Source organism: Anastrepha ludens, chromosome 2 (genome assembly GCF_028408465.1).
Source record: "Anastrepha ludens isolate Willacy chromosome 2, idAnaLude1.1, whole genome shotgun sequence".
In the NCBI taxonomy this organism is placed as follows: domain Eukaryota; kingdom Metazoa; phylum Arthropoda; class Insecta; order Diptera; family Tephritidae; genus Anastrepha; species Anastrepha ludens.
Genome location: NC_071498.1, coordinates 123461502 through 123749859, shown reverse-complemented (window position 1 = coordinate 123749859; position 288358 = coordinate 123461502). Strand labels below are relative to the sequence as shown.

The 288358-nt window shown below is 37.8% G+C and overlaps 3 protein-coding genes across 10 annotated transcripts; all 3 read right to left on the bottom strand.

Annotated features, from left to right (window-relative positions):
- Positions 1-48917: 48917 nt before the first annotated feature.
- LOC128855260 (torso-like protein) lies at positions 48918-85793 on the bottom strand. 3 transcript variants are annotated; one of them, XM_054089999.1, is made up of 5 exons: positions 85682-85793; positions 85300-85387; positions 56490-56764; positions 52534-52965; positions 48918-50027 (listed from the first exon to the last, which is right to left on the bottom strand). In XM_054089999.1, the coding sequence occupies exons 3-5, from the start codon at positions 56709-56711 to the stop codon at positions 49620-49622; spliced, it is 1062 nt and encodes a 353-aa protein (XP_053945974.1). In that variant the 5' UTR covers positions 56712-56764; positions 85300-85387; positions 85682-85793; the 3' UTR covers positions 48918-49619. The 3 variants fall into 3 exon arrangements, with proteins under 3 accessions (XP_053945974.1, XP_053945975.1, XP_053945973.1); XM_054090000.1 differs by lacking the exons at positions 85300-85387; positions 85682-85793 and adding an exon at positions 84815-85247; XM_054089998.1 differs by lacking the exon at positions 85300-85387 and having other exon boundaries at positions 48919-50027.
- A 28933-nt stretch (positions 85794-114726) lies between these two features.
- Positions 114727-233523, bottom strand: LOC128855258 (peripheral plasma membrane protein CASK). Of its 5 annotated transcripts, XM_054089990.1 has the most exons (15): positions 207852-208086; positions 205636-206496; positions 189764-191970; positions 140822-141007; positions 140491-140655; positions 138905-138973; positions 138447-138476; positions 135223-135321; positions 134817-134955; positions 132637-132690; positions 122381-122500; positions 122148-122270; positions 121965-122072; positions 119592-119767; positions 114727-119510 (listed from the first exon to the last, which is right to left on the bottom strand). In XM_054089990.1, the coding sequence occupies exons 3-15, from the start codon at positions 190199-190201 to the stop codon at positions 119331-119333; spliced, it is 1887 nt and encodes a 628-aa protein (XP_053945965.1). In that variant the 5' UTR covers positions 190202-191970; positions 205636-206496; positions 207852-208086; the 3' UTR covers positions 114727-119330. The 5 variants fall into 5 exon arrangements, with proteins under 5 accessions (XP_053945965.1, XP_053945967.1, XP_053945966.1 ...); XM_054089992.1 differs by lacking the exon at positions 132637-132690 and having other exon boundaries at positions 207852-208085; XM_054089991.1 differs by lacking the exon at positions 138447-138476 and having other exon boundaries at positions 207852-208085.
- An 18818-nt stretch (positions 233524-252341) lies between these two features.
- LOC128855259 (peripheral plasma membrane protein CASK-like) lies at positions 252342-270525 on the bottom strand. 2 transcript variants are annotated; one of them, XM_054089996.1, is made up of 12 exons: positions 270372-270525; positions 266876-267332; positions 266663-266775; positions 254955-255081; positions 254736-254813; positions 254367-254548; positions 254119-254294; positions 253934-254056; positions 253164-253311; positions 252917-253095; positions 252669-252833; positions 252342-252608 (listed from the first exon to the last, which is right to left on the bottom strand). In XM_054089996.1, the coding sequence occupies exons 2-12, from the start codon at positions 266932-266934 to the stop codon at positions 252477-252479; spliced, it is 1482 nt and encodes a 493-aa protein (XP_053945971.1). In that variant the 5' UTR covers positions 266935-267332; positions 270372-270525; the 3' UTR covers positions 252342-252476. The 2 variants fall into 2 exon arrangements, with proteins under 2 accessions (XP_053945971.1, XP_053945972.1); XM_054089997.1 differs by having other exon boundaries at positions 252365-252608; positions 252669-252830; positions 254955-255060.
- Positions 270526-288358: the final 17833 nt, after the last annotated feature.

The following is a 288358-nucleotide window of genomic DNA, read 5'->3' as shown; positions in this document are numbered from 1 at the left end:
ACATATACATATATGTACATATTTCGAAAATCCTTTGGTCCCAGTACCATAGACGCAGGACTCAGGAAAGTCTTGGGAACTCCACGCATTCATTTTCCAAACTCATAACTGTGTTCATCGACCATTGGACGATCGACACATATGCGGAAAAGCTAGGTTTACCTTTTAACCGCCGTTATAGAAGCTGTGGAGACCTTTCGGAGAAGGGAACTGTTGAACATTTTTGCTGTAAATGTCCGGATTTAACAACCAGCCGATTAAGGTCACAGAGTGCTTCTTTCTTCGACAGCCTAGCGTAGTACGTTAACCTGAATCACATCAGTCTTCTACATTACATCAACAGCTTTGGCCGGCTGTAAACATCTGTGTAATGCAGGTCTGATAATGGTGTCAAAACGGCGCTTTAGTGCTAATTGGGGGAGGGCCATTTTACCTTTCTACCTTCTACCTACCTCCTACCTGAAGGATGATGCTGTCCTGCTTTCACGAAACGAAGATTCAGACATATTAGCTCTCACTTTCTAACAATACCTAAGGAGCTATAAACTTGAATATTAGCCGATATTCTTATCTGCGTGCATCCTTTTTATATGTATATATAAACAACGTTTATCGGTGGTACAAAATGTTCTAAGAGATGTTCGAGAAGATGTGAACGACGAAAAGCGTGCCGGACGCCCGAGCACTTCAACAACAGACAAAAAAATTGATGAAGTGAAGAAAATGGTATTGGTCAACCGTGGAATCATCATTAGAGAAGTTGCTGAGGACCTAGACATATCGATTGGCTCGGGCCATTCGATTTTTTTCAATGATTTGGGCATGAGACGGGTCGGCGCAAAATTCGTACCAAGACTGCTCAATTTCGACCAAAAGTAGCATCGCATGAACTTTGCTAATAAGATGTTGGACTTTGTCCGCGACGACCCAAATTTGCTCGAGATGGTCATAACTGGGTTTATGGTTATGACGTGGAAACCAAAGCTCAATCAACTGAATGGAAGCTGCCGCACGAACCAAGACCGAAAAAAGCGCGACAAGTTCGGTCGAATGTAAAAGTTTTGCTTACCGTTTTCTTCGATTTCTGGGGCATTGTGCATCATGAGTTCTTGCCACAGGGTAAAACGGTCAATAAGGAATATTACATGCAAGTTGTGCGCAATTTGCGCGAATCTATCCGTCAAAAACGCTCGGATTTGTGGAAGATCAAAAATTGGCTCTTGCATCACGATAACGCCCCTGCTCACACATCGTTGCTTGTGCGCGATTTTTTGGCCAAAAACAACAAACTAATAATGCCACAGCCACCGTATTCCCCAGATCTGGCCCCCTGTGACTTTTCCTTGTTCCCGAAACTGAAGAGATCCATGAAAGGACGACGTTGCGCTACGATTGACGAGATAAAGACGGCATCGAAGGAGGAGCTGAACGAGATAAAAAAAAAGATTTGTTGAAGCAACCCGAAAATTGGAAAAAACGTTGGCGCAAGTGTATAATATCTCATGGGGATTACTTTGAAGGGGACAAAGTAAATATTAATGAAGAAATAAATAACTTTTGAAAAAACACAAAATTCGTGATACTTTTGTCGGCAATATCCGTTAGAGATGAAAAGTATACCGATCCTAGGCGGTTGTAACGAGTTCTGTTTAGAGCAGGGCAGTGACAAAGGAGGTGATCTAACGTACCACTTTCTTCTTCGCATGGGCCAATCCCATTTTATCTGCCTGATATGGAATGGGGCAATGTCCCGTCCGTACTCAAACCAGATGTTGTTGTAAAATAAAACGTGTAAATATTTCGATTCTCTCTGGCTTCACTATTTTTATTCAAAATATGGCTCTTCAGAATTATACGAATGGTGAAAAATGAAAAATGTAATCATTTAAATGTCACGTCTACAGGTAAAATCCGCCAAACAGTCACTTCATGAACGCCTATTTGTTGAGAATCGATGACGTCGATGTTGAAGGTTGTTCAGCAATACCTTGCGTTACAGCAGACATAGTCTCAACAGAATACAGCTTTTTTTATTTAATTTTTGGTCTGCCAATCATTTTTCTATCCTCAACAGAACCAGGTTCTTGATATTTTTTTACCAATCCTTGAACTGTCGACGCATTCGGATGATTATTTCCACCAAAAAAACTAAAAATTTTGTGATGTATTGATCTTAAAAATCGACCGTCGGACTATTTTCATAAGACGTTTCAATAATTTTAACGCTATTTCTATTGTGAAAAATTGTATATCTACCCACTTGGCAAATATCAAAGATGACATAAAAAGGGGCCTTTTGAAAGCTCTTAGTTAGGCCCTTCATGCCTGACTCAGAATTTAGTTGCTGAAATTGAGAGTGCTATTATAGATGGTGAGCCAAATAAAACCCAGTCAGCGTACACTTTGGCCAAATGATTAGAGGTCTATTACATTTCCTGTATTCTTATAAAGGGTGATTAAGTTTTAAGGGCCGGTGTTGATTTTAAATAAATAAAATTTTTTTAAGAAATTATTGTCAATTACGTATAGAACAAAATATCGGCCAAATGGCGGCCGTGGTCTCGGCGGCACACCTCCAAAGAATACCAAATGCAAATAGTTCCTTATCTAAAGGGTGGTTAAGTTTTAAGGGCCGGTGTTGAATTTGAATAAAATACAATTTTTTTACGAAATTATTGTCATTTCTCTTTATTATGATAATATTGGTATGGCTCAATTACCTATGGAACTAAATATCGGCCAAATGGTCACCGCGGCTTCGACGGCACAGCTCCATCCAATGGTCCAAATTTTCGATGACGCTGAGGCATAATTGAGGTTCTATGCCGTTAATGTGCCGAATTATCTCATCCTTTAGCTCTTGTTTGGCTTTTGTTGCTGGCTTATCAACGTACACATTTTCTTTCAAATAACTCAAAAGAAAGAAGTCCAACGATGTCGTTGACGTTTAGGTGTGGTTCACATACAACATCGGCCCTTGAAATTTAACCACCCTTTATTTAGAAGGAAGAAATATGAAAATGCCTTGGCACAAGCCTGGCTCCCACTTTGGCCGGCCGCTTAAACATAGTGCAAGACTTTAATAATTTGATAAATATATCGTATGTAACTCGCTTGGTGCTTCGGGAAAACGTAACACCAGTTCACTTTAGAGTCGACAGGAATCTCAGTGATAATTTCAGTAAACAATTTCGCTTGCATTTATTTTACCAGAATTTGATGCCACTTTGCCCAGTGTGCATGTGCGGCACTTTGGAGTTTGCAATAAAAATCCATAAAACCAAGAATGCCGTACAATATTTCCGTTCTTTAATTACAATAAATGCGAATGCGAAGAAGCGCAACATCTGACAACATTCACAAACATATTTTACGATACCGTCTGGCGTGCCACGGGATTCGGTCATTTAGACGGTGTTGGCAGTCTATTAGCACCTTTAAATCTCATTTACAACTGTCAATGGACAACAAAGAAATCCATCCACTTGCCACTTGCGTACACATGCGTAAATTAAGATGACGGACGTGTTGGCGAATGCAGGTAGTGGACTGATGAAAGATGAATTTGTTTCTTGTTTTTTCAGTAGAATGTGAAAATATAATATGCCAGTGCATACATGTGTATGTGCATGTACGTATGTGTGTATGTAGGTATGCCACTATCGGCAACATCATTGCCACCGAGAGCGTAACGTGAGCGAACAACACGCAACACATTGTCTGTTACCAAAAATTTAAAGAGTGTACATTGCACGGAAAATAGTGTTACATCGCTTGTCAGCTCGTCGACAATTGTTTGTTGCGTTATTAATTTGAGCTAATAAGTTAACGCATTATTTGAACACTTCGCCTTGCGTGTAGATGGAAGTGTTTCAGTTTGTTATTGATAGCAGTATACTCGTGTGTACATTTGTCAGGTGACTCTTGACCCACCGCCACCTTTTATGTTATTTTGCTTGACACAATTCTCTTCAGCTGTTGATAAATTAATCTCTATTTTATCTTATTATGCACTATGCAGCTTGTATACATATGTATGTACCATACATGTGTCTGCATTTTTATCTCTTAACTAATTTCATCAGTTATCACTTGAGCCGCTACTCAATTATTAATTTCAAGCAATCAATATTCGATACTTGAAAAATGTCAACTTTGTCCTGGTAATAGCGTCTCAAAAGCAAACAATTGACTATTTTACGGATAGGTGTGTACGTGTGTGCATATATTAGTGTGTGTATAGGAATACTCCTACATTCAGATGCCTATAAATGCATATGTGCCTGTATATCCTTCATTTTTTTTCATATATATTTTCATACATTTACATTTTTCATACGTGGGTTGCTTTTATTATTTTGCGTATTTGCAACACTAAGTGAGATGATCTGTAATTCGATATTTCTATCGAAAAGTTTGGTATTTTTTTAGCATAAACTTGCATATAACCTTTTCACTTACGAGATTTATTTGTTCTTTTTCAGTTCGTTGAAGAATTCATCTCGCTCACCATTAAATGTTAAAAATTTTCGTAAGATGATTTATTATGATCTTCGATATGGATTACTGAGACAGGAGTGCATTGAATAACTTGCTTCCAATGCTTTCGTTGAAGCAGCACACTTAGCCATAGTAAAACGCTATCCGTCGATCCTTGCAGGATGAGTAGCACCTCAAAGCAAATGGTCGCCTATTTCGGAAGTGTTTGGAAAATCTGGTCCTGCTGCAACTGTAACACAAGAGAAACTTAACACAGTCAATTCTGAGTGGTATGTGACCATTTGCTTGCCAGAAGTTTTCGAATAATTAGGGAAAACCAACCACCGAAGACGAATCATTCATTGCCCTTCTAAGCTCTCTCGCATCGGCTCCTGCAAGAGAGTTTTTGAGCACTCAAAAGGTGGAATTAATAGACATTCCACCTTACAGCTCTGATTTGACACCTAATGACTTATTTTTGTTCCCGGACATCAAAACATTAAAAATAAAATGCGAGGTTAACGTTTGTTAACGCCTGAAGAAGCTGTTGTTAAACAACTTTTTTTTGACGGCATCCACTTCAGAGTGCCAAAAGTGCTTCGAAAATTATTTGAAGTGTATGCAAGAGAACAGTGATTTCCAACGAGCATATTTTGAAACACAATAAAGCCATTTTCGTTATTATTTTACTGTATTCTGTATTGGGCGCAAAATATATAAAGCAACCCTCGTACAATTGAAAACAGACTTCAAATCATTCATTGAAGTTAAGAAATTGAAATTAATAAAAAAAAACGTTCACTTGACTTGAAGAAGTGGACAACATCACCGTGACACGCTTGACGAAAGTGTCAGGCAAGTTTGACGAACGCAATCACATCAGTTAAGATGAGTGCACAGTCACAGGGAGCACTTTGTTTTTCGGACAGTCGGAAACTCATGCACGTACATACATACAAGCATACATACATATATGTATGGATATGTATTTGAGTGAGTAAAAAATAAGTGGCACTTCACAAACTGTGAATATGAATATTATGAATATAAATGGCATTTGCGTGGTGCCGGAATCGCCGCGGAGGGTTGGTTGTTGCGATTCGACCTGAAATTGCACAGACCGATCCGCAAATTTTCATCGGAGCGGGGATTCAAGTGAGTGGTTCATTGAGCTGAAGTGTACCGCCGCATATGAGAAGCTGTAAAATTCACTTAATGTATTTGTATGTATGTATGTAAATATATGGGTGCATGACCCATGTGGCCGCATGCGTGGGACGCTCACAAAAACGGAAATTGCAGCTCATATTCGTTTATTGCTACTGCTGCTTCTATCGCTGATGATGAAACGATCGATTGCACAACACAAAATTATTTAGACGATATTGTCAATGGACTTCTAATTGGTGAGATTTGCTGATGCGTGAAAGAAATGCATACAAGCTCGTTAATTGTTAGATGTGCATATAAAACTACAGGGTATTAACAAAGCTTTTTCAACTTCTAAAACTAACTATTCGATGTGCATTTCAAAACTGTGTTTCAAACTCTTTTTGGAAGGAATTCAAAGTAATAGACCCCACCCATCACGGGATCTCCAACAAGCGAATAATTTTTATAGGATCTAGCCAAACCTGGACATTTACATTTATTCTCCTTCTCTGAAAGGTCGCCACAGCTTCTGCAATGGGAGTTAAAAGGTAAACCCAACTTTTCTACGTGAGTGCCGATCGTCTCATGTAAGTACCGCTAAGAGTTTGGAATTGGAATGGCGTGGAATTACCAGATCTTCCTGACTACTGCGTCTATTGTACTAGGGCCAAAGGGCTTTCGAAATAGTGCATGAAGAAATGGAGCTCCATCTCGTCTGTGCTTTTCTGAGAAGTAAATTGTGCAATTCTCCTTTAACAACATAGAGAGAAGAAATTTTACAAGCATACCCAAGATATTTGATCTCCTTCTTACAGGAGTTGACCAGTTGGGATCTGCAGCATGGCGTCGTCAGAGCTTTGATCGCGGCTTGACTATCGTAAAAAATTTGTATGTCTCCTTCAAGTTGCCTAAGCATTTTGCATGCCTGCTGGATCGCAAAGACTTCTGCCTGAAAAACTCTAGCAGTATTCGGCAGTTTTAAGGAATTCGATAAATTTAGAGATTTAGAGCCAATCCCTGCTCCGACTCCCGATTTCATCTTAGAGCCTCCAGTGGAAACTGAGAAATTCAGATAACTTTTCTAAACCTGTATTAACAACATTCTCTGACCGGATCGCTAGATTAGGAGCTATTCATGAATTTATTGACGATGTTGCATAATTTTTAAGAAACATTTTACGATACAAAATTTTGTTTACCTGTGGTTTCTTTCTTTCTCTTGCTCATTTATGAAAACAAAGACACCCTGCCTATCTACATTAAAAAATGTATGTAGAAATTGTAAGCACTTTAGTAAATATGTATATAAACATACACCAAGTCATGAGTCTTTCGGCCCCATCCCACAGGAGGACATCAGTTAGAGTTGGTCATTATTTTATATGGATTCGTCCAAATTCCAGAAATACAACAACTGCTCGGACACCCTTCAGCAACACTTTTGGCAAGGCGGAATAAATCGGCACTCATAGCCCCCTAAGTTCGTGTACTAGCAAATTCCTTCTCAGTACCATCGAACATTTTTCGGATGCTTCTAACAGAGCCACGACGAGGCGCGTGATCAACATTGATATGTGCTTATTTTCTTCCAGTACCTCGAAACTTTCAGTAGTCAACCTTTTTGCATAGGCTTAATATACTTTTAGGAAGCCATAGTTTATGGCCCGCGTTTAGCAAAAACAGCGCTTTCCGAACCTTAGACTGTTCAACCTCAACTACCTTCCAGTTGTACGTGGAAAAGTTTGCGTTTCAGTAGGCGAGGGCACGGGGACACAAAGGAAAACAACAAATCCTTGTTGTTGAATGTTGCTACCTTGACTCCCTCCCAAACCTCTGTTACAGACGCAACCAAGCACTCGTCAGCGCCAACTGTCACTTTTACAGCGTTCGGGAGGAACTGGGTTCCCATTAACAGGGTTTATAAGATCCAAATGGGTGGCGGACGCTCCTGATCCCATTCCATTCCTCCCTGGATATACAAAAACAAATATTTGCCGCGTAAACTTATGTCAAAAGTTTGACCGAGCTCCTCCTTCTCCTATGTAGGGCGTGCATCTTGAGGTTGTTCCACAAATTGAGGGACCTACAGTTTTAAGCCGACTCCGAGTGGCAAATCTTTTTTATGAGTATCTTTTTCATGGCAGAAATACACTCAGAAGTTTGGCATGCCTGTCGCTATTAGATAATAATTTTTCTATCATTTGGTGCTTCGTGCATGGCAGCAATCTTTTCGGCTACGGCGACAGCCTCCCTGGATATGGCGCAGTATTTTTTGGCGTTACCCACTATTCCAAGAACATTGGTGTTGCTGGCTTATCGAGCCCACTCGAGCATATAAATATACTTCTCTCCACTTAGTACCTTTCCGAACTCTCTCCCACAGACGGTCATTTAGACGGTGTTGGCAGTCTATTAGCACCTTTAAATCTCATTTACAACTGTCAATGGACAACAAAGAAATCCATCCACTTGCCACTTGCGTACACATGCGTAAATTAAGATGACGGACGTGTTGGCGAATGCAGGTAGTGGACTGATGAAAGATGAATTTGTTTCTTGTTTTTTCAGTAGAATGTGAAAATATAATATGCCAGTGCATACATGTGTATGTGCATGTACGTATGTGTGTATGTAGGTATGCCACTATCGGCAACATCATTGCCACCGAGAGCGTAACGTGAGCGAACAACACGCAACACATTGTCTGTTACCAAAAATTTAAAGAGTGTACATTGCACGGAAAATAGTGTTACATCGCTTGTCAGCTCGTCGACAATTGTTTGTTGCGTTATTAATTTGAGCTAATAAGTTAACGCATTATTTGAACACTTCGCCTTGCGTGTAGATGGAAGTGTTTCAGTTTGTTATTGATAGCAGTATACTCGTGTGTACATTTGTCAGGTGACTCTTGACCCACCGCCACCTTTTATGTTATTTTGCTTGACACAATTCTCTTCAGCTGTTGATAAATTAATCTCTATTTTATCTTATTATGCACTATGCAGCTTGTATACATATGTATGTACCATACATGTGTCTGCATTTTTATCTCTTAACTAATTTCATCAGTTATCACTTGAGCCGCTACTCAATTATTAATTTCAAGCAATCAATATTCGATACTTGAAAAATGTCAACTTTGTCCTGGTAATAGCGTCTCAAAAGCAAACAATTGACTATTTTACGGATAGGTGTGTACGTGTGTGCATATATTAGTGTGTGTATAGGAATACTCCTACATTCAGATGCCTATAAATGCATATGTGCCTGTATATCCTTCATTTTTTTTCATATATATTTTCATACATTTACATTTTTCATACGTGGGTTGCTTTTATTATTTTGCGTATTTGCAACACTAAGTGAGATGATCTGTAATTCGATATTTCTATCGAAAAGTTTGGTATTTTTTTAGCATAAACTTGCATATAACCTTTTCACTTACGAGATTTATTTGTTCTTTTTCAGTTCGTTGAAGAATTCATCTCGCTCACCATTAAATGTTAAAAATTTTCGTAAGATGATTTATTATGATCTTCGATATGGATTACTGAGACAGGAGTGCATTGAATAACTTGCTTCCAATGCTTTCGTTGAAGCAGCACACTTAGCCATAGTAAAACGCTATCCGTCGATCCTTGCAGGATGAGTAGCACCTCAAAGCAAATGGTCGCCTATTTCGGAAGTGTTTGGAAAATCTGGTCCTGCTGCAACTGTAACACAAGAGAAACTTAACACAGTCAATTCTGAGTGGTATGTGACCATTTGCTTGCCAGAAGTTTTCGAATAATTAGGGAAAACCAACCACCGAAGACGAATCATTCATTGCCCTTCTAAGCTCTCTCGCATCGGCTCCTGCAAGAGAGTTTTTGAGCACTCAAAAGGTGGAATTAATAGACATTCCACCTTACAGCTCTGATTTGACACCTAATGACTTATTTTTGTTCCCGGACATCAAAACATTAAAAATAAAATGCGAGGTTAACGTTTGTTAACGCCTGAAGAAGCTGTTGTTAAACAACTTTTTTTTGACGGCATCCACTTCAGAGTGCCAAAAGTGCTTCGAAAATTATTTGAAGTGTATGCAAGAGAACAGTGATTTCCAACGAGCATATTTTGAAACACAATAAAGCCATTTTCGTTATTATTTTACTGTATTCTGTATTGGGCGCAAAATATATAAAGCAACCCTCGTACAATTGAAAACAGACTTCAAATCATTCATTGAAGTTAAGAAATTGAAATTAATAAAAAAAAACGTTCACTTGACTTGAAGAAGTGGACAACATCACCGTGACACGCTTGACGAAAGTGTCAGGCAAGTTTGACGAACGCAATCACATCAGTTAAGATGAGTGCACAGTCACAGGGAGCACTTTGTTTTTCGGACAGTCGGAAACTCATGCACGTACATACATACAAGCATACATACATATATGTATGGATATGTATTTGAGTGAGTAAAAAATAAGTGGCACTTCACAAACTGTGAATATGAATATTATGAATATAAATGGCATTTGCGTGGTGCCGGAATCGCCGCGGAGGGTTGGTTGTTGCGATTCGACCTGAAATTGCACAGACCGATCCGCAAATTTTCATCGGAGCGGGGATTCAAGTGAGTGGTTCATTGAGCTGAAGTGTACCGCCGCATATGAGAAGCTGTAAAATTCACTTAATGTATTTGTATGTATGTATGTAAATATATGGGTGCATGACCCATGTGGCCGCATGCGTGGGACGCTCACAAAAACGGAAATTGCAGCTCATATTCGTTTATTGCTACTGCTGCTTCTATCGCTGATGATGAAACGATCGATTGCACAACACAAAATTATTTAGACGATATTGTCAATGGACTTCTAATTGGTGAGATTTGCTGATGCGTGAAAGAAATGCATACAAGCTCGTTAATTGTTAGATGTGCATATAAAACTACAGGGTATTAACAAAGCTTTTTCAACTTCTAAAACTAACTATTCGATGTGCATTTCAAAACTGTGTTTCAAACTCTTTTTGGAAGGAATTCAAAGTAATAGACCCCACCCATCACGGGATCTCCAACAAGCGAATAATTTTTATAGGATCTAGCCAAACCTGGACATTTACATTTATTCTCCTTCTCTGAAAGGTCGCCACAGCTTCTGCAATGGGAGTTAAAAGGTAAACCCAACTTTTCTACGTGAGTGCCGATCGTCTCATGTAAGTACCGCTAAGAGTTTGGAATTGGAATGGCGTGGAATTACCAGATCTTCCTGACTACTGCGTCTATTGTACTAGGGCCAAAGGGCTTTCGAAATAGTGCATGAAGAAATGGAGCTCCATCTCGTCTGTGCTTTTCTGAGAAGTAAATTGTGCAATTCTCCTTTAACAACATAGAGAGAAGAAATTTTACAAGCATACCCAAGATATTTGATCTCCTTCTTACAGGAGTTGACCAGTTGGGATCTGCAGCATGGCGTCGTCAGAGCTTTGATCGCGGCTTGACTATCGTAAAAAATTTGTATGTCTCCTTCAAGTTGCCTAAGCATTTTGCATGCCTGCTGGATCGCAAAGACTTCTGCCTGAAAAACTCTAGCAGTATTCGGCAGTTTTAAGGAATTCGATAAATTTAGAGATTTAGAGCCAATCCCTGCTCCGACTCCCGATTTCATCTTAGAGCCTCCAGTGGAAACTGAGAAATTCAGATAACTTTTCTAAACCTGTATTAACAACATTCTCTGACCGGATCGCTAGATTAGGAGCTATTCATGAATTTATTGACGATGTTGCATAATTTTTAAGAAACATTTTACGATACAAAATTTTGTTTACCTGTGGTTTCTTTCTTTCTCTTGCTCATTTATGAAAACAAAGACACCCTGCCTATCTACATTAAAAAATGTATGTAGAAATTGTAAGCACTTTAGTAAATATGTATATAAACATACACCAAGTCATGAGTCTTTCGGCCCCATCCCACAGGAGGACATCAGTTAGAGTTGGTCATTATTTTATATGGATTCGTCCAAATTCCAGAAATACAACAACTGCTCGGACACCCTTCAGCAACACTTTTGGCAAGGCGGAATAAATCGGCACTCATAGCCCCCTAAGTTCGTGTACTAGCAAATTCCTTCTCAGTACCATCGAACATTTTTCGGATGCTTCTAACAGAGCCACGACGAGGCGCGTGATCAACATTGATATGTGCTTATTTTCTTCCAGTACCTCGAAACTTTCAGTAGTCAACCTTTTTGCATAGGCTTAATATACTTTTAGGAAGCCATAGTTTATGGCCCGCGTTTAGCAAAAACAGCGCTTTCCGAACCTTAGACTGTTCAACCTCAACTACCTTCCAGTTGTACGTGGAAAAGTTTGCGTTTCAGTAGGCGAGGGCACGGGGACACAAAGGAAAACAACAAATCCTTGTTGTTGAATGTTGCTACCTTGACTCCCTCCCAAACCTCTGTTACAGACGCAACCAAGCACTCGTCAGCGCCAACTGTCACTTTTACAGCGTTCGGGAGGAACTGGGTTCCCATTAACAGGGTTTATAAGATCCAAATGGGTGGCGGACGCTCCTGATCCCATTCCATTCCTCCCTGGATATACAAAAACAAATATTTGCCGCGTAAACTTATGTCAAAAGTTTGACCGAGCTCCTCCTTCTCCTATGTAGGGCGTGCATCTTGAGGTTGTTCCACAAATTGAGGGACCTACAGTTTTAAGCCGACTCCGAGTGGCAAATCTTTTTTATGAGTATCTTTTTCATGGCAGAAATACACTCAGAAGTTTGACATGCCTGTCGCTATTAGATAATAATTTTTCTATCATTTGGTGCTTCGTGCATGGCAGCAATCTTTTCGGCTACGGCGACAGCCTCCCTGGATATGGCGCAGTATTTTTTGGCGTTACCCACTATTCCAAGAACATTGGTGTTGCTGGCTTATCGAGCCCACTCGAGCATATAAATATACTTCTCTCCACTTAGTACCTTTCCGAACTCTCTCCCACAGACATTCGCAACTGTTACACCTCTATAAATGGTTAGTGGTGTCGATTTCAGCAAGTCACCGTCCTTGCTATCCATCCATCGGGTGGAATCGGTAAGGGGAAGTGTATGAGCGTAGTGAAGCACCGATTTGAAACACGAAGTTGAACTTCAAAATTAGTGGAGGAGGAAATCCAATTTTCCTTCTCTTCAGCTGCGTTGACGAGAGATCAACATTCAGACGCCCTTGATTTAACACCTACAAAGCTATCAGGTCTGAATATTGGCCGCTAAATTCTATTATCAGTAAATAGAGCTATAGTTGAAAAACTCTACTTTATTTGTCACGCTTAAGGTCAAAGTTCATAAGCATAATTTCAGCCTTCAAAACGGACAAAGGTAATGGAATGCTTACGTGTTTTAACTTCCAAATAAACTGTTTATTCCGCCCTACTCCACCCTATATAGAGTCTTTATAAGAAAGCCAGCTGCTGTGTAAACTTGGCATTGAATTTTAAATAAGTAAAACCAAAGGAAAACAATAATTTGTTTGTCTGCTGCTTAACGGTTTTTGCAATAAAACAAAAATTCTAAAATAAATATTGCATTGCGATGTAACAGTTAATAGTTTTAAAACAAAGCAGTAAATATCAATAAATGAATTTATCAAAAGATCTTTATAAGGGCGTACTCATTCATTTATGTATATACCTACATACGTACATACAAACACATATATATGGGTTATAAAAAACAATTAACATAAACAAAAGCGAATTTATAAAAGAATGCATTTTTAAAAAAAACTTTTTAATATTGTTTGAATTTTAATTCCCACGCGGCTTTCCGCAAATTTTTAAGTAAATACAACTTTTCTTTGATATACTTCAAGTGAATAATGAATTTTTGTATTTCACTCTAAGATTGACATCAATAGCGGTTGGGTGTTGATTATCGCATTTCAAGTTTAAATATTTCGAAAATTGTTTACCTCGACGCTGCTTGTGATCGCCTGCCAATAAGTACAAACACATACATACATATGGAAAAGCAGGTGGCGCGTGTTGGGCACGCGGCACAACAAGTGCATCTAACCACGAGTGCCACACGCCGTCACATCACGCCAAAGACATCGCGCTGCGCATCAAACTCATGTTTTATAGTTTTTCAAAATTGTATAATTTTCCCATATTAACATTAAGTGCACTTGCCTATTGTAATTATTTATGAGCACTTCAAATCTTTTTTTTGTTGTATCCTTTGAACCTGACAGAAAACACGCAATCCAATCATTTTGAACGCAGCAATTGAAAGCTTTTTTCTTGTAATATAAAAATTACTTGATTTCTGTGTACAACTATCGTAGGTATACTGATAGGTCACAATTTGTTAACGGCGCAGGCATACAAGATGGGAATTGCAAAGAATGATAGCTGCAGATTTTGCAATGGACTGGAAAAGAGGGAAACTCTTGAACACCTTCCATGTTCTTGCCCTGCATCAGCTAGAACCCGAATGAAATGCTTAGGAGCTCTACAACATGAGAGATTAGATTGTCTCTCGGGGTTAGAGATTCGCAAAGATGCAGAGTTATTACAAGAAGCCTACTACAAGGAACCGTAAGGGTCAACCTCCATCTGGTACCACTAAGGACCAATAGGCCTATGTGATGGTTTTCAGCCAGCCAGGTCAACCTAATTCAATTAATCTAACCCATGCACAACAAACAAAGAGTGCTCCATCACCAGTGCAGCAAGCGCTGGAATATTGAAAATCTTGAAGATCTCCACGAAAGCTATAAATAGAAAAGGTAGGAAAACAACATGCGCGTATGAGAATCAGTCGCCATCAAGAACGGCACATTACTTCTAGAACAAATCGTGAAACTACAATACATCCAGCTTGAGATTAAAATGTTCGCGTAGTAGACGTTCGCACCCAAAGCGGAACCATCACCCATAACACAACAAAACTCCGGAGTTCAGAAAATGCCGGTTTGATTGCAACCACACTCACTGCAATAGTGCTGTGTCTTCTTAGCAATGAACCCAGACTAGCGTTACGGGTGCACCGCAACTGCATCAAATGACTGGTTACTTCACACGCAACTGGTTCCTGTGCCTCGCCGGATAGCTGTCGGGCCAAACAGTCTACGTCGCCCGAACAAACATCATCGAGTACAGAAAACGACAAGAACCTGCAACCAGCATGGAGTTAAAACACCGACCCAAACCGTTCGGGTCACCAACAGTGCATTCGCGGGCTGTTTGACCAAGTTACGGTTACGATGGGAAAACTGCAAGAGCTGCTGCAGGCCCGCCGGCTTGCTGATTGCATGAGCCATAACCTCATAGATTTAATTTATTTAGATAAAGTTTTTTTTTTTGCATAAGTTTGCCTCCTTTGCCAATTATTTAAATGATTTAAAAGCACAGTTGCATTTTAACTGTTATTGTATAGGATTTGTCAAATCTGTATAAATGACATTTCGGGGGGTCCAATTGCCTGTATTCCACATAAATATACTCTATGTACATATCGGTCGTTTACTGAAAGAACGTCATAAATCAAAAAATTAAATATTTTAGAAAATATGTGAGACCATTTATTATGCCTCCCTAAATGAAAGTAATCGTCTAATGAGATTACTAATACTCGTATATATAATTAGATATCGGCAAGACTTTTTTACACAACATAAAAGAAGAGCTGTCTAACGGTCGAATATTTTTTAAATGATACATATAAATAAAGAAAATATTGTCAAATTTTTCAAAGTACGAAAAACATAGAGTAAAATCGCCCAAACTGTTGGAAGAAAGCATTCTTCTATTAAAAGCGTGAAAAAAGCTTCCAATCAACAGATGGTTTCGTCCACCGAGCGCGTTCAGGACGGCAATCGAGATTAACAACTCGGGAAATGCACGACGTTTTACTGAATGTTCAACAAAAACCAACTCTTTGAGTATAACAGGTTGCTAAAAATGTAAAAGAGAATCATAATAAGTCAATCTGTATTGACACCATTCATAAATTTTGCATGGCTATATCGCGCATAAGAAGCCGTTTAACTGTATATATCTGTTCTTAAGTTTCGGGAAAAGTTAATTTTCACAGATGGGAGTAAGTTCTGTATTTACGAATATAAGGGCCGAAAGATTATATGTCGAAAGAGAGGTACAGCACTCGATAAAAAGGACTTGATGCCTACGGTGAAGCATGCCGGTGGTGGGGCTTTGATATGGGGGTGCAAGGCTCTAATAAAAGAGGCGAACGAATTAAATTTATTGAATCGACTACGGAGCAAATATATTTATTTTAACATTTGAAACTCTAATTTGAAGCAGAGCGCTGAAGAATTGCAGGATAATAACAGACAGCTGGCATTGTAAATCTTCGAGTGCTTTGATCGCCGCCGCAATCCCCAACCTCTATGGAGCACTTAAGAGATATACTGCAGCGAAGAATATGTCAACGATTCTTAGACACTATTTTCGAACGAGTATTGTATGTATATGAATGTAAAAGCATGCTGATAAGCATTTTTTATTTGATAATTTATGGGGTTACATACGTCCAGAATTTTCAAAACATCGATTTTTTTACAGATTATAATTCTTTATAGTTTTAGGCGTATTTCTGTGGAAGTCGATTGTAAAAATTCCCCATAGATACAAAATTATTGTCTCGAAGAAAATTCGAACCGGCTAAAACACGCACGACTCAAGGCTATGAAAGCAACAAAAGGGGCCAGAACGTCTCGTCTACTGGAAAAAAATAAACAACTTCAATTTCTTACTGATCAGGACGGCATACAAGATGAAGCTGGAATGGGAGATTAGACGTATGTTATTAAAATAAATTAAAAAATTAATTTTAAGTTTTTGCTTTAAATGCGCGAGACCCCAGCGTAATGCACTTGAAAGTCTAACTCGTTTTTCTCGAAACTACAATACTTTTTCCGTCACGGTCTGCATGATAACTCATACAGTTTTTAATATTTTTTGATGCGGGCTTTTAAAATATTCGAAGGTGTTTTCTCTATAGTCTGTCGAGTGGATTTTTGATATTTTTAATTATTAAAAAATTTTATAAACATAATAAAAGTGTGCCATATATGACGTAAAACACATAATTTTTTTAAATGCCGTAAATTGCAAAAATTTTCAAAATTCAAAAATCGCGCTCGACAGACATATGTAACCCTTTAACTTGTTTCAAGAAGCATTTTACATTATAATCGCTACTCGCTCTCCATAAGTACTGCTACCGTTGAGCGAGTTAAACGTCTTTGCGAAGGATTCAGCAAAAGTAAGATGGATGCTGTTTAGTTGCTATTAGTGGGTATGCCAAAATCACGATGAAGGTCGCTGTTCCTTATATAGTGTGGCATGTATACCGTAAGTCCAAACCGGTCTTAGTATTTGTTTGTAAATAAGTAATTTGTTGCCGATTGGTAAGATTGAGCTTATTTATTTTCAAGCCAAGCTCTTCTCGTTTTATTTTCACTTGAACTTCACAACGCAATTTGTCATCAGATATTTGGCATCGTCCACGTATGGGTTTATCGACGTATCGATGAAGATTGGCTTATGCGTAACGTTTTTTTAGAGAAAGCCACTTGCTTTTGTTTAGTTTTATTCCCCATTTGTTAACCCCTGCTGATTTGCCTATGGGAGGTCGAAAATGCTTCTTTGTGGAATGCCTACGTTTATAATTTTTTGGAGACGACTATGCATTTTTGTACCTTACGCAAAAGTGCCTATCATTAAGTACCTATGACGAGAACAACTCACAGTATAGTGTTGGCAGCATGGACTTGAGCTTTTAGAGGAGCCCTTCGTGCCGTACTTTGTCGACAGCTTGCGATGCATCAAGAAAACCGGCTGAATACCCTCATTCTATTCCATAGCTCTTTCGATGGTGCTTACAACTCTTTGTGTTTGATCGAGCGTTGAATAATGTTTCAATGAGTGGCTGTAGGCGGAAACTGTCAAGCTTGTCGATTCGACTAGTGGTTACAAGATTACTCAACTAGTTGTTAATTTGTATGTAAAATTTAAAGGCAAAAACCTTGATAATTTCTGGGTCCTAGTACGTAGACTTTTTCCTAATGAATCTTGTAAGAAAGTCACGTGCATGCTTGGTTTTATTCTCACCTTATTTATAGCATTTGTCCTTAACGGCTCCCCACAAAAATAGTCCAACGGGCTTAAATCACAGCACCGAGGCGACCAATTGATATCGGAATTCAAAAACGGTAGCCAAAAGTTCGAGTGGAACTTTGGCAGTGTGACAAGTTGCACCGTCCTGTTGAAACCAAATGTCGTCCATATCATCCTCTTCAATTTTTGGAAACAAAAACTCGTTGATCATGTCACGGTAACGCTCGCCATTTACTGTAACCGCGGAAGAAGAAGAAGACTCACCACTTTGGAAATAGGTTTTCAATATTTCCCAATTTTGTTCAAGCGTATAGCGTCGCATTTCGTAAATGTCAAACCTTTAAGTAAATTATGAACACATTTGACGTGTCATTTGTGTTACCATTCTCAAAGAAATAGGTGGTTCAAAAAGCATACGCTATATGGCCCACCCTGTATAGTGCATTTTGTAAAACTCGCATAAAGATGGTTTTTAATGATTTAATTTTATTGTTAGCATGTATCCAGACTTTATCTACCCAGTGTATACAATATACTTGAAAAATATCGATGTCGGTGGCCTATGACCTAATTCTATTAACTTTTTACTAACTAAACATTTTCTAGATTTTCTATTAACTTTTGGATGAAGTTTAAAAAAACGACTATTTCTGCACTTTGCCAGCAAAAAATAGTCAATTAAAAAATTTTAACTGCATTGCACTCAGTTTTTATATTTACTTTTAATTAATTGTACGTACTTATATCAAAGGCCGCCGTAGCCGAATGGGTTGGTGCGTGACTACCATTCGGAGTTCAGAGAGAAAGTAGGTTCGAATCTCGGTAAAAACCCAAAATAAAGAAAAAGGTTTTTCTAATAGCGGTCGCCCCTCGGCAGGCAATGACACACCTCTGAGTGAATTTCTGCCATGAAAAAGCTCCTCATAAAAAAGATCTGCCGTTCGGAGTCGGCTTAAAATTGTGGGTCCCTGCATTTGTGGGGACCAACATCAAGACGCACGCCACAAATAGGAGGAGGAGCTCGATCAAACACACAAAAGGGCCAATTATACCTATATATATATGTATAGGGTTTGCTTTGCAACAGGTTGCTGAATGCAATAAAATATAAAAACTTATGATTTTACTTTATTCCAACAACACACTAGCAACAACATAGCCTTTCAAGCAAGTAGAAATAGTGAGAGGTTAAATTCCAACCAAGAAATTTTGTTCCTTTAAAAAACAGAATTCCATACACCAGGTTTTCAATATGAGAAACCGGTTCAAAATAATCACAACTGTTGCAATAATTTGCCAAAAACATTTTAACACCGTATTTTACATGAACCACAACCTTTTATCATCTTTGCAAATATCAAACAAAGAAACTTTTCAAAATTTGTCACGCACAACAAATCTCAACATTCTCTATGGTGGGCAGGTAGTTGATTCTTTTGCCAGCGCTCGGGCGCCTGCAGGCATTTAAGCTGCCACGTAAAACCTGAATTTAACGTTCAAAGGCTTACGCTTAAAATCAAAACAACTCAAACGGCAAATGGCAAATGCCAAACGCTTTTCCACCCCAATGAATAGCCACTTTTCTACATCCATGCCACCATTCGACACCATCCACAGTTGGCAGTGCGAGTATTCAATAAGTCTGTATAATACACTCAGATGCTAAAGCTCACTGAAGTGGAGTGAAGTGTGGAGAGTTCTATACCCGCGGTCGCGCCACTTTGCCAAAACATGTACACGCGGCTATATGGTGGTGGCCTGGAAGCAGCGTGACCTGTCAGCGCTCAATAACTTTTGCACTGAACTCAAACATCGAATAACCACCGCCACCGTCGTCACCATTGTTGTGATTGCTGTGAAAAGCCGTTGAAATGCCGGCTTATCTTGGGATCAAAATAAATTCGTTTGAAATTAATACCGAGATTTGCCTTCATTAACCAGTCTTGAAGTTACAGTGCCAATCCAACCACTAACTGCCCGCCCGCCCGCGTCCATGCCTCTAGTCGTGCTGCATATCGAAGCTTTGGCGAAGCAAAAGAATAACAAATGAAGTTTCTTTAGAGTAAAATCAGTAGCTGTGACGCCCGCAGCAGCTTAAAAATCACCGGCAACCTTCAAGGGTGGGCAACTGGTTTTCATGCCGCTCTTCTGGGTTTTCATGTGCTATGGCCACAGTTAGAATGCGTCAACTTGTGCGTCGAATGTCTTTAAACCGAAATGCAAACATAGAATACAATCACAGCAACAGCATAGCAGCAAAGCAGCAACAAATCGTTCCACATTTCGCTATCAACATATTCGCACATGTAATGGCCATCATCATCATCGTCGTCATCAACTCTAACAACAATTACAACAATAGCATTACAGCTGAGAATTCGAAGCATGCATTTCAACCACAAAACTTTCTCGGCCACAATTCATTACAGCTGTGTTGTCTACTTCGGTGGGTGGTTGGTTGTCAGTGCTGTTCTAGTTGTGGCACCGAGCAAATCGACCAATCTGCCACGTGACCTTTTTATGCTGCACTAAATTGTTGTGCGTGTTTTCGTAATTGTTTTTGTTGTATTCGTTGTATTTCGTGCATAATGTGACACTTTAATTGCAGGTGAATTGCTTCCGGGCGCGTGCGTTCATCCATCCTTTCAACAAAGCAAGCGAGGAAGCATCTTTGCCAGTCACTACCCGTTGTTGCAATTAGTCAACACTCAGCGTTGGTAGGTGGTAATTCATGTTACTTTTATTGTTATTACAGTTTTCAATGTTCATGCGTTCAATGCTGGGAAAATGATGGTATAGCAATATGCTCTTTTATTTCTCATTGTCCTCATGTCAGTGACTTTTTTACTGTGAGCTTAAGAGTTCAACCCTCGTACTTGCATTATATAAAAGTCATAAACCATTTTAAGGAGATAATTAAATGTGTTCTAGAAAACAACTATAAGACTCAAGTCGTCATATTAATCAATTTAAAGGATTTAGTGGTATTTTCATCCAGGTGGGACTTCGATTATTTTATAGGATAGCAGCAATCGAGAAGGGTATAATCTGTTGCATATGCGCAATAGCTTATAGGTTTTGTAGATAATATTTCTCTCGAAGACTCCAAACATATTCGACACACAAGTTGGGATATAGCTCAGGCAGTAAGCTAGCGGATCTTAAACGTCAACTTTCGTCTGAGACTCCATCCAGTTACCCATTTTAATTGCTTCCTTAATATTTCCTGTCGGTCAATCCCAGCCTGCGATTATTAAAAACATCAGATATGCTGATGCCACGACACTTTTTGATACAATATGAAAGATCTACAAAGCCTATTAGATAAAATTGGCAAATACGGCAATAAATAGGCCCTTAAGATGGATGTCACCAAAACTAAACTCATGGTTGTATGCAGAAGAAATACTGACAAAAATTTAACTTTATCAATCCAGGGCGAAACCGTAGAAAGAGTCCCGAAATTTAGATACCTTGGATGTTGGACTAATGAGCAATACTGAGCCAATGAAATTAAAACAGAAACAGAATTGGCAAGGTCATCATTCTGCAACTATAAAAAAATACTCTTGCAGCCTTGAAATTAACATGCAATTAAAAAGTCGCGTCGTCAAATGCTAAGCCAGTACTCTTGTATGCAATGGAGGTATAGACCCCTAAAATAACAGATATGAACAGGATAAAAGCCTTTGATGATGGCTAAGATGTATGCCTAAAATTTCAGGGACTCACCACGTTTCCAACAGTGAAGTTCTTCGCCAAATGAACCGTAATAGGCAGCTTCTTATGACGGTGAAACGAAGGAAGGCGGCTTATCTGAGGCATATTCTACAAAATTAAAAGCACAAATTGCTACAACTTATCCTGGAAGAGAAAATCGAAAGAAGACGTGGGAAAAAGTGGAAACAGATATCATAGCTGTGAATTATTAGTCAGTGGACGGGAATCGGCAATATCAGAAAGGTATGAAATGTGACATGAGACATAGAAGTTTTCAGAGCAACTACAACTAATATTTTTTAACAACACAAATTTATACTTGGAGGATTTTACTGTGCTTGAATTTGATAACAAAGTCCAGTTCTTGACGCCTAAGTCACTATCCAATATTGCACTCTTAATTTTGTCGCATCCAGGGCATCTTCTGAATGGCGATTCCGGGAGAGATCACAGCATTACTGAGAAACAAATTATTCACAGCTGTTCTTATTCCATATAGAAAGAAATCAAGGATGGCAGATTATAAGGTATGACGATTCGAAGCAAAATGGTGGGAGTAATTTCGGCTGCCACGTCAAAGGGCATTCAGTAGTGGAATTCCGCTCGCTCAATTCAAACGTATTATTATGTTCGTCCAATCAGTTTTTGTTCAGATAGCAACGAAGCAACATGACTAGAGGTTGTGCTGATTTTTTTCTTATATCACCAAAACAAGCTCAGTTTTCTCGTAAACAAACCTCCGCCTCAACCCAAGTTGCATCAGTCAATCAGCTGATTCCTTCAATTCCTTGATGTTGGTCACACCTTCTGAATTTTTCCGCCATGCAAGGAGTAATTTAATATCTCGCAGTATTTTTCAAAAAAATTTCTCATTGACTTTTTATAAGAATATAGTGAATTGTTTAACAAGAAATCTTGTGAATCAATGTTCCAAAATTATCATCAAAATGTCAAACTTTTAAATTAAAATTTTTAGCTGCTAGGTGATGCCACGACTACTAACGTGCCGGTCAACTGTCGATTATTTCTACGATTTTATCGACATTTTCAGATCGTTTGGAGATTCATTTAAAATCAATCACACATGAGAAATTAGTTTTATTAATAGATAATCTTGTGCCTGATCGATGCTCTTTTTCAAAATTAGCAATATGGCGGCCTCAGGAAATATTTTTAAGATTTTGGAGAAAAAACCGGCAATTAATTTAAAAAAAAAATTTTTTTTTTGGAATAAAAATCCTTCGATCAGGCACGAATTTTTATGTTTTTCAAAAGCAGTATAAATTTTATTGAAATCTACCAAGCGGTTTTTAAGTTTCAGTGATCATCAGTTCAAACAAACATAGTTTTGAGAAAAACGCATTCAAATTTTTGCCATCGATTTATACCAAATTTTCTCTTTGGGTACTTCCATTGTTAACACCCTGTACCCTGTAACTCACAACTGAATGGATGGAACATAAAACAGCAAAAGAATTTTTTTAGTGTGAAATGTCACATCGACAACGAGCATAAACTTTGGATTGTTTGATCGATACTTTCCGAGATATCGATTACTACAGCCACCTACCGAGAAAATAATGTATTTATGGTATTTTTCCCCAAACTAATATATAGGCAAAATTCTTGATTTATTTCGAGCATTATTTATCCAGTTTACTTAAAAAATCCGTTTTCTAATATCTATTTTTCTTGGCTTTAGACTAATATAAGAGCATTTTTGGAGAACAAAGCCCTATTTCCGATATTTCGGTTTAGATTTTACCGTTTTCGCTCATGCGATATATAAGACCTATTTTTTATGGAGTGCAATATTAACCACATCCCATTTTTCTAAAATACAAGGTGACGGAAAATTAATCTTCCAATTTTGTTTTTGAATAATTTCTTTGATTTTGATAAACTCTTCTTTGTCTACAGAGTGGATGTTGACAGATCAACCGTCGGTGAACGTTTGCACGCGATGGGAATGATCCTAAAAGCAGGTAACTGGGTGCCACATCAATTGAAGGAAAGGGATATCGAGAGACGTTTGGTGACGTGTGAGATGCTTCTTGAACGGCAGAAAAGAAAAGGTTTTCTGCATTGCATCGTCACTGGCGATGAAGAATGGATCTATTATCGTAACCCTAAGCGTCGAAAATGTTGGAGCCTGCAAGGTGCACCCGGCCCATCGACAGCGAAAAAAAAAATGCATGCTTCTAAGGTTATGTTGTGAATCTGGTGGGATCAGAATGGTGCCATATATTATGAACTCCTTAAACCATCACTGACAATCATTACCGACTGGCAAGCGGCCGGAATGGGATGGTAGACATGACAAACTGATTTTGCTGCATGGCAACGGCAAGCCACACTTTATTTTAACCTTTACGAGATCCATTACTTGCCTGTTTGTTTGTATACTGCAGCTGTCTAGTATACAAATGTCAAATTCTGATGCCATTTGCAAAAATTTTAAATCTTCCGATAGGTTGATTATGAAGAATGAAGAGAATGAAGCACGCAAAGTGAGACAATAAAACTTTCAGTATAAAGCACAGTTAAGTAAATTCGGACGTAAATATTAATCCATTAACCCTCAATTAAAATAAACTGTAATTTTTTGACATAAGTTTAAAATTCATTACAGGAACATTAAAATCTAAAATTGTCCAATTTAATAAAGTTTATAAAAAAACAAGAAAAAGCACAATATTAATTAACATTTTGTGCTATTTATGTGCCCTTAACTGCACATATGTACATATATGTATGTATGTCTCTATTGGAAGTACCATCTCGAACTACATATAGCCCCCAAAGGGAATAAAACAAAATTTAACCCATTTTTTGTATAACTTGAATGTAACAATGACTAATATGTATAAAAAAATCGTCGCTTTTTGAGAATATTCATAAACGATCGAAGTTTCCCACATTGTGAGTGTAATTAAATTAATATTCCCATGCATCGCTACTAATCAGTGGTACATTTTTTATCGCTTCCTCAAAGTTGTCTATTTTTATTTCTGCTCTAGTAAATATTTAATTAAATTGTTTTCTAATAACGTGCATCGGCCGCAGGACACACGTCACTCACTCCACCACATCAATGCCCAAGTGAAGTAGCGCTAATAGTCGTAAAAAACGGCTGCAACGGAAGCCACCAGCCTCTCAATACGAACAACGACGACCGCTCATACACTTTATACATATACAAATACATATGTATGTATGTATTTGAACTGAAGCGACCGGCACACCTTGTTGGGCCAACATAGACTACATAGAGCAACTAGCCACCCCTTTGCGTCAAAGCAGAAATTCTTATGCGCCTAAATTGTGTGTTGCGGCTATCAATCAGCGAAATGGGAGAAAAATTGACAAACAGGCGGATGAGTGGACGGGCGGACGAAGTGACACGCTTTAACAAAAAGCGAACAGGCGACGGCTGCCGGCGCGGAATCGAACATAATTAAAATATAAGTGAAGAGGAAAAAGCACATTAAGTTAGTCGGAAGCCACCAACACACCCGCAGAACCCATTGCCTGCTTCTACATACGAGAATATGGCGAGCGACATGACACACGTCTTTGAACACGCATCCGTTTCAAGTGTCCCTCTGCGGGTTTAGCATCAGCAGTAAGCATGGAGAGATATGGCAAAACAAAAAGTATTTAGAGAGCTTGGGAGATATTGATAAGCGCTGATTAAGTAGTATTTGATTTTAGCAAGTGCGCAGCTTTATGTGAGCGGTGAAAGAAGAGTCAAAAGGCTTCATAAAATGTGCAAGTTTTTGGAAAATAGAAAATGTAGGAAAGAACTGCCTTTTTCACGCTCAAAATATTGAAAATAAGATTTCTGCGAAGTACTACAAAGGCAGAATTACGATGGCTTTAACATCGCAGGAAACCCGCAAAATCCTTAGGATTGCAAAAATTTAATAAATGCAAAATGTTGCAGCCAACAAATTCCTCTTTCGAAGGGCTATTCGAAAAGCTGCACATCCGAAGCATAACAAATTACAAGAAAAACCACGTTTAAATAAATTTCGCAAAGAACGTCGCATCGATTTTGCAAGGGATCACATGGCTCGGAGTTTTGTTACAAATAACGAATGGAAAAATGTAGTGTTTAGTGATGGAAAGAAGTTCAATCTGGATGGGCCGGATGGATATAATCACTTCTTCCATGTCTTATGAAACGAGGAAAGGTACTTGAGTCGACATCACAGCCGTAAGGAGGTCTATGGTATTGGGAGCAATATCGTACAAAGGCGCAATATCGAATTGAAAATTGTACACTACAAAATGACGCTTTAGGCTCTTAGTAACTGGATCTTTCAACGGAATAATGTACACACTTCAAGTATGGCCAAAACTTGGATTGCGTCCCAAAACGTTGGAACTTTAGCAGGAACGGCCTGGCCAGAAATTTCATTAGGTTATTAGCGGAATTTGTACAAATCTATGCATCAACGTATTTACGAAGTAATTTGTAAATAAGGTGGCAGCACAAACTGTAAAGCACTAAATAATATTGGTATGGGAATAAGTTTACGCCCTCGTAAAAGAGGTGTCGCTGCTGATACTATTTTTATGTTCACTCTAGTAATATACTGGTGATTTGAAGATGTATGTGTGAGGTCTCGATCGCAGTTGGCATTCGTTTGAAGCGAAAAGATCCTTTTTAATCTGACATCAAAAATGTCTACGTTCGTCCCGAAAACAACAGCATTTGCGGGAAGTTATGCTTCATTATTACCTTTTACGGAAAAGTGCAGCTGAAACGTGTCGTAAATTGATCAATATTTACGGTAATCACGCTCCATCAAATACAACTGTGGTTTCGACGCTCCAAAGAGGCAATTTCGACGTGAGTGATAAAGATCGCGAAGGGCACCGAAATAATTCGAAAATGCTCAACTAAAACAATTATTGGATGTATATGTCTTCATATGTCTTCGAACTCTTGATGATAAGTCTAAAGAGTTGGATGTTGACAGATCAAACATCGGTAAACGTTTGCACGCGATGGGAATGGTCCAAAAGCAGGTAACTGGGTGCCACATTAATTGAAGGAGAGGGATACCAAGAGACTTTAGTGACGTCTGAGATGCTTCTTGAATAGCAGTAAAGAAAAGGTTTTCTGCATTGCCTCGTCGCTGGCGATGAAAAATGGATCTATTACTATAACCTTAAACGTCGAAAATGTTGGAACCTGCCAGGTGCACCTAGCCCATCGACGACGAAAAAAAATATTAATGCTTCAAAAATTATATTGTGCATCTGGTGGGATCAGAAGAGTGTCATCTATTATGAACTCCTTAAACCATCTGAAACCATCACTGGCGATCGTTATCGAATGCAGCTAATGCGTTTGAATCGAGCTTTCAAAGAAAAGCGGCCGGAATGGGACGGTAGACATGACAAACTGATTTTGCTGCATAACAAGGTCAGGCCACACATTGCTAAACCCGTCCAGAAATATTTAGAGAGACTGAATTGGAAATCTTGCCCCACCCACCGTATTCTCCAGACCATCTGTTCCGATCAATACAGTCAGCTCTTATTGGAGAGCAGTTCACTTCTTACGAGAGCATTGCAAACTGGCTCAATGAATGGATCAAGTCAAAAGAACTCGAATTTTTTGTCGGCGGAAATCCGTATACTTCCCAAAGGCGCTTTAGTGCTACTTATATTTTTTTTTTACATGAAAGTATGTACAAAACTACGAGTCGCAATTACTCAATAAACCGTGTAGTTTTCATTGTTGTCATCTGGCATCTTCTTCATGCTTTGAACCAGCTTTTCTGCATAGCTCGTCGACAAACAGGACTAGATTTTGCGAACTTGACGCACGAGTTGCTTTAAATCATGGACTGGCCTTCCCGCAGAATGCGTTTTCATAGTTCCTTACACATTTTCAATGGGGTTGGCGGCTGGGGACTGGGAAGGCCAGTCCAATGTGTTTTTCTGAGAGCAGGGGTTTTGATGATGTGGGACGGTAGGATATGTTCACCTCCTTCAGTCGACGTTCGATGGTGTTGATCAGGGCCGTAGAGAGCATATCCGGGCCGGGGGGAAAATTGCAAATGCGGGCCCTTTCAAATGATGTCTAATTCATACAAATACGTATAATCTCAAGTCCTCTGAAAACTCCGGGCCCGGGGGAAAAAGTACCCGATCCCCCCCTCTCGACGGGTCTGGTGTTGATACTCACATCTGTTCCCTTTTTAGCAAGAACTGATCGTGCTTGGCGTAGTCACTAAGAAGGGTCCTGTTTAAAAAGTTAGACGATCACTTTATCCTGCTCTTTTGTCGTCACTCGCTTCAAGCCGCGCTCGGAAAAGTCATCAACATTTTTGTACACTGTATACCAATGATTCCACATCACAACCACCTTTTTTGATTTTTAATCACTTTTGCAGCTGCGGCGTAAGATAATTTCGGCCCTTTCGAATGCGAGCATACAAATACCGCCTCAAAACGCTCCGCGAACTTCTCACTCATTTTTGTTTGGTTCCGTTTACGGGAAAGTTTCGAACGACACTAACCTCAGTTAGCACTGACGTCGTAGCCCTTGAGTGGGACTATTTCGCAGCAAAAAGCAGAAGGAAATAGATCTTTAAGTTACAAGAAAAAAGCCGGTTCTTTTCTTCTGACACAGTCTGTACTTCAACCAATTCACCTACCTTACCAACGTTGTTTAAGCGTTCATTTCGTGACTTTCAGGATTTCCAGGGGAAAGAGTCACTGTCAAAATAATATGATATATGATTAAAAAAACAATATATGACCAACCTGTATGTACAAAAGAAGATTTATAACTTTTGCGGATGGCATCGAATGCCAATGATATTTGGCGCTTGAGCGCGTAAAGGGGCCGTTCAAGTATTACGTAAGCACTATGGAAGGGTGGGGGGGTCTTTTTTTTGCTTATTTTGGATGACATGGGGGGTAGGGGAGTATAGATGATGATTACGTCATCAGTAGTTATTTGGTTATTTACACGAATGGCAACCCTCACATTATCTATGCTTGAAAACGAAACGCATTTTCGGGGATTCCCGCAAATATACACGCATACGCGTTTCGGGGAATTACCGCGCGCTGTTCACTTGTCTAAATTTCTTCTGTTAGTGTATTGTTTTGTTCGGATACAACCAACTCAACATTTGTGTTACCGTTGATTCCATTAGCCAAAGTTTAACGTTTAAATAAGATGTCGTTTCAAATATACAAATCCAAGTTATATTATATCAAAAATTGTTTGAAAGTTTTAAAAAATCTCATACAAGTACGAAAGTACAAAATGTACAAAAGTTAGTTAACGAAGTGTGGCGAAATTATAAATTACAAGCAAAGTCCGACAAGGAACTAGATATCATTGTATCTAAAAGAATTGAAGAAGAATTGCAAGCGGCAACTAAGAATAAATCCAATCTACTACATTTTTTTTTTTAAGGCGAGTGACGAAATCATTTTAGGTACCTATGAGTACTAGAAATATTAAAAATTTATGCGAATTTTGCAATTTCCCTCTGGGGGAAGTTGATACACGTAAATGACGGGTTATGGCTTTAAATAATATTTAAATGCAGTTTTTATTGCATACTTTGTATTTATGTATGTAGCTTAATAAGAGAATCTTTAGCAGAACCAATAGAAAGTTTGTACTTTTCGGCAACGACTACCTGTAAACCTACAGAAAAAACACAAATTATACAGCCAGCTTCAAATATTAAAAAACAGGAAGAAGAGAAATGTGAAAATAATGAAAATGCAGATACTACCAGAGTTACTATGCCAAGCCGTGCTGAAGTTGATAAACAGATCATTAAGTTTCGTGAGGAAATAAAAACAGCAAAACAGTCTTAAACCAGGAAGATTCAAAACACAGTTGCCCAGAAGAAACACAGGGATAGTATGAAAAGAAAGTTAGAAGATATTTGTCATGAAAATCCAGAAATAAAAAAAAAACTATCTCTGAGGGATTCAGTGGGACGTCCTAATCTTGAAAGCAATCAACCATCACTATTGAAAACAATTGCGGATATAGCTTTATTTGGGAGTGCAGCAGATGTTAGAAGACGAACGGAATCTATTCGCAGCGTAAAAACTCTTTATAAACTCACACAAGAATTATGTAAAATAGGATTTGACATTAGTCGCAGTGGGACATATCTTCGTTTGATTCCCAGAAAGTCTAATCCTGCAGAAGGACGAAGACATGTATCGACAGTCCCTGTTAAACTTATTCGGGCTCAAACTGATCACCACAAGAGCCACTTAGATATGAAGTTCGCTGAAACATCAATCCATTATTTAGAGAACATAGCATCCATACTTGGACCAGATCAAGTATTTTTCATATCTCAAGATGATAAAGCTCGAGTCCCTATTGGCGTAACTGCGGCAAATAAGCAAGCACCTCTTCTAATGCACATGGAATATAGAATCAAATTACCTGACCACGATTGGGTAATCGCAACCGCAAGCCGTTGGATATTCTGGACCAACATACATCGCTATTCGAAGTGGAAAGCATAGTTCGTCCCCTTAGTATAACAATAGCCTATGAGCACATAGGCTATTATTTTTTTATTGCATTTTTGGATTCTCCATCGTCGATTTTATATGTGGTCAAAATTTGGTCAAATTCTAGTTCCACAAAGTGCGTCAAAACGTCAGTCAAAAGTAATAAATATTTACAGACATAACGATATTTGAGTGAGAGCTACTTTCGACAAAAAGTTTGAAATTCATTTTCTCAAAACATCAAAAAATTTATAGGCTATTTTAATACTAAGGGGACGAGTTCATCTACTGCTAATACTCATGCTCAGGATTTCGAGACCCTTCTCGAACTTTAAGAGTTTCGACCATTAGCTAAAACTGACCATGGACTAGTAAAACCATGACCATGGAAGAAGTGCGTACAACAGAGTAGAGCGCACAATGGCTCCTCTTAGTCGGGAACTGGGTGGTTTAATATTGCCTCATGACCATTTTGGGTCTCATTTGGATGAACGTGGCGTTACAATTGTTGAACATTTAGAAAGATCTAATTTCGAATTCGCAGGAAATGTATTAGCTGAAGTATGGAGTTCAGTGGAAATTGATGGCTATAATGTTACTGCAGGTCAACAAGATGTTCCTGATTTTCCAGACATTAAATGGTATTCAGAACATGTGCGTGAAAGCCAATACTTGCTTCAAATTGTAAAATGTAGAAATACAGAATGCTGTCGTCCAAGAAGTGGCCTATTCAGATTACTAGATAACAGATTTCTTCCACCACCTGTAAAAATAAAACAAACAGTTGATGACTTAGTTTTGGATGAAGGAGGGCAATTTCTTAATCTTCCAGTCAATTTAGCTCTACGCTTAAGTGCTTCACTCAAAGATGTCCTGCAAATGCCCTACGATTTTTTTTGTTCGACGGTAAAATTGAGGCTATCAAGTCGAACATGCAAAACGTGTGGTCTTTATCATGCTTCCATCAAGTCACTAAATCGTCACATCGAGAAGATCCATAAAAAAGCAAACACGCACACTGATAGGAAAGTTAGACCTGCAAGAGTCGCTGCTCGTCGTGCTAATGAACTGATGTGCATTATTCAAAATTTAGAGCACCATGATGTTGAATGGCTCGATGAGAAAGACGTAGACATTCCAAAATCGGATTAAACTGAGCAGATTCACAACACTGAGCAGCAATCCAAGCAATCCAATGTCATCGAAAACTTAGAATCATGGATTCGGGTTTCATGGGCTGAAGACTATTAATTTGAATTTAATATGTGTACCAAAAATTTAAAATAAGTTTGTTATGTTCGTAAGATTATAATATTTTTATCCCTTACTCTATGTTGCATACTGCATCAGTAAAATCTAATCTCTATTCTAAATCTATTTTCTTATTTTTAAAATTATAATTATAACATTATAATTATATTATAAAAAAAAATACATTTTTTAATTGAAAAATGTTTACGTAAGCATGGGGGGAGGGGGTAAAAGCTTTGCTTACTTTTGCTGACAAGGGGGGTAAATAATTGTAATAAATCTGCTTGCGTAATACTTGAACGGCCCCAAAGCTCAAAATAAAGATTCCTTAACTCAAACAATTATTTTATTATATTTATTTTTTGCGTAATTTTATACATCTAAATAAATATTACTATTTTACAAGATTAAATTTTAACCTAAGAACACCCCTAACGTACAATTTTTACAATTTACATCCAATTTAGAGTAGTCGATATGGATACCTAATTTTGGCAATGCCTGAAATTAATATTAGTCGTTAACTTTTTTCCCCAGCGATTGAAGAACGAAATATAGCACATTTCCGACGAAGCGGAGGAAGATATGCGCTACGATTATTAGCTACACTAATGAATTGGTCTGCAGATTTTTGAACAAACAAAATTGTATCCAATAGCAGCAATGGACTACATGGCCAACATCAGTGTAGCAAAGAAGAGTGCAGAAAAACATTCACACACACATGTACACTCATACAAATACACTCGCACATAAAAAATGGTCAGTATCAGTCAATAGTTTTAGAAATTTGGCAGTAGAACCAATAGCCAACATCATAACCGCTACAATTGTCAATACACAATTCCGTAGGAGCCTGTGGACATATTTCGGATTAATATCGCACATTCGCTTATTCGTTCAACATTCGATGTATGGCGCCCGCCTTCCAGCGCTTGTTGGCCCATCCGCTAAGCAATTAAGAGCTCAATCAGTCTACATTTCGGGCAAAGTCCATTTATGAAATTATTGATGTGCTCCTCACACCCCGCTGACGCGTCCACTCCAACAAATGCTTTTCGTAATTTTCCAATTGAACTCTGCCTGCCTCCCTGATTGGCAGACCGCCACTCCGGGCTGAATAGACATTAGTTGGCTGGCTAGCGGGCGGTTAGTTGGTTTCCGATTTCAACAATTGGCCTAAACCGGGCATGTCCAGCACCCATGACAAGTATCTAATTTCGTTGAGTGGTTATGCTAGTACATATGTATGTATGTATGACTGTGTGTGTGTGTGTGCTTATACATATGTGTGCGTGTGTGTGTTTGTATTCATGCGTATTTTTATTGATATTTGTATGAGTGATGAATGTTCGGGTCGAGTGCGGCCAACAATGTGGTCTTCTGATTGCATTCTCGCTTACAAAACACATACATACATACATACATACATACATACATACATACGCATCTGTATATGTATAGAGACGAGCAAGCATATAAAGAGCTAAACATACACACATACATATGTAGGCAGATAGCCTTTAAGGCAGTCGAATTTTCATTCCGCACTTCAGCTAATCTCATTCTATGTACACAATTGATTTACTCACTGCGTTGCTCCTAAAGTTTCCACCCAAGAAAAAAATGCAACGAAAGTGATTTCGGAACGAACCAGATTTTGCCAATACTTACTACTGCGTATATCGATGCATGATTTTCGACTTTGAATTTATATGAGAACATTGAAATCAGTTTTCTTCGAACGATCCAGAATACTAAAACAATTATGTATGTGAGTGTGTGCGTGTGTGTGTAATTTTTGGCAAGAAAGTCGTATATTGGCATGTACACACATACATATGTATGGTAGTATCGAAGAGCATATACGTATGTATGTATGTGTTGTACATATGTTTGTATGTACGAGCAACATTGGGCTGCAGTGATGATCAGCAACAAGATGAGAAGGGAAATATTATAGTTTGCTCACACCGCCGTTTCCCATAAATTGTGCAAATATTTGCACGAGTAAGTGGATTGGAGATGGATGAGTTTATCATAAATGTACCTATCTACCTACCCACAGCACCACACAGACGCATATACTTTTGTTTATACTCTGCGTAATATGCCTCCATGTAGCTACATTTGTATGTATGTGTGTACCCTGTGCGTGTGTGTGTGTGTGTTGAGACGCATGTGCTTTTGCATTTAGTCAAGTTCGTATGTATGTGTGAGAATAGTACCTATATGGCACAATTGAGCTGCATTTGCCGCAGCGCTGCTTAACTACCTACTTTGATTCAAGCCAAATACTGTAAAGCAGCAACATCTGCAGAACTTTCTACAATATAATTTTAGTATTATCGAGCAGATTAAATGTTTTTCACATCCACGTTCAAATAAATGTGCGCAACTTTTAAGCATAGCTTAATTTGTTTTATTAATTGGCAATACAACGCCGAGTGAAGCCAGGCATTTTTTATTCGATTTGCTCTCAATACTAAATAATACACCACCTTGATAAAAAAATTCCTGGAACAACCGCGAGGTGACGCTCTAAGTCAGGTTAGGTTAGGTTTTGGTGAAAGGTTTTTCTTCGTGGAACAATTTTATTTACTTATTTAAGTCTATGAATTTAAGGGTGGTTAAGTTTCAAGGGCCGGTGTTGATTTTGAATAAAATACAATTTTTTTAGGAAATTATTGTCATTTCTCTTTATTAAGATAATACTGGTATGGCTCAATTACGTCCGAAACAAAATATCGGCTAAATAACCGCCGTGACCTCGGCGGCACACCATCCGATGGTCCAAATTTTCGATGACGCTGAGGCATAATTGAGGTTCTATGCCGTAATGTGCCGAATTATCTCATCCTTTAGCTCTTGAATTGTTGCTGGCTTATCGACGTATACCTTTTCTTTCAAATAACCCCAAAGAAAGAAGTCCAACGGTGGTTCACATTCAACATCGCCCCTTGAAATTTAACTACCCTTTACAATCCATACAGACTATGTTACAAAAGTGGCTTAGATTAAACTTCTGATATACTACATGTATTTAAAAAAAACTATAGCATATGTAGAATGAAAGAGATTTAAGAAAGTTACCCTTGAAAGCGAAGAATCGAGGGCAACATCATTATTAATAGTATTTAATTCACGTGAAGCACGAGTAATGGGAGCATTACTGGCATACCTAGTTTAAAAGTTGTCCCCATAAAAAGGGTAGAGATTCCTAAGAGATCGCTGGGAAACATTAAATCGAATCCTTTCCAACAAGTAGGGACACTCAATGACTCCAGTAATAATATTATGAGTAAAAGACGAAACAGCATAGACCTACGAATTTCTGATAACTTCAGACTTATACGCATGAGACGAGCAGAATATATTGTAGTATGATGGCATGAAATCAATAAACTTCTGAGATCGAAGGGCATATTAGAGAAATATTTTTTGCACACGTTCGATTCTATTGATAGCTTGCTGACTACATGGCCTCCAAATGAAAATAGCATATTTTATTGTACGAATAAATGAGACCTAACAAATGATGTATAGAGTAATTTTATGGTATAGGAATCAGAGAACTTAGTGGCGTTTCGTCTGACGAAGGCCAACATCGAGAAAGATTTTGAAGTAATACATTGGGTTGGGGAATAAGTTCATAGCGTTTTTATATTTTCTTTTATTTTACAACGCAAAGGGTAAGGCAAAGGGTAAGTATTCATTTGGTATAACTCTTTCGGCTCTACAAAACTATTGTATATTAATTGTATTTTTGAGTTATTTATTTGTTTATTAGTTTTGAGACTTAGAAATGAAATACTCAGGAGGCAAAATCAATATTTTCGACATCTGCTCTTCTTTTCGTTTCATCGTCAAAAAGCTGTCGAAGCAGCCCGGGCTATTTGCGATGTGTATGGAGAAGATGTAGGAGGCGGGTGTACAGGCCGAAAATAGGTGGCAAAGTTCAAAAATGGGGACTTTGACATAAATGACACGTCCCCGCAGCGGAAGGTCTCAAATCACTTTTGAAGGAGAACGGTCACCAAACCAGTCGGGAATTGGAGTAAAAAATGAGCTGCTATCATAAAACGATTCTCAATCACCTTCATTCAATGGGATTTTCCGAAAAATTGAGAACCTAGGTGCCTCAGGAACTCAACGAAAAAAACAAAGGAAGTCGCCTTCAAATTGCTTCTCAGCATTCCGCCTGCCATCGAGCGACACGCGTATGATCGTCACGGGAGATGAGAAATGGTGCCTATACATCAATATGAAGCATAGGAAGGAGTGTGAGGTACCAGAAGATATGCCAAAGCCGAGAGTCAAGACGGATCTTTATCCAAAGGAGATCATGGTATGTGTTTGGTGGGACTGCAAGAGCATGGTGCACTGAGAAATGCTCGAAAAGCTACGGTCAACAAGACGCTCTACATTGCCCAGCTACAGCGCGCAAATGAGGCTATTCGAGTGAACAGACCTGATCGACATGGTCAAACTATACTCCTTAACGACAACGCCAGGCCCCATGTTGCACAAGTCGTCAAATCCGCACTCCAAGAGCTCGAATGGGAGGTCCTTCAGCATCCGCAGTATTCTCCCGACCGTGAACTAACCGATTACCATATGAAGGTCATTGCGTTCGATAACAAAGAAGTCCTTAAAAATTGGCTCAACAACTTCCTTGACACCAGACCAGACTATTTTTGGCGGAACGGCCTCAGCAAGTCGGGCGAGAGGTGCGAAGAGGTTGTAAACAGCACCAACGAATTGATAATAAATAAAAATTTTACTTTGAACATATGAGGTTTATTAAAAAAGTGGTCAGACTTAAAAAAATGGTCTTCATATGAACAAAGGCCACATATATAGCCGGCTCTACCGAACCGACTTTGATGAAATAAAATTTAAATGGCGTAGAATAGATGTAGTCATTGTGTGAACTACGATCATCCGGGAAAAAATATTTTTAGTATTTTTTTCGGACCTCTAACGTCAAAACAAGAGTAAAAACCGATTTTTCCGATCAAAGATTCGAGTTTTCATCATCCATCATTCTGTAAAATTTTGTTGTTTAAAGATCGTTTTTTAACGACATTCATACTAAACAACAATCTTTTTGTCTTTTTGATTTCAGACACCTATGAGTCCCGGAATCCGTGTCGCCAGCGACATACCTTTTTTGGAAGACCTTTTTTTGAAGGCTGACAAATTTATGAAATAACCTCGTATGCCCAAAAAATGTCTTACTTTTTATTTTTTAACAATGGATCAAAAAATAAATTACTCTTTTTCCATTACCGTTTTACACGTTTTTAAAGAAACACCCAAAAAACACCATTTCAAATAAGGTGAGTGACTTAAAGAAGGGATCTTATGAAGCGCAGAATTGGTCCCATCGCCGCGCCAAACAGTTCTGTAAGAGAATTGAAAAAATATTTACCTACTAAACCTGCTCTGATTTTGGCTAAGGCTGGATGGTTGCAAAGGAAATGCTCAACTGTTTCTCCTCATCTACACAACTTCTACAACATTCAAATTTCCTGGTTTTAAGGAACGGTTGTCAAATAGCCAGAGACCGGTTATACAAGCCACGTCCTTCGACATATCCTCTCTTCAAAGGTTAAGCAGTTCCTTTGGTTTTTCTTATTTATTTGTGGTCACAGTAGCTTAGCTGTTACGGAATGTTTATGTGTCTTCATCACTCTACGCCCTATTGGCCTCTTGGATAATGTTGTTTTTTAATATTATTTCGCTCGTGGTAGTTCTACTACTGAGCAGTTGAAGAGTAGTACATTTCCTGAGTAGCTCATCGGATTTACAATTTTCTTAATATCTCTGCGCCCTGGAATCCAAAGAAGACTTACGTTGAATGCAACACTAATATCATTTAGGGTTGCCTGGCACTCCTGTGCCACCTTTGATCTTAGTATAGCCGCATACATTGATTTAATTACCGCTTCACTATCCGAGAACATATTTATTGCTAGGAAATCTGCCTCATAGACGCTGCAGTAGTTTGGTAGTCGCACGAATAATTCAAGTCTTAAATCATCGAAAATACATAGCCAACCTTATCGTCTAACCTGAAACCATCTGTATAGAAATTTAACTCCACAACTCTCCATGGCGTTGATGTCAGTCACCAGTCTCTTCTCGACGTTGTGCTCGTCTCCAAGATGAGTCTAGGAATAGTGTACTCCATTTATTGTTTTTGACTATTCAGAGTGTGCAAAATAGAGGCGTGGTGAAACCACCGGTTTTTCCAGAGCGCCACCCCTTTAAGTGTAAACGCCGAGGCGGCGGCCACGTGTTTTCCTACAAAATTTAGTGCAAGCAAGTTGTTTAGCACTTCCAGCGCTTTGTTTGGGGTAGTCCTTAAAGCACCAGAGATGCATAAGAACCTGTTCCTTGCACCTTACACATGATTTAGCATAACCCGCCTTTTGAGCAGGTCGCCACCATTCAAGTATTCCGTATGTTAAGATTGGCCTAACTACAGAAGTATAGAGCTAATGTGTAACAAGAAGTGTTAACCCCCATTTAATACCGGCAGCTTTAAGTTACGCCGTCTTGAGTAAATCCACCTCAGCATGTGTTTTAAATTTTTTACAGTTTTAAAAATGGCTTTAAACTTGCAACAACGAATTTGTATTAAATTTTGAGTTAGAAATGGATTCAATGATATTCTAAACAAAACGGTCGTTTACAAGAGGCATGAAGTCGAACAGAAAAAGAGAGATCGTGAGTTCATCGAGGATGACGAACGTAGTGGCTGGCAGGCCGTCGACATCAAAAACTGATGAAATCATCAACAAAGTCAGTAAAATGGAAAAAAGTTGATCAAAAATCGCAAATTAACGCATGAAAAATCGTTCCCATGGCAGTCGTTGAGACGTAACCGGAACGACCCGGATTTATTTCCGGCCAAGGTCTGACACTTTAACAGCATTCCCCTTATACGTATAGTGAATATTTTTGCTGCTACAACAACAACAACAACAGCAGGACTTGAACATTGCTTATCGATGCATTTAAGACAAGTTAATGATTTGAGTCTGCGCCGTGTTCCTGCAAAGTTAGTTCCAAATAATCTGAATTTCCTGTAAAAAGGGTCCGCGTTGATATAGACAAAGACATGACTTCCTAGAGTCAAATCGACATCCAATCCCAACATTCATCAAACAAATCATTACTGGAGACGAGACGTCGGTTTATGAGTACGAAACACAGTCCAGACATCAGGCGAGTGAGTCGAAAAAGAAAGCGATCCCCACTGAAAAAAAGGACTAATATTTAGGCTTTATGAGATATTGAGCTACGTGAAGCAATCCACCAAAAAAGAAAAGATTAGTGGGGGAATAACTCGTAGATTCAGCACCATGATAACGCACCATCGCACAATGCCATTACTCGTATTATCGGTGAATTTTCGAACAAAAACGAAACGAATACCATCAAACAGACATCGAATTCACCTGATATGGCCCTTAGCGATTATTTCTGTTTGATCGAGTCAAAGAACCACTACGGGGAGCGCATCTTAACAGCAGCAAGGAAGTAATGGAAAAATCGAAGACGTTTCTTTTAGCTATACTGAGAATAGAGTTCCAGAAATGTTCGGGTGCTGCATCAAACGCTAGTATACATATGTGCTTTGCACTTAATCAGGAGTACTTTGTAGACGATAATATCACTTTTGAGGAAATCTATAAACTTGTATTTTGAATTTACTCAATATCTCCGTGAACTTTTTGATCAAGGTGGTGCCACTGAGATGGACTTAATGTCTCAGTTACGTAGGTGATATTTGTTCGGCGTCGTTGTAGGGGGAGTTAACTGTGATTTTACGTTCGATTTCGGTCTGACGTTTTTATCATTATTATGCTGGTGAAAGCATAGATGATGAGGTGATGATGAGTCAAAATGTGCATTTTTTATCACTTTAATCAGTGGGGTCACACCGGAAGTAGCATTTAACTTATTTAAGGGTATTTTTAAGCATAAAATTAGTTATTTTGCAGTTTCCACACAACCTTCCTACACATACATATACATACATACATACATACAATAAAAATAAGGCAATCAGTATAAAATGCACAAATGAGCGAAAATTCAAAAATAAGATCTAAATGGTTATCAAAAATCGAAAGACAAAAATGATGAAGGCGAAAACCATATAAAGATATAAAAATATTTTAATCCTTGAATAAAAGTTAAAAAGTAAAAAGTAACAAAAACAAATTTGTAGAACAACAAATAAATTAACAAAGATAACTTTTAATTTTTTATACAATAGCTTAGACATTTTGTTTGTAGAATATCACAAATTAAAGAGATCACAATTCAATTATCTCTTAATTCTGCTTTGAGAAGTTAAAAACTCATTGCCCCCCAACTCATCCTTAAACTTACTTATACTTTACTTTTAACATTTTCTTGCTGAAAAAAAAATGTAATTTAGTATAATTTTTTACAATATAATTTATTACCTTAAAATAAAACTTACTTGAATATCATATTTACCTAATTCATTTTTATATCTCCCTCTTATTTTAATATAAATTCCCGGAAAATGTGTCTATCGCAGCATCAGCGCAAAAAGAAATATTTTCGTCAGTTATTTTTGGGCTGCCAGACCGCTATTTCGCTATTTAATTAACGGATAATTGAGAGGAGAGAGAGCGGGATACAGATCGGAGTGTTTTGTGACAGTCAAGCTGCACTGAAGGCTCTGGAGAACCCGAAGCTAACCTCAAAGATTGTTCAAGAATGTAAGAAGCAGCCTGATTCCCTTGCAAGACAGAACAGGCTTGTACGGATACTTATTTGGGTTTCAGGACACCGCGGTGTTCAATGAAAAGAAATTGTTGATAAATTCGCCAACTGGGAATCAGTGGTTACCACACAGGTAGTGGTTACCCCACATAAAAAAAAAAAACAAAATAAATAAATAATTGGCGCGTACACTTCTGTTAGGTGTTTGGCCGAGCTCCTCCTCCTATTTGTGGTGTGCGTCTTGATGTTGTTCCACAAATGGAGGGACCTACAGTTTCAAGCCGACTCCGAACGGCAGATATTTTTATGAGGAGCTTTTTCATGGCAGAAATACACTCGGAGGTTTGCCATTGCCTGCCGAGGGGCGACCGCTATTAGAAAAATGTTTTTATTAATTTTGCTTTCACCGAGATTCGAACCAACGACCTCTCTGTGAATTCCGAATGGTAATCACGCACCAACCCATTCGGCTACGGCGGCCGCCGGTTACCCCACATACATATCTAATAATCGGAATTAGTTCTACAAGAATCAAGAATTGGATCAGCGATTATGCATGCAATTTACATAAACAGAGATGGTCCCGTCTAGAACGCTGCAGAACTGCAAAGTGTTTTGTGACAAGTCCCAACAAAAAAACTGTCAAACATTCTTTTAAAACTGGGTAAACCAGACGTTCGGTTGATGGTCGCTCTTATTACAGGATGCAACCCATGGGGTCAGCATATGGCCACGACTGGAATCGTTGAGTAATCGATTTGCCTGTCTTACTTAGCATAGATGACTAGATGGGAAACTCTTTTTCTCGTGAGATCGCTGAAAAATGTGCATTTTTTATAACATTTGCCAATATTGCCACATCGGCAGAAACATGAATTGGGTATTTTTTAAACAACAATTGGGAATTTTTAGTTTCCACACCACCATTGAGGTTAGTATTTAGTGTGCGGTTGCCCAATAGCCTTATATCACTCGTAAACACCTACATATACTAAAAATAAAGCAAAATATTTAAAAATTTATATGTAAATGAAATTATTTAAAACTGAAATACAAAACCAATTTAATAATAATAAAGTAATGAACACGAAAAACTTAAGTTATAATTAAAAACACGACATATTGCGATTTTTTAATATAACACAGAAAGTGGGTAACAAAAACAAAATTCTCAAACAACGAACAGAATAAGTTAAAGCAAATTACCTTTAATTTTTGTAAAATATCTCAAACTAAAATTCAATTCCCTTACCTACGCTTTTCAGCCATAGAATAATTACGTATATACAAATTTACATAAGCCAACACACAGTTTTCAATAAAATTACATTATGTACATAAGACTAAAAGTAGAAGTCGAAAAGGATATAACGAGTTTTGAAGTCTATAAACTCACTTCAATTCAAATCATTACATTTCAATTGAATTAATTTTAAGATAAATATGTAATTATAAACATTTCAACGCGTCATTTCTCCATTAAGCAAAAAGGAACCGTTTTCGTCAGTTATTTTTGGCGCGTTTCTTCTGGCAGCCTGCCATTTCGCCTATCAGCTGTTCAAAATTCCATAATGTGTGAGTGCTGCCAAGTTTTGAAACGTCCTCATGGGCACACTCTCTCTCAAAATGAAAGAGTTTCCCATCTTATTATTTATGTTGCTTAGAGGAGGCGAATAGCACTGAGCATTTTCTCTGTGAGCGCTCAGCCTTTGCTGGAGTAAGGCAACAAATTTTGGGTTCCGATATCATGAGAATAAGTCATATTCGTTCTCTCAAACTGGAGGGTATTTTCTGATTTGCCAACGAGTCTGGAAAATTCTCACAGACTAGCTATCTCTGTTACTGTCTCTATTTTATCTTATTTCCTTCTCTCCTTTCCTTCTTGACTATCAACCTTTTTATATTTATCCAGAGCTTCGAATACAATAAGCTTTTAAGCCTGAGTTTTTTAAGAGTAACCAATCTATCGGTGCTTCTTGGCACGCCTTTTTCAAATTTTAATACCATGTTGCCGATTCCTTTGTCTTTGATTGTAATAAAGTAATTTCAAATGGTTTGCGGAAGGACATCTTGGCTCCAGAATAATCCCCCCATTCCAAGATGCCCTTTATTAAATTTTTTAAAATTGAAATCGTTTCTATATTATTCCTTGTTCCTTTTGCAGAGTATATAGACGTCATCTGCGATGTTGAAAGGACGGCAGATAAAGGAGAACCCTGAGGTATTTCGTTTTCTAAAGGATAAATGTCGGAAAATGTGTTTTGAATTCTTAAGGGGTAACACCACTGTACACGCGTAAAATAAACACGATTTTTAAAGAATTTTTTTGTACAGAAGGAAAGGGAAAGGAATCGCTCTGATTTGGGAAGTTATTACTTATATACTAAAATACAAAACTACAAAGTTTGATCGAAAAATTTTACAAAATGGGCATTGGAGACATTTTTGTAATGTGGTTTCTCTTGAAGGAGCTTCGCGGCACGCAGCACAGAGGGTGCAAATTTTAATCTGGAACAAAGAAACATTTTTTTCTTAATCTAGATAAAAATAGCTAGAGAAAAACGTAGGGAATTTAAAAAATATTTATTTTTGTGGAATTTCGGACTAAAAAAAACGGCATTTAAATAATTATAACAATCGTTTAAATTAATCTATCGAAAAACCCTTACGCTCTTCTCTTAAGAAAGTTATTATACAGACGTAGTGAAAAACCTAATTAAAAATATTAAAAATTGTTTGAGTTATGCTGCGTGCCAATTTCACAAAACGTGTTTTGAGAAAAACGCATTTAAAGTATGGAAATTTGGAGAAGTCGTTACGTAGCAGTCACTAACGCTTGGTTAAAAGCTTAAAATATTTATGAAATAAACTTCGGTAACGTATACAACTTTTTGTTCTGTATTTTAAAAGGTTCAAAGAATTTTTTAAGCTTATAAAAAAAAATCAATTTTTTGAAATTTCTACAGTGGTGTTTCCCCTTAAACGAAATTTTCGATTATTTAGAAAAGACTTGACAAAGTAGAGTATTTTGGATGCCACTCCCTTCCCACTTCCCATAAGTGAAGACGATTTAAAATTACATGGGCGCCAACTCGGTCAAATGCTCTCTCAAAATCAAGCAAAAGGATGGAGATGTGGTTGCGGGCTGAGAAGGCTTTGTAGAAGAGAAATGTAAAATTATTCGACTAGCGGAAGCAGTGGTTCACCCAGGACTAAGTTCAATTATTCCATCAAGAGTGTTAAATATGTAATCAAAAAATGTAAGCAGATAAAATAATTTTTTCGTTGCTATTTTTCAAACCGAACATTCCGTTGGGCAGGCACCCGGGTCTGGCCAGACTGGCTTTTTCGACTTACAACATGAATTTAACGTAGTTCTATTATAGCTAACGACTTGAGTTTCCAGGTCGCTTCCTAATATTTTATTTTCTATCGATTTTTCGATGTAACCTTTTAAAAAGGATCCTCGAACAGGACGATAAAAAGGTCAGACCCGGGTGCCCAACTGAAGGTTTTAGAAAAGGTGTCCAACGGAGGATTAAATATGTATATGTTATGGGTTTCAAATAGTTAAACTATTGCTTAGGTACCCTTTTGCTTTTGTACTTATAAATTTTATTAATGAATTTTATTAATAAATTTTATTAAAAAAATAAATAATTTTAAAAAGGCATTCATTGTTTATTACTTGACCCTTGAAAGTGTGCGAAGGTGTTTCGGCCTGAGAAATCGATGACCTCTTGAGGTAATGGTAAGATGGCCAGACTTACTATTTTTCACAGTATAACAATTGCCGCTTGCTACCAGGGTTGGGTATTTTGCACTACCACTAAATTGGACCACTACTAATTTTTTAGTGGTAGTTAAAATAAGGGTTTCATTATCACTGAATCTTCAGTTTGTCAGTGTTTCAACTATCCGCTTATTGCATTGAATATTTAGTGCTCTATGCCAAACCCTGCCTGTTACAATTCAGTGCACAATATTCAGAACAACAAAATTGGGAAATGCACTTCTTTTTCCCGTTTCCTCATTTTTTATCTTGTAAGTTGTCAATAAAACGCTCAACTATGTGCAAACGTAAATAAACATAATTTTAAAAAGAAGCCAATAAATTTTATTTATCTATATACGATTTGTACCAATGTCACGCGAACTGTATTGAAGAGATAGGTTCGTATCATTACTAAGTTCAATGGTGGCCAAACTGATCAATACAGTGTCTTGCTGGCTGTTATTTCTACACATCGTTACCAACATCAAACATTCTCATTGACTACACAACTGTTTGTCAACTAGGCTTGACTAGTATTAGCGGTGACATCTGTTGGTATCAAATGTGTGTGTTGAATAGGTGAGTTTTGTGGTATGCAACTCTGCTATAAACTGCTTTATCGATTTAGTTTATTCCCAATGGCTTCAAAACAGCGAAGGGAAATACGGCTACTGATCAGGCGTTTTAGTAAACAGATGCAGAGCCACAGATTTGCTGTGACATCTGTTGGTATCAAATGTGTGTGTTGAATAGGTGAGTTTCGTGGTATGCACCTCCGCTACGAACTGCTTTATCGATTTAGTTTATTCCCAATGGCTTCAAAACAGCGAAGGGAAATGCGGCTACTGATCAGGCGTTTTAGTAAACAGATGCAGAGCCACAGATTTGCTCATTGAAATAAAAAAAGGAAGCTTAACGAGAGAAATTTTCTGAGCAAACTAGTTAACTGAAGAGAACTTTTCAAGCAATCAAGCAATAGTTGCTCTTTAATAATTTGTTTATGTAGAATTTTTTATTTTATTTGGCAGCTTTACAGACATTTTTTTTGTTCATTCTGCATATTTCTGTAAAAAAAAATTTAGCCTGCTTAGTGAGCATATTTTATAATTAAAAAAAATTAAAAAAGAAAATAATCCACTGAGTACTAGGGATGAAGCAATCAAACGACGAAACTGCTTTTCAAATACATTCATACCCATGTTTTTAAAAGAAACTTTTCTCAAATTCATACATTTCATTAAAAAAACTCCTTCGTAATTTCGAAAATTATTTCAAAATTTCTTAATAGGGTTACCATGTATTTCTTACGAATAATATTTACAATATGGGTATGAAATGAAAGGCATGTATTTGATATATATGATTCTTTATTTTATATTAAATAAGTTGACAGAAAGTTTCCATATTTAATTTTTCACAAATATTATACAATAAAAAAAATATATTTAAAAACTAACTAATTTGACTAACAGGGTTTCTACATATTGCATTGGGACAAGTGTAACAAAGGACAAGAGACATGAAAATGATTGCTACGAGTTCGGAAATTGAATGGCGAGGAGTACTCAGAATTATCCGCGTCCTGCGTTTATTGTACTTGGGTCAAAGGGTATTCGAAACCAAGGGTTTTCCAAATTGGTAAATGCATTGCGCTATCGAGAGACGATTAACGATTTTTTATGGCCGGAATTGGATGGTATTGATCTGGACAACGTTTATTTTCAACAAGACGCCGCTACGTGCCACACAAGCAACGAAATCATTGATCTTTTACGGGAAAAGTTTCCGGACCGTGTTATCTCTCGAAGACGTGATCACAATTGGCCACTGAGATCTTGTGATTTAACACCTTGTGACTGTTTTCTTTGGGGCCACGTAAAAGAGAAGGTCTACGCCAATAGCCAACAGCCCAGTCGATTCAAGACCTCAAAGATGGAATTCGTGAGGCTATCGATAACATAGGGCAGTCACTTTGCAATTCGGTTATGGAAATTTTCATGAAAAGGATAATGTCCTGTAAGCATGTTCGTGGTGGTCATTTGCCTGATATTAGGAAGGTATACCGTCCTCTTTATAATGAAATAAACATCCGATCATTTATATTAAAAAATAGCATTTTCTTTGAATATCAAAATAACACCTCTTATTGGAAAACCCTTTAGTATACAAAGAAATGGAGCTACATCTATGCTGCGCTTTTCTGAGAAATAAATTACGCAATTCCCCTTTAACAACAGTCAAGAGGTTGCCGATTTCTGGGTAAGATACCTCTGAAACCAATTCAGTCAACTATTCGGAAAAAATGTTAATAACTCCCTCGCTCCCGCTTTCCTTAAGCATTCTGATTGCCAAGACCGCTGCCTTAAAAACACTAGCAGTATTCGGCAATTTAAAGGAAATACATAGTTATGTATACGGACTGAGTTAGGGACTGCTCCGACTCCCGATTCCATCTTGAAGTCATCACTAAAGACAGAGGTACCAGCCTCAGTACAGATTACCTCTCGCACCAATCCTGCCTACTTGGAAAGACTGCCTTGGCTCCAGTTTGCGCATAGAGGGATAAGAAAATAGCATCCATGCCTCACGGATAGTGTTTCGTAGAGGACGCTCTCGAAATTCGGGAGCTCAGATCTTGTCAACCTCAGAAGATCCCTCGAACACTTCCATTCCACACGTTGCTAGAATGATTTCGCGACTTTACTAGTTCGTATACTTTCCTAGTGCTCGCTGAGTTTACGCGAAGCCCACATCTTCATGAACAGACCGCAGATAGCTAAAGGAGATCCCAATCATCTGCTTTCGCGGGAAAGCTACCTCGTGTCTAACCATCTCATTCGCGTCACAGTTTCCTGCAAGATAAACCTTATATGAAAGAATTGGGATGCGATCTAAAGTGAAGTGAGGCATTCTTCGACTATTTTCGAGTGAATCCATCATCGAGTCCAGGCCTCTGATTTCTCAGACCTAACCAAGTAGAAACAAACTGCGTTCTCTACTCTCAGGCACTGGGGTCAAGATCGAAATCTAATTTTTCACAAGAAGGCATTTATTTAGCTGCTTATTTTGCTGCTCTCTATCGAAATCCATTGTCAAAACCCTGTATTTTTTTGTGTTGTACAATGTAATTAGAGAATTCCAGGTAAGCTTCATTCCATTACGCTAGAAACACGAATGTGTAAAAATGAAAGTGTTGAAAATTAAGTTTAAAAGTTTATCTCTATCGTAAAACTAGAAAGTTTGCTTCTGATTTGTAAACTTATTTGTGGTTTATATTATACTTTATTTAGATATATAGCTTTCGAAGGTTAATCAAGTAAACTCAATAGTCCAAAATTGGAAAATTTGGCACCACAGTTGTATTAATGTCAAAAACTGCAGGTTTTAAGTGATGCTATTCTCTATAGAGGGAGGTTTTGAGCAAAATAAGCATCAAAAATAAATTTCTCATACCCAAATAAAAAAAACACTTGAGTGGGGATTATTAATAACTAAAATTAAAAATAAGAGAGATTATTTGGTTTAGAATGGCCAGTAGAATACTTCAGTCGCCGAAATAGAGTAGAAAAAAAATGCAAATATGTTATAACTAAATTACGCCATACCAGCTTGGTGAAAAAGAACCCGGAAAATATTCAGAAAATTTAAAATACAAGCTTCTTCCTCAAAAGTATATTATGGCCTTCAAAGTACTCCGCATCAACTTGCAACGCACTTATGCCAACTCTTGAAACATTTCTAGAACTCCATCATCAGAGCCATCTTAAATTTTTCCACTACTTCCTTTCGGCTGTTAAAACGAGTTCCCGAAGTGTTTTTTTTTTTTACTCGTTCAAACAGAAAAAAATCGCAGAAAGCCATATCAGATGAATTCGATAGCTGTTTAATGGTATTCGTTTCGTTCTTGGTCAAAAATTCACGGCTAATGATGGCACTGTGCGACGGTGCGTTATTCTGGAGCGAAATCCACGAGTTGTTTTCCCAGAAATCCTTAAAACCGCGAGCATCGCTTTCTTTTTGACTGAAAACGACATGATTTTTTTGGTCTTAGTCCATCCTGAGCTCTTCACTCACTCGCCGAATGTATGAACTGCGTGTCGTACTCACGAACACATGTCACGTCTTCAGTAATGAAGCGTTTGTGTTGGATCAGATTCAGCCTTGAAAATCATGTATTTGACGTTATCAAAGCGGTCTTCGTTTTCACGACAGTCGGTTCTACGTTCCCGAAACAACCCGGATTTATATCCGGCCAAGGACTGTCACTCCAGCAGCATTCCCCGTATGTAAGTATGGGAAATGTTTATGGTGCTACAACAACAGGTCCCTTTTCTGTATGGAATTCAGGGCCTCCGGGACCAACTTTGCAGCAACACGGCGGAAGCCTAAATCATTCACTACAATGTCCTGAACGGATCCGTAAGCAATGTTGAAGACTTCTGCCACCGCTCTGATGGTTAATGTGCGGTTATTAATTAAATTTACATGTCTCTAAAGAAGCAGCACATAAAACATTCCACCGAAAAAAGGCAACATTGTAAAATATAAGGCAGCTAAATGCCAGGAACTGAACAAAGAAACCTTTAGCTGAGTATTATTCCACCTTTATTATTCCGCCGTGTTATGGGCGGCCATTGTAGCCGAATGGTTTGGTGCGTGACTACCATTCGGAAGTGCGTAGGTTCGAATATCCATGCATGGAACACCAAATTATAAAAAACATTTTTTTCTAATAGCGGTCGCCACTCGGGAGCCTCCGAGTGTATTTCTGCCATGAAAAAGCTCCTTATAAAAACTTCCGTTCGGAGTCGGCTTAAAACAGTAGGACCCTCCATTTGTGAAACTACATCGAGACGCACGCCTCAAGTAGAAGGAGAATTTCGGCCAAATACTCATAAAGGTTGTAAGCGCCAAATGTTTATTTATTTACTTAATATTCCGCCGTACGCTTAAACGATCTCACTGTCTAAATATATTTTACCCATAATTGCCTTATACATACGTACTTGTCTTAAAATTCATAAAAACAAAATTTTTAATTTTTTTACGAACAAAAAAGTAGTTTTGTAGAAATCTTTGAAAATTTGTAGCAATTTTTTTATGTTCTAACTTTTAATGACCTCACATGCAGACAGTTAATAAAAAAGACAATCCTTCGCGATTTCTCATCTATTTAACCTCCAATTTTTATATTTACAAATATTTTCTTAACAAATCGTTCTTACACTAATTTAATTATTAACTCATATTCGTAAGTAAGTCTACCTATACAATTATACAAGTCCCGTTTCGAATTCCACATAACATTAAATACATACATGCAAACTTACACAGATATGTACATACATTTACAGATGAACAATTACCTCTATACTTACGTATATATCCCCCTAATCTTATCTAACCTTCGCTATTTATACATACATTCATGCATACATACATACTCGTAAATATGTACAGTAGTATGCTATGACTTAAGTAAGGACTAACTTAATTTACAACAATAAAATCAATTAAAACTATCACAGGCATCGAAAAAGCATTATTGCAGCCTCCGGGGTCAACAACAACGATTCGTGTTTTCTAAAGTAATGTGACCATCGCCAAGCACTTCAACATTGAACTCACACGTACATATGTACATACATATCTACTACAATATATACATAGTACTCGTACATAACTTACGGCTACGCAAACGAATGGCAACAGTGCATAGTGTAGTCGCGAACGACTTAGGAACATTTACGGTGGCTCACGAATCCTCGCAACCAGCTGTACCGTACATAGCCACTGTCTGGACCGACCGTCAGTTCATGGGCATGTTGACTTCCCAAAGCTTCATTTGATTGTCTAGCACTTCGTTGAACCAACTCCGCTTTTCAGGTTCATCCCTAAATATAACATTCAGTGACTTCAGATCCAATTGCAGAATCGCATCGTTGCCTAAGAGGTTATCCAGTGCTTTCAGTAGTGTGCCATTCCCGTGTAGCTTCAGCAGGGTTACATATTTGACAACATAGTACTCATATTGCAGTTTTCGACGTGCCCACCGTTCCACTGTTGCATTGGCGCTCGCCGAACGTATTTGCCCCAAATGTACGGCATGCCATGGCGCAAAGAAATCGTAAAGATCCTTCTTCGAGAGGCTGTTCAATCCCTTCGATTTGATGCGATCTCTAATCATTTGGTAGTTTTTGCGTGTGTAGACAAACACCTGAACCGAAAGAAGAACAAAAGCGCATTTATTTATGATGGCTGCATATCTACATACATATACATAAATACATACACTCGTATGCCATAAATTAGTTTTACTTGTGTTTATTTTACTATTATTATGGATATTACGTGAAAGATCTATTGTTCCCTTTCATGGAATCAGAGTATTTCTGTGTGCACAACTCCTCAATTAAAATTAGTATTTGTCCTATTTTAATGAATTTTATTTCCTACTCTGGGTAAACGGGTGTTTGGCCCGCTTAAGCATCAGTGTTAGGCAAGATGTCAGCACATATTTTGTTGTTTCGACTTCCTCCCTACAGGACCTGCTTGGAGTATATTCCCAGGTTAGTATATTCCGAGTTTTTTTTTTTATTTACTGCCTATTATTTTTTATAAAAGTTGAGGGCATTGCACAATGCAAACCATATAAAGTGAAAATAAAAATTCCTTAAATTTTTAACAAAATTTCAAACTTTTTAATCAGATTTTTAGAATAGTTTTTGGTATGCAGTTCTGTAGGCAATAAAAAGATAATTGCAAGAGTAGAGCTATTGTACCTGAAGCACTGGCTCATCTCGAGCTCTAATTGCTGATGATAAGTTGCAAATGGCTACAGAATACCGTTGATTTTAGACAATTTTTTTTTTCAAGGACGCCTTTGCAAAACTACGTGGTATGAGCTGTGCTTAACTGTTTTTATCGAAAAGTTTGTCTTTTTTTAGTATAAACTTATATACAACATTTTCACGCACGAGCTTTATTTTTTCTTTTTTCTGTGAGATGCAAAATTTGGCTCGCTCAAAAGATGGAACAATTCCTCTTTCGCCTTTTCATGCAATAATTTATTACGGATTTATAGAGATTATAGAGGCCCGAGTGCATTGAAGAAGTAGAAGTAAGTTGCTACTTTTGGCATTGAAGCATGCCACTTAGCCACTGTGAAATGCTGGTACAATGAGCTCCCACATGGCCGTCGATCCATGCACGATGAATTTCATGAAAGCCGTCCAAAAATAGTTCTCGTGACAGAGACTACCGATGCTGTGCGTTGATTCATGAACATTTGGTCGTCAAGAGAATTTGTTTTCGTGAAATACCGCATAATTTGACAATTTCCAAAAAAGAACTCGGATTCGTGTCGAGTAGTGTAAAGAAGTGTTCAAAAATTCAGCCGCGGTAGTTCAAAGCACGTCTATGGCATCATAGCAGGTTATGAATTTTGGATGTATACATTAGAGCCGGAAACAACACAGTAATCGACAGTATGGGTGTTCCAAGGCGAGCTTAGTCCAACAATAGTAGTTCGCAGAAAAAGTATCCAAAATCAAATGTTCGCCCGTGTTTTCCGAAAATCAACGGTACCTCCAAAGAAACTAAAACAACTCAATTTTTCGGAGAAGTAAAAAAAAACTAGCCGTCGAAAACGAATCACGCTTCATCAAAACACGACGAGCTCTAACGTGTCGGCTCACACAAGAGAGTTTTTCAACACTCAAAAGATCGAATTAATGGGTCATCCCTCCGCCTTACAGCCCTGATTTGACACCTAATGATTTCGTTTTGTTTCCGAGCATCAAAAATAAAATGCGAGGTAAGACTTCGTGTATTTAGGAACCAGCATTAACACCGATAACAATGTCAGCCTTGAAATCCAACGCAGAATCTCTCTTGCCAACAAGTGCTACTTTGGACTAAGTAGGCAACTGAGCAGTAAAGTCCTCACTCGACGAACAAAACTAACACTCTATAAGACTCTCATCATGCCCGTCCTAACGTATGGCGCAGAAGCATGGACGATGACAACATCCGATGAAGCGACGCTTGGAGTATTTGAGAGAAAGATTCTGCGCAAGATTTTTGGACCTTTGTACGTTGGCAGCGGCGAATATCGCAGGCGATGGAACGATGAGCTGTATGAGCTTTACGACGACATAGGCATAGCGCAGCGAATAAAGATTCAGCGGCTACGCGCTGGGTCATGTTGCCCGAATGGATACAAAAGCTCCAGCTCTGAAAGTATTCGATGCGGTACCAGCTGGTGGTAGCAGAGGAAGAGGAAGGCCTCCTCTGCGTTGGAAAGATCAGGTGGAGAAGGACTTGGCTTCACTTGGTGTGTCCAATTGGCGCCGGTTAGCACGAGAAAGAAACGAGCGCGCTTTGTTAAACTCGGCCAAAATCGCGTAAGCGGTTATCGCGCCAATTAAGAAGAATAAACGCTTTTCAACGAAGAAGCTGCTGGAGCCTTTAAACAGTTCATTTTGAAAGTATCGACTTCTAAATGCCAAAAGTGCTTTAAAATTTGGTTCAAACGAATCCAGAAGTGTATCGAGTTCCAAGGAGAATATTTTTCAAACCAATAAAACCATTTTTATTAATTTTTTACTGTGTTTTCATTCGACAACAAAATATCGCACACCTATTTTACTGTCCATGAGTGTATGTGTACATATATGTATGTATATATACTTATTTACACATTTACAGGAAATAGCACTCACCTGATACAACGAATTCCCTGTCGTGTAGGAGTTGACGTAGTGTGTGCCACACGATTCCATAAATTTTATGGCGCCTGTGACATTACCCGCTGTTATGCCACTAATGCGATCACGCACATCATTCTCCAACGTCTGATTCAGTGGTATATCTTCTTTGAATTTTCCCACCTCACGGAAGCGTACAACGCGTACCAGCACATAGGAATATTCGCCCTGTATGTAGGATGTGTTGATACCCAGCTTTTTGGCTGCATTGTCGGCGAACCAACCGCCGGTAAAGGCCTCCCACGGCTTGTCTAACCGTTCAACGGTAAAATCCCGAAAGTAAGCTTGATACAGTTGGCGTCGATTATCGCAGAATTCCATATGAAAGTCGCCATGAAAAATGCCTGGAGCATTATCTTCGCGGCTCTCGCTGAGAGAACTTAGATCCTGTAAAAAATGTTGAGTATTGTAAGTAAAAGTGCAGCAGTAAGTACAGAATTAGTGATATCCTAAAATGGGATTTGATTACACGGAAGAATAATCGTTTGGTTCTTTATTTAATAATCTTCTAAATATGTATAAAAAAAAACAACGCAGAACTTGAAGACTGAATGAAAAGCTTTGCTAACACAAATGGTATCTTGTCGCTCTAATCGAGCTCTTATTCCTACAACCATATCTAGTTTTTCGCTGATTTTGAAGGTTCGGTATTATACAAGGTGGGTCATATAGCGTTTGCTTTTTGAACCACCTATTTTTTGAGAATGGTAACACAAATGACATGCCAAATGTGTTCATAATTTACTTAAAGGTTTGACATTTACGAAAGGGGACGCTATACGCTTGAACAAAATTGGGAAATACTGAGAACCTAAATTCTAAATAGAAAGAAAAAACTGCTTCAAAAATGGAGGCTCGTAAATCTGATTCTGATGTCATTCTATTCATTAGTTCGTGCTTTATTGTGCTAAGAGTGACGCTACTTTTGTTATTTTCAAAACAATGGATCAAAAAGAATTTCATGTTTTAATTTTACACTGCATGAGATAGCTGTCATTGTAAATATATCAAAGGAACGCGTTGGCTTTTAACTTAGCTCTGCCATAAGTTCTGTTACAAGTTGAGTTCGTCAGAATATTTTTTTTAATGAAGTTAATTTTATATAATTATGTAAATATTAAAAAAATTAAATTTTCATTCAAAATGGTCACTATTTGCTTCTACACAAGCCTTCAAACGATTAGCCCATTAAGCTAATCTCCAATGGATTCAGATCTTGACTTCCAGACGGACAATCTACAGGAATATTGTTATTAGCCACTGCTGGGTGGTTTTTGCTTTATGGCCTGGAGCGGAATCTTGCAGGAAGATCGAAAGCTCTCCATCGAAGAGAGTACTGCTCTATTGCTTCCTCACGCCTTCTAAGACATCTTTCTAGTACACTTTTGCCCTGGTCTTAACCCCTTTTTCTCAGAAATGAAGATATGTAATGCCTTCACAAGACACTCGCCACCAAACCATTACGGAGGTTTGAACCCTTGAAACAAAATTTTTTTCGTCTTTAGAAGTTTTAGCATCGGTTTTATAGTTTTGCTTATTAAACACTTTTTCAACGGTGAACCTTTTATCATTTGTGAAAGGAATATTCTCATGGATGTTGACCGCGAGCTACCGAAAAAGCTGCTAAGTCTAATTTTGTTGATTGATTGAGTCGAATTTTCTTCAAGCGCGTTGTCAAAAGATGGCCAGTTAAGCGACGAAAGGCTTTCTTGTGGAGATCATCTCTAATTAGTCTTGGCATGCATCTGGTCTATACATTCTTTTCCCTGGACTTGATTTTCTGCTTCAGCGAATTCTTTCTCTCTTTGCCACGAAACTGAATATAATTTATGAGTAGACAATGCATACAAACAGACTCAAAAATAACGGAACTCTGTTCTGGAATGTTTTCTTCTCGCCGTATGTTGTGTAAAATTTGTCACAGAATTTATGGCAAGACTAAATATTGCATGAGCATTTGACTATGAGAAAGCTCTGTTCAAAGTTTGTGTCGCGTTTGCTCACTGTTTTGTTTCATCAAAACAATGCACCGTGACACAACTCAATCAAAAGAAAGGCAAAGCTACATGAATTGAACTACGAATTGCCCCCACATCCGCCATATTCGCCAGATTGGGCTTCCAGCCCAGCCCAATCCCAAAATATCAGACAAAAGCCTCTCGGACTCGAATTTTTTTGAATAGTTTTGGCGATAAATGGGCCCATAAGTCCGTCAGTTTTAGTCGGATTTTGATGAAATTTTGATTGTATGTTAGGTAAGACTCCCCCCTTTCCAAAAATGTACAAATCATGGCAATCGGTTGGAAATTGATAGCAAAACAATCCCAAAATATCAGACAAAAGCCTCTCGAACTCGAATTTTTTTGAATAGTTTTGGCGATAAATGGGCCCATAAGTCCGTCAGTTTTGGTCGGATTTTGATGAAATTTTGATTGTATGTTAGGTAAGACTCCCCCCTTTCCAAAAATGTACAAATCATGGCAATCGGTTGGAAATTGATAGCAAAACAATCCCAAAATATCAGACAAAAGCCTCTCGGACTCGAATTTTTTTGAATAGTTTTGGCGATAAATGGTCCCATAAGTCCGTCAGTTTTGGTCGGATTTTGATGAAATTTTGATTGCATGTTAGGTAAGACTCCCCCCTTTTCAAAAATGTACAAATCATGGCAATCGGCTGGAAATTGATAGTAAAACAATCCCAAAATATCAGACAAAAGCCTCTCGGACTCGCATTTTTTTGAATAGTTTTGGCGATAAATGGGCCCATAAGTCCGTCAGTTTTGGTCGGATTTTGATGAAATTTTGATTGTATGTTAGGTAAGACTCCCCCTTCCCAAAAATGTACAAATCATGGCAATCGGTTGGAAATTGATAGCAAAACAATCCCAAAATATCAGACAAAAGCCTCTCGGACTCGAATTTTTTTGAATAGTTTTGGCGATAAATGGGCCCATAAGTCCGTCAGTTTTGGTCGGATTTTGATGAAATTTTGATTGTATGTTAGGTAAGACTCCCCCTTTCCAAAAATGTACAAATCATGGCAATCGGTTGGAAATTGATAGCAAAACAATCCCAAAATATCAGACAAAAGCCTCTCGAACTCGAATTTTTTTGAATAGTTTTGGCGATAAATGGGCCCATAAGTCCGTCAATTTTGGTCGGATTTTGATGAAATTTTGATTGTATGTTAGGTAAGACTCCCCCTTCCCAAAAATGTACAAATCATGGCAATCGGTTGGAAATTGATAGCAAAACAATCCCAAAATATCAGACAAAAGCCTCTCGGACTCGAATTTTTTTGAATAGTTTTGGCGATAAATGGGCCCATAAGTCCGTCAGTTTTGGTCGGATTTTGATGAAATTTTGATTGTATGTTAGGTAAGACTCCCCCTTTCCAAAAATGTACAAATCATGGCAATCGGTTGGAAATTGATAGCAAAACAATCCCAAAATATCAGACAAAAGCCTCTCGAACTCGAATTTTTTTGAATAGTTTTGGCGATAAATGGGCCCATAAGTCCGTCAATTTTGGTCGGATTTTGATGAAATTTTGATTGTATATTAGGTAAGACTCCCCCTTTCCAAAAATGTACATATCATGGCAATCGGTTGGAAATTGATAGCAAAACAATCCCAAAATATCAGACAAAAGCCTCTCGGACTCGAATTTTTCCAGCTACTACTAACTGTTCGCAAACCTATACAAATGCTCGCCGGTAAGAAATTTCGCTCGAATTAAGAGGTAATTTTGAGGCAAAAGATAAATCGTTCTACAAAAGTGGTATTGAAATGTTAGAGCGGCGCTTGTTCGTGATGGAAATTACGTTGATGAATGAAGCTAATTTTGCACACAAAATTAAACGTGGTTTCTTTGTTATCCCGGGACTTTTCATGTGTTATATAGCTTACCTTATAAATAGACTTTGTCGGCTCCTTGAACAACCATTTGTCCACTTCGTAACTGTCATTGTAAGGAATGACACGCATTGATATGCCCAGATAGCCATAGCGCACGAAAATATTGATGGCCTTACCGATACGCAATTGTGACTCACGAGTGTCGCCTGAGGAAATGTTGCAGGCTACGAAAATCAGTGCCACTAGCCAACATAAACCATTATCCAGTTTCATCGCTCATTCGGCGTAAAGTTAACATAAAAACGTATGTGGTACAATCCAAGAAACTGCAAATATGAAGAAATTAAGAAAATAAAAACTTGCACTTTTACATTTTTTTGTACTCGTACGGGTATATAAAATAATAATAAATAAATAATGATCCAACTCATGGTTTTGATGTTGTAGCATAAATTGAACAGCAAATTGTTTTTATGGCGGAAACCCACACAGAGGTTTGCCGTATCTTCTCATGGGAAGATCGGAAAGCATTTGAGATCGAACCCAAAACCGATTGTGCCTATGTCACACACAAGCACACTTATCTAAGGCGCCGGTGCTGCTAAAATGTGTACATGTGTAGAAAAAATAAAAAAACCTATGTATGCCCATATAAAAAAAAGTCTAATAAACTGATCGGATGTTGCGATATTTGTAAGGTCACTAAGCAGAAACTTGTACGAGTACGAACCTACGCCGTCCAAAATATTTGCCACCAAATGTTCCAAATTAAGTAAATTTAGTTACATACGTATAAAGGCTTTGCTTATGTATACAAGTAGTACACGAGCATTGCATTTGGCAGCAGATGTATGGGTTTTTGCTGAACTTTCAAAAAAGCCATATTTTCATCACTTGTACGAGCACGAAAATCGCAATTGCAGATTGGGATACTAAGAAATAAGTATTTATTTGGTAATGGGTGTAACGTGGCAATGACTTGTTTACCTCGTTCGATTGTAAATAAGTTCCACATGTATTTGGAGCTGTTAAAGCGCTGATTTTTATACATAAACAAGATTTCAGAATCAGCTTTTAAAACAACTCAATTCCGGTAATACGTTGATGGACACACGCTTAGATCAATTTTGCGTTTATGTAAGCGTCCAAACTTCTCATGTAAAAAGTAAAGTTTATTCAGGTAAACGTTTGCAAAATTTTCAAAAATGTATCAAATGCTGCGCAAAATGTCTCATCAGCAAATTTTTTCCGAAACGAAATGCATGTACAAATTAACTAAAATATATACCTACGAATTTCTTAATCCAATAGGCGTGCGTGGAGGTTGGAAATATGATTCCAACAGCGGCAACGAGTTAACTGTAGAGACAAATGAAGCAACTATGTAATGAGGGCAACATAAGAAGATTAAGTTAAAATAATGCTGAAAAAATGGCAAAGATATTATTTTCATAAAGTAATGCCTCGAAAGAGTTCCTCTGAAAGTATATATATTTATACTTGACGCTTACACCCTCTTTGGATGTTTGGCCGAGCTCCTCCTCGTATTTGTGGCGTGCGGTGTGTTGTTGTTCCAGAAATGGAGAGATTTACAATTTTAAGCCGACTCCGAACCACAGATATTTTTATAAGGAACTTTTTTCTTCATTTTCCTGATTCACTGACATTCGAAGTCTGAATGGTAGTCACGCACCAATCCATTCGACTACGGCGGCCGGTGATTACACTACACTGACAGGGCAAAGTTACTGCTACAACAACAACAACAACAACAACTACGGCGGCCGCACACAGATCGACCGCGGGCTTAACCAAAACCGCCCTTGCGAAAGGACTAGTAGCGCTGGACTTGAAGAGGGCTTTCTTCTGTCAGCCAGACATTTCGACAGTCGACACTTCCGCCGGGGCTGAAGAGGTGGTCCGCGAACTACCTGAGCGGTCGACATTCGTCGAAAATATTGCGAAACCTCATCAAACAGAAGAAGATAAAGCAAAACGTGGAGTTCTCCCACCCTTGCGTTTCAACTTCTACATATGGAAGCGCGACGACTGTAGGATAATGGCGTCCGGCAATGCCATTCATGGCCTGTGCGCCAAAGTAAACGACTACCTCACCCACCTTTCTCGTTTTTTTACTGCGATGAATCTACAACATTCCCCCAATAAGTAACCGACGACCCTCTTTACCACCTGGACAAATGAGGTCAAACTGTAACTCAAGGTCAAGGTAGGCGACACACCAATACCGATTGTTAACAATCCCAAAATTTTAGGAGTTACTTTCGACAGTTTGCTCTCCTTATTTGCGCACACAACCGCAATTGCTACTAAAATCCAAAACCGCAACAAGCTCCTCAAATCGGTAGCCGACAGTACTTAGGGCAAAGACAAGGAAATGTTGTTGGCGATATTCAAATCAATTGGCTGACCGGTTCTAAATTACGCTGTGGACAAAGCTTCAGACTTGCCAAAACACTGCTATTCGGACGGCGACGGGATGCCTTCTAATGTCCCCTCTACAACATCTACATAACGAGGCATAGATACTCCCTCTCAAGGAGCACAACAAACTGCTGAGCAAGCAGTTTCTGCTAGGGTGCTTCGGCAGGTCTCACCCATGTAGGCACCTGTTTGAACCAGATCCGCCTCCTGGGCACGTCAGAAGACACATTTTCAATTACGCCGACGAGATCCAGGGCAAAACAAATCGACAACTACTGGACCGGACAGTGTTTAGACAGACTATAAACGACATCCCTCGGGAGACACTTACCACCTTGTTAAGCTCCCTACCCCCAAATGCCGTTATCGGAGTCCAACCACCACTCATAGCAGATGAAGAGCTCTGGCTACCCAGAGGGATTCGCGTAATCTTGGTAACAGGTTAAGCTCCTATTTATCCAGAATCGACCCTAACATACCAAACATATGTCCAGTATGTAAAGGCACTCCTCACGACACTGACCACCTTTTCACATGCCCCATCAAACCCACTCATTTAACACCCCTCTCCCTCTGGACCCAACCTGTAGAAACAGCAAGTTTCCTAGACCGGTAATCTACACGACACTGATATGCTTAAGTATACTGCTGCAACAAAAACAACAAGGCGGCGGCCACCTTTGAGAATATAGTTTAAAAAAAATCAACAGTTTCCGAAATTGGGTTGCTGCCACTGTTAGTCTCTGTGGCACTTCTAATGGAACTTTTTCCCCTAATTATTGTTCCCTATTTATCAAAAAGATGTGAAACATTTTTAAAATATTGCCGCATAACCAAATTTTCCCTTAAGTACACTCAAGCGGTTATTGCTTCTGATGACGAAGTCAAAGGGCGTAAACATCGCTGTATGACTAATACGAGAATAAAATATTTGAATGTATGTACTTATTTACCGGCCAATGTTATAAATTATGTTAAAACAGCTCTCTCTCTCTGTGAATATGACTGTAATTGGACAAGGTTTTATTATTGAAGCCTGATTTGGGGGGTTTCTCACTTCACTTTTAGTCACAAATCGTTTTGTTCTCTGAAAATTGTTGTTGGCATCGTTTGCCGAGGGCCATCCGCTGTTAGCACAAAGTGGTTTATACTTTCATAAACGTACATACATACATATGTATAATTCGCATTAAGCCTGATCAACAATGGTGACTATCAAATGAAGGATGTTAAGGCTTTGATTGCAATAATTTGCTGCCTCGTTTCAATGCTAAAAAAGGCAAAATGTATGTATGGGCGTACCTTCAAACAGTTTTAACCATCACTTTTCGAGATTTAATAAAAGTAATTTCAAGCCCACCCAATAAATTACTAAAAGTATTATGGCTTTAATGTATTCTCTTTAATTGCTTGTGCACTTTTAAAAATTTAAGACTTGTATTTTTGACACACTGCGTTGATACAAGGAAATCGCCTATTAACACTGAGATTTCTAGCAGAATATTTTCTTGTTTTAGTTGATGATTTATGCTCGTAGATTTAATCATTTGTAGTCAAACACCATAAAACGAGGAGAAGTGCAATTATAGCTGCCAAAATTAGTCAACCAAATATATACATCTAAGCTCGCTTATGAACCTGTATACCATATATAGATGCATATGTATGTATGTATATATGTGTGTATGTAGTTAATGTCAGCATCAAAATTGACCGTGAATCGTGCGGTGCTAAACTTGACATTCGGTGAACCATCGACATCTACATTGGCATCGCCATCATCATCACCACCACCATCGGAATTCATAACCGTTGTCATTAGCTTCATAAAAACATAATTAAAATACTGAAACTAAAATAATAAAAAAACACAAAGTACAAATGTCCGAAACTAACGACAATGCACCAACAACAACACTAATATCATCAGCAACGCGCGACTGACATTAATGAAACGACAAACACAAACATATATACACTTTTTTAAATACATATGTATATACATACAAACATTCACACACTTGAAAATATTCATTAAAAACGGTTTATTGTAAAAATAGAAGAGAAAAAATTAAAAATTAAAATATGTGAGACTATATTTGCTTTACTTTCGAGCAAAGCGGAAGAGGTTTGCATAGGAATTCGGATATAACAAAAATTGTGATGGTCACCAAAAACTACACCGTGCAGAAAAAGGTAAGTTATGTGGTTTAAAATGTTTTGTTTTTGTTTTTTTTTTTTTTGTTTTTGTGTTTTGTAATATTATTTCGGTCTGTAAGGTATTTTAAGACCTAAAGTAAATTTAATGTTACATAAATATTTCATTTTCAATGTTTTACAGTATAAAAATAATTTTACTTGAAACTTATCAATAGTTTCACACTTTTTTATCTCAGTAGGTAGGTTAGGTAGTGCTGGCTGATCTGTAAAAAGATCTCACTTAGACCTCTAGGGCCCATTGTGTGCAATGAATTTGGAGTCAAATTACTATTTTGTGTAATTCTTAATGCACGTCTTCGTGAGTTTTCACAAGCCGTTCAGCCTTTTGTCAGCAACAGCCTTCAAGAATGAAAAATATGTTGATCACAGGCACATTTGTCGCCTCCTACAAAGAGCAGGGCAGTGGCAAAGTAGGTGTTCCAAAGTACTCCTAGCACTCGCTTCGTTGCAAGTGTTACCTGAATCGCTCTGGCCTAATCCCATTTCGGCTTCGTGATGTGGGGGGGAGACAGTGTGCCGTCTAACCAATATTTTGCAGTCTTTCCTAGACAGTGATAAAATAAAGTTTGTTTTTGTATTCCAAGTCGGTCGCATAATTTTGGCAGTTTTGTACGAGGGTGAGTGTTCCCATATTCCCGAGGGAGAGTGTTTCCAGAGCTAGTTCCTCATTTAGTTTCGTTTTCAGAAAAAGAGGGATGGCTATATTTCTCACGTGCTCAATCTGGACAAGCGAATAATTGCCTCAGCGAGCTCATCGGCTCTCTCATTTTCTTCTTTCTCCTTTGTGTTCTTGTATCCAGTAAATAGTGACCTGCCACTTTCCGCAGAGTTCATCCATTTTGGCGAGTGCATTTTTATGGCGAGTTAGTCCGTATACAACAAATTTCAAGTGCACAGATATAAATAAAGAGTTATCCTGAACTTTGGACTCTACCTATTTAGGATATTTTAAATTTAGACGGTAAGTGAATTTATGAGGTCTTTTCAAAATAAGGCATGCAAAAATTTAGATTCTTCCAGGTTTCACTCTTCTTATTGAAAACTGGAATCTTACGAACTATATGTGAAAAATGACATAATTGAAATGTTCACCATGAACGTACAGGTAAAATCCGCCGAACAGTCGATTCATTAATTCCTAATAACCTAGACAAACGTTGACATTAATCGGGATTAACGACTTAATTTATAATTATATCAGGAATTCCGTTCAACTAATGCGGATTGGCAACTATACTTAATTCTTATAGTTTAAGCGGATTAGGGGACAGTTGATATCTATTGTAAATGAAAAGTAATGAAACTTTTAAAGAGAAGAACAAGAAAGACTGAATGCAATGCTAGTTTGCACTAACACGTTCGAAATTACATTAATTGTTTAAATATTTCGGAGCAGTAATTTGGGATTTTTATAAATACACAATTATTCCTAATACCCGTATATACTGCCTGCGGCCATCTTTTACTGCCAAAACCATTCCAATAAGCAAATCAGCTGTTCACTAATCCGTGTAACAAACGTCTGTCAGACTACAATTTTAATCAGAATTAACTGCGCCTATAATCTCGATTAATGCCGCCGTCTGTCTAGGCTATAATTGTTGAGATCGTCGAGATATCTATGTTGGAGGATGTTCAGCAACACTTTGCGCTAAAGCAGGAATATTCCCGATAGACCGTCCAGATTTTAGGCTCTGGTCTGCCAGACCACACTCGACAAGACAAGTTTCTTGACATTGTTTCTTGACATTGTTTCATCAACCTTCGAATTGTCGGCTCATTCGGATGATTATTTATACCAAAAAAATCACAAGTTTTGCGACATGTAGTTCTTAAAGTTCGACCAATTTCATAATAAGTTTCAATAATTTTAACTCGTTTTTCTGTCCTGTAAAATTGTACATCTGTCTACTTGACAAATGTCAAAAGTGGCACAAAAAGGTTCCTTCTAGGAATTATTCACCAACATGTCACTTTTTAAATATCCTTTATTAATTCACACACAGCGAACTGGGGTTTCCAATAATTCAAAACTATTTGGTGGTGCAGAGATTCTTATAGCAAATGCCATAAGGTTTGTTTTACTTCTGGGCTAATATTGTATTTTACGACAAGAAGAAGCGATGATGAAGAGAATCAAACGCACGGTACACTAGACAGGGCTAGTTTAAGTGCTCTACTTCTCAGCGCATACAACCGCTTTGCTACTAAAGTCCAAAACCGCAACAAGGTCCTCAAATCGGTAGCCGGCAGTACTTGGGGGCAGAGTCAAAGAAATGTTGCTATCGACATTTAAGGCAATAAGCCGGCCGATTTTAAACTATGCCGCGCCTGTCTGGTCACCTGGAACCAGTGATTCGCAGTGGACGAAGCTCTGTAGCGTGTCAAAACACAGCCATTAGGACTGCGACGGGATGTCTTCTGATGCCCACACTACAACATCTACATGATGTGGCCCATATGCTCCCTGTAAAGGAATATAATAAACTACTCATTAAGCAGTTCCTGGTAGAGTGTTACCGCAGGTCTCACCCATGCAGACGCCTGTTTGAGCTTGAGCCGCCTCCCAGGTACTTCCTCAATTACGCGGACGAGATCCAAGATAAAACAGACCGACAGCTACTGGATCGGACAGTATACAGACAGACAATTAACGACATTCATCGCCAGACTCTTACCACCTTCTTAAGCTCCCGACCCCCGAATGCCGCTATAGGTGTCCAACCACCACCCATTGCAGACGAGGAACTTCAGCTCCCCCGTGAGATCTGCGTAACCTTGCACAATTACGTTCTGGATACTGTAGCAGGTTAAACTCCTACCTATTTAGAATCATCCCCGACATACTAAACATATGTCCGGTATGTGAAGGCATCCCGCACGACACATCCCTTTTCACATGCCCCGTCAAATCCACTCATCTAACACCCCTTTCCCTCTGGACCCAACAGTTCGAAACAGCTAGTTTCCTGGGCCTACCGTTCGAAGAGCTAGACGAAGACAACCGGTGATTACACTACACTGACAGGGCAAAGTTACTGCTACAACAATAACAACAACAACAGAATCTATCTTATACAGTTAATAAAAATTAATTACCAGAAGCGGGACACCATAAAACATGAATATCTGTGTTTTTGCGAAATATATCCCTTTCCTTACTTATACTAATATATTTGGCCAATATTTGTTGTGCATTATGCAAAAATTAAACAAAGAACCAATGGAGGAAACAAAATTGAGTCATTTTTGTAGATATTTTTGTGGTCAATTAATTTCATCCATCCCATTGCATTTATGGGTTAAAATAATTTATATCGTCGTCATCACTCGCATCTGTTTTAATTGGCTTTGTGTTGGACTGTAAACTTCACTAATTCACCTTACAACAGAATATGCCCACTGTGTTGATTTTATACTCCATATCACACACACACATACTGGAGATAAGTGAACGTAGAGTAATAACTAAGAATGAACCATGTATTAACAACACAGTTGACAACTTGTACAGTCATTATTCTAACACGAAAATAGGTATGTTAAAACCCCAGCATATCGAGTTGATAGTCTCATAAAGTTACTGGTTCGCAACTACTCGCAACTGCCATGAAATATTAAGCATAAATATAATATATCAAGATTCGCTTAATTATTTCGCCTTAAGTAAGCCATAATAGTAGATGGTAATATAGGGCCTCTTTTTTCGCCAAGAGTTAGCAAGTTGCGAATAGATGAAGCAACTGGTAGAAATGAACATATGCATGCAACGCGGGAAGAGAGCTGCCTTAAATTACATGTTTTGGTAAAGCAGTAACGCCTAACGACCTATAGCCATACTCGCTAGCGGCGAATCTTCCTCGATAACTTTGTTGTTGCTTTCGCAGGCAAATGTTTAGTCAAGTTAATCCAGCATAGAGATAGCGAGCGGGGAAATGGCGAATAGAAGAGGTCTATTGTCTAAGTACATGTTGCTTGGACTACATCGTCATAGTTTCCTCCACAATTTTTTACCATACATACATATCGGTCCATAGCCATACTACGGTAGTCATTTGCTTCTATGTTTCTTAGAACAATCTCTTCCGCGGCGTCTTTCTTCGCTTTTCACCATTACTGGCATTCTGCAAACGTATCCTAGCCCCCATCGGATGCGATTTAACAAACGGCATGATGTTTTCACCTTGTCGGAATTCTTCCGACGCGATAAAAACCATTTCCTTCTCGTACTGGGCACAGTCTTCTTCTCAGTATTCTTCTTTCCACTATACTTAATGTGTGATTGTATCTGCTTTCAGTGTCCACGTTTCACATCCTTATGTGGGCACTGGTCGAATCAGTGTTTTATATATTTTGATTTTCGTTCTTCTACTCACGAGCTAGCCTCTTAACAGTTTGACTTATGAAAAATATGCTTTGTTGGCAGCCTGAACACGGTCTTGGACAGGAATCGTTCTACCATCCGTTCTACTGAGAAGCGGTTCTAAATATTTAAGGTGCAAAAGCTTGGACGATGACAGGGCTTGGAGTGTTTGAGAGAACGATGCTGCAGAAGATTTTTGGGCCTTTGTACGTTAGTGACGGCGAGTACCGCAGGCTATGGAGCAATGAGCTGTATGAGATTTACGACGACATAGACATAGCACAGCGAATAAACATCCAGCGACTTCGTGGGCTGGGTCATGTCGCCGAATAGATGAAAACGCTCCGGCTCTGAAAGTATTCGATGAGGTACCATCTGGTGGTATCTGAGGAAGAGGAAGGCCTCCTCTGCCTTGGAAAGATCAGTTGGGGAAGGACTTGGTTTCTGTGTACTGTGTCAAACTGACGCTTTGTTAAAAATCGTGGTTATAAAATTGGCGGTTATAGCGCCAATCAAGAAGAAGAAAAATAGTGAGGTGTAGCGATTTTCTCAACGTGTTAAGTCTTGCGAGGTATTTCGTCTTGTTAATTCGTTTCATTAATTTTTGATCCAAAGAATTATGGTGTTATTTGGCTTGCTTGGTATACTTCTTTTAGAACATTCATATTTCTCGCAAGGATGGCCAAGTCATCAGCAAAGCCACATATTTGGGAAGTTTTAATGAATATTTTTATAGTATATGTATTAGGGTGGTCCAAAAATGCATGGGAAAAAATTTATATTAAAATTTTTATGCTGCCGCCCCCCATAATGGTAAAGAATGAAAAATAAAAAGACCCGTATTTTTTTTTTTTTAATCAGACCATATTTAATGGTGCCGCCGGGGCTTTGAAATATCCCATGTATTTTGCATGGGAAAAAAATACTTTTTCGTAGATTCCATGTAAAAACCTGGAAAATGAATATATTTTAACCGGATACCTCAGTTTCTCTTCATAATTGGTCAGGGAATAACAACCAATCTCACAAAAAAATATCATAAAAGTAATATAAAATATTGTTTTTCGATTTTTTCTAAGATTTTCGTTTTATGGGGGCTTTTTGGGGTTCTATAAAAAATAGTTAATACAAAAAAAATTAATTATTTCATAATTGGTTGTTATTCCCTGACCAATTATGAAGAGAAACTGAGTTATCCGGTTAAAATATATTCATTTTCCAGGTTTTTACATGAAATCTACGAAAAAGTATTTTTTTCCCATGCAAAATACATGGGATATTTCAAAGCCCCGGCGGCACCATTAAATATGGTCTGATTAAAAAAAAAAAAATACGGGTCTTTTTATTTTTCATTCTTTACTATTTTGGGGGGCGGCAGCATACAAATTTTTTTTGGACCACCCTAATATGTATCTTATGTATATGTATCTTAGGATCAGATTGAACACAAGTGGAGACAACGCCTCTCCTTGCTTTACTCCTGTTTCAACTCTGAATAAATTAGACGCTTTGCCTTGTAAGAGCACTTTGAAATAGGTCTCAGTGAGGGTGAGCCATACTAGCAAAGCCAGTTTTTTGGTATTCCTTGTATGCGTAGCACGTACTTAATTTTGACTCTTTGAATACTATTGAACGCTTTCAGAAAATCTATAAAGAGGGCATGCAGATTGAAATTATAATCAAGAATATTTTCAAATATTTGGTAAATTACAAAGCTTTGGTCGGTCGCCGACCTTTCACTCTATTAATATTTGTTCCGCGTACTCATCCAGTCTCTGGGGCAGAAATTATATCAAAATGAGTGAAAAATTAATGCGGTGTAGTCCGGGTAGTGTAGTTGAAAAAATTAATAAGCGAATAGAGAGACCGGATAGGTATAATCACAAAAACCTAGTCATGAGACAGTCCAATCTGCTATGGGGTACATAAAAATACATTTTGTTTACATACAATTCATTTGTTTGCACTCATAATTGAGCAAATGCGGACGCGAAAAAAACACACAAAAAAATTAGCTGAGTGCCCAAGCAGCGACTCTGGCCTAAACCAGTGCAATGCGGGCCAGACAATATCCAAAAGTTTAGCATAGCATGCAAATTGTTTCCTAATGAAACTGGAAGAAAAAAATACCACTTAACGCATTGGCAGACAATTATAAACAACAAACAACAAACATTGTAAAGTTGAAATAAAAGCAAAGCGAGAAAAAAATTAAACAACAAAGTAAAGAGCCGAGGAAAAACAGTAAATTCGATAGTGAATAATAAACTGCAGTCACTTGGACAAACCGGTTGCATCGCCAGCAAAATTCCCGCTCGTATTCAATGCGCCACATGATATTTATATGTATTTGTTAATGTGTGCGTGTAGTACGCGCCAGCACAATAAAATAATGCCAGGAAACGCATGCGCAAAGCTCGTTAAACAAACAAAATGGCAAAAATAGCAGTTTACCAGAGCGTTAAGTGTGAAAGGAGGAGTAATTTTCAGAAGTTTTCTGATATCCGATTTCAATATGTGCATACGTACATACAGATATATGTACACATTTTTCAAAAATGTAGGCTTATCTTGGCTGGTGGTACTATTTTATCCAAGTACTCAACATTGCATAAAACAAAAAACATCTTTAATTAGTGTAACTTGCTTTCCACCCCACTGTGTTGGCGCACTAACTCCGTGCAGCGCAGCTGACATTTGATGCTCTAGTACTTCTCACATGGTGCCGTGAAAAATTATGAAAAAACACCTCCAACGATCCGCCGTTGAAGTTATATGCGAAATAGAGCTATAAACTATGGAGAATGTAAAAATAAATCCGATAAAAACAAACGAGATAAATTAATGTCAGTCACTTAAACAAGTTGAATTGCATCAGAAATCGGAAGATTTGGCTTTGTTATAACAGTAAAATTTATATTTAAAATATCCGCCAATCGGCGGATATAACTACAACTGGAGAACGACCGGACTTCCCACAACAGTCGGTTCTACGTTACCGGAATGACCCGGATTTATAGCCGGCCACGGACTTACACTTCAGTAGGATTCCCCGTTCATGTTTATGGAATGTTTATACTGCTACAACAACAACGAGCAAACTCTGGCCAAAAATTTTTTAATTTTCACTCCTTTAGAAAATATTCAAAAGATCCTTTGGGATTTACATGAGCGCGTTATGTTTTGCAGTAATAACATAAAAAAATATATTTTTCATTAAATTAACGAATAGGACATTTATTTTAATGAATATCTGCTGCCATGAATTTGTAACATTTTTTTATACTGATAACAGAGTCAACATTTTCTGCTTGGGTCTCTTGCCACCACAGCACTACATGTGGATAGCAAAGTAGGTGCTAGGCGCCTACCGCCCTCTCTGCATTACATTTCGTCTGTCCTGTAAGAGTGCAATTTTGTTTATTTCCATACGAAAGACACGCGACGTGTAGAAGGCAAAGAAAAACAACTTCGAACATAGTGAAAAATGCGCGACAACCACTGCGTTTTGATTGAGCTTCCATTCGCACTGTATTTAAAGTGCGTGAAGTTGCAGCCGAAAAAGAGCTCAAAACATAAAAGTTTATTTTATTCTAACGCGTTGTTCTTTGCATATTTGTCAGTTCTTTTGTGAGCGCGTTTTGTGAACAATGAAGCAGTAACCTTACATATAATTTCGTGAACAACGCGGATGTCGTTCAGGATTACTGAATTTTGTTTGAGCATTTCATAAATTTTTATTGAAATCATAATAATTTCATTTCAGAGCTCTCGTACTCCAACGAAAAAATTTTATATAATATTTTAAGACACAGCAATTCAAGGAGATGAAGAGTGATTATAGCGAATCAGAAGAATATTTAGTATAAAGATTTTTCACGCGCAAAGTCTTTTCAGAAATTAAAAAATAAAAGACTTTTTTAAAGTGCATACATGTTCATAACGAAGAAACATAAATGAAACATAAATTTTAAAATTTACTTTTTGATTTTTTGTTTGTTTTTAATTGGCGCTTGGTTTTAAATGGCAATATTTTTTGAAATTTGTTTAATTTTGTGAATTTCTTACGAAGCTTGAAGCTTTGATTAAAAAGGTTTTTATTATACAATGAACTATATTTTTATAAAAAATTAATGAGCAAGATTAAGTATTAAATGCACTACAAATATTATAAAAATATTAAGTGACTTAAGTATGTGAGCACAAGTGTCTGTAAATGCAAGCATATAAACATATGCAGCTTAGAGGACTTTATACCTAGTAAAAGATGGGAAAATTGGCGCTGATATCAGTTGAGAATGCTGAAATTTCATCAAACTGAGACTTTGCTACACAATCGAATCATATTCGTAGTAAAACAAAAATTCCAAGAAATATATGTACGCATGTACAAAAATGTGCATTTATATTTGCGAAAATAAATTCAAGTAGCTGGAAATATAATATATGTATGTACACTTGTACGAAACCAATTGCGATAACGACTACGAAGTAAATATTTTCAGTAGCTAAATGTAATACAATCACCGAATGAGGAAGAAAGGCCTCAGCGGCGGCTTAGATCTGTAAGCCATATGTGGCCCCACATCTTAATTAGTAAGTGCACTTACAGAGCTACGCAGTTTACTATTATTTTTTTATATTATATTATTTTTGTTTTTGTTTTTTATTTTTATATTTTATTTGTTTTTGTTTTTTCCATGCAGGTAGGTACATATGTGAAAGTACATACAACTGAAAATTAATGCTGACTTGCTGCTGTGCAGTAAAGTCATAAATGTTCAGAACGAATTTCGCCAAATTAGTAATTATTCGAGCGTTTGTGTATATTGCGTTATCAAATTCAGCTATAAATTGAGGTCGAGTGGTTAGTAGCCAGCCAGCGGAGTCGCATGTAATAATGGAGTTTTGTACAAATTTCGTATAAGTAATCACATTTTTTCAAGCCTTTTACGCGCTGTCAAAAGAAATTGGCAGCCAAACAGTGCATCTATTTTAAAGTTTTATTTGAATGCTGTAAATCCAAAGGCATGCAAGTCATTACATACAGGATATAAAATTGTCCCACACTCATATGCTGGATGTGTTTACTTTCAACAATATCTCTTGGTAGTACTCTTGGCTGCCAGGCATTTCGTTGGTTATTAAGTTCATATGTCCGCATTACATGCATATTTTACTCAACAATTTAATAATGCGTATATTGTGGCTGAAAAAAAAATCACATACACATACTCAAAAACTAAAAAAAAACGTTTTCCATACATTTGCCAGCCAGTTCGCATTGGCCATGAATAAAGGCGAAAGAAGCAGCTATAAGGCATTTTTTCCGCTCACTTGTCAAGTGCTCCACTAAGCAAATTTGTACAATGCACTCCACACCACCTTGGTTGTGCCTGTACTTTACTTGTGATTATGAAAAACTATTGCTTTGTTATGATCGCACCAATGCTTCTGAATGGCAATGTTATTGTCATCATTTTTCAAAAACTTTTTGTTACACCACAATGAGTATGCGCTTTTGCATCTTTACTTTTCGGTCGGCCTGCAATTTAAGGTCTTGAACAATGAGTTGGAATAGACCGCATATAATTCACGTGGACTTTTAAAAATGTCAGTAACGTCTTGGCGACCACCCAAACATCCACCAACCAGTAGCCTGTTGACTGTTAAATGGCTGTCAGACGAACTAACGAGCAACCATTTCGCACAGTCTGCGGGTTGATTAGCAATTTGCCATCATTGCGGCAATCTTCTTTGCGCATGCAAAAGCCGTCATCGGCGGCTAGGTCTTGCGCCCTACGAGTTGACTCTCATACATACGGAATGGCCCAACAAGTAGCGAACGGGCGACGAATAATGAGAAACGACAGAGTAACCTTGTACAATTGTAAATTTGAATCAAAAATTTTACGCCACAAATGAAAAGATCGCTCAATACATGTAAGCGACAATAGCTGCGTTCGATAACAAAATTGGCCGTCACCAGCCATCAATTCAAATGAAGAGTGTAGATAAAAATTCTCTCACAAGAAGAGAGGAAAAAAATTATTATTATCATTTATTAGCCAAATTAAAGAAATTAACAATTTAGTATAAAGTATAAAGTAAGAGCATTAGCTGGCAGTGCTCTCAGCTCTAAAAAATTACAAATCTATATTGTCAGAGAGACATATTTGAGATATGACGATCATTCAGGCTTTATATGTGTACTGCGATAGCTTAAATTAAGCTGTTGGTTGATTTTATGTTGTCTTTTGTGTGATTTGAAAAAAAAAAGAAGTTAACGAACTCTATAGGGCAACAAAAACAACAGCAGCAACACAAACTACTACAACAACAACAACAAAATGCAACGACCAAATATAACACTAACAACAAAAACAAAAGAACAAAATACAACAGCAGAAAGAACAACAAAATACAACAACAAAATAATAAAACATCAAATACAAAATACAACAACAAAATTAACAGCAAAATACAACATCGACAACAACAATCAAAAATAAATTTGTTTACAAAAATTTCAGTTATTTGCTTTCAGATCATGGATCGATAATTATAATTTTTAGTTGCTGGCTGAATTTTCTCCAACACAAAATAAAGGTCTTTCTTGCATCGAATTGTCACTTTGTTCTCTGAAAATTTGCGATACTTTCAAAAATTAGGAATAACTATTACACATTTTTGTGCTATCGAAGGCGACTAATATGCGAGTTTGTACACAGATGCATATGTATGTATATGTGTGTATGTATGTACGTGTGCATACATAACGGGTGATTTTTTAGCTATTATCTTTTTAAACAGTTGGTTTAAACAGCTGACGCCATTTCGTATTTTGTTTCACTGTCAAACATCTTCAGTTTGGTCTATAATTTAACCAAGAATCGTCTTTCAATGGAACAACGCTTGCAAATCATTGAATTTTATTATAAAAATGCGTGTTTAGTTCAGAAAATTTATCGCGCGCTTCTTCCATTTTATGGTCAGTTCAATCGACCCACTTAAGCGGCTATTTGAGCTATTGTGACTAAATTTAAAACCAAATTTACATTATTGGCCATCAAACCACCAACACGCTTACGTAGAGTGCGAACTGAAGAAAATATCGCAGCTGTATCGGCCAGTGTTAATGCTGACCATCAATTATCGATTCGTCGCCGTTCGCATCAATTGGGCCTCTGTTACTCTACAACGTGGAAAATTTTGCAAAAGGATTTAGGTGTGAAGCCTTTCAAAATACAGCTAGTGCAAGAATTGAAGCCGAACGACCTACCTCAACTCAGAATTTTTGGTGGATGAGCTCTTGGAAAGTTGGCCGAAGATCCACTTTTTTATCGAAAAATTGTGTTCAGCGACGAAGCTCATTTTTGGATCAATGGGTACGTAAATAAGCAGAATTGTCGATTTTGGAGTGAAGATCAGGCAGAAGAATTACAAGAGCTACCAATGTATCCAGAAAAGGTCACAGTTTGGTGCGGTTGATGGGCTGGAGGTATCATTGGACCGTACTTCTTCAAAGATGCTGCGAATCGTAACGTAACTGTGAATGGTGAGCGCTAACGTGAAATGATATCCAACTTTTGCCCAAAATGCAAGAGCTTGACTTGCATGACATGTGGTTCCAGCAAGACGGTGCCACATGCCACACAGCACGCGTAACAATGCACTTGTTGAGAGGTGAGTTCGGTGAACATTTCACGTTCGGGACCTGTCAGTTGGCCACCCAGATCGTGCAATATAAGGCCTTAAGATTTTTTTTTTGGGGCTCATGTCTATTCAGGCAAGCCTGCTTCAATTAACGCATTGGAAGACAACATTAAAGCATTTATATGTGAGGTACCGGCCAAAACATTGGAAAGAGTATGCCAAAATTGGACTAAGCGGATGGACCATTTGAAGCGCAGTCGCGGTCAACATTTGCATAAAATAATCATCACACATTAAATTATATGGACTGTACTATCGATTTAAATAGAAATTGCATGCATTTTTCTGAATTTTACGTGTGTTTTTTTGAAGCTTTCCTATAGGTCTTAAAAATTCACCCTTTATAAGTATGTACTAAAAATAAGCTTAAGCAGGTTTAGACCGAGCTCTAGGTTTAGGAAAATTTGGTATCTGCGCAAAAGGCAGATAGTTCTTTCATGGCAAACTTTTGAAAACATAAATGAATTCGAAGATTAGCTGGCCATTTTGTCGGCCACTATAAAAAATCTTCTCCTCTCATTTTGAAGTTACAAGATCTGTAGAAAAGAATAATAATAACCTGCAATAAATAAATAAGCACTGCAAAATAACTTTCAGTTGTGTATTTGATCAACAAATAAATAATAGCTACGTTTCTTGGTACACGAATTCACACTTTTCAGACTACCAGTCAGCTGTATGCTATGCACAAGCACTCTCGCGGCAATGGTGGCCGATATATGCATGCGTATATACATACATACATACATACATAGCATGCAGTTCTAAAGTATTTTTGCGCAAGCATTGAATCTTGAAGAAGCATGTTTCTCAAACATCAAAGAAGACTAACCGGAATACACGTTTGCATGTAAGTGTGTATGTGACATTTAAAAGAATGTTTGTATACGAAATCAATACAGCTTTACAATACAGCCGACTTTAAGTTTATTATTATATTTATAATTATAATTATTATTATATTATCTATTTTTGTTTTTGCATATTTTCAAAGTTTAGACCTTCAAAAATATGCCCTTCAACGGATTTTTCAAAATTCGAATTATTTGCGGAGATACAGCGGATTTTAGGACGTGGCGTCTAAGCCGGCCGAGTGGAGCGAATCGCACAATGAACGGCAGATGCTACCGGACGACTTGAGGACTCGTTCTTTCCAGAAAATCTGTTGTATCCCACACAATCTTTATTTATTCTATACATATACCTATATACACATTATACTTCTATAATATATACCTGGAAATATATATATATATCCAGAGTGAGTGAGTAGTAAAGATTCTGATCTAAGTTATTCTATTGGAATTGTTGCTCAAACTTCATATGCGATTTTCTCAAAACTACTTCTTTTGAAATGGTCGTCATGATATCTCAAGTTCTACTTGACCGATAATAATAATAACCTGCAATAAGAATTTTTTATTATATTTTCTAGATTTTCTCAAAACTACTTCTTTTGAGATGGTCGTCATGATATCTCAAGTTCTACTTAACCGATCGCTTTGAAGTTTGATAAGAATTTTTTATTATAATATACATCTGTCTATCACACCTGCCTCGGATTTTGAAAAATTTAAGTTTGAAGTATTTTTAAAAAGTTTGAAGAGGTAAAAAATTAGAGTAAAAAAAAATTTTTTTTCAAGTTGACGCCATTTTGTGATTTTTTTTCTTTGATTTGACGTAATCCGATAGCGACATCCTAACTAATGAAGAATTTTTTTAATTAGTTTAATTTAGATCACTACAAGGGTTAGAATCGTGTCAACCATGGAGCACCGTTTTTTATGTAGCCCCCACCACTCGGCCGACCTGTAATTCCACGACTTTTTTATTTTGTATCTATTTTTTTCCAATATTAATAAAAACCATAAAAAATGGATAGTAAAAATGTTTTTAATTATTTTTATCTTAGTTTTAAAAATACCTAAAATTAATGCCTCTAGACCAGAATACCCCCTTAAATGAAGTTTTACGTAATAAATAAGTATGAGCTTAGCGGGAAGATTAATGAAGAAGTATTAGTTTGGTAAAACTCACTGAATACTTCCTGAAGCACTCGTAATCTCAGAATTTTCTACGGTTCTTTCTGCTAATCGCGTGCAGTAGGGGGTTTCCATTTTACGTTCGCAAAGGGGCTTCATGCGGAATATATTTACAATTAAGACAACACGAGCTCAAATATAAGCCATATTCGGAAATAGCACATACTTGTGTATGTATGTATGTATATGAAATAAAAATATATACCGCTTGGAATACTTTGGGTAACCCCAGTGGGATTCACAGAAATATTTACATTTGCTTTTTTTTTCAAAATGCTGAATATTATATCGTAGGCCGTGTTGTGAATATGTAAATCTATTTCTATAAAATGGAAGATTATGGTTCATCAACAAGAAGTTATGATATGACGTAAAGAGGGAAATTGAACGGTCGAAAGCTTGAATAACAATGCACAGTCAAAAAGTTGAGAATTCGGTTTACAATTCCTCTTAGTTCTGTAAAGGGATGACTTACTCATTCATGATATCACTATTCGCGGTGGCTGCCGTAGCCGAGTGAGTTGGTGCTTGACTAGCATTAGGAAGGGCGTGGGTTCGAATATTCTTGCCTGAAACACCAAAGTTATAGAAAAAGATTTTTTCTAATAGTAATCGCTCCTCGGAAGTCAATGGCACACCTCCGAGTGTATTTCTGGTATGAAAATACTCCTCCTCTACCATTCGGAATCATTTTAAAATTGTTCTCTCCGTTAGTAGAATAAACGTTGCGCATACATGTGCAGCAAATGCTGCTGAAGTGGCAGTTCTGGGCCGGAACGAAAGGTCCCAATGATCCGAGCTACAAGAAAAGAAAGAGCCTTCTCATGTCGACGTATTTTTAAGAAAAAAAAGTATAAAACTGAAATTGATGAGTAAGAAAAAATTAAATGCCGGAAAAAGAATCCTACAAATACGAGGGCGGATCAATAAGTCCGTGACTTTTTGTATTTTTGACCTCTTTACTGAAAAAGAAATACTGTTCCTGTCAACAGGCATCTGTCAGTTGACTCCTGTCAAAATTTGAACGAGCTGCGTCAGTTAGTTTGAGTTTTACAGCTACCTTTATCAGACTACCCAGTAATTCACAGTCGACCACAAACGCAATCGTGTAACAACTTCACAGGAAGGTTTGGCATTGTTAAATCGCAATATGGAGGAGTTTTTGCGCCGTTTTGTAACCGTGGACGAAACATGGATACATCACCACACACCAGAGACCAAACAACAGTCGAAACAGTGGGTTTCTAAGGGTGAATCGGCTTAATAAGCGCACGAAATTCAGTTTTTTCCATTTTCTCCTCAAATTACTGGGTAGTCTGTTAAAGGTAACACAAACTAACAGACGCGCACGTTCAAATTTTGACAGGAGTCAACTGACAGATGCCTGTTGGCAGGAGCAGTATTTCTTTTTTAGTAAAGAGGTAAGAAATACAAAAAGTCACGGACTTATTGACCCGCCCTCGTATTACCTATACGAAATGATAACTGAAATTCAGAGAAGGAAAATTCAAAAGAAAAAGATGGAGATTTACTGCAATTATTGTTGGAAGAGCTCAGACTATACCAATGCGTGAGGATTTGGGTATTGAAAAAAACGTTGATACATTGTATCTGAGGTGGATTACTTTGAAGGGGACAAGACAGATTTTGATGAGTAAACAAATATTTTTCGAGAAAAATTAAAAGTAACCTTACTTTTTGAATATACCTCGTATTTAAGACTTCCATATCTGAATACCACATATATAAAGATTTACTTATAAATGAGAGTCTTGCTCTAGTTCGGAAATTGGTGGAAGTAAAAGAATAGCATGACAGGCGGAAGTTTTTGAAGTCGACAAAAATCGTTTAGGTAAGAATACTTTAAGAATGTTGAACACGATCGTGTAAAATATATGTATCTGACCGCCTATACGATTTAGGTTAGGTTGACTTGGCTGGCTGAAAGCCATCACATATACTGATTGGTCCTTAGTGATACCAGATGGAGCTTGACCTCTACGCTCCTTTGTTTCTTTGTAGTAGACTTCTTGTAATAAGTCCTTTGCGAGTCTAAGTAACCCTGTAGTTCAAAGCAGGAGAGACATTCTAACGTATAAAATATATAAGTAGTTCAAATTAAAGACCATTAAATTAACCAAAAATAATAATCAGGATTCACAGATATTATGGGCAAAGGTATTCCATCAAAAGAGATTAAAATCCAAAAATCAGTCATTGAAATATCGACAATTCGTAATTTCGGACTTTTTAAAACAGCTAACAAATGTGACTTTTCCTAGTTCTTGAAACATTTCAAACCTATTCTATCGCATTAGAAAACCTTCAAAGTTTTTTTTTTAAGTTTTTTTTCTATAAAAAAATATTTCTTTTACTGCTTATGCTTAGTTTCCCAATAGGGTGTGTATGTATACCATATAAAAACGCTTACAATACATAAAAAAGCTTACACAATTATTGTAATTTAATTTGTAGTCAAAAGCTTATCTCGGTCACGTTCTTTTTTGTATAAATGACCGCCAGAACTTTTAGTAAAAATTCTATGAAATCGCACCAGAAACGTGCGGGAATCAATTAATTTTTTCCATTTTAAACGTCATTCGAATGACGAGCAAACATTAGCGCAAAACTTTACTCTTTAAAAAGCAATGCTTTATGTTTGTGGAGCTATGTTTTATGCAATAAAAAGAAATACAATGTCAAAAAAATTATCAAATGACAAAGTTCATCATAGTATAATAGCTAAAAATAGAATTATGAATACATCATCAAAGCCCCAACTGGAAATCGTATTATCGCAAAACTTTTCTCTTTAAAAAGCTATGTTTGTGGAGCTATGTTTTATATAATAAAAAGAAATACAATGCGAAAAAAATGATCAAATGACAAAGTTCATCATATTATAATAGCTAAGAATATAATTATGAAGACATCATCAAAGCCCCAACTGGAAATCGTATGCAGGCAAAAGGTGGCGCAAACTTAATCACACTTTCAGAAGATGCATAATTTTTGTATTGTACAAAAACACAGGCAATGGAACGCGTAAGGCAAACATAAAGATTTCCATCACTAAAAAATGTGCGTGTAGCGTAGTACACATAACAGAAGTGAAACTTTCAAGGCAGACAAAAAAAGAGGGAGAGACCCTAGAGAGAATGAGAGAGAGAGAGAGAGAGAGAGAGAGAGAGAGAGAGAGAGAGAGAGAGAAAGAATTTATATCTAAATAAATTCACAACATTTGCAGAGAATACAAATAGACAAAATTTAGAAATAACGGAGAAGGGTCGACCGGTGTAGGTAAACGCCGGACACAAATCGTGGCAACAACGTGCACTCTTCCGAGCGTTTATCTATTCCAGGACCGCAGCAACGGCACAAATTACAGCCAGGAAACGGAAATAAGCGCCAAAAAGTAGGCACACAAAAAACCGCCCCAAAAAGTAGGCACCAAGGAAATATAACGCCAAAAAGTAGGCACTAAAAATATATTTCCTACAAGTTTGCACCAACACGCCAAAAAGTAGGCAGTGTTATTTCTCACTATCAATTAGCAACCACAAGGAAAAACTCAGGAAAAATAGCCTAAGGTGTATCTAAGATATACATATGTAAGTATATAAGGTATAGCTCTATCTCTCCTTTTCCTCTACGTTATATCTTTTTTCTCTCTCGCAGAACGAAAATGCCCCAAACGTTGCATGGCCTTGAAAGTTTACTCTCCATTCTCGCTCGTCCGTTAACGCATAAGAAGTTTCTCTTCAAAAATTTTTTGTTGTTCCATTTAATAAAAAAGTTATACAAAACAAAAATACATAGAAGTCGGTCAATCATCCAACTATTCTTTCATATCGTCTTTAAGACTAAAGAGGCGGAAAGTTTACTGAAATAACTAGGGTTACAGCTAATTCCTAAATTGGGGCCTGGGGGAACCTGCTGTAATACATTTAATGGGAGTAGTGCCAGTCAATAGGACCAGCATTAACTACTTCTGAGGCAAGTAGTAGAACACAAAAGAGCTTTTAGGTCAAAGTGTCGCCATCGGGCACGCTACAGATACAAAATTATTATTATTATGAAGAGAATTGAATGAATGAATTGAAAAGTAATGAAAACATGATACTTTTTTTTGTTTTTCATGGCAAATATGCACTCAGAATTTTGTTTGGCATTGCCTGCCGAGCGGCAATTGCACTCCTGGCAAACCACTCCTTTGATTTGATAATTCAAGTCTACCACACACCAACATGCACATGCACGACAACAAGAAAAAGCAATTAATTATATTTTCATCAAGTTGAAATTGCAAAAATATTCTTCATTTACGAGTTGACGGGCTTTACTGCTTGCAGGTCAGCAGTGGGATCAGCAGTCAGCTTTGTAAGGCGCCGTTAAAACATAAACTAAAATTTCTATTGTTTGCTAAAGCTAAAATGCTAGTTTTACATATGGAAATACATAAATATGAGTACATATTTGCATTTGAATAATGCACAATAATTGTAAATAAGTAAAGCTCCTCTTAAATGGTTTTTATTCCTTTGTAAACAAATTGCAATTAGTGAATTGCGAATTTTAAAGTAAATATCCCGGAAGCCTTAAAAGGTTTGTGTAATGAATGAATTGTAAAAAATATTATTTTGCGGTTATCGTCGACATAAATTTATCAGTGGCTTTTAAACGAAAATTAAGGTTCGCTAGGGTAGAGAACTTTTGTAGGGTACAAGAGGTGATTGTTGATCAGTGAAATAATCTGCGAGTATATCGACAGACTAACTCATCATCTCCCAAATACTCAGAATGTACAAAGATATAAGCAAGTAATTAGCATGCCCGCAAGACTAAAATGAATTTTATTTTTCTTTGAAAATTTACAAATAACTGCATAATAAGTTTAAAGTAAATGAACGGAATAACTAACCACTTTGTAGTTAGAGGTGACATTAAAATATTTTCTTAATTTAATATTTAAAATGTTGTCCTCTTTTTATCAAAAAGAGCAAATAACAGTTATCACGCATTTGCAAGTTGAAAACGTTGTCAAAATACTGAAATTTAACGAAAAGAAAAATTAAGAAAAAGTGGTTTCGTAACAGTTATTAGATGAGAAATATTTTTTTCCATTTCCAATCTGAATATATAGTACAGTGACTCACAGCTTATTTGATGCAGCCAAAACAATTTATTTTAATACCAAATATATTTTATAGTATTTCCATCACAGAAAAAAAACTATATTTTTTTATTGTTAAAAAACATGTTTTATTTAATAACAAAAAATAAAAAGAAATGTTTCTTCATAAGAAAGATATGGCAATTTCAAATAATTCAGTTACAGTTTTGAGCTCACAGCTTAAATGATGCACTAAATTAAAAGTATTAAAAAAAAATAAACACATTAATATTTCGATTCCATGATTACGGCTAATGCCTAGTGGGGTATTCCTTTTCATTCAGTACAGCTTTTAATCGGGAATTCATAGATTATACAAGTTTTGCTGTATAATCGGAACTAATTTTATCCCATTCTTCCTGTAGTGCCCGTTTCAGATCAGAAGCATTAGAAATATTGTGGTTTCTTATTTTATTTTCCAGCACTGACAACAAATTCTCAATAACGTTGAAATCTGGACTCTATGTAGGTGTCTGTACTACATGTGGGCAGTTCCAGATAAGAAAAGTTTTTACAATACCAGACGTATGCTTGGGATCGTTGTCTTGGTAGAACCTAAACGAATCCCTAATGCCCATTTTATCCGTACTTTGTACTAAATCACCTTTTAGCAGATGTTAAATTGTTAAATGTTAAATTTCCGGCGCCTGAATAGGACATGCAATCCCATACCATCACACTGTCCCCGCCGTGTTTAACAGTAGAGCGCAAAGTAGTTGATGCGCGGTGTTTGGTTTTCTCCAAACGAAGGACTTCCAATCAGACCTGAAAAGGTTAAATTTGCGTTCATCCGCAAAAACAACAGACTTCCAGAACGAAATGTCTTTGTACAAATATTGTCTGCAAAACTCTATTCTTTGTTTTCTATTACGAGCATTAATCAACGGCTTATTTCGGTCAGTCCTTCCATGAAAATTTTCTTCGCGCAGAACTCTACGTATAGTTTTAGGATTACAGATCTTGCCTAAGTATAAGATTTTTCGACTTCGTTCGTTAATTTTGGAAAGCTTAAATCGGGGTTTTCTTTAACTTTGCGAACAATCCACCTCCTATCTGCATCATTAAATAATTTATTTGGCGCAGGTCTCCTATTATCTTCTATTCTGTTTCCGTGGCAAAACCTTTCTATAAAGTTCTGGACAGTTAAGGAACTAATAGCAACAATTTCTGCAATTTTTCGTTGGTTTTTGCCCTCTTTATAATGACGAAACACGTCTTCTCTTTTTTCAAGTGAGGTCCGTTTCCCCATTTTAAAAAATTTAAATTTTTTCAACTTTTCTTTACAAAAATATTTTGAGAATGACTTCAGACGCTAAGCTAAACAGAAAAAATACATTTCACCGTTATTGCATTATCAGAGAAAATATAAAATACACTCCATCAAATAAGCTGTGAGTCACTGTATAAAGTTGAAGAAGAAAAAATAGAAGACAAATGGTGTTGGTTCTCAATGGTGCAACACAGAGATAATAATATATTAGACCGAGTAAGAGAGTAAAATACGCAGAAATTGAGATGTGTAATTGATTAACCCTTTGCACTCGAGAGGTGCGTTTTCTCACCACTAACTCAAAAGGCGACTCTCGCTCACCAATTTGTTTGCATAAATTGTTTATGTTTACATGTTTAACTATCATACAAAGAAGAACTACAAAGTCAGTAAAACTCAGTTCCATAAAGAAGGCAATTCTGAAAGCCAGTTTTGCTGAAGTTGCATTGATTTAATATGCTGACAGAGTGGAATAAAGTATAATTTTAAGTTAAGACTCTTTCACCCAAATTTATTTCATTAAAAAAGACACTTATTAATATAATACAGACGATTGTACTCACTTTTTCAGATAAAGAGACACAACCTCAATTAATGCACCACAAATTTTATAGGTATTTATTTGAAAAATAGCGAGACAACTCAAATTAAAATTCTTCATGCGTAAAAAAACTAAGCAGTCGTCCTTAGGCACATTGACACAACTAAAAATAGAACTTTTAAGTTGTGCAAGCGAGACAATTAACACGATAACTTGTGCTCCAAAGTGAACGTCTACCTCGTCAGCCTTTCTCTCTTCTTCACTGCGAGGAGTCTCCAGCACTTTCTCACTAAATACACGGCAACCCTCTTTACCACCTGGACGAAGGAGGTGAAACTACAGCTCCAGAGGATAGTTGAAAAAACACCAATGCCGACCGTTAACAACCACAAAATTTTTAGTCTCACCTTCGACAGTTTGCTCTCCTTCTCGGCGCATAGAATATCAGTTGCCACTAAGGCCCAAACCGCAACAAGGTCCTCAATTGGCCAGCCGGCAGTACTTAGTTCAAAGGCAAAGAAATTCTGCTGGCGACATTTAAATCAATTGGCTGGTCAGTACTAAATTACGCTGAGCCTGTCTGGTCGCCTGCAACTAGTGATTCGCAATGGACTAAGTTTCACACTTGTCCAATTAATGCTAACTCCCTCCCGGAATGCCTCCCCTGCAATAACTTTACAACAAAACTTCCATGCTCCCAACCAAGGAGTACATTAAAACGCTCAGCAAGCAATTTCTGCTTGAGTGCTACCGTAATCTCACCCATGTAGACACCTACCTGAACCAGAACCGCCTCCCATGCACGTCAAGAGACACCTCTTTAACTACTCCGACGAAATCCAAGGCAAAACCAATCGGCAACTACTGGACCGAACAGTGTTTAGACAGACAATAAACGACATTCATCGGGAGACCTTTGCCACCTTCCTAAACTCCCGACCCCGAAAGCCCTTATCAGAGCCCAACAGATGAAGAGCTTCAGCTGCCTCTCGAGATTCTTGTAACTTTGGTCCAATTGCAGTCTGGATAATGTAGCAGATTAAACTCCTACTTATTAAACTCCTACATTATCCAGAATCGACCCCCACCATCCTCAATATACATATGTTCAGCATGTGAAGGTTCCCCGCACGAAACTAACCACCTATCCACATGATCTCTTAAACTCACTTATCTAACACTCATCTAACACTCTTCTTCCTTCGGATCAAGCCTGTCGAAGCAGCACGTTTCCTAGACCTACCGTTAAATAAGTGAGACGATGACGATCGGTGACTACACTGCACTGGCCAACTAGCGAACTGCCAGTGCAAATTAACAAAAAAAAATAAACATTGGGATATAGGAAAATTATAATTCTCATCTTATAACTGCTGTGGAGTAATGTTTTTTGCGATAAAACTCATAACTTTTACATCCTAGCTATTAAAAACATTACCACTTAAAAAGTCACATACTCGTATAGTTCACTTCCCTACAGGGATAGCACATACCAGGCCACACAAATACTATCACGCCAACTGGTTTGCCTTATCACGATTTTTTCCACCAACAAACATCAGCATCGGCATCCAACAAGTCAATGTATAAATGCTGTTTCTGTGTAAAAGTGTGGTAGACGGACGCAGTGAAGCATTGCAAGCACAATTAATCTGAAAGGCGCGCGGTTTTTGATTTGCTTTACTACATCAGCACTAACCAATAACAACAGCAAGAACAAATAGCATAAAAAAGCAGAGCACCACTAAAGTCAAAAGGTCATGTTAACTCAGTACACACACACACACAAATGTCGGTATTCAAGTGCTTCGAAATGAATACATGATTTTGAATCTATGCGCATAGTAAACATATTGAATTTACATACATATGTATGTATGTAAGTATATGAAGTACAGTAGGTTCTGTTTTTATGCGGCTTTTTTTTATGCGGTTTTGAAATAGTGCGGTTTTTTTTTAAATTACAAAATGCATGTCGACCTATCGGGAATTGTACATATAAACAAGATTCTAAACCAACTAAGCAAAAACTCATCACAGATTACATCAGAAATGCTAACCCTACAAGTATGGAACCGCCTGCATAACTATCTAGATCAGACGTGTACATTTCCTCAAGTGACGAAAGTGATTTTAGGCCAAATCCTAAACGAACGCGCAACATGTGGGTATTGTCTGATTCTATTTCTGACTTAAATTTATTTTTCGATTCTGACGTTTCTTAAATAAAGATATAATTTTCAAAAATACAATATTTTGTTTATGCGATTTTATTTAATTATTTCATGCGGTCTATGGAACATATCTATAGTTATAATATGGGACTAGTGCCCTTTTTTATGCGATTTTATTACATTATTTCAGATTTATGGGGTTTTAGCATTTGAAACGTATCTATAGTTTTACTATAGAACTAGTAGCTTTTTTTATGATGTTTTTTTTTATGCTGTTTCTTGCGGAACGTATCTACCGCATAAAAACAGAACCTACTGTATATGAATATAGAAATATGCATGCACATGTACAGGTATAAGTATTCTCCAACGGTGGCCGACTCAGATATAATTTATTGATATGAATATTTAAATTTAGAAGTTATAATTTCGTACTTTCGGTCATTGTAATTACACGCCCTGTTTCACTTGTATGACGATGTCTATCACTTTGAGCAAGCAATCCAGTTTTTCCCGACATCCATTTACTAATACTTTGTAGGTATGCATGTACATACATATACACACATATACATAAATACACATTTTGTCAATCAGAACAATTCGAGCACCAAATTCGAATAACGAACACCAAAAACTCGCAATAATTATTATGAACTCTAACTCCATATATTATATTTTAAGTGCTTAGCAAAAGCTGGCAAATCGCCATTAATATTGGCGCCAATATACGAGTAGATAATCGACTCTGCATCGGGCGCCAATGGACACAGCGCGACACAACACTTTATCAATCGAATCGAAATTTGATGAGGGGTTCAAGCGTGCACTGGCGCTTGTACAACAGGTGTATGTATGTATGAAGGTGTGAGTATTTATTTACAACCGCTCGTGGATGCTTTTAGATACAACTCACTAACCGTTCACTCATGCGAAACGATCAATCCCACACCGGCACTACCGAAAACTCCAATCGCCAACAAGAGACTTATTTTCCAAGTTGGGCTTCTGGTTTTGTCACATTTTCACAAACATATGCATCACGGAGCAATAAATAAAAATAAACAATTTGTTATTAGCACCCATATTTTTAAAATAAGTCACTAATATTGATAACTATTTGAGCATATCGTAATAGTAGTTGCCTTTCGTGTATATTAAAAGTAGTTCGCACTACACAAGTTTCAAGTTACTAACGAAAAACACCACTTCCATGTCAATTTGCCAAAAATTTAGTTAATAATTAAAAAACACACTCCGCAAAAACTTTCCAACTATAAACCAAATAACTGAGCCACTCACTTTGCTCTACACAATGTGTTTGAATGTGCTGCCAGCAAGCCCGCGATCAAATCAAACCAGACACGATCGATCATCAACGATTCGACACGAGATCTCCTGCAATACTAAAAATGCCAACACAAAACACAACACACAACCAGGCGAAACACGACGAAACTGCGCCGGAGGTGGTGTGTTTAGAAACATGTTGCTAACAGGTAGACAGAAACATATGAGTTGTTGGCGCTGCGTCGACGATCGCATTGAGAGCGCAATTCATTTAAAAAAACAACAACTCTTTGACCTTTAGGCGAATTATAATGTATGCAGCTAAACAAATAGTGAACTCCGTAATGCAAGAACTAACAAATCAAAGAAATAAATGTATTATTTCATTATTTTTACTATTATTATTGTTATTATTATTATTTATTTAATTAATTAATTTATTTATTTATTAATTTATTTATTTGTTATTATTTCTTTATTTACTTGTTTATTATTTATATATTACTATTAATTATTTATTTACTTATTTACATTGATTATATTATATTAACCTTCGGAAGGCGCACCAAATTTTTTTTGACGTAAACGACACACTGGGGTAAGTCCCCCCAAGAAGTGATTTTCTTTTAGAGCAATAATGGGAATGTGATGAAGGAGTCGGCCACTAAAAGAAAGCGAAGTAGAAAATGTTGTATCTGATTCGAAAGACGAAATAAATGATTTTTGTTAACAATGATAGTGTACTCTACTTGTCAATATATGCGGTACACTTTCTTTTGACGCCAAAAAGTACGTGAACTACCCACTGGGGTAAATTTCATCCAAACCACAATCCATTAAGCATTTTATAGAGTAAGAAAATATATATTTTTTTATGGCTTTCATTGAATCGTTGGTTTTATTACACTAATAAGATGATGCAGTTATATCGTTTAAAAATAACCTAAAAATGAAAAACAAAAACAATATATGTATACTTCAAACACAGCCGTCAAGAAAGCTTTTTTACATTTGCACGAGCTTTGCAAGGGCTTTTAGTTATTTGTTTTGAAAATTAAACGTGAATCAATAATTTGTATGACTAATCCGAGCATCATCTTAACACCAATCAAATTTTGAACTTTACAGCCCTAGCTTATCTTGTGCGATTCCTCGTTTCTGAGCTCAGCTCGACTTTTTAAGCTTTTCTTTGCAATTTTTTCCTTTAAATAAGTCCACAAGTTTTCAATTTGATTAATATTCGGGCTTTTGGGTGGTGTTTCCAATACTTTGCTGCAATTAAAGAGAAACCACATTTTCACCATATGAGCTTTATATTTGGGATCGTTGTATAATTTAAACTGAGATTTGTTGTTAGCAATGAAGCCAAATATTGTTACATTATTTGTGATGTGGTATTACAGAATATCGTACATCCATTATCGTACATCCATCTTATCTTCAATAAACATATAAATTAAAAATCAGCCCTAATTATTAGCGCAAACTGGCGATTTATTGTACTAAAATTCCATGGGATATAGAACTCCATAGGTACTTCACATTTTTCTGAAAATTCTGATTAAATAGTTAATTTTTTTCAATTTTATTAAATTGTGTTCGAAGTGCGAAACTTTAAGCTACATAGTTTTTGTTGTAGTATGAACTATATTTTTATAAAAAATAGAGGAAAAATAAAAAAGAATAAATAAAAATTAAAAATAATAAATTAAATTTTTTTTTAATTTAAAAATTTTTTTGAAAATCGTTTGAATTTTTTTTGTACGAAGTGTGAAATTTTAAGTTATATGGTTTTTGTTGTAGTATGAACTATTTATTTTATAAAAAATAGAGAAAAATTAAAAATAATAAATTAAAATTAAAAATAATAAAAAAAATGTTTAAACATTATTTTGAAAGTCTTTTAAATTTTTTTTTAATTTGTACGAAGTGTGAAATTTTAAGTTATATGGTTTTTGTTGTAGTATGACTATTTTTTTTTATAAAAAATAGTGAAAAATTAAAAATATATAAAAAAAATTAAAAATAATAAAAAAATTTTGTAAACATTTTTTTGAACATCTTTTTTAAATTTCTTTTAAATTTTGTACGAAGTGTGAAGTTTTAAGTTATATGGTTATTGTTGTATGAACTATTTTTTTTTTTTAAATAAAAAGAAGGAAAAATTGTTCCAAAACAATTCCCTTCTCTACCTACGGCACTGAACATGTTGCAGACACATTTTGCGACTGCATCGAACACGCCAACTCAAAGCGTAAGTAACTGCAACATCGCCCAACCAGAGCCCTTCGTTGCATGCTCCAACAGCCGATCGTTGTCGTCGAGGCATAGGAAAGGTGCGCGGGGGTGGACTCGGTTAAGGCTAGTAGATGCCGGCATTTGATTTTATGATTATCGTGGTGGCTGGCGTCGAAAGAATGCCCGTCTGCTTGTTGGTCGGTTCGTTGACTAGTTGGCGTGTGCAGACTGGCTAAAACAACAGCGGTGGTGATGATCGTTGCATTTCAACTCGATTTAATGCAATCAAAGGGAATACTGCATGGGCAAACTAAAAAGTGAATAACAACAATATCTGGCGTGCAATGTTGACGCTTTTGTTTTTCGATTAAGCGACGCGTCAGTTTTGATGTCTCATTGTGTACACTAATACACACACATACACACATACTCATATGCATGCACTTATTCAGCGTGTTGTTAGTGAGCCCTTTGTTTATAGTGCGAATGGTGTGAGTATTTATTTTTAATTCTCTGCACATGCGGTCATAAACGTGGGCTTTGAGCTTTACATCAAAACAATAGACTTAAAGACGAGTATGTGCAATATATATTTAGTACTCGTTTTAATTTGTACGCACAATATACACATACACATACATACACATATACATATAGAAGGCATTGCACTCCAAAAGGGTCAACATGACACAACTTGCTGTTGTCAACATTCTTTTGCACCCACAATGCTGCAATATTAATAAAAGTATGTATGTATTAATGTATGCAGAGCTTAATTTAGTATATCTTATCGTTGTTTAACTGTTTGCCGAGCAAGTCGAAATTTAGTTCAAGTATTTCTACGCAGAATATACCCATGTGCACACATAAATGTGCACTTACTTACATACAAATATAACGGTTCATTATTTGATACTTTATTTGTGTAAGTTTAGATTTATTTTTATATGCATCACTAAATAATAAATATTGTCTCACCCACTTACTATTTTTGTTTTAAATATTACATGTTGCGTAAATACAGGGTGGCGCATAATTTATCTTTCTCGTACTAACCGGCGCCAATTTGACACAGCAAGTGAAACCAAGTCCTTCTCCAAATGATATTTCTCTTCCTCTGTGGCCACCAGCTGGCACCGCATCGAATACTTTCAGAGCCAGATCGTTTGCATCCATTCGGACGACATGTTCCAGTTGTTGTTGTTGTTATTAAAGCAGCATAAACATTCCCCATACTTACATACGGGGAATGCTGCTGGAGTGACAGTCCTTGGCCGGGTATATGGTAAAACCGGGTCGTTTCGGTAACGTAGAACCGACTGTCGTGGAAACGTGTTGGAATGTTCCAGTCAACGTAGCCGCTGGATTTTTATTCGCAGCGCAATGTCTACGTCGCCGTAATGCTCATACAGTTCATCGTTCCATCGCCTACGATACTCATCGTCGCCAACTTGCAAAGGTCCACAAATCTTCCGCAGAATCTTTCTCTCAAACACTCCAGTGACGCCTCATCAGATGTTGTCTGCGTCCAGGCTTCTGTCGTTGTTATCGGTATTAATGTTGGTTCCTAGATAAAGGAAGTCTCTTACAACCTCGAAATTAAAAATTTTAACGCAAATTGGGTACATTCACTAAATTGCTTATAATTTTATTAAAGTTGGCTGGAGTGAAGACTTATAGTCTAAATAAATATTTGATTTATATAAAGAAAAAGAAAAAATTTTGCATTTTTGTAGCCTTCAATTATTGAATTTTTTTTAGCAAAAATTAAAAATTCGCGCAACTTCCGACTCTTGCACTTAAACTATTCATTATTACTGCTAACGATTCTCTTATTAGTCATCAAAGTGAGTTAGGTGCGGTATAAGATACATTTATGATAAATATATTCGGTAGTCTTTTTAAGAATTTTTTTTTTTTTCAAATATAAAGAAAACTCGTTAGCATTCAATTATTTTTTGTTGTTTTTGGCGATTTGAAGTTTGAGCTACATAAAAAAAATAGTGGCAATTCAGAATAGCATTTTTTTAAATTAATTATTTGTATTTTATAAAATTCAAATAAAATATGCAAACAGGCAAAGGCGTAGCATTGACTACGAGGTCGTCGGACTTTTACTTTTTAATTGAATTTGTTGAAGTCCAACGTAAGCGTGAAAGAGAAGGATCTGCTCTAATTAATTATGTTCAAAAATATTACCAAAAGAGTAATCATCCGTAGGTATAGTTATTTTATTTCTTGATTTCCTTCATACTTTTGAATATTTCCCTCCCGATTCGCTTCTTTGAACCTCCCCAAAGGTTTTCAATGGGGTTTAGGTCGGGTGACTGGCTTAGTCAATTGGCCAATCCATAACTTTAACATTATTTTGTTAAAATGATTCACGTACTAACATTGAGGAGTGTTTTGGGTCATTATCTTGCACAAAAAAGCCACCAAAGTGGCATATTTTCCCCAGCAAATGATAGCATCACATCTCGAAGTATGTGCTCGTAAAAAATGTGTACATTTTCTTGTTTATGAGGCTAATAGGTCCTACTCCATATCAACAGAAGCATCCCCAAATCATGTTGCCGCCATCGTAGTTAATTGTTTTCCTTTTTGCGAACAGCGGTGAGAACTCTTGTCCTCTAGGACATCTGACAATTCGCTCAGGAAGGGGGGAAGAGTGGCATGATGGAAAAACCAAAATATTGTAGAGATGGGTTTTAAAACTTTCAATTTACTAGGTAGGTATGTAGATAAAAACATGTATAATAAAAAATATATATAAATTGCGATGTATTTTTCCAAAAACGCGAGATATGATATTATCTTGTATGACTGGAATTGTTCTCCTTTGCAGAAAGGAATATTTCGAAACGAATACTTCAAAGTGGAGCTAACATAAGAAATTTGAAATTTGAAAAACAGGTGAGCCAAGAAGCACCGAGAGAATGGTAACCCCTAAAACATACAGGCTAAAAAGCCCATTGTATTCGAAACGCTGGAAAGTAAAAGGGTTCATATTCAAAGAGGAAAGAAGAGAAGTGACAGAGAGAAAGAGGAAGGATAGAATAGAAACAGAGACAGAGGTAGCTAGTCCTGTAAAAAGGTTCCATATTCTTTGTCTCATTTAAAAATATCCTCCATTCTCATGTCAGCGGAACTTGTAGCCTTGCTCTTGTTGGGACTTGTCACAAAACACTTTACAGTTCTGCAGCGTTTTAGACTGTTCTTCTTGCTTTCTTGAACAATCTCTGAGAATTGCTTTACGTTCCCCAGGCCCTTCAGTGCAGCCTAACTTTCACTAGAGGCTCCAGTCGGTTTAGCGCTCCATCTCCTCTCGATTATCGATTCTGCTACTTTCGGAATGGAAAAAATTTCCGTTTGGAAAACAGTTGCCATTCCTTACATAGCGTAACTTATTACTATCATTTATGTACCATCCGGCTCCAGGACCTATCTCATTCTTGAACCCATCAGTAAAGAAAATATCCGTCAAATCTCTTTGAAAGCACTCTGGATTACTCTATTGCTCACGCCATTTGAAATCAAATTTCCTACCAAATGAAACTATGGGCATAAGATCGTCGTTAGATCCCAAAAACGACGAAGTCCCGAAGCTCCGTCTTCGTACCAAAAACCATGTTTATGGAGACATTGCTTTCATTGCTTCCTGCTGTATCTTAAGACCTAAGGGGAGTAAATCAAGCATATCATTTAGGGCATCGTGGCACCCGAAATGCATAAACATGTACTTCTTTGCGGTCTGTATAGTTCCTGACGTGTGGACTTCACCATCGTCCGTCGCCACCAAACCACAGAGGCATAAGCGATGAATGGTCTGAAAAGTGCTGTGTATATCTACCAGACCACAACAGGTTTAAGACCTCAGATTTTGCCAAAGGCTCTACGAAATCTTTTAATCCGCGATCCATGCGTCTTCCAAGTCAGTTTCTTATCCAAGATTACTCGTAGAAATTTAACTCCGCCAGCAAGGCTTAGTGTAACACCTTTTAGTGCTGGAAGACTAAGTCCATCCAATTTCCGTTTTCTCGTGAACAAAACTAAGGTAGTCTTGTTTTATCCAGTCATCGATTTTATCCAGAATTCTCTGCACTTTCATACGAAGCTTTCTTAGGAATTTATCCGGTGTTGCTTAACATAAGAGCTTAAGTGTGAAAACACCGTAACTATACGAACTACGGAGTTCGTACTTACAAATGACAAAATAGTTAGAAATACATTTTAGGTATTATATAAGCAATAAATAACAGTAACAATAGTATGACCAAAAAAAATACCTTCGTACCTAGAAATATCATCAAACTTTAGGAACATCATCAGCATAACAAATTAGATGAAAAAATTTTGTATGCAGCTTGCAAATTGCGGTCTTAAAGAACGTACGTACATGTGTATGTATGTGTGCCAACAACATATAATATTTATATATTTAGGTGTTGTACTTGGAATACGTATAAGCAACAGCGCTTGAGCAGCCGACTGACCAGCGTGACTTTGGAAATTTTGTGGTCTTGAATATTTAAACATTACGCAGACTCAGAATAAAACTTCGTTTATAGCCCATACTGAATTATGCATTAAAATAAATGTGTGTATGTATGTATGCATATATTTATGTGTTTGCATGCATGCATATAAACGCGATTTTTAAGTGTTTCTTTAGTATGCATACTTATGATTTGTCGTATAATTAGAAGCGTTCCCTGCTTTACACTCGTGCAGAGAGGTGTTTCTGATTAGTCATTCTGCGACTACTTATGAACTAGTGTTTGATGAGTGCATAGTGGGCCAGTTGTGCTAATGATAATAGAGCAGGTAATGACATTTACAAACTGTAACAAATATAGAATTATAAGTCGAGATCAAACCATTTTTAACAAAAAATTCTACCAAAAATTATTAAATAAATACACTCAATTTTTTTTTTATTTCATCTGAAATATATATGTATTTTACTTCTTCCATGCAGGTTTTCAGGCGGAATGCTTTGAAAAATAGTGGAATGTTATTAAAAAGCGCATACCACCTTCATTGAAAAGTTTCCGGAATATATTCAGAAAATTCGAAGTACAAGTTTATTCCCCAAAAGTGATATTATCGCCTTCAAAGTACTTCCCATCAACTGCAACTCACTTATGCCAGCGTTTGGTCAAGGTCTCGAAGCATTCCTGGAACTCTATTTTCGGTATAGCCAAAAAAACTCACGGATAATGAACTCATATCTCGTCTCCAGTATTGATGGCTTTGATGAATGTTAGGTCGGGTTCAGGTCCTTTGGAACCAACATTTCATCAACATAGCGTAAACCCAAATCATTAACTAAAATGTCCTGAACGGATCCATAAGCAATGTTCAAGTCCTCTGCCAGCTCTCGGATGGTTACTTTGCGGTTATTGATCAACTTTTCTTTCACTTTATTGATATTTTCATCAGTTTTCGATGCCGACGGCTTACCTCTATTCATGATCGCTTCTGAAACATTCATACCACTGGTAAATAGCTGTTTTCTTTACAATATCATTAACGAAATAATTTTCCAACATTTCTAAAGTTTTCGCCCCTTTCAACTCATTTTTAACGCAAAATTTAATACAAACTCGTTGTTGTAAATTCAAATAAATTTTTAAAACTGTAAAAAATCGAAAACAGAAAGTTAATTATAGATGCGGCAACCTAACACAAAAAAAAGTACTCAAATCAGTTGACTCAGAGCGTCAACTGGTGGTTGTTCCGGGAACTTTTTGATCAAGGTGGTGTTTCTTAACAACTTCCAATAGTGCTACTAGCAAAAATAAAAGGGGGGCTGGGAATGTAAACACAATAAGAAGATGGCACCGTAATCTTCTGGAACGGTTTGAGTTCGACACTTAAAAAAACATACGTTAGTAGTTGTTTACCCGTACATAAGTTTATTATTTCAATTAGGGAAAGAAACGCTTAGTTATGATGAAAGACCAGGTCGTCCACAGAGTGGATCATCCCCAGAAAATTACGAAAAAATGTGAAATGTCATCATAAATATTTAGAAATCTTCTGTAGAGCCCTTTAAAATGGGATTGAGCACTCTGCAAACAATTTTGTATCTCATTTTGGCCGAGTTTTAGGTCTTCGTAAACTCAATACCGTTCCTTCAACTTGTGAAACTTCTACACTTTTTATGATGGTAATTTAAGCAACGTGATTTATTAAATTTATAGTGGCAAGTGACAAGTTCTGAAGAGGGCTCCGGATTTTCAGAAAACTGTACGTAATAACCACAATAATGATCAACCGACTGAAATGGGCAGGTCATATATTACGGACTAATACCGATTACCGAACCCAACAAATACTCTCTGACAAGTGCCGCAGACATAGAAGAAGGGGCCGCCTGCCGCTCAGATAGACATGGTAGATGCAAACGCAGGTTTCTTAGGGTTTTGGGCGAGGTGAACGCAGGCACGAAACCGAGACAATTCGAGGCAAAGTAGTCCAGCCAACTATGATGATGAACTAGAAAATTAAAAACTTTGTTTAAATACAAAAACAATAAGCAAAAAAAGGTCCGACAAGTCATCTGTCATGGTTGGTTGGTTGGTAGAGGAGCTGTCTGACGCATCCCAGACTTAATCAACACAAACGGTCCCATTTTGGTACACCACTTGTAGAACAACTACTTTCTATTAGTCGAACCATTTTGATTTGACTATTAATCTGCCTATGTCGTCTATTTTCTTTCCTACAAATTCTACCAAGTTGTTCATTAAGAATTCTCCCAGATTTCTAGTATGTCATACAGCACCTAGACTTGGGCACTCACTCAGATAGTAGAAAACTGTCTACTTAAAATCTTCTTGATGCAGCTTCTACATCTATCGTACCCCATTTTCCTAGCATAGTCCCGCTAGGCCAATGACCAGTTATTGTTCACACAATTTTGAAGATGTCTATTCTTCGCTTTCTTAACAACTCGTGGATTTTGGATTTTGTAATCTATCCACGATTCATTCGCTGTTTTCCAGGTATCGGTGTTGGTACATCTGCCCACAGCCTGCTTATGGAACTTCCTTTTATAGACACTTCCGGGGCAGCCCACAGCTGCCATTACGGAGACTCTAGAGGAAGGATTCACTTCAAGACTCCAGAAAACGGATTAGAATATTTGGCAGACTCATCATAAACAAACTAAGTAAATTTAAAAGGCGAAGTTTCAAATGGAGCTACATGAACTTGATTCGATATATTGGGCTGGACAGGTTCAAAACAAAATTAGAATCTTAATAAGCATTTGTCTTAACATAGATTTTTGCATGACCAAGTTTTATTTTCAAATTTAAGTGAATGAAAGAAAAAAAATTCCTTTAATGGAGGAAATAAAAAAATTTGTTTCCGAATGGGGAGTTAATGTTTTTGAACAGGAAACTTAAGTCCCAGAGACACATAAAAAACTGATTAAAAATTATGACTTTAAATTATTATTGTTTGCAATGATCATTTATGGATTATGGATTGACAAGCTTTGCATTTGACGGAATAAGCCTACCGTCAGTACTTAGCACACAATGTTTCATTCACATTGGAAATTACTACTTTTTGATTACTTCCCTTAGTAGTTTGAGCAGTGCAAATACATTTCTTTCATTTCATTTCGACTACTCTCTGATTAGTCTGATAAGTACGAATTAATTTTTTTCAATGTTGTACTCAAATTTAGTTTCTAATCGATTCAATTGAATGATTTAATTTAAATTTAGCTGACATGTTTGAATTCTTTTTGAATTTCAAATACATCCAAACACTTGTTCTTACTTTCGCAGTAGACTTTTTTCTGCGTAGCTTAATTTTCAGTGCCACATTTGATTAAAAATGTAAAATAATTCTTCCGATGATTAACCTTCAAAACTTATTTTTACTTAACATATTAGCCCCGGATTATCATGAATTCAAGATTTTTAATTGAATTGAAGCAATGGAGACATGAGTTCTATAAGTACGAACTGGGTTCAGGGTGCCCGGTAGCAGAATTCGATTTTAATTTTAAAGTTTCTCCCCAAACGCAGAGCGGAGCGGAGAGGGTTATTTAATCACACCAAGTCGCAGTTCACATGTGAACAACGTGCGTCCGCAATCGAAAGGTATTGCAAGGCCAATGATTCGTGAGTAACTACTTGTCGTAAATTTTGTTCACTCTATGTATAATAATCGAAGTTTACATGATGCCCCAAGTGATGATTTGATACGTTCATGGGTGCTAAAGCAAACATCCACGGTTCGAAGTTCGATGGCAAACAACCCACGGCCGGATCCCAGCCGGATATCAATAACAAATTAAAATATTGAACTCGTCGCAACAAGCTTCCACGATAATCTCCGTCAGTCCGTGCACAAGCAAGCGGAGAGCAGCTGCCTTGAGACTTCCAAAAATTATTGCGCATGAAATATTGAGGAAAGATCTTAGACTTTGCCCCATCAAAATTCAAATCGTTCAAGGTGATCTAGAATTTTCAAAAAATTGATTACTTTTAATATTTCGAAAGTCTAGCTGCTACAGACATTTTAGCCGTTTTAGCAGATAGAGTCAGATTCGTCACGCGGCGGTATCAATGGAGAATATCCACCCTCAAAACTTTAAACTCATTTATCTCAAAACTACTTTTTTCGGCCTGGTGTTGTCAAAAATAAAAAAAAAAACTAATCAACCGAATCGACTAAAATCGTAATATGTTGTTCACAACATCAATGACTATCGCCCATACTAGAATCATATTATTATTTCAATAATTTCGTTTTTTTTTTTAAACTGAAAAAACCCGATATTTAGAGTGTCAAATTCAAAACCGCGCCATTTTATCAATTTTTTTTATATTTTTATTCTAGTACGGGACATACATAGCTACAGTCATGCTGCTTAATAATATCTTTTTGCTTTTTGTGTTTCAGATAAATAGAAAAGCCAAAATGGACCACACCGTCCAGGTCCAACTTTTCGGGAGGGTCAACGCAGCGCCATTTTTTAAATTATTAAAATAAAAAAAAACTTTTTGCTTTGGTTTTTTTCATTTTTGTTTTTTCAATAATAAAAAAAAAGTTTTTTTTTCATTTTATTTTTCTTCTCTTTTTTTTAAATCATAAAATAAAAAACTCCTTTTTCATTTTTTTTCGTGCGGGTAAAAAAAAAATTGTTTTCATTTTTTTTCATTTTTGTATGTTAAAGAAGTTAAATAAAAAGCCTAAAAAGTTTAAATATCGGCTTTCATTTTTTTATTGTAAACAAAAAAATCCTGAAAATACCCTAAATTTTCGAGCTCTAGACCACCGGGACCCCTTAAGCTTAACGATTACAATTTGCGTAAAAATTTCTACGAGACAATGTTTGAGCGATTTCGTACAGTAAAAACTATATTTTGGAGTGATGAAGCCTATTTCCATTTAAATGGAATTGTAAATAAGCAAAATCAACAACCATTTCACAGTCCCAAAGAGACGGTTTGGTGTGCATTGTCAAGTAGTAGACCATAGTTTTTGAAAATCGTCGAAGGCAAGCAATTTCTTTGGATGGTGTCTCTTATCGGTGCATGCTGAACAATTATTTTCTGCCAATACTGAGGAAACATCCTTCCTTCAATACACACACATGGTTTCAGAACGATGGGGCACGCCTCACGCGGCCAGAGATACTATGGTGACACTGCGTTATTTCTTCCCTAATAAATGGCTTTTAGTGACATATACTGGCCACCCAGGGGCCTGATCTTACCGCTGTGGGTGTACCTCAAAAGTAAAGTCTGCAACAAACACAACGATCAGGTCAGAACTAAAAGAAAATATCGTTCATGAGGTTAATGGTATCCCGCCATCACTTCTCCAGCGAGTGTCACGGAGTACGGTAGCCCCATTCCAGGAGTGTATCCAACGTAACAGTAAAATCCGCACTTGTCTTCTTTGTAATAGTTAATGAAATAAACTTTTATCAGTGGTAACTCTTCTCTAATTTAGCAAATAAGTCCGAGTAATAGATGCCTTCAATCTGATTTATATAAAGTCGTAACTTGGTATAAAAGAACTAATTTAAATTTAAATATAAAATTATAAATAAACTATAAAAGTCGGTGCTTGCTCGTTCATCTAAAGATTTTAGACATTATAAGGACTCTTCTCTCCCTTACTTTCGTTTTCGATTTGATAAGTGGGGCCCTTGCCTTCCCATCGCTACTCGAAAAGATTAGTTTCAATATTCCACAGCGAAGCTTACGAAATCATGATATTTTCTGGCTAGGAATGGTTAGAACTGACTATAGTTTTTAGGATTTTGAGAGAATTTAATTCACTTCCAATTCGATTAGATTTGTCTGCCATAAAGTACCACTTCAAAATGTTACCAAATTAGTGTTTACCTAGATTCTCTAATACTCTTTCTCTGTAAACTACTAGAAATGTTCCATTTTCTTTCGTTAATTAGAATTAAATAGTAAATTATAAATTTAATTCTTATTTAATTGCATTGTTTAGCATTAATCTGTTTTTCACAGTCTGTAAGATTAAATTAATAAATAAATAAATAACTAAATAAATAAATAAATAAATAAAAGACATTTCAACTTTCTTTAATAGTGCCCATTTTTCAAACTTCAAAATAATCGTATATCTCTCTTTAATATCAACCCGCACTTTTTAAAGTAATTACTGAAACATCCCATTTTTAAATTATGAAAAACTTCTCTTATGTGGAATTGTGCCAATATCAATACCAGCTTTGAATTTCATTATTCTTTTTTATTTGCAAGTTTTTAATACAGAATTTAAGCGATCACAGTAATTTATTGCTTATTAATTTTAATACAAATGTGATAAATAATTCTTTCTTCTTTTTCACATTTAAAAAAACTATAAAATACTCGTATTAGATATAATATTATGGTAATTGTCTCTGCTTCGGGCTGCTTTAACTAACTGCCCCTCGTTTGCCTTCGATTTTACCTGACATCTTCAGTTGCAACAACTCATATTTAGGACCCCGCATAATATGACCGAAATATGCGGTTTTGCGGCGCTTTATCGTTAATAACAGCTCTCTATCCTTTCTAAGTTTCGTTAAGACTTCTTTGTTACTAACTTTGTCTGTCCACGATATTTTCATCATCTACCGATAGCACCACATCTCAAACGCCTCTAATTTATTCATACTCGTATCCTTGGTGTCCACGCACACCGCACAACAAAACAGACCAAACGTAACATTTAAGGTACCAAAGACGTAACTTCATGTTCAAACTTTTATTGGAAAGAACTTTCCTGTGATTGAAGAAGATCGGGTATTGTGGGCTATTCGGGTAATGTGGTCCACGTCTGTATTTTTCATAATAACGAACATGCACTAGAAAGATTGCTTATGAACTTCAAAATTCATATAACGGATGTTTACGCCGCTGCTCGCCTTTTGAATTGGACTCTTTACTGATGAGCAGTTGATCAAAATATTTTGTGAAGTGGAGTCGATTTGCTTTTCAGTGGCGTGTAATATTAACGGTATTTTTAGCAAGGGATTATTTTCAGAGTGTGAAAGTTCAGATAGAATTATTAAAGTATTCTGCATTTTTTAATGCGGAAAGAAACTCGTTTTAAATTATTTAAAGAAAAGTTTGTAATACTTTGTTCTTGTAAGTGGTACAGTGGCTAATGTGGGCTAGTCAGCGTCGAGTATTGTGAACTAGTAGCCCACATTATTCCCTTAGTACTTTCCTAATTCTCGTTAATTTTCCTGTTTCGTGTTTCCCAACTATACATATTTAGACACGCCAAAAATGGAGAACTAAGGAAATGGGGGCCCCGGTATGATGAAAAAAGCCATTGTAGCTGCTAGGAATGAGGAGATGGGCACACTCTTTGCATCACAGACTTTTGATGTGCAGCGTTTTACATTGCGAAGAATGGCAAGGAGTAATGCATTCTTAAGCATTACTTGTAGCAAATGAAATGCTTAAGAAACTTGACGGAGGGGCACCAAAACTAGTGGCAAATGCCGATGACATAGCTATAGTAGTTACGGGAAAGTACCTGGACACCATCAGTTATGTGATGAACAACACTCTCAAAACGATACACCAATGGGCATCTCGCGCAGGGCTAGGGATAAACGCGGGAAAAACGAACATGGTCCCTTTTACCAGGAAGTACAAAGTTCCGGCGTGGAACCTCCCGAAGCTAGGCAACAACGAACTACTTCTCAAAGATTATACGAGGTACCTCGGAGTAATACTGGACAGCAAATTGCTGTGGAAGCACAACGTTGAGGAGAGGGTGAAAAAGGCCAGTAATGCGTTGTACGCATGTAAAAGAATGCTGGGCGTTACTTGGGGTATATCACCCTCTCTGATGCATTGGTGCTACACAGCAGTAGTTAGACCGATATTGCTGTATGGAGCCTTAGTATGGTAGACTGCGACAAGAAAACAGACCTACTTAATGCCACTGGAAAGGATTCAACGACTCGTGCATAACAGGAGCGATGAAAACCACTCCAACGGCAGCGCTGGAAATAATACTCAGCATGCCACCTATTGACCTCATGGCGGAAAACCTGGCAGCGAAATCCGCGAGGAGACTAATGGCTGCGGGGGTATTCACCTGCAGAACCTTCGGTCACAGCTCAATTGGAAAGTGGAGCTCAGGTCGTCCGGACTACATGACTCCGTACTTTAATTGGGAGAGAAGGTTTTGCACTACAATTGAAGAGGAGAGATGGCACAAAGGCATGAAGCCTGGCCATGGAGCTTTTCACATCTATACAGATGGCTCTAGACGGAGTGGGAGCGGGTATTTACTGCTCAAAACTAGCAATAAGGCAGCCTATCAAGCTGCCAGACCACAGCAGTATTTTCCAAGCGGAAGTTTTTGCTGTGGATATATACGTGGATAGTCAAGCAGCAATAAGAGCAAATAGCTCTTAGCCCATAGAAAGGCTAGCCGGAAACAGTAGGCTGCATATCTACTGGGTACCTGGTCACAAAGGCATTATGGGGAACGGAATAGATGAGATAGCAAAAAGTGCTGTTAGACTACCTTTTGAACAAGAGAATGGCATACCAAAGCCGCTAAACACAATATACAACGAAATGGACGACCACATGAAAAAGCAAGTGGAAGCCAGGTGGACTAACCTGACCACTTGCAAAACAGCAAAAGTCATGTGTAGAAAACAATGCAAAAAACTGACTCAATTCGTACTTACACTCTCGCGAAAGGAATGCAGAACTATTATAGGCATGCTAACAGGTCATAATCTATTGGCTGCACATGCGTACAAGATAGGGATTACTATCACGGACAAATGCAGAAAATGCAGAGAGGATGTTGAGGAAACTTTAGAACACCTTCTGTGCGTTTGTCCGGCATTAACAAAAACGCGACTACGATGCCTGGGAGCCCCACTGTTTGAGGGTCTGAAAGACGTCTCAAAAGCGGAGCTCCCAGCCCTACTTAGATTCGCCAAAAGCGCTGACATCCTACATGATGTCTACTTTAGGTATTCATAGACGTCGGTCTCCATCTGGTATCGCTAGGGACCAAAAGGCCTATGCGTGGCTTATTGCCAACCAGGCTAACTTAACCTAACCTAATGCATCCCCTAGTCTGCTTTTAAAAACCCCACTTGGACGTAAGCCAATACTGGACGAAGCCACAGAAAAAGACCTTGTAAAATATACATTAGAAATGGAATCAAGACTTTGCGGCCTCACAAGACACGATATTCGTTCTCTGGCGTTTCAATTGGCGGAAAGAAATAAAGTGCCAAACAATTTTCGGTCCTTAAGCAATGTGCAGGGAAAGGTTGGACTCCTGCGCAGGCACAAAAAGTGAGGTTAGTTTTCGCGCTCGAACGGGAACGTCTTTTAATATAGCAATGGGTTTCACAAAAGAAAATGGAAAAATGTTTTTAGATTTATTTACTTAAGCAAGAGTATGCGAAACACAAATTTCCACCATCTGCTTTACAGAATATGGATTTATATTTACCTAAGATTAATATTTTTTTTTAAATAGTCAACCAAGAAGGTCATTAATTAAAATTAAAAAAAAACATATAAGTAAATTCATTGACTTATTATTAACTCTTACAATTATTTTTGGTGATTTTATATAGTGGCCCACTTTTGCTGAATACCCTGGGCCACATTACCCACCATTTTTCTTTTCATCAACTTTTAAGGTGGTTTCAGTTTTTCTATATTATCAGACGAAAACGATTATATTAGGGTATATTTTGCAGTAAAATGTACCTAAAGATAATTCAATACCTGTTAGAAAGAAAAACAGATCGCTTTTTCATTACGATCATCTTGGCAGAAATTAATATCAAGGTAAAATGGTGCCCACAATACCCGACTTTACTCTACATAAATGTTTGAATTGGTGATTTCTTGAGAGTTTAAAAAAAAAACATGCATTTGGTTTTTAGGTGTTAATACTTAGGCCGTGCCGTATTGCAGACTTTTCCACTGACTTCTTTAAGGAGATTTTGCAGGTCATTAATTTTGTCAGCCAATATTGAGGTATCATCGGCACATCGTATGTTATTTCTTATTTGACTCTTATTCCTAAGCTGACTGATGCCAAAGCTTCTTCAAATATATATTCCGAGTGTAAACTGAAGAGCGGTGGTGATAAAACACATCCTTGGCGAACTCCACGTTTGATTGAAACATCACTCATCACATCATTTTGTAGACTCACGTTCGCAGTTTGACCCCAATACAAGTTGGAAATGCATCTTATTTCTTTATCATTAATGTCAATTTGCCTTAAAATGTCAAATAGTTTTGGGTGCAGTACCTTATCAAAAGCTTTTCATGGCCAATGAAGCATATAGGTATGTCAAAGATATCTTTCTGGACGTCTTTACAGTTTTGTACTAGGAGTAGAAGGTCAAAGTTTCACGCGTTCCCATAGCTTGTTTGAATCCAAATTGTGTGCGACCCATTGTTTATTCGCACTTTGTAAATAAACGGTTTTGAAGGATTCATTGACTTGCTTCAATTATTGCTCAAGTTATCCCTTGCGCAGACATATGTACAGATGGACAGACACAAATAAGTTAATCGATTCACATCATCAGTCAGCTCACTTTGTATGAATATGCCTACATTTATTTCGATTTCCTTGTTCTATTGCTCACTCTTCTCGCTATATGAAAACGGTTATAATACCTAAGTGCATGGCGCCCAGGGTGCAAAAACGCTCTTTTGCATTAGTAGAATCTTGGTGTAAAATGTTCTAATTGTCACATATCTATATTTCTTCCACTTTGTTAGAAATTTGACGAATGTGATTCTTTTTAATTAACGTGTTTGCACAAAGTCTCACCTCATTCACCCTCTCTCGATCTCACTTTCCTTCTCCACTCTTTCACAAAATTGGTTAATGGCCATAATATGAAATAAGTAAACAAAATTTTTTAAAAAACTCCATTGATAATTGAAGATATGACGGGTCTGATAATTTAATTAAATGAATCAACAAATTAAAATCATGAAATAAAACTGCTTTGTGTCTGTCTAATAAAAGTGTGACCCCCAAAATTCAAACTTAAAAATGCGTTATAAAAAAGGAAGCACTGATAAATAGTCGCATTTTTTTCGCAATATGCGTTTTGAAATTTTTTGGTTTTGTGAGAAATTTAGAAAACGTACCTGCTTTTTTCAAAATGAGTTCTATTTGAAGCTGTGTTCCTAAGAGTCGAAAAATGTCACGTGTATCTGCAGCAAAATATTTGAAGAAGTCGAAGATTTAGTGACAACGGTATATATATACACTTCTGTTAGATGTTTGGCCGAGCTCCTTCTCCTATTTATTGCGTGCGTCTTGATGTTGTTCCACAAATGGAGGGACCTACAGTTTCAAGCCGACTTCGAACGGCAGATATTTTTTATGAGAAACTTTTCCATGGCGGAGGTGTGCCATTGCCTGCCGAGGGGCGACCGATACTGGAAAAAAATCTACAAAACCGAGATTCAAACCTACGTTCTCTCTGAATTCCGAATGGTTCTCACCAATCCATTGGGCTACGGGTGCAATGGCAGTTAAAAACGTTTGCGACTTCGTCGGACGAGGTCCAAAGAGTATACCTCTCCAATGCAAGATCAGAAGATCATTGATTTGTTTGTGACAAAGCCGAACTTATCGTTGCGTGAAGCTGAAGTAGTTTTAAGGAAAAGTGGGGTTAATGTATCCAAAAACACGTTTCGAGGGCCACAGTTATTGGTTTGGGCCGTTGTAACCGCAGATCGACGCTCTCCTATTGTTTTCATCAAGCCTGCCGTCAAGATAAATGCGAAATATTATCGGGAAAGCCGTGGGCAGACAAATATTTCAGTGGCAGACCACGGAGGTTTCAACAGGATAGGCACCACCTCACAAAGTTCGAGTGAACTAAGAATCACTAAAAAACAACGTTCCGATCTTCATAATGTCCACACAATGGATCTCAAATTCACCAGATGCGAAACCGATGGATTATTCTCTTTGGGCCCTTTTGGCGAGCAAAATCCGAACTAAAAGATTCACCAGTCTCGAGGCGCTGAAAAAATCCATTGTCTGCGAGGCCAAAATACCTGCAAGTCACATTCGGACAGCTTGCGATTCGTTCTGGACCGTCTCAAGGCCATACTCAATGCAAAAGGTGGTCATATCAACCAAAAGTAAATTGCTTTTTAATTGTATTATTTTGGTATTACTTTCACACATTGTTTACATTGAACTGAATAAAAGTATTTTTCCAAACTAATTTTATGGCCTTCTTAATTGGTTACACTTCGAGTGCCGGACCCTGTATTGCGTATAATAAATATTATAAACCCATAAAATGCAGTTTGTTACAATCGAATTGGTCAAATAGTTTCTAAGTTATGGCGATCACACTTCTATTAAGGGGTTAGGGGTAGTCAGAGGCCCGAAAAAATGATGATTTTCACGAATTTTTTTTTGCTACTTAATTAATTTATTTAACAAAAATAAAAACATAGCATAAAAACATCATGTTTTAACTTGACTTCACCAAAATTTCAAAAAAAAAAAATTAATAATTGCAAAAGTTATCGCTGTTTGTGTGAAGCCCGTTTCTCCAGAAGTCCCTTGCGGTGAACATCACAAGTCCTTGCAGATTCATCTAAAACCAATCGGATGAGAAAAATTATTTTTATTGATAGATAATCTCGAGCCGGATCGAAGCTTTTTTTTTTTTTCAAAATGAACAAAATGGCGGCCTCAGGAAATATTTTTCAGATTTTCGGGAAAAAACCAACAGTTAATTGTTAAAAAAAAATCGAAATTTTTGAAAAAAAAAAAATCCTTCGATCAGGCACAAGTTTTTTATGTTTTTCAAAAGCTGTATACATTTTATTGAAATCTACGTAGCGGTTTTTAAGTTACAGTGTTCACCAGTTTGAAAAACATAGTTTTGAGAAAAACGCATTTAAAGTTTTGCTATCAGCTCCGGAGCGGCCGAGCGCCCTTTGTTAATTGTTGAATAACTTGAAAAGTATTTGTCGGATTCACTTCAAATTTTTACACAATATTTTTAAAACATTATACTATAAGAAAATGCAAAAAAAACAAAATCGATTTTTTGAAAATTCTGACTACCCCTAACCCCTTAAACACACTGTAGTTGAAGCCTATAAGAGCATTGGAAGAAATTTTCTCTTACTCGGTTTGTTGACACCAAATAGTAAATTTTGTTAGAGTTAACATTAATTCGAGGATCTGGTTTTTTCTACTATACCACTCGTGCGTAAAACAACTGATGGTGAAAACACGCTTCACTTGGGCCAGTGTTCTCCATATTTTAGACAAATCTTAGATTGATAGTAGATTGCTGCTTGGCCTATAGACATTTAAGTACACTTGGCTCCAACATCATTTCAGAAGCAGCAGAAACCAATGATGTTGTTGAAGTGGTTGAATATTTCTACTGAAATATGGTAATCCTAATCAGCGACCACCATCGTTTTACTTCGTGTGATGATATCTTCTGTTTTCCTTTTAAGTCAGATCCATTTTGTGAAATCCAAGTATAGCAGCAAATTCTTTATCTCAATGTCTGAGATCTCATTAATTTGCTGTAAGAAAGGCTTACCGAAAGAGTGATGTCTTGCCCTAGCAAGCCCTGGACATTCACATAAGTAGTAGAAAAGACTTCCATTCACCCCTTCCGCTTAACAGCTTCTGCAGATGGGATTGAAAGGAAGGTTGAGTCTGGCTGCATGATTCGCTACCTTTCAATGACCTGTATGAGTTGCAGTGATGCGTGAAATGGTCGAGAGCATCCTAACAGGTAATTCGTCCTTTGGATTTTGTACGACGGCCATGTGTTTTTTGATGTAATACATGTAGTTAATTGCTTCCACCTTCTTTCGGCTACAGCATGATAGTGTGAAGCGATGGATCCTTTTATTGTATTGATTGTGGTGGTGACTGCCACCGTCTCTGCTATGTCTAGTGCCGAGCCTTTTCTTGCTAGCTCATCCGCTATCTCATTACCCTCTATATTTCTATGATCGGGAACCCATATCAGAGTAATTTAAAGCCAATGACTAAGCAATTCCAGTTCCTCTCTACACTATACGACTAGTTTAGATGAGGTGGAATTCGAATCTAAGGCTTTGATAGCTGCTTGACTGTCCGAGAAGATACCTACAATTGCTCCAACATTCTTGTAGAGTTTTATTGATTTACATGCTTCTCTGATCCCTAATAGTTCTGCCTGGAACGCGTTGGTATAGTCAGGTAGTCGAATTAAATGAGATAAGTGGAGCGGCTCCGAATGGAAGCCAGCTTCCACACCACAGTTCATCTTAGAACTGTAAGTGGCGATTGTTTGTATATGAAAGTCTAATGGTAATAGATGTGTTAGTATATTAAGCGCTTCAGTAGGACTGGTGCTAAGCGCCCCTGTGGTTAAGATACACGCTGTTCTTTGTATCTTGTTCAGCTTGGTTTGGTTGTATTTTTTTTCCTATTGCGGGCCACCAGACTGGTGCCACATATGTTAGTATTGGCCTTACAATGGCTGTGTAGGACCAATTGGATAGTTTTGGTTGAAAACCCTAACCCTATTTTTTCCCAACATGCTCTTACCCGTATAAGTGCTATATTCGCTTTCTTTACCCAGTACTCTACGTTGGACCTCCAGCTGAGTTTGGGATCTAAGATGACACCTAAGTATTTTGCCTATTGGGTTAACATTAGACTAACGCCGTTTAATTTTGGGAGATTAAAGTTAGGTATATTGGTTCTCTTAGTGAATAGCATCAGTTCAGTTTTCCTCGGGTTTACACTTAAACCACAGTCTGTGGTCCAATTGCTGATTAATCCCAGAGCTCCTCCCATAATTTTCACTGCTTTAATTTCCCTTCGGTTGAGCTTGGTAAGGATATTGTTGACAACTGATAACCACAGCAAAGGGGATAAGACCCCTCCCTCAGAGGCTCCCCTGTTGGCAGTTTTACTGTGCTGCTGCCTACCTCCCCGATGATTATTCTACTCCATTCGTTGAGACCTATGTCTGTGCCTAACATATTAAGAGCCTCAATTATGGATCTTGTGCTAACGTTGCTAAAACCCATCTCTATATCGAGAAAAGCAAATAGTCAGTATTGTTTGTATTCTATGCTCCTCTCAATCGTGCTTACAACCTTATGAAGAGCTGTCTCTGTAGATTTTCACATGTTGGGATGATGAAATTGTTGTGTTTGTAATCTTCTTCTGATATATACATACAACAATCGCTCAAGAGTTTTAAGAATAAAGGAGGATAAACCGATTGGTCTGAAATCTTTTGCTGTATTATGATTTAATTTGTTGTATGCAGGAACGATGCATGTGTGTGCCGCTTTTCAACGTGGAACGATACATTAAGGGAAAATTGTGTTGTCAAAACTGCGAAGCTTCCACAAGGACCTATTATAAGAGTATGAATATGTAAAATATTGATGTTTTCTATATTTTATGAGGGGTTCTCTATATATCTTGCACGGCAAAATGGATACCAAGAAGATGAGAAAGCTATTAGACCGATGTTAGTTCCAGCAGTTGAAGACGATTTGGCGCATTCAACTTGCATTGTTTTCCAGGATGGCTCTGCGCCTTGACGCCGTGGTAAATGGATAAGGAACATAGATGTCAGGTGGAAGAAAAATTTTTGATTTTTATTTATTTTCCAAATGGTAAAAAAAGAAGTCGATTTTAAGTGAGTTTCGAAATAATTAGAGAACAACCGAAAATCGTTTTAAAGCCGAAGCCCAACCGAAATCGAACTGAACATTTTAAAAGGTCCCAGTAAAAACAATCATGATTTTTAAAATATCAGGCATTTTTATTAATAAAAATACAAAAAGTCTCAATAGTAAAGAGTCTTTGAAAAAATACGCCTAAAAATCAGTAGTGAGTAATTCCTAGACGACACATTTTTTTATACCATCTTTGACATTTGTCAAGTACACAGATGAACAATTTTAACCAGGGTCAAACGCGTTAGAATTATTGAAATTTTTTATGCAAGTGGCCGATCTTTAAGAACAAAAACCGATTGCGAAATTCGTTATTTATTTTAAATTCGAATGAGTCGACAATTCAAAGTGTGGTGAAAAAATTTCAAGAAACTGGTTTTATCGCGAATAGAAAAAGGGTTTGGCAGACGAAAAACTGGTTGAATTCTTTTGAAAATATTGCTGCTGTAGCGCAAAGTGTTACTGCACAACCTTCCAAATCGATAACTCAACGCTCTCACCTAAAAGGCATGAATCGACTATTTGACGGATTTTATATAACTATTTGCAATTGCCTCCTTACAAAACTCAATTATCAACAGAATTGAAGCCAACGCAAAAATTTCTTTAACTGATTCTTTTTCTGAACTGATTTTTTCTCATCATCATCTTTAGTCGTGAAGTTCATTTCACACCGTATGGATTTGTCAACAAACAAAATTGCCACCTCTGGGGAGAAGAAAAAATCACTACACCCGCTAAAATGTACTTTTTGGGTGGTTTTTTGGGCTAATGGAATAATTGACCCGTTTTTTTTCGAAAATTAAAATGAAAGAGCTGCTACTGTTAATGGACATCGATATAGGCAACTGATTTAATAGTTACTCATCCGCCCGGCAGACCCAAAAGATGGATGGAAGTTTGGAAGGGGCAGTAACAGGGCTCGATGTACCTTAGATGTTTACTGCAAAACAATGAACACAGAAATATTATATTTTTATTGTATCGAAGAATTTTTGTTAAGGGACAGGACGAAATTTATGTTCAATAAGGGTTAAAGCAATGTTGACAAACTTTTCATATTGCCGTTGGTAAGGGTGCACATGGTAAGGGTACCGTCAGTACTTAGCACACACATTTCAATACACATTGGATATATACGAGGGGTGCCTTTTATATGTCGGGATTAGAGAACAAAAACAAATTTTAATCATCGAAAATCACTTTATTGTTTTTCAAAATATTCTCCATGAAGATCTATACACTTTTGCATGCGTTTGAACCAATTGTCGAAGCACTTTTGCCACTCTGAATGAGGTACCTCCAACACATGCCTCCAAACATGAATGCCGCAACCGCTTCTTCAGGTGTCGAAAAACGTTGACCTCTCAGTTTGTTTTTTACGTACGGTGCCAAGTCAGGACTATACGGCGGATGACCCATTAATTCGATGTTTTGGGTGCTCAAAAATGCAGTTGTTTGAGCCGATGTGTGAGAGCTCGCATTGTCCTGGTGAAGAGTGATCCGTCTTTAGCGATTGGTTTTCCTAATTTCTTGGAAGACAACTTGCAAACAAATGGTTGTGTACCACTCAGAATTTACTGTTCTGCGTTGTTCTAGTGGTACGGTTGCGACATGTCCAGTTTTTCCGAAAAAACAGGCGACCATTTGCTTGGAAGTGCTTCGTGCGCGAACAACTTTTGTTGGATTTGGCTCATCTTGAAACACCCATACAGTCGACTGCTGTTTACTTTCGGGCTCATACGCGTAAATCCATGATTCATCACCTGTCACGATGTCATAGACGTGTTTCGAAGCCCCGCGATCGTATTTTTTGAGCATTTCCTCCGACCAATCGACACGAGCCTATTTTTGCGCGATTGACAAATTGGGTGGGATCCAACGCGAACAAATTTTTTTGACAGTCAAATGTTTATGCAATATTGAATGTATGCTGGTCCCACTAATGCCTAAGATTGTCTCAATCTCTCGATAGGTCACATGACGATCTTGCAATATCAGTTCGCGCACAGCATCAATGGTTTTCGGAACAACAACTGATTTTGGACGACCTTCACGAGATTCGTCTTGGAGTGAACTACGACCACGATTAAATTCACCATACCATCGATAAACACTGGACCTTGATGGAGCTTCATCGCCAAAAAATGAATTGAGTTCATCCATGCAATGTTGCTGAGTTAATTCACGTCGAAAGTTGTAAAAAATAATCACACGAAAATGTTCACGATTTAATTCCATTTTTGGACCGAGATGAATCTTTTAAGTTACTGTAAATAATACAAATAGCGCTGGTATTTCAAAACGTTCTGAGTACGTAAAAGCCAAAATATGTCAAACTTTGTGATACAGCTGCCAGTTGCCAGATTGCAACACCAGGGTTGCCAAATCCCAAAATATAAAAGGCACCCCTCGTATAATTCACTAGTGTATAATTCAAAGGTGAATATTTTCGAAAAACCTCAATACACAAAATTTTTCGCAGGACTCAAATCACAGGTCGTGCTTTGGATGTACAACGTAGTGGTTCAGCCAATTTTAACTTGATTTGGTGGGAAGCTCTTCGATAGGGTTATAAGAACGCTAAACTGGGGAGGGCGTAAAGGGGTACTGCATGCATTGGCATCACCAGAACATGTAGAACTTGCCCCAGTGCTGCCCTGAATGTCATTTCGTACTTACTTCCCAACGACTTTTACGTTATTTCCATCGCTGTGTTAAAGTGGTTAAAGAAGGTTGGCTTCTGGAGGGAATCTACCAAGGGACATGGTAGCGTATTAAGGCAGTTAACCCCGTATTTCTCTGGACTTCGGATAGATCTCTCTATTCGCATACTGGAGTTTGAGGGTTGAGCCCTGATCTTTCCAAGTAGGCAGGCTGCACAGGCACTTCCTAGATGGAGTCGGTCGTTGGAGCAGGACTTTTCTCTAAATCAACCAATTTATCTATTTCCTTAAAATTGCCGAATATTGCTTGAGTTTTTCAGGCAGAAGTATCTGCACATGCTTAGGAAACACGGGAGCAAGGGAGATATCAATATTTTTTTCTGAAGTCAGGCTGTGATCAAGCGGTTGGCAACGCCATGGTGTACGGAGGAGACCAAGTCTCTTGGGTGTGCAGATAACATTTCTCTGATTTTGAGTTGCAGGTCATAGGAACATAGAAGGAATATTGAATTGCTGATGAGCTTGCCAAGAAGCTGTCGACTGAATTGGTCTCAGAGATCTTCTGCCCGGTCATCGGCATCCCCTGATTGTTGTTAAAAGTGAATCGTACCACTTATTTCTCACGAAAGCGCAGAACAGACGCAGCTCCATTTCTTCGGGTGCTATTTCGAAAAGCTTTTGGCTCCAATATAATAAACGGAGGATCTAGAAAGTCTTGGGACTTCACGCCACTCAATTTCCAAACTCGTAGCTGTGTTTATCAGTCATTCGACGATTGGCTCACACGCGAAAAAGCTAGGTTTACCATTTAAATTGCCCTTGCAGAAGTTGTAGGAACCTCTCACAGAAGAAGACGGTTGAGCACTTTCTCCCAAGCTATACGATTAACGTCACTGGGTGCTCCTTTCTTCGACAGCCGGAGGCAGTGTGCCAATCTAAATCCCATCAATCTTCTCCGTTACATCAACAGCTCTGGATGCCAGCTGAAGGTCTGATATTGGTATCTAAACGGCGCTTTAGTGCTAACATATGGGTTGGAAAGTCCCGGGCCTAACACACTAATTTTATTGCAAACACGTCTTTTCCAGTAAGTACTAACCTTACCAAGACGTCTGTGAAGTTGCGTGAGTTAGCTGACATCGTAAAGATATCAAAATATCAAAGATTCAAAGATATCAAAGATTAAAAGTAGGTGTCGCGTTTGCTCACTGTTGACCAAAAACAAGTCGGTCGCAACTTAATCAAAACAATGAAAAAACGACATGAATTGAACTACGAATAACCTCCACATCGACCGTATGCGCCAGATTTGGCTTCCAGCGACTACTGCCTGTTCGCAGACTTAAAAAAATGATCAGAAATTTCGCTCGAATGAAGAGGTTATCGTTGAAGCCGAAGCCGACTTTGAGGCAAAAAATAAATCGTTCTGCAAAAGGGGTATTGAAATGCTAGAGCGGCGATAGAATGATTGCATTGTACTTGATAGAAATTTCGTTGATGAATAAAGCGAATTAAGAAAAAAAGAACGTGTTTTCTTTGTAAGACGCGGTACTTTTCAGCCCATGTGTTACTTGGGGAGTGCCAGAATGGTACTTCAGCGATTGCAGCTACCTACCTAATGACACATGCGGAATTAGTGATTCCGACTGCAAATGACCTCACATTTTGGAAGCGCTGCTTCCAAGATGCTCTCCCTCTCTCTTAGCTTCACAGTCTGTGGTGGAACATAGCTTCATCAACAATCCTCCTCCAATTCAGTCTCTCTCTTGTCTCATTTCTCCAATTAAGAACGTTCATCGCTTTTAAGTCTGCTTCTACGTTATCAAGCCCTCTCTTTCTTGGTCGGCCTCTCTTTCTTCCTTCAATTGGACGCAAAGTAAACACCCTTTTTTGGATTCTTTCGTTGGGCATTCTTTTGAAGTGGCCAATCCATCTAATCCGCTGCGCTTTAATAAAACGTATTACATTTTCATCACCAATAAGGTTTTCAATTTCATTGTTATAACGGATGCGATACGTGCCGTTTTCAAACCGAATAGGACCGTGAAATTTTCTCATTATGGATCTTTCAAATCGCAATAGCTGGTTTATATAATTAGCTTTGAATGCCCAGATTTCTTCTTCCAAAATGCTACAGGATTACTATTTCGGCCTATAAATAAAAACACATTTCAATTTAAATTTCTTTTTGGTGTATTTTATGTTTTTTTTTGCAATTTTATTTTGTGGATTTCATTCTTTTCTTTGCTTTTCGTTAAATCTTATTTAGTGTTGTTTTTTATCTGTATTGTTTTCACATTGTTGTTTTTGGTTTTGCTGAATTTATGCGATTCATTGTATTAATCTAAATATATATAATATATAAGTATATATATTAATGCTGTTTCAATGTTCAGCTTCAGCTTTTAGGCCTAATTTTTGCCCGTGATTTTTGTTTTTATTTTTTTTTTACCATTATCACTACCTTCAAATTTCGTAATCGTAACTCATCAACCTAAACCTGTCCTTAGTGCGTCTGGGTACACCCACGAATGTATCCATGTACATATGTATGTTTGAATCTATGAATGCATGCTTCTCTCACAGGTTTCATATATATAATATAGTTTTTTTTTAATTGGTTCATTTATTTTTATAGTTTTTGTTTTATTTGTAACTTTAATTATGCTTATATAACAACTGATTTTTCATTACTTTAGTTTTCTTTTAACGGCCTTGTTTACTTTACTGATCTCTCTCTCTCTCTTTCGAATAAGAGGAGCTCTCCCAACTTGAACTCGAACTGGGGTGTTTGCAATGCTTGACTTTTTGCGGCGATAAGATGCACTAAAGGAAATACGCATACGCATACGCAATTATAACAAAACTTTCAACAATAATTATTAAGTCGCTTTCAATAATAGCCGGAATTAAATCACTGCTCCCGCACCTAAGTACTTAAGTTACATTTTATTTCATTTTTTCAATTATTCCAATTAATTATTTATTAATTTAATTATTCTACATTTCGAAATTAAGAACTCGAATAAAGATTTTTTAATCGACTCTCACCCACCATCACATAAATGATTCCCATACATATACATACACATGCGATGTATCCCAATTATTAAGCATGCTTTTCACTAGGAAAAGGAAAACAGTGCCCACTGTTTTGGTTAAAGCGGCATTTCACTCTTTTCATTTGCCATTTTAGTCTTTCTCATTTCTGATCCTAAAATTAATTCTCAAAGCAGTGAATTTTATAAAATGTGTCAAATTTGGCATTCACGCTGCTAGTGTGTATGTGGTAGTGGCATTTTATATATGTATGTATGTATGGATGTATGTGTGTGTGAGCAAATGGTAATGAGCACCTACTTTTAATTCTTAATTTAAGTACCGTTATAGAGTAAAAAATTGTATTCACTCATTTTAAGCAATTCATATCTAACCATAATTCTAGCACGCCCTGTTAAGTAAACGCTTGGGAGACAGATTTTTCACATGCACAGCAGATAAGCTGAGCAGCGCCGAAGGCGGAAGCAGGTGAGCAAATTGGTTTATTAGAATCTACAATAGTAAAACGTTTACGCGCTTAAAAAAGAACTTTGAGGAAGGTGAGCACAACGAATAAAGCCATGCTTGGAATGTTTATTTAAGGTGACACGGTGACATAAACGAATATATTTGCAGTATGTGGAGCTCCCAACTCACTTTTTTCCAGGCATCTCCCTTGTCTAGAGTAGTATATTTAAGTCTAATTGTAATCTAATTCAATTTTAGTAAAACGTAATTTTAGCGGTTTTAGTTTAGTTTGGCAACAGTTTTCAACTGGGTTCATCAACCATCTTTTAGTTATTTTTTAATACTCCTTTTTTATTTTATTTTTACTTTTATTTACTTGTTTCTGTTATTCAAAGTTGTTTCTCTTTTGGTTTTTTTCGTTTGTTTTTTGTTTTTGTTTTCTTTTGTTTGCTTGTTTGTAGTATTTCACTAACACGAATACAAATTTTGTATCCTTAGTTTGAAGTGTACATAAATTTTAAAATTAACAAGTAGTAAGTGTGATTTACAGTTACTTTTATATTATGACGGGGAAAATTGTTCATGTTTGCCCATCTCTACTGGATGACTAATATGACTTCCTCACATTGATCTTAAGTTCGTTAACTATGTATCCTTAAATTTGCAGAAATATTCGATTACAATCATCAACCCTTTGAAACCATAGAATCTTAAAGATACATATAATACTTTTTTTGTTTACTTCTCAAAAACTACAAAATAAGCTCAGAAATAGGTTTAGTATGCGTGTGTATGAGTTTGCAATGATTGATGAGGAAATTTGTTTAGGTAAATTGCATTGAAGTACGACAAAAGAAATGCTGCTGATGGAATTGTTGCTTCTAAAAAATTTGAATTTTGAAATTGCATAAATATGTGAGCGTACGAATATGCGGGGAGTAGATGAGCATTCATTGGAAAAATCTTATTTATATATGTATGTATGTATGCATGTTGCCTGCTTATTACATTTCCACAAATTCCCGCTTGGAATGGCGTTGAGTAATGGAATTAAAAGTGAAGTGAAAAAATTTAATAATTTAAGGTGTTACATGATTTTGGCAGTTTTCAACAATGTGAAGCAAAATTTCAAATAACGGTACAAGTTTTTAAAAATTTGTCAAAAGAGTGAAATGAAGCAATCAAAAAAAAAAGAATAAAAATAAGCAAGAACAACAGGCCACTTCGATTCGCCACTTCTCTGGTCGTTATCTCTGGGCTCTGCTTACTTGACGAAAAATTTGCATGTGAAAGCAACGACAAAGTTATCGAGCAAGATTCGCTGCTGGCGTGTTCGGTTATACCTCAAAAAAACTGGTATAACTCATTATTTTCAATGTTACCAATTCAATTTCAAGGGAGTTTCATTCGACCGCGTTCACACCGGGAGACTTTTGTTGTTTCAACATTACAAATTCCCTTTTGTTTGTTGTATGTCGTGTTCAGACACCTTGCAACGTTTAGTTTTTAGTCTAAAGTCAATAACAACATTGAGAAGGTTCTTCCAGGTGCTTCTTTTCCAGTGTTGCCAACATTTGCTTATTTATATCAGTTGCTTCATCCACTGTGCACTTGCTAATGCTTGGACTCCGACAACGTTATTCAAGCATCGGGAGTGCACATGAGATGCTTACCTTTTCCATGTGCTGCGCCCATAGAAAATGGTCGGTCATCAGTCCAACCAGCTACCTACAGTCTTTTCTGCTTAATAACAGGAGGATCTGCGTTAGTCGGTCGGACAGAACAGGTAACATCAGTTTTGCCCACCTGCAGCTTCTCTCAACCTGCCAAGCTCGCTTGTAGGTTGAAGTAACCAGTTTGCTAACCGTCTCTTTGATAGCTGCAGAAGGGAGTGGCAGAACGGCCTCCGGGTCGAAGAAGGTGACCTCAGAGCTCATCTTAGCTAAAGAGTCAGAGATCTCGTTACCCACGATACCCACGTGTTCCGTGATCCATGTTAACATTATCATTGCTTCTTGAATAGCAGGCGACCAAATAGGCGCAGCATAGTTCAGAACCGGACGGCCAATTGCTTCATATATTGCCAGCGAAATTTTTTTCTTTGTCCCAAGTACTTCCAGTAAGCGATTTGTGGACCTTGTTGCGAGACCGGCGTTCTCCTCGCTTTGCTGTTTGAGAATGTCGAAATTCATTTCACATCATACAGAAGTTATGAGCGGCACAAGGCATATATAATATTTCTCTACAATGTCACACGCGATTCAAACTAGAAGTGTACCAAAATTGATGCTTCTAACTCGCAGAAATTTTTATAAAGCCTTTGAAATTTTAACCCTTTGCGCACCCACCAAGCCATTTGGATACGGCGGCTTAAAAATTACGGTTTAACAATTACGTTAACACTTTAGGAGACGTTGCTTCATGCAATGCTTATGAATTTGAAAAGGTATTGTATATAAAAGAAAGGATAACTGCTGGCTGGGGTTATTGGCTGCATGAATTGAATGAAGATTCTATATTCTATATATACATACGTATATTATGTATGTATGCGTATTATAGATTCGATGGAAATCAGTTTTTATGAATAGATTTTCTACGATTCCCTCAAGCGGGTGCGTGGTAAGGAAAAGAAAACACACACAAAAGAAAAAATTATAAAATAATAAATAATAATAATAATAAACAATTTGTGCTAATGTATATCGTTATAATTTACTGTGTTCATTTTAATGATGATCTTCATTTGTGATGCCTTAATAGAAAGGGGTTTCATGCTGCTGGTGGGGCTTTGTGTTAGATTCTCTTAGTTAGTTTATTGGAAAAAATTTAATACATTTACTGCTGTCTGCTGTCACATATTAAAAATAATTCAACCTGAGTTATTTGTAATCAAATTATTACCATTTCTTAATGATTCCATGTAACGGTTCTCAAAAATGTAATGTTTGCTTGTACGATTATCTTTTCATTTCATACCTGTCTATCCGCATTTCGAATATTTTACTTGGTTTACATGCTGTTTAGTATTTTTGTTTTGCTTTTGCTTTTATTTTTGTTTTTGCTTGACAGTAACTTGGCTAAATTATTTACTATGATTCTCTTCTTTTCAATTTATTCACGTTTTTGTTATGTGCTTTAATTTTTTTTAATTGTTATGTGTGTGTGTATGTGTGTAGCTTTTCTTGCATAATTTATGTGCTCACTTCACTGCTTTGCTTGTATTTTTAACTGACTTTCGTTCAAGTGTAAGCTTTCAGCAAACTTCTTCATTTTAGTTATTTTGGTTTTTTTCACTCCATTCGATTACTTTGATTATTATGCGCTTGTATTATTTTGTTAAAAAGTGCAAATTTTATATGTTTTTGTTTTCGTTTTCGTTTTCCTTTTATTGAGCTAATACAATCGTCTCGCGTACAACTGTTTGCCTTTATTTTAAAATTGTCTTTAATTTGTTGTGACTTACATTTTTTGAAACGCTCGTAATTGCATCTGTTAAATACTTTTCAATAATACTTTAAGTTTATTGTGTTGTGTACCCGTTCGTAAAATTGTAAATATTAATTGTTTGCATTTCCCATTGCATGTTCTTTCACTTCATTTACGTAATTTCAAATAGTTCATTTTAAGAAGTTTTTTTATAATACTATAATTAAAATTTAAATTAAATTAATTTAACAAGTGCTTGTGTGTACATATGTATATATTATATATTATAATTATTTTTTTTTGTTTACTTTACATAAGCGTTTTTTAAATAAATTAAAAGTTAACAATTGGTCTGTGTAAACTTAACAAAGTATTAAATAAAGCCTACGAAATTCTCAAATAATCGCAACTCTCTCCAATGCAGCAAACGTGCAGTGCTGCTAAATAGAAAACACGACGCCACTTGCATGCACGGAGAAGGAAGATGCATGAGCGGCATTTCAGACGATCTGTTGTCCATTTGTTACTGAACAATCGCGTATGGAAAATCAATTTCCATTAACTTCAAACCGTTCTAAGATGAAAGCAAAGTCTAAAAGCTTTCCGCCGGCTCCTGCTGATAAATGCCCTTATGGCGTCAGTGTTGAGTAATTAAGCAGCTCAAGGCCAGCTCAAATTGTATACAATAATGAGGCTTCATCAGATTTAGCGACCTCATCACTTAACAGTCGGCAATATAACTTTTTCATTAACTATTAAGCGTTTAGCAACGCAATTACAACAAATTGTGCTCGTTTGTATACAGATGCCACATACGCGCAAAGCCCCTTAAAATATTCGCTAGAAGAAGCATACGTTTCAATATAAGAATTTTACGAGACTGGCTCTAATAAATTTTCGTCTCAAATGTTGAAAACATTGCACGTTTCTACATTGGAGTTTTGCGTTTTTCGCTTTTCATGCTGTCGTTTCACTTAACTTGTAATATATGTACCTCTGTATGCACGCATACCTAGGCAGTTACTAAATCTTTTAACGTTGTGTTTTTTTTCTTTACTTGGAATGTATGTATGTCTATATATGTATAAGTGTTAATGCATATTTTATTCATTTACTTAATTGCCTATACTATTCTATATCTCTGTTTTTTTTCATAATGTTGCACCCGAATTTTTCATTTATAAATTTTTCTACCAACTAATGTTTGTGTGAAGAAGTGTTTGTGTGTATGTTTCGTGTGGATTTGCCTGTGTCACTTTGTGCACTGTCGCAAGTACATACATACTTATGTCTTCTCATGCATTTACTTTGCAGTTTTATTATTTCCCTTAATCTCTCTTTTCTCATGCCTCAGTATATGCGCTTGCTTGTAAATTCATTCCAAGTGGTGATGTTTTTTTGTTTATTTTTTTAGTGGTGCTATTACAAATTTGTGTATGTGTACGTAGTTCAAAAGTGGCCTGCATTATGTTGTTGGGCGCCGGCTGCGTATGCTTCCCATTCACAGTCGCAGCCCTCCAAGCAGTCGGGGCACTCAAGCTCACTGTCTTGTCAGTACAACCATGAAACAGGCACCCATTGTGGAGTGGTGTGCACGCGCTCGATAGCCGCTTCTAGGGTAGCAATTGTCTCGCTAATGTCGTTGTTTACAATCGTCAAATCGAAGAAGTGTCCGTACAATTGACGCAACATATCGGATTCTTTGGCCAGTCGCTCCAAGCTGCCATCGTACTGTAATTAGAAAAAATAAGTAAACAGCTCAAATGGAAACTTTATATTTGTATGTACATATGTAATTAGGATTCAACTTACATCAGCGATATTTTGTAACGACGGCGCCGCAATGAACACTACGTAGGGCGTGAACTCTGCGGTACGCAAAATTTTCAACGCTTGCGGCTCAACGTCCAATATGGCCATTTTACCTTCGGTGTGTATGCGACGTATGGTGTCCAATTTAGTGCCGTACATGGCATCCTCATGAGTACCTGAAATGTTAAGTAATTCTTTAAAAGGAAATTTAAAAATGTTTGTAACGTAACGAACTTTGTCGCGAGCAAATTAAAAAAGTAAAATAGAGAGAGCAAATATATGGAAAAAAATTCTTCCTAACTTTTTTTTTCATTTAATAGTCACATTAATTTCATCTTATCAAAATGCTATTCTGTCTTAGGCTTTGTACGACAAACTAGCTAAGATTTGCAGATGCTTATAACCTGAAATAGCAGTTTACTGTACTCGTTCGCTCCAGGTTGCAATACGCTTCCAAATAAGCCATACCATAAACAGTTAATCGACAGGATCGAATGTATACAAGAGGTGTCTCAGAAATTTCCACTAAGATCAGTAAAATTTTCAGATTCTATCCCATATATGGCCCCATCTATGATCCTATCCCGAATGGTTTGGTGCGTGACCATTCGGAGAACGTAGGTTCGAATATCCGTGAACCACCAAACTAAAGAAAACGTTTTTTTCTAACAGCGGTCGTTCCTTGGCAGACAATGGCAAACTTCCGAGTGTATTTCTGCCATCAAAAGGCTCCTCATAAAAAAAAAATATTTGCCGTTCGGAGTCGGCTTAAAACTGAAGGCCTCTCCATTTGTGGAACAACATCAAGACGCACACCGCAAATAGGAGTAGGTGCTCGGCCAAGCACCCAAAAAGGGTGTAAGCGCCAATTTTATATATATACAAGGTGAAGTCCAAAATAAATAAGACTGAGCTAATATAGAAACCACAGGAGCTTTGTTCTGATAACTTCGAGTTCATTTATTCAAAATAGTCCCCTTTTGACGCGGTCTAAAAGCTTTTCGCTCCGATTTTGAAAGTATTCGATGCGATACTAGCTGGTGGCAGCAGAGGAAGAGAAAGGCCTCCTCTGTGTTGGAAAGATCAGGTGGAGAAGGACTTTCCTTCACTTGGTGTGTCCAACTGGCGCCGTTTAGCACGAGAAGGAAACGACTGACGAGTTTTGTTAAACTCGGTCAAAATCGTGTAAGCGGTTATCGCGCCAATTAAGAAGAGAAGAAGAAAAGCTTTTCGAAAGATTGTTTCAGGTTATTGACCGGAATGTCCTTCAGAATATCGGTACGGGTCTTTCCGAATAGGTAGACGTCACAGGGAGCCATATCAGGGCAATACGGTGAGTGATGGTTAAAATGCGATTTCTAGTAAAAAAATCAGTCACAAGAGTGGATCGATGAGATGGTGCATTGTCATGCAATAAGCGACAGATTCCTTCTTCACGGTATTCAGGGCGAATTCGACGAATGCGATGCAACAAACGCTTCAAAAAGCCAAGATAGAAAATTGCATTGACGGTTTGGCCCGTTGGCACGAGCTCCTTGTGGACAATTCCCTTGGAATATTAAAAACAAATGAGCATCGACTTAATTTTTTACTTCTCCAAACACGATTTTATGGGAATGGCTCGTCTGGGGCTCGTCCATTTGGCACTTTGACGCTTAGTTTCAGGTATTTCATCACCATTTACAATTTAATGAACGACTGTTGAATTCTCAGCAATTTTTGATCCTCAGTTAACTTGTGCGGAATGAAACGTGCACAGACCTTTCGTAAGCCCAAATTATCAGTTTAAATGCGATTAATCGATGTTTCGGAGATATTCAATTCCGATTCCACGAATTTCAACGATTGAAGTTTTACCGCTGAGAAATATCGTATGATTGCGTTGAAATTTTTCTTTTATGATTATTTCTGGCATATAAAATTTATTTTAATTAAATTAATTAAAATTTATGTATTTAAGTGCCCGTTGGTTTTTTTTTGTTGTGTTTTTTGAAGAACATGCGATATTCCCATATCACAAGGTGGCGCAAAATTAGCCATCCAATTTGGAGTGCTCCATTGCTTGTCTTGTCTCTTTGTTTACGGCAGCTGTCTACAAGTGCCAAATATGATTGACGTAAGACGCAATTTGCAAAAATTTTAAATTGAAAAGCTTCCGATAGGGTTTTAATTTTGCCACCACTTTTTATAACACTTTTTTTTCTTCATCACACCAGAGCGAAAAGAAAACCAAACATTTTCCATTTTTTTTTTTGTTTTTTGCTAGCTTTAATTAGAGTCCAGTGCAAAGTAATTACTAATTTCTACTATGTTTTCATGTAGCGCTAAATTCACGCTCACTGGTAAATATTAATAAGTAAATCCCATTCTCACCATATTCTAAGTACTCATTTGCAGCAATGTCGGCCATCATCTCGTCGTGTGAAACAAAGTAATAGCTGCGTCCATTCTCCTCCTCCGGTTTTGCAGGTCTCGTTGTATCTGCGAGCCACAATGAGGTTCATTTAAATTGCAATTATAGACATAATGAGCATTCCTTTAAAAAGTGGTACTCACGTGGTATGGGGTATGCATATTTATCGGGATACTTGGAAATTAATGTATTCTTAATGTGACGGCGACCCACACCATGTGCACCAAGCAAAACCAACGTTTTCCGTTGAAAGTTGGGATCACCGACTACCAAGAGAATTTAAATATATGTATATGTATGTACATATGTACTTAAATATATATAGATATTTCTAAGAAACAAAAAATTGTTCAACAGTATGGAGATTAAATGGTACCTGGCACTTTTACAACCTCCTCATATGTCACCACATCCAAGTTATCAAATATGGCGTTGTGTTTGGCTAAGTATTTGTCGCGGCATTGTTTCTTCTTACGTCCAAAAATCGAACAATTTACTGTGAACAAAGAGAATGGCATGAGAGCAATAGACAAAAATGTGGAAAAATGTTTATGGACATGTGAAATTAAGTTCGGGGAGCGTGAGTATGTCCCAATTAAATATCCATGCTGCAAAAAATTTTTTCCATGCGTAATCATGCATTTGCTTTTGGCAGCCAACAGAGAAGAATCCACAACTTCGTATTGAAATATGCATTCAATGCGCGCAGAAGAAGCCAAACAGCGAGAATTACTTTTAAAAAAATTATAATCCTAAATACAGTGGCTCATGGCTTATTTCACGCACACATTTGCTTACGTTGCGGCGACAGCTAGACGCTTGGTTAACGGTATTTGCTTTTCTAGCTTTTATAGTACCAGTTAATTATTGTTTTCTTTAATTTCTAGTGTTTATTTGATCGTCAAGTAATTGATATACATAAAAATTAAATAAAAATGGGCTGTCGCTCAGGGGGGATTTTTCGAAAAATTTTGTTCAAAAATGTCTACAGGATCTAATTTTAATAATTTTTTTTAATTCTCGTAAATGATTTTAGAAGAGATTGACTAGACCTGAATTTCAATTTCTTTATTCTTTTTTAATATATTAAAACATACCCTTGAGTAGGGGTATTTTTATGAAAAATTCAGAAAAACTTTAAGTACTAAAAATTATATGTATTCGAATTCGGTTTGGTATTTCTTTATTGTTAAAAATTGTTTTCAAATTAAATTAATTAAAATTCAGAAAAACTTTAATTATTATACAAAAAACTTTATGTATTCAAATTTGGCTTTTCATTGTAGTTCTAATCAACAGTAATATATACGCAAGTACGCAAATTTCCAACCCGCCTTTAAAAGCTGAAATCATGCCCTAACTACTTAAAAATTTAAAAACTAATTTTTTGATATTATTAACACGCTGAGTGCCATGTGAGTCCAGGTTGGTCTCACAGTGCGAAGGGACTTTCAGGCCTCGTGGTGACACTTGGTCTCACGGTATAATGTGTGAGATTTCGGTTTGTGCTGATGCAGCTGCTTCATAGAGGCTATTAGTAGTAGTGTATTCACGCCATACTAGAGCCATTGCATTGTTTATGCTGCTTGGCCTATGGGTATGAGACCAATGTGGCATCATATGGCCTATTCAAAAATTCAAATATTCTATTGTATTATGTAAAAAAAAATCGTGGCCGGACGAACCCCATTTTTTTTTGTTGTATGGTGGCACTCAACGTGTTAAAATCGATCAAAAATTGCCTTTCCTAGGAAATTTGAGCAAAATTTATCGAAAAATTCCCATTACACGTTGTACTACGATTTAACAGAAAGCATTAAATAAATAATTCCGAAATGGAAAAACACAGCGACAAATAGCAGAAATACATAATTTGAGTTATGCTACACTGCAAACTATCATTGAACGCTTCGTTCATGAAAATCGGATACAAAATAACGGCCGATAAGCACCAAATAAAATCTTGAATCGACTGACTAATGTTTACTTGTGCTAAAAAAAACGACTGGAAAGCTTTGTTAAACTCGGTCAAAATCGCGTAAGTGGTTAACATGCCAATCAAAAAGAAGAAGAAGAATATGAAAACATGGAAACCAAAGGAAACGAAAAGAAATTAGTGTGTCAGGAAGAAAAATAATATGCAACTGTGGAAAGATGGAAATAATACAAATAAGCCTCCCGCATTGTGGAAACAAGTCATTTTTTCAGACGAAAGTAAATTTAGTATTTTTGGGATAAAAGTTCGTCAAATTATTTGGCGAAAATCAGGAACTGCTCTTGAGAAACTAAACCTTCTTGGCACAGTCAAGCACGGCGGTGGTGAAGTTATGGTGTGGGGATGCATGGGCGCAAGTTGTGTGGATCAGTTAGAACTTATTGAATCGACAATGGATAAAGAGGGTATTTGAACATTTTAAGAGGAATTTTGAACAGAGGGACGAAAATCTTGGTTGATCAAGAACGTTTTGGCTCCAACGAGATAATCACAGAAAACACATAGCCGAAATCATTACGCTTTGGCTCTCGTACAACGCTTCAAAACAGATTGAAACACCACCACGGTCCCCGATTTCACAGTCCCTATTGAGCATCTGTGGGATCTATTAGAAAAATGAATTCGACAACATACATATAATAACCGGTAAGGTGGCTTTGCGAAGAGTTATGCGGGCAGAATGGGCCAAGATTAAAACTAAAGAAACAGAAAAGTTAGTAAACTCAATGCCAAATAGATTGAGTGAAGTCCTAAAATATGGTGGTTATCCAATAAAACATTTTTTTTTTTGTTTTATTAAGCTTTTTTTATATGTTTTAAAACTGTACGCAGACTTTCTGGTCCTTATATTTACATGTTGCTGCAATTATTTACCGTTACGTGAACAATGAAGTGAGGAATCTTGATTTTTTTTACACACAGAAAATTTAATATCGTTCCGGTGAATATTTTCGAAGTTACACGTAAATTTTAAAAGGCATTTCAGAGTGCTTGAAAGTAAAAGGCCGCGTTTTTGTTGTCGGTGTTTTCAAAGTCGGTGACCAACATTACTCGAAAATTGCTGAACCGATAAGTCTCAAATTTTACGACGAGGTTGTTCTTAAATATATTTTTTAGTAACTAATCGAAGATTTTTTCTCACCGATAAAATTTTTTTTTACAAACAATTTGAGGCCGAAATTTTGGTCAAAAATCGATTTTTTTCTTTTAGAAACCGCCATTTTGTCAAAAAAATGATTTTGCTTATTCCTTCGATTAATTACTAGATTTAACATTACTTTAACGAAATCTGTTTGGTTTTTAAATTTCAGAGGATCCAGTTCAGAGATATAGTGGTCACCGTAAAACGTCTTGTTTGAGAGGAGCTCCCGGAGATCAGCTGTAGCTCCTTTCCAAATAAGTATTTTTACTAATACTAAGTCTTAAAATACAGTTAAAAGATAACATAATAGGTGCACAAAGGTGTTACAAATTTTTAGGGCAATAAATTTAAAAGTTTCCTCAGAAAAAATTCTGCAAAAATCGCTTTTTTCGGCCTTCTGACTGTATATGTATAACCCCTTAAGAATGAAATGAAAGAATAAATAAATAAAATATGGTATCGACTACACATTTATATTGCGTTTTTAATCTATTTAAAAAATATTTTAATTAGTTTAAAAAATTATGTGCACGTATTAGTTTTCAAAATACAGCCTTCGCCTGCATGGAATAAGCCGTGAGCCGCTGTATATATAAATAACGGCAAATAAAATGGTTTTTCTGCAAACCACTTAAAGTAGAGAATTGAATAAAATATGCATACATATGTACAGATGAATGCTGCATGGATGTACGAGTATATAACACATTGATGAATGTAAGATAATTATGAATAGGTAATGAAATCGATAATTTTTCGATGCCCATAAAATCACCACAGTAGCCACTTTAATGCAGATGCATTTTGTATTTTATCTCCGTTCACAACACCTTTTGACTTTTCTACAGTACTTAAGTTGTCTTAGATAATCATAAGTATGTATGTACATATAAATGGAATTTTATGAAGTCTAATATATTTGTAAATACGTATAAAGAAAATATGAAACGAATGGGATAAGAGATATTAGCAATGCCTTTTGTATAACCTAATAAAAATGTGTACGAAGCTGTTCACTAGCACAAATTTGAGAAATAACACCTTCCACTCAGATGATTAAACGATAGTATTAAGTATCACATGCTATGGGGGAAATGGCAATTTTCCAAACGGAAATTTTTGCCATCATCAAAGTAGCCGAATGGAGAATCGAGAGAAAATGGAGCGGGAAACAGATTGGAGTTTTCGGTGACAGTAAGGCGAAGCAAACTTCAAAGATTGTTGAAGAATATAAGAAAAAGCTTGATTCTGTCGCAAGATACTCAGGACACTCCGGTGTTCAAGAAAATGAAATTGCTCATGAATTGGCCAACCGTGGATCAACGGTTCCCCCACAAGGGCCAGAACCAATAATCGGAATTAGTTCTGCAAGAATCACAAATTGGATCAGCGATTATGTATACAATTAACATAGTAAAGAGCGATGGGTCGGTCTAAAACGCTACAAAACAGAAAACTGTCAAACTTTCTACTAAAACATGGAAGGAAAGACGTTCGGTTGATGGTCGGTATTATTACAGGACACAACCCATGGGGTCAGCATATGAGCACCATTGGAATTATTGAGGACCCAATGTGCCTGTCTTGCTTGGAGGAGGCGGATAGCACTGAGCACATTCTCTGTGAGTATCCTGCCTTTGCTAGAGCAAAATTCTCTAAAACTGGAGGATATTTACAGATTTGCTAATGAATCTGGAAAATTCTCACAGGACTAACTACCTTTATCTCTGTCTCTATTCTTTCCTATCCCTTTCTCTGATACTTTTTTCCTTCCCGCCTTGACTATCTACCCTCTTTCCAGAGCTCTAAATACAATGGGCCTTTTAGTCTGAGTGTTTTAGAAGCCACCAAATCTCTTGATGCTCCTTGGCTCGACCAATTCAAATTTCAATTTCAGATGATGAAATCGAATTAAATTATACGAGTATGTATGTTTTAAGTTCAGCCCATAACCCAACAACTACATAGGTATATGATATGTAACTATCATGCAATTTTTAATCCAGTGATTGTCCAACTACACTAGTACAAGGTGGCGCAAAATTAATCACCCTATCGGTAGATGTTATTATTTTTGCAAATGGTCAATCATATTTGATATTTGTGAACGAGACAGCTGCAGTCTATATTGAGGGAGAAGCAGTGGACCGCTATTCCAAGAGCATGGAATAATTATATCAATAATCGGTCAGTGGTGTTGGCATAGCGTGACTATCGTCGATTTGCTAATCGTGTCGGCCGCCACCGGACTGGTGCCTGGACCAAAAATATCGCGGCAGTGGCTGCCGATTTCGCTAAGAATGAAGAAACATCGACCAGACAACGGAGCCACATAATTGGCGTGCAGCGCATTTTAATGAAAGACAAGTTTTCGTACAAAGTGTACGTGCTGACCGCCAGCCGCGTGTGAATTACTGTCAAATCCTCCTCAACCTCTACAGCCAGGAGTACGATTTTGTGTCGGAAATCCGCGCTGTTGATGCTCGAAGGACCATTACATCCACTCAAAGCCACTGTGCCGTGCGGTGTTCACGCGTGTGGTGTAGGACGCGGCAATACGCGGTCACTGTTACTAGCGTACGCTACAAGGCCTTGACAAAGGGTTTTTTACTGCCCGAATTTGTAATTTCAAAAAAAGTGCAAAGCATGGACCACGATGGGTATTATGAATGAAGCCTTTCTTAGTCACGTAAACTGCCTGTTTGGCGAGTTGGCATGACCAGCAAGAACGCCCGATTTAACCATCTCAGACTTTTTTCTTTGAGTATACTTAAAGTAGCGGGCTTATGCCAACAAGCCTTAAAGAAAATATTCGACAGAAAAATAAATAAAAAAATTCAAATAAGTAAAGAAAGTCTAAATTCATGCACAATCGAGAAATACCCCTCGCATTTCTTAAAAAATGTCACAGACATAGTCATATAAGGATCCCACTTTTTATATGGTTAATGTTTTATTCAGGAGAAAAAGTAATTTTCAAATTGACGTATATATACGACATAATCACTTAACAGGTTAAGTGAAGTTATTTGTGCGCATGGAAATGTAGCTGGGAAGGTCTTTAGCTAGCTTGATTCGACACGGGACTATTGCCACGTCAGAAGCGAGGATTTTTCTACAATGATTTCTGTTACCCAAGACTTAGTCTTAACTTTGATTTCACAACAATTTAGAGGTTGTTACTGAGCACCGCCAACGGTTTAAGGGGTTAGAATTTTCCGGCGGGAAGGAATGCCTTCTGTAAAAGGCGACTGAAATTCAGATCTCGACCTAGTCATGTTGAGCATCAACTCAACGCCAATATGCTGATCAAAACAGGTATAGCAACGGCTTGATGGCGATGGGAAGACTATTGCCATTGAGGCGTTGAACTACCTGAGACCTGCTTGGAGGTGTATTTCAACCAAGAAAATGCTAAGTGTAAGCACTTATGTAGTTGTGAAATCCCATTAGCGACTGTCTTATATAATATATAGTAAGCGGCTGTTGGGTCAGCGTCTAACTCAGAATGCGCGACGGAACCAGCCCGGAAGGTTGACTAAAAGTAGTCAAAATGGGCATTTGACGACTTCATGTTACAACAATGTATACTGGATTCTGAGCCCAGTAGGATTCTGGTATTATATAATTGGAAAACGATTTAAATTGATTATGTGAGCTGGTAACTGCTGGTAGTGACTGTCCCATTAGTATTTGGATTAAAACCCTACAGAAACTGCGGTATAGATATTGCTACAATTGCCTTCGTCCCGGTAAAACCGTGGCCGGCCTTGAGGTGCGTTCTCAATTCGTCGCCGTTAAGTTGGTGGTACAGGTTAGGTTGAACTTGCTCCCTATTAATGGTGACCCGGCTCTGAACACATGCCCTCATAAAGCCATGTGTCAACCCTCGCGTCGGCCTCCCTGCTTTGCAAAGTTAACCACGGGGTCATAGAGGCGACTGTACGTACGAACTGGGATAGCGGCCTCAAGGGGGGACCCAACAACTATGAATATTTTTTAATTTCTAGTATTTTTTATAAAAAATATAGTTCATACTACAACAAAAATCATATAACCATTTATAAAAATTCACCACTTATAAAAACTCGGCTAATTTTCATCAAAATGTCATACTTTTTAATAAGAACTTCTGGAAAAATTTCCAGTATGCTGTTTTATAGTCCATTGAATTTTGATGTAATCAGTGCAAGTTTCAAGAAGCGCCCAAATTGTACTGATTTTTTATAATTTTTTCCGGTGTGGGGTATTTTCCTCCATATAACGAATGCTCGATAGGAAATAATCGTATTTAAAAATGTCATATAAAACTGAGCATATGTGTTGTATTGTTTTATATCGTACTACGCCGGATGCCGTATAAGTCTTATTAGGAATTTTCACACAGTTAAAAACATTTCGTTGAGATTTCATATCTTCTAAACACTTATTTAGCTGTTAAAAACCTTACGACATTGTCTGACAATAAGACACTTACGAGACCCTGTGAACCACCTAAATATATTTATTTTCCAATTACTATGTACATATTTTCTAAATTTTGTATAACCGGTGGTCTGTTATAAGATTCCTATAATCGGAAATCTGTAGTTAAAGGCTAATAGGTATCAATAATAATCATTAAAAATAATATTGCAAAGAAAAAGTAACTAACTTTAATTACCAGGTAGAAACAAATACGGGGTGACTAAAAAATATTCGGTAGGTCGATTGAATTTTTCTTTTTTTTTTTGAAAAATTTTAAAGTGTCATTAGTTTTGTTATAGTCTTTCCCTGTTTAATTTAAACATTTCATAAAAATCGGTTAGAATGGAGACGAGGAAACATAAAGCAATGCCAGTAGAAATTCCGGCAGTGACGTCAACTCAAGCGTGTGGAAATTTTCAATAATCTCCAAACTGCATATAAACGGACACTCCATATCTTAAACCTATTTGTAAGTGGTATCAAAGATGCCAGATTGAATATTTTTCTATGGAGGACGAGCCTCGGGAAGGACGGCAAAATCGTAGACCGACGAGATAAATGTGCTGAGTGACATAGGGTTTGATATGGCAGTATCGCAAACATTGTTTAATGATTTGCAATACATAAAGAAATCCGCTCGATAGGTTCCACGAATTTTTAATGAGAGCCAAAAAGAAGTTAGAGGAAGTTGTGCTGAATATTTTTTAAGAAAATTCCACTACAAAATTTTACCAGTTGCTAGATAATAGCAACTTTAATATGATCGTTACAGGTGACAAAGCTAAGGTTTTTAAGTATGACCTGAGAACCAAACAGCAATTCGTGGTATGGAGCCCGAAAGGAGCAAATCCACGTCTGAAAGCCAAACTGCAAAAGCCAGCAACAAAAATTATGATCTCGGTTTACTTCAGCAGAGCAAAAATTGCTGCTGCTATTCCATTAGATTCTTCTCAGACAGTAACTGCTAAACGTTATACTGAAAACTGCTTAACAAAAGTGTGCAAAAGATTACTTGAAAATAGAAAAAATCAGGAATTGTCACGATAACGCCCAGCTCACACTGCTGGAATGAGAAATTAACTTCATTGCGCTTTCTACCATGGAAGAAATTCGTCCGCCGCCATACACTCCGGATCTAGCACCGTGTGATTTCTGGATATATCCAAAAATTAAAAAAAAAAAAAAAAAAAAAAAAATGTGAGAGCAAGAATCTCTGGTAACAATGGACAGTGAATTTACGCTATAGACAAAGCAGCAAAAACGATAAAACCGATGGACTTACTTTCAGGAAGCCTTATAATTGTTCTTGGTAGTCAAGCAGTGATCAAGGCACTGGCCTCAACGCGCATCAATTCAAGATGTGTTAAAGACTGCAGGAGGTCATTGTCGCTTATCCAACAACATCACACTTTGTTGGCTTTCCGGCTACTCTGGAGTGAAGGGAAATGAAAAATCGGATGAGTGTGAAAGGAGTAGTAGAGGACAAAAGCATTCCTCTAAACAAACTATACGCTGCGATTAACTTGAGCGTAATCGCGGTAACTCCAAAACGCTCTGGCCAAATCTGTATCTTAAAAGGACAAAATTCCTGTTTGAATTCAACATACCAACTACCAGCGTCCTCACAGGTCACTGCGCTATTGGTAGCCTAGCCAGTAACTACTGCAGGAGCTGTGGAGATGAAGAAGAAATTGAATCGGTACAACACCTCCTCTGTAAATGTCCTGCACTTCAAATAGGCGAGTCAAATATCTTCTCGATTATTTCTTTGAGGACCAGGGAAGGATCCTTCTAAAAAGGATCCAAGTGGTTTATGCAGCTTAGTTAGGGGGTGGAAATCAAATGGGTATAGAAGGCTGGTTGGACTGATGACGGGCCACTTTCTATGGGCAAATCACATGGAAAAGGTGGGCAGTGCACTCTGCCCAGTATGTGAAGAGGAAGATGAGACGACGAACCACTTTCTGTGCGTCTGTCCGGCCTTCGCTCGAATCAGGCTCGAAGTCTTTGGCACTGATGTCTTAAGAAGCGACCACCTTGGTTCCTTAGCACCACAAGACCTACGCAGATTTTTTCGGAGGTCGAGTAGATTTAAAGAAAATTAAAAAGGGAATCCTAGAGCAGTACAATGGACTTAATTGTGTCTGGTGATGTACTTGCTAGTCTGTCCCGACAAAAAAAAAAGAAAAAAATGGGTCTTAGCGCCACTGAGTGTCTTCTCTTAGACATGCAACTTGGCTAACCTAATCTAACCTAATGGTGATTACGTGGAGTACACAATAAGGATTAAAAATAAAATCCATCCTTGTTTCTATTCAATTTACCGAAATTGTTAGTCCCCACGTATGCTTATTTAGCTAAACTGCTATGTTTCTCAATAAAATGAATTTGTACTTCTTAGGTTGCCAAACAAGAATTATAATTAAGGTGGCAGTAAAAAAAAATTGTTCTACAATAAAAAGGCACCAGAAGCTAATGCAAATCAAAGAGGTCACTTATGAAATAACTTTTCAATAAAACTTTTCAATTACTGTTATAAACGTATTTTACAAAATAACGTATGTGTGTGTGATTGTGTTTTGTGCAAAAAGATGAAGCTTTTAATCCTTTTCTGGGAAAACATACTTTGATTCTATTTATTTCTATTGATATTGTGCCAACCAATTAAATGTATTTCTGCGATGGTGAAAGGGATTAATAAAATTGCAACTAAATGTGCTAATTTACCATACGTTTGTAGTACTAAGTCTATGAATAAAGCGAAATCGGCTTAAGACCGCACGCATCGTGAACAAAAATATGCATGTATTTAATATACATTTATTTGAGAAAATTCTTAAATCAATCAACACTTGGCAAATATTACAAAACAGTGTGTGCGTGAGCGAGTGGAGGGAGCGATGATTGTATGGTGCGTGAGTGGTTGGCGTGTGGTTGCTGTGTGTGTGTGTTTGTTGATGTGGGTGTGCGAGAATTATTCAGGTAGGGGTAAGTAGCAGTTGCATGGATGGTTGAATACTGTAACTACCTGTCGATCCATCACACCCATCAGCGTGGGCAGAACAGCCAGCGGCACCTTCTCCTGTTTATCATTATTGTTAATATGCGTTTTATTGTATTGTACATCATTTATCATTATTATCACCATCATCACATCATTATTATTATCAAAGACACGATTATCACGAATATGACATTATCATTATTATGAATTCATAATTATATGAGGATAAGAGAAGGGAAACAATCACAACATAACACAATTGGCAAGTTTAGCTAGCGGGCATGATTGGCTATATGTATGGCATATATATGTATATATGTACATATATATATGTATATATATATATATTTATATACAAGCGCTCATGTAACATGGCAAATTAAATGAAAGCAATAACGAAAACTTAAAAAATGTAAACAATTTATGGCATTGAATATATTTTTTTTTTCTATACTAGGTTGCTCAATAAGCTTTGCAGTTCGATAATGCCATTGCTAGTAGCCTAATTTCCTTTGTTGAACTGGTACACTCTTCATATGAACGTAGGCTAAGTTTCATTTCAACCTGCCAATTCATTCTTTGTCTACAAGTCATTTAGTACCGACGTGTCACAGTATTTTCTACAATGGAAAAGATCAAGTATCGAGCAATGATTGAATTTTCATTTTTGGAAGGTTTAAAAGCAAAGGAAATTTATGAACGAATGTTGAAAGTGTATGTGGACCTTTCGCCATCAATCAGTACAGCAGATCGTCGAGTGACTGAAAGAGATTTAGTAGAAGCCCTAGGCATCTCATTGAGCAGTGCAAGCAATATTTTGACTGAAGTATTGGGTGGCCCAATCGTTAACAATGGAACAAAAACACATTCGAATGCGACTTTCTAAGCATTTTCGAAAGGATAAAGTGGATTTTGTGCGTCGATTCAGCACTATGGATGATACCTGGGCCTATGGCCATGGCTTCGAAACGAGTTCGTTTCCGGAAATCGGCCAAAAAGGCGTTAGCGTCCCTTTTTTCGGATACGAAAGGAATTTTGTTGGAGGATTACTTGCAAACTAGTCATCATCATCATTTATTAGTGTTTCAGTCCGGCTGGGATTTGGCTGCCTCAGCAATCTTCCCCATCCAGCACGATCCACAGCTAGAGATTTCCAGTGTTTGAAACCTAATTTTTTCAGGTCCTCGGTGACGTTATGGAGCCAAGTTGTTTTTGGTCTGCCACGGGTCTTGAGCATAAAGGATTACAGTTCAGAAGGAGTTCTTGTGGTCTACCGTCATCCATCCGCATTATGTGACCTGCCCATCTGATGCGTTGCGACTTGATAAACGAAGTGGTAAAATAATATTTTCGGAATATTATTGTAATCTTTTACATCAGTTGAAGGAAAAAACTCGTGAAAAAAGAGTTTGCAAGACAAAAAAATTCCTTTCCATCAGGACAATGCACCTTGTCACAAGAGCCTTTTGACAATGGCCAAAGTCCAAGAATTCAAGTATCCACCGCTTTCACCAGATTTTCTCCCTATCGACTTCCATCTGTTTCCAGACCTAAAAAAATTCATGCATGGAAAGTATTTTTCATCAAATGATGCGGGCATAACAGCTGTGGAAGCATATTTTGCAGCCCTTCCGTATTCTCATTTCAGTGATGGAATTCATAAATTGGAATCTCGTTGAAACAAGCGTACTGATAAGCAGAGAGACTATAATGAATAATGAAGTGTATTGCAAACCAAAAATTGCGTTTTTCTTATCGAACCGCCAAACTTATTGAATAACCTAGCAGATAATTTTACGCGCCTCTCAAGAGCAATGTTTCATTTAACCAATAAGCTGATAGTTTGCGCCTGGCATTCGCTATACATACTAATTTCGAACTATTAAATACCACAGAATTAGAAATTTTTTGTTACAAAATCAATGTAAAAAACGCAAATGGCGGATATTAAAATATTAAGAGAGACGTACACACAGGTTAAGGATTTCAAATCGAGTTCAAGTACATTTTCAACTACAGCACACACATTTCTTTATACGTCTATTACTTTATACATTTACACATACATATACGTATAAGTAGTAGCACATAAGGGATAAATAAAATATACAATCAACATCCAATTACATTTATAAGTACTGTACTTAGTTGCTGTAGCTCGTGTGAGTCGTGTGTGTCAGGCACATCGCCTCTGTGTCGCTTACCTTGTTCCTGTTTGGTCTTATCCGCAACATTGCAGGCTATACGCCACTCTTGCAGCTCTGGCGACGGTATCAAACCAGCCGAGCCACCAACTGTATCCAAGCGTGCCTGCCACCAGTGATGGTCATCTTTACTTATAATCTTATTAATGAGATCAATGAAACATGAACGCTTATATTAGTTAAATATTACTATAGATATGTATTTATTTGTTCATTTCATAGATTATATCCTATTTTTATCAATATTACATATTTGGCGTTTAATTTCGCACGCTTGACGCGATTAACACGCTTTGCTTGCCCAAATTTCGTGCCACTTGCTGAACGTGAGCTGCTAATGAACTGGGCATAGGTTCGCATGTGACACGCCGATAAGACGGCACATGTGGCGTGTGAACGTACTCACCTGTAAAATATCGCCTACTTGGAATGCGATGCCTGCCTGAGCACAGGGTATAAGCTCATCATCTAAAGGATTATAATCGAATTGTGCACGCACAAATATCTGCAAAGAAGAGGAAGGAAATTAAATGATGATTTTATGTGGACTCACGTATGTTGCTCGCTACACTTTCATCTTTTTCGACGCCCACTAACCGCTAATGTCGCTTCTATTGGCTATGTTTGGAAGAAGCATTACTTTGTAACTGAGTAAATGATACGTCTAATATGAAATAGTTAGTTGGTGTGAAAGCATGAAGGAGTAAAAGTAGCAAGACTTTGAAGAATTTTATTGTAATTGAATTAAGCTGACTTAATTTTTTTGTTCTCGATCAGCCTAATAGATGAATGCTACATCACGCAAATTGATGTCTTTCATATACTATATGTCTAGCAGCATTTTTTTTAAGTCGCTCTAAATTGTCTATTATTATTATTATTATTAGGGTTAGAGTACAATGAGCATAAAATCTACTCTGCACCCATCAAAGAGTTAGATAATGTCTTTTGAATCCACTTCCAAGAGGGATTTCGGAACAGACCATAGATAGATGTCTTCTATATAAGGTTTGCACTTCGACCTCATGCGATTTTGTGAAACATAATTTTGTGCGGACCAAAAGCAACGATAAGTTCCCGGCCGCCTGTCATTATAAAATCATTTTAAAACTTAAATCTAAATATCAATATAAGATTTGTGTCTTAAAATTTGCTGATGTACGAGTATATGCTGCAGAAGTGTAGAGAATTATTACTTGCAGATCTTTGTTAAAACGTCCATAGATTCACTCCGATGCCTTGGTTCGCTTTCACTGTGCTTCGCTCGGTACTCTGTATACAGAGTGATCTCCCTCAGGTATATCATTAGAACAGGCCTTTACTGTGCTCTTTTGTTCTCTATTCTGCAAAATCTACTGATATCACACGCTTAAGCTCCCAGTTTATTTAGACTGTAGCTCAACCTGCACTTTTCGTCAAAATTCAATGAGTAATTGCCAGTTTTGGGGTTAACTAGTGTGAGAGCTTTTATAGCAGTTTTTCTATTTGACAAGATTGCAATTTGGGTAATTTCGCCTGATATTGAAGCCAATACATTTTTGTATTGGAAATCTGAATTTCCATGGTTTGAGTGTAACCTCGGTACCATCTTCGGTAGCTGACCCATCTGTATATTTTATTATATCCAATTATTTTTTTTTTACTAAATCCCACTCTGAATATTTTTATACAGCTAACTGGTGATTATCATACGACTCAGATACCCCTAACTGACGTTATACCTTAAGCTGCAATTAGTGGTGCCGTAGCCATAACGCCATAGTCGCAACATTACAGCATTTATCGATTAGCCGTAACCATAAACAGCTGATAATGAAGTAGATTTAATTACAACATTTGAATTTTTCATAAAAGCTCGGATAATTTTCCGCTAAGACCATTGATTTTTCGTCGTTCATTTCTAATATTCAAATTTTTTACGCAAATATGCGTACAGATACGGGGAAAAAATCAAAATTCAATAGATACATACGAAAAAAAAAAAATATAAAAAAAATTAATTTAAAAATATACAATTTACCATAAATAAATTAGTTATGGTTACGGCGTTATGGTGCGGCACCTATAATCGTTTACAGTAATGCCCATATGTTTGACCAGAACAGCTGATTGATATGGTTACGGTTTTGGCTAAGGTACGGCACCACTAATGGTAGCTTTAATCAATACTGTGATCGGGTTTAAAATCAGAGTGAGTAAAATTACTCAAATCTAGAAACACAAATACACTTTCTTTGTTAAATCAGACGCATTTTGATATTCAGTTGATATCGTTTAAAATATAGTGGGACAACCGATTATAGCACGAATGCAGGATGCATCGATTGTAACATATTGAAACTTTGACAGCCGTGTACCGTGACTATGAACGGTAGAAAAACCAAGATTCTCTATTAGGTGGGAAAGGCAAGATCCAGCGTAGTGGACAAGGACTATTGTGACGAGAATGTGGGTAGGTGCATTCGGCTAGCCCACTGACGAAAGCATTCATTCCAACGAGAATTTTTAGCCACTTAAAACCTGTACCAGATTATATCAGCTTTTTTTAGCAGCATGAGAACTGACAAGAACGATAACTATGGTTTGACGGCTGAGAATCGACAACTGTGTTCACATTTATGTTCAGTTAGGTGTGGTAAGTAATCATGAATCGTTTAACGCTAGAACAACGCTTTCAAATTATGGAAATTTACTTTAAAAAAATAAAAAATAAATAAATCTGTTAGCGAAGTTCATAGGACACTGGCGGCTCATGCATATTTATTTCTTGAATGGCGAGGGCTATCGAGCCATGCTGACTGCATTTTTTTTTTTGGAAAGATAAGTGAACTAAACAGCGACGAAGTTTGATTCCTTCAAGACGGCGCAACTTGCGCTTAACAATCGATTTATTGCAAAATAAATTTGGTGACAACTTTCTTTCCAAAATTGGTCCTTTTTAGAAGTATCCGTTTTCTCGCCTTTGTATTGCTTTCTATGGGAATTTGTTAAATCCTTGGATCATGCCGACAACCAGGCAACTCTTAAAGCATTGGAAGCCAATACTCAAACCATCATTTACCAATACTCAAGCCACAAGATTTATTAAGAAAAGTAGTCAAATAATAGAATGATATTTCAAACTAACAATAACAACTTTCTAAACACATCAAAGATGAAAATGCTTTGAAAATATCTAAAAAATTTTTGGTACTGCTCTTTTTGAGCTGGCAACTGTATATCAAAGAATTATTATTTTTTTCTTTTTCAAAGCCTTATGTCTAAGGACAATAGTTTTTTTGTTAGGTGTAAGGTGCAAGGTAGTATTCGAGGCGAGGTAGTCTGCTGTTTTGATATCTGCGGGCATAACGCAGCAGATATGGAACCTTTAGGCAGTTAGGTGCCAAATACCTATAATAAAAGCGAATGTTGCTTAAAAAAAGGTTAATGAGTTTTGCTTACACTTAAATACGCATCTTTTAGTCTAAATGTAAAAATTCTCAATTCCTAAAAAAATGTATTACAAATTATTACTTAATTGAAAAAAGCAGTCAGATTTGGACTTGTCGGTTGTGCTAACTAACGTTCGTACTATTGTATATAAACTATTATTTAAAATATCTATATTACAATGATGTTGATTTTACTTACAAGTACTGGAGTTGGTCTTATCCTGAAAAGCTGCGTTTGTATGTGAGTGTAGAAATGTAAAAGTAATGTTAATGGGAAACATGAGAAACACATTATGAGAAATCAACTACGATTAGTAAGAAAATTAATAAGGAAAAAAGTAAAATAAATTTTAGGCAATTAAGTAATGAAAAAAATTACCGAAAATAAATATTTTTCTAAATAAAAAACACCAAAACATATGAAACTGTGCGCAAACTAATTCTAGTGTTTTTGGTGCACTTTTATTTAAGTTTTTAAGTGTCAATCTGGTGCTTGTCTCTTTTTTGCTATGTTTTTTTTCTGTTAATATTTGCACAAGTGCATGCGCTATAGTAAGGTAAACTAAAAATATTACCGGCGAAAACTATGACATATTCGGTACTTTATTTTTTTTAAATGTTTTTTTGTTTGTTTTAAGTATTCACGTTTTTACATACCTCACAAGGTGGTGGAGCACTTCTATAAGAAGGAACTATTTTGAAGGTAACTGAACCACGCGCTTCACGCTGCAAAGAAAAAAGGGTGAAAGCAAGACAAACAAATGAGAACTCATTACTTCGATTTATTCAACCATTATCTGGGCACGCAGCGACAACAACTCATAAAGTACACAATATGTATGATACACCTCTGTGCACAATAACAGCAGCGCGATATGTGGCAAAGTTTTGAAAATGTTGTTTTCATTTTTTTCGTTTTCTTTACTTTTTTTATTTAATTACATTTTTTTTAATTCAATTTTTTTCTGTTTTTATTTTATAATAAAAATATTTTTATTTTTTTATTTATATTTTAATACAAAAATTATTATTTTTATAAAAATATTTTTGTATTATTTTATTATTAAAACTTATTTTTATCTGTACACAATAATAGCGCGCGATATTTAGCAAAGTTTTGAAAATGTTGTTGTTTTTTTTTTTTTTCATTTTATTTTTTCTTTTTTTTTTCTAATTATTTTGTTAATTAATTATTTTTTTTATTTAATTCAATTCTTTTTCTGCTTTCTTTTTAATAATTATTTTTTATTTAAAATTTTATTTAGTTAATTTTTTTTTTGTTTTTTTCTTTTTAATAAAAATATTTTTATTTTTATATTTATATTTTAATAAAAATAATTTTTATATTTTATATTTATATTTTAATAAAAATATTATTTTATTTATGAAAAATATTTTTATACAATAAATTTTTTTTTTAGTTTTATTTTTTATTTTTGTTTTATAAAAATATTGATTATACTAAAACAAAATTATTCAACTCAAACTTTTAAGCTTTGCACATTTAGAAAAATTCAACAAATTTTCATCAAAAGTTCAACGATTTTAGCCAGAGTTTTTAGAAAAATTCTGGGCCCGCAGTTTTGAGCCTATTCAATTTTGCCGTGATTTTTACCTGTGTAAAGTTGTTCAGAATTCGCGTTGATTTGTGTTTTTTTTTTAGAGGCTGTTATGCATTTTTCCCCATATAACGATTTTTTATATACGATAAGCTATATTTATGCAGGCAAACTTTTGCCTGACATTTGGCAATTTTTTCTGCGGTGGTCTTCGTTATTTGCTCCAGGTAAAAAACAAAACCGTATATTCGTTATATAGAAGAAAATGCATAACATCGTCAGTAAAAAAAAAGTCAAAAATCAGCGCGTATTTTGGGTCACTTGAAACTTGCATAAATTTTACCAGAATTGAATACGCTACAAAACTGCAGAACCAGAAAAACATAACCAAAACAACAATTATTTTGAACAGATTTTTTGTATTTTTTTTAATTTGATTTTGTACAAAGTTTGAAGTCATGGAATTTTTGCTGTAGTATTTATTATAATTAAAAAAATATAAAAAAATAATAAATATTTAATAATTCAAAAATATTATTTATTAATATATATTTAACAAAATATAAATTTGAATTTATTTAACAATTAACTAATAAGTAAGTAAGTAGTCAAAACTATGCAATATGTCGCGCTGCTATTATTTTGCACAAAGTGTACATATATTATACATATGCATATACTTACCAGCATGCGTTGCAATTGCCCCACAGATTGATGTTGCACGGGCTGGCCATTAATTTCCCGTATCTCATCGCCAACATGCAGCGTTGCCTGGCGATGTATCATACCGCCATGCATTATTCTGGCTACAATGCAACGCCCATCTTCGGTCATTTTTAACGTTATGCCCTTAAGAAAATTATGCAATTATAAAATTAGTGTTGAATGACGATCACGTACATGTCACATACGCACACACACACACACATTCATATTGCCACACATAGCTATGCACTTTTACATTCTATTGAATGGCACAGAACAGAGGCTATTTCTGCTGCCGTTGCCTACTTACCATTGGTTCGTCCGTGTTTTTCTGGAATTGCACCAAACGTACTCTGGTTACATGCTGCAACTCGCCATTGTCCACATTATCGATTTCGTCGCCATTAATATATGGTGCCAATGGTGGCGGTGTAACGCGCAGTGCCTCCTCGCCGTAAACGTCTCGGGCAACAACATCGTGAGTGTGTAGTAGTGCCTGCAATCAAAAACCAAGCAAAAACTAAATTAATAACGTGATGACAAACCGCACGCAACCTTCTTCGGCCACTAAGTAAATTCTTGTAAAGAATATATTTGTGTGTAAGGCTTGTATGGCAGTAGGATGGAGTGGGAAGAGAAATATTCTTGAAAGTAGCTGTGAAAATGTGGTCAACAGGGATAATAAATATTAAATATGGAATGTGTGCTGCACCCAACTTTACCAATAAAAGTGTCCTTTACGTTGCAAATTAAACAGATATATGTATATATGTATACACATTTTAACCTTCAGCAAGCGCTTGACTTTAATGGCCACCAGGGCGTATACATAACACGAAAAGGCCGTTGTGCGCCCGCAACTTAGCTGACCAAGCACTTAAGCGAAATTGTGAAGTTGTTTATTTTTATTTTTTCTTTAACCGTCGCCCACATGTGCCTCATGCTTACACAAAATATTTCTGCAACATTTCAAATGATTTATAATTTCAGTTAGAATATACATAATTTATTCTTTAATTAAATTCACGATATTATTCCCGAATTGCCTAAAAGGCGTTTAATGATATGAATACATATAACCATATTTTACACACAATAAATCAACTGTTGTTGGGGTTTTGGTTGAAGTTAATTTCTTATAGAAGTACATATACATATGTATGCACAGTAAGTCTTAAAATTCTGTTCACAATTTCATATTGTACAGCATCACTATTTTCTTAGTAGATTAGATTTCAGCAAATTACTTATAATTCCTTTTTTGCGTAGCAAACAAAAATAGTTATTTGAACGCGATATAGGCAACAGTCACCTCGAAGCCCAAAATGTGTAATATTTTGAGTTGTCTCAAAATTGTTTTCACAACTCGAGGAAACATAAACAAACACCTGAAACCTAACGGTATACTAATATAGGTTTGTTTTGTATATTTCTGGTTGCTGCTGCATGTATGTAGATTTGATGGTAGCACAAGTGATTCATGCTGTTCATTATTTCCCATCAATAAGAAAACGTCTTTCCGGGCTATCGTAAAAAAAGTGCAGGTCAAAAGAATGTACAACACGGATGGAGTGGTGAATAGTGAACCGAATTGACGAAAAACCAAAGTGCAGCCTTAGAATGTTAGCCGCAGCTTTGGAAGACCGTCAGGCTGTGAAAGTAGGTCACGGAATAGCCCGAGGAGTTCTTTTTAAACTCAAACTTTCATCAAGCAGTGCAAGAAAAAAGTCATACATACATTCCGTCAAAAAAAATATCGGGAATTGTTCATTTAAAAGCGTGCGTTACACATACATATGTCTAAATATAATATGTTTTGCTGGAATGTTGGTACAACTGTCCACTATGGTGTCGCAGAGTTTGAACGTATCTGTGAATTAGCTTGTTTTTGGCATTTAATTATATATTATCAATCAACCACAGGTGTGCTCTGCGATTTTGCCTATGGATAAAAATATCGAACAAAGAATTTGTCTTAAATTGTATGTTTTGAACGGGATGTCATGAGCTGAATCATTGAAAATGTTGCAGGAAGCCTATGGCGTGTGTGATTTATCAAAAAACACGGGTCTACGAGTGGTATAAGGCTTTTGCAGAGGGCCGAGAAATCGTGGAAGATTTACCCCGATCTGATCGCGCATTAACGTCTTCAATGGATGAAAACGTCAACAAAGTCAAGGAAATGGTATTCGGAATTCGTTTTAAATGGTTCTATGGTAAATAAAGAATATTATTTGAGGTTATGCGACGTTTGAGAGAGAATGTGCGTAGGAAATGGCCCTACTTGTGGAAAGAAAACTTATGGATCTTGCACCATTATAACGCAGCGTCTCACAAGGTCTGTGAACACTTTTTTTACTAAAAACTCGACAAATATCATCGAACAACCATCGTATTCACCGGACCTAGCACTCCTGCGACCTTTTTCGCTGAAGGAGCTGAAGAAGTTCTCTTCAACCGCATTTAAAAGGTGGTTTGATAACTGGACTAATCGTTGGCATATGTGTATTGCTTTGAATGAAGCCTATTTTGAAGGCGAAAAAATAAATTGTGATGAATAATCAATTATTTTGCGTTTTATTGAACAGTTACCAGTACTTTTTTGACAGAATGTACGTTAACAAACCAATTTCTTTTGCTTTAACTCACATTTCGCACTCAGCGAAGTATTACGATAATGTTTTTTTTTTTGTGAGGAGACAAAAATAATGCTATGTAACCACGATGGACCCAACAAAGCATAAAGAAAGCTATTAACAGACCTACAAAAAAGGACAGTTTTCTCACAGTGAAATTTCGGAAGCTAAGTGTAATATTATCGGGTTATATTAGTAGCAAAGGAGTTGGTGAAATTAAATTTAAATATCAAAATGTGTGATTTCGTCCATTTTCAATACCCAAACACCTTGACAAAGTTTCATTGAAATATTTAAGCTTTTACTCGTGTTATTGCGCCTACATACAGACAGACAAACTGACGGACAGACGTAACTATATCCATTTCTCTAATTATTCTGAGCATTTTGGTATTTATAGTCAGCGTCAAAATTAGGTGTACACTGCACATTTATAAGTTTTGACTAATTATTTATTTGTTTTTTAATTTTTTTTCTATACATACATATATATAGGGTTTTTCAGTAAGAGCGCTTCAACTTTTGAGCTTTTTTGAATAAAACACAAACGGTTTGACTTTTTTAACTAATTTTTTTTTATTATCGAGTTTGAACATATACATTTAAGTATGAAATTCGATTTCTTTTGCAAGACCACCGCGTGCACGTTTTACGAAGTCCAATCGTTGAACCCAATTTTCGACCACTCTTTTGCATAAATCGGCCGAAATTCCAGCAATTTCACGTTCAATATTTGCTCTGAGCTCACAAATCGTCGCCGGCTTGTTACTGTAGACCAATGACTTCACATAACCCCAAAACGGGACGGCTTGTTAAATGGACCGTAAAATAGCCGTAATGCTCTTAAAGTAGCAGCAACAGAACGATTATTTTCATAAAAAATTTGCACGATTTGCAATCGTTGCTCAAGTGTGTAGCGTTCCATGATGAAATGTATACTAATGAAGTTTACAAATGACAAGCGAAAAATAAAAAAATATTGCGTCGTTCGCCCTCCCTATCGGAAAAAAGTTGAAGCGCACCTATTGAATAACCCTATATTAGGATTAAATATATATTTCAAATACGAGGTTTGTTCAAAAAATAAGGTGAGTTTTCAAATCTCGCGTATGTAGCCCATTCGACTTTCGATTATTTTTATTTTTTTATGCTGGTACACTCGTCTCAAAGATATGTTCTCGGTTTTTGCAATATAACATTTTCAGTTTGTTTGTGAGAGGCATAAATAAGACAAGTGTTTTGTGTGTTTGTCGATTTTCTGCCAATGGTCGGGCTCTCCTGGACTCTTCCATTGGGACGATTGGGCTTTGGGGTCGATATCATAACCATATACCTTATTTTTTTAACATAATTCACCTTAGTTTTTGAACAAACCTCGCATAGCAAGACAGTTTCAACGTTCATACTACAACAACTACCATACAAGGCGAATTTATTAAAGGTAGTGTTGGTAAATCAGCTGATTGTTTTTTTTCTTTCGCTGTGTCGATGTGTCTGTTAGCACAGAATAAAACAAGGCGAATTAATTTTTTGTTCTCTACTTTTCCAATCATTTGCCGTGACAATCAAGCGTACAAAACATTGTTGTTGGTCTGGTTGCGCCACCTTTAATAAATGCGATCTGCTACCATATAAAGGAAAATTTTAAACTTTGTATAAAATTTGTAAAAATTCGTCAAATTTTCATAAAAATTTCATAATTGTTACTAAGAAATTTTAGAAAAATATATAAGGTGCAAGTTTCAAGTAGATCAAAAAGTGGATTGAAACGCATGTAACCAGCAAAACTGCTGTTGAGTCGCAGTGGTAGAGAAATATTTTTCTCTGAAAACGATGAACAACATTATTTTTTTTTTGTTTTGACAGCAAAAAGAATTTGGTTGAAATTTTCTGAAGGATTATGAATTGTAAAATATAAAAAAATATTGTATGGCGCATTTGATAGCGTTTTTAAAAGGCAGATCTGCCTGTATAAACGGAGTGAACGATTCTTATAATTGTAAGTCAAAAACGTGGACAATTTTTCCTGAAACAGCAAGCAAAAGCCGATATTTTGCCAATATTTTTGTGAGATTCATGGGCTACCAATGTGCGAACACTTACTGTATAGTACGAGTATATCACACATATTTGTCAATGTGTGAAATTTCCGCTCCCCGCGCTTTTTCTGGAAATAAAAACAAGAAAGCCTTATACTTTTTGCGGATCGAAAATGTGCGGGATGCGAGAAAATTAACACTTTTGCATTCTTTTTATTCTATTTATTTTGTTTAAAATATAGTTAGAAAGATACAGCTACTTTTTTTGTTTTTCGTCTGGACAGACTAGCAAGTGCAGCACTCAGACACAATTAAATCCATTGTACTGCACCTTTTTAAATTTTTTTTCTTTAAACTCGACATCCGAAGAAATCTGAGTAGATCATGTGGTGCCAAGGAGCCAAGGTGGTCGCACAGGTCGCAAGGTGGCACATCAGTGCCAAAGACCTCAGGCCTGATTCGAGCGAAGGCGGGGCAGACGCACAGAAAGTGGTCCGCCGTCTTAGTGGTCACCGCCTAGGTATTATTATTCGCCTTATTCATCTTAGCATCACAGTTCTTGGTGAACCATTGCTTCATTTACAACCTTGCGTCATCTGTTTCTATCTAAGGCTACCTCCTTCCATCGCCGTCCGTTTAGCTTTTTCTGGTTAACTTCCACGCCTTCGTGCTATATCTTTTTGCGCCGTCCTCTTCTTCGGCCTCCAACCAACTGGGCGTAATTCAAGTTGTTCTCTTTTTGGGTATTCTGAGCACGTGCTCAATCCATTTTATCCTCTGAGATTTTATAAATCTTATCACAGTTCAATTTTTTGTTAATAAAGGGTGGTTAAATTTCAAGGGCCGATGTTGAAAGTGAACCACACCTAAACGTCAATTTTTTTTTCTGCATTTCATTTGACATTTTTCAATTTCAGACTAACTCAATTTGAACCATGGAAAGATACACAGCCGAGATACACATTTTCACCTCAGTGGATTCGTCAATAAGCAGAATTGCCGCATTCGGGCGAATGATAATCCAAGAGTGATTGCCGAAAAACCAATTCACCCACCGGCCGGCAGCATCATTGGGCCGTATTTTTTCCAAAATGAGGCCGGTCAGGCAGTTACTGTGAATAGTGCTCGCTATCGTGAGATGATAACGAACTTTCTATGGCCCGAATTGGATGTGGGTGATATGTAGTTTTAACAGGACGGTGCCACTTGTCACATAGCTAACGAAACAATGGCTCTTTTGCGCGAAAAATTTGATGATGACCGTCGCGGCGATGTCTATTGGCCGCAAAGATCATGTGATTTGACACCGTTGGACTTCTTTCTTTGGGGTTAATTGAAAGAAAAGGTGTACGTCGATAAGCCAGCAATAATTCAAGAGCTAAAGGATGAGATAATTCGGCACATTAACGGCATAGAACCTCAATTATGCCTCAGCGTCATCGAAAATTTGGACCATCCGATGGAGGTGTTTCGCCGAAGCCGCGGCGGCCATTTGGCCGATATTTTGTTCCATGCGTAATTGAGTTATAATATTGGTATATTATAATAAAGAGAAATGACAATAATTTCTTAAAAAAATTGTATTTTATTCAAAATCAACACCGGCCCTTGAAACTTAACCGCCCTTTAGTTCCAGCTTATGATTATATTTAATTCGATAGGTACCGTCTTGCAGTCTTACAGGTGCATACATTTTTCGCAATATTTTTCTTTCAAATATCATTAATTGATTAAGATCAGTAGTTTTCAGCGCCCATAGTTCGCAACAATAGGTAAGCACGGGGCGGATTAAAGTTTTGTATATCCTAAACTTTTGATCGCGAGACTTTAATTTAGACTTAAGCTGCTTCAAATTAGAAAAATAAGACTTATTTGCTCTTAAAACTCTTTCATTTTTTGTCAATGATGTATCCCTATTGGCTGATATTTTGATACCCAGAGAGATAAAATCTTGTACACTCTCGAATGCGTAATGACTGGGTCATCATGGCTTAAACCGGACTATAAACTTCAATTTCTCTGTGTTCATTCTTAGCCCGGTATTGCGTATTATTTTTTCTAGTTTTATAAACGCACTCTTTAACTCACTTCTGCTCTTCGCCATAATAAGTATATCAGCTGCACAAGTATATCATCTATCATCATTAATCGCAATTTGGAAAGACCCTTTATTTATAGAATGCATACGCACGCTAAATTCAACACCCTTACATTTTTGGTTGGTTTTTGCTCCTCTAATTGAATGGAATTTTCAACATTAAATATATGAAAAAGGGAAACAAACCAACCAAGTGGCAAGCAGCGGTTTTTCAGCCATACCAAAGTTTTATTTCTTCGCGTTCGTGTTGTGGTTTAATATTAAATTATTATGGCCAGTCCTTTCGACCGCGTATAACAGTTATTATTGCACTCCAATCATAGTTGAAATATACTCCTGCTTGCACGGTGGACGGTTCGTTGGAAATTTTGTCGGAGAAAAGTGCTCAGCAGATGCGGAATTCGGGTCTCGGGTTCAGCGGTCGCTGGTCGGCGGTGGCGGTGGCGGTTTTCGGGTGGTATGGTTAATGAATTATGGTCAATAACAATTTTAATATGCCTTGCAATTAATTTGCGGTTTTGCTGTGTCACTCAAAGGAAAATGTAGATATGTTGCGGCATGTAACACATCATAACCAAATTCTACCGATGTATATCGATTGTACTCAAACTTCGAACTGCACAATCAATACATACACATCCATATACAATATATATAAATATGTATGTGCCTATAAGGCCCCATGATTGTTTATCTGCGGCAGAGAGGAGGTACATCCAAGTAAAGCAGACTATGTACATATGTGTGCACACATACATGCATACTACTCGTATATATGTTCATAGGTATGTATGTATGCGCTTTTCATGCCATAGGCATATTTCATCATTATTTTTATTATTATTGCTTTTACCCTTCTCGTTTGTCGTTTGTCGTTTGCCATTTTTGCTACCGTTGCTATCGCTGTTGTCTCTCTTTCATATTCATTTATGTATGTTTGTATTGTTAACCATCTTGTTTTATGATAATACAAGAAAGTTCAAGTGTTGTTAATATTGTAAAGGGAAAAAGGATTTCATTTTGTGCTTTTCTAAAAAGGACTCTGCCAGCTGTGGCCATCAACAGCAATACACCAATCATACAATCACACCCCCAATCACGCACACGAATGATATTCTCCCTTAGCACACACCGTTCCTCTCTTACCCTACTATCACAACCAACAACGGTATGCACAAGAACTCAGTCGACCCCCACTGTTCACTGTTGTAAAGTCACTGCCATCTCCTGGCAAGCACAGGCTCAAAGGTTTCTAGCTTAGCATACAGCGCTATGATGGTATCGCCAAGGAGATTGTGGTTTATTTGCAATTGCTTGAAATCTGGCATGCGACCGGTATTTCCCATAAAATTCGTTTATTAAAACCTTTGATCGGGAAACGCATTTGAATGCTAACGCACCACCACCGGCTGGCTCATGATTGTCTTGCACTCTGCTGCTGCTTATGAAATATCATTCAATCTCTAACTTTGTTTAGGTTGTTATGGTCAAGTAATTTTATTGCTGCCTAAACAAATGATTTTAGAGCAGATGCCTGTGCGACATTATGAATTTTAATGAATTTTTATTACAAAAAAATGCCAGCATCGTAGAAATTGAATGGAATGATGTTGCAAGTCTGCAGCTGTGATTTCGACAAGTTTGACCAAAATTGTTTAAAATTCATGCAGGACTAATTAGTTAAATATGTTGAATTGAGAATCTCGTTTTTTTATAAAAGGAAAATAAATGTTATCGCTTTCTCAGTAATCTTTTCCGAAAAATCCAATTCAAAATAATGTTACTCACATTATCATCATTACTGTGAAACTGAGTTAGTATTAAGTACCTTTTTATGTGATAAAAGAGCGAAATTGCTTGCTGTAATATATATATTCGTGAAATACCTATATAAAGGGTGATCAGATTGGAGGGACTTTTCCCAATAGGGCGTTTTGACAGATCACGCGTGACTACTGTCAAACTAAATACGTTATTTGTTCAGTATTCATTGAAATTTTATCTTGGAAAGACTTACAGTACACCTCAACAACGTTTACAAATCGTATAATTGTATTACGAAAATCGACGCTCAGTGAAAAGTGTTCATCTCGCGCTATTTCAAACTTATGGTGTACAGCGACGAGGTCCATTTTTGACTTAACCCTTTAGGGACGGAACCCTTCCGCGGAGCCGAACCGACAATGGGCGAGCGTGGCTGAGGACGAGAGGTATTGGAGTGCGAAAGAATATAAATAAAGAAAATAAATACGTTGAACGTTATCAAAACTAAGACTTTATTTAACACAAGAAAAATTTTGCATAAAATCTAAAACTAATTATAAAGAAACTGCCATCACTGCTAATGCACGGATTTCACTTCCACTTGACGAAGTAATGCCGTCATCTTCCGTCTTATCAGATTCACAGTAATATTCATCAAAACTCGCTTAGCCATCGTGCGTAGGATAAGATATAAAATATATAAAAAGCCTGCTGGATTCCCTGGCAGTGACCCTGAGAGACTGAATCCAAGAACTGAAATTCGATCTGACTCTACCGTTCGCACATCGTAAGTTTACATTATAAAGAAGATAAGACTTAAAAAATTTGTAAAAGTCACCCCTGTATTTAAAGCCTATATTGAGAGGAATACGGCAACACAAAACAAAAATATTTTTGTATTCCTCTAAAAACCGCCGAAATGGGTTGTTTTATTATAAATTGGTTATTTGGCATCCGTTTTTTCAAAAGAAATTTCAATATTCTGGTCTTAAGGAGTTCCATATTTCGTTCTAATGTCCTCCATAGACGTTTTCATATAGTTGGGTCAGTTACCCAGTATTGCAACCCCCTAAGGTATCCTTTTGTTTCATCAAACTCAGGTACTGTTCATAATCAAAAAATCTTCATACTCCTTCAAAGTTCATAACTCTTCAAATGCTTCCCAATAGAAAAATTAATCATTGCGAAATTAGTGAATTAAATCTCATTAAAAATACAACCCAGGTGCGTTTTATCAAAGACAGCGCGTGCAGCCTCCCTCCTATTTACTTATATTAATTAGAGTAGCGAGATGTTTCATAATTATTGGAAAACCAATTTCTCTGGCGATCCTTACTCTACTCTTTATTTATTGAATTAGAAAAAGTATTTGATTGCGTAGAACGCAGTGCAATTTGGGAATGGGATGTAGGCGCTAGCTGTAGTCATTCTCGAGCGGATGGTCAGTGAAAGAATCGAAACTGAAAAAGGCATACGCCAGGGACGCGTGTCGGAAAATAAGTTCCGTTAACTTTTTGAACGTTTCTTTGCACTTAAAACGTATATTATTACGTTGGACATCGAAATAGCGCAGTTAAATTTCAATTATTAGTTAAAATGATTACAGCCAATTTTTTCTATGAATTCTTGTTTGTTATATTTGCAAATATAATTGTTTTCTTTAAAATCGTATCGGGCATGCAAATGAGTAGAGGACCTCACTGCTCACAATAAAAGTGCGCTATTGCAGTGTCCAGTTCAAAATGTGATTAATTCCGATTTTTCAAACGCTTTATAAACGCAGGCACTGATTTGCTATTTGTTGAAGTTTTTTTTTTTTTTTTTTGATAATACTGAAATAAAAGAAAAGATTTGCGAAGAAAACTGTTTTACTAGGTCATCCAATAAATATAATCAGCATTATATTTATAAGTATGTTATTATAGGGATGTGCGTTTTTTCTCTGTCTACAGCTGGACGTACGTATGTACATAAGCAGCCATTCGAAACTGAATGTAGCAAAAAATAGTGACTGGTCTTCGATTTCGCACTAATTTTGCATATGGATTAAATTCATGCTCAAATTGATCAAAATGGACTTAAAATAAATTGAATTTTTTTTTCATAAAAGCTATGGCGGTGGCAAAAGTCAAAAAAGCGTCTACCAAAAAGTGCTAAAACTTTATATCAGTTAAAATTTCCTCTTCCGATTTGCATAAATGTGGTATCGTTGGAAAGGCTACAAAGCAGACAGTCTTTCAGTTTGATTTTGTTTCTGATTTTTTCCACAAAATATTTTTTTTAAAGGGTCTACTTTATAATTTTCAAAATTTCGTTCCAAAAATTGCCTAAGTGTATCTAAGATATATATAAGGTATAGCTCTATCTCTCCTTTTTCTCTACGCTATATCTTTTTTCTCTCTCGCGGAACGAAAATGCTCAAAACGTTGCATGGCCTTGAAATTTTGCTCTCCATTCTCGCTCGTCCATCGACGCCTAAGAAGTTTCACTTAAAAAAGTGTATTTTTACTTAAATGGAAACAAACGGCGAACGGCTTACAAAATAAATTTAAATTAATATTTGAATGTAAAACACATATTTTATCAAAACGCCGCTTTAGTGCTACTTGGGGAGTGCCAGCCTAGTACTCCAAACATTTCACCATTTCCATTCATTTCAGCACATTTTATGGACAAAGTAAATATATTTCGTATATGCATGTACATATTTATGTGTATAGATAAATGTCTGGTACAAATAGGAGTTATTGCTGTAAATGCCAAGTATGATTGTTTTAATACATAAAATGGTTTAACTTAGTCCAAAAATTGTATTTTGAGAGTTAGTTTTTAAATTTAAAACCGATTACGAAGTTGCGCCAGTATGAAGCTATTAAGTTACCTAAACAAAGTAGGGTCTTAATGAATTCTTTCATAGAAGAAATGGATTCATCATACATTTAATTGACTAAGAACAAACTTTGAATAAACTTACAAACGCTTTACCAACGTAAGCTTGAAGTTTTGATCTCCAAATCAAGATTATTCTTACACTCCTAGGTTAGGTTAGGTTGAAGCGGTTATCCTATGGAATACACTCATGATCATAGCTCATTGTGATGCCGCATGGGTAGCTTGTCCCTATCTCTCCTAAACCAGTGTGTGATTTTCAAAAATTTGTTTTCTGCAGAGATGAGATCTTCCAACTCATTAAAAAGTGTTTACCTAGAGTAGTAAACCTACGTCTGGACAGAGCAGGACAGTGGCACAGTAGTACGAGATTGTTGAGTGTCGGCCACAGTTGACGGGCGATTTTGCAGGTGGCTTCATTACACCATCTTTCGTTTGCTTTCCTTGCGATTTCTTCAAGGATGAGTAGCTTACATGCTTGTAGGGGTATCCCTACGCCATTGTCTATGTACTCATCGGTCAATTTGGTGCTGAGTCTCGCTAGTTCATCGGCTCTACAGTTACCCTCAATGTCGCGATGGCCAGGAACCCATGGTACCTTTAGGTGAAATGACTCAGCCATCTCGTTACGAGGTGTGCGGCATTTTAAGGCTACCTTGGAAGTTGTCGACTGTTCTGTGAGGGATTTTATCGCCGCTGGGTTATCGCTGAAAATGTAAATATCATTTCCGGATATTGCAGCACACTGTACCAGTGTCACGGCTTTCATTATTGCCATCAGTTCAGCCTGAAAGTCACTACTAGTCGGGGAGCCGAAAACTGAAGGATATCCCCAGATGTTCGGAGTATATACCTTCGCCCACCTTGCCCTCGAGCTTTGAGCCATCTGTGTATACCGGATGGACTCATCCTGTCTTACATCGTCCCGTTCCCACTCTTCCCTTGAGGGTAGGAGGGTCGAAAACGCTGTAATTACAAGTGTAGGCAGGAGTGCATAGTCCACCAATCCGGGAAGCCCCAAAGTGCTAGCCAGGATTTTACCGTGACCATAATCCGTGTTTGACCTCTTACTTAGAGTGTTCAGCCTTATTGCCGCACTGCGTGCGTTATACCTGAAAGAAGTTTAATGCCGCATATAATGCTTTCGATGGTGTGGTTGGCATCGCACCGGTTATCAGAACAGGTGCTAGTCTTTGAACTTTGTCAAGTTTTTTGATGTTTACACCCTTCTCAAGGGCATTGGACCATATTACAATATCATAGTAGAGAATTGGTCTAACCACTGCTGTGTAGAGCCAATGTATCATACTGGGTTCCAATCTTCATTTCTTCCCAATTAGCCTTCCGCAGGAGTACAACGCGGTCATAGATTTGTGTGCTCTGTCTGCGACTGTGAGCCCCCAATTTAGCTTCCTATCTAGTACAAGTTTTATATATGTTGCCCTTTCTGTTACTCTCAGTGGTTTACCTCTTAGGATACACTCCTCACTATTTGGTAAACTACCTGCACTTATCTATGTAACTTAGAGGGCTTTTTAACCATTTTTTATTTTGAATTTATTTGTGTAAAGTCTTTATTAATTGACACATTCTTGATTTGAAAAAAGATGTTTGTCATCAGCGCTGGCATTCACGTGCTCTGAACTGGTAATAAGGTTTCCCCAGTAGTTACCGCATGCCGAATAGTTGCTAAAATGTCTGAACACTGGCTCCAATTTTTTAATACTACTTAAAAGCTGTGCTGGGCTTTGCTAAACCTCCGCTGGGCACTTCATCCACCCATGTGAAGGTAGACTTATTAGAAACCTATTTCCCGTCATTATCAACTTTCTTATAATGAAGCCTGCAACGTATTCGATAGCGTCGATGCTATTCAATTATTCTCCATGTTGTAACTCTTTGGGAAATTTTGGCTGTTTGCAAAACATGAATGCCTTCAAAATCACCACATCATAAGAAATAAAGCTTTTCTAGATTCTCCATTAGTGCATCGATTTCAACCATTAAACAAGTTGGTAGTGAGGATGTGGCAACAAAATGATGGGGAAGCGCTAATTGGATTCTGGATGAATCACTACCACTTTAACCAACAAACCGACCAACCCAAACATCGGTTTCGGATGGTCAAAAAGTTTACTTTTCGTGCTCATCGCCCCAATGACTCTATGATGTCTTCACTTAAGCGTTATCACTACATATTATAAAACAAAGTCGCTTTTTCTGTCCCTATGTCCCCTTATACGCTTAAATCTTTAAAACTACGCAACGGATTTTGATGCGGTTGTTTTTTAAAGATAGATTGATTGAAGAGGAAGGTTTATATCTATATAATGTGAAGAAATATATAAAGGGGGCGTGGCAATCGGTCAAAATGTGGCAAAAAAACATAAATTTTTTGTTTTCACGGCCATAAATCATAAACGAATCAACCAATTAAAATGAAACTTTCTTGAAGTTTAACTCTGAAATATTTACTTTCGTTCTGCATCAAAAAAAAAAAATTTATTTATTTGTTATTTAACCAAAATTGCTTAAACAAAAGCAGCTCTTTTTCCAAATAAAGCTGTTTGTGTGTTTGTTCGCTGTCAACCGAATGAAGCAACAGGCGTTAAGCGATAATCTCACCACACCTCATTAATGTTGAATTACATCGTATGGTGACGTATGTATGTATGTATTTACGAATCGCTCGCATTATTTCATTTCGGACGTATGTACGTACATATGTATGTATGTATGTACTGAATTCCATGTAATTATATGCACATACAATTTTACAGCGAAATAAAACGCTATTTTCACGTTCTATATTAGTAAATCGCACATAATTAAAATAGAGTTTTTGAATAGTTTTTATTGATTCGGAGCGCGTTTAGTTTGCTATCGATTCCATACAATAACATTTTTTGTCATTTACTTTTTACGACAACTAATAGCTTATTTTCGAAGCGATTTCAACAAATAGGTACAACATTAATCCTTATCCAATTAAATACCTTAAATACATTGTTGTTTTCATATAGATCTATGTATATGGCTCTTTACAGCATATAATTAAAAACAATATTTTTCAAGATATTACATCAGTAATTAGTAATTGAGATCTACCGGAAAAATTGCGTTAGCTGTTGCGTCTTTTGGAAAGAGGCCGAACCACACACTCTACAATGAAGCACCCGCTGAAAATCGCCACCGATGATGATAACAGCGTCTGTAGTGTTTCTAGACAGAGCAATACAGGAAAATTGATGCGTGACTGCTCATTAATAGTCTGGGACGAAGCTACCATGTCAAACAAGACGTCTGTGGAAGCACTGGATAGGACAATGCGCGATTTGCGCAACAAAAATGCACCTATGGGTGGATGTACAATTCTGTTCTCAGGAGATTTCCGTCAAATCCTACCAGTTGTGACTCGAGGAACACGTGCTGACGAAATAAATGCTTCGCTAAAAAGATCCCACCTTTGGTCGCATGTCAATAAATTAGATCTTAAAACTAATATGAGGGTTTCGTCATCTTCACGTGAGAACAGGCTATTTCCAGAGATGCTGCTAAAAGTTGGCAATGGAGAATTAACACAAAGTGAGGGAAGGATTAACCTAGAAAACCTTTGTGTTTTGATAGACAACATCCAAGAGTTAGTCAACAGTGTCTATCCAGACATTGATAACATAAGTTATAAGACAATATCTTGGTTTAAAGAAAGAGCTATTCTGTCACCAACTAACGAACAAGTAGATAAAGTAAATAACTTGATTATTTCAAAGATTGATGCGCCGACGAAAATATACTACTCGGTCGATACTGTTCTCGATTTGGAAGAAGCTGTTCAATTTCCTACAGAATTTCTAAATTCTTTGAACCCGTCTGGACTCCCTCCTCACAAAATGGCGCTGAAAATAGGTTGTCCTGTTATTTTATTAAGAAACCTAAGTCCACCTAAACTTTGCAATGGCACGCGTTTGCTGGTAAAATCACTGAAAACTTTCATAAAAAAAAAAATTTAATACCGGAGAAGATGTATTGATTCCCCGAATCCCTCTGATACCATCGGATCTACCATTCCAATTTAAACGCTTAGAATTTCCGGTAAAGCCATCTTTTTCAATGACCATTAATAAATCTCAGGGTGTTTTTGTTTTTGTTGACTGTTTTTCACATGGCCAACTGTATGTCGCTCTTTCAAGAGTAACCTCTAGAGAAAACATGTTTGTATTGTCTAATGACAAGAAGGCTATGAACGTTGTATATAAAGACATTCTGTAATATAGTAATTGTTGTAAAAATAAAATAAATACATATGTAAAAATGCAAAAAGTTAATATGCAAAAATGTAGGGTATGAATTTAGATATCCCAAAGATAGCAGGAAATCTTCATGCTATAAAGAAAGGGGAATTGTTTTACTCTAAATTTAACGCGTGCGGGCCACGGGCAGTAATGAATAAGCCAAAACTACTGGATCGATTTTAATCATTTTTTCAGTGAGTGACATGGGGTATATATTTTATACCCGTGCGAAGCTGGGCGGGTTGCTAGTATAAGGATATATTCCGTTTGTCCAAAGACGATAATCTGGTGACTGTCACCCAAAGCTTAAATTATGACAGCTGGGCATGTTACAGAGAATGTGAAGATCCCGATACCCCAATCGTTGACGACGGAATTATCGTTCTGCTAACCGACCATGACGAAGTGATAATAGCAATAACGAGCCTAAAGAACAACAAAGCCACGGATGCCGACGGACTGCCGGCTGAGCTATTCAAACAAGGCGGCAAGGGGCTGGTAAGGTGCATGCATCAGCTCCTATGCAAAATATGGTCAGATTCTATGCAAAATATGGTCCGATTGGAATTTAAATATCCTCTGCCCAATCGATAAGAATGGCGATCCTGCAATCTGCGCCAATTACCTCGGGATTAGTCTTCTAAATATCGCCTATAAGGTTTTAGTGAGCGTATTGTGTGAAAGGCTGACGCCCACCGTCAACCAACTGATTGGACCTTATCAGTGTGGCTTTAGACCTGGAAAGTCTACCATCGAAAGTCTCTGCAAAATGACGTTGTTCAATATCAGTAGTGCTGACAGAATAGGGAAGGACCTGTTCGAACCGTTTGATACCAAACGATTTTTCAAACAGGATAACTCTCTGTTGTGTGACTTCTTTAGCCTGATGCGAGCCGCGCATAATTGTTGGCGTATGGCGATGATATTGACATCATTAGCCTTAACAGCCGTGCTTTTAGTTCTGTCTTTTCAAAATGGAATGGGTCTGGTGGTGAACGAGGACAAAACGAAGCATCTCCTGCCATCAAACAAACAGTTGGCGCACTCCCGTATCGGCAGTCACGTAACTGTTGACAGTTACGATTTCGAGGTTGTAAAAGACTTCGTTTATCTCAGAGCCAGCATTAACACCGATAACAATGCCAGTTTTGAAATCCAACGGACCATCTCTCTTGCCAACAAGTGCTGCTTTAGACTAAGTAGTCAATTGAGTTGTAAAGTTCTCTCTCGACGAAAAAAAACTTACACTATATAAGGCTCTCATTGTGCCCGTCCTAACGTAAGGCCCACAAGCTTGGACGATGGCAACAGCCGATGAGGCGTCTCTAGGAGTGTTTAAGAGAAAGATTCTGTGGAAGATTTGTGGACATTGGCACGTTGAAGATGGCGTGTATCGCACGCTATGGAACCTGTATGAGCTTTCCGGCGACAGAGAAATAGCACAGCGATATATCCTGCTCTGAAAGTATTCGATGTGCTTACACCTGGTTGTAGCAGAGGAAGAGGAAGACCTCCTCTGCGTTGGAAGGATCAGGTGGAGAAAAACTTGGCTTCACTTGGTGTTTCCAACTGGCGTCAGTTAGCACGAGAAAGAAACGACTGGCGCGCTCTGTTAAACTCGTCCAAAATCGCGTTAGCTGTTATCGCGCCAAACAAGAAGAATAAGAAGGCTTTATTCCATGTTCTACTAGTGCTCATTTTCAAAATGAAATGTTTTTGCTACAAATTCTACTTTTCCTCCACTTTTACTAAAAATTTCTTGAATTAGCAACCCAATGACTTGCTAAGAGAGCCGATTTGTCAAGAGGGTACGGGAAAGCTGCTTACTGAGCAAACCTTTTATTATTGAATCATGGTAATGAACTAAACAGATAAAGGCAGGCTTAAGTTTACTCCTAAGCAATCCAGTAAATAAAAAAATTTACTATTATACAAAAAATATTTAAAGAATTAAGACAATTGAAGTGGTAGCAACCAGAAAATAAGTATTTATGTAGAGAAATTGAAGGCCATTACAAAGAAAAATCACCGTTGTTCGGTGGGCGGGCAGAGAAAATTCTACAAAAATTTTATTTTTGATAGCAAAACAGCCGCGTAGCAGGTAGGAACATAAAATATTTATAGAATATTAAACACACCGCCTTGCTGACGTGGCCTATTCAAATTAAAATTGGAGTAATAAAATGAACGTTTTCATCACATAAAAATACATTGAAACATTCTTTGCTTTAGTTAATGATTCTTGCAAAGTAGTTTCTGCGCTGAAATTAATAGAGAAGGCTATGAATGGGGCTCATATATATGTAGATTAATACGTGTGCAGGGTTTAATGTTCAAATAGCAAGGGAGTTATTACTTTAATTTTTACGACTGCAAAAAAGTAACAAAGGACTGGCAGATCAAATTTGTTCTTCATTAAAATAAATGTCAGAGTAAACTTAAAGACAATTTGTAGGGCTGCTTCCTAGAATCACGGGACGAATACCAATGAATTATCAAAAGCTTGCCGCACATAAAAGTATAATACTCCGTATACAGAATGAATAGTGAACTGCCAAAAGCAACCATCCCAATTTAATATCAATTCATTAAATCAATGCCGGTTTTACTACGCTGATACCTACCAATTTACCAACCTAAGTACAGTTCAACAGCTCAACACTCACACCTACAAAAAATATAGTAATACAGAGAGGACAATAGTTTAATGAATGATAATACGTGTTTCATGCGCCAGTCAACGGCGCTACCCACAACGGTAACTCCAAGGTTGGTATAGTCGGTCTAAGGCAACTCAATGAATGAAACCGTACAGATTCGAGAATGTCATAGCAGCGAATTTTCATTTTCCCACAAATGCATTGTCATCATCTAATTGGCAGCCAGGCATGCCGTCACGTCAGCGACAACAAGTGAACAAAGTTTATGAATGTGCGATTTGCAATATTGAAATATTGTCGTTTTGACGTAATTTGATGAAGTAATAAAAACTGTAACGATCCATTGAATTAAATTCGCTGCTGGCAACAGAGTGAAAATAAATACAAACACAAAACACAAAAACTGAAATGGTGGTTGGGAAAAAGTAGTCTGGGAAGCAGCGGCATAAGGACGAAGATAAATGGACGAGTGTAGAGGAAATACGCGAATACAAAAACGTGTTTACTGTAATTTTTGTGCTGCCTATTTTTCTGCATAGTTACCCTTCAATCGCGTACGCTTTGGCGGACATTTCATTTGGCTGCTGCTTTTTCCTTGCACTTATCGTCAAGTGACCGAAATTGGAATTTGAAATTCGAAAGACCCACTCAAAGCGCCAAAGAAACTTGAAACCTGAGTCGTTTGCACTCTACTCTCTCCCATTTACTTCTGCACTTCTTAAGTACTTCACGATGAAGTGAAATCCTATAAAATGATACGGGGGGGAAAAGAGTAGTCGAAAGTAAATTAATAAGCATCTCAGTTGTGCCACGACATTCCACCATTTACTGCTGCTACACTTGGGCACCACTTAACTGTGCTGATGCTCATCTTTATGTATTTGACGACTTTACTTAAGTAGCCCGTGGTATCTGCGCGCAAATCTTCTCTGTGACATTGATACACGCTAATGAAATGTTCACTGCTAAATAAGCAACGCAGGTTGGACGTCGCGCACCCACTTTATCTAGCCATCGATTGCCTTGCTGATGGCATTACTTGCTTTGCACAGTGGGTGAAAAAGTGACATATTGGCAAAGAAAATATTTAGCTCTCGAGTCAACTACAATTAATATATTTTCGGATAGATAAGGCGGTCATTAAATCAATGCACGCGGCTATACTATGATATAGATGAAAGGTTGCACAGGCATTCCGAGCAGCCCTAAATGGTATTAGTGTCGTATTCAAGGCCAGTCTTATTTCGGTACCGGGACAGAGAGATATTGAGGGATATTGTAAAACAGATGAGCTAGCCAGCTCTTCACTATAGTGACTATAGTGATAGAAGTACTATTTGTATGCCTATGACCACGAGCCAATTAATAATTAAGAATAACATTATTCAAGAGGCCAACAGGGCATGGAGAGTTGAAGGCACACGCGTAATAGCTAAGCTATTATGGCCACAAATAAATAAGAAACAGGCAAAGGAATTGACATCAGAGGACACATCACGAAGGTTGGGAAAAGACATTGAAATTAGCCTTTCAACAGAGGACATCTCGAAGGTCGTGGCTTGTATAACCGGTTTTTGGCTATGCGGCAGACATTCCTTGAGATTAAGAGTTTTCTCCCATGAGTATTGTAGAAGTTGTAGAGATGATGAAGAGGAAGAAAGAGTTTAGCATTTCCTTTGCAATTATCCAGCCTTAGCTAAAATCAGCGCAGGTTTTCCAGGTAGATATTTTTCCCAACTTTCTTACGGAACTGTCCGGTGTGAGAATTGGACCAATCCTGCGCTTCATAAGAACCACAAAATGGTTCCACGAAGAAAAATAAAGGAGGTTCCTATGTCGCACAGACCGACTACCAGCATAACCTAACCTAGCCTAACCCCGGTTCGAAATAACAGGCATGAAACACCAATTGGTAAGAAAGATTTTTTTCTAATAATGCCATGAAAAAGCTCTTCATGAAAAACCTTCTGTCGTTCTGAGGTGGCATAAAACTGTAGATCCTTCCATTGGTAAAAAAAATCAAGACGCATACCACAAATAAGAGGAGCTCATAAAAATACCTATCAGAAGTCTTCGTGTCAGTTTTTTATGTATTCTTGTAATGAAGTGAAAGCTTAAAGTTGCTGAAAAATTTCGTTGATTTTTTATAAATTTTTTTCTTGACGGTGTTGCTCATTTTATGTAGAAAAAGACCCACGCCGTAAGTGAAATTTTTTTTAAAAAATTCTCTTCATAAAAGAAAATTTCATATATTTTACGTAGAAAATAGAACACCATCAGAAAAAAAATTAAAAAAAAATCAACGAGATTTTTCAGCAGCATTCAACATGCAAAATTGCATACCAAGAATTTATGGAACAAATTGTGAAACTGTAATACAGTTTGTGGAGTTCTTCTAACTTTTATATAAAATTTGAGAATTGGACTTCTATGGTTTTTGTTAGGAAATGAGCTACAATTTTATAAAAAAGAATAATAAACATTCAGAAATAAAAAAGAAAAATAGTTAAAACTGTTCAAAATGTTGATTTGCAATTTGCGGTCGCCGTAGCCGAGTGGGTTGATGCGTGACTAAAACTAAAAATAAAAAAAATAAATAATTGGCGGGTACACTTCTGTTAGGTGTTTGGCCGAGCTCCTCCTCCTATTTGTGGTGTGCGTCTTGATGTTGTTCCACAAATGGAGGGTCCTACAGTTTCAAGCCGACTCCGAACGGCAGATATTTTTATGAGGAGCTTTTTCATGGCAGAAATACACTCGGAGGTTTGCCATTGCCTGCCGAGGGGCGACCGCTATTAGAAAAATGTTTTTATTAATTTTGCTTTCACCGAGATTCGAACCAACGACCTCTCTGTGAATTCCGAATGGTAGTCACGCATCGGCCGCCGTAGCCGAATGGGTTGGCGAGAACGTAGGTTCGAATCTCGGTGAAACACCAAAATTAAGAAAAAGTTGTTTCCAATAGCGGTCGTCCCTCGGCAGGCAATGGCAAACCTCCGAGTGTATTTCTACTATGAAAACCTCCTCATATGAAAGTATATATAATATATATGTGGAATAGCATCAAGACGCAAGCCACAAATAGAAGGAGGAACTCGGTCAAACATTCGAAAAGTCCAATTATATATATACATACATTGTTTATCAAAATAAAGCAAATTCGAAGCTGTTAAGCCGTACACAACATTTTATACGAAACTCAACGCATCATGAATTTTCCAAACGAAAAGCAAAGGGAAATTCAATTACTATTTGTTTATTTATTTTTCCATTTTAGATCACAGTGCGAAGTCATTGCTTATGGTCCTTTCCTGCCTTCAGTTATGGCACATTGGGGATTAATTTCGTATTTGAGGCACCTAAATACAGCAGCACATTTAGATACGTTCTTCCGTTTCAAATGATGTCCAAACACCAAACGTCTCTCCCAACCACCTTCCGCCACTTAAATCGCTTCCGCCAACGCATAACAAACTTGACACTTTATTTGCCTGTTTGCTTAGCCACCCGCAGATTACCCAACTTATCTCAAGTATTTGCGAATGAATTGCAAATGGACGAATTGGTGCGATGTAAGTTAGTCATACGCTGAAACAGCATTTTGGACCCGAGGTCTTAGACCGTCATTTGTTGGTCTTAATAATTATGACACTAATATTTGGGACTTAGCAACACCGTACAAACGGCTACACACTAATGTAAAAGGTGTTGCCATAATGCGAATGTTGGGAAATAAGTGGGAACAAAGACAACAGAAACAAACGAAAAGAAAAAGGTCTGAGAACAGCCAAAGTTTGGCAATAATGAGCAATACTTTAGGCAGCAAACTTTTAAGTAACATTTCGTTTTCGGTTTTGCCGTAGACTGGGGCATTCATGCTGTTGTTTACAAGGGTACATCATGAAAATTATTTAACAGCCACTCAAAATCCTTCCCAAGTAGATATGTACAATATCGCTGCCACACTCCACTCCTTTAGTCCAACGCAATTCACAAACATCACGAACCATCCATCGATGCTGTAACCCAAAACCCAAGCCGATGTCAGCCAGCCAACCAACGAACGAACCAACCAACTAGCTGAATCATCTGGATTAATGCTGAATTTTAATTAGAAAGCTATGGTAGTTATCTGCAAATTGGCCAAGTATTTCATTTCGCTTGCAGCATCATCGTAGTTTTGACACTTTTGTTATCAACGCCGCACAACCGGCAAAATTCCACTTTACACCCGCCATTTTCCGCTGCCGCTGTGCTGTTCTGCCGCTGTCGACTTCAAATTTCCGTTTGCCTATCGACCGGCATCTCAGCACTGAACACAGTCAGTTCAAGTACAAAGTACACAAGTAGGTGTTTGTGTGTGTTTGCTGTACTTCTTAAATTTTGTGCTTAGACGAGAGATGAGCCGGATTTAGAACACAGCAACGCCAGAAGATTATCTGTTGATTTGCAAACGATGCATGCAGCGCAATGGGGTTACATGTATCCTTGTTATTTCATACTCGCAAATTAAACGCAATGAAGTAATGATTTACTGATTTTGCGTCGACGATTGTCAGCAGGGATAGGCGAATGATGATTGAATTCCGTAAGAGGTGTCTATGAATGATATTGATGGCCCGGCTTATATATGTAGGTATGTATTATATTTTTATACTTTGTTTCGTTAACTCCTATTGGAGCATAGGGAGTCTTTTTACCCATTTCATATAATGTAACACAATAGGATTTGTTTTTTTAATGGACTATGGGCTCAATTCCAACGCTGCATAACGCATACTTAATACCCTCCATATTTGTTTTGGGTAGCACTAAACACTTTGTTGGGAATGAGTAGCTTGTGAATGGGTTAAAGAATGGACACGAAAAATATTGATCGGGTGAAAATCGTTGGAACATCGAGTTTATATAAGCTATCAAAACTATTTTTCTTCTATTTTCATTCTTTATTAAACGTACTTTGTTAAGCAAAAAACTAATATAAATTTTCTTTGTTATTAACAAAATGGCGCAATTTAGATTTGACTCCTCTCATTAGGCGATGGACATCAGTTGTTGTTACGGTATCTGTTGCTCACTACCAATTCACTTTAAACTGCAGCTTATTTTTAATTTCTTTTTTCAGATTTAGCAATTTTCTTTTACCCATTTCCCAAAATTGTTCAATGGGTCGCAATAGTGGACAGTTGTAAGTTGTACCAGTGCATGGCAAGACGGCTATAATGACACGATGCTAAAGCGAGCCAGAAGAGAACTGAGTCTGTATGTTGTTTTCTGAATGGCAAACACACCTTCATATACATTTCTTGGTTTATACTTATATAGTGCCCGTGGTAAAGAACATTTTGCTCTTCATACCACACAGGCGGATGGCTTGGAAAACCAAATAATTTTTTGTGAACTTGTCCAATATTTTTAGCTTAAAGCCTCCTGGGACTCCTCGTGTCTTCGTTGCAATATAAAACTCAGCGTCCTGAATATATTTAAAGTCTGCTTTGATGAACGTTTCATCGTCAAGCCAGCCATATTTATGCATATCTTGACTGTATAATTTTCACGTACGTGTTTTATCACTCTTATTTGGCTTATCATTTCGAATGGGCCCTACAATCTTTTTACATGGTCGTAAACCTTCACTTTTGCTTACTTCTTGGACGTTTCCTTCTGACATAAGGGCCTGTTTTGCAGAATTAAAAAGGTCATGAATTTAGTTTGGAAAATTACTTTTATTCAATTCAAAGTAAAAAATGTGTGATAGTAATACAAAATTAGGAATCAATTTACTTTTGCTCGATACGACCACCCTTTGCCTTGACTATGGCCTTGCAAGCTGCCCGAGTGCGATTTGCAGGTATGTATTTTGAAAAATTATGCAACAAAAATTCAAATTGACTAAACTTAATAAATTAGAAAAGAAATTAAAATAACTTCATATGAAATAAGTATATGTGCATCGGCCTTTTTTACACTTTTTTACAACGTTTCTGTAACTTTCGGTTTTCTAATAATTAATATGTTTTCCATTTTGAGAAAGGACGCCATTTATACGTTTAGGCATAGAGTCTGCCAAGTTTTGAAGACTGGAATCACCTATCTTATCCCACTCTTCCACTAAAGCACCTTTAAGGTCTTTGATTATCTCAAACTGCCGACCATTTTTATAAATACGGGCCGACAATATTCCCCAGAGGTCTTCAATTGGGCTTAAATCGGGACTTAGTGCTGGCCAATCCAGAACTGAAATTTTTCTTAACGATAGGAATGCCTTAGTTAAACGAGCCGTATGGATTGGGGCGTTATCTTGCTGGAACACCCAGTCGTCTCCGTATATGTTTCCCGCAAATTCAATGAGAACATCCTCTAATATTTCAACATAGAATTCTGCGTTGGTTCTTGCGGAATAAAACAAATTGGAGACTTTCCACCATGACCGAAAGCGGCCCAAATCATCAAAGACCCTCCACCGTGGTTCCGCTTATGACGCGTTTGCCGTGGTTGACTAAGGTCCCGCCAATATTTCTGGCAACCATCTGGATCATCTAAGTTGAACTTTTTTTCGTCTGAAAATACAACGTTTCGGAATTCGTTAGTTCAAAATTTATATTTTTCGGCAAATGCTAAACGAGCCTTAATGTGGCGTGCTAATAGTCTTGGTACCGGGTCCCGCCAACAATATTTAAGTGTTCCGTCCTCGACCAAAATTTGATGTATTCGCCTATCGGTGACCTTAAGACTTAAATGGTGTTTAATTTCCTTGCAAGATATTTCTTTTTGAGCAGCCAGACGACGAATTTCTCGTTTGCATCTGCTGTCGATGTTAATTGGCCTCCCGCTTCGTTTGAGTTGCCCATGTGCTTCTGGATTTTTAAGAAAGTTGCTAATGGCATTTCTATGCCGATTTATATACATATATAATTGGCGCGTACACACTTTTTGGGTGTTTGACCGAGCTCCTCTTCCTCTTGTGGTGTGCGTCTTGATGTTGTTCTACAAATGGAGGGACCTACAGTTTCAAGCCGATTCCGAACGGCAGATATTTTTTATGAGGAGCTCTTTCATGGCATAAATACACTCGGAGGTTTGCCATTGCCTGCCGAGGGGCGACCGCTATTAGAAAAAACATTTTCTTCATTTTTTTTTATCTTTCACCGAGATTCGAACCGAAGTTCTCTCTCTGCATTCCGAATGGTAGTCACGCACTAACCCATTCGGCCACGGCGGCTGCCGATTTACTCTAGCAGTAATTTCATGAATACATTTGCCACTTTCGCTTAACCCTTTAATCAGAACACGCTCTTCATCGGATAAATGTCTTCCACGTGGCATTCTACAGATTAACCCATCAATAATTCAATTATTCTTTATTCAAAAGAAGTAATCTATTTTACTTACATTTTTCTTTATAATATCAATGCAAATAACACAAAATTTTTTGATAACTTGCTCTCTATGCGTGCCAAATCAATACTGAACTCTGATTGCACATACATGTATACTTATTCCATATGGAAACCAAATCTCGCAACACAAATTTGTAATAACGGTACTAAAAATAATGACTAAAGAAGAATTTTGCAAGCGAATGGTTAAGTTGGATTGCAAATACAGACTTTGGCATACCAAACGAAAATGTACCGTTACTATCAAGAAAGATATCGGTATAAAAAACTTTGCACATATACTTTATTCTGTGAGGTAGGTTACACTTCGAGTGCCGGACTCTGTATGATTATTTTAAAAAATTATTGTAAAGAGGAAAAATTGGTTACAGAACAAAAGATGATTCTTAAAAGAAAATGTAAATCCATAAGAAAAATACATAACTATCTTCATCAACTCGGTTGCACTCGAACTTAATACTTTACTTAATTTATGCATCCACCACTTTCTATGCTTTATCATACATAAGTAAGTTGTTGTAGTTGCAGGTATGAAAAAAAACTGCATTCACTTAATTAATTTTGAACAGACACTTCTTTGTTTTCTCTTTCCAAGATTTTTCTTTATATTTATTTCTTTTGTAAAACTCGACGCAACTCGACTTTCCTTTTGTTACTGCACACTTAATTACGAACTAGAAACCAATATCACCTACATAGCACACATCATTTTCTTTTGTTATTATTTATTATGAAGCCGGTAGAGATAGAATCCCACGTTGAATAGCTTGCAACACCAAGACACAGTCTTACAGTTAACATTGGCTTATAACACAACATTTGCTGTATGACTATGTCCCAGTAATTGAGCACAATTTCAAACACTTTCTCATTACGTCGACGGGCGCGGCATCATGAGCAATCACCACCACTGCTTGTAGTCGACATTAATAAATAGAGGAAAATGACAGTGAGCTGCATTGTATGTTGCGGTGATGCTATTCGGTGGTAAATTGAAATACCACCAACATTGAAGTGTTTCAATAGATATGTACGTAGAAGAAGTATTTGGAGCTGATGTTGATGCAAACACCGCAAAGCACCACGGCATTTCTCTGGCAACAAAACTGTCATATTAGTTGTTAAAGTCATCGGCTGCCAGTGCTGTTTTGCCTACGAACACTTATTTACTCCAATTTCCTTTTTTCCCTCCATTTCGGTCTTTCCTGCTACTGCTGCTGCTGCTTGGCTCCTGTGCGATGTTCTACAACAATGAATGCCATATCAATGAAGTAAGTGACACGCTTTCATACAGCCTGGCATGTATTTTGCAAAATTTAACAATAGACCAACAGTAACTCCAGTGCTGAGCCCGGAGGTTGTGGTAAAGTGTTCTGGCTGCGTGCTGCACACGATAGAGAAAAGTAGATATGTTGAAAATGAAATATTTAATTATTTTTATTTGTGGTCCATATTCTCGACATTTTAATTTTGCACAAAATACGCACGATGAGGATCTAAGTCGTACAATTCAGCTGAAATATAAAATGAAAATAATCGATGCACTCGCATATACGAGTAATAGATACTCTAGTTTTGATAGTTCAAACTCCTCATCCTTATACAGGGTGCATACGGTAATTGAGGATATGGTCAAGTATATATTAGCTATAATTATACAAGCTATAATTTCCCGAAACCAATATTTTTCTCTTTGTTCTATTTCATATAAGGCACGGAGCACTACAACTTAACTCAAGAAATGCAGTTCTCATCACTAAATATGCAAATCACACCGATTTAGAAATCTCAAATTTTCTTAAATGCACCCGCTCTTTCGCTCATAAGGTTCGCCGCAAATTGGAAGCATCAGGCGGCGCGCAGAATCAAAACAAGTGGAACGTATTGACATTGTCCGATCTGCAGAATTTATTCCACAAGTGCAAGCGATCATTGACGAAGTCGAACTCAAAATCAATGAGGGCTCTTGCGAGGAAGCTTAATGTTTTTGAGGGTCTTATCAGTCGAGTTGTCCATTAAGATCTCCGGTGTAAATCTTACGTATATGCAGAATACAATTTATGGCGATGCAAACACGAAAACAGCGAATTATCCTATCAAAGAGCCTTCTAATAAAATTAAACACCCTAAAGCTCCTATGATTTCATGGTTTTTTTCTCACAAAAAAAAATTCAATCAAGACCAAAGACCAACCGCAGAAATGACAGGTGGTCATGTTTCAATACTACAGAGGTTCCTGTTATCATGCCCATGAAGTTTTCAGCCAGTGTTATGGTTTTAGGTGTTGTGAGCAACAAAGGACATGCCATGCCACCTTTCTTCTTTAGGAAAGTGTATCTACTGCATATATCGAGGTTCTAGAAACAATAGTAAAACCCTACTGATAGAATGCGCCATGACAACCAATACATCTTTCACCAAGACTATGTTCCTTCACACAAAGCTATGGCGACACAAGATTGGATGGCTGAAAATTTCCCAAACCACATAACACTGAGCTTAAGGCCGCCTAACTTGCCAGACCTTAAACCACTGGATAGCCACGTATGGTGCGTAGTTAAGCGTGATGTCATAACCACCATTTCCTCTTTGAAGGCCGTAATTAATACCGTTAAGGTCAATTTGAATAAGCAGCATTTGATTCGGGCATGCAATCGCTTCCAGACCAGGATCCAGAAGATTATTGCAGCTAACGGAAGTTTTATTGAATGATTGTATATATAAATAATTTGTTAATGTTGGGTAATTAGTTTTACTCTCCACATTTTCTCAAATACACACGCTGTTTATAGTTAGCGCTTACACCCGATCCGCTTCTCTTATATTTGTGTTAATTGCCTCTTGATGTTTTCCACATATAGAGAAACCTCTAATTTTAGGTCACCTCCGAACGGCAGATGCTTTTTTAAGAGGAGCCTCTTCAATTGGAGATTTGGCGATGTCTGCCGAAAGGGCGACTGCTATTAGATACAACTTTTTCTATAATTTTTATCATTCAAGTTTTCATGCTGGGGATTTTTAGCCTAGGCACTACCGAATAGTATCATACCCGGAGACTCAAAAATGGGCACTTCCGAATGGTAGTCACGCATCAACATCAACCCGTTCGGCTACGGCTGCAGATCTTCTGCACAATTAAATTACTTTTTACCGCGTTTATTCGCGCTAAGTGGGAATAAGTTTTATTTAATTGGAGACTTTATTACTATTTTGCTATACCAAGAATTGCACGAATACAAAAGATGATTCTTAAATTTGCACTAAGGTCTTTAAATTTTTCGGCGAGAACTTTACAAGACTCATACCCTTTATATCTCAAGATGTTCAAAATTTATTTCGAATCCAATACACCTATTGCTCGGACTCCTCACGAATTTAATGAGATCTCGAATTCCAATTCGCTTGACTTTTCAATTACTAAAAATTATTTCGCTTCGTTGTTGAATACATCTTTTTAGTTGAAGAATTCATTGGTCAGTATTATTTTATTAAACAACACTTTGTGTAAGATCTTGTAACCACTCTCAAGTAATGCGAAAGTAGTTCCAGGGAGGGCGACGGTTCCAAACATAGGGAGGTTTTTAGTCTACGGACATACCATTGCTGCAACGGCGGACAAAAGCAAAAGGCATGGGTAAAATGGTTCAGAAATGAAAAGATCTGCTAGTTGGAAAAATAAATTTTACAATTCTTTAACATATTTGAGCCTGTAGACACGCCTCATTTATAAGTTTATGCAATTTATATCGAAAAGAACCTTTCGCACTTAACTATTAATTAGCTTCAAAATACAAAACGACGTCGGCAAATTGGAGGATTCTGTGCCCAGTTATTAGCATCCTTTAATTGCTCTTTTAGACTACCAGACCGGTGTAGCGTCTTCCAAGGTGAGATCTACGCTATAGACAAAACAACAAAGACGATAAGACTTTTGGACCTCCAAACGATAAGACTGATTACCTCCAGCAAACCTTACCACTCTTGTTGATACTCACGCAGTGATTAAGGCATTGGCCACAGCGCCCATCAATTCAAGATGTGTTAAAGAATGCACGAGGTCGCTCTATACTATACTTTATTGGGTACCCGGTCTGGAGTGAAGGGAAATGAAAGAATGGGTGAGTGTGCAAGAAAAAGCTCTAAGCTTGACCTTCAGCGAGTAGTAGAGGACATAAGCATTCCTTTAAACGAACTGTGCGCTGCGATTGACTTCACGGAAACCTCTAGAAGGTGGTCTCTGACTACTAACTGCAGGGTATCCAAAACGCTCTGGCCAAAACTAAATCTTAAAAGTACCAAATGTCCGCTTGGGATCAACAGATCAACTACCAGCGTCCGCACATTTTGTACAGCGGGACACAGCACTATTGGCACCTTAGACAATAGAAGGGGTGTAACTTTTTTTTGTCGGGGCAACTAGCAAGTACATCACTCAGACACAATTAAGTCCATCGTACTGCACTCGGCTTACCTTTGTAACTTTCTTTAAATATACCCGATCTCCGAAAAAATCTGAGTTGATCTTGTGATGCCAACGAGCCAAGGTGGTCGCTTCTAAACACATCAGTGCCAAAGACCTCAACTACGTTTGAAGTGGTTGGAAGTCGGTTTTTTAGACCATGAGCGAAGCTTCGCTGTCGCTGCAGACAGATAAAGACCTGCCTCCCCACCTATTTCCCCCAACAATGTACATTGCTTCTTGAACAGCATACATTTCCGCCTGAAACACAGATGCGTACATTCCAAAAGCAAAGTGTAGTTTTGTTCCGCAAGATTCAACGTATACACCAAATACGAAAATATTATCTCTTTTCAAGTACGACTCCTGTACCTCTTTTCAAATACGCCTCGTGATGGGAGCTGTGGATGTGAAGAAAAATTTGAATCGGTGCAACACCTCCTCTGTGAATGAGGTTCACTTCAAAGAAGTCGTGCCAAATATCTTGGTGATTATTTCTTCGAAGACCTGGAGAATTTGCAAAACGTCTGACTGGAGGGACTAGCTCCCTTCGTAAAAATTTAGTTATGGGATGCAAATCAAATGCAAGTATTACTATGGGCCTTAGAGCCACCGCGTGTCTTGTCTTAGACAAGGCAACTTCCTAACCTAACCTGAACTCCTAGCATACATACACACATACATATTTTTGGATTTTATTTTATACCTTATTTCATCGCCCATTTTAAGTAGTAATGTGTCTCAGCTGTACTAAATGTATTTTAGATATTTTGCTTGGTATGTTCATACATATGTATATACCGTTGTAATTGAGGACGAAACAGTTACAGTAGCATCGGCAGCACAAATTGTTTTCACACACTTCCGGTGAAGACACCTCTAAACAGCTCGCCCCCGTCCCAACCAAATTGGCTATAAACATTCCCTTGCTTTCATGTACATACATTCATACTTCCATATGTAGGTATGTATATGCATATGTATATGTAGGTGTAAAGTAGTGTATGTTTGCATGCTTTGCGCTCGGGCGATTCCTTTATTTACTCACACTGGGCGGAAGAACGCGCTATCGGATGTAATGATGGGCGATACATACTAGCCGACAACTGATAGACGACACAGAATATAAAATGATAAGGATGATGACGGCCATGTCACACCTCACTCACTCAAATCAAATTGACAGGTTTATGTCAGAGTGGCATCACTGATGCCCGCATGAAGTACACAAAGTCCGTTTACTACGCCACTTCGAATGCTGTTGTCGCTGCTGTTGAGTCGCTCTAACATGATGACAACGATATTTAACAAGAAATAGGTTAAGAGGCAAACAAACAAACGAGTACGTGTAGTATTTATGTTTGTAGATGGTAGTGCATTTGCTCAGAAGTGGGCATGGGTTCGTGTATAATTGAAAAAATATCTGCTTATGCGCATTTTCGGTCCTGTTGTTGTGAGTAAACAAAAGCTTGCTTTTTCACACCCATCTTGTTCTTAAAAATCCGTTTGTTATTTTTTGTCGTTGAGTGTGGCATGTTTGTTTTCGTGTTTGCACAGATTTTTCCAAAAACTTTCTTTGGCATTTAACTTTTATTTGTAGATGCTCTCACGCCTTTTTTCTTATTACGAGTATACTTTTTTAGTAACAAAACAAATACTATAGGTCTGTATGAGTGCGGCAGCCTCATGAGAAATTTTAAACTAAAAATCTGCAATAGCAACAGCAGCATCTGCCTTTTAATAGTAGTGATGGCATCAACACTGTCAGCAGTGATGGCAGTTGCATGTTGACAAGTTTTCGCGACACCAACTCATTCTCTAAAACAAGTAAACTAATTATTTGCGACTTTTTGTGTGTTGCATGTTGCAAGTGCAAGTTGTGCGTTATATAAGTGTAATATATACGTGTGTGTGTGAGCGGATGGGTATATCTGGCACCTGCTGCCCTTCTCAGCTGCTCTTTCGTCAACTTTTCATTCTTCTAATTCTTTTAAGTGTTAAGCAATTACCAAGTTTTAACAAGTGAAAAGTGTCAACCCGCTTGGCGTTGTTTTTGTTGACATTGCAGCTTATTAGGGCCGCTCTTATTTTCGATATTCTAACTTAGAATTTTATAACTCACAAGTTTAGATCACATGTGCCACATACAGATGTAGACATGCAAAGCAAACACGGCTATTGCAACCGCAACAAACTGGCTGAATAGCGATGGTTTATCCAGAAAACGGAAACCGTCCTCATAAGTGCCCGTAAGAAACCAGAGATAGCCTCTTTCAGCACATGAATTTAAATCGTCTCGTCAGCTTAAATATCTAGGTGTTATAACGATCGGCCAGCTCAGTTTTGGGCCACATGCGAAATATGTAACCCACAAAGCATCAAGAATGACCGCTGCGTGGATGGGCCGATAAACAGCCAACGCAAGCTACTAACTAGCGTCATCAGATGCACTCTGCTATATGTAGCCAATAGCAGTAAAATCTTTGGAGGTAGAAGCATACTAGTATAGAAAACCATACGAGGCCTTGTACAGACTGCGCACATAAAACCACCTCGGACGAAGCTGCAATGGTGATCGCAGGCATGGTGCCGAACGATATATTGGCGGAAGAACGAACAAGATTCTACACGTTAAAAGAACAGAGTCACATTAATATATCCGCGATCATGGAAAGAGAGAAGACTAAATCCTTACTCAAGTAGCAGAATAGTTGGGAAAACTCCATAAAGTGAAAGTTAACCTTGACGCTAATCGCAAAACATCAAAAAATGGCCGAATAAAAGCTCTGGTGAGCTTAACTTTCAGGTAACACAATTTATTACAGGTCAAGGTTGCTAGCGGAAGTAGCTACATCGCCTTAGTGACTCGCTTTAATGTCCAGTATGCCCTGAAGCGGTAGATGCAAGGCATGTGTTTTTTGCATGCCCACGATTTACCACTATCAGAGGTGCTTTAGTTATACCATCAGAAGATCCGATAGTACCAGAAAACATAATCGACACCATGATGAAGTATGCGAGACTTAACATTTCGTCGGCAATCAGCGATAGGCAACATGCATTAAAGCACGCAGACGTGTACGGGGCTAGCAGAAGCTTACAGACGATACTTGGCAAAGAAAAGGACTCTTAAGTTGAAGTCTGACAAGTTTTGTGGAAGGGGGTGGACAGGCCCAACTGGAGTGGTTTTCTTCAGAAAAAATTCCGAAATGGGAGAGGTTTAAAGTGCATGCAACTTTTTCCGGTCCCGCATGTAAAGAGTAACTGATGTAGAGCCTAATGCTCAATCGCTTGCCGACGATTTACTTAACGGTAGTATCGAGAGAGGCTCCGTACATTGACGGTAGGAAGTTTAGTTGGGGTTAAACTTCCACACTGATGAGGTAAAGGCTTTCGATGTTTTCTCTTCATAAGAGAAAACAAAAAAAAATGTATGTACATGCGCAATTGCAGAAACTTTAATGTTCGTCCAATGAGTCCCACCTTTTCGCATGTAATTTTTTCCAAAAACTCCACATATATTCATATTTTTAAACAATGTTCACAAAATTTGTTTAGTTTTCCATTGCAGCGACATATGAAGTTGCCATGAAGTAGTATAAATAGTTTTTAAGTTTTAACAATCGTTTTTCTTTCTATTAAGTCGTAACTGACTAAATTTAAGCAATATTTTACCTTTTTTCTAATTACTTTAGCTCTCAAGTTGGACATAGTTATTGGCCTTATTCCATTGGCCATTTTTCCAAACTTTCATATTTGCCTCCCTTTCGGAATGTAGGGCCTCTATAAGGCTTTTCCATCTGACCCGGCTCAGGGCTGATATTTTGGGTGTTGCAATGCAATTTTTTACAGCTAAGGGTAACAGGGAGAGAAAAAAAAGTTTTTTCTAATCGCGGTCGAATCTCAGCAGGCAATGGCAAATCTCAGAGTGTATTTCTGCCATGAAAAAGCTCCTTATAAAAAATATCTGCCGTTCGGAGTCGGCTTGAAACTGTGGGTCCCTCCATTTGTGGAACAACATCAAGACACACACCACAAATAGGGAGAGCAGCTCGGTCAAACACCCAAAAAGGGTGTACGCGCTAATTATATATATACATACATATATATACATAAGTGTATTAAACTCCGATGAGAATTAGAATTTAGAATAAAGTGCGTGGAGGGATCCACATAATTCGAATTACTTTGGCTTTTCAATCGATTTTTTCATGTAAGCCATGGGAAACTTGATGTTCTGCTTTAGTCTTCACTTTGGGAGGCAACGAATGTGTTAGTTCTGTTGTGCGCTACACCAAGACTCTCCCAAATGTTATGAAGATTACAACAAGGCAGCGATTATTGTATGAGAAAAAGAATTTTAGTTGCATTTTCGAAAAAAAACCAACTTCACGTAATCGAGCCGGTTAATAAAAATATAGCCCTAGAAAACATTTTGCTTTTGATTTGATTTGACATACCTGGGCCAAATTTAATTTGTGATTTCTTAGGCCGGTATTCGATGCTCGTAGGAAATGTGATGAGCCGGGTACAAAAGAAACCTTGGAGCATCTCCGATGCTGCTGCCCGGCACTCTTGAAAGCTATGCTACCTGGGTACTCTCAGTTTTGATAGACTAGATTTCGCGAACAGTGCACGCATCTTGAACGATGCATATTTTCGTTAAAACAGGACTCTATTCTGATATCGCTATGGACCAAAATGGTATCTGCGTGGATTTGGCAGGCAATGATAAACCTCCGAGAGTATTTCTGCTATGAAAAAGCTTCTCATAAGAACCGTTTGCCGTTCGTAGGTAGGTCCCTCCATTTGTTGAAAAACATTAAGACGCATACCAGATATAGGAGGAGAAGCTCGGCCAAACACCCAATACGGAGTGTAGGCTCCAATTCTATTATATTATATCTGTCTTCTGATATTAGGCAAGTTTCATTAGACCACGTTCATACAGAGCAAATTTTTTTGGTTCAACAATTCTCTTTTGGTGTTGCCCGTCGAGTATGTATAAGGTATAAAATTGGCAACTGTTAGTTTTTAGTCTACAGTCAAAAGGAACACAAAGTAAAACGACAACACAAAGTATGACAAGTAACGGGTCGAAGCAACAAAAGTTGCCCTGTATGGACGCACTCTTACTGACACTCAGCAAAAGCTTCCAAACAAATGTAATTTTTGACAGCTCGTTTCCAGTGCAGCAAATATATGTACATTTTTGCCTGTTGCTTCATCTATTCGCCGCTTGCTAACGCTTGGCGAATCGAAGGCGTCTTCTATTTATTTTCATTCATCTATTTGAATTCAAGTGTGGGACTCCCTTGCCCACTTCGAGGTGAGAGCGAGCAAAGTTTATGTGCTTCAAATTCATTAATAGAAACACTCTCGTTACCCTTTATCTTCGCATAATCAGGAACTTAACCAAGTGACATATTCAAGGGACGTATTAGATCGTGGCCGCCGTAGCCGAATGGGTTGGTGCGTGACTACCATTCGGGAAATGAAACACCAAAATTAAGAAAACCATTTTTCTAATAGCGGTCACTCCTCGGCAGGCAATGGCAAACCTCCGAGTGTATTTCTGCCATGAAAAAGCTCCTCATAAAAATATCTGCCGTTCGGAGTCGGCTTGAAACTGTAGGTCCCTCCATTTGTAGAACAACATCACGACGCACGCCACAAATAGGAGGAGGAGCTCGGCCAAACACCCAAATAGGGTGTACACGCCAATTATATATATATATATTATGAGCTTAGCTCTTAATGACGATTCGTGACTACTCTGAAATTTTTTAGCTTTGTACAGTTCAACCAATCCCTAGTACTTTTACCTGAAAGATGCTAGTCTAGTAATGTAATCGAAACTTAGGAGAAATACCAAAGGATTGCAATTTCTCGAATGTGGATCCTTGAATGGGCAGCTGATTCAGAACTTCAGAGTTCAGCGCAACCATTGGACATTACCTTCGGATGCCTGCAACAGCACCTGAACACTGGACGAGCTGCATTACTTGAATGAATAAGGTTTACACTTCAACCTAACGGTATTTTGTGCCCAAGCTGCATTACTTAGCATTCATTAGCATTAGTACTATGGCGGCTGAATATATCCACAAAAGAATTTTTGGTTTTACCTCCAGTTTGTGCTGAACACATCTTCAGCTTGCAAAAAGCAAAATATCTAAAAAAGGCATAGTGATTTGCTATTCAAAAAATAAATAGTTCCGTACACAAAAGTACACCCCTACTGCTGATGTTACTGCTGATGTTACTGCTGTTGCTGTAGCCGTTGCTGCCAGCTTAGTCACCGATGTCAGCACTGACGACGGCTCCGTCAATCATTGCTTCTTTTTAATGCTGTGGTAGCTGCTATTGTGACTGACAGTGGCGATGTCGTCGGGCATATTGCTTTTGTTTATGTTCAACTTCTGGAGCTCGTTCCAAGGCATTAACTTTTTATGCGTTTATACTTAGGCACACACATACATATGCGTATTTATATGAAAGTGTGTAATTTCTTGCCACTTTAACTCTTTCACTCGGATAGGATATGTGTGCCAGCACAAATGTTCTGAAATGAGCTACTTTTCACTACTTCATAGATTATATATATATACATATACATATGCACATGCATACACGTATGTGCATAGAAGTGTCCTTGGCCCATAGATGTGAGCTGCGAAGAAAAGTCAGACAGGCCTAAAGGCTTACAACAAATCTGTTACACAGCAAAATTGCCCTCAAAATGCGATAGCTTAATTAAACAATTTTCACAATGAAGGATTAGCCAACAAGCAACAACAACAACGTACAACTATAAGTATGTTGATGCATTTAGGTATGTAAATATGCTATTTTTCATGCGTCACTTGTTCTACTGTGTCGTTAGTAAACTTCAGAAAAGCTCATAGGCAATATTTAGAGCGCATAAAACTGCCAGTCTCCACGCCTACCATTCGAACCGACATTGTGAGTAAAGGTAGAAAATGTTGACTTCTTGGGGTAGTGTTACCTTAGTTTAATGCGAGTGCTATCTGCAGTAACTGCAGAGCCATTAAACGTGTTTGTCTACAATCTGAGCCATTACAGATGGTTATGATGCCATTGACAATTAACAAACGTCCGAAAAAGTTGCATAAACATTTCACATACCTGAAGAGAGTTCGTAAACCCCCCGACATAATCTCTCATCCATTAAAAAACTATCAAGCCGCGAAAATCAGTTCCTCAGATAGACAATGGAATTGGAATAAGTGCTCTTTCGTGCCACAAGGTTTACATGCTTTGTTGGTTGTTTGGCCAGGCTCTTTCTCCAATTTATGGCATTTATGACATTTTTAGAGTGAAGGATTGCTGACACTTCAGCTGTAAAGACAGAACACATTGGAGTGAGGAACGAAAGTAAATTCTCCTGTAGCAGTGACAATGGCAAATGAAGTGAAATCGAGGAACCGTAAACAATAAAATCCATCCACTGTTCGTATAGAGAGATTTCAGTCCAGCAAAACCGCGTTTGAAATATTTTGATTGGACAAAATCAACAGTTTATTGCGAAATAATTTCAGCTATTATTAATCAGCCAGGGAGCGGTTTTGAGCTTTACGTCACGTAAAATATTACTATCAGCGGCCTCGTAATTGCTGATTTAATTCTTCGCAATTTTTTTTTATGTGAAACTTCTTAGGCGACGATGGACGAGCGAGAATAGAGAGTAAAATTTCAAGGCCATGCAACGTTTTGGGCATTTTTGTGCCGCGAGAGAGAAAAAAGATATAACGTAGAGGAAAAGGAGAGAGAACCGTAAACAATAAAATCCATCCACTGTTCGTATAGAGAGATTTCAGTCCAGCAAAACCGTGTTTGAAATATTTTGATTGGACAAAATCAACAGTTTATTGCGAAATAATTTCAGCTATTATTAATCAGCCAGGGAGCGGTTTTGAGCTTTACGTCACGTAAAATATTACTATCAGCGGCCTCGTAATTGCTGATTTAATTCTTCGCAATTTTTTTTTATGTGAAACTTCTTAGGCGACGATGGACGAGCGAGAATAGAGAGTAAAATTTCAAGGCCATGCAACGTTTTGGGCATTTTTGTGCCGCGAGAGAGAAAAAAGATATAACGTAGAGGAAAAGGAGAGAGAAAGCTATACCTAATATATATCTTAGATACACTTTAGGCTATTAACACTGCCTACTTTTTGGCGCTTATTTGTTGGTGCAAGCTTGGAGGATGGTTCCATGTGTAGAAGTCCACGCAAGTGGGGAAAGTTACTGATCGCCATTCACTTGGGAGTGGCCAGGACGATTCTTCTACATATGGTCCAAGCAGCTCACAACGTCCGGGATTAGCCCACGTATCCTCTGGTTAGCTTCCGAACACCCGTTCGGGAGTGAGCTAACGTGAGAAGGCGAAGCATCCCAGCATAGCTGGTTGTGCGCTGGGTTTGGGACCCGCCACTTAAAAAGCCCCCAATGAAAACAGCAACAAAGCCTCGGATGAGAACTTTCAACACTGATGACGACCCCTGCAAACGAAATAAGGAATATGATTTGAGGGCATGCACCTGGAATGTCCGGTCCCTTAATGGAGAAGGTGCCTCTGCCCGGCTGGTTGATGTCCTCGTGAGAGTAAAGTCTGACATCACTGCCATCCAAGAGATGCGATGGACGGGGCAAGGTAAGAAAAACATAGGACCTTGCGACGTCTACTACAGCTGTCATGTAAAGGAGCGCAAATTCGGTGTCGGATTTGTTGTGGGAGAGAGACTTCGTCGCCAAGTACTGTCGTTCACTCCGGTGGACGAGCGTCTCGCAATAATCCGCATCAAAACGAAGTACCTCCTGTCTTCAAACTAACAGTCGGCGCACTCGCGTATCGGCACCCAAGTCACTGTTGACAGTTATAATTTCGAGGTTGTAAAAGACTTCGTTTATTTAGGAACCAGCATTAACACCGATAACAATGTCAGCCTTGAAATCCAACGTAGAATCTCTCTTGCCAACAAGTGCTACTTTGAACTAAGTAGGCAACTAAGCAGTAAAGTCCTCTCTCGACAAACAAAACTAACACTCTACAAGACTCTCATCATGCCCGTCCTAACATATGGCGCAGAAGCTTGGACGATGACAACATCCGATGAAGCGAAGCTTGGAGTGTTCGAGAGAAAGATTCTGCGCAAGATTTTTGGACCTTTGTACGTTGGCAACGGCGAATATCGCAGGCGATGGAACGATGAGCTGTATGAGCTTTACGGCGACATAGACATAGCGCAGCGAATAAAGATCCAGCGGCTTCGTTGGCTGAGTCATGTCGTCCGAATGGATACAAACGCTCCGGCTTTGAAAGTATTCGATGCGGTACCAGCTGGTGGTAGCAGAGGAAGAGGAAGACCTCATCTGCGTTGGAAAGATCAGGTGGAGAAGGACTTGGCTTCACTTGGTGTGTCCAATTGGCGCCGGTTAGCACGAGAAAGAAACGACTGGCGCGGTTTGCTAAGCTCGGCCAAAATCGCGTAAGCGGTTATCGCGCCAATTAAGGAGGAAGCTTGTAGGAAATAAATTTTTGGTTCCTACTTTTTGGCGTTATATTTCCTTGGTGCCTACTGTTTGGGGCGTTTTTTGGTCCAAATTTGTTTGGCGTTTTTGTTTTTTTTTGGTACCTACTTTTTGGCGCCTATTTCCGTTTCCTGGCTAGTGCTTGTGCGTACTATAAAGTGCTATCCATTCCGGCATCGGATTTATTGGTATTGCCTTCCGGTGATTTGTGCCGTTGCTGCGGTCCTGGAATCGCTGCGTTTGTGCGAGTGATAAATGCTCGGAGTAGTGCGCGTTGTTGCCACGGTTTGTGTCCGGTGTTTACCTACACCGTTCGACCCTCCTCTGGTTTTTGTAAATTTTGTCTATTTGTATTCTCTGCAAATGCTATGAATTTATTTAGATATATATTCTTTCTCTCTCTCACTCTCTCTCTCTCTCTCTCTCTCTCTCTCTCGGGTCTCTCGCTCTTTCTTTGTCTGCCTTGAAAGTTTCACTTCTGTTTCGCTACACGCACTTTTTTTTCTTATGGCACCTGTGATGGTTCTGCTAAATATTGGGTTGGTACTCCCAACCGCTTAAGCAAAAATTTTACGCGTAGAATCGATAATTTTGTGGTAAATACATTCAACAGACATACCAGATTTAGCAAGTATTACTTTGATTGGCGAGGTTGGAAATAACCTGAGACTGCGCCGTATTGCAGAGTGGCATGGTGCACATAGCAGGTTGAGCAACTGCCATAGATAGCGAGCCCATAGCCGATTGTAGAAAGCAGCTAAGCTCTAACGAGATTGCCGAGCGTATACGGATGAATAAACGATTGCGTAGACGAGAGATATTTTATAATGTTTAGTCATTATAATGTTTAGTTTCTAACCTATTTACAATGGGAGGAAGTGATGAATTTTTCTTATTCTATACTCATATGAAATATGTAACATTTTCACCGGGCGTATGAGAACATTTTCGTAATGTCGACACATATTTCTTGTCGATGCTTATTGATTAACTTAAAATCATTGCATAGCAGGAGAATAATTGTATCTTTGTCTTTCATTTTTGGTTTGATCCGTAATGCTGTTGATGGTCCTATGCTTCTTGTGAGGATTTTCTTTAATATTCCAGCCAGAAATCTTCGTAGTTCGGAGTTCTTATATGTTGTTCTCCCAAAATCTGTCGATGCTCGAAATGCATTACTAGAACCTTAATTGAGTTTAACAAAATCTCTAAATTTGTTGAGATAGATTTTTCATTTGCAAAAGATTGCCTATTGAAATTTTTGTATACGTATTATAAATAGTTAATTGTACTTTCGTTTTTAATGCCTATTAGCCTTAAAATATGGCCACTTAGCCTATTAAAATGTATTACATTCATTGGCTTACTAAATAAATAAATAATGAGGTGACAACGTTTTTTCAAGAGAAGAAAGCACTATAAGTTTATTTTTGTACGGAAAAATCTGCTCGTCGACTTATTCTGCGCTTCATCTGCATTTGTAAGACAACGCCTAAAAGCACACTATAAAATGGTGATTAAATTTAGCAAATGCATGCATGGGCGTCACACCATTACGCTCACTATTAATCACGTAACTCTTTTCCTGCTGTGAGAGAAATATTAGTTAAAGAACTATATATTCATACACAAACACATACATATGTCTCATACAATTAAGTACAATTAATTTTATAACGATATGTGAATCACCATGAAAAACAGGCAAACAGGCGACAGACAAAGCTTCTTACAGCCACCACTTGCTTCATTTCTGAAAATCCGTTACAAATCAAACCAAAAGTTGTAGGTAAAACAATGTAGTGGAAAAATTGTAGCTAATTGCATTAGTTACATTCAATTTCCGGTCGAATGTCATAGAGATTAACGTTAACATCAACGCTAAGGTCACTTAGTCGGAAAAACTCTCACAAATCTAACGCTAAAAGTTGTTCTTTTGACATATTAATGATTTAGAAATTGACAGTGGTAAATCATGTATTGTATTAAGTTAGTCAACTATGTGTAAAAACCTCTAAAAATATGTCATTGTACGTATGTATGTGCATTCTTGGTTTTTATGCTATATATGTATGTACCTATAAAGAAGTATGTAAGTATGTATGATGGATGAGGCAACGATGCTATTGAAAGGAACTGACTGCTATAATGGCGGCAAAATCTGACGTCCCTTCGGCGGAAGTGGCAGCAGCCACGACCTCTCATATACGAACTTTGAATAATACACAAATGCAAGCATACTTACTTGCCCGTATACATATGTATGTATGTGTAACAGACAGCTTGTTCATATTTATATGTATGTGTATTTACATGTATGCACGTACATACATACAAATAGTTCTATATAATTATCTGCAATGATGACAGGCAATCATGTGAATTCAAGTCTTTCTAATTCGGAAATCTGTGGCACAACACACTCGCGCACCACTACTACCCCATGATACTCACGTACAGCGGGGTGGTTGTGGCATTGGTGGCTACAAATGTGGCCACTCGGTTTCTCTGGGTAACCTTTGTCAATGTGATAACTTAACGCCGGGTTTTATGTGGTTCTGGGAATGTTGTTTAAAAATGAAAATAGCTCGCAATGAGCCTTTGCAGCGACGTGTTATACTACACATTAATACACATATATGCATGTGTGTACATATATGTGAGTAGATGGCTTGTGCGAAGGTGTGAGAAATGTTTGATGTGACAGCGAGACTGAGACTATATGAAGCGATGGGACACTTTTTTCCAGTTAGTTTAGTAGATGAGTGGTTCGTTCTACAGCGAAAATAATCTTACATGTCGTTGACACATTTTGAGAGCTGCCCCTGCTGCTCTGTTAGTTTAGAACGTAGCACTGAGTTGATAGGAATGCGGTGATGTACGTGGTTTTCTTTTTATTTGCTTACCTGAAAGAAATGAGAAAGAGAAACAAAGAAAAGCAGATGTTGAAAGTGTAGGATAAAAAGGCATCAGAGTGAAGTGTGTAAACATCGTATAAACTATCTTCGTACAAGGCGGGCACGTATACCACGTACCAATATTAAGTTTTACATACCTACTCAAAAGGATTTGTTTGTCGCCAATACACATATGTACATATATATGAGCATGTGTACATATACACTACATATTTAAAAACACAAAAAAAGAAAGTGTTTACATACACACATACATATAAAACATATGGGCTTTTTAAGAATGTGACGAATAGTTAAATTTATGCTCGATAGACTTAAATTCTAACAAATTTGCAAACAGGAATTTTTTGATTGACGAACTTTGCAAAAACTCAAAAATTATGTTTTTTTTACTCTCTTTCCTACTCGGCAAGTATTGACATTAAAAATTAGTACCACAACTTAAGTTCCTCTGTTATATACAGGGTGGGCCATATAGCGTTTGCTTTTTCAACCACCTATTTTTTTGAGTAACACAAATGACATGTCAAATGTGTTCATAATTTACTTAAAGGTTTGACATTTACGAAATGTCACACTGCCAAAGTTGCACGCGAACTTTTGGCTACCGTTTTTGAAAACCGAATAATCAGTCGAAATTCCGATATCAATTGGCCGCCTCGGAGCTGTTATTTAAGCCCGTTGGACTATTTTTTGTGGGGAGCCGTTAAGGACAAATGCTATGCGAACCATCCAGAGACGATTGATGCTTTAAAACACGAAATCGAAGTTGCCATTCATGAAATTGGAGCCTAAACAATCGAAAATGTGCTTAAAAATTGGGTTGATGGAATGGCCTACTGTAAAGCCAGTCGTGGCAGTCATTTGAACGATATTATTTTTCATTCATAAATGACAGTGTTCAATCCTGAAAATAAAAAATATTGATTAGTTTTTTTGTTTATAGCCGATTCAAAAAGCAAATTTTACAGGGCCCACTCTGTATTTGTTATAACGAAATATAATTTAGATTATGGTTAATTGGTATTTGAATCTGTGTAGAAATAGATTTCGTGAACAATTTTATTAGAATTTCAATGTCACTGCTACTTTATATGATACGTAAGAGATGATATCGAGGAACGATTTTTCGACATTCCGGGCAGCACTAACTAAGCTTCAGCGCTTAGCATGTATGTGCGGGGAACGATGCACACCTGTCCTACAACTGCCCCCAAGATGCTGACACCGTTTAACATAGTTATTTAGCAATCAGCCAAGCGCACCTGGTTTAATGGAACTGGGTAAGGTTTTGGTAAAGCAAAATTGAATTGAATTCAAAGAAAGTTCAGCCAAATATATAGCGGCTAGGAAGGAAAAAATATATTGGCCGATTGCGGCTGAAAGAAAGACACATACGCTCAGCCCAACGCAACTCCATCTTAGGTTTATTGAGAGAACTGGGTTTGAATGAGGTACTGCGATGAGTAGAGAGCACTAACAACAGTGAGGACGCAGTGCAAACTTCATTTTCATTCAATCATTAATTCATTCATGTTAACATGGGTCAATCGGCAATAAAAAATACACACTGGTAAACTTTCTTGATATTGAGAGCGTTTTCTACCTACCGGAAGCCATATTACAGGGACTGACTGATTTGGGAATTTCCGATGGTCTGGTTGATTTCATCAAAGGCATGCTAATGAACAGATTTGTTATAGCAAACTTGGAGCCTCAAAGATTCGGAAAAAAGTTTACAGAGAAACACCTAAAGGCGGTGTGTTCTCTCCTCTTCTCTTAGTGCTGGCAGTAAATGTTTTACGAAAAGGACTGGAGGAGAGCGGAGCCCACATAGTAGCGTACGCGGATGATGTTGGTATTGCAGTACGAGGAAAATTTCCTAGTACTCTAAGTGAAAATATGCGGGATCTATTAAATTCGCTTTGAAATTGATCGAAAGCAAACGGGCGAAACGTCAACCGAAACAAAACTGATCCATTTACTAGGACCCAAAATTTTCCGGAAGTAGTTCCTCTGTAACTAAGTGGCATGGTTCCCAGGATTAGAGAGGAATGCCGCTACTTGAAATTAATACTAGAGATTTGAGTATCTCAAATGGAAGTCATGTGTGGAAGAAGAAAAGCCACTATAGCTCTTCACTCATGTAAAACATTAAACGGATCAGCCTGGGGACTTTCTCATTTCACTGTTCATTGGCTTTACACAGCAATAGTAAGACCAATCCTAATATGCTGACCGGCTTTACATAGGGGGTACATCAAAAAGGCCATGAATCACGAACAGAGGATAGCCAGTTTTTGTATTTGGGGAACCCTTAGACCTATACCTACATACCTTCTGCTCAAATATGAACGAGACGTTATCAATAAAACGGTCCGCGGATGACATATGGCAAAAATAAATTTTTTGTTTTTTGGTAGGACTGTTATAAGCTTACTGTGCTACTGTAAACAAGTCAAGCTCGAGTGTGTTCTTCGAATTCTCTTTTATGACTTCAATTGTCTCAAAATGTTTTCCACGGAGCGGCAACTTGAGTTTGGGAATCAGGAAAAAGTCACATGGAGCCATATCAGGCGAATACGGTGCTTGCGGAACGATATTAACATTATTTTTGTTCAAATAATCGCGAACAAGACGTGATGTGTGAGCTGGTGCATTATCGTGATGCAAGAACCATGACTTGTTGTCCCACAATTCCTTCCTTTTAAGACGAATGTTCTCTCGCAAACGCTTTAAAACGTCTAAATAATATTCAGCGTTGACCGATTTTGCGATTTGTGCGATTTTCAAGCACAATTTCCTTTACTTTTCCAATGTTTTCGTAGTTTATTGATGTTGCTGGACGACGTTCATGAGGCAAGTTTTCAACCGATGTATGGCCTTCTTTGAACCATTTGTACCACTGGAAAACAGGTGCACGCGATAGAGCAGAGTCCCCATAGGTTGTCTGCAATATTTTTAAGGCGTCTGAAGCCGAAATTTTGTTGGAATAACAAAATTTCAAACAAATTCTTAGTTCAACTTGAATTTCCATCGTTAAATTCGAAGAACACACTCGAGCTTGACTTGTTTACAGTAGCACAGAAAACAAACTATGTGACATATCACGCTGAAATTTGCCATGTAAGCCTATCAAAAAACAAAAAATTTATTTTTGCCATGTCATCCGCGGACCGTTTTATTGATAACGTCTCGTTCATATTTGAGCAGAAGGTATGCATTAAATCTAAAATTTAAGGGTCTACTCCGCAAAACTGGAGATAAAGCAATCGTGTCGCCTACCCGATCAGTGTAGTGTTTTTCAAGCGGAAGTCACTGCTATTAAGAAAGGGCTTACAGCGATAAATACAAGAGTACAGGAAAGTCGTCATTTATTCAGACAGCAATAAAAACGCTAGAGTCGAAAACAGTCATAGAATGTTATAAACTTTTAAATGACTTATCCCAGTACTTCAATGTAAACCTCATTTGAATAGCAGGTCATAGAAATATAGCAGGGAACTGTGAAGCAGATGAACTTACCAGAAAAGGTACAACCCAAACTATTCAATCGGATTAAGTGTTGATACCCATGCCCATTACTGATAGATAGAGAACCTATTCGATTCGACTAGTAAATTCAAAACGGCAAAACCTAACAACATGCAAATTAAGCCAATTGGCATGGCCGAAACGCAACAGTGTCGGTTCAATATGACTGTTAAAACTCAACAGAGAGAATACAAGTACTTTGACAAGTGTATTAACCGTTCTTTGTCCAACAGGTAAACATGATCGAAGGCTGGAGTTCCATACCACGATTATTGTAGAAGCTGTTATAATAATATACGAAAAAGAGGAAATTATTAGACTCTTCCTTTGTGAGATGACAGATTAGCTGAAAGATGACAGTTTAAACGAACGAAGTTAAGCTCATTCATAAAAGCCACAGGATGGATTAAAAGAGATCTCGTAGTGTAAGGAAGAAGTTCGAGTGGTATCACAACTGAGCTAAGACAGATCTAAGTGTGTCGTATTAGCAGCCACTAGACCTATTTACCTAACATGGGTCAATTCGAATAGTGGTCAGACGCAAATCCACGCGGCTATGGCATCCATTCATTTGTTAGGATTGTGGAAAATTCGTCAATTTTCGAATGTAGATCATCCAGGTTTGTATTCGCCTTTCCGAGCCTTATTCGAGAACAGAGAGTTTATTGGCCTTAATAAGCCTTATCAGTCGAACTAAACAGTCTAACTGACGACGTAGATTGTAACATTTTGAGGCTGAACAGCTGCTATGTCAAAATTCTTCTTAGTCTTACCATAAATTCTGTGACAAATTTTGCAATGCATACGGCGAAAACAAATTCGTAAAAAAAAGTTCCCTTATTTTTGCTTTTGTTCGTATGCATTGTCTATTCATGAATTATGCTCAGTTCCGTGTCAAATTTCGCTTATTAAGAATGGAGTAGGAAGCTAAGGAAAATGGCATTGCCGTAATTGCATTACAAAAGTGTGATAAAACTGCAGGTGAGATTTACGAATTGCTGAAAAAACTTAATATTTCAAGCATGTTTGTTTACCGTTTTTCCCAAACGTCTGAAGTGACAGACAGAAAAAGAAGCGCAGCCATAAAAGCCGTTCGATAAAGAAGTCGCAGAAATTCCCTTAGAAAGCAGAAAATCGTGTCCAGAGAAATGAATGTATCGACCAGATCCATCTCAAGACTAATTAGAGATAATCTCCACATGAAAGCCTTCCTTCGCTCAATTGATAATCTTTTGACAACGCGCTTGAAGAAAATCAGACCCGACAGATGCAAGCAGCTTCTTCGGTGGCATGCGATCAACGGCTATCAAAATATTCTATTCACAGATGATAAAGTTTTTACTGTTGATCAAGTTTTTAAAAAGCAAAACGACAAAATCGATGCTAAAACTTCTAAAGATGCAAAAACTGTTGTTCCAAGGGTTCAGCCTTCGTAATGGTTTGGTGGGGAGTGTCTTGTAAAGGCTTTACATCTCTTCATTTCTGCGAAAATGAGGTCAAAACTGGGGCAAAAGTGTACCAGAAGGATGCCTTAGTAGGCATAGAGAAGCAGTTGAGCAGTACTCTCTTCAAAGGAGAGCGTTGCATCTTCCAGCAAGATCCCGCTCCAGCCCATAAAACAAATATTTCTGGGCCGCCTGGAAGTCCACACCCGAATCCATTAGACTACAGTTTGTGGTAAGAGTTGGAGAATATGGCCTGTCGAAGTCCTCACAGAAATTTGGAGAGTCTCTAACAATCTTTAGTTTGAGCAGCGACGTCAATATCCATGGAAACCGTGCGTGCTGCAATAGCTGAACGGCCTAATCGTTTGAAGGCTTGTGCAAATGGTGACCATTTCGAATGTAAATTTACATTTTTTTGTTGTAATATTAATTATTATTATATTTAATATTAATATTAAATAAAACTAACTTCATTAAAAATTATTATAATTTCATTATCCATGACGAACTTAACTTGTAACATAACTTATGGCAGCACTAAATACACTTGGTGGACGTTGCGGTCATCCGTTAGACGGTATGAACCGAATCACTGAAGCAAAATATTTTATTATTACGAATTTCAAAAACAAAAATATGTGTATGAAATTTTATAAATGCATACGGAAATCATGAGAAATGTAACTTACTTAAGACGCGGTACTAAAGAGCAAATATTTTATCAATTACCAAGTAATTCGACACATTCTTAATAAATAAAAAGGACCACACGCAGCATACAAATGTAGATACGTACATATGTAATAATATTCACCTTCCTTCCGCCACAGCCCGCATGCCTTATCACCATAGCTGACATGTGGGCGGTGCTTGGTACGTGGCATACGTCTCTATACTATTTATGTACATACTTTTATGGTGTTTGATATATGGCATTTGGTTTATGTTAAGTGGTTAGTGGTGATGGCAAGAATCTGCTTTCCTCACACAAAAAAATTGAAGCAAATGTACGTAGGTATTTGCCTAGATGTTGGTTTCTTTGTTTCATTATTTACTGGCGTATTTGATATATTAAACTACTAAAGCAACTCAACCGAACACAACGCAAGTGTTTAACTTAACATATTTACACATTTGAGGCATGTAAGAGCATTACAAACGTTTGTATATGGCTAAGTGCATGCGTGCACGTGTATGGTAAATATATACATACATGGATGTGTGAGTGTGTTTGTGTGTGCATATTTGTATCTGCAGCACATCCGTACCCACACACGCATTCACTCAAATAAATCACACAAAAGCACGCATTTAACTGACTCGAATTTCTTTTGGCACCTCGGTTTCCCTCCGGTGTAACCGCTGCTATCATACTCGAATATCAAACAGGTTCACCTCAACCAAAGTACCTACGCACACATGGAGACACACTTATGCATACATATATACATAGGTATATATGTATTTATATAGGGGCACATTTGTGGGTATGTCGCTTTCGTAAATACTAATATTTCTTAACAAACAACAACAACAACAACAACCAATGAGCTGTGAAATTACCTGATGTCCAGAGCATATCGAACCGTTGGGCGCCCGCACTCGAAATGGACTATGAATTGGGCATGATGTACGCGGTCCCCAGCGTGAGGACCCTGGTGGTCCCTGCATCGATTGTATTGAATTAAAACTATTTGAACTACAAGGATTGAAGAGTGGTGGAGGCGGCACTGGTGGTGCTGGCGGTCCGATACTCAAACTGCTTAGACCGCTGAGACTGCGACAATGACTGGGGCCCGGTATGATTGTATCACAACCAATGCTCATGCCGCCAAGCGATATATGTGAGCCCAGTAAGCTGCTGCTGCTATGCATTAGTGTTGTGCGCCCATCGCCGATGCCACCGACGCCGCCGCCACCGGACATCATCGATTGTGGCGGTTGTGGTGGTGGTGGCACGCCCATCGGCATGCCGGCACCACCGGATCCATGATGGCACATCGTGCCGCTGCAATAACCGCCGCCTCCAACTGTGCTTGCGCCGCTGATCCCAATTCCGCTGCCACCGCCACCGCACGATGCTGTCCCCGCTGCTGACGCTGCAGCTGCGGCCGACGCCGCTGCCACTGCCGCCGATGATGAGCATTGACTACAACCACCGCCGACTCCACTACCAATAACGCTTGCGCCACCAAATCCAGCCCCTCCAACTCCAAGAACACTATTCACTGCGTGTGGTGTATCACCGCTACTGCCGCAATAGTGATCCACGGCAAAACTATCTTGGCTACCAGAGCATTGTAGTCTGTGCGGTGACGGTGGAGATGATTGCCTCGAGTAAATGTTTATTTAGTTCCAACTAACGGCAAATTCGTTCGTACAAGCACAGCACACGAACTTATCACGTCACGTCGTTGCACACTTTAAGGCGCCGCAGCCGATTCAACTATCACACTGCCGTCGCCTTCACAACTACCGACAACAACGTTTACTTTTTCGCCTTAACCAACGCCTCACGTAAGTTATCGTTGTGAACAACCTATCAACCGCCAATGCTAAACGATTGTGGCCACCTTGCCGCCTTGCCACTTGGCGCAGAGGTTGCGGCTTGAAAAGTGCTGCGCTCCAATAATTGATAGTAGCAAAAACTCCTGTTGCTATTGCTGTGGCGTGGGTCGTAGCTGCTGCTGTTCCTGTTGTTGTTCGTTTCGTGCTCGGAAGGATGGCAGCTGTTCGAGGGCGGTTACACTGTTGCTACAGATAGGCGTTATGCACGTCAACATCATCACCAATGGATTAGCGTAATCTCCTTTTGGATGTCCTTAATTTTATTTTACTTAACTGCTTTTCTTCCGCCTTCTACTTTTTATATGTTTAGTTGGTTGCGAATCACAGAAATACAACGAAAAACGTGGCTCAACGATCAACACTCAATTTCGCACACGAATCAACCCACTTTCTTTTGCAGATGTATTCTCTATTGTTGCCAATGTGTGGCCACCAGCCTTGCTGTGGTTTTTATGGTCGTCGGCGTCGTCGTCGTCAGTCAGCCGAATGTGATTTCTTATTATTGGTCACTAATCTTAACGTAACATGTACGAGTATGTATGTATGAATGTATAAATTTATATTTACGCTTTTTGCATTCAGTTATTTTAGATGTGTATATATGTAAGTGTATGTCAATCAATAACAACAATAACTACGCCTAATAATACAACAATTGAAAGGAGCACTATTGGTTCCAAACGAACGCCATTCATGAATACGAATGAATATCTACACAAACCCATAAGCGAGTACTGGGTATATCGGGTATATCAGCTTTGGCACGCTTTACCTATACAGTCGTCCTTTATAGGAATTTTGTTTCTGCTTATCTTTAGATAGCTTTGGGAATGTGTGTTGCTTGTTTCATTTTACGAGTATAGATTTTTTTATCACCGTACAAAGTACATGTTTCCTTCAACTTATTCAATTATTCTTATTGTATGTGTTTTTCGTTTTGGGCTTTATTTTAGTAATTGATATCGGATTTGTGCGCTACCTTTTTAATATATTTTGGTTTAAAATATGCTTTTAGTTGTCTGATTTAGAGTTTTGCTTTAAAGATTATTTGCATCACGTCTTCTTATTAGACCTTTCTTGTTTAGTTTCAACAGTTTATTGATGTATTTATTGGTTAATTAATTTATTTAATTTTTTACTTTTTTGTTTTTTATTTTAAATTTTAAATTTTCGTACAAATAAATCTTGTAAGCATGCGTGTTCTGTAAGAAATGCAAAAACGAAAATTAAATTAGTCCTTGTCTAGGTTTTTACAGAATTTTTGCGATTTCGAAATCAAAGCGAAAAAAGCAAACTTTCAACAAAAACACAACCAACCAAAAAAAAAAAAAAAAACGAAAAACACATTTATATATTGAACAGAAGAATTGCATAATACTAACCAAATTATTTGAAAAAACAATAAATCAGGCCGACTTGAGAGGAAAGCAAAGCGAACAAGAAGTTAGCAAAAATCCATACAAAGCAACTAACGCTACGCCAAATGCGAATCGAAACTAGAAATAAACAAATAAATTATAAAGAACTGACCAAAAACCGGCGCAATTAAAAACCTACATTTTTTATTCATATAAGAACAACAAATAAAAAACTAATTCGCGCGTACACATCAGTTAGATGTTCGGCCGAGCTCCTCCTCCTATTTGTGGTGTGCGTGCTTGTTGAAGTTGTTCCACAAATGGAGGGACCCACAGTTTTAAGCCGACTCCGAACGGTAGCTATTTTTTATGCGGAGCTTTTCCATGGCATAAATACACTCGGAGGTTTGCCATTGCTTGCCGAGTGGCGGCAGCTATTAGAAAAGATAAACCCTCTTCTTCATTTAGGTGTTTCATGCAAGGAGATTCGAACCTATGTACTCCGAATGGTAGTCACGGATCAACTCATTCGGACACGGCGGAAACTAGAAATAAACAAATAAAGTTAAAATAACTGCCCAGAAACCGGCGCAATGAACCCATTTTTTTTTGTATTTATATACAAATGCAGTACGACTGTTCGTTCTGGTGCGCTTTCTACTAACAAATTTAAAAAATAAAGCACTTTAAAGTAGCCCCACATGGAGTTATGTTAAAACAGAAATGATAGGTGGGGATGGTGTTAAAACACCGAATTTCTTGCCATCACAGTCTTAACATCAGCCGCGATTTCATAGTTTGACAACTTCATTTTCACTTTACCGGATCATTTGCATGCGCGAATATAGCGATCCGATTTGGTTGATGCCATTTTGAAAACGAAATGTTAAGACAGTAAGGTGAAATGGTTCAAGTACCAGACTGGCACTCTACAAGTAGCACTAAAGCGCCGTTTTGATACCATTATGAGACCTCCAACAGGCAGTGGTCTGCAGCTGGTCAGAGCTGTTGATGTAATGGAGAAAAGGAGCACCCAGTGACCTCAATCATCTAGCTGCCAAGCCCAGGCACTCATAGAGAAAGTGCTCAACAATCTCCTTCTCTGAGAAGGTCTGCACAGCATCTGCAATATGGGTTAAATGGTAAACCTAGGTTTTTTCGCGTGTGTGTCGATCGTCCAATGGCCGGTAAATACAGCTACTATTTTGGAAATTGAATGGCGTGGAGGCTTCAGGACTTTCTGAGCCCCCCTTCTATTGTACCTAGGCCAAAGGATTTTCGAAATAGCACATAAAGAAGTGGAGCTTCGTCTTTTCTGCCTTTTCCTGAGAAATAAGTTGTGTAATTCCCCCTTTAAAAACAGTCAGACAGATGCCGATAACCGGGTAAGAGGTCTCTGAGACCAATTCAGTTCCCTTCCTAGCAAGCTCATCAGCAATTTCATTTCCCTCTATGTTTCCACTTCCTGGATACCATATCAGAGAGGTTTTACCTGCACACCAAAGAGATTTGATCTGCTCCATACAGGATTTGACTAGTTTCAATCTGCACCATGGCGTCGTCAAAGTCTTAATCGCAGCTTTAAAATTTTAATATTAATATCTCCCTTGCTCCCACGTTCCCTAAGTGTACTGGCATCTAGGCTACACTTTAAAAAGACCATATATAATAATAATAATGAAAAATACAAAATTTCAGGATATTTCATTTGTTTGTGAGTTACTGGGCTAAGAGCGATGCTACTTTTGTTATTTTCAAAACAATGGACCAAAAAAAGTTTCGTGCCTTAGTATTACACTGTTTGTTCATGGGGAAAAATACCAAAATACCGTTCAAGAGAAGCAATGACTTGAAAAGTATTATGTGAACACCACTCTATTAGAAACAACAATAAAACGATAGTTTGCTCACTTCAAACGGGATCGGTGGTCGTAGAGACATCGATGATGTACAACACAGTGGACGTCCAAATCAAGCAGTTACACCAGAAAGCATCAAAAAATCCACAAAATCGTTTTGAATGAAACGAAAAGTGAAGTTGCGTTCGTAAGAGCGTTTTGACCATTTGACTATGAGAAAACTCTGTTCAAAGTGAGGGCGTGTTTGCTCACCACGCCGACTACGAACCGTGACACAACTCAATCAAAAGAAAGGCAAAGCTACATGAATTGAACTTCGAATCGCTCCCCCATCCATCGAATTCACCAGATTTGGCACCCAGCGACTACCGGCTGTTCGCAGACCTGGAAAAAATGCTCGCCGGTAAGATATTTCGCTCGAATGAAGAGGTTATCGTTGAAACCGAAGTCGACTTTGAGGCAAATGAAAAATCGTTCTACAAAAGTGGTGTTGAAATGTTACAGCAGTGCTTGAATAATTGCGTTGTTTTTGATGGAAATTACGTTGATGAATCAAGCCAATTTTGAACAAAAAAACCAGTTTTCTCTGTTAAGCACCGGACTTTTCAGCCTATGTGTTATAAACCCCACTTTAAGCACTTTCTTCTCTAATAAAGCTCTACCAACTTTTACGCACTCACTTTAGGCGTCAAATCAATTAGAATTATCATTAAATAATTACGCGTACACACACAAAATCATTTCTGTGCCTTACATATGTGCTGAGCACATTAATCAAATAGCAGAATACTCTTAGACATCAAAAGCAGAAAAAAACGCAAAAACAAATCCAGTTTCCGTGGTATATCGAACTCTTTGCGAATGCTTAAGTTGTTCTTTTCATACATTCGCGCAGCAAGAAAGTCACACGTTTACCATTAGTAGGTGTCTAGAAATTCTATTATATATACATATATTATTTCCTAGTATTCCTCTTATTTGCTAAAAGCAGGTGGAAATATTTGCCATTTGAAGCACATCCATCATAGCACAACAAGCCAGGAAAAACTCACAAAATAATAGAAAACAGAATAATTTCATACGACTGAAATGGAAATGTTATCAATGATAAAAAGTTTCCAGGCACCTTCAACAGTTGCACGTACACGTGCAGGCGTGTGTATAGGTATATGTGAAAGTAAATGAATTACACCTTCGCCTTCGCAATTTAAGTGCAATCAATTATTCATTATTTAGTCGTGTGTAGGTGTGTTTGTTTGTTTATGTGTGCATATCAAAGTGGCGCGCATGCTGCAGAAGTATTCAATAGCGCCGCTGTTATTAAATTCCCATTTGCGATTAGCTGTTTTTTTATCTCGCTACACACGCAACACTTTTTCCACTTCCTTCCTCCATAACTTTTGTTCTTAATTTCAAAACATAATAAAATCTACTTTTAGTTATTTATCATTTTGTTCTTCTTATAAACTTTTCATATCCTTTCGACTTTCTACTTTCACGCTTCACGTAGTTTCCTGGTAGGCTTTCTGTGGCTGCTCGCTTTCCGTTTCCTTTTGCGAAAATTTCTGTTAGTTTATTTACAGTGATTTTGTATTCACCGAATAAGCATTCAGGTAAGCATACACGCATGTAACTGTTTATTCATGCTTTTATTATTACATTAAGGAATTCTGAAGGTTTTAATTTTATCATCCATTATGGATATACTTAAAAGAAATCGCCCATTATACCTTCACTTTTTCGCACAGCAATAAAAAAACTCCTTATGCAAATATGAAGGCATCAACACAATCACAAAATTTACATTTTATAACACTATGGAATTTACGAGCAACATTAACCCCAGCCAAATTTCCCTTATCACCGTATTTTTTATATGTATCTTTCACTCTCACAGCAGTAAATTCGGGTGGGTGGGTATGAATGTTTTTACATATTTCAGGATTTGTACTAAAGCAAACATTTCACTTTACCACAACATTTGCTTAAACCTGATATATTTGAGCAGCGTTGTCACTTGGTTAAGATCGTAGTAAAGTTGCTATGCTTTCGTGCAATCATTTTAAGTTTACATACAGTCAGCGTCAAAAATTAGCATACAGAAGATAATCACGTCTAACCAAACATTTTTTTTTTAAAGAAGTAAACTTTTATAAATATATCGTAGAGAAAGTATTCGTGGAAATATCGTTTGAAATTAAATTTGGTAACGAAAACGGAATGCAGCACGAACGACTACCGAAGGTGACGCCGCAACAACAACTTTGCAAAAACCTACTTATTTCCAAAGAAGGGAGAAAACCAATATGGCTTTTTCACGCGTTTAGCGCAAAATAAGTAAAGCTCAGAGTTTTGAGGTGAAAAATCATGTGGAAGGCAGGCATGATATCATGCTGCCTAGACCAACTGGGTATTATTCAAGTTCTTTGTGGTGCGTGGACAATATTTTTTTTTTGTTTTCCGTCTTCAGCAAAAACAAATAAATGGTTGCCCAACTCATGAGCATGCAACATATAATCGGCAGCATGTAGGTTCGAATCTCCGTGCATGAAACAACAAAACTATAGAAACACTATTTTTCTAATAGCGGCAGGCAATGGCAAAACTCCGAGTGTATTTCTGCCACGAAAACACTTGTCATAAAAAGCCATTTGCTCCGAACGCTGGTCCCTCCATTTATCGAACAGCATCAAGACGCATGCCAGAAATAGGAGGAGGAGCTCGGCCAAATAGCTAACAGAAATGTACGCGCCAATTATTTATTATTTTATTTTATTTTAATCCGTACATTTGAATAGCCTCACCTTAAGCCTTTTTAATGCTCCTTGAGAACGCAAGGTGAGTGAGGAGGTGTAGTCGTTTGAAACAAAATAGCATATCGGGCATGTAAGCAATGAGCAAATCTTCTTCTTTCGAATTTTAGGTGACCATTGGGCGTACCAGGAAGATGCAAGGAATTTAAAAACTCAACGGGAGGATTTACAACTTCGTCCGCTTTCATGGCGCTATCAATCAATTCCTGAATTATGTAGTTGATTGCATTAACATCGATGCTTTTCCCGCCAAAATAACTTGTTCACAAAGTCATTTATGTTTTTTTATTTATATTTGGTGGTATTTTATGGAAAAACATTCAGAATGAGTTGTTAGAAGGTAGGCACAACGACACAGAAGGTCAAAAGAAATGAAATACATTTTATGGTAGCCTCAACTGGTTCTTTACCTTCAACAGCTGTTTTGCAAATGGAAGCGCATATTCGTATTTAATGTGAATTTTCGACCCTGTTTCCAAAAATGCTCTTAGCTCATCACCCCGTGTTGATGTACTTACATCACCCATAGATATGAAAGAAAAAGTTTTTCGATAGTCGCCAGTAATAAAACAAAAGCGCCACCGAACGACTGTGCATGTGATCGCAAATATTTAAGAGTTCGATCAAGCGATTCAGGCAATTTCTTAAGAGCCTTCAGAAAAAGCATCTAATATGAACAATTTAATAGTGGATGAAGCAAGAGCACCAGATGAAGCAAAATCAATTCCACTTTGAAAGCCAATTATGAAATTAGTAAGGAATGGGTTAACAGTGTCGCTCGACGCATAAAGAAAGAACAGTCTACCTCTGATATTAGTCCTGTGGGCTAATTTTTGTTCGGGAAACAAAAGCTTTTCATTTTCTTCAACAACTACACGCATTTGAATTTCACGAAATGACAATATTCGACGGTGAAATGGGTTTCGAATATTTTCAATGAAAAAGGGAAAATTGCCCAATCCATAAGCTACCGATTTCAGCGCCAACATTTCGTTATCTAAATGTTGTTTTACAAGCTACATCTGGCAGCTTTCAGCCCCCATATTTGGCGATATCCATAATCTACAGTATGAGCTTCTCGCAAGAAGTTTCTGGGATATTTTTTCGTTCAACACTATCAAGCAGAAGTCAGTCTTGTTTTTTTCCAGATCTGTTATGAGTATAAATCGTTTTGGTTCATAACTATAGAATCTATCAATAATTCAACTACGGCCTCGCCTATTGGAATTATGTTAATATTCTTCCCCCGACTTCAAATGGACTTCAAAATGAAAATTTGTTTTTCTTCCCGCCAGTTGTGTCTGGTCAATAGATGTGCAAAAATAAGTAATGCAAGTTCAAGCACAAGACCTCTCTCCAACAGATAATGGAAAAGTATCAAATTTCAAAGCAGGAGAAGGATTTGAACTCGATACTACTTGAAATTCGATGACTGGTTTCTAGCTCTAATAGTCAAATAAGCAAGATGACCAACAAAACTAGAATGACCTAATTAGTCGTCTAGCAATTTCTAGTAAAAATCAAACCACCGTGACTTTGCAAGCAAATAAACCTCTTAGTTTTCATCGTACGGTATTTGTAGAATGGAGCTGTTATACAAGTTATTGGAATACTTGATCAATTTCATTATGAATACTTTGAAAATGTTTTTCTCTATGTATAGGGTTATTCAATAGGTGCGCTTCAACTTTTTTCCGATAGGGAGGGCGAATGACGCAATATTTTTTATTTTTTGCTTGTCATTTGTAAACTTCATTAGTATACATTTCATCATAGAACGCTACACACTTGAGCAACGATTGCAAATCGTGCAAATTTTTTATCAAAATAATCGTTCTGTTGATGCTACTTTAAGAGCATTACGGCCATTTTACGGCCCATTTAACAAGCCGTCCCGTTTTGGGGTTATGTGAAGTCATTGGTCTACAGTAACAAGCCGGCGACGATTTGTGAGCTCAGAGCCAATATTGAACGCGAAATTCCTAGAATTTCGGCCGATTTATGCAAAAGAGTGGTCGAAAATTGGGTTCAACGATTGGACTTCGTAAAACGTGCACGCGGTGGTCATGCAAAAGAAATCGAATTTCATACTTAAATGTATATGTTCAAACTCGATAATAAAAAAAAAAATTAGTTAAAAAAGTCAAACAGTTTGTGTTTTATTCAAAAAAGGTCAAAAGCTGAAGCACTCTTACTGAAAAACCCTATAGATAAAAATTCTGGTGACACAGTAATGGTGATCGAACTAAAATGTGGTCAAAATAAACAAAAGCCACGTAATCGTTGTTATGTACTTGTCATTGTTCGAAAACTACTATAGAACACATTTCTTTTTAATTAAAGTGCCTTTGAAGCAGATTCTTAATTTTTGTTAAAATAGGCGATCTTAAGAAATTCCGCGCTTAAATTTTATTACAAGCTATTATTGGGTTAGCAACTAAGTACCATAATTGCGGATTTTTTTTAGAAAATCAAAGACAATTTTTTCATGGAACTAAATAACTTTATCCTGTAATGTATTGCCCATTTTGATCAATGACCTCTTGCCATCTTTCATGCAGCAGCATAATCCTACGTTCATGCAACTTCTGGTTTTTATTATGAAAACCCCGAATGAGATACGATTTGACATCATCATCATTATTGAAATTTTTACCATTCAAGGAGTTTTGTAAAGAAACAAAAAGTAATCAGATGGTGCAAGATCAGGACTATATGGTCGATGTGGCAAAACATCTCAACCATGCTCCAATAATTTTTGCCGAGTGGCCAAAAATGTGTGATGGAATACAATACTTTTCGATTTGTCAATTCGGGCCGTTTCAACTGTATTGTTTAATTTCATTAGTTATTCAATTCCTCTTTAATCCCACCAAACTGATAACAAAATCTTCGTTTGACGAATATCATTTTTTGATGTTGTTTGAGTTGTTGAGATGTTCACCTGGCCTGCTCCACGATCTTTTCTGCTTGATATTGTTGTAAACAACCCATTTTTCATCGCCAGTTATCAATCGTTTTAAAAATGGATCATTGTCTTTACGTTTCCTTAGCAAATCGCAGCTGTTAATGCGTTGCGTTCAATGCGTTTCTTTCAGTTCGTGAGGAACCCATGTATCGAGTCTTTGAACATAGCCAAGTTGTTATAAGTGATTTTTAATGCATGTAAGTTATCGACTGCAGGCCACGACTCCGAAAAATGATTTTAAGTTTCAACTGAACCTGCTTGCTTTATTTGATAATGTCTTATATAGTACAAAATTGCTTACTTGCTAATACAATTTGCTTACTTACTAAATTCTTATTTTGCTACAATTTACAATGAAATTGCTTTCTTGCTAAATTGTTATTTGTGTAATTCAATATTTTATAATTATTATTGTTGTTGTTGGAAGTCGCGGCGGCTTATATTCCGTTGCGATTGCTTTCGCTAAATATTGCATGTAAGTAAATATTGGCTAATCATCAAATTGCAAATGGAACAGGTAAGTAAGGTTCTTCACATTTTGTCGCGATCACTTTCGTTCGCACAAAATGTGATTTTGCTGTTGCTGCATTTTTATGAACAGAGAATATAAGTAAGGTTCTTCACATTTTGTCGCGATGACTTCCGTTCGCACAAAATGTGATTTTGCTGTTTCTGCATTTTTATGAACAGAGAATATTGACTGTGTTAACTTGTATGTGATACGTGAAACTTCCCCGCAATCTCATGTGTTGTACTGTGACGATCCCAGTCGATTATTGCTTTGATTAGGGCGTCATTAACTACAACTGGACGATGAGAGCATTTTTCATCTTTGAGTGAAAAATCACTAGAACGAAATTTGGCAAACTAATTTAGACACTGCCGTTCTTTTAAGGCTTCGCCGCCATAAACAGCACATAACTTTTTATGAGCTTGCGATGCGGTTTTCCTTTTGCGGAAATAAAAAAGCAAAATATGACGAGAATGTTCCTTTTGATTTTTCATTTTTCAACGAACGCAAGACGAAAACCACGCAACCGATCAAAAAACTTTTTTTACTGATTGACAGCTGAATTGCCAACTATCAAATAACAAAATGTGTTTTACATTTGTACTACGTCTGCAAACCTAAAAATTCAACTGAAGCCATCTATGAGTGAAATGCGCAATTACTTAGTTGCCAACCCAATATTTTGCTATGCGGCTTTCAAGTCAAATTTTGTACTAGACGGATTATTAGAGCAACAGACTGCTTCGAAATATTTTTTCTTCAAAACAAAGAAGAAAGATAAGAAACAAAATAAAAAAGAAAGTTTAATGAAATTTTGTTTCATATACTTTTTTTTCTTATGCGTCAAATAAAATCAGCCAAGTTGAAATATCAAGCATCTAAAATACTTCAAATTCGTATGACCAAAGAAAATCTCGCAGGTGCGCACACTTTAATTACATACTACCTACATTTTCTCATACGATAAATTCGAAATATGCGTACGATACAAATAAAACTTGCTTAGTTAGGGGCCGAAAAAATGATCTTTATTTAAAATGCACTTTTCGACAATTATTTTCAGATCGAACACGGGGCTAATCGAATGGGAGTCACGTATAAGCATATGCGGCTATGACGTTTGTCGACATTGGGGTACGTACAATACGAAGATGGCTCAAAAAGGTACTGAAAATTGGGACAGATGGCTTTTGCACTCTTGGTCCAGCATTTTTGTTGGCAAAAGAATGCGCACTAGTTGTCTGCCTTATTCGAAACGGGCGCATACAGCTGGCTATTCTCTGGGAAATACAAAAAGTGAATTTCTCGTGCGAAAAAAAAATGTTTGCGGTCCCATCACCATTAATGGACGATAAAATACACGACTTATATATGGATATGTGGTTTATTTTTTGCACAAATATTTGGATATTTGAAAAAGCTATCCGCAAAAAGGAAACCGACTTTTCTCACAATTTGCGACAAACGCAAGCCTTTGGCAGGGTCAAAGTAGTATTTGGCAATATCCAACTGCAATTCGAACGAGTGCTTTTTGCGATTTCGTAACCGTCAAAGAAGCATTGAGCGTCGCTGTAAATTAAAATTTTAAAGAAAGCAAAATCCTGTGTGTCGACAAATGGGATCGTTCCATTCACAACCAACGCAGTTGCATATTACGCAGGACTTTTGGATGTAATGCCAGTGTGAAGGAGTTGGCAAGGAAAAAAAGTTATTATCCACCAGGACAGCGCACCGGTCCGCGATTGCGTTGCACGTTTCGTAGCCTAACTCATCTCATCGCGCACATTCTTTAAATGTAGACCTCTGCAACTATGTCTTAACTTCACATATGATTTGAGATTCATTTGAGTTGAAAAAAGAAATAATAATATATATAATATGAGAGAGATACGTCTAATTTGTGGGGCTCATGAAATCGTTTCATTTGGAAGCCAACAAAAATGGAAAAATGTTGAATGAACTACATATATATCGAACCAAAAAGATAGACTACGTTAGTCCTATCGCTGCATTCATCGTGGTGCGATTTTCGCAGATTCTACGAAAAATTCATTGCAGAGTTCGAACGGCTACGTCGTGAATACGAAATTCGCAGAGTGGCAGCACTGAGCTCATTCATAACGCCATTTTTCAGATTAATCAAGTAATTTGTTGCGGCGAGTTTTAGTTGTCGGAGAAAAGATTCAAAATAAAATTGAAAAGGTATGATATAAATTTATAAAACTGCGGTAGATTAGTAAAATGTTAGTATTCAATTTAAATGTTATTTTAAAAGCAAACAAAAGATGGCGTAATGAAGCCACCTGCAAAATAGCCCGTCAACTGTGGTCGACTCTAAATGCTAAACGCACAGAATCTCTGCTAAGCCAAAATAAACACAGTCTTAGCACATTGATCTCAGTCATAAAGGGGCACTGCCTAATAGGTAGACACGCCTAAAGGATGGGTGTGCAAACACATGATTTCTGTAAAAGTTATCTAGATGAGGACGAGGAAGAGACAACCTCGCACCTACTGCGCTACTGTCCTGCTCTATCCAGATGCAGGTTTACTATTCTGGGTAAAAATTTTTTTAATGAGTTCGAAGATATCAGTTCTACAGAAATCAGAGATATTCTAAAAATTTTTAAAAGCACACACTGGTTTTAGGAGAAATAGGGACAAGCTACCCACGCGGCATCACAATGGGCGATGAGCCTGAGTGTGGCCCACACGACAATCGCTTCAACCTAACCTAACCTAGTATTAAATTTAACAAAAAAAAAATTTTTTAAGATATTTGCTTGCTTGTTTATTATTGCAAAAAATCTAAGCATAATAGGCATTCATTGAGGAGGACCTCGCAGCACTTGAGCTATCCTCGTTTAGCACCTCAAACACATGCACAAATAAATGCTGATTTGCATATTCAACGAATTTTAACAGATATGTAATTTAAAACTTGGAAAATTATATATTTCAGGAGCCAATGATTTTCCTTACAAAGTCATCTGTTTCAAAGGGACGAAAGGAATCTCTGAATGTTTTCCACTGCATTTGGAGTACTCTTAAACTTTGCTGCCTTCCTCCATGCTGATATTTTTGCATTCCGAATGCAATTAATTTTATTCGCAAGAAAAGGAAAAAAAGGCTAATGAAATATTTGTTTTAAGTTGGTGTCGCAACATCAAAATTTTACATAGAGTATGGCAGAACTTTTTTCGAGTTCATATGGAGTCAGTGATAGCAAATTTTGTTAGTCATAGTTTAGGGTTGTATGCGTAACTTTTCTATGATGGTTCAGTATCTCATAAAGCGAGGTTTTGTTGAAAGAAGCTCTGCCTATATTGAAAATTATTAATCCACCCTCTACCCTCGTATTACACTTCGGGCTGTAGAAATATTAAATGATAGGGAGTACGATGTATTGTTGCTTTGTTGCTTACATACAAAGTTAAGTAAGAAATAGTGAAATCTAGTCATGCAGCAAGTTCATTTAGCTGCTACTTTGTAAAGGTAGAACAGTGATGAAATATGAATTGTTCATTGAATTATCCAGGCTTTGTGTTTAATTTGATGTTAATATATGTAAAGAACATAAACCTGTGTTCAAAATATCAAGTTTTAACTTTTTTTTTTGTAAATTTCTGTAAAAATATGCAACAAAAACCCTATAACTCAAAGCTCTAAACTTTGCGCGAAATTCACAAAAATTAAGGCGGCTTCTGAAGAGTAAGATCTATGCGAATAGCCCAAGAAGAATGCCTGAACTCAAATATAAGATTCGACGTACCACTGACAAAATTGTGACGACACAATTTCAAAATCTCAAATATTAATTCGGGGCAGCCAATTATTTCACATTGTGCTCTACATCGCTAATGCAATGGAGAAATGCGAACTTTTTTGAAATAATAATTATTATTATTATTTCCTATGGTTCCAGGGACGAACAAAGGGGTAACCCAATTTTAAGTTTTTAAGTTAATAACTACTGTATTTTTTTATCTATTAGAAGTGAAACTCCGTAGTTCCTCCTATTTCTGATTTCATATGTATTAAAATTCAGTTACAATCTATTTAGTGCTTCGTCTTATAAGCAGATATTCCTGTTAGTGAGAAAAATGTGTGGGAAAAAAGCTTGAATGTATGGAAATTGTGTAGAAACATGACTGAAGACATGCACCACAGAAAATACGTCAAATAAAATATTTTTAAAGTTATTTTGTAGTTAGTTGTGTAATTTCTTGTTATAAATTTTGTTATTTCATGATTTTAATTTGTAAATATTTCTACTATTTCTCTTTACTCTTTTACGTTTTTCAAAAGAGAATGCATAGATAACGAGCCTGAAAAACCACACAATGCAGCAGAGGGAAAAAGTTGTTAATTCTCAATTAATTCCACATCGCTCGCACGCTACTACGTCTAAGCTAAGCAAAAACATTTGCAGGAAGTTGAAAATTTCTTCTTAATTAAATTGGTGTTTCCGATTAATCAACTGCTGCGTGGCAAGTTTCCCAACTATTATAGCTACGCTCAAGCAACAACAACAGCCACAACAACAGCCACAACAACGGCCACAGCACCAGCGGCAGCACCAGCACCAGCGATAGCTTGGCTGAGTATGGCAAAAGGCAATGGCAACGGCAACGCAAACTTGCTACGGCACGATTGCTACCAGCACTCTTGTTAAGAAAAATACGGAATAAAATGCGAAGAACAAATTATATTAAGCCAAAGAACATACTGAAACAACATTGAAGAGGTCCTTGCTGGTTGCACGACTGCAAATGGCTGCCATGTAAGATCTTGCAAATAAAAACCACAAAGGAAAATTTAATTAAATTAAACGAACGAGTAAACGGGTGAAAAAACAAACACCAAACGACAACGAGCACTTGGTAGTTTGGCTGTGCGTTGAGTGCTGATTGTACCAGAATAAATACCTAACTGTGTCATTCCAAAAGGCGCAGACCTACCGCGGCAGAAAGTATTTAAATTCAAAAGACAAAAACAAAAAACCACAACACAATAATGAAATGTATGAAACATTTAAAAATAGGAGCAATTTAACACCGAATTCAATACAAAATGAGCGGTGCAAATGTTCAAGCGAAGGGCAGCATCCTTCAACGCAGTGGGGAACGCAGTGCTAAGCTATGAAATATTTGTACGATACATAAATGTAATGAAACGAAAAGCGAAATCTAAGCAAAAGTAACTATAACACAAGCAGCAACAATGACTATATAGCAACTGGCAAATGGCAAAAGGAAACAAAAATATTTAAGAAAAAAATTTAAGCAAATATTAAAGCAAACTTCTGTAGAATTATGTAAAAAAAAAAACAAAAAAAAGTAGCAAAGTCATACTTACTACAATATTGCTAGCATCTTCACGGCTGGTTGATTTGTTGGCTGGCAGGCAGACGCTCGCTCAATAGGGCTTCTTGCTACTCTTATTTTCTCTTCTCTGGCTTTGGCTACGACTTCCCATTTCCCGCTGCCCTCTCGCACGCTGCTACACTCGCTATTGTATGCGTTTATTATTCGCTGGATGTTGAATGCTGATTGTTGCCTCTCTCGTTAGCAGCCAGCGACGACGACGACGACGTGTGTATGTATATGTGCGTGCTTGAATCCAAAATCAATAACAGATTTTTGGGGTGAAGGCAGCAATACGAGTATCAAACAACGGAACACACAAACAGAACTCCAACAGCGCATAGCATAGTAAATCGCACATATACACACACACACACAACTCTCAGGATACTGAACACTGGCGCGGTCGTTTGATGATGGCAGCGGTATGTTGGGAAGCTGACGCCGCTATTGCTGAGGCTATGGCTGATTTTCAGGCTGAGGCAGGTGCTGAGCCACTAGGCAGATGCACAGGCACGAAGTGATGTAGAAAATGGAGTGTACGCGTGTGTGTATGTACTTTTGTGAGTTCGTATGTATGTGTGCGTGTGTGCGTGCGTGCGTGTTTCACACACTAATGTTACGCTCGTCTACGCTTACGCTCTACCATCGAGACCAACCAAGTCCAAGTCCAAATGCAGACGAAGACAAAGTTTTTCCTTTATTGTTCGTTTGTATGTAGGTATATTTCAAAGTTCAGTGCTTTTTTTGTTTTTCCTTTTTTGTAATTTTTTGCGTTATTTGTTATTTTTTTTGCTGTATATATTCTTTCTGCTTTCTTTATCGTCTTCAGCACAGTTTAATTTCCTTTTTTCTATACGCGTCGAGTGAAAAAGTTTGAGAGTATTACAACAACCATTAAGCGCTTTTTCTTCGACCCTCACATTATAACAGTTACATTATTTCCTTTTTATGCTTTTTGTGTGACTTGCTTTCAAATTTCTAATTAAGTTGAGTGGGTAGCAAGCAGTGGCGTTGATAGCGACGGTCATGGCTACATCAGTGTTGCGCACAGCAACAACAAAGAATTACATTGACGCGGAAATCGAATATGAACAAGAAGAAAACATGATTTGCGAAAATAAAAGAAAAATGGTGGGCGTCCAAAGGGCTATATGGAGGGGTGATTAAACAAATTCCACTTTCAAGTATACACCGTCGTTTACGAAACGAGGCGCGCTTAGCTGTAGATGATTAATAAAAAATATACTGGTGGGTGGCAAAACATCAGCGAACGTTTGGACGAGCGGACGCGCATTGATGTTGGCTACACATCAAACACCGAGTGCAGTTGAAGCATTAGGTACGCGACCACTTATTGCACACGATGGCGACAATAACGGCACTAACGAACGAAGCCATGCTTGGCCGCGATGCATAGCTTTGTTGGTTTCGTTGTAAAGCAGCAACAACTGCTGTCTTCTCATTCCCCGCCCTGGCACGGCGCACATTTAGACTTTGTGGCCACAACAGCCCACTTGAAATGCAGCAAAAATAAATCAGCACACCCCTCCCACCCATAAGTCACAGGAAATGAAGCGTGTTTATATCTCCATAGTCCTATTATTATTTCATCAGCAATTTAGCGCCGGTATTTTTAATTTAATTTAATTTTTTCGTTGCTCACTACTACGGAGGAGCTTCGCGCCTCCCCCCGGTCGCACACCATTGCCCAATGCCACACTCGCTAGCACGGAAAATATACGATTGTTGCGTTTTAAAATGGTAAATGGCAAAAAAATGCTGTTTTGTGTACGTATTGGTGTGAGTCTTTGTGCGTTTGCGATCTCCCACACACATCAACGATAGCAAAAGGAATAAGAATGGCAATGCCAACTCGCAATATGTGCAAATCAGCAATGGCGGAGGTGCTGCGCTGAGGGGCAGCAAGGTAAACGCAGTTTCTTCCCCACCGCCCCCGCACAAACACAAACACACATACATACACCAAAACACACCCACACATACACACATACACAAAATTGCTGCCAACACATGACTGCTGCCAACTGACACAGTGAGGAGTCGGAGAAAAAACGTTGGTTGAAGAAGTTGCAAGAAAAGCTTCGCTTTTTTCACAATTAAATACTTTTTTTTACATTAGCATTTTCGCAACTTCATTTTCATTCCAAAAACGCGTTCAATGATATGCAACTTTAATATATTTACTTTTAGTTTTATTTGTAATTAACTCTTCTTTTGGCGTAGTTAATTATTCACAGATTTTTTTATTGTCTAAATTCTCAAGTTTCCATTTTTTCACACAATTTTCAGCAACACTAAATTGTGTGTGTTTGCTTGTGTATGCTCTTTACTTCTCGCTTGGTGCCCGTATGTCGCAGTAAGTGCTGAGCTGTGTACCCTTTCCAGCCAAGGGCTCGCGTTCGACTGCCACAAATAGCGCCAGCAAAGTACACTGTTATAGACGCAAAAATCGCGCAGATCCTTCGAAAGGATACTAGAAACAGCGCAGCTTCACAACAGCATATCACAAAAAGAGAGAGCGCCAATTGGCTGGCTGGCTCTATTCTACTCAACACAAATCGAACTCAGCTTTTCTCAGCTCTTCTAAGCAGAATAGTTAAGCTTTGCTCAGCGCACAAATCCACATGAAACTTGCGACGCCAAGAAAGATGCAGCGCTGAATGCAGCTCTAGCACATAACATTACTGCTATGCTTCTAATATTTCACTCTCCTCCCACCCACCCCACCTTCTGGCGGTCTCCATCACTGTGATACCTTCAACTCGCTCCACATTCATTTGGCTGCTTGTTCGCTATGTTCAAGTGAATGCACGCATACCGGGTGGTGCAGTCTTACCTTTCGGCTTTAACTGCGCTGCCAACGTCAACTTTGGCAGCAATCAATTTCCGGTACAGCGTTTCAAGCTGCCAATCCCACTGTAAGCGCAAGCAGGATAGCAATATACGTATTTAAGCATACGATGGGCCATCTCACCTTATCGAGACATATTTTCCACTACTGGCCAGGCTTTGCACTTCGCTGCATCCTTGGCTGCTGGATGCTGTTGCAGAGTACATTTGCGTACTCATCAAACTGGTGTTTGCGGAATCTGCACAGCAGCAGCTAAAACAGCATTCTGGCATTCAAAGTTTCTCGCACCCACAGCGTCTGCGCAATGCCCAAATATTTTCTCATTGGCAGGCATCTCTTTCGCATTTACTCTCGCTTCCAAATCTGCACGGTGCGTATTTGTAATTGATGGTGACAGATTAAGCGTACAACATTCAAATGGACACAGTGATTATTGGCAACACAACAACAAACCCATAGCGAAAAGTAAAATAACGCTCGCGTTAATGCCGGAGACGTTTTCGATGGCAACGACAGAGATGTTGACTGTGGCAATGATAGCCTCGGTGCAGCACAAGTCAAAGGCTACAGAGAAGCAGTAACTTAGCAGAATTACACAGAGAATCGGTAAACGACTTGACGGCTCAGAAACTTAGCGACTTACCGGCCGAAGGACTAACTAACCAACCAACTATACGGCACTACGACATCCCGAAAATCGACCAGACGTATATACATACACACATACATGTGTGTTTTACAGGCACTAACAACCATCATAAAGCTTACATTTAAATATTTACAGTAATATGTATGTATGTATGCGTGCATGTGCTCTTATTTGTTTGTGTACATTCAGATATTCAGCAACGAATTTTTATTGCGCAATGACTATGACAGAAGCAATGACAAATTGCAGGGATTGCATGTTGACGTGCAGACCGCCTGTTAGGCAGGTGGGCTGTCAACCAGTCAGCGAACAAATGACTGTAACTGTTTCTCCTATGAAGTTGCACGGTGTTGAATCTGCGGTTTATTGACGAAGGAAAGTTGAAGGTTACAGGTAAAAAGACGGCACCATTTTTCTTTGGCCCGCAGACGAATGTGTTGCTTCGTGATTAACCATTCGGAAGTGGACGGGTTCGAAACCCCGGACAGGAAATACGAAATGATAGAAAAATATGTTTCTAATAACGATCATCCCTAGGTAGGCAATGACAAATCTCCAAGTGTATTTCTGCCATGAAAAAGCTCCTCATTTTGTGTCGACTAATTACATTGGTTAAATACAAAGTACAATAAAAAATGCGCGAGGTGCTCCTATTGTGAACCATTGAGAAATGTTTTTTAAAGTATTAACGATGCATCGATTTATCGAAAGATTTTCAACTAATTCGTCACGATCTCAATAACCCCAGGAGTCGTATTAAAACATATTACTGATGGGTCATTTTTTGTTGTTTTTTGGAGAGATGAACTCATATGGCGCTAAATTTGCACATCAGCTGAAAATTGATAAGCTCTTCCTTATATTATATTTTCCGTAAAGCCATAATGTTGTGTGACAGAAGTGAAGTACAGAAACTTGTTGGTATCCTCTGCATTGACCAGATAAAAAACCAAAGGCACATCTCGTAGTGATAGAGGAAGGGAAAAGTTAGGATTCCATCCAGATTCTCACTTAATGGATGGAATTCATAAATTGGAATCTCGTTGGAAGAAGTGTATTGATGTGCAGGGAGACTATAATGAATAATGAAGTGTATTTCAAAACATAAAACTGTATTTTGCTTATCAAACCGCAAATTTTATTAAATAGCCGTACGAACGAATGCGACACATGCCTCAAAGGTGATCTGAGAAGATATGATATTATATTTACATGAGGAAAGGAAATTATAAACATAGAGTCTCCGCATCGTTATTCATGGCGTTCCAGAGTTCTTCGATATTCCGCTTGTAGACATTTACAATCTCAAAAACTTAGTAGCTAAGAATGCTTTCAGACTTAGCGCTTCTAAGAGGTTTTGGATAATGGCCAAATACCATGTTACCATATAAGACAGAGTCGTGGATATCAGATCTCGAAGATAGACTCAGATTCTCGTATATTCACTTCTCTTACAAAAGAGTCTGAGGATCTGACATCAATTGAAGCGAAAACGAGATTTTAAACTTCATAAACGGTAATAAAATTGATGACGGAACAGGATCTTCCATAACAGTAACTGTGGTGGAAAGAAGCTTACAGAATTGCAGATTATTTTAGTGTTTTTTCTTAGCGATTTTCACATTGTGGTTGCCTCTGGTTTTGAGAGAAAGCTGGGGTTTTGCAGGCGTGAATGTGAATGCGTTAAGTTTTCCTGTCAATCCTGTAATTTTCACATATACATAGATATGTTTAATCACATCATAGTCTTTTGTCACGGCGGACAGGAAGCGATGACAGACTGCCGACAAAAACTAAAAGCAGCGATGTAAAGCGTTTTTCAATAGGTGCGCTTCAACTATTTTCCGATAGGGAGGGCGAACGACGCAATATTTTTTATTTTTCGCTTGTCATTTGTAAATTTCATTAGTATACATTTCATCATGGAACGCTACACACTTGAGCAACGATTGGAAATTGTGCAAATTTTTTATGAAAATAATCGTTCTGTTGCTGCTACTTTAAGAGCATTACGGCCATTTTACGGTCCATTTAACAAGCCGTCAGGTTTTGGGGTTATGTGAAGTCATTGGTCTACAGTAACAAGCCGGCGACGATTTGTGAGCTCAGAGCCAATATTGAACGCGAAATTGCTGGAATTTCGGTCGATTTATGCAAAAGAGTGGTCGAAAATTGGGTTCAACGATTGGACTTCGTAAAACGTGCACACGGTGGTCATGCAAAAGAAATCGAATTTCATACTTAAATGTATATGTTCAAACTCGATAATAAAAAAAAAATTAGTTAAAAAAGTCAAACCGTTTGTGTTTTATTAAAAAAAAAAAGTTGAAGCGCTCTTACTGAAAAACGCTTTATTTGCTGAAGAATATAGTTTAAAATCCCAGCTGGTCCTGTGTTTATGCTAAATAGAAAAGGCGGGTTTCTCTGCCCTGTACCGAAGAAAAAAGTGATATGGAGAGGAAAATCGCAACCCAATTCTTATCATTTTACCATTACGATTGGAAACTTTTCCTGATAGTTATAAAAATTATCCTCCTCCAAATATGGTAATTTTTGCTTTGTATAATTGGCGGCGGCCGTAGCCGAATGGGTTGGTGCGTGACTACCATTCGGAATTCACAGAGAGAACGTTGGTTCGAATCTCGGTGAAACACCAAAATTAAGAAAAACATTTTTGTAATAGCGGTCACCCCTCGGCAGGCAATGGCAAATCCGAGTGTATTTCTGCCATGAAAAAGCTCCTCATAAAAATATCTGCCGTTCGGAGTCGGCTTGAAACTGTAGGTCCCTCCATTTTGTGGAACAACATCAAGACGCACGCCACAAATAAGAGGAGGAGCTCGGCCATACACCCAAAAAGGGTGTACCACCAATTATATATACAGTAGCTTCTGTTTTTATGCGGCTTTTTTTTATGCGGTTTTGAAATAGTGCGGTTTTTTTTTTAAATTACAAAATGCATGTCGACCTATCGGGAATTGTACATGTAAACAAGATTCTAAACCAGCTAAGCAAAAACTCATCACAGATTACATCAGAAATGCTAACCCTACAAGTATGGAACCGCCTGCATAACTATCTAGATCAGACGTGTACATTTCCTCAAGTGACGAAAGTGATTTTAGGCCAAATCCTAAACGAATGCGCAACATGTGGGTATTGTCTGATTCTATTTCTGACGTAAATTTATTTTTCGATTCTGACGTTTCTTAAATAAAGATATACATAATTTTCAAAAATACAATATTTTGTTTATGCGATTTTATTTATTTATTTCAGATTCATGCGGTCTATGGAACGTATCTATAGTTATAATATGGGACTAGTGCCCTTTTTTATGCGATTTTATTACATTATTTCAGATTTATGCGGTTCTTAGCACGTATCTATAGTTTTACTATAGAACTAGTAGCTTATTTTATGCTGTTTCTTGCGGAACGTATCTACCGCATAAAAACAGAATCTACTGTATATATATATAATATGCGCTGGCAATTATTGCATTGCTGTACAAAACCTGCCAACAGACACACTGTTATGAAGCATCGAGGCAGCGCCTGCGAGTTGCTATTGAACACTACACGATCGTTTTTATCACCATTAGTGAGCAAAAGTCGTTTCCTCTTTGCGGATAGCTTTTTCATATCCAAATATGGCTTCTTTTCAAAAATTCGACAAAAAACAGCAAAAACCTATTTTTTCGGGATTTTTTTTAGTTTATTCGAAAAAGCAAATATCCTATAACAAAATTTCATTGCATTATCATTGCAGGCGCATTTTCCTGGAACATTTTCACTGGATAACATTCGCTTTTAATGGATCACTTTTGCCCCGCTTCCTAAATATGATATTCGGAAAAAAAAATATTTGCCAGAAAATTTCAGTGTAGCCCACACTAAGACGCAAAATCAATCAATAGACACGTTTACTCGTACTTGGCATAGATACCCGCCTACTATTTTTTGCGAGCAAATAGAGCGAGTCTTTGGTTGGTTAGAGTGGTGATTCATCCAGAATCCAACTAGCGCTTCCGCACTATTTTGTTAGAGCGAGTCTAAGTTCTCTTTGAAAAAAAATCTTAAAAGCCGACCTCAGACTGGGAGACCACGCAAAATTGACCGCCAGTGATAAGGAAAATAATAAGGAAAATAAAAAAGAATTCAAAAATTACATCAACGCAAATGGTAGCAGAAGTTCGTGAAGAGATAAAGAGAGATTGATGGCAGGGCCTTGAAACATGCCGGGTGTAGCACATCAATAAAAATAAGAGGCAGGAGTTCGCAAAGGAATACAAAAATAAGCCACTTGATTTCTGGAGCAACGCTATTTTTAGCCACGAAAGTAAATTCAACATTTTTCAATCGAATGGTAGGATTCGAGTCTGGAGAAAACCCAATACTGAATTCGAAAAAGGCAGTACGCACAGTGAAATATGGTGGTGGGGGTGTATGTCAGTCATATTGTATTTATTGGTGGTAATATGGATAAATCTCTTTACCACCATACTGCCCACGATGTGCGTATATGGACCATTCATCATGTGCCTCACATTCTCCCAACACCACCACAGTTTCCAGACTTGAATTCCATCAAACATTTGTGGGATGAATTCGGTAGGTGCGCTAAAATTAACATAACAAACAAAACCCAGGAGTGGCGAAATTTGGACCCAAATGTATATTAACTAAAAAATTAGTTAACTCTATGCCAAATAGATTTAATGCAGTCATCAAGCAAAATGGAATGCCTACCAAATATTAAAATTTCTTTGAACTTAATATTTTATTTGTGAAATTGAAATGTGTGAATAATTTTGTCCGTGTGTGGATGTCTACATATATTGCAACTTGTCTTGGGCGCATGACGTAACTAACGCGCAGGGATGTGTGCATAAATCCTCTTTTAATTTGAGGTTGTGGAAATGCAATGCTCTCTGATGTTCTGCAGAGAAATGTTCACATAGATTCGACGGTTGACTTGCGGTCTTCATGCGCCAGGCAATGTTGATGATTTCTTAAAGTTCATACTCAAGTTTTCATATCCGCTTTCGACAGCGTGCAAATCCTTTGCAGAATATTTTGCTCGAGCACCAGACATTTCGTCATTGGTATTTTATTAGCATATTATTGTAATATCATCGTTAGAGGACTCTAGTACATATGGAATGGATAAACCTCTAGTCTTTAGAAAGTAGAAGAACAAAAATTGCTCTCTCGCTTATTTTCAATGGTATTAAAGGTAACGTTCATTGTCCATTTCTGCTTCAAAGTATTAATTAGTTGTCTCCCATCTCCCACAATTTTTTGTAATGACATAGCGCAGCGAATAAAGATCCAACGACTTCGTCAGCTTAATCATGTCGTCCGAATGGATACAAGCGCTCCGTTTCTGAATGAATTCGATGCAGTACCAACTGGTGGTAGTAGAGGAAGAGGAAGGCCTCCTCTGCGTTGGAAAGATCAAGTGGAGAAGGACGTGACTTCACTTGATGTTTATAACTGAGGCCGGTTAGAACGAGAAACGACTGGCGGGCTTTGTTGAAGTCGGCCAAAATTGCTTAAGCGGTTATCGCTTAATCAAAAAGAAAAATGCTCTTATTGAACGTGCTCTTCGTGATTTCAATGAGAACTCTAATTCTTATTTCCCAAAATTCTCAGTTTCAAAGTAAACATTTTCTGTACTATTGAACTCTGTATTTTAGTTTAGTTAGATGAAAGTTAATAATTGTATTTAGGTATATATTTTCATTACTCTTTAGTTTTAGTAGTCGGTCTAAAATCATGTTTTCTTGACTTCTTAAAATGAATAAATAAATAAAAAATAAATAATACAAATTTTCTTTCTTAAATAAAGAGTGCAAAGCCAATCAGTGCAAGGCATTCGTTATTCTCTGTTGAATTTAAAAGGCAAATTTTATTTGTTTGCTTATTCTAAGTTACCTTCAAAAATTATCATGAAATTCCATTATTTATTTATTTATATTATACTTGGCCAGTACATCCCCAAATGGATGACATTTTTATGCCGCCTTCGAACGACAGATGATTTTTTATGAGGAGCTTTTTCAGGGCAGAAATACACTCAGAGGTTTTGTCATTGCCTGCAGACATTTTCCATAATTTTAGTAATTCATGCGCGGAATGGGTTTTAAACACGGGCCGGCCGGTTGAGCTGACCGCTTTCGAATTCGCTGAGGAGAAAAAACACCGAGCCAATTCAGCACAGCTGACCAACCGAAAGACTGAAGCATCCGTACTTGGCAGGAGGAGTGGAAGAACTCTAGGAAAGGACGATGGACGTATCGATTGATTCCGAATATCTTCAAATGACTGAATCTAAAAAATAGACTTCTAACTGACCCAAGTACTTAGATGCGTGGATGCTTTGAATCTTATCTGCATTGATTTAAGCATGAGGACGACCCGTTCTCCACTTTTAGTGACAATTTGAAGATGCAGAGCCCTATTTTTGAGTTCGAAAGGGAAGAATTGTGAATTAAGGTTGTGAAGCCAATAATTGTGAGTAACCTAGTAGATAATATGCTTGACTCAGAAGAACATTGGTCCGCTGTCAGTAATATGGCAAGAATAGGAATTACTAAACTGCATAGCGCTAAATAATAACGCAGATCTTCATGAAGAGGCCATAGGAAGCTCCTTCTCGCGTGACGTAATACTTAACGCTTGTCTCGCGGGAGGGAAACGGGGCTGGGGTGGGTTTTTAGCGGGTGAATCGAAAGGCAAATCTCACACTTTTCGGCTTTCAATGCCATTTGCCACCTCCAAAAACAAAAACAAAAAAGCGCCTTAACGAATGGTAGTCACGCACAAATACATGCGGCGGCCGCCGTAACGAAAATCCATTATAATCACAATTTATTGGCACTGATCAAAGTACCGATTCTCTCGGTAGTTTTTCGCAAGGCAGGTTGAGCATTAGAAAATTCTTTGAGATATTTTATGTACATTTTTTACTTACAAACAAAGCTAAACTTTTGGCTTAATTTTGAAACACATTTCTCAGTAAAGTTTTTACAATTTTATGCCCAACTTCGCTACACTGTTTCCTGCTTCAACGTCTACTCCGGCTAAGGCACATCACTTTGAACTCACAGCATGCATTTTATCTTTGTTTATAAGTGCAGCTGCTGAATAGAAAGGGCTTCGGCAACTGCACAATTGCAGACGCGCATTTATACACCCCAATGTGGTAGTGGTAATAGTAATGTTGGTGTTGTGGCAAGCACTATGCGTATGACTGATAGATAAACTCTTGGCTGACAAGCTGACGGACTGGTTGACAAGCCAAGATATGTGTGCATATAAGGAGCACATACACAAATCTACATACACATAAAAGTATATAAGTAGTGTAAGCATTCTGGCGGTTAAGTCTGCATATGTGTAAGGGTGCAGATACATTTATATGAGTATGTTTTAGAGCAATACAAATTAAACGGACACAGGAGGAATTTTGCACACTCATACATTTGTATATTCGTATATGCTTTCGCAACTGATTGGGGCGTAAAAATGAGTTTCTAACTCATGCCTTGCCTCCCGAGCGTCTTACGAGCATTGCAGCCAATTCGCAATCATTTCGGATATATGCATAAAGAAAAGGTGTATACAACCGCTTTCACAAAATACGGGATATCCTTTGCGGTTGACAAAAGGATGTGCAGCTCCTACTAACGCCTGCTTGAGCATACACGGCGTATGATTCACATTCATTGCCAAAAGACGTCGGCATACATCGACTTCTATGCATACACACACATAAGTGCATACATACATATTAGGCCGGGTCGATTTGTGGGGAGGCAAAAAAATCTCCCAATGCTCTGTGAAAATCATATTCTAGGGATCAAAATAAGAAACTTTGCCGAAGGAACCATACCTCTAAAACTAATTCTGATGTCCCCCAATTTGGGTCGAACTTTGTAGTTTCTTTTCTCATGTAAAGGCCAAAAATGGTGATATTTTGAAATGATTGTATGGGGAACCCCCAGGGGAGTTCCAGGGGGTGTGCCACTGGCATGGGTGGATCGGCCGTCCAAAGTTACTGGGGGCCGATCATACATTTGAACTCGATTGGAGCACTCTAAATGGGTCAAAGTGGGATTTTTCGTTCGACCCAAATTGTGGGACATCAGAATTCGTTTTAGAGGTATGGTTCCTTCGGCAAAGTTTCTTATTTTGGTCCCTAGAATACGATTTTCACAGAGCAATGAGCGATTTTTAAATCGACCCGCCCTAATACATATGCATATGTATATGAGTGTGTATAAATGCACTAGTAAAAAAAAATAATGAAAACGAATGAAGTCACAAATCGAAATAAAATTAAATGAAAACGAGCCACCGCAACCGCAACCTAATTACGGGTAGTAAAACATGTTTGTGTGCATTGCCTACAAAGAATATCCGAGTAGCTGCTGACTTACAGTAAAAGCAAAGAAAGCGCACCACACCAAGCGCGCGCTGACGAAACAGACAAATAGTAGTTGGGGCCGCCGACAGGCACTCGCTACGCTTGTAATATTGTTGAACACATTCACGTACGACACGGCTTAGTTGCTGTTCAGGCCACATGACTTGCATACCGTACAAATGTGCCTACATACATACAAACATATAAACGTCTTACATATGGCATATATTGCATAGTTCATAAGGAGGGAAACCAAAAACAAAAAATAAAAAACAGTTGCTTGTTTAAGTGTATGACCATGCGCAAAAATCCGGCCGGATAAAAAAAAATAAAACAAAAACCAAAAAAAAAAACACTCATATACAAAAAAACGAATGCGAGCGGATCGAAAACATTAAGTAAACATAACCTACCGACATACATAAATACTATGGATTAAATGAACCAACTACTCAATGTAGGTCCTGCTGGCAAAGTAAGCCTGCATCAATGAAAGCACGACATTTGTGCATATCTACACACCTACATACATTCATACATACACTTTCGTCAGGCAACTCCCAGTCGCTGCAGCCAACAGTCGAAAGCTAACAGTCGTAGCAGTAGCAGCAGCGACCGAGATAGTCAGCACAAGTTTTGTCGCGACATACTCATACAGACACACATATAAACGTGCATATATATGCATGTATGTATGTGTGTTTGAAAATATACAAAAATGCTCCACTTTAAATGTTAACACAGAAACGGGCACGTGATTACAGGAGTTGCCCAGTAACAACAACAGCAACCGCAACAATAACAACATTCAAGCAAATTGCTTTGGCTACTTCGCTGCTTCGACGGAGTGCTGCTGCGTCATTTTGCCAGTTCGCTAGTCACTCGCTAACTGGTGTATGATGCGGCAAAAGCCAAGTTGAATTCAAGAAGCGTTAGTGGGACACGCCGTGCGCGCGCCATTGTTGGCCATTACCGATGCTGACGATAAAATCATTGCGTCGAACGGACTTTGCGAGCAAGAAAACTTTTACTAGTTTAATATATAAAAAAGTTTATTTTTGCAAAACATTTAAATTAATATTTTATATTTTCATATTTCAGCTCGGACGAGTAGTTACAGTAAAATGCATATGTGCACAAATGACTGAGAGTCTTGTGCATACATATGCACACACACACACACATATGAGAGTGCACTCGCAGGAATGAATTGATATAGAAGCAATGAAAAAGCTACATTACGCGCGCATTGTTCACAACTTTCATTATTCAGTGTGCTGTGATTCTAGCTTTAGCTGCAAGGCGCTATGCTACCGAACTGTAAAAAGTGTATAAATATGTATGCATATGTGTGTGTAGATACATATATACGTATGCAAAAGCCATGAAATAAATATTAATATTGCGAAATTTGGATTCGCTAAATTTTATGAGGGTCGTTTGAAAAGTACGTAATAGAATGAAAACTAAGTAATTGTTTGTGGTAAACCTTTTTTTTTATTTTTCGACATAGTCTGCTTTTAGGCGTATATACTTTTTAAATGCTATTCTAGTTTATTGAGCCTTTCCGCGCCACAAAATTTCTCCAAGTCTGAAACAATCCACTCATTTCTGCAATCACCTCCTCGTTTGTATAAAATCTTTTTTCAACCAGCCATTTCTTTAAATTGGGGAAGAAAAGTAGTTCGAGGCAGCCAAGTCTGGAGTATAAAAGAAATGTGAAAAGTGTTCAAACCCTATTTTTATTCATTTTGCGACCACAACTGCTGAGACGTGAGCTGGTGCGTTATCGTAGTGGAAAATGAAAATCACTCGACTTCCTCGATTCAAACGAATGCCAAACACAAAGAAATATACCGATCTGACTGAAACTTGATGCGTGTGCTTCCAAGAGATGCTATTAAGCGCGATGTTGAACCCGTCTCTGGTCTCTGGAGACCGGCGTTGAAATTTGCTCGTGTGTCAGTCCCTGACCAAAGGGTCCCAGACCCGACCACTGGGGACCGTCGTTACCTTTTTTGGGGGCCCAACAGTATTAAAGTTAAAAGATAAATGTAACCTGAAGGAGTGCAGCAAAAAAAATTCTTTTAATGAGCTGTACTGAAGCATTCTAAGCAAAAGTGTGGCTGGAAAAGTGTGACATGTAACAAAATGCAACTACTTTTTTTATTAAATGTATGGCTTTCTTAAACCCTAGTCTTGAATTTTCATCATAACAACCCGAATACTCGTAGTATTTCCGAACTTTATAGACTGTTCCTTGCTGTTTCTGTAATTTATGAAAAATTTTCCTTCCCAAAGTGAAATTTGTTCATCAACTCACTGTGTCAGTCCATTTACCAACTGTCTCCGAAATTCCGTAACTGATATTTTTTACGGTTACTTCTTGAAAGAGAAACAGGGAATCGATCGCTGATACTTTTACATTATCGCATACTTAGAGAGCAACCGCTTTCTGTCTGCCGATAGAAAAGGTCAGAAAGATCGGCGAAGCGCCCAACGTTTCAACTAAACACAAACTCGATACGCGCCACTAATGCCGTCTCTCTGATTTTGCACGAACTCTTCAAACGAGCCTCGTATATTATTCAGCTGCAAATGCTCACATTTTATGCAAAAAAAACAGAAAACATTTTTTTTTTGCGATGACATTCCTGCTGCATTTAAACATATTTTTTAAACGTTAAAAAAGCCATTCAATTTTAGAGCAGACAATTTGTGATTTTTGTGCACTTAGCTGCTGATGTTGTTGGTCGAAATCAATTAAATAGGAATTATATGGCACAGGATTTACACAGCCAACAAGAGCTTCAAATTTATTCAGAATTTTTGCATTTGGTGGGATTGCATTTTGACAACTGTCACAGCTCGCGGTCTTCGCTTTTGACATATTTTTTAGTAACCAATTTATATTTTATAAAAATCAATTCGTTGCTTTTGCTTTGGGCATTGGAAAACCCATGGCAATAAGTTGAGAGTCATTTACTACATTCCTCTGGCATCACGGAAATTCTTTCTTTTCATGAAAGCCCAGCTGGGGGCTACCGAACGGGTCACAGGTTGCGGTCGACACTTTGCGCCCCCGGCCGACGCGCTAGCAAATAATAATCATTTACATTTTTTTGTATTCCTTGATAAATTAACATCATTCTGAATTGAAAATAAAAAACTATTTAAGAAAAACATTATAATTCATACTACATCGCTTCTAGTCGGAGGCGGTGGAAGGACTCTTGTGGGAGATTGTGCACATCCAAGTTTGACGAGTACATCGCTCTGCGTCGACTTCCTTGTGGATTCCATTCAAAAGCCATTTTGGCAACAATATCGTCTTCTCTACAGAGAGTACGTCCAAACCAATTCCATTTTCATGTTTTTATTTCGAAATTAATTGATCAGTTTCTAGTAAACAGAAGAAGATCCATTTTGGAGATTCTCCGCGGCCAAAAGATACGGCATGTAATTCTGAGGCATTTTTTGATAAACGCTTGAAGACATCGACTTATGTGGCCAGACAAAAGCCAGGTCTCAGAGCACTATAGGAATACCGGTTTTACGATGGTATTGAAAATTTTAAGCTTTGTTTTTAGTGACAGGGTGCGAGATCGCCACAGTCTGCTTAGTTTATGAAACGCAGTTCGTGTTTTACAAAGTAGACTTTGGCGAACTAGCAATAATAATAATGCAGTCCTTTCCTGTTACTGTTTGGTGCGCATTATGGTCTGCTAGTGTCATTGGACCAGTTTTCTTTGGAAATACAGCTGAAAGCGCGCTGGCTGTTTGGCGTATTGCGATGCCGAGATATGTTAGCAATATTTTTTGACCTGCCTTTTGTTGGTGTTATCGGAAACCAAATTTAACTGACGTGATCATGCGTAGCAATACGCTCGCACCGAATAGACTCTGTGGTGGAGGCTCTGACTTTCAAAACTTAAGTCGTTTAAGAACATTTAACCAGGCTAGAATAAACTGAGCAGCAATAAGCCAGGCTAGCAACGATTCTCCAAACCATTCACAGTTGCCACCCTTTAGATAGATGAATCCATATTAGATGAATCCCCATTTGAGTATTTCAAAGTAGGCGTCGACCGGTTTGGCAACATGTCGTCAAACGTTGTATTATTGTAAAATAGCTGTGCAATAATTTATTTGGAATCCAGAATATCTTCATAGCTGTCATGCTAAAGTATAATTATTTAAATCTCTAAGCAAATATGTCTGCACTTTTCAACAGGTTTATGAAATAATTTATTGAAATATTACTAGCTTTCATCTTAACATTGTTGTGGATCATCTAACAGCTAAAGTTCAAGACAAACCACCATGGAATATCCTTTACGCGGACGATATGGTCTAAAGAGGACCTCGGTTGCCTGGAGAGAAAACTGAACATTTAGAATGATAAATTGGTAACCCACGAAATGCGCATACATATGAAAAAAACCGAACACCTGCACCTACCATTTGGCGAAGAGGAAATATACCAACGAGAGGACCCCTCCATTATTGGGCAGCCAATAACAGTAACAACAAGTTTCAAGTACCTGGGATCGATCCTGAGCGAAAGTGGAAACACGGACGAAGATGTGAAGCACAGAGTTAATGCGGCATGGTTAAAGTGTTGCAGCCTGGCTGGCGCCTTATGTGACAGGAAAAGGCCATTAACGATTAAGGGAAGGTGAACGAAATAAATGTGAGACCAGTAAAACTGTGCGGGTCGGAATATTGGGCAACGTCAGCTAAGCACAACCAAAAGATGCACGTGACGGAAACGAAAATGCTTCGCATACGGGCATACGGGAAGATATGAAAATTGTACCATTCTCGGAGAAATTGAGAGAAAGCAGGCTAAGATGGTGTGGTCACGTAATGCATAGGGACGAAGACCACATCGTCAAAGTCGCCATGTGCATAATAAGCCAAGAAGACCTAAAGGAACAGCAGAGTCGACCTGGTTAAATGTGATACAAAGGGGCAAAATAGAGAGCAGCAACTTCATGATGTGACGACGCAGGACAGAGGAACCTGATGCATGAGGCCAAGCTGGGCCGACCCCAAATAGGGACAAGGAAATGAGAGCGAGAGAAAGAATACAAGCTTATACTTTGTTCACACTCTATTGCTCTCTAGTACTCGAGTGGTAGCACTGACCTCATCAAGTAAATAGTACATAAGCTGTAATTCTGCGTGGCCACTAAAATAAGTGATTTGCGGACAACTCTTGCATTTTATCCAATTAAGTGGCAAATATCGAATGTAACGTAAATTTCGAATTAGATAATTCATTTAAACTAATAATTAATACGAATTTCTTTCACAGATGGATCGTGCGCAGCATTGCACAGTTGAGGAGCGGAGGCTTGTTGTCAATCTTCGAAAACAAAAAAATGTACAAGTTTATTGTTGAGTCACTTGTAAATGCTTCTAAGCATAAAAAAATCCATGGAACGACACGGTCGCAAAAATAAAACGACTTGCACTACAGATAAATTAATTATGACTCTTGCCAAGAGGGACCCTTTAGATTCATTAAAGGGCATTGAAGCTGAAATCAACAACGTAATATCAGCGAGAACTGCACGGCGTCCATTGCACAACAAGAGCCTACCAGGCAGAATATCTCGCAAAATTCTGTGTTGAAACAATCAAATTTAAGTAAGGAGAAAAGTTTTGCTCAGGAGCACAAATCGTGGTGTAAATCAGAGGGTATGAAAAAATGAAAAAAATTAAAAATTATTTGGAAATAATTATGCTGGGCAATATGTCAGACACCTTTAAGGACACGAGTTCTTACCGCGGTTCAAATAAAAAAATCCAACTGGTAGGCGGCAGCATAATTATTTAGGGATCCTTCTCTTGATATGGCGTTGGGCCTATTCAACCCATAACAAATATAATGGGCAAATTTATTTACAAGGACATACTTCAAGAAGTGGTGCTACCATTTTCTAAGCTGAATATATGACTACAGTGGCTTTTTATGCAAGATAATGGCCAAAAACACTCCGCAATGTTAGTGCGTGACTGGTTTCTACAAAATAATGTAAAAGTTAAGGATTGGCCAAGCCCGCCGCCACCCGACCTAACCCCCATTGATATCCTTAGGAGAGATTTTATAAAGCAAATCGGGAAGGATTTATGGACAGGAAATCAAAGAACTATAGTATTCCGCTCCCACAGAAACCTGCCCTGGAATTATCAATTCTATGCCAAATCGAATACAACAAGTCAATAACAGTCATGGTGCCCACTGTGGCTATTGATTAAACTTCGACAATTTAAACAGCATTTTTAATAAAACCACTAAGTTCTTTTTGTATCGGATATATTTTTATTTCTATTTTTTGTCGTCATTTGGTGTACTTGCCAAAAATACTAAGGAAAATATATCCTTGCGCCTCCGTTGGAGCGTTCTTATACTCATCACAAGAGGTCAGTGTTTCAAAATAACTTTATAAAATGTTAAAATGGTTCATATTCGATGCAACACAAATGAAAAAATGGCCATTTTGTTATCACTTATGCTGATTAGTGCTGAGGATCTATATACGTTTATTTTAGAGCGATAAAGTAGAAACGGGACACGAGATATTTCTTGGTTATCCGTCGATAGTTTCTCTGCACCGGTGTCGCAATATTTACTATGTTTCAGATAATTCTCAGAAAACTCACGTGGCACCCGTGCATCGACACGGCAAGCTTAAAATCTTTTTCAGTCTTTCCTGATCCATCTAACGTGCAATCAGTGTTCAAGAGCCAAGGCGAATCTATTAATTAATGAATGCGTCCACCAAAAGCCTCCAACGTTTTCATAGAAACACAATTAACAGCGAAAAATTTTGTTACTTTTGTTGCTACGATTTAGAAAAAATTAAATTTTCAATAAATATCGAAAAACAATTGCCGTCGTTTTTTTCTCCGTTGCTGTTTTTTAAATTTTGTTAAGGGGTTAGAGATAGTCAGAATTTTCAAAAAATTGTTTTTTTTTGCAATTTCTTAAAATATAATATCTTTAACATACCTATTGAGTGAAAATTTGAAGTGAATCCGACAAATACAAACAAAAACTTAAAATGCCCTTTTCTCAAAACTATGTTTTTTGAACTGGTGATCACTGTAACTTAAAAACCGCTTGGTAGATTTCAATAAAATTTCCTGATCCATCTAACGTGCAATCAGTGTTCAAAAGCCAAGGCGAATCTATTAATTAATGCTTTTGAAAAACATAAAAAGCTCGTGCCTGATTGAAGGATTTTTTTCAAAAATTTTTATTTTTTTTTAAACAATTAATTGTCGTTTTTTTTCTCGAAAACCTGAAAAATATTTCCTGAGGCCGCCATATCGTTAATTTTGAATTGATTTTAGATGAATCTCTAAGGACTTGTGATGATCACCGTAAGGGACTTCTGTAGCCCACACAAACAGCGATAACTTCTACAATTATTAATCTTTTGTTTTTTGAAATCTTGCTAAAGTCAAGTCGAAGCATGATGTATTAATTCCATGTTTTTTTTTTTGCAAAATAAAGCAATTGACCAGCAAACAAAAATTATTGAAAATCCCCTAACCCCTTAATATCACCCCTACGATCGTTTTCGTCAATCCGGCCCAGTATTCTTCGCTCCTTTCGCTCGGTGCAAAAAGGGTTAAGTTTCAAAAGATCCTTTAATTATTATTTATATTTGTTATATTAATATTTTTTTATGGTGTGCATTTTGATGTTTTTCTACAAGATACAGAGACCTACACTTTTACGCCGCCTCCGAAGGGCAGATGAGTTTTCATGCGTAACTTTTTTATGGCAGAAATACACTCGGTGGTTTGCCATTGCCTCAGAAAAAACTTTTTTTTTTTTCATTTGCGATTACATGTCCGGAGTTTCGAGACTGGGCACTAGCAAATGGTAGTCACGCACCAGCCCATTCGGCTGCGGTGGCGACCGACCTACTCCTTTTTTCATACCAATGCAATGCAATGCTACACCGATCGAAACGGATTTTCTCTTTAGTGAAAGTTTACATTTGCGATTTCACTTGATAAATTAAAAAAAGTAACAGCAACAGTAAAAGTAAAAACCATCTTGACTTGGCATGAAATCCACCCAAAAATTTAAAATATACAAACTTAATACTTTCAGTTCTTCAGATCTTTTTGAAAAAATGGGAAGTCCGAAGTACCCTACTTGTGTATGTATGTATGTGCGCGGCCTATACGCACACACATCTGTGTGACCACCAAGTGTGCAGCTTCGTGAAGAAACCCAAATTATTAAGGTAAACGACCAAACTTAAGACACATTGCGCATACATACAGACACATATAGGTATAGTAAGTATGTATGCTTACGCACAGGCACAGGCACAGGCACATCCACACTTAGTTATACACAAAGGCAACCACAATTTGTTGTCAACGGATTATACAATTAATTAACAACAACCTCAAGTGAACCAATTATCTTCCACTTTTCTGCTCAAAGCCAATTTTATAAATGAAATCTCGGTTTACATAACACTTTAATCCGGCAACTTTTCGGATTCAATGACAAACCCCTCAATTTCCTCCCTCACAATCCGAGTCTGCGTCTGCACTCATTCACTATCATCTCACATCAACTGTTGCAATTGTGCTACTTATGTCGGGTTTTTGAAGCAAGCACACACACACTCACAGTGCATACGTATGTATTTGAATATATTCAAAGCAACCAACAAACAACTCTACGAGTACGATCCATTTATTCTTACTGACAAGGCCAAAATTCATGCAACAACAATAGAATCTGAGAATCGAGAAAAAGGACAAAAAAAACAAACATTTATTGTCATTTATTGTCATTTATTTACATACGCAAAATGAATAAAGTGAATGCTCGAACATTTTGCAACATCCACCACCACACCACGCTTGGCAATAGTCTACCAAAAGGGTATTGGGTTACAATTTGAATATTGAGCTTTTGTGAAAATTTAATTAATGCGGTACGAACGATTTGCAGTGATTACGAGTGAACACTGTTAATTCCACAGGCTGTATAGTATGTGTGTGCAATGCATTTGTATAGGTCGAACAATATGCGCTACGATGATAACGTCGCCATCGCCTCCGCCATTGCCACTAACGTTGAAAACTTAAGCGACAACAGTGACAGCAGCGCCTGGGACGGCAGGCACAACAATCGAAGTGACAACTATGTGCATACATATGTATGTAGATATGCTCAACATGGGCGATAGCTGTGCACATATGTGGGTAGGTCAAGGATTCACAATGCTGCAATTTGAATAATAAAACACATACATGCATGCATACACACAAACGTACACATATACAATACATATAATCTGAGTCCGAGATACATAGCACAGTTCAGCCGAACAAATGCCTCGATGCCATGGCACAAGCCATACGTCAACGTCTATCATACGTATGTACATATCTACGTACATACGAGTACAAGAACGCTTAAGCTTGAAGCTATAAGATCCACACATGCACACTCGCGGCGCTTATAAACTTACATAAACACAAACTCGCTGATGTTGAAACAACCACTCACGGCACTCTCAACCACTCAATCGCACAATCAAACATACTTGCTAAGCCGTAAATCGGAACAGCAATCACCCAAATTTGTCGTGAATCGTTAAGATGATGGATTCGATGCCAAGTGTCGTTGCCAATTCGCGAATTATTCTTTTCATCTCGTCTCTTTTGCATTTCATTCACAATCACTTTCCACCAAAATGAAAAATTTATCAACATATTTGCTGCTGTTGCAACACAATATCAATGTTGCCAACAATCACTAAAGAAATTAGAAAATCATTAAGCAACAGCTTTTAACCTCAATAAGTAATGTGGCATGAGGTAGGGGGCAGGTAAATTGTATACATATAATTAAAGATTTTAGAAGCAGGATTCGAGTTCACTTAGAAATAATTTTGATGAATTATTGTGATAAATATTGAAACAGAAAATTGGGGGAAAAGCTACAATAGAAAAATGTATGTATATATTTATGTATATCGATTACAAAAGGCACCCACCATAGCCAAGTGGGTTTGTGCGTGTTTATCCTTGGGTGGGTCTGTGTTGAAAGCCCATTATGGGCACTAGCCAATAAAGTATAGAGGAGCCGGAGAGCATTCTGGTTCTATTTGTCTTTCATAGTCGAGTTAAAAATATAAGACCTCCCATTTTCTGCACAGAACAGCAGCAAGTTGCACAGGACAATTTGGAGAGAGGCTTGGCCAAACACACTAAAGAATGTACGCATTATATTTTCTCTAGTCAGCGTTATCTCACGATACATGCATTAAAATAAATAAAAAAATAATAATAATAAAATGAATAATTGGCCCGTGCACTTCTGTTATGTGTTAAGACCTGCTCCTCCTTCTATTTGAGGTGTTCGTCTTGAAGTTGTTCCACAAATGGAGGTAACTACAGTTTTAAGCCGACTCCGAACGACAAATAGTTTTTATGAGGAGCTTTTTCATGGCAGAAATACACTCGGAGGTTTACATTTTCCTGCCGAGGTAAGTAGAAAAAAACTTTGTCTATCACTTTGCTGTTTCATGCATGGAGATTCGAACCTATCCACTCTCGAATGTTTGTCACGCACCAACACATTCGGCTACAGCGGTCACCTGCATGCATTGCATCGGATTAGGTAGGGTGTCTTTTCAGCTGCACGAAAACTATCGATAACTATGGTTTGACAGCTGAGAATGGCGAACTGTGTTGACATTTCTGTTGAGTAAGATTTGGCAAGTCATCATGAATCGTTCAACACCAAAACAACACTTCGAAATTGTGGAAATTTATTTTCAAAACACTTCTGCTCGTGAAGTTCATGAGCACTGGCTCCATCATCATCAGCCATAGTTTCGGAGTTGCTATAACGGTGAAGGGCAAGCCCTATCGAGCCATGCTGACTGAATTTTTGTTTCCAAAAACTAATCGCCTAAACATCGACGGCTTTTGGTTCCAACAATATGGCGCAACTTGCGCTTAACAATCGATTTATTGTCATATTCAAGCCAACATACGGTCCAATTTATTGGAAAAAATGGTAAATAATTGCACTGATCGAATGGGTCTTATAACTCGTAGCCGCGACAGACAAATTTCGGATTATATTCAAAAAATAAATGTCAAGAAATTATCTACTTGATTATATATGATGCTTTCCAGAAGGCACATCCTGAGTTCGCAAAAGAAGCTGAAAACTATGAAAAGTGTTTCGAAATCATTGGTTCTATGGACGTTGGTGGTGGTGGGCCATGAATGAATGAGTTAATCATGGTATTTTGTGTTCTCTACCCATCACAGTACCGATCCAAACCCAGTTCCCTTAATGAATGATAGAGTTGGGTTGGGCTCAGCGTATGTGCCTTTCCTCCGGGCGAAATGCCTCACATTTCTTTCTAATGTGGCGGTGAAGATGCGCTGTGTTAATGCCACAGCTATGTAGATTAATTTGAAGCAAATAAATAAAAGTACCAAAAAATAATTAAACGGTTTTTTTTTATTGACTTTTCGAACAGAAGTAAACGAAGCAAAATGTATGAACTACAAATCAAAAAAATATCTACATCCAGGGTGGTTTCTTTTTAACAATTCAAGAAAATTAACACAAATTGATTTTTTTCGGCATATTATTGGTTACTTCAAAGGAGGAACCGTTCTCTTCAATTATGGAACACGATTTCATTGATGACGCTATCTAGGCTGGCTTCAATGTTCCTTCGCGCATCCTGTTAACGTAATTTGTTAAGATCTCATGAATTTCTTGCTCGAAGGCATGAAGGCTGTGCAAGTAGCCAAGTGCTTTGCGAAAGAACCAAACAGGAAATAGCGACCTTTCTCCTAAAACTCAGCAGAAAGGACCTGAGAGTACTGGTAGATGTAATCACAAGGCACAACGTCTGTGGTCAGCATATGGCTACCATGGGGGTCGTAGACAGACCAATATGCCTATCCTGTCTTGAGAATGACGACACTGCAGTGCATTTTCTCTGTAGCTGTCCGGTGTTTTCCAAAATCAGATTTACGATTTTGGGTTGCGATATACTGAGCATGGATCAAGTTCATGCTCTTTATCGTACGGATCTCTTAAGATTCATCAATGAATCCAAGAGATTTGTGAAAGAGTGACCTCAAACAAATTTTTCCGTCTTACCACCCACATTTTATCTTTCCTATCTCTCTATTCTTTCTACTGAAATCTATTCGGGTGTAGTAAAATGGTCTCCTGACTAAGTGCTTGGACTTGTCCAAGCCCCCACAAATCTAATCTAATCTAATCTTGAAGGCATGAATAGTTAAGGTATTGTTTGCATAATATCGGTTCTTCACGGCAACCCCACAAAAAAGGCTTGCGGCGTCAAATCGCAGCTCCGAGGTGGCCAATTGACATCGTCGAGACGGCTAAAACTATCAAAAAAATTGACGCGCAAAAGATAAATTATAACATGGACTGTGTGGCTTGGCGCTCCATTCTCTAAGTTCATGTCTTTCATTTCCAGCTAAACAAAAAGTCATTAAACACGTCTCTGTAGCGCTCACCGTTAACAGAAATGGCGTTCCCAGAGGCATTTTCAAAGAAAACTGGGACAATGATGTCAACGCTCCAAAATCTGTAACAAACTGTCACTCCCTGAGGATGCATTGACTTCTCGAAGGCTGTGCATTCCGATCCCCAGATACTACCATGTTAACCTCGCCGCTGAGATGGAAATGCGCTTAGTCAGAAAAGCTGATTTTGACTTCTTTTCAATAAGTGCTCTATTAGGGGATACACAACATTAACTTCGGAAATAAGCTTGGATATGTTCCAAAGTTGTTCAAGCGGAAAGCGATTAATATGTTTCCGCGAAGATATGCTACTGAGATTCTGCCATGATTTCCAACCAGTGGGAAAGAGCTGCCACTGGCAAAAAATATGTGTTTAAAAAAGCCCCTATATGGTCCCTCCTATATGGACCAACCCGGTCGCCGTAGACGAATGAATTGGTGCTTGACTACCATGCAAGAAACAGCAAAATGATAGGTAAAGTGTTTTTTTTCTTTTCAATAACTGTCGCTTCTCGTCAGGCAATGGCAAACCTCCGAGTGAATTTCTGCTTTGAAAGAGCTCCTTATAAAAACCATTTGCCGTTCGGAGTCGGTTTTAAACTGACATTATTTATTTATTCTTTATTTAATACCTTCCGCCTCACAAATCATGGTCGAAATCTTGTAGAAGACGGTCGGAAGATATAAAGCATTTCATTGAGCAATGCCAATTACCGTCTGTTTATTTAAAGCAAAAATATTCTGTTGAAATTTAAGGTTTAAATTTGAAAGGCAAGTTTTGCTACCTTAAACAGATTTATTTTAAAATGTTTTCTTTTTTTTTTTTTGATATTTTTTCAACGACCATTCCCCAACTACGCTGCTAGCAAACATTTGGCAGCACTCAATAAACACAGGCTACCTAAAAAAACAGTAGTTATTGGGCACACGCTAATGATACAAATGAGAAACGAAAAAGCTTTTTAACATTGTTTCCCCCCTTTTTCCTTTGTGATGTACTTGTCCGGCTTATATCTAAGCCCTTAATCGCCTTTGTAGCCCTCCACTTCCAACCAACAAGGCAACAAACGAACGAAAATCCAAATAGGATGTGGCAAACACATACACATGCACAACAATAGAAATTTCTGACCATTATATTCAAATTTAAGAAGGAAAAAAAGTTTGCCTAAAATGTTTTGTGGTGCAAATACATAGTTTGTTTGTGTGTGTGTTTGTGTATTTATGCAGAAGTACTTACATACCTGCTGATGCAAATTATTGTAGTAGCGCATTATGTACGGTGGCAGTTGTTCGGCCGTCTCTAAGCCAATCCACTGGAAAACAATCGATCCTGACGATGATGAATCATAAAAATTCTCCTCCTCATCCATTCAAAATCGTTCTACGAATACATACGTATGTATGTATATAAGTATGTATGGATGTGTGTATGTAAATATATACCGTGTAACTGCTAGTAAAGCTGCGGCCGTACGAATACTTTTAGGTACATTTGAATGTATATATATTTGAAGGTACGTATCTGGTATGTGGGCAGTGGCAGTGTCTGCAGTGTCGGTAAGTGCTCTTCATACAATGGTTAGCCGTCTGCATCATAAGGTGTTAGCGATGGGGTGAAATTTATACGTGTAACTTTGTGCCGACATCGCTTTGTGTGTTTTTTTTTTTTGTGATTTTAATTAAAATTTTTTTGTTTTCTTTTACTTTTTGTTCTCACTTCAGTTATCAATTCACAGAACATGATTTTTCGATAATTGCTAACATTGCTACGACCCGACGGGGGTTGTCGCTGGCGTCAGTCAACGTCGGCAACAGCATAACCATCGATGGCTAGATGGGGACGTTAATGGGAAAGCGCAGTTGTCGATATTTCAAGGCATCTCTGTTTGTCCATTAGCAGAACAACTATCGACATCAGCAGAATTGTCATCGCCAAATCAGCACGAAATTCGGGCGGAACGTGCACAGGGCGCGCAATTAAAATATCTTACATATACATAGGTATGTATGTATGTGTGTGCGTATGCTATATATCTATCAACTATTTATTTTACTTCTTCAATAACAGCAAACGCAATAACAACAACAACACAACAACAATAACAAGAACAAATCAACAGAGACGTCAATAACGACGCCATCAATAATCACAACGGCAAAGTTGGCGAAATGAAAATTAGTTCGGCACTAAACGATTCGTTATTAGTTATTTTTACCGCCAAAATTTCATATTTCGATCAAAGTCTCTGGTCACGAATACGACACAAAACGCGTTCGTGTGTTTTTGTTCTGTTTTCTTTTTTTGTTTTTATTTTTGGCACACAATTTCCCTTGGCGCGCTGCGACGCGCACTAAATTTCCGATTTTTATACGTTTCATATGTAATTGACACGTAGCTGAAGCACTCATTTACAGCCCTTTGTAATACTTTGTTTCTTTTTTTTTGCTAGTGCTGGTGCTGGTGCTGGTCCTTATGCTGATGCCATTCCATTCTTTGTTGGTGATTTCATACAAATTAGGTCATCACTTCGTTGCTCACCACCGCATTGCATCGCATCGCATTGCAACGTTTCGTTTAAGTATTTGCGTATTCGCACTTTTCATTAGACGTCTACTACGTAAAGCCCTAGGCGCATGGCGAATTCTCCATTGACGCTGTACATGCACACTGTAACTTTTATTGTTTTGCCAATTTCGGTTTTGTTCTTTCGCTTCTTTGTGATTTGTGTGTTTCTTCAATTTGTACTTTTGTTTTTTATCTCAGTTCAATTTGATGAGGGTTTAATTTTGCATAAAATCTCAACTAACGAAGCATATGCTTCAGTGTCCCAACAGCAACGCCAATGCCACAAATCACACTTGTCCACAATGTAAGCTGCCCCTGGCTGCTTGGCTGGTGTTTGCATGGTTTTGTATGATTAGGCGGACGGTCGAGAAAACTACCAGCCGTTCAAGTTGTCAATTTGCAATTTGTGCGCGACTTGTTGGCAGTGAAGGACGCATATCGCGTGGTATGTGCGACTGAACGTTTAGAAACGGAGGTGGCGGGCACGACCACTTCTTAAAGGATGGTGCCTGCACTGCATAAATATCATTAACAAGCTTTTTATTTTTCTACGTGACTTAACGAATGTCAAATAAATCAAACCAAATGCCTAGATCCGGATTCGTTTCCGTTTACCGTGGCCACACTTAGACGCGCACACGTTTCGAAAATTCTTATACTCGTAACCATGGTGGAAGCTCTAACTCAGCCTAAAGATTTGGCTAATGCAGCAACTAAAGAAGATAAAACCGCGCGCGTCGCATACCAACGCCACAACGGTACTACTGCTGCTGCTGACACTAATGCGCTTCAGCTCGACTCCTTCGTCGCAACTGGGCAGGAAAACAAATCACACGCGAATGTGTATGTACATATGAAGCAGAATGTAGAGTAGGCAGAGTGGAAAAATGCTGCAAATCGCGCTAGTGCTGGTGCGCCCCCCTGGCGGATTGAGCGAAAACTAAATGCCTCGGATTTGTTACTGTAAATCACGAGATGCAAGCACCATGAAAGTGGCAGCAGCCTGAGCCTGAGCCTGAGCCAGAGCCACAGCAACCACAGTCATAACAGAGGACGCGGCACTGGCTGGAAAAGAAGTGAAAGGACGTGCCAAATGCATTCATGCCACGGTTAACCAGCGCGCACCACCGCATAAATGCACACACACACAAATACATGGGCATAATGAACGAAGCTCAATACGATGGCGATGACGAGAAAAACGACAACGACAACGACGATGACAACAGACGAATAATATTTATATGTATAGGCGCACCAAAGCCTAACTGCTGCTTTACTCTCAGTCAGCGAAGACGCTTGCACACTTGCATTGCACCCTGCACCACAATCAACAACAACCAAAGCAGCAGCATCAACACAAATAATAGCAGCAACAAATCGAAGTAGTAGCAAAACCAGCGCAAGAGATGCTAGCATACAGTCATCATAAAACATTATTTCACACCATTGCATTGCGCGAAAGCACCAACAGTAACAACAGTGAAAAAAAACACAAAAACAATAACAAGGCCAAAAGCAACAATAGTGTGGTAAATAGCAATAGGAGCGCAAAGCTTAACATGCGCACATGCAACATCCTGCACATATGGTCGGTCCATCGTGCCTCTCTTTACCTTCCACACTTGCAGGTCCACTCTCACACGCACACATACACAACCCAAACATCATAAATCTCACCACACAAGCGCCAAAGTCTCTGACAAAACAAAAAAAACATTTTTCCACTCCTTTCACTTCACTTTCCCATCTACCGCCCGCCCCTCACCTCCTATCCAGCTTTCACTGTTTCCACTGTACGCCTGTGCACTACTTCCTAAGTTTTTATCCTTTGCCCACATTTTGACTTCCATTTTTTCTGCCTTTTTTCGTACAAAAAGTTGCATGCCGCGATGCAAATTTATGAAAATAAGATTGCTCCAGCGGAAAAATCGAGGAAAACTTACTGAAAAACTGGCACAAAGGACGCGCCTCACTCAACAGCTATGTGAAGCTGTATTGGAAGTACTATTTAGGTGCAGTAGCTAGCAGTGGCAGCCGCTCAAAAATATTTGCGACTGCAACTGCAACTTCAACTTTGCTTTGGAGGCCAGCTTGGCAGGGCTACACAGGAGACCAGCAGCAGAGTGCTGTGTACATACTCAATGCTTGCTGCCTGCTGCTTGCTGCCTGCTGCTTGCTGCTTACTCTTCACTGTCAGTTGTAGGCTGCCAGCAAGAAGTAGTAAAAGTAAATAGCATCGTGTGTATGTATAGGTGCCACATTAAGCTGAATCAGCGTTGCAAACGAAAAACATTTTATTATTATTTTTTTAGTTTGTCCAACTCTTTCAGCTTGGAAGGCAAAACCATTAGTATTAGTAGGGGAGGAGCTGTTGATTTAAGGTGAAGACTGGTGGGATTTAGGTTGGCGCACTACCCCAGGCTATCCAAGAAAGGAGCACCCAGTAACCTTAATCGTTTAGCTGCCAAACCTGGACAGTTACAGTGCTCAGCAGTCTTCTTCTCTGAAAGATCCCCCCAGCTTCTGCAATGGGGATTAAATGAGCCGATCGTCCAATGACCGGTAAACACAGCAACGGATTTGGAAATTGAATAATGTAGAGTCCCCAAGACTTCCTGAGTCCTCCGGATATTGTACTGGGTTTTCGATACAGCACATGACTAAATGGAGCTCCATCCTTTCATCCTTTAACAACAATCAAGGAGATGCCGATGACCGAGTAGGAGGTCTTTGAGACCAATTCACTCCTCTTCCTGGCAAGCTTATCAGCAATTTCATTTTCCTCTATATTCCCATGTCCAGGAATCCAAATCAGGGAAATGTTACCTGCACACCCAAGGGATTTGATCTCCTCCTTAAAGGAATTGACTAATTTGGATAACTAGTTATATAACCACTTTATTTTTGGTTGACAAATAACAACTGTATGTAAGCTGTAAGCAATTTAGTTTTAAGTGGAGTCGAACTGTATACACCCAGCGCATGTGTAAACACTAACTTTTCAAAAGTTCCCGACAATATTTCTCATAGAATCTTAATTAAAAAATAACTTGTTTTGGCTTTAATTCTGTTTCTCTGCAATGGATAAACTCTTATTTGTGCAACAGACGTTGTGTTGTAATAATTGCGGGAATTCCATCTACTCCCTTTGCTGCCACCTCTGGTGTTCCGCAATGAAATATCGTGGGGCCATTCTTATTAGTGTTATTTATTAATAAAATCAAAAGTTCTTTTTCATTTGCTAAAATTTTACTTTATGCTGATGACCTTAAGATCTTCTCAGTGATCAAGACTGTAGAGGATGCCATTAATCTTCAAGCCGATATTGAGAGGCATAAATAAGACAATTTCGGCCATTTTCTGCTATCGAAAAAAATTAATCAAAGAAGTTGCATCAAATTTTGTGTAAAAAATGGTTGGTTGGTTGGTTAGAGTGGAGATTCATCCTGAATCCAACTAGCGCTTCCGCACCATTTTGTTGCCACATCCTCTTTACCAACTTGTTATTTACGGCATGACTATACCCAGTCTGTGCGGTTCAGGAACCTTATTAGGTTGTTGACATCTAAGCCAGACAGTTGTTCGAGCTCCTCGAACAGCGGTTTGCCCAGGGTTAACATTCTGTCCTTCCATAGGGCAGGGCATTCACAGAGGAAATGGAAGATTGTTTCCTTTTTCTCCGGTTGTTTGCAACTGTGACAGTATGTGTTGTGAGGGATGCCCATTTTGGCTGCCTGTTCTCCGACAGACCAAAAGCCAGTTATGACTGCCGTTAGTCTCCAGGCATCCCGTCGTTTCATGTTTAACAATATTGATGATTGTTTAAGGTTGTAGGTGGGCCATAACGTTCTGCTGATTTTGCATTTCGTCTGGCCCCTCCATCTACACTCCGCCATTCGGAGGTATTTTAGGGAAATTGTACTCTTGACTGCGCCTAATGGTGTGAATACCGGTTCTGCAAGAGCGTTATTCATGGCAGATCCCCCTCTTGCCAGTTCATCTGCTTTTTCGTTACCTTCAATATTCCGATGTCCTGGGACCCAGATTAAGGTAACATTATGTTTTTCGCTCAAGGTGGAAAGGCTATTCCTACTTTGTTCCACCACCATTGAGGTTGTAGTCGCTGAATCCAGTGCCTGGATTGCAGCTTGGCTATCCGAGAGAATAGCGATATTGCTCTTAAAAGAGAAGTCTGTGATTAGTAGCCTACAAGCTTCCCCAATTGCCAGTACTTCCGCCTGGAAGACACTGCAGGTATTGGGGAGGCGCACAGATTTTTCAATCTTAAGTCTATGAGAATATATACCAGCTCCAACACCACAATCCATTTTAGAACCATCTGTATAGACTGTAGTGTCGAAGTTGTTTAATGAGAATCCCTTATTCCACTCTTCCTTAGATGGAAAGAGAGTGGCAAAATTCCTATTGAATGTTACCGTCGGGTCGATGTAGTCAGTCCTCACCGAGGTTAACTGAGTTTGCCGCAATAGTAGACTGGCATGACCATAAGTGTTTTCTTTCCAGCGGCCCGCTTCGTTTAACCTAAACGCACGCACGTAAAAAATGGTATTAAGTAATGAAATGTTGACAGTGGCATACGGTGAGAGTACTCTGAGTCAAGAAAATGTTTACAAGTGGTGCAAGCTTTTTACAGAAGGTCGAGAGGATGTGATTGACGACACTCGCTCTGGACGCCCCAGCTCATCAACAACCGATGAAAATGTTGAGAAAGTGAAGAAAATTGTTATGGAGAATCGTCGAATCACAATTAGAGAAGTTGCTGATGATGTCGGCATATCGGTTGGCTCATGCCATGTAATCTTTTCGGAAATTTTGGGTATGAAGCGTATGACAGCGAAGTTCGTTCCAAAATCGCTGCACTTTGACCAAAAACAACGTCGCAAGAGCATCGTTCAGGAATTATTGAATGACGTCAACGATGATCCAGATTTGCTTAAAAGGTCATAACTGGTGACGAATCATGGGTATATGGTTATGACATCGAAACCAAAGCATAATTGTCTCAATGGAAGAGTCCAGAAGAGCCAAGACCAAAAAAAGCACGCCAAGTTCGATCAAATGTCAAGGTTTTGCTCACTATTTTCTTCGATTGCCATGGCGTAGTGCATCAGGAGTTCTTACCACAAGGACGTACGGTAAACAGGAGTATTACCTTGAAGTTATGCGCCGTTGTGTGCAGAATTGTGGAAAAAACTGCATAGCTTTAGCATCATGATTATGCACCTGCACCCTCATCTGTACTTGTAAGAGATTATTTGGCCAAAAACAACACCGTTATCACGCCTCAGCCACCGTATTCACCAGATTCGGCCCTTTGCGACTTTTTCCTGCCCCCAAGATTGAAGAGACCTATGAAAGGACGGCGTTTTGCGACGATTGAGTAGATAAAAATAGAATCGCTGAGAGACCTCAATGGCATACCAAAAACTGCTTCGAAGATTGGAAAAAACGCTGACACAAGTGTATTATATCTGAGGAGGACTACTTTGAAGGAGATAAAATAGAAATTGGTGAATAAAAAAATACTTTTTGGGAAAAATGAAAATTCACCTTATTTTTTAGCACACCTCGTATATATAATTTCCTATGGTTCCGCAAGGGAGCAAAGGGCCACACTGTATATATAGATTTTTGTAAACATACTCGTAAGATATCATATATCGAGCGAATTTTACACATCATTACATTATTTAGAATTTTTTGTTTGATACTTACTTTTTAACATTTTAATTTTCAACATTGTGGATTTTCCATTTTTTTATTGGGAGGTTGAATTAGTTTTAAAGGTTTTTTTCGAAGATTTGGGGCTTTATTGAGAAAAAACGGTACAAAATATTTTATTTGAAGTATTGGCCATCGCTAGCTACAACTTTCGCCCATCTTTCGGGCAATTTCCGGATGCCGTTTCTCCAAAATTCTGGCCGCTGCTTGGCTATCCATGACTCAACCCATATTTTGGTAGCCTCGTACGAGGAGAACCGCTGGTCCGCCAAATCGAGACTCATATGCCGGAACAAATGATAATCGGAGGGAGCTATGTCTGGACTATACGGCGGGTGGGGTAACACTTCCCAGCCAAGCGTTCCAAGGTATTTTTTGACAGGTTGAGCAACATGCGGCCGAGCGTTGTCATGTTGCAAAATAACCTTGTCGTGCCTTTTTACCGTTTCTGGCCGTTTTTCTTTCAATGCCCGGCTTAAACGCATCAATTGCAGTCGGTAACGTTCCCCCGTGATTGTTTCGCCCGGTTGGAGCAGCTCAAAATATACGACGCCGACCTGATCCCACCAAATGCAGAGCATGATTTTCTTGCCGTGAATATTCTGCTTGGCCGTCGACGTTGATGCGTGGCCGGGCAAACCCCATGATTTTTTGCGTTTTGGGTTATCGTAGTGGATCCATTTTTCGTCGCCAGTCACCACCCGATGCAAAAAACCCTTCCGCTTTTGTCGCTCGATCAGCAATTCGCACGTAAAAAATCGCCGATCGACGTCGCGCAGCTTCAACTCGTACGGGACCCAATGTCCTTGCTTTTGGATCATTCCCATCGCTTTTAGACGCTTGCAAACGGTTGATTTATCAATGCCCAATGATTCAGCAAGCTCTTCTTGGGTTTGGCACGAGTCCTCGTTTACCAATTCCCCCAATTCCGCGTCCTCGAACTTTTTGGGCTGGCCAAGACGCTCCTTGTCTTCGGTGTGAAAATCACCACTTTTGAATCGTCGAAACCAGTACTCACATGTTGAAATCGACGGAGTATGGTCTGGGTAGGCCTCCTGCAGCAATTCACGGGCTTGGGCTGTATTTTTTTTCAAATTGAAGCAGAAAAGCAAAGCTTCCCGCAAATTGCGTTTCGACGGCACGAAAGTTGACATACTCGGAGCACGAAAACACTGCGTTGTTTATACTTCAGCGAAATGACAGATACTGATAAACAAAGCCTAGGGATGAGGCTTTGTCATAAATATATATTCAGTATTGCCAACGCGATAAAGTGATAAATAGCGCCATCTGTGTGTCACCTTTAAAACTAGTTCAACCTCCCAATAGATTTTTTAAGCAGTTTTAGTTTCGACGCTTTAAATTTCGGCATATCGAATCAGATTAAAATATAAGTCTTAAAAGTAATAAGGTGCTTCATGAGAATACGCAATAAATAAGAGTAATTATGTGAATTAGCAACTTTGAATATTTAGATGTATTTATCTAATTTACCAAATTACCATTTGAGGGTTTTTTTCATTGTGTTTTTTTTTTCAAATTTATTTAGCTGCAGTCCGCATGCAGGGTCAAGTTCTCATAGCTTTTCTCTTTTTTGACACCATTATATGGCGGCCGCCGTGGCCGAATGGGTTGGTGCGTGACTACCATTTGGAATTCACAGAGAGAACGTAGGTTCGAATCTCGGTGAAACACCAAATTAAGAAAAACATTTTTCTAATAGCGGTCACTCCTCGGTAGGCAATGGCAAACCTCCGAGTGTATTTCTGCCATGAAAAATCTCCTTGGAGTCGGGTTGAAACTGTAGGTCCCTTCATTCCTGGAACAGCATCAATTGAGAATTATATACTATATATTGAGAAATTGAGAATTACCATAGGAAAAAATGCGCTCTTCGGTTAATTCGATATAAAGCGTTTACAGATCTTTTAATTTAAATGAAAATAGTTATTTTTAAAAGAGGCGAATTTCTCATTCAGGGACGAAAGTGTTGCGTAATTCTCTGAAACCACTTTACTAGGTTGTTCAATAAGTTTTCCAGTTCGATAAGAGAGGGCGTTGCTTCTAGCCTTCATTTTCTTTTTGTTGTGTTGATACACTCTTCATGTGAACATGTGTGTAGTTTCATTTCAATCTGTCACTTTATTCTTTGTCTACAAGCCATTTAGTACCGACGTGTCACAGTATTTTCTACAATGCAAACAATCAAGTATCGAGCAGTGATAGAATTTTTTACTTTTGGAAGGTTTAAAAGCAAAGAAAATTTATGAACGAATGTTTAAAGTTTATTTTCTACTTTATTCTTCAATTTATTACTTTTCGTCATCTATTAGTACAGCAGAAAGATGGGTTACTGAATGTAAACGTGGTCGTACTAGTCTTGAAGACGATCCACGGCAAAGACGTCCAAACTCAACGCAACTCCAGAAATCGTAGAAAAAATACAGGATATCGAATTGGAAAATCGTCGAGTGACTGAAAGAGGTTAAGTAGAAGCCTTAGGCATTTCATTGGGCAGTGTAAACAATACTTTGACTAAAGTATTGAGTTTCAGAAAGCTGCCCGCACAATGGGTGCCGCGTTCGCTAACAATGGGACAAAAACATATTCGAATGCGACTTTCGATTTTCTTAGCAACACTTAGAGCGTTTTCGAAAGGATAAAGTGGATTTTGTTCATCATCACTACGGATTGGACTTGGGTCTGGCACACAAACCTAATTAAAACAAAAAGGCTAAAGAGTGGTGTGAGCCTGGTGCTTCGGCGCCAAAATAAGTTCATGTCCAGAAATCGGCCAAGAAAGTGTTAGCATCAGGTTTCTGGGATGCGAAAGGAATTTCACTTGTGGATTATTTGAAAACTGGTAAACAATAAATTTTGAATTCTCGTATTAGTGTAACGTTTCCGACCACCTGAAGCTGAAAAATTCGTAAAAAAAATACCAAGTTTGCAAAAGAAAAAATCTTGTTTTCGACAATGGCTAAAATCTATGAATTAACGTTCGAATTATTGGAGCAACGCTTGATTTGGCGCCTAGCGACTTCCATTTGTTTCCAAAACTAAAAACATGCATGCACGTTAAACATTTTTTCATCAAATTATGAGGTCATAACAGCTGTGAAAACGTCGTTTGCAGCTCTTCCAGATTGTCACTTCAGGGATGGAATTCATAAATTGAAATCTCGTTGGAACCATTTTCTTTCTTATCGAAGCGTAAAACTTATTGAACAACATAGTAATAAAGAAATTGTAAAAAATTTGCGACTTATCGTACGTATCCCCTTATTTTGCCCATAGAAGAGGATAGGTATCATTTCCAAATATGATAGTACGAAATCCGAAAATTTCCGGCTTCGATTGTGATGACTCCCCCTAATACAGGTACACAAAAAGGCAGTCGAACTTGATAGAAGTTGCAGCAGTACCAACAAATTTAACTAAAAGTTTAAAGACATACACACACACACACACATATATGTACCTAGGTAGTCGCAGCGTTGCATGCGAGCATCACATGCTGCTGGCGTATTGAGTATTTGTGCAGGAATTACCCGAACGTGCAACATTAGCTCTACCACCGTGTTGTGCCACTGAGTTTTGGTCGTTTCATTAGAGGCGCTGCATAGGCATGATCTACATCTACTACACATCTGTGGCTTCCTGCGATAGGGAGCTGGTAGTCGGTTGGGGGCAAATTAATGGTTTTTGTATGTCGCTGCCAAATTAAAGGACTTCGAGTAAAATGATTTCGTACATGTGAAGCAAGTGTGTGTCTGGTACAAATAATGGAAGCACACATATACTGTAATTGTTGTGTATGTGCATAACTGTACAATAGGTTTCTATACTTTCATATGCAAATAGCAGTTACATTAAAAATTCAAAGCCAGTACAAGAAGTCAAATTATTTGTAAACTAATAATTTGGAGTAACAAAGTTGGTAAAATGCAGATTTGATTTTATATTGGGTAGTGTAAAAAGTGCGATAACAAATTTCCGATATATGACTTGAATTAAGAACGCAAAATTTAATAATTAGAAACTCTGCGAGAGAAATCGAGTGACTAAAAATGAATGGCATGGGATGACCTTAACGTGTCAAAGCCATCGAGGCCGAAGCGAACAGAAGCCTCACAAATGGTTGAAGTGGCAGCATTACTGGCAAGATGGTCACAATGCAATGTGGAATTAGTGGAATTGGAAACAAAAAATACATTCCGAGCTGCAACCCCTTGATCCATTTTATGGACGTCGTTCTGGGCCCCCCGAAGTAATGCAGAAAATAGTTCCGGGAAGGGATTCTCCCCAGAAGAGGAGGAGGGATTGTTTTAAAGGCCACACCATACGAGGCAGTAGACGATAGTCGCTGTAAATGCGAAAGCATTTTGAACCTTACCTCACCCACCAAAGAACAAAACAAAAAACTTTACCCTTTGCCAAGCCTGTGATTCTTGAGGAATATAGAAATGGACATAATTGATTAACAGAAAGGATGTGGGGCTACATCATGACAACGTCAGAAGACATACATTTGTGGGAAGCTGAGAGGGCTTCGCTCAATAGGTAGGTAAACGATATACCATTATGAGACCCCCAACGGGCAGATATCTACAGCCAGCTAGAACTGTTGATGTAACGGAGAGTGTTGATGGGATTTAGGTTCGAGCACTGCCCCATGCTGTCGAAGAAAGAAGCACCCAGTGACCTTAATTGTCTGGCTGCCAAATCCGAACATTCACGGAGAAAGTAAAGCTTTGCTATATACAGCCCGCAAAAAAAATTATGACACTTCAACGCTTTGACATATAATTAATTATGACATTATAAATACGCAGTTCATTGCACTTATAAAAAAACAAGGTGACAAATTTAAAATTTTTGCAGATGGCGTCGTACATCAATCATATTTGACACATACGAACTGGACAGCTGCAGTATACAAGAGACAAGCAATTGAGCGTGTAAAGTTCAAGCTAAGGATTTCAGTCACTCAAAATCATTTTTTTTTTATTTAGTAAAAAAGTTATTCGAAAATGAATAATAGGATGTTTAATTTTGCGCCAGTAGATTTGTAAAACCTCGAAAAATTTTAATCAAAATTTCAATCTTTTTAAACAGAATTTTAGAATTTTAAACAGATACTCTAAAAAAATTGGCTAATCAGTTTTACAGCCCATTAAAGTTTACCTCAATACAGCGCAAATTTGAAGGCGCTGAAATTTCTCGTTGATTTTTGATAATTTTTTCCCCTGATGGAGTTGCGTATTTTCCCATCATGAAACACAATTTCGTGCATTTGCTATGTGGAGAAAATGCGCACACCATCCAGAAATAAAAATTATATGAAACCAAACGGTTTTTCAGCAACGTCACATTTGCACTTTATTGAACTAAAATTTAATAACCTATAAAACTGCATACCAAAAATTCAAGGAATTCTAATTGAAAGCTCCATGAAATGATGATGAAAGGTTTGTGGAACTTTTTAATTTTTGTATGAAGTTGCAAATTTTATATTATACGGTTTTAGTTAAACAATGAGCTATACTTTATACAAAACTAATAAATATTCTAAAAAAAGTTCAAACTGATCAATGTTGAGGTGCTATAGTTTTTGCGAAGGCTGTAATGACTTGCAGGAAATTTTATCTACAGGGTAACATTTCCCTGATATGAGTTTCTGGTTATAGGAACATAGAGGCAAATAAAAATGCTGATGAACTTGCCAAGAAGGGGACAGAATTGGTCTCACAAAGCTCCTACCCGGTTATCGGCATCCCTCTGACTGTTGTTAAACGGAAACCTAAAGTAGTCAACTCTTCTCTACGAAAAAGCGCTCAAAACGGCACATATTTGATTTTATAAAGTTCATAAAAAGCATTAAAACAGGTTTTCACATTGATTAAATATGTTACCAAACATTTTAGACTACCTAGTATGCATATGTACAGTTATAATAAATGTGTACTGAAATTATATTGAAACAAGAAATTTCGCTTTATAAACAATGTTGAGTTAAATTGAATTTGTTAAAAATGTCAGGCACAAAATGAGATTAGAAAATATAAATATATCTGGCAATTAGTAATTGTGATACATATTTACACCAAGCCAACACACTTCGGATTATAGTAGAACAATAAGTTGAGTGGAGCTCCCCGCTCTACATGCTGTTCGTAGACTTTAAGAAGGCATTCGACACTATCAAACGAGACGCAATATGGCTGGCACTGAGTAGAAAGGGAGTTCTCGCCAAGATAATCCGCCTCATCAAAGCCATCTACGAGAACTTCGAACTTGCAGTGCTTCACAAAGGCGTATTATCGATCCATTCACTACCAACGCAAGCGTAAGGCGAGATTGTCCCTTGTCGCCCCTTCTCTTCAGCATCGTCCTTAATGACGTCATGAGCCAACGCTCCCACGACAGTCGGTTCTACGTAACCGCAACGCCCGGATTTATATCCGGCAAAGGACTGTCACTTCAATAGCATTCCTCGTATATGCACGGGGAATGTTTATGCTGCAACAACAACAACAACGTCATGAGCCAACTGACCCTGCACAAAAAAGGCATCGTATGGAGTTTCACCAGACATCTTGAAGAACTGGACTTCGCCGCTGACATCTGCCTCCTCTCTCACAAACTCTCTGACATACAAGCGAAGGTGGGCAAACTAGTCGCGCGGGCACGCACTGTCGGACTGGACGTCAACATTGTCAAGACCAAGGCCATTAGAGTTAACCACAATAACGCAAGGCAGATATTGGTTGACGGATGCCCGGTGGAATTCGTTGAAAGCTTCTGCTACCTCGGCTGCATCATCACGGCAGATGGTGGAGCAGATGAAGATGTCAACTGCAGGCTGAACAAAGCAAGGGCGGCATTCGAGCGAATGCATACGGTATGGGGGAGTTCGCAGGGCGCACTAAACTACGAATCGGCTCATGCGTGAAGGCAGTATTGTTGTACGGAAGCGAAACATGGCTGGTCTCTAACACCATCACACAATCCTTCATCAACAAATGCCTACGCATCATCTACAGAATATTCTGGCCAAACACCATCAGTAACGACGCACTGTGGAGATTAACGAACGAGGAGCCCATTCTTAGGCAAATCAAATGCAGAAAGTGGCGCACTGGACTGGAACGCGCAAGGGAGCAGAGGTCGCGGTCGACCAAAAAACACTTGGAGAAGGTCGATGCTGCGCGAACTGGCAGATGCCGACATCTCATGGGACGGTGCAAAAACAACAGCACAGAACCGTGTACGAAGAGTCTTGTCGAGACCCTATGCTCCCGAGAGGAGTGAACAAGGAGAAAAAACAACGTATTTACACTTTTCCTCGAAAAACGAGAGCTCACGTTAACTTAAGCAAGCTATGTAATGAGAAAAAAGTGCCAGGATCAGGTAGTTTTCTTAAATTGATGAAGAAAGAATAGTGAGCTAAGTAAACAAATAACAATCGGAATTACTACTTGACAACCATAAAAATGTACCCTTCCAAATGCGCCTCACATCCAAACCGAAATTTCCTTAGCGCAGATACCAAAACATTTGGACCATTACAGATTGAATAAAAAAGAAAGACATTTTATTTTTTCGGAATTCGATAGCAGAAAATTAAAGCGCGCATTGAATACTAAATCTACTCACAAAATTGACGTAGTCTTATTTTTTATTTTCTGTTATCTATTGAGCATTGCTAAGTCATCGGTCTCAAGCAATGCATTGTTTGTTTTTGGTTGACTCAATTTCACATTGAGAATTGATACTAAATGCACATTTAGCAATGGTTTAAAACCAATTAAAAACAGCACTCGTTTCCATGACAGTCGGTTCTATGTTACCGGAGCGACCCGGAATTATATCCTGCCAAAGACTATCACTTTAGCAACATTCCTCGTGCATGTATGAGGAATGTTTATGCTGCTAGAACAAAAACAACCCCAAACAATCGGCACAAGAAGATCTGCAAAATGCAATCAAGCTGATGTTCTTAGAAGTAAAAGCAGTATTGCATCAAATAATGAATAACTAAAAATCTCCAAAAACTACACTCGCCCAAGGGCAACTCAACAAAAAAACTTGCGCGAAGTTGAAAACATTGGCGCATAATCATAGTCCTGAGTTAGAGCACATTTCAATTAAAGCAATAGTAAATAAATAAAATCGGCTTTTTTTTAATTATATCATAGTCAGCTTAGTGCCAAAGGCCATCTACCAAAAGATACGAACTGACGACAAATCACAGACGCTCGAGTCATGTGCTCACGACGGCATAAGACGGTTTAATGTTATCGCGACTTCTTCCAATGTTTGTATTTTACTGCAGATGCAAAAGAAACCTCGATAGCGCATAATATCCATACGCCTTTGTGAGAGGAACCTGGGAGGATGCCACACATACCACTGGTATGACGGCACAGAGATATTAGTAGTAGTTCCGGAAAGGGAGTCTCCCCAGAAGAGGAGAGATTTTTTTAGTGGCTACACCATTCAACGCTGTAAGTGCGAAGGCATTTTGAACCCTACCTAACACACCAAAAAAAAGAGCCTATTTTGCGCAAACTTCTGTTATATGTATAATTAGCACTTGCTCTCTTTATTGGGTGTTTGACCGAGCTCCCCTTCTATTTGTGGTGTACATCTTGACACTTTCCAGAAATAGAAGGGCCTACATTGTTTTTTATGCAGCCTCCGAACGGCAGATGATTTTTTATCATGAGCTTTTTCATGGTAAAATTAACTCGCAGGTTTGCCATTGCCTGCATTTGTTGTTCCGTGTCCGTGGTTTCGTGCCCGTGCACTTCCGAATGATAGTCACGCGCCAACTCATTCGGGTACTTCTATTAATAAAATCTATTACTCAATACTGTCAAATTGGCGTTTACCCAGCTCATTATTTACTTTTTGCAATTGTGACAAGTTGAATCTATTCAAGGTGGTGCCATTCGAGCAACAACATTTTTTAAATTAGAACTGTCATGCGAAAGAGGATAGAGGATAGAAGAATGGAATGAATGAAAAATGGATACAATTAGTTTGTCGCGCATTCACATCACAACAACAACTTTCCGTCATTTGGTTTTACCGTCATTTCCAAATTAAAGGCGAATGGAATACGAGGAAATTAACTACCCTAATAACACCGCCTTCTATAGATACACCTTGGTGGTTATCAAATGCGCTGTTTTTGCTGAGGGTAGAGCAGCTAAAGGCACAAATTGCACTTGAGGAGCAATTGCAAAAAGACAATTTGAGAAGTTGCTGCAAATTTAGATTTATATTGAGAAAACTTTTGAGAATGAGAAATATTATTTCAGTGACCAAATAGTGAATTCCCTCATTTTTCCCTTAATGTCTCAATTTCTTCAAAATTTACATTTAAATTCATTATTTTTTTTTTTTAATCTAAATCACAACTTAAACGCTTCGAACAAACACTGAAATAGCAATTTCGTTTAATTTTACAAATTCAGTAGCAGAAGCAAAAAAGCCGGAAGATAAAGTCCACTTTTCAATATTCAGAGCTCCAACTTACTTAAAGCCGTATTTCACTTCACTTCGAGTAAGTCATGCGTAGTTCATGAATCAATGCTAGTTTAAGGCCGGCGGGCCAATTAGATGTCCTAAATTCAGTAGTTTTCGCGAAGCGTTGTAGGATGAGAAAAAAAAACAATTAGCCAAATGAAGTTTTGGGGATAGTTTAATATATATTTGAACTAAAAAAAAAAATTTTTACAATCTCCAACAATATATTGTAAGCCGAGTTATCAATAGATTCCCAGAGCGCCTGTATTCAACTTTTGTACAAGATACAACTTGCAATTTTCATCTGAAAACAAAAAAAAAAAGATTATTAATTTTGATGTAATTATCTTCGATGTGCGTGCGGCGTGCGTCTTGATGTTGTTCCACAGATGGAGGGACCTACAGTTTCAAGCCGGCTCCGAACGGCAGATATTTTTATGAGGAGCTTTTTCATGGCAGAAATACACTCGGAGGGTTGCCATTGCCTGCTGAGGGGCGACCGCTATTAGAAAAATGTGTTTCTTAATTTTTGGTGTTTCACCGAGATTCGAACCTACGTTCTCTCTGTGAATTCCGAATGCTAGTCACGCACCAACGCACTCGGCTGTGGCGGCCGCCTATATTTTTTACATACTTTTCTCTAGGTGACATTTACATTTGGAAAATTCACCTGTCACGGTAGCATGCGCGTCGGATAGAAGTATATGATCAGGAGTTTTTGCGGCCAAATCACAGAATCGATACAAGTCTTTCGATTATATGTCGACCCTGTGTAAATCACTTTTCACTCTACAATAGCTCATTATAGTAAGAATTAGTACTTTACAGCAGCTTACGAATATTGCAGCGTTTACAGCAGCTTACGAATATTCCAAGTATTCTTTTCTTGCCATTATTCATTATGTCAGCTGGCGCACCCGCGGTGGGTGTGATTGTGGGAGGGTACGAAACGTGTCGAAAAAAAATGTCTACCAACTCATTTTAAACCGGCTGAAATTTTTTTTGTGTATTGTTGATATTTGGTAGAATAAAAAAAATAGTCAGCTGCGCCGTAGAGGGGGGAAAATACGTCAGCTGAACGCAATGATACATTCTTGCTTCGGCTGACGGCCTTCCCACCGCTATAAACGCAGCTGACCATCATTATTATATTTTCATGTGTCCAAAATTATGTAAAAAAGAATAAGTAGTTTTACTTTTTTATTTATTTTACAAGTTCGCCTGTTCAGCTGACGTATTTTCCCCCTCTCTACGGTGCAGCTGACTATATTTTTTATTCTACTAAATATCAACAATACACAAAAAAAATTTCAGCCGTTAATGGTTCGGAAAGTGAAGGCTTAATTTGAACGAAATCCACATCGAAGTGGTAGAAAAATAGCCAAAGAACTGAAAATATCGCAAGACAGCATTCGACGCATATTAAAAAATGAGATCAAGGTTAAGGCTTACAAGTTCCAAAACGCACACGATCTTTCCCCCCAGCAAGAAAAGTTCGGTTCGAAAGAGCAAAGGAGTTGTTGCGCTTGCACGAACGTGGCGAATTTCCTAACATTGTGTTTTCTGATGAAAAGAATTTCCCAATTGAGCAGTTCATAAACACTCAAACCGATCGTGTTTACTTGACCGAACGCTCATACGAGAATCTGAGCGTATGGCCACTCGAAGCAATTTCCCATCGCAAATAATGGTTTGGGCCGAAGTGACCGCTGATGGGCGCTCTCCAATCGTTTTTATCGAGCCTGGTGTGAAAGTGATTGCGACTTATTTTCGGGAAAATGTTTTAGAAGCTGCTTTAGAGCCGTGGACACGCAAACATTTCGCTCGTAGACCATGGACGTTCCAACAGGACTCGGCACCGTCTCATAAAGCTTGTGTGAACCAAGAATGGCTAAAAAACTACGTTCCGAACTTTATAACGTCCGAACAATGGCTTTCGAATTCGCCAGACGCAAATCCGATGAACTAATCCACATCTGGCCCATTTTGGAGAGCAAGGTGAGGACTAAAAAATATGCCAGTATGGATGCGCTGAAAAAAGCGAGTATACGAGAATGGGCCAAAATACCACAAGATCACATTCGTGCAGCATGCAACTCATTTTTTGACCGTTTGAAGGCTATAGTCAAGACAAAATGTGGTCATATCGAGATAAAGTGAATATATGTTTAAACTGTAATCATTTTTGAACAATTTTGTGTTTGAAATCAAAAAAAACTATTTTCACACAAAAAAGTTATGGTGTTTTGAATAGGTAACACTTTATATCGTTCACCCTGTAGAGTAAAACTAAGGAAGAATTTTAAATTATTCAATTCGCGCAATTATAAAACAATAAAATAAGCACGAGGAAACTTTACAACACTATAAAAAAACAATTTCAGTATTCCATAGTTTAGAATCAGAATCATGTTTTGTTTTAAGCGCATGAATATGCAATAACAGAAAAAAGAGCAGCACTAGCTCGAGGCTATCAGCTTCAATAGTTTAGTTCCGTACATTTACGAGCTCCCCAGGTTATTTTGATATTAAAATCACAAACTGTTATTTTAGATTTGTCGCGGTGCACAAAAAAACAATTTCAATTACCAATTCTCGCTTTTTTTCTAAAATAGACCTAAAGTGTCGCAGTTATTGCATAGTAGCACATAACATTAACTCGAGCAAAAATTTATATATTTCAATGAAAGTTGATGCACATATTTCCCTCTATCCAGATTGGTTCTGTTTAAATGGGCGAAATCAGTCAATAACCGCACGTATCATATAAAAAGGCTCAAAACGTGATTCCTCTGCAGCAAATGCAGCAAAATTACTCGTATTCAGTAAAAATTATGATAAAACTGAAAAAGAGAAACACGGTGCGAATTAAATTTAAGAAATGTGTGAGGTTACAGCCACTTTTGGGTCAACCCATATACCTCGATTCAGTCTTAATAAAAAAACTTGGTAAACGTATTGCTCCCAACACCATTTAGAACCGACGTAAATATAAGTTAGTTTTTATTGGGCAATAGACCCCTAATTTGGTATATTCTGGCCGACCGTGATCCTATAATTGTAGGCTTATAAGGAATTCGAGCACTCAGGCTTTTTGTTCAATATCACCAATGGATTTAGAGTCACACCTTCTGGGTGAATGAGGCCTCGTCTTGCGAGAGCTGCATATTTGGAGAGGACGCGCTTTGACGTTTCATCGCCAAGCTCGCAAGAAGGATAGACGCTTGTTTCCTATACTCCTCGTTCCTTTATAATAAGGTCTACAGTGTCTCGTATATGCAGTGTCCAGTGAGAGTTTGTAAGTCCTCTGTGTCCAAAACTTGACGCTCTTGTAGAAAGAAGGATAAATTGTTTTTCTTACCTCTGTCCAGGCCTTTTCATACGGGGTCATCTGAATTTTGTGTCTTCCCCCAATCGTTGCCAACTTCTTTTATATGGGCTTTGGTAAGCTCGCAAAAGGGTCCTGGCCAATGGAATTTCTATCTAGCACTAAATTTTGCTAGGCAGAATTTCTGTGAGGAAAGTGATTGAAAAGCACTCCTCAGAGTTAATTTTTTTTTTGTCGGCCCAACTACAAGTACAGCACTCAGTCAACATGAAATCCATTGTACTGCATTCGATCTCCGATGAAATCTGTAGATCTTGTAGTGCTAAGGTACCAAGGCGGTCACTTCTTAACACATCAGTGCCAAAGACCTCAAGCCTTATTCGAGCGAAGGCCGGGCAGACGCACAGAAAGTGGCACGCCGTCTCATCCTCCTCTCCACACATTGGGCAGAGTGCACTGTCTGAGATACCTACCTTTTCCATGTGCTTTGCTCATAGAAAGTAACCCGTCATCAGTCCAATCAGCTGTTTACAGTCCCATCTGCTTAATGACACAAGGACCTACGACTGTCGGTCCGACCTGACAGGTAACATCAGTTAGATCCATGTTTAGTGTGACACTACAGTGCACATAAGGCTGCTTGACTGACTGGTTGTCTGACAAAATATAGATGCGCTTCGAAGTAGCAACTTTTCAAAGTCATTCGCTGCCACAAATTTCTATGGAATGGATCTCCGCTTGAACGACTATGGAACAACTGCCCATTAGTATTGATACTTTAAACAACCCGCACCAATCCTGCCATCCGCATAGCTTCGACCCATTTTTACACCGTTAACCCGACAGTTGATTTTACCGGAACGACCCGGATTTATATCCGGTCAAGAACTGTCACTCCAGTAGCATTCCCCGTACGGGTATGAGGAATGTTTATGCTAATACAACAACAAACCTTTGTACACCGTATTTCCGTGCCAGGAAAGTATCGATTATCTGTTTCTAAGAGCGCCCCTCATAATTATTGAGATCGCATAAAACCCACGCCAACTTTTTATGTGTTAAGGCTAAGTCTTCGTCCGTCCGGCTGATGTTACAAGCTATGACTCTCATTGTTTTTATATTAGATTTATTAAAATTTTAGATTTAGATTTTATTAAAATATTTGCGGATATGTAAAATTCGAACCGGACCGAGTTTAGCACTTCCTTACTTATAGCTATCAAATAGCAGATTCTTGCCATATTCACCTTTATATAAACTCGTATTTAAAACTAGGTTATTAAATAAATCGAACATGCTACACATACCTGGAAATGTGACGAGGCTAAAACTGCCATCAGTTCATCTTTTAAATATTTATTGCCACCAACCGATGACACTGAGTCGATAACGTCTCTACAACGTGCCACAGCATCACCTGATGGTGCACGAGATGGCGACATCACGGTCGAACTAATTCGGTCGAACAACTGCTTAAAACAGAAACGAAAAAATTAGAAATTTTATTGACGAATCATGTCAGAAGTATAGGTCATTTAAGTAAGTACCAACCAACCTGCAAAAACTGGTGTAACCGACCATCGCGCAACATTTCACGCAACACTTCGGGATCGACGTTGGTATCCTGCAGCGCATAAATATCATCCAGGCAGTCTAATATGCGTTGCACAGCTTCAATACCCGCTTCTTCGTCAGCCCATTCATTGAGCATATCCGAAGCAGTCGCCACGGGCACTGCAACCATACAAAAGATATATTATTGCTTACAATCGGACTTTATTAGAGCATTTCAAATGTTATACTTGAGTCAGTGTCTGTGCCGAATAGTGGATCTAACGTCGTGCCACCTGCAATAGCTTGCACAGCACCTTTCAGTTTGCGGCGCGCATTATAGCGCTTCAATTCCTCAACCGTGTCCGCCAAATGTTGACGTTGCAGTTTATCGCGATCCTGAAGAGGAAAGTTTACACGAAATATGAAACATATTTGATAAGCAAGTTCTTAAAATAAAAAAATAAAAACAAAAGAAAATTAAAAAAAAAAATTAAAAAAGAATAAAATTTAAATAAATAGATAACAAAAAAAAATACAATCAAAATATTAATATAAAAAAAATAATAATTAAAATATTAAAAAAATAAAATTTAAAACATTAAAAAAATAATATATTAATTAAAATACAATATTAAAAAAAAAATAATAATAAAGAAATAAAACAATAAGAAATAAAAATAAATACAAAGAAAAAAAAAGCAATTAAAAAATAAAAAATTAATAAATAATAAAAAATTAAAAAATTATAAATATAAAAAAAAACAAAAAATTAAAAAATAAAAATAAAAACAAAAACAAAAAATAAATAAAGAACTAACAAACAAATTTATGTTTCATGTTTTGTTATTTAGTTTTTTATTTATTTTTTGGTTTTTTATTCATTATTTTTCAATTTTTTATTTATTTTTTGTTATTTTTATTTATTATTTTTCAATTTTTTATTTTTTTATTTGTTGTTATTTTTTATTTCTTTTTTAATATTTTAATTTTTATTTTTTAAATAAATTAACTAACTTACCCTCATCCAAGGATGCTCCAACACTTCGGTTATTGATGGCCTGTGATGTGGATTCGCCGCCAGCATTTTCATAACCAAATCCTTAGCCGTTGTAGAAATGGATTTCCATTCTGGTGCCTCAAACTAAAATACATCGATGGCATTATTATTATCCAACAACTCACGGGCTGAACATGAATACTTACCGAAATACGGCCACGCGCTATGGAATTTTGCAGTCTTATACCCGAGCCCAGGAACGGTAGACGACCGGACAGCAATACGTGCAGCATTACGCCTGCACCCCAAACATCACAGCCTTTGCCATATAAGCGCCGCGTCACCACTTCAGGCGCCATATAGTGCGGACAACCAACACGACCTTTAAAAACCAATTAAATAACCAAAATATTGCACATGAGTGTACATAGAATTATAGTCAAATCAAACGCACCATGTGTCTCGATGGTCTCTCTGCCGCCCGGCAGTTGTATGGCCGAACCGAAACCGCCCAACTTCACCGGCGCTGAATTGTCAACGGTGGCGAGCAATGCACACGCGGGCCTCACATCTCTATGCAAAATGTCGTTTTCATGGCAATAACGCAACGCCTCCAAAATTTGACGCATGTAATGACTTTAGGAAGGTTTTTTTGTTTCATTAGCACGTGTCACTGTCGCATATATGCATGCATGCATGTACATAAGTGCAAATGTATGTGGGTACATATATATTTGTGCATATGTATTGAATTCAAGTAGATGTGTTGTTAATATGGACATAATGAACGAAGAATAGGATGGGATGAGTTAATTATACTAACCATGCCACAGCCTCGCTGTACACAAAGCCAGCCACAGCCCGACGCACCACTTCAAAACACAGATCGGAGCCTTCCATGCTGTTAGTGAACGAAAAAAGCAGCAATCATTAAAAACAACACAATATTTTCAAAATCAAGTTTAAAATCGTTACAATATGTACTGTGTGTATGTATGTATGTACATATGTAAGCAACGTTAGAGGTGGAGCGCATACATACAATTCGAACACCATGTACAGCATGCCCTCTGAGCTGTACGTCTCCAGCAACTCGACTATATGCGGATGTTTCAGCATGTGGCATATTGTCGCTTCGCGCTTCAAGTCTGCAATGAGCATATTTTGTTCTAATTATATTAAAAAGGTTCGCATCCAAAGGGACAAACGGGCGTACACATTTACATAAAAATTTCAGAAGAGACAAAGTAAAGTGGGAGAAAAAATTAAGAACAGGTGAATTTACAATGTGAATAAAGCAAGCGGCTATACAGCGGTAACCAGATAATCGCTGCCATAAGCTGTTGCCTTACACAGTGCGGAAGTAACATATTGAAAATTATTATAAATAGAGTTACATAAACAGAACAGTTTGTACACATTTTACGGTACTTATCTAAAGACTTAATTAAAGGGTAACGCTTTTCGGCGGGGCGTATGATTAACACATATTTGGTACGATAATTATGTATGCAACTGTAGGGTGATCGATTATTTGAAAGTTTTTTTCTTTTTTGGTGAAAAAAAAGGAAACAATCAAAGCTTATTAAACAAAGTGAAACAAGTATACGACAATTAATATTATAGGTTTATTTGGGGGTGAAGTGTACGTTGCTTCTCGGGGGAATGCACACAGAGGCGTATGGCAGTTGTGCCAGTAGCCTAAAGACCGACCATTGTGGCAGAATGCCACGCCTGCACGAGGTGCCCCTGCTTTTAACCAAAAATGGCGGATCTAGAGAGGCATAACTCGAAAAAACCCGTAATCCTAGGTGTAATTCGAACCGTGCCTATAGGATGAATGGCACTACGTAAGTGTGTCTTATAACGGTGACCTCCAGATATCGGGCGCCCTCTGGTTGTAATTAGCCTTACCGCGACACCGGGGCACTGTCGTGGCTCGACCTTCCCTTCCCCTTCACTCGTGGGACCACATGGCAGAGTTAAACAATTCATTAAAAAAGGCAGGAGTGCCCAATATAAACCAGGTCGATAACGACCTTTCGGTAAACAGTGCCGAACTACCTACAACATCGCAGGCAGCTAAGGGCAAACAATGCCCTCCAACTGTCAGCGAAATCACGGATATGGAAGTTGACGACGTGGCCTTGGGGCCAGATGGCAAAGCTACCATATCACCAGAGGAAGAGGAGAAACTATTATCTTCTCCCACTCGTGACACAGGAAGAAAGGACGAAGACAAGGTGCGGCTTTGCGGTGCCGCCAGAAAACGCCTAAAGTACTTCCTGAAAAAAGGTCACAGCATCGACGAGGCAAGAGAGTTGGCTCAAAAACCAGCTGATCTGAAGCGACAACGCTCCAGCAGCACCACGCCAAAGCAAAGCTCCCCTAAGCGTGCCAATTTACAGGGGAGCTCTAGCGTTGGAAAAAAGGCAGTAGAGACTACCGAAACGGAAAGGCCAAAGGCAGCAGTGCCTAATCCAGAAGTCAAGGTAGACTCAACAAAAATGTCTTACAAAGACGCGGCGTGCAGCACGAAGTTGGGAATAATTCCTCATGATTATCCAACTACGGTATGGTCGACGGAAAGACTAACGGCCATACAACATGCTATCCTGGAGGCGATAAGGAAAAAGCAGACTGGTGCTGCAAAGCCCAAATTTAATAGCTGCACCTTTCGCCCAGGATATATAGTTATATCATGCGGCTGCGATGATACGGCTAATTGGCTAAAGGAAGTAGTTCCTAAGCTGAAGCCGTGGAAAGATGCACAGCTGAAGATTGTGCAGGAGGCGGACATACCGCGCCCACAAATCTTCGTTGGTCACTTTCCAGAATTGGACAGCATCTCAACTGAGGATATTATTAGCCTCCTTGACGGCCAAAACGAGGGCCTCAACACAAATGACTGGCGGGTGCTCAACAGAGTGCGCAAGGGTACTGTGGTAGAAATTACCAATCCAATACCCAATCTCCGCAGAAGTCATAAAGACTTCCAACAACTGGCTGAACTACGGGTTCGGTAAAACCCAACTTCGGCCAAAATCTAAAGGCCCGATCGATCCGCCTAAGGTTATCGAAAAGGACTCTGAATCCTCGGCGAAACAAAGCTCTGAGGAAGCGGGAACTTTGACTCCAACGGCTTCAATAGCCCAGGACGATAAGGCCAGCTGCTCCAGACAAGAGGCAGAAAAGCCAACAACATCCGGCACATGGCGCCATAACGTGGCCGAGGGTATTCGCATGCGACCCCCGCTGCAGGCTGATATAAAAGCGCACAGCCACAGCCACAACAAGGATCGAAGAGGGGATCAGATGTCCGCTGAGGAAGCAGTCCTGCTGAAAAGCAACCGAGGCAAGAAAAAGGCAGCCATTGCCAAACGAAGGATCACTAGATGACCTGGCCTAAGCGAAAATCTTTCAACACCAGAAGGCAACTCGGATGCCTTCAAATAAATCTCCATCACGCAAAAGCAGCCTCGGACGTGCTTACGAAGAGATTTAACCACGAACTCTTGGATGTAGCTTTCATTCAAGAACCATGGGTACGTAAAGGAGTCGTTCTTGGACTCCAGAGCGTAAACGGTAAGTTGATATATGCTGCCAACAAAGACCATCCCAGAGCGGCGTTGATAATAAATAATCAACTAACCTTTATCCCAATATCACAGTTCATTACAGAAGACCTGGTGGCTATTTGGGTAAAAGTGCCAACGAGCAAAGGTGAGCATGAGGTAGTACTTGCCTCCGCCTACCTTCCAGGAGATGAGGTCACTGCTCCAACAAGGGGGGTTATAGCCCTGGTGGAATATTGCCAGCAAAAACGTCTCCGGTGGATCCTCTGCTGTGATGCAAATGCGCACCACACAGCGTGGGGATGCACAAACATCAATCAAAGAGGTGAGTACCTTATTGAATTTCTACTTAGGTATAATATATCTATCCTAAACCGAGGCAACGAACCTACATTCATTAATGCAATCAGAGGTGAAGTCCTTGGCATCACTCTCTCTAGCCATAATGTTTTGTCCGAAATCTCTAATTGGCATGTGTCAGAGGAAACATCTATGTCGGATCACAGACATATTAGATTCGATATAGGTGCAATCAAACCACAAATGACAATTTACAGAAACCCCAGAAAAACTAACTGGGACTACTTTCACTTCTATTTAGAACAAAGTGTTAACTGCTCTAGGCGTCACATTCAGCTTATATCTGAGCTTGAGTTCGAATCGAACGAACTACATTCAAACATAATATCTGCGTTTCAGGAAAGTTGCCCAGTAAAAGTGAAAAAGCCACAAAGAAATGTTCCTTGGTGGAATAGTACACTTTCCAACCTGCGTAAAGAAACAAGAACCCTATGGGATAGAGCTAAAGCAATGGGGGACTGGTCCTCCTACTCAACAGCCCTAACCAACTACAATAAAGAATTGAGGAAATCTAAAAGGGCTACTTGGAGGAATCACTGTGAAAAGATTTGTAGTCTTCCGGATGCTATTCGTATCCAAAAAGCCCTACTAAAAGATCACTCAAACGGCATTAGTACCCTGAAAAAGCCAGACGGAAGCTACACAAGGAATCCAGAGGAAACCAGTCAACTTCTGCTGGACACTCACTTCCCTGGATCACTTGTGCTAGACGAGATCTCTGTACCGGCAGAAACTACTACATCTGCGGGTGCTGAGAACTTAAAACTAGCAAACCAGCTATTCCATGAAAAGCGGGTACAATGGGCGATATCAACATTCAGCCCATACAAATCTCCTGGTCCTGATGGGATATACCCCTGTCTCTTACAACAGGGTGCACACCATATTATCCCTAATTTGACCAGACTATACAAAGCAAGCTTACTGCTAGGATATTTGCCTACAAAATGGGCTGAGGTTAAGGTCGTATTTATTCCAAAGGTAGGGAAAAAACCCGAACAATTGCCTAAATCATACAGACCAATTAGTCTCAGCTCATTTTTCCTCAAAACAATGGAAAAGATAGTTTATCAGTATATTAGGGAATACAATCTAGCTAAATTCCCACTGCATCGACTTCAATTTGCCTATCAACAGGGTAAATCCACTAAGACGGCAATACACAGCCTGGTAACAGTTATTGAAAAGGCTATTGAGTCCAAACAGATAGCTCTATGTGCATTTATTGACATATCAGGAGCTTTTGATAACACCTCCTATGAGGCAATCTATAATGCCCTATATCTAAAGGAGGTACCTGAACCCATCACTAGATGGATAATATTCATGCTGAAATCTAGGACGATCAGCACCGAACTAGGAGGAACAATCAAATCTATTAAAGCCACAAGAGGTTGCCCTCAAGGTGGCGTACTCTCACCTCTTCTGTGGACTCTAGTCATAGATGAACTTCTCCACAAACTGAATAACAGAGGATTTCACACTCAGGGTTACGCTGATGACCTAGTAGTTTATGTATTAGGCTGGCATGAGGAAACCATTTCGGATCGCATGCAGCAAGCCCTTACAATAATAAACAAATGGTGCACGGAAAAAGGGCTCTCCATCAACCCATCCAAAACAACACTTGTACCGTTTACTAGGAGAAGGAACATAAATCTCAAATGTCCGACCCTTAATAGAACAACACTTGAACTCTCGACAGAAGCGAACTATCTTGGCATTAGTCTTGACAAAACGCTTACGTGGAACTCCCATATTGAGAGAGTTACTTCAAAAGCCACAAGGGCATTCTTTGCCTGTACAAGGCTTTTTGGCAAGACATGGGGACTAAGCCCTAGAATGACCTTCTGGACATTCACCACAGTTGTAAAACCCATAGTCACTTATGCATCCTTAGCATGGTGGCCCAAGGTCAAGCAAAGAAAGGCGGCAAACGAATTAAGCAAACTGCATCGCCTGGTATGTGTTGGTATTACAGGGGCTATGAAAACGTGTCCCATGGATGCATTGGGTGTGCTTCTGAACATACCACCGCTTCCAATTCTAATTGAAAGGGAAGCTCGCTCGAGTGCCTTAAGACTAAAAGGTATATCTGAACTTAAAAGTGGGGATATGAAAGGACATTTAAAGATCTTAGAAGACTTCCTACATAGTCCCATTCTTCATAGGGATGATATACTATCACCCAAACCAACACTCTTCAGGAACTTCCAAGTTATAATCAATGAACGAACAGACTGGAGAACTAACTCTATCACTTTCAAACCTGGCTCCCAGCTATGGTTTACTGATGGGTCCAAATTGGAAAATGGTAGAACAGGGGCAGGAATCAATGGACCCAAATTCAAAAAATCGATTCCGATGGGATCCTACCCAACTATATTCCAGGCAGAAATACATGCCATTGAAATATGTGTGAGAGAATGCCTTAGAAGGAAAATGAGAGGTACTCACATCTACATACTTTCAGATAGCCAAGCGGCTCTAAAAGCCCTTCTATCAACAACTATCACCTCTAAATTGGTAAATGATTGCCTAAACCTTCTAAATACGTTAGGAAACCTCAACACAGTAACACTATGTTGGATTCCGGGACATGAAGGACATGAGGGAAATGAAATGGCTGATGACCTTGCAAAACAAGGAGCAAATATGCAACTTACTGGTCCTGAGCCTTTCTGTGGACTAACAAAAGGCCACATTAATGAATTCCTTAGGAAATGGGAAGAAAGAAAACTTGCCGCACACTGGCTAAACTGTGCCGGTCAGCGTCAAGCCAAACTATTCCTAAGTCCCAACAAAGGAATATCTGACAAACTTCTCTCACTAAACATAGTAGATCTGCGTCTTTTAACCGGATACCTTACAGGTCACTGCAGCCTGAGGTACCATCTAAATAACATTGGTCTATCCGAGACCAATGTCTGCCGCTTTTGCGAAATGGACATAGAATGCTCAGAACATGTGCTTTGTGAATGTCCTGCGTTGGGCAGACAAAGACTTCACCACCTTGGTGGTATCGTAGTATCTCCATGCAATCTTTGGAACAACAAACCCAAAACTGTGCTAAAATTTCTAAAAAGCCTAAAACTCTAGGGTTACAAAATAGGCCTTTCACAATAGATCAACTCTGGTCGCAGTGCGTAATGGCCTTCTAATAATAATAATAATAGGTTTATTCGGACTAAACGTCTTTTTACTTTGTTTTTTTTTGTTTTTTTTCCTATTTTTCAGTTTTTTTCATTTTTTTCTCTCTTTTGTTTTTCTTTTTTTCTTTTCTTTTTTATCTTTTTATTTTTTATTTTTCTTTTTTTCTTTTTTCCTCTTTTTTTCTTTTTTTCTTTTTTTTTTCTTTTTTTCTGTTTTTTCTTTTTTTCTTATTTTTCTTTTTTTCTTTTTTTTTCTTTTTTTTTCTTTTTTTTCTTTTTTTTTTCTTTTTTTTTTCTTTTTTTTCTTTTTTTTTTTCTTTTTTTTTCTTTTTTTTTTCTTTTTTTTCTTTTTTTTCTTTTTTTTTTTCTTTTTTTTCTTTTTCTTTCTTTTTTTATCTTTTTTTGTTTCTTTTTTATCTTTTTTTTTCCTTTTTTTTCTTTTCTTTTATCTTTTATTTTCTTTTTTTCAAACAAATCAAATCTTTCTCTTTTTAATTTTAATCAAAATGGCGGGGTAAAATCCACAAAACGCCAGGCTATTGCACCGTTTGTGCGATCAAGCTGCATTTCGACAAAAAACTGTACTGTTATCGTTATAACGACAGTTTCTAGTTTTTGTAATTTCTATCGTCTTATTTTTTACGTTGAATTATGTTTCTTTTGAATCGATGGATAAAAGAAATATAAAACTTTTCGCGCATTTCGTTTTCATTTGTTAATTAAATTTCGTTTGATTTTGCGTATGTTTTTATGTTATTTTTTTTTTTTTTTTTTTTTGTTAATTCGATGCCGTCTCTTTAGATAGATGGGCTTGTATGTAACACATGGGCTGAAAAGTCCTGGGCCTAACAAAGAAAACACATTTTTGTTTGTTCAAAATTAGCTCTCTTCATCAACGTAATTTCCATGGGATGTGGGAGTAATTCAAAGTTTTGACATGGCCAAACACTGCTCAGAATTATCAACACGTCTTGCTCTTGGTAAACAATGAGCAAACGCAGCACCCACTTTGAACAGAGTTTTCTCATGGCCAAATGCCCAAGCAATATAAGGCCAGCACGTATTTTGACATCTTTGCGATGTCAGCTAACTCACGCAACTTCACTTTTCGATCTTTCGATTTTGTGGATTTTTTTATGTTTTCTGGCCAGCAGACCATCGCTTTATTGTTGTTTTTGATGGAGCGGAGTCCCCATAATACTTTTCAAGCCTGTGCTTTGCTTGAAAGGTATTTTTTCCAATTAAAACACGAAACTCTTAATTCTAATGAATAGAATAGCATTAAATTTTAACAGCTGTCGTTTTAAGGTTAGTAAAAGGTAAATGCAAAAAAACTAGTGTGTTACGTCGGGGACTTTTCAGCCCATGTGCTATATACAGTTGTTTATTTTTATATTACCCGATAGGTCTACGCAACCTTCTAATTGAGGAGCCATTTTGTGACTGAAAATTTAAAAAAGTAGTTAAATTTCAAAAGAAATAAAGCAGATTTTTGAAAAAATAAAATAAAATTAATACCGAAGGTTTTTTTTTTTTTGTGCAGGAGAACTCATGGAAACAATTTGCCAATATTTTGCTCCCACCGATAAAATTTTAGCTTTAATCTTTGTGAATATAATCATATTTATTTGTAATTATTAGTAAAAACAAATTTAAATAACAATACACGGCAAATTTAACTTTTTTTCTGGGCATGGGACCGAACCAATGTTTTTTAAAGACTGAGGAAAAGGAATTTCAACGATTTTCGAGGTTAGTAAAAAAGTAATTTTTCTGATGTTCGAGGTTAACCTCCAATTTCAACAGATAAGCCTTCGAAATTCGAAATAGGAATATTAATAATAAATTGTTTGTTAAATTCTTTTTATAAAAAAATATTATTTTTGTCATTTTAAATTTTTTTTATTATAAAAGTTTTATATACAAGAATATAATTATTCATATCAAAAGAAAGAGCGTTTGATCACCTTTACAACAATATCAACTTTTAAAAAATCGGTCAAAAAGTTTTAAAATATGAGGTTTTTAATTTTTCGTGGATCTAATATTTGACCCTTCATAGCACCTCTAATAAAATTTTGTGCGAAAAAATGTATATGCTATTTAAATAGATGGAATAAACGGATCCGGACTATATTTTTCCTTTTTTTTTTGTTATTAACACCCATTAATTTTAAATAATTTTTTTACCAAAGACCTTATTTTCAACTTCAAAGGTCCATATCTGGATTTCGGAGGCTAACTTCGAAAATCGAAGAAAATACATTTTTAATTATAATTCAATTGAAAGAAATGGTTTGGTCCAACACCCAGCCGAGTGCTGCACAGTGTAATTATAACGTTGAGAGTGAATGGATTATTTGTATCAATTTTACAGTTTTAATAAAGATACAAACGTAAAGCAATTGGCTTTTGATACCTCAGGCGCAAAAAACACAAACGGGTTAATGTAAACAAATAAACAAAATTTTTATTTTCATGGTGTCCAATAAGTGTACGTCAAATACTTATTCGACTGTGTTCAATACACTTTAAAAAATATGTATTGAAGAAATTTAATTCTAGAAGAATTTTTTTTACTATATTATTTACGTAGATTTTAAGAAATTCAAATACAGCAGTAAGCATATTTTTTAACCAAGTTCAAAAGGCTAAAAATTGGGGCAAGGTTAGGTTAGGTTGACCTGGCTGGCTACAAGCCATCACAAAGACCTATTGGTCCTTAGCAGTACCAGATTAAGCTTGACCTTTACGTTTCTTTGTAATAATCCTGCATACTTTGCGAATCTAAGTACTAAGTAATCACACACTTAGACCTGTCGTAGATCCATTGCGATACCGTTGGTACTTTTCCTACACTATGGACTCATTTTTAAACTAGTAGCTTTTATATAAACTAGCAAAGCTTCGTTAGTTTTAGATGCGCTATATCCGCGCCACATCTCTTAAGAATGCACAACCAAGAGCGCGATGTCTCCTTCTGGCTAAGCCTTTACACTCACATAGAAGGTGTCTGATTATTTCCTCTTCTTCTGTGTTAAGACAGCTTCTACAAAAATCGTAGTATGGAAGTTCCAACCTTGTGGCGAAATTTCTAACTTCGCATATTGTAGAGTTCCTAGGCATTTCATTCGGGTTCTAGCTAATCCAGGGCAAGAACATAGGTTAGAGAAACTCTCTTCCCCTCCTTCATTGCAAAATCTACAGTTATCGTTGTTTGAGATTCTTATCTTGAAAATTGGGACAACCAAATATAATAAATTTTTTGAGAAGGTATAAAAAAGGTATTCAAGTCAAACTTTAGTCCATTTTAATAATTAAATGCATTAAAGTGAAAGTTATTTTCGAAATTTCAATTCAAAAAGTGGGAAGCAAAAAAATTAGTTTATTTTAAAACTGTGAAATATAAATCCTACGTAATTTTTTTTTTTTTTTACTTTTTTCACAAAAACGTCAGCAAGGTCAAGGTCAAAAAATAGCAGTTAAAATTTGACTTATTTTTGCGTTAAAAAATAAAAATAAAATAAAATAAGTCAGGTTTCAACTAATATATTTACTGAAAAAAATATATGTCAAATTTAATCTGCTATTTTTGACCATGACAATCGGTTCCACGTTATCGGAACGACACGGGTTTATATCCGGCCAACAACTGTCATTTTAGCTGTATTGCTCGTAAAACCAAAATTCAAATTTTAACTTTTTTTACTGAAAGCATATCGGCGAAAAAATCACAATTATTTATTGACTATTTTGAAGAAAAAAAGCATAGGAGTTACGGTCCTGAATTAAATGTTCTTTTATAAAAGTTTCAACAAGCCGCCCAAAGGATATGGGTTCGATACCAAAGCTTTGCAGGCATAAAATGTTCTAAAGAGAAGAAAGATTTTTCAGATAACAGCCATCACTCCGCAAGCTTGCAAGATTGGCTTTTATTATAGCAAATGCATACAAATAATATTCAATGAATTTCAAATCAACAGCTTACTTGAATCCACTAAAACAGCAAATAAAAATTTACAACCCAAATGATATTTTAATAATATTAATTTTAGAAGGTAATGGAGACATTCAATTTTTTTTACATTTATGCGGCAGATCACATCGCAAAAAATAATTCGACCACCCTAGTGTGCAAACATGTACGTTTGTATGTTAGTATATAAATATCATATATATGTACACTATAATTAAATGAAATAAATATTAGTTTGGGGAAAAGGGAATCCATTATTTTCTCGGTAGATGGTTGTAGTGGTCGATATCTCGTAAAGTATCGCTCGAACAAATTAAAGTTTATGCTCGGTGTCAAGGTGATATTTTACACTAAAAATATCATTTGCTGTTTTTTGTTCGTTCCATTCAGTTATGAGTTACAGGGTGTTAACAATGGAAGTCAGCAAAGAGAGAAAATTCGGTAAATTTTTAAGGCGAAAATGCAAGCCAGGCCGCTGAAATTGTGCATGGTACGTAACTGCTAATTACGTGCAATTTTGGTTTCATCGTTTCCGTTCAGGCATTTTTGATATTAAAGGTGCATCTCGCAATAAAATCTCAGAAAGAGTCGAAGTTGACCAGCATGTTAGCTGTGGTAGCATCAGAAAGGAGCTAAAGATGGGCCATAGAACAGTTTCGAACAATTTGCGTAAAAATTTTACGCAAAAATAATGGATTCATTTTGCCCCAAAACGAATATATATTTTTCTAATATTTTTCTATTTTTTCTAGTACGCGAATAACTATTTAAAAATGTAATGCTTTAACGGTAATCTCATGGTGGTAACACATATCTGGTCACAACTTTATAGACATAGACAGTTCAATACATTTTATTCATTTTTGCGGGTGACTGAGCGTAAAACAATTTATTCTTATCGCTCAATCTTGAAATGTTAAAGCAAATAAAAAAAATTGTGTCATTATTCCATATATTTTATTAAATATGGACGTTAAATTTTCATCTATTTTAGGAGCCTTGTAAGGATAATGAAAAATGTTTTAGATCGCTTTAATTTCCAACGTAGCATTTAAATATAATAAAAGACTAAAAGTTTGGGCTCATAAAAAATGAAAAGTAAATTCTTCCAACAGCGACCCTAAACGTGTTGGTCATTAGTCAGTATTGAAAATATGCTATGCGCCTAATGTGCCGCACAAATGGGCTTAAACGGCACTTCATTGCTCGACTGCTAGCCCGTTGTTCAGCTAGAAAGCCGAACAGTTAGCAGCACCATATTGCGACAAGCAATACAAAAATTATGTGAAGCAATGAATCAAAACAATCATGGCATGAGGTACTCCACCTAATTTCTCCACCTATCTTTGCCAAATCGTCGTAGTGATGCAGTGATGAGGGAACTTTCTCAACACACAAAAATATAAATATGTATGTATACTTTTATGTATATAGTTTTAAGTGTATGTAAGTATGCATGTTTAGCATCAATATCAACATTTCAAAATTCAATGGTATTTACTTTGGGTTTCTACTCTGCGCCAGTAGGCGGTAAATAAAGTTATAGCCAGCTGAAAGACACCACCAAATGTAGCAACTATCTAAAGTAGGCGTTATGAAGCTCATAATTTTGAATAATTACACCGCTTAATTATAATTTATTTACGCCACAATTGTTATTCTATATGAAAAGAGGAGTTTTGCTTACCAGCTGTGCTCAGGCCGGGACTCGCTGTAAACTTCGCTACATCAACAATTTTAACAGCAAACTGTTGGTTTGACTCTCTGTGAATGCAGCGTCTTACTATGGAAAATGGGCCTCTGAAAAAGTCAAATTGAAATATATTAGTAAATTAAGCCGGCTATTTTTCTTTGTTAATATGTGCATGCATATGTACTTAAGCGCATAGTTACAACTTACTTGCCAATTACTTCGCACAGTTCGTAAACGTCATCAAACAAAATTTCATCTTCTGCCATTTTTAATAATTGATAAATTGGTGAATTGCTGTCGTTCCCACTGCTTTGTGTACTTGTGTCTGCCGCTCGTTTTGCTGAACTGGGCAACTCTTTTAACACCAATTCCTAGTCAATTTCCACGCCTTGCCAGAATATTGATGAGCGCAATCTTACTACACACGCCACGCTGTCCCTCAAACTTTCCAACGAACTGCCTAAATACCCACTTGACGGCTTTTCCTGCTACATGAACTGCTTGTACGCCACCACGCTTTTTTAGTTGCTCTATACACTACTATTCTTTTTTTAGGCTACTGTGCTTGCATTTATGTTTCTTTGAAAAGTTTTTGTTGCTATTTTTTGATTTTCGCTGTTGCTGATGCCAGTTAAAAATTTATGCAGATAAAAGTGTAACACATCTGGAAGAAACTTAAGATTATGTTTAATTGTATTTACATAATGAAATATGCAAAACAAGAATATCAAAGTACAACTCAATTAAGGCAAAGGTTGGTGTAAACTTTTGCGTAGTCCTATAGCGCGCAGCAGGTAGGCTGTGGTGCCGTGCGGCGGTTCAACGTACCTCAAAAAAGAGCATCCAACGTTAGGGTAAAAATGTACTTGTACGTGGTTATATTTGTAATACTGTTCCTTACTAAGCACATCGAATATCATCTAGTCAAGTGGAAGAAATACAAAACAGCAGGGTACAGTGTACAACACCGTCATTGCAACTTCCGTTCGGGTATGAATATGTCAATCAGAACTTTTATAGGCATTCACGCTTTTTGAAATTGTAAGGGTGTATATGGTTTTATCTTGTTTCACTGCTTTCGGCGCCCCCTATGCCGGCAGCCAACTTGCGTGCACCAAATAGCAAACAATAGAAAACATTTGGTTAGAAGTGGCAACAAACATCAGTCAACAAACCCAACAACTCTAACGACGTATAGTAGAAGCGAAGCGAAGCGAAACAACAACAACAACAATTCCCAAATAGACTAAAAGACATAACATTCCCTGCCAGTATGTTCTGTTTATCTCTTTGCACATCATGTATCTACGTTGCCGCCGGATGGCTGCGACGGAAGGAACTGTTTTGTGAAAGAAATGAATTTTCAATCGGAAATGGATTCTCGACGATATGCATCTCCCCAGCAAACTTATAACCACAATAGTTAGTACGATTGCGGCCCGCCCTTTTTACACCTATCAACAGGGGAGATGTGTAATTCGTCACTCACTTTTTCGCCAACGCTCTCCAACATATGCACAGTTCTCCACTGCATCTGCTGCCACTTCTCAATCAAAGCATTACCGATACAGTCATAGATTGATAAGCCATATTTTTAGCTTATTGCATCATATTAAAAAAAAAATATTTCAGTTGAAAACCAATTACCCCCTCGCGGGAGCTCGTAACCTCTAGAGGGCGCGTTCCGAGGTAGCGAATTGGTCTTAAAAATGGGTGGTAGGCCCTTAAAGAAATGGGTGGTGGTTATGAAATAAAATAGCCCGCGCGAACCAAAAACTATACCAGAAAATGTCGATAAACAATCCTTCTGGACAAGATTTTAATAATGAACATTATGTAGCCTGGCGTTTTGTGGTTATACAATCCCGCCAAACACTTACGAAATTTCAAGAAAAAAGTTTGCTAATTAAATTATAAAAACAAAAATACGGTTATAAGTATCGTGTAGGAAATCGACCGCAAGCCCTTGACGGCGACGTAACACCCCTACTTATCTAACACAACCTCTCCCTCTGGACTAACTAAACTCCAGCAGCATTCCCCGTACAGATGGATGAGGCATATTTGCTGTTAGCCCAAAAACAAGATGAATTGGTAGGAAGTATCAAAGGAACATTTCGCAGACATAATACTATATAAAAATTATTTTATCTGAGCTCCCCTTTGATAACAACCATAATTGACAGCACGAAATAATCACCCACACCGTACGAGATGCCTCTTCAAACGGGTAATGGTTACTTTTCACTGAACACCTCTCACTCCCACAGTAAAATAATCTAAAATTACAACACTATATTTAAAACCAACGTTGCCAAGTGCTAACAATGAGGTAACGGTATTTTAGAGGTAGTATATCCGTATACTTTACGTATATGTTTCATTAGCAAGCAATTATTCGAAATACATTTCAAATACTTACGGATATCTTTACGTACATGTTTCATTAGCAAGCAATTATTCGAAATACATTTCAAATATTTATTAATATTTTTATATTTAATTTGTACACTAAGGTTAATGCCTTTTCGAAATTGAGCAGAATGCAATGTTATCGCAATAAAATTATATGTTTACCAAACTACCCATTTACTTGTAGTCTGGCAACGCGATGGGAGACTCGCCCTAAAATTGAGCGTACAGGCACAGGAAGAAAGGAGCACAAAACAGTCAGTCAAGAGAGCTGGTGTGTATGATGAGAGCAAGGACACAAACTTTATTTGCAATACCTATTAACACCTTGAAAAGTTCTATGAATTTCTAAGCATACATTGCCGGAATATATATGTACATACATGGCACACGTAAAATATTTCCCTGTTTGCTTGCTGCATATTTTAGCTACATTACTTAACCCTTTACATCTAATTAATAAATCATTTGTTGGGCTACTTTACCAGCAACAACACTTTTACACTTAAAATGCAGCTTTTGCACTCACACATAATCAATTAACCCAGTCATGCAGTGTATTCCCAATTAGAATATTGGCACATTTAATAACGATAACGAGTGTAAATGTGGCACTAGAAATTACAATGTTGTTGGCAAAACACTTAACAATCATTGACTAACAAAATTTAACAAAAACCACTACTCATAATCCTTGTCAATAAATATATGTTATATGTCATTATCAAGACTCATATGGTTCACTGGGAAGGCGCTATGCGCACCAGGCAAAGGGCGGTGACAACAGTTGATCACTTTTCTGGGCTTGCTCTTCTTGAGTCCCCGTTGCCCGATACCTGGTTTTATTTTTTTCCTTGCTTCTTTTTCGCACTTTTTAACTTTTTTTCTTGTTTCGTGTACACTTTTTACCTTGCAGCGGCACTCATATGAGCATTTTACACAAAATTTCCTTGACATTTCCACCCCTCCCAAAACAACCTAACGGACATATGCACACGCGCACACATACACAAATTAAACAAACACGGCGCATCCTTTTCCGCTATGTATGCAGCAGCAGGACCACAGGCACTAGCATCAAAGTCGACGCAAGCAGCGACAGCAGAAGCAGCAACGAGCAGGTCGGTCTTGAGTACCATTACCGCCACACCGACCACCGCACACACCGTGACAAACAAAAATCTTACACTTTCAAACCAATTGGAATTATTCGTGTTATCTACTTGTCCGCACTCACTGCACTTTCCATTTTATATAATCTCCACGACAATTAGAAATAATCTTCACTTACATTAATTCCATTCTATGCATGGCTCACATAATTTTATTGCCATACAATAGTTTAATACACTTTTTACGAATTAAAAACCTTTTTTGTTTACGAATCTTGTCTGTGATGTTCACAAATTTTCTTTCTTCTGTACTGATGAGAATAACTTGTGACTGCATTGCCAAGCACTTGTATAGGTGGATTGGTTGCGTTGCCAATCAGACTCGTTTTTTGTCACTACGCTTTGTGTTTAGCTTTCGTAAAAAAATTCTTAGGGGCAGTTTTTTAGTGTAAGTTTAACTCTGCTTTTCAGTTAAAACGCCCACACAGTTATACTAGCTTTGAAGAACTGGCTCTAAAGGGCATCACTTTTTTATGTTTATTATAAATCTGTATTCCTTATTTTAAATGCTTAGTGAAAAGAAATTGTTTAGTTTTATTAGAAAAATATGCTAGACAGAGTTGGAATAACTAAGGAAAAAAATATTTATATATATTGTATATACATATATATATGATATATATATATATATAAATTATTAAGATTTATTAACAAGTTTCTCTGCTTTTAATATACAATTGCGGATGTGCGCTGTTAGACAGATTTTAGCAAGATGATATCATTTAATCTTAAGGATATAATTTTAATTAGAAACATCTTTTCAATTCTTTGTTCTCGTGCGATGTAAATTTGAGGAACTTAGTCCTTTCTTGGAAACGTTTTACGTATTGAATTTTTAAGTTTCTACTTCCAGTTCTTTGTTATGCATTTATTTGGTATGCCAAAATATACTATGCCGACATTTGGTGTACTAAATCTAACTCCAAATATAAAAATAAAATTATTTAAAAACATTCGTTGCTTAAATACATTCAATGGAAGCTCATGAACCAAAACTCACGAATGCCTTACACATTCTCTGCTTTCACTTAGCTAAAAACCAACTTGTTGAAATAGAAATGAGGTGGAGAACGAGGTTAAAATTCTCAACCTTGTTTAAAACCATTGCGGAATGATTTTAGCTTATACCTCCGTTGTAAATTATTTTAATCTACTGTTGTGCGCACCACCTATCGGCGGTTAGCGACGCTACTTCATACGTTGTCTACTTAGGTAGTTGTTATCTTTCGTTTGGTTAATTGCCGAGTGTAAAAACCATTTGAAAAAACGCATTACTAAGCATTGTTTAAGTTGTTCAATAACTCGATTGGCCAGATCTCTTATTTTCTTTTCTTTTCTTATTTCATAAAAATAAAGGTTATAAGGGTTTGCATCCGCAAATGAAACCAGACATTTTTCCTCAACACAGCGATACTTGCAGAAACGTAAGAGGAAAAATACAATATATTTTTTTAAATGTAATTAAGGAATATTTCCATATCATACTTTATACATTGTAAATTTATTATGATGAAAATAGTTTAGCAGCTAAGTCCAGCTAGTACTTGGTGGAATAACCTTGGGTTTAAGCATACCATAAAAGATGCTGAGTGATGCTTATACTATATGAAGGAGGGGTAATTTTCATTAGTTACGCACATTGCTAAAGATCCTTAAATAAAGTATTAGTTTTTTAATTTTCAAAAATGAGGTGTCAAATTAAAAGGGTTGGCCTGTAGATGTGCGTGTTGTACAAAATAATGCTATGATTTTGAGGCGCCACCTTTTATTGGATAGATACAACGCGTTCGGCAGTTCCCTTTGGTGTGTGTCAAATTTAAAATTTATTTAACAATAATAATAACGCTCTCGTAGCGCCATTCTTGTACACAATAAACTTGGCACAAAGTGACAGTTTTGCGAAGTTGCAAGTTTTTACTGTATACATACATTTTTACAAAAAAACACCTATTCATAAGCACAAGCTCATACAATATAAAAAAAAGAAGTTTGAAAAATCTGTAGTAAAAAAGTTGAAATGGGAATAAGTTAATTTAAGAAAAATGTGCATAGTATATCGTACATCCTAGTATAATTTGCAACATTTAATTTTTTTCTTTTTTGATTTCCGCGCAAAGAAAACTTGCAAGTTCTTACAAGTTTTGCATTTTTGCACTTTTTGTGCCATTTGCCTCTCCCAGAGCGAATGCTGTCGAATTCTTCACTATTCCCTTGCTGGTTACTACTGTAAAAGTACGAGTAGAGACTTAAAAATGAGCTTTATCGAAACTAAATAAAAATGTTGGTCTTTAATATTGTATTAGTTGTGTTCGATAACAAAATAGCCAACACCAGCCATCGATCCAAATCAGAAGCATTAACGAAAATTCTCCCCAAAGAGAAGAAAAAAATGCTAGGTTTGCACCAAGAAGAATAGAATCAAGATTGCGCCCATCAGAGAGTGCGTGACGTCGCATTAGCGGAGTTGTGCGGTGTTGCCAACCATTTGCTCTTCGCAATAAATTTAGAGCTCTTTTATACCCAAAATGCGGAAATTTTTAAGTTTGGTTTTGCTTCTTTTTTGTTTTTAATTTATAGCTACCGAAACTGTAAGTTAAAAAACACTGTATTATTAAACAAAATAAGGTTTAAAAAGGTCACCCTGAGCAGATTTTAGTGCTAATGAAAATTTGTTCATTGTTCATTTGATAAAATGTGATATTTGAAAGTAAAAAATTAATTTTTTGCTCCTTTTAAGGTTATGCAAGAATATTAAATCTTCTTCTCTTAACTCTTCTTAAAATTGAAAATCTTTTACACATTTTAAAAAGCGTTTGAGTTTACTGAATGCGAATTAAAACCATAGAGGTGTAATCGTTTTTTCCGGTCCTAAATCCTTAGTGGAACATAGGGCATCAAGGGGTGTACTCATAGTAAAAATAAGCAAAAAATACCAGAAAATACTGAAAAAACCATAACGACATTTTTACAAAAAGAATACCTTTCCTTGTTACATAACCAAGAATTAAGCAACAGAAAACTCATAAATTAAATTGTACATAACCATAGCGCATTTATCTAAAAAACTCACATTTAAAAAAATTCACGCATACAAAGCTCTTTAAGTAATTCAATAAAAATTTCATATTTTATTTTCTTTAAATGCGCATTTAAGTGCGTTTTTATATCCAAAGCTAGGCAACACTGCAGTAGCGAGAGAGAGATTTGATTGCTGAAAGGAGAAGAACACCAACAATAACCGCAATTGCGACCAGTTGTTTAAAAAAGTAAAGCTAAATAAAACTGAGTGAATTATTGGACTAATTTTTAAAAAATGTATATTTAACAAAATTATAAACATTACTCTTAATTAGAACAGCCTAGAAAAATGGCATGAAGAAAGAACTAAAACTCCGAGACTAAATAACAAAAACAATGCTAAATCAAGTTACGAAAATAGTAATTTGGTCATACTGGTGATAATACGACGTCACTCGTTGTCAAATTTGCTGAGATCAAAGTAACGGTACCACGATAGACGCCATCTCATTACGAGGTGTGTTCAAAAAGTATCGCGAATTTTGTGTTTTTTTCAAAAATTATTTATTTATTCATTAATATCTATTTTGTCCCCTTCAAAGTAATCATAATCATATCACCATGAGATCCCCTTTCAAGTAATCATATCAATCGCCATGAGATATTATGCACTTGTGCCAACCGTCTCCTCCTTCGATGCCGTCTTTATCTCGTTAATCGTAGCGTAGCGTCGTCCTTTCATGGGCCTCTTCAGTTTCGGGAACAAGAAAAAGTCACAGGGGGCCAGATCTGGGGAATAACCACCGTGACATCATTAGTGTATTGTTTTTGGTCAAAAAGTCGCGTACAAGCTACGATGTGTGAGCAGGGGCGTTATCGTGATGCAAGAGCCAATGTTTGTTCTTCCACAAAACCGAGCGTGTCTGGCGGATTGCTTCGCGCAAATTGCACAGCGCATAACTTGCATGTAATATTCCTTATTGACCGTTTTACCCTGTGGCAAGAACTCATGATGCACAAGGCCCCTACAATCGAAGAAAACGGTAAGCAAAACTTTTACATTCGACCGAGCTTGTCGCGCTTTTTTCGGTCTTGTTTCGTGCGCCAGCTTCCATTCAGTTGATTGAGCTTTGGTTTCCACATCATAACCATAAACCCAGTTATGACCCTCTGGAGCAAATTTGGGTCGTCGCGGACAGAGTCCAACATCTCATTAGCAATCTTCAAGCGATGCTGCTTTTGGTCGAAATTGAGCAGTTTTGGTACGAATTTTGTGGCGACGCGTCTCATGCCCAAATCATTGAAAAAATCGGCACGCTTTTCATCGTTCACAACTTCTCGGCCTTCTGAGAACATTTTGTACCATCAATAAAAGTTGCTTTGGTCCAAAGTAGCTTCTCCTATGACACAGCCAACATTCGGAATGCATCCGCGCACTTAATTTCGTTTTCGTTTTCTTTCACACAAAATTTGATACAGGTTCTTTGATCCATCTTTTTGAATAGGTAAAAATCGAAGACGAGCCGAAACACGTGCAAGCAAAGCAGCTGTCAACAATTAACTGAACATTCAAAATGGCCGAACTAGTGGGCATTAGTGAGAGACATGAGTACCAACATATCGCCACAAAAAAATCGAAATTCGAATATACGTAACCTGCGAAAATTCAAAATTCGCGATTCTTTTTGAACACACCTCGTATTTTTTCCATTATGGGTTTACACAATAATTCACAAGGTAATTCAGAAGCAATTTCTTACAAATGTTTTAATTCGCTCTCAAAATTTTGTGTGGGGAGTTTTGTAATTTGAAGGATAATGGGAAAGTGAATTACGAATGAGAAAACAAAGCATGAATGGAAAAGCGCACCGAATGATTACTTTCAAAAACCGGAGAAAAAGGTAGAAGAAGGCATATCAGCTATGACTGTTTACAATTCATTGTGTTGTCAAAAAAAAAAAAAATATCATAGACTTATTAATATTTTACATGTATATTCAAGTTTTTTGTTGTTAAATTTTCGTCATTTCTGACTATAAATTGTAAATCGGCACAAGTCAGGCAGCAGAGACAAGCTCCCAAAAGACCATATTTCTCTGCATCTTTATTGGCGCATTAACCACCTAACCGATTTTGACTGAGTTCATCAAAGCGCGCTTTTTTTTTATCACCAAGTAAAAATGCCAATTGAAGCCTAGTCCAGCGAAGCCGCTGAATCTTAATTCGCTGCACTATGCCCATGGCTGCGTATATCTGATATAGCGCATAGTTCCATCGCTTTCGATATTTACTGTCGCCAAGATTTCTCACGAAATAAATATATTTGCTTACAAAAAGTTCAATAATATTCTTTCACTCATATGTTTTCGTGATGTGCATAAGTTTTGCAGGCTAATATGCAAGCCGCATTCATTAAAGGTAGTGGCGTTAGACAAACAACAATAAAAAAATAATAGAAATAAAATAATAATATATTTGCCTTGCTAAAATGTCTCTTTCATCGAACAGACATTTGGTTTTCGATAATTTTTTGGCACAATTGGAATAACTAATACAAATTTTCACAAAATTTAGTTTCTTTACAATGGATTCACCTTTTGTTTCAATTATATTCATATTTGACACAATATGAAAATACCTTTTTCACCGTTTTCACGTTTAAAATCGTGTATGCTTTCTAGGGCAGGTAATTGTGTTGTTACCATAACTTCATTCTGATTCATATCTACAATACAAGACGCCGCGAAACATTATTTAACAATTGAACGGGCCTTTCTGCTCCTTGTATGTGAGATGGAATTGCCGGGACGGAATGGCACAATTTAAATTTTCTAAAAAATGCTTACAAGGATATTTCGCGTGAGTGGTTGCTTATATAGCAAACATGGATAATAAATATATTAATTTTATTTATGCTCGTACACTCAAATGTACAAAACTACACTTTTACATGACGGTGCTTAATTTGTTCAAAAATTGCAAAGCAAACTTAACAAATTTAAAGAAAGGTGAATACAGACAAAGAAGGAAAAAAAACATATTTATACATAACATACATATATAAAGAATTGTTCCAGGTAAGTACTTCATTGAAAGATGTTCTCAAATAGGTCTACACCGCACTAGAAAGGGAAAGAATTAAAGCAACTAACGGATTAAAAGAAAATACGTATAAATCAGCTCTTAGGATGCTCCACGATTGTTGAAGATAGCGACACTTTGCGCCCGCCATTTCGGTGGCTCCGATCTACTTTATCTTAATTAGCCGGGAGTTTAGAATGTGGTGAGAGACTCCCAATGAATGTCGTGTTATGTCTGTCTGTAAACTGTCTGATCTAGTATTTGTAGTTTTGTTAGATCAGTAAAGTTGAAGTGATGGCTTTTGAATCGCCTGGGAGGTGGCTCAGCCCTCAACAAGTGCCTGTAGGTTTAGTCCCATGGTGGCAACTCAGCAGAAATTGTTTGCTTAACATCTTACAATGCTCCTTAACTGGAAGTATAGTAGCTTCACTATGTATGTAGGTGTTACAGGGGAGACATCATCGCATCTCGTGGCTGTGATGGCAGTATTCTGACAAGTCTGAAGCTAAGTTGCGAATCACTAATGACAGGCGACCAGACAGGAGCAGCGTAGCACAGAATCGACCGGTCAATTGTTTTAAATATCGCCAGCAAACATGTCCGCCGTAGCCGAACAGGTTAGTGCGTGACTACAATTCGGAAGACGGAGGTTCGTATCTCCGTAAAATACCAAAATGAAGAAAAAGTTTTTTCTTATAGCGGTCGCCCCTCGGCAGGCAATGGCAAACGTCCGAGTGTATTTCTGCCATGAAAAGCTCCTCATAAAAAATATCTGCCATTCGGAGTCGGCTGAAAATGGCAGGCCCCTCCATTGGTGATACAACAGCAAGTCGCACGTCACAAATTGGAGGAGAAGCCCGGCACAATTCATTTATTCAATTATTCATTTATGTGTTTTAACATTTCTTTGTAAAGCGTTTTTCAGTAAGAGCGCTTCAACTTTTTTTTTTAATAAAACACAAACGGTTTGACTTTTTTAACTAATTTTTTTTTTTATTATCGAGTTTGAACATATACATTTAAGTATGAAATTCGATTTCTTTTGCATGACCACCGCGTGCACGTTGTACGAAGTCCAATCGTTGAACCCAATTTTCGACCACTCTTTTGCATAAATCGGCCGAAATTCCAGCAATTTCGCGTTCAATATTGGCTCTGAGCTCAGAAATCGTCGCCGGCTTGTTACTGTAGACCAATGACTTCACATAACCCCAAAGAAAATAGTCTAGAGGCGTCAAATCACGCGAGCGCGGCGGCCGTTCGACCGGTCCATTTCTGGAAATAACGCGCTCATCGAGCTTACTCTTCAACAAATCAATTGTAGCGTGTGCTGTGTGGCTTGTGGCCCCGTCCTGTTGAAACCACATGTCGTCTAAGTCCATACCATTCAATTGCGGCCAAAAATAATCGTTTATCATGTCGCGGTATCGATTTCCATTCACAGTAACGTGGCGATCGTTTTCGTCAACGAAAAAATATAGGCCAATTACGCCGCCGGCATGTAAACCGCACCAAACAGTGATTTTTTCGGGATGCAACGGTGGCTCATGAATCACGTGTGGATTGCTTTCTGCCCAGTAACGCATATTTTGCTTGTTGACAAAGCCATTGAGCCAAAAGTGAGCTTCATCACTGACAAAATGGTCGTAATGCTCTTAAAGTAGCAGCAACAGAACGATTATTTTCATAAAAAATTTGCACGATTTGCAATCGTTGCTCAAGTGTGTAGCGTTCTATGATGAAATGTATACTAATGAAGTTTACAAATGACAAGTGAAAAATAAAAAATATTGCGTCGTTCGCCCTCCCTATCGGAAAAAAGTTGAAGCGCACCTATTGAAAAACGCTATATTTGCCCCTTGTGCTGCTGGCAAGCGGTTTAAGGACCCTGCTGCGGTTTTGGACCTTAGTGGCAATAGCGGTTGTGTACGCTGGACAGGAAGGCAAACTATTGGGGTCACACCCAAGATTTTAGGGCTGCTAACAGTCGGTGTTGGTTTGTCATCGACTTTCACCGTTGGCTGTAGTTTGCCTTAATTTACTATCTATTGTCTTAACTAATGGTGTGGCATTAAACTGTTGCTTCCACTTAGCCATCAAAACTAATATATTAAGAAAATTTAATTTGCAATATTCAATGAGTTGTTGCCAACTTTAAATGAATTTTTAGTTCCAGATGATTCATTTGTTCTAGCACTGTATTGTAAATATGTATGTGCATATATATATCATGCAGGCATACATACCTTGCATGCCTTTTATTATTTCCTTTACTTCCTGTAAATCCTTATAATTCCAATATGAACTCTTTATTTTCATTTCTGGCGCCACAACTACTCAACACTGGGACACTGTCGTTTGTGCATAATTATCGCTTGCAGTAACCCAAAGACCCATGGCCCACTGGAAACATTAACTTCCTGCATTATCTGCGCCTACAGGCAGTGACTTATAGGACGACTTTGTCAGTTTTCACTTCCGTAGCTATGCAGAGGCGAATAGTCGTGCGACATCAGCGCTCCTGCAGACAGACGTAATAGAAACAAAATAAAACTATGTGAGCTACATAAGCCCAAAACCCACACACACACACACACAAAAAAACATTCTCTTAAACATACTCCGCTGCACTTCGACTGAAACTGAGAGCTAACCCAAATGGAAATGAGTTTCAATCGCACATACATACATACATATGAAATGGGCATGAAACGAACTGCAGCCATTTCTTGAAATTTACATTTAGTTTCACTTATAAGAACTCGAAACCTTTAATATTCATTGCACATTCGAATCACGGCCGTAAATTGTATCTCTGTATACATTGCGGTTTTTTCCTAAACGACCAGCCCTATACACGTCCGTCCTTCAAACAGTCTGTGAACGCACTCAAATGTTATATACATACATACACACAAAGGGTATATTGTACCCGTTTGTTTACCTGTCTATCTGACTGACTCCTTCTATCCACGCATGTACGTGGGTATGTACATCCCTTCGAATGCGTGTCCGTTTTGTATTCATACGCTGATTACGCCGATGATAACGACAAATGCGCTGACGAATCTGACTAATAATAATGATAATGATGTTGGTGTTTGTGATGATGACGTTGTCGTAGACATAGACAACGAAAGCGACGTCGATTTGGATGATGAGCACTGCCACGGTAAGGGTCACAATCACGTCATAACTTGTCTTGATTCGAATCCGCGTCCACCACCGCCACTACCACAGACACTAATCACGATTGACGTTACCTGTTGCAGAAGCTTCCCTGCAGCGAATAATTTGGATAGTCTCGTTATGGAACTGGTGCTATATCACCTACTACGCGACTGCTCTTGAACCGATCTGAACTGGCAAGCATTCATACTTACAGGCGTGAATGCGAATTTGAATGCGGCAGTTGCTACAGCTCATAGCATTAGTAATGGGTGATCAATTTAGATGTATTGGATTTTAAATTGAAATAAAGCAACGAAAATTCTAGTTGATTGGGCAATTTTTATTATTTTTGTGTAGAAATATTCGTGGTCATTATTTTTTAAAAATAATACCTTTCAAATATTGGCCGCAACTGCGCCGTAATTCGGCCATCCGTAAACACCAATTTTGAATGACTCGCTGGACAGATTTCCGTTGGTATCTTGTGAATAACTTTAGTAATGTTGGCTTCTGTTATCTTGTCGTTTCTGCGACCAATCTCAGGAGACTCCAACGCACCTTCTCCTGGAATGCAGCGCTATAGCACGGAGTAAATTGAGACATCTTAGCCAACTGCAACCAGAAGAAAAGCACATACGCTTAATCCAACCCAGCTCCATCCTTACTTTAATAAGGGAACTGGATTTGGATGAAGTATTTTAATGAGTGGAGGGCACAAAAGACTTTGAGGTCGAAGTGCAAACCTCATAAAGAATCTAATCTAATATAATGTTTACTTCCGATACCTCAATCGAAGCTAGTTTGTCCACAAAGCATTTAGACTTTACATATACGCACAAATAAAAGTCCAAAGGTGTGATATCACATGACTTTTGTGACAAATCCACTGGACCGAGCCGAGAGATAAATTGCTCACCGAAACCATGACGCAGTAAATCCGTTGTTTCACCGGCTGTAAGACAAGTAGCGCGGTTTTGTTGGAACCAAATGTTGTGGAGATCACGGTCTTCAATTTCCGGCATCACAACATCAAAAAGTCGTTTATCATGGCACGATAGCGTTCGCCATTCACAGTTAGATTGGCACCAGCCTCGTCTTTGAGGAAATATAATATGTGCCAATGATTCCTCCAGCCCATAGTACGCACCAAACGATTGTTTCCAATGGGTGTAATGCCTGTCCTTGGATGGTTTCGGGTTACTATTCAGCCCAAATATGGCAATTTCGCTTTTCGCAAAAAATTGGCCTCATCGCTGAACAAAATGCTGATCGGAAATACGGATTTTCGACGAAGAGCCCAACGACTGCAATTATGACAATTTGAAAGATCGGCTGGCTTCAAATCTTCAAATTAGCTGTATTTTACATGCTTTCGAACCAAGATCGTTGCGTTAAATCGCTCAAGTAGTGCCATAAGCTAGGCCAAGTTGGTGAGATCGGCGGCGAATCGATTCTTCCGGGTCTTCGGCAGAACTCTCATTTACAGCCGCAATATTCTCTTCACTTCGTGCTGTACGTGATCTAATCGATCGAGTATCATCCAATAATCTAAGATTACACTGTGGAACAAATTCAGGTTAGCAAAAATTAGGTCCATTCTGAGAGTGGCGGGTGAAAATAGAGGCGAAATTAGAAGACCCGTATCGCGCCGTTTTTTATGTTAGTTCGAATTTTTTTTTAATCGGCCTTCGAAGTTCGCAGTCAAATGCCGATTTTCAGTATATTGTTTCATAAGTACCACAAAAATTTTCTAAATCAATTTTTTCAAAAATTGTAATTGTTGCACAGGTCTCTAGCAATAATTTGGTTTTTACAGATTGAAAAAATATCAATTAGTCGACGAGTTATAGCCAAAAAACCATATAAACAATTTTGCTCCGATTTCGAACTTCGAAGGCCGATTAAAAAAAAATTCGAACTAACATAAAAAAAGGCCGCGATACGGGTCTTCTAATTTCGCCTCTATTTTCACCCGCCACTCTCAGAATGGACCTAATTTTTGCTAACCTGAATTTGTTGCACAGTGTTATTCTCAATTTTGCCGAGTACTGCGTTCAGTAGGACGGTTATGTACTTACTCACCATAAGTTGGCCTGAGCACGCGATGGACAACTATGACAGAGCGTCAATTTTCGTAACACAATTATACGATTTGTAAACGTTGTTGAGGCGTAACTCTTTCCATGATGAAATGTCGATGAAACCCTATTGGAAAAAGTACCTCCAATCTGATCACCCTTCACATAAAAGTAGACAATTGGTTGGAAACTGAATAGTACCAAAACAGGCTCGTCTCGCATCAGTCTGGCCATGATTTACTGCCTACCTATGAATATCGCAGTCCTGGGCGAGAGCCTACTTCATCTAAAAGTTGCGGGCAATTTTATACGCTGCCAAACTGATTTGCTCTCGCCAACACAGACAAACCCACGGCAACAATTGAAACGCGCTACACAATGAGACGCTGGGTGACGCGTCATGGCGTGTGACCGTCGTACTCTAGCAGCACCCCAAATGCAATGTGGTAACAACACTGTGCAGGAAGGGAAGTACGAGTTAAAGTAAGCGCGCAAACCGTCTTACCTGTTTGGCTCCTCGCCCAGACTGCGTTGGCTGCTTGGCGTTTGTCTCTAGCAAAGTAGTCCGTCCATACTCATTATTGTATGTTGATGTGAATTTTTATTAATTTATGTTTTCTATCTGTTCGAGGTGTTCAATTGATTGTTTGATCTTCGATCATTTATTATGCCTTTGGTTTTCTTTGTTAAAATGAAATTGATACCTTAGAGAGCAACAACTAGAAAATCTACCTGAATGTAATTAAATCTGATATCACAACTGAACTATCCCTTTAAACCTATGCAAGTTTTTCAAATATCTTATTGAATCCTCTTAGAGAAATGAAATGCTGACAAATAGTATACAGTAAACAAAATACTTAGATGAATTGTATAAACTATACAAAATTACGCTCCTTCTTACACACCTGCATACATACAAACATTGCATAATGGAACGAGCGGGTATTGAACAATTTAATGTCTACACAAAGCCAATTTTGATGGCAGGACAGTTTGACTACGCAACAAACCTGTCAGTTTCTCAAATGAGATTTTCATTGTAAAATGAAATAAATTAAAATAGAAATATGTCAGAGATTTTCGTGATTTTGTTTACTCCTTTTTCGATTTTGTAAGACTACATCCAATCACGCATCAAATCTGTGTCTACAAGGAATAATAACTGAACTCGATTTCCTGGAATGTTCTTACATTTTTAAACTTTAAATCGTTGCTTGAAATCAGGGATTTTTGATTAATAGAATATTTGTTAGCAAATATTTCGATGTTAGCAATTTTAAAATATATTAAGGTGCAGCTCAATTCATAATAAAAAACAGTTAAGTTAAGGGAAGTGAACAATACAAGTAAAGGATTTTCCAATAACAGGTGTTATTTTTGAATGGATTGCGCTATCGAGAGATGATTAACAATTTTTTATGGCCGGAATTGGATGGCATTGATCTGGACAACGTTTATTTTCATCAAGTCGGCGCCACGTGCCACACAAGCAACGAAACCATTGATATTTTACGGGAAAAGTTTCCGTACCGTGTTATCTTCCGAAGAGGTGATCACAATTGACCACCGAGATCTTGTGATTTAACACCTTGTGACTTTTTTCTTTGGGGCCACGTAAAAGAGAAGGTCTACGCCAATAGCCAACAGCCCAGTCGATTCAAGACCTCAAAGATGGAATTCGTGAGGCCATCGAGGACATAGGGCAGCCACTTTACAATTCGGTTATGGAAAATTTCATGAAAAGCATCTTGTTCTGTAAGCGTGGTCGTGCTGGTCATTTGATTGATGTTATTTTCCACTTTTAAACTCATGCCTTCCTCTTTATAATGAAATAAACAACCGATCATTTATATTAAAAAATAGCATTTTTCTTGGAATATCATCATACCACCTCTTATTGAAAAACCGTATATTTAAGCTTTTTTTCGTGTTTTTTATTTTTTAAATCCTACCTCGTCCATGGCTGTTATAACAGATATTTTTTGAAGATCTTGAGAACTTAAAATGAAAATACAAAACAGAAATATTGTTGGAACGATTACACTAGTCTACAAGGAAAAGTATCCGAAATAATTTAAACTAATATCTGCTTCTCTGTCCATGCAAAATTCGGATTGATAACTAAAATTGATTTATTAGTTTGAGTTTTCGAGATATCCTAACCTAAAAGTGCAAAAAACCCCATTTTTGCCCATATTTGAGGTTATGTAGCCTTGCAGATGTTTTCTTTCACCAAAATTAAAGGATGGCATCTTTAAATACAATCCTTCTTTTTTCAAATGGCGTTTTGTTTGCTCAAATATCATTTTTTTTCGCAGAGATATCGCATTTTGAAATTTTCATGTTTCGAAATTTTCCTACACCTGAAAATCGATTAAGATAACATAGACACGATATATTCGATTACTAATTTTCTTGAATTGAGTCTTATTTTTCTTAAAATTTTGTCTCACACCATAAGTGTGCTGACTCACCACATCCCTACACTATCTAACCTTTGGGTACCGAGTCACACACAGCCCTAACCCCTAGAAACCACCCCTATCATACCGCGAGCAGGCTTTCCCACAAACTCCAAATTTACATACTATTAATCCATATATTTCAGGCCCTAAAACCCAAGAAAATTAGTAAGCGACTATATCATGTCTATGTTATCTTAATCGATTTTCAGGTGTAGGAAAATTTCGAAACATGAAAATTTCAAAATGCGATATCTCTGCGAAAAAAAATGATATTTGAGCAAACAAAACGCCATTTGAAAAAAGAAGGATTGTATTTAAAGATGCCATCCTTTAATTTTGGTGAAAGAAAACATCTGCAAGGCTACATAACCTCAAATATGGGCAAAAATGGGGTTTTTTGCACTTTTAGGTTAGGATATCTCGAAAACTCAAACTAATAGAGCAATTCTGAGGCCAGATTTGGATTCAGCGCATCATAAACCTTCGGAAATATATAGTCTGGTTTCTGGGTCTGAATGTTGGTTAAATTTTGTCGGCCTGTGTTATTTGTTCTGTTAGATAATTTCGTGACATTTATTTTTTGAATATCATCCGGAATTTGTCTGCCGCGGCTACGAGTTACGTAGCCCATTAAATCAGTCCAATTATTTACTACTTTTTCCAATAAATCTGGCCTTATGGCGTCAATGGTGGCTTGAATATGGCAATAAATCGATTGTTAAGCGCGCTGTATGGCAAGTTGCCCCGTTTTTTTGGAATCAAATGGCGTCGATGTTTAGCTGATTAATTTTTGGAGACAAAAATTCAGTAAGCATGAAGTAAGAAGTCCCCAAGCTTCTCAACCAATTTGCCCAGAACTGCTTGAAAAGGTAGTCATTTCACTCTTTCCTCCGCCGGAGAGAAAATGGTGAGATTCATTTGGTTAGAGTGCCAGAAGTATTAAGCACTTAGGCGCGAATCAATGATAACGCAGCATCTGGGCCCGATGCCATACCGACTGTAGTCAAGCCCGCCGTTTTTACAAATCTGTATAGTTTGTGCCTGACTGAAGGTGCATTCCCAAAGAGGTGGAAAAAGCAGCGTCTAGTATTATTGCTAAAACTAGGAAAGCAGCCTGATCAGCCTCTGTGTATGCTCGATATCGTTGGGAGGGTATTCGAAAGAATATTAAGCGAAATATTGCAGGAGTATCTGGAGGAACCAGTAGATCTCTTAGACACACAGTTCGGTTTTCGCAGGGCCAGATCTACTGTTGATATAATAGGGATGGCATTTCATTGGGCAAATAAGGCTGTTAATAAACTCAATGGCATCAGAGCGGCAAAAAAAAGTGCAATCATAACGTTAGATTCATAAAACGCATTAAATATGGCCAATTGTGCAAATATTTTGAAAGCACTCAGCAGTTTCTCGGTACCACACTACTTTATTAGAAGCCAGAGTGTACTGCAGTATGATACAGAGGAGACCCCAAAGGGCTACTGCAAGTAGTGTACCACAAGAATCTGTTCTTGGACAAACAGCAATGGAACGCTATGTATGATGACATTCTTAAAATCGAAATGCCCGCTAACACAACCATAGTGGGATAGGCCGAAGATATCGCAATTGCCATAAGAAGAATACAAAGGTGGTTGAATAACGACATCCTAGAACTTCTACTTCTTCTTTCATAGTTACAGCTTCCTTCAAAATGCTCCTCCAAAGCGGTCTATCTTGAGTTGTTGCTTCGTAGTTACGTATTCCCCACTTCTTAAGATCGTGTTCCACTGCGTCTATCCAACGGTTCCTCGGTCTGCCTTTGGCCGTCACGCTTATTAGCTTTCCTGTCAAGGCTTTCTTCACGGTACAGTGAGCAGGCATATAGATCACATGACCTAGTCATCTTATGCGCTGCGCCTTAACAAAACTTACAGCTGTCTCGGTTTGAGTTAGATCGTTCAATTCAGAGTTCAATCGAATTCTGTAGGTACCATCATCCATTCTTATTGGGTCACAGATCTTTCTTAAAATTGTTCTTTCGATGCTAGCAATCTGCGCGCCGTCATCAACCTTAAGAGTTCATACCTCACAACCATACGTTAGGATTGGTCGAATAAGGGTCTTGTACATAGTTAACTATGTAGCTTTAGATAAATGTCGGGACTGGAACAAGTTGAGGTGGGCGTAATACGGATTGTTGGTGGCTTTGTTGCGATTCCTAACTGCGGAAGTTGAATCACCGCTACATGCGAAGATAAATCCTAGGTAATTAAAATGTTGCACTGTTTCAAAAGTATATAGTAGGCTCCCGCATGGAAATTTTGCATCTGTGCAGGCCGCCAAGAGATATTTGGTTTTGCCCTCGTTTACAAAAAGGCCAATACCGTTCCCAATTTTGTTAATTTTGAAGAAAAGCTATTTACAGAAATGTAAAACAAATGCGTTGCAATCTGCGTCATAGCTAGCAAAATGTCTATAAACATCCGGGAAAATTTACAGAAGAGGTTGCACTGCTCGCAAGGTACCAAGCCGACAGAGGATCTCAAACAAGCAGAACTTTCAGCCTCGATATCTGAAGGGCAATCAAAATAGGACCATTCATCGAAAGGGCGGTGAATGCATAGGTTGATCTCACGGATTAACGAGTAGATCTGTCAAAAACAGGGAGCCGTTGTTTTCTTCCTAACGAAGCTATTAAGCGGATACGGATACTTCCAAAAATATCTGCATCGCCTAGACTGGTAGGATGGTAGTCCTTCTTGTCCAGAATGCCTTTTATTGCAGCAGGTTCGCTAAGGAACGCGATGGCATAGCAAGAAAAACTGGTGGGTTTCTGACGCCCAATAACCTAGTTTCTCAAATGCTTGAGTCGTACGAAAAGTGGAAGGAGGTGCAAGCTTTTGTAACACGAATTATCGTGTGGGCGAAGGAATGATGCAAGGCGAACGCGGCAGAAACAACAACTGCCGTATTGATAAAATGAAGATGAATGTTACTGACAATTGAGCTTATTGTTCACGACGGCCTCCAGACGTAATTACCAAAACGGTATTCAAAACGGATAGGATAAGCCGTCGGACTTGAGGTGATTTTAGTGACATTAAAGTCCCACACTGACTAAGGGGTTAGGGGTAGTCAGAAGCCCGAAAAAATGATGACTTTCAATAATTTTTTTTGCTAGTCAATTGCCTTGTTTTACAAAAATAAAAACATAGCATTAGGACTTGACTTTAGGAAAATTTCCAAAAAAAACATTAATAATTGTAAAAGTTAATGGTTAATTGTAAAAAATCGAAATTAAAAAAAAATCCTTCGATCGTTCATGAGTTTTTTATGTTTTTCAAAAGCAGTACAAATTTTATTGAAATCTACCAAGCAGTTTTTAAGGAACAGTGATCACCAGTTCAAAAAAAGCTAAGTTTTGCTATCGATTTTCGTAGAGGACGAGCGCCCTTTGTTAATTGTTTAATAACTCGAAAAGTATTTGTCGGATTCCCTTCAAATTTTCACACAATATTTTTAAGATAATATACTTTAAGAAAATGTAAAAAAGAATCCAATTTTTTGCAAATTCTGACTATCCCTAACCCTCAAGGCTTTCGATTGCTTTTACACCTCGTTAAAAAACAAAAAACAAAAAAAGGACAATCCCCTCGTAGGGGCGGTTTTGGTTGAGCCCGTGTTCTTTTATCTGGGTGTTTATGATGGGGAATGCTGTAGAGGCACTACGCGGGATCCATGCTGATGTGTGGCTGGGGTTAGATGCTTCGTGTAGAATGGGAGTAGGAGGCTGTCTGTTTGTCGTGTTTTGTTTTGGTATTGTATTTTTTCTCTCTGATATTAGGGTAAGCTCGAATTATTTTCATCTAGCTCCGGTTAATTAAAAATTGTAAGATAATGAATATGTAGTTTCATATTTAGATCATCGATACATAATTTTAGACTACAGATGTGCATTTATATGTACTTGTGTATGTAGATAAAAGATAAATCATACAAACGCACATTTATTTACATATGTTTGCCCACTGATGCTACACCATGACCGTTCCACCTACTCACTACAGCTTCTCGTACCAAAAGGAACAGCACATAAATGCATGCATCAGTGTATCCTAACATCTGTGGGCTCCTAATGATATGCGGTTGCTATTTCAGCACAGTAATTCTACGGTCATTTATTATGATGCGGTAAGGATCACCGATCCCAGCATCAAACCCAATTTACCAACGCTTCGGTGCGTAGTCAAATTACCCAACGGATCAATTTTTTTTAACGGATTTTCGTAACATATGGTACTAAATGTG

Excerpts from the sequence above, each read along its gene's own strand:
- LOC128855260 (XM_054089999.1), bottom strand. The coding sequence starts at position 56,711 with ATGAAACTGGATAATGGTTTATGTTGGCTAGTGGCACTGATTTTCGTA. Across the intron at positions 52,966-56,489 it reads CGACAAAGTCTATTTATAAG|GATCTAAGTTCTCTCAGCGA; the intron begins GTAAGCTATATA and ends CATTTTTTACAG. Across the intron at positions 50,028-52,533 it reads CAGGGAATTCGTTGTATCAG|GTGTTTGTCTACACACGCAA; the intron begins GTGAGTGCTATT and ends CTTTCGGTTCAG.
- LOC128855258 (XM_054089990.1), bottom strand. The coding sequence starts at position 190,201 with ATGTGCCATCATGGATCCGGTGGTGCCGGCATGCCGATGGGCGTGCCA. Across the intron at positions 141,008-189,763 it reads CGATATGCTCTGGACATCAG|GCACTACTACACACTCACGA; the intron begins GTAATTTCACAG and ends TTTTGATTGCAG. Across the intron at positions 119,768-121,964 it reads AAATGAGTACTTAGAATATG|GTACTCATGAGGATGCCATG; the intron begins GTGAGAATGGGA and ends TTAACATTTCAG.
- LOC128855259 (XM_054089996.1), bottom strand. The coding sequence starts at position 266,934 with ATGGCAGAAGATGAAATTTTGTTTGATGACGTTTACGAACTGTGCGAA. Across the intron at positions 254,814-254,954 it reads CTGTACATGGTGTTCGAATT|CATGGAAGGCTCCGATCTGT; the intron begins GTATGTATGCGC and ends GTTCACTAACAG. Across the intron at positions 254,295-254,366 it reads AGAGACCATCGAGACACATG|GTCGTGTTGGTTGTCCGCAC; the intron begins GTGCGTTTGATT and ends TGGTTTTTAAAG.